The sequence below is a fragment of the Gorilla gorilla genome, chromosome 11 (genome assembly GCF_029281585.2).
Source record: "Gorilla gorilla gorilla isolate KB3781 chromosome 11, NHGRI_mGorGor1-v2.1_pri, whole genome shotgun sequence".
Classification (NCBI taxonomy): domain Eukaryota; kingdom Metazoa; phylum Chordata; class Mammalia; order Primates; family Hominidae; genus Gorilla; species Gorilla gorilla.
The window spans coordinates 118,873,850-119,162,207 of NC_073235.2; the positions used below are offsets into that span (position 1 = coordinate 118,873,850).

Consider the following 288,358-nt stretch of genomic DNA (forward strand, 5'->3'; position numbering starts at 1 on the left):
CACATACTGCTAACAGCATATATTAATAGCTTGGTAAAATAGGATGAAAACTAAAATTTATTTTGCAGCAGAATTCCCCTTAGGAACAGATCTAGTTTGTTGGATAAATACGTTGATGAACTACTTCAGGGATTGCAGTGGCACCGAGATAGGAGAGGAAAGCAGAAGGAAGATGGCACCCTGGGGAAACTGGGTGGTAGGGGAGGTGTTCTGGCTGGTTACTGGCTTTGGTGTTGATAAAGATTATCTTTAAATAAGGGGAGAGTTTTAGAGATGGAGGTGGGTAAAGACAACAGCGATGGACAGCTGCAGGGGAGGGCAGCTTTAGGGGCTTGGGGAAGCACAAATGTCCATAGGCATCCTAGTCTTAAGTTATCCTGTGGGGTTGTGTGAATTTTCATCTCCCCACTAAGTATTCAGTGCAACGTCCATTTCACTAATGTGCTTGGAGTTGGTATTTTTAGGGGATGCATGTAAGTGCTGTGAATGTGACCTGTTTCAAGGAGGGCAAGGGTGAAAACAGGCTGTCCAGAGAGAGTCTGGTCATCTCTGGATTATCTTCATGCCTTGCTGTTTAAACCTGAAATCAATCAAATGTAGGCGATAGCAAACTCTGCTCCTCCCTAGGTTGAACTTCCATGCCTCCGCTGTGGCCAAAATCAAGCCTTATATAATTCCCCATTCAGAAATAAGAACGAAAATGAACTCTGTTCTTGAAAATAACTGCAGATAACAGCTTGGCCAGGAAAGCACAAAAGGTAGCATGTGTGAGACATTTGTCATTGCTCAGAATTTTAAAATTGCATTCCAAGCTGTTGGATTTGAGTTTAAGTGAGGCCAAACTGGGGCAAGATCAAACACACCATCAAAGAATTACACACATATCCTTGTGGCCACATCGCTTTTGTTGTTTGTTTCAAGGATGCTGTGTGTGTTACTAGGGTTAAGAGACTTCTCCTTGGCTGAGGGATCTCCTCTGGAGATTTTGAAAACAGGAAACAGATTTCTCTCTCCCTTCTCTGGTAGTCTTCCTACTCGCGTTAGAAACAGTCTTGCTCAGAGGCAGAGGGTGAATCCCTGGCAGATCTTGACAATCTTATGTAATATGTGCATGACTTTTCTCTATCTCTGCCATAGTAAGAATACTAGGCTGAAAAATAGGTTCCCTTTCTTAGCAGTTTGTATTGACAGAAGTTGGCAGATGGTAGGGGTAAAAGGGAGTCTTAGAGCATTTCTGAAGCCAGATGGTATAATACCCCAGCCCCACCTGGGAATGTCTGATAGGAGCTGGGGAAAAAAAAAAAAGCAGAATCTCTCCTGAGTCCTTCCTGTCATTTCTGCAGCTTTAGCAACACCAAGAACTATCTTTGTCAACACTGAATTCCTGTGGCTTGTGTCCTAGAGGAGATGAATAGAATAGAATGTGCTCACCTCAAGATTAGAGTCTACCTTGTACCAGAAAAAGCTGAGGAATGAGACCCATGCAAAGTAATATAGAAACATAACAATCCACTCCTGATGTTCTTCTGTGGAAAAAGGGGAGAAATAATCCCAAAGCATTGTATCAAGTGGGCAGAAGTGAGATGGGCAGAGTCTCTTCCTGCCACTGCCTGAGGGAGAGATCTCCACTTGCAGAGCATCCGAAGTTGATGAACGGCATGGCACTTTGAAGAGCCTTCACTTACTGTGGAAACTCAGAGAAATTGCTTTACCCTCACAGACTTCAGTTTTACCATATGTATGGTAATTGGTATGTTTGAGATTTAAAATCAGTTCATTTAAGTAACACTCCCAATGGAGTAAGTCATGTTAACTTTTTAAAATCACAAATCTGTAAGTTTGGAAAAGGAGAGAGGAAACTATTACTTCTTAAGAGTTATAGGCTGTCAGGTTATCTTGCAAGCTGGAAAGCACATCCTCCTCTAGCAGAAGCCCAGAGACAGGCACTTCAAAGGAGGAGGGGTTGGCTTGGAGCTTTATGCTGAAAAGGTTGTCTAAATATGCATATTCAGTAGGTTACAGGAAGACCTGTGAATGTTCATAGAGGTGGTCCTGATGAATGCGTATTAAACAAGTATGTTACATATGACCCATGTTCATCTCACAGAGAAGACTTGACATTTAAATATTACAATCAGGCCCAGTACATCAAAAGGTTTTTCAGGACAGGAAGGCACTCAATACGCAATCTCTGTAAACCCACTAGAACCAGTCCATGGTCGGTGGGCTTCTTAACAGGAGAAAGTTACTGAAATCACTCTCTTGTCCAGTCAAAGCTATAGTTATGGCTGGTAGAGTTCAGTTAGTCAGCATCTGGTAGGGCTGCAAGTGTTTTATTAGTGTTGATGGTGAGGCCACTGCTTGTTTAGCTGCTAGAGAGAAAGAGAATCCTTGTTGCAGTTAGAACCTAGTTTATTCTTTAAGCGTAGGGGTGCATAACTTAACCCTTGCCTGGCATGGTAATTTGTTATGTTGCTGCCACAAAGAATCTGTTCTGTCAATCTTAGGATCTCTATTTTAACTTTAATGCGGGTCAATTGTCTGTAAACCAGAAAAGGGAGGGGAGTATAACAAGTCGTGTCTAACCTCCTGTCCTGTCATGGCTGGGAACTCCGTTTTTAAGAATTTTCTGGGGTCCCCTTGGCCAAGAGGGGGTCCATTCAATCTGTAGGGGAGGAGTCTTAGGATTTTATTTTTAGTTTACATTCTCCCTTTTAGCCAAGATGTGCCAGAGGCAACACTGATGACCAAACATTTATTTTGTCTCATGTCACTGCTGGGATGGTGTGGTTACCTGCCCCAGGCTCATTCTGTTCTTTGGTGGGATCCCTATGGCCAAGGGACTTGGAACCAAAAGACTTAAAACTAATTAAACATTGGAGGCCAGATGAAGATGGAGGTTCACAGGCGCTCATTAACCCTTAAAAACCTTTTGAGCAACATAACCAAAAAGCAGTGTTACAAAAGTGACTTGTCTATAAGTTCTGTGTGTTGAGCCATGAGCTGTTTGGTAATCTGTATGCCCATCTTTAATTTGGAGGGTCTGAACTAATTTTATCTGTTGAAACTGGCCCTTACAATCTCATGTGCCCACCCCTTCTGTGATAGTCCATGGGCCTACTGGGAGGGTGCTTGATACTGTATTGCTTTAGCAGTAGTGCCTTGGCAATGGAAAGCAGATTGGCCTAGGGGGATTGAATAGTTTTCAAATTCTAGAGATACTAGGTAGAGAGAAAGGTAATCTTCATTGTTTTACCCAATTTCTGTAAGCTGTAAACAGTTTAAAAGAAAAAAGGTTTTATTGACTCTGAAAAGCAAAACATGAAGAATTAGCAATGTTTATTTGATTTTGAGGACATTTGTCAAAGATGTTCAAAGGCTCAAAGCTTTTGATCAAAATGGAATTACAGGTCATTGTAATAGTTATTCATTAAACCAAGAGTAATAATCAAAAGACTTTAAATGCAATATAGAAAGTCACATGGATGTAAAAACCTTAACCCTTTTAAAGCTCAGTTTTCCTAAGTAATCAAAAATCTAATAAAGAAAACATGGGAATTATCCTGATAAAATGTAAAATCTTTGGTTCTTAGGCCAGTTACCAAAAAGGCAAAGAAAAACCTACAGTGTGGTTGCTTCTCCTATGAGAAGCCCATTTAGGTAACTTGGAAATCAAACTGGAAAAAGTTTACTTGAATTAATCAGACACAAGAAGAGTGTGTCTGGGGTCATGAATGAACTTTATGTTATAGAGGAAACAGGAAACTAGAAAACTGTACCTTGAGCAGGGGAATACATGACTCTTAATAACAGCATGGGAAGTTTTCTGGTTATATGGAACAATTCAGATATCAGGAAAAGCCAAGAGTACAGAATCAAGTTATACTGTAGGAAAACATTGCTTTTCTAGACCTTCAAGATAAAACATTTTAGCATCAGGCCACAATGGCAGTTAGAACCAGAGGGAAAAAGTTACAGGAGCTGGCAAAACAGTTAAAGGGAAAAGTTATCATCTCAGGCCTTCTCAAAGGGGGAGAAAAACAAAGTAGCAAGACACAGCAAAAGTTGAACTTCCAAGATACTAATCTGAGAAGTTTTCAACAAGAAACAGGTTTAGAATTAAAAATCAAAACCTCTTTTAATTGTATTAAGAGTAAATCATATTTTAAGACAACTTTCTTTTAAAATAAGGGACCAAAATTTAGAAAGACTTTTATAAATAATTTTAATTATAGGCAACTTAATCCCACACAAAATGCTTTTCACAAGTATTCTTTCACAAACCTTATCACAACTTAGACCATCTATAACATGCTTGTACTTTCTGATTTGTACTAAATTTCCCCTTTCCTTAATAACCAGTCATTTTACTTTAGGACAGAAATTTACCCTGCAAGATACTTTCATATATGAAATTATTCTCTTTTTAACCTTCCTTACCAAAAATACATCTTCATAGCTAACTTTTTTCACATCTCTCCTACTTACTGGTTTTCTACCTTCTTTCATAACTAACCTTTAAATAACATCCAAATTAAACAAAATTATTCTTTTTCTCCGTAAGAACACATTTATTTGGCACATTTTATATATAGAATTCTATATTAACTAAAATTCTTACTCTTAGTAACCTTAAATTTTAGTGAAAACCTAGGAGGCAAGAAATATTGAATTGTCTGTTCTCTATCAGCACTTTAAAGATGAGAATCACGTCACAATTTTTAGAAACGTGTTTCTGGCCAAGCATGGTGGCTCATGTCTGTAATCCCAGCACTTTGGGAGGCTGAGTTTACATTCTCCCCTTTTAGCCAAGATGTGCCAGAGACAACATTGGTGACCAAACATTTATTTTTTCCCATATCTTTGCCGGGGTGGTGTGGCTACCTGCTGCAGGCTCATTCTGTTCTTTGGTGGGATCCTTATGGCCAAGGGACTTGGAGCCAATTAAATATTCTAGGCCAGATGAGGATGGAGGTGAACAGGCACTCATTAACCCTTAAAAGCCTTTTGAGTAACAGAAGAGCCAAAAAGCAAGGTTACAACAGTGACTTACCTGTAAGTTCTATGTGATGAGTCATCAGCTGTTTAGTAACCTGTATGACCTGTTAACCATTTTTGTAGCCTGTGAATATCAGATGTTCATTTAAGTAAGAACCTTAAACATGTGGATATTTTTGCCAACAACTCAGAAGCTAACAAAACAGCTAACAACTTAGCTGTTTTCATTGAACCAACAATATTAAATTAGTCTTATTTGTCAAAAAATTCACACAAAGATCATTCTCTTTTTGACTGGGTTTATAGTCTTATAATCTTTTGTGCCAAGCCCTGATACCTTAAAACACCTAGCGGAGGCAAATATAAAATAATCAGTAAACCCAGACTAAAAAAAAAAATGTATGCTGACAATTCTGAAGACATTTCTAGTTTTATTTTACCAATAATTTTAAAACCATTTTTATTTACCAGATTACTAAGTTCACATGAATCTGAAAAGTATTTGGACTTACTTAGTTTATGAGTATAATTTACTTATAAGCCAGTTTGGTACCATGCTAGATACAACACAACATAATACATGTTCATATACAAACATTTAAACACATACACACAAAGATCTTACAGCTTTTACTCTGGAACCTTAGCCATGAGATGGTAATACAGACTCACCACTTAACAAAAGGCAGCTGGATCCAAATTATTTCTGACAAAATTGGGACCTGTTTACATGGCTAAACTTTATTTGTCCCAGTAGGTAATCCAATGAAGGCTATGGACCAAAGTCTTGGGAAAAGTAGTTTTCATGGCAGTTTTATTTTTAAAAACCTTTTACCCTTTTTTTTTCCTGAAGTTTCAAATGAGTTTTCAGTGTTTACATTTTAGCTACAATTGGCTGAACGGTAAAGAAAGCTCCAAGTAGCCTTGAATTAGTAGTATCATAAACAATGAGTTTTATCTTAGCAGTAGCTTAATAATAGCAAATTCAAAGCAGGCCGAAAACAAAAAAGAGATAGCTTTAGAAAACTCTACATTTTAATTGTATAGTTGCAGGTTGGGCATTTGAGCTCTGAATTTTCCTTGCTATAATTTGCCCGTTCAGTTCAAAAATGTGCACAAGAACAGGCCACAATATGCAGCTAGCTGAAGTGCTGGAAAACCTGGCATGCCTTTGAACTTCTATAGGAGTTCCTGCCCCTAGTGGGTAAGTTACCCATTGCACTGACTTTATGAAGATATCTCTTCCAGTGCCCTTAGTGTGAGCATCCCCACAAACCTTATGAACCAGTTGAATCCAACCTGAATGCCTCTCCATAAGCCCGGAGGCCACAAATGCATTTTCTCCAGGGCCCTTGGATGGAGGGAATCAGGAAGGCCTCCTCCAAACCCAGGGCTAGGAGAGATGTTCCCTCCTGGGTCCAGGGATGGAGGGAACAGAAAGGACTGAGAAGAACTAGGAATGCCCTCCCAAACCCAAGGCCAGCAGGAGGGTCTCCTCCAGAGTTCCACAGATGGAGGGGGCCTAAGAGAAGAAATCAAGTCTGCAACCTAAAAGTGGGAGATCTTGGATTTTGATAGCACTTACCCAGATCCTTTCCCAGCATGGTCAGGAACAACTGGACTTTTTCAAGGGGACCTTGGCTGTACCTGGTGTCCTGGGTGACACAGGAAAAGGAATTCAGGGGCTGCTTCAGAATCCCATCTTTGCCAGATACGTTAACTTTAAAAAAAAAATAAGATACAAATTTAGAAAAATGGAGACACTATTTCTTAAGGGTGACAGCCTGCCAGGTGGCCATCCTGCAGGCCAGGAAGCACAGCCTCCTCCAGCAGAAGCCCAGAGACAGGCACCTCCAAGGAGGAGGGGTTGGGGTAGGAGCTTTATGCTTTTATGCTGAATGGGTTGGCTGAACACATATTCAACAGGTTACAGGAGGAGCTATGAATATTAATGAAAGTGGTCCTGATGCATGCATATTAAACATGCATGTTACATATGACCCATGTTCACCTTGGGGTGGAGACTTAATATTTAAATATTGCAATCAGGCCCTATACATCAAAAGGTCTTTTCAGGACATGAAGGCACTCAAGTATGCAATCCCTGTAAACCCGCTAGAACCAGTCATGGTCGGTGGGCTCCTTACCAGGAGAAAATTACCAAAATCACTCTTGTCCAATCAAAGCTGTAGTTATGGCTGGTGGAGTTCAGTTAGTCAGCATCTGCTGGAGCTGCAAGTGTTTTAGTATTGTTTATTTAGAGGCCAGTGCTTATTTAGCTGCTAGAGAAAAGGAAAAACCTTGTGGCAGTTAGAACATAGTTTATTCTTTAAGTGTAGGGCTGCATGATTTAACCCTTGCTTGGCATGGCCTTAGGTCCTGTTTGTAATTTGGTATCTTGTTGCCACAAAGAGTGTGTTTGGTCAGTCTTATGACCTCTATTTTGACATTAATGCTGGTTGGTTGTGTCTAAACCATAAAAGGGAGGGGAGTATAACGAGGTGTGTCTGACCTCTTGTCCTGTCATGGCTGGGAACTCAGTTTCTAAGGTTTTTCTGGGGTCCTCTTTGCCAAGAGCATTTCTATTCAGTTGGTGGAGGGGACTTAGGATTTTATTTTTAGTTTGCAGCCAGGGTCAGTACGTTTCAGTCCCCCCGCCAAGCCCTCCTGATCCTCCTGTCTTTCCTCACATCCTGTCATTGTCAGAGATTTTACAGATATAGAGCTGAATCATTTCCTGCCATCTCTTTTAACACACAGGCCTCCCAGATCTTTCTAACCCAGGACCTACTTGGAAAGGCATGCTGGGTCTCTTCCACAGACTTTAAGCTCTCCCTACACCAGAATTTAGGTGAGTGCTTTGAGGACATGAAGCTATTCCTCCCACTACCAGTAGCCTTGGGCTGGCCCACGCTTGCCAACTGTGGAGCTGGAGCGGGAGGGAGGAGTACAGACATGGAATTTTAATTCTGTAATCCAGGGCTTCAGTTATGTACAACATCCATGCCATTTGATGATTCCACCACTCCTTTCCCATCTCTCCCAGAAGCCTGCTTTTTAATGCCCGCTTAATATTATCAGAGCGGAGCCTGGAATCAAACTGCCTCTTTCAAAACCTGCCACTATATCCTGGCTTTGTGACTTCAGCCAAGTTGCTTGACCATTCTCAGTCTCAGTTTCTGCACCTGTCAAATAGGGTTTATGTTAACCTAACTTTCAGGGCTGTCAGGATTAAATGAGCATGAACCACATAAAATGTTTGGTGTATAGTAAGTGTACAGTATTATCAGTCCCTGCAATTCTATTTTTCTTCCTTCTCTACACAGCCCCTGTCTGGCTTTAAAATGTCCTGCCCTGCTTTTTATGAGTGGATACCCCCAGCCCTGTGTGGATTAGCAAGTTAAGTAATGACACTCAGAGACAGTTCCATCTTTGTCCGTAACTTGCTCTGTGATCCAGTGTGCGTCACTCAAACAGACTATCTCTTTTCTCCTACAAAACAGACAGCTGCCTCTCAGATAATGTTGGGGGCATAGGAGGAATGAGAAGCCCGCTAAGAGAACAGAACTCAAAAACAGTTGGGTTCTAGATGGGAGGAGGTGTGCGTGCACATGTATGTTTGTGTTTCAGGTCTTGGAATCTCAGCAGGTCAGTCACATTGCAGTGTGTCGCTTCACCTGGCTCCCTCTTTTAAAGATTTTCCTTCCCTCTTTCCAACTCCCTGGGTCCTGGATCCTCCAACAGTGTCAGGGTTAGATGCCGTTTATGGGCCACTTGCATTAGTGTCCTGATAGAGGCTTAATCACCGCTCAGAAACTGCCTTCTGCCCACTGGCAAAGGGAGGCAGGGGAAATACATGATTCTAATTAATGGTCCAGGCAGAGAGGACACTCAGAATTTCAGGACTGAAGAGTATATATGTGTGTGATGGTAAATGGGCAAAAATCATCCCTTGGCTTCTCATGCATAATGCATGGGCACACAGACTCAAACCCTCTCTCACACACATACACATATACATTGTTATTCCACACACGAGGCATAATCCCAGTGTCCAGCGCACAGGCATACACGCATACATTCCCTTCCTAGGCCACTGTATTGCTTTCCTAGGGCATCTTCTTATAAGACACCAGTCGTATAAGGAGCCCACCCCACTCATCTGAGCTTATCAACCAATTACATTAGGAAAGACCGTATTTCCTAGTAAGGTCACATTCAGTAGTACCGAGGGTTGGGACTTCAACACAGCTTTTTGGGGGATCATAATTCAACCCATGACAGCCACTGATTATTATATCTCCAGAGAATAAATGTGTGGAGTTAAAAGGAAGATACATGTGGTACAAGGGGTGGTAAGGCAAGGGTAAAAGGGGAGGGAGGGGATTGAACTAGACACACACAGACACATGAGCAGGACTTTGGGGAGTGTGTTTTATATCTGTCAGATGCCTAGAACAGCACCTGAAATATGGGACTCAATCATTTTAGTCCCCTTCTTTCTATAAGTGTGTGTGCGCACATGTGTGCTAGATGTTCTTGCTGTGTTAGGAGGTGATAAACATTTGTCCATGTTATATAGGTGGAAAGGGTCAGACTACTAAATTGTGAAGACATCATCTGTCTGCATTTATTGAGAATGTGAATATGAAACAAGCTGCAAGTATTCTATAAATGTTCACTGTTATTAGATATTGTATGTCTTTGTGTCCTTTTATTCATGAATTCTTGCACATTATGAAGAAAGAGTCCATGTGGTCGGTGTCTTACCCGGTGTAGGGTAAATGCACCTGATAGCAATAACTTAAGCACACCTTTATAATGACCCTGTATGGCAGATGCACCTGAATGTGTGTTTCGAGCTAGAAAATCCAGGAGTGGCCAATCGGAGATTCGTTTCTTATCTATAATAGACATCTGAGCCCCTGGCCCATCCCATGAAACCCAGGCTGTAGAGAGGATTGAGGCCTTAAGGTTGGGTTAAATGACAGTTGCCAGGTGTCGCTCATTAGGGAAAGGGGTTAAGTGAAAATGCTGTATAAACTGCATGATGTTTGCAGGCAGTCGTGGTTTTCCTGCCCAGCCTGCCACCACTGGGCCATGCGGATATGTTGTCCAGCCCAACACCACAGGACCATTTCTGTATGTAAGGCAATTCTATCCAGCCCGCCACCTCTGGACTCCCTCCCCTGTATGTAAGCCCTCAATAAAACCCCACGTCTCTTTTGCTGGCTCTGGGTCTCTTTGGCGTCTTGAACCTTATGCCTTCCCTATTGAAGTTAATAGGGGCTCAGCACAACACTGGGTCCCAGGCATGCAGCCTTGTCTTTTTATGTTTGTCCTCATGGGCATCACGTGGGCCACAGGGATCTTACCCAAAATCATGCCTAGCAGGAAGAGATGCCTCTCTATTGATATTCCAGCTGCCCCACAAGCAGGTATGTGCCTACTCATTCTCTGACATGGGTCCTGGGTTTCTTGACTGTAAAATTCCGCTTAATAAATAATGTATTGAGCACCTGCTATATCCAAAGCTCTGCTGGGCACTCTGGAAGATTAGAGTTTGAAGAACACACATTCGTTGTCCTCCAGAAGTTCATGGTCCATTAGGGAGAGAAGGTCACAAACAGCCAGAATCTACAAGATGAGAAGGGCTATAAAAGAGCTGAGAAGAGTTTCAGAGCCACTGAGAAGATACTCATTTTAGTCTTGGTAACAGGGGATGCTTTCTGGAGTTGGTGGCATTTAAGATGAACCACAAATGGAGCAGGAATTTAATGAAGAGGAAAGGACCAGGACGTTCAAATAGAGGACACAGCAGAGTTCAAACCAGATGCAGGAAAGGGTAAGTGGTTTGGTTTGCTGTGAGGTCAGGTGCATGATGGAAAATGGTGAGCAGTTAGATGACAAAGATAGGTTAGGGCAGTTATGGTGGGAGAAACCCTGTTTTTGAAGAAAGATACAGTCAGATGGGCACTTCAGCAGCATTATTCTGACAGCAATGTGCAAATAGGATGGAGAGGCACTGAAGAGGCAGGATGCAAGGAGAACAATTCAGACGCAGTTGACATCGCTTGGGAGAGAATGAGGTACTAGCCAGGACAGCCCCAAGAGAGTGGAGAGCCCTGTCCTGAGATTCTTGGGAAAAGGTGCCCCAGTATCAACAGCATGTGCCCATAAGCTCCCTTAGCCCACTTGTCAGGCTGGGTCAGCTTGTCCCCCACCCCACCCCAGCTCTCTCCTCTCCTCTCAGAGCAAGCCACCTGCCCTACTCACTGCTCCACCATGATACACCTGTCCTGCCTCAGCCACGTCCCCCTCTGACCATTTCCCCCTTTTCAGGAAAGTGCTTGCAGTTTGCTACCTCCCATTCTTTGCAGCCTCCTTCCGCAAAGCTCTCACCTTGTGTCATCTTTGCCTGTGTGCCCTATGGAGAAGGAAAACAAAGTAAGCGCTGTCTTCCCAGGGCTGCAGGCGTGCTGGCCCCCACCTTCATGCACTCAAGGAGCACTGACTGAGCATCCTGCAACTCTGTCCTGTCCCCAGAAGCCATGCTTTGTGAGAAGTGGGGTAAGCATCACAGAAGCTGGCCACTGGCAGGCGCATGCAGGGCTTCAGACCTGCTCCTGGTGTAATCTTTGCTGCACATTCACCTCACCTGAGGACCTGTGGAAACTAGCACCCAGGTCACAGGCCCTGCTAATTAAATCAGAATGTAGGAGCCAGGCAACAATAAATAGCGTTGAAATATCCCCAGCTGATTCCAGTGTACAGCCAAGTTTAGGAACCATGTCCTGGTGTTTCCCTCCTACTCTTGCTAATATGTAGCTCTACATATCTGTGTGGAGTGAGACTGGCAGAAAGGCTGTCTGGATGCTCCTTCCTGTATAGCTTGGAGGCAAATGGATTCTATACAGCTCAGGGCTCGAGGGGACAAGTCAGAAGTTCTTCCTTTAGTCTCCCTTGAACTTGACCTCTTTAGCCATCTCTTGGTGTGAGTCAGTGTCCTACAGGGATGGCCCCAATGTCCTGCCTGGCCTCTCCTCTCTTAGCTATACTTGTGCCATACTCCTGCAGCTGGACTCCTCCTCTTTTGCCTCTGAGTCATTTCCTCTTTCCTTCATGGTACCAAAAAGCACAATCACCTATCAGAAGCACAAAAGCCTAACTAGAATATGCACATGAGTTAATTCAAGGTCGTACTTAATCCAAGACATCTCCATCTTTATTCCTATGATTATGAGTCTCATGTGACAAGCCCAGCCAGATGAGGAATGCTGCACCTCACTTTCTTCCTGGTGATAACATGGTGAAATCATGCTAACTTCAATAAGGGGTAATATTACAGATACAGAAAAAGAGGACTGGCTAACATGATAGTATAAAAGGTCATTTCTAGGAGGTCCCAAAGACTGCAAAGCTCCCTTCCTTCACTCATTGTTCTAAAAATGCACCTACCACACATTCCCATAGCTCAAGGCTTTGATCCTTGTTAAAATGGAGATGCTCCTTGGCCACGTTTGGGGGCTAATGCCTGTAATCCCAGCACTTTGGGAGGCCAAGGCAGGCAGATTGCTTGAGCCCAGAAGTTTGAGACCAGCCTTGGCAACACAGCAAAACCCATCTCTACAAAAAATAGAAAAATTAACCAGGCATGTGGGGTGTGCACCTGTAGTCCCAGCTACTCAGGAGGCTGAGGTGGGAGCATCATCACTTGAGCCCTGGAGGTCAAGGCTGCTATGAGCTGAGATTGCACCACTGCACTCCAGCCTGGTCAACAGGGGGAGATGCTGTCTTAGAAAAGGAGAAGATGCGATACTCCTAATAAGAGTAATAGTTTAACTGTAATCAGCTATTTATATCTTGGGGTGAATGATGGATCCGGATTAAGTTTTGTTTCAAGAGTAGTAGAAGAGCATGGGGACTGAGACAGGCAGAAGAGGTGATATAGAAACAGACACAGAATTTGTTTAGACCAAAGGTAAACCTGACAGCTTTTCTGGGTTGTGAGGGCACAAAAAAGTACCTAATCATTTCCTGTGATTTCATTCCAGTGAGACATCCACGTTGGAACTCACTGTGATGTGCCAGGAGCTGTGGGCTGCACAAAAAAGAAGTGTGGTGCCTCTCCTGTGTGTTTCCAGAGGTGGCAGGGTTTATTCCCAGAGTCTGAGTCCTTCTTTCCCCTCTGTGTTCTCACTACAGAGATAAGCAAACCATGATCATAGCCAGTTGGGGACCAAAACCACAACCTTATTTATGGCCAGGAAATCCCCTAGCTTTTCCCCAAATGCAGGGCTTCTGGTTCTATGGGCTGAAGATCTCTGCTTGGGCCTGAGGCCTTACCTAGCAGCTTTGCAGCTCATTAGCAGAACACAGAGAGTGATGGGAACATCGCTATATTAAGACTGTGATGGTTAATTATATATCCATAATTATTGACTGGGTTAAGTGATGTCCAGATAGCTATAAAACCTTCTCAGAGTAACTGTGAGGGTGTGTCTGGAAGAGATGAGCATTTGTATCAGTAGTAATGAAGATTTACCCTCACCCATGTGGGTGGCCATCATCCAATCTGTTGAGAGCCTGGATAGAACAAAAGGCAGAGGAAGGATGAATTTGTTCTCCCTCTTGTTGGAGCTGAGACATCCATCTTCTGCCCTCAGACACTGGCACTCCTGGTTCTCAGGCTTTCAGATAATTACACCACTGGCTTTCCTGGTTCTCCAATTTGCAGATAGCATATCATGGGTCTTCTCAGCCTCCATAATCATGTGAGCCAGTTCCTATTTTATATATATATATATATATATCCTATTTCTGGGGAAACCTGACGAATACAAGGATGTAAAATGATGAGTTTGCTGTGCTTGAGCACAAGAGTCAAGAAAACAGAGTGAAACCCTCATTTGAATCCCAATACTCCCCACTCATGGGAGGAGTAGAAAGCCCTAAGAGGATGATCCTCCTGCTCCACTTAGAGGATTTGAGGATCCGATTCCCACCAATCTGTCTCTGCTTCATTAGGGTGGGCTTGCCTGGGGAAGAGACTGCAAGAAATATAAAGGAGAGTAAGGAGGCCAGGTATGGTGGTGATTTGGGCTCTTCTTTGGTTCCATATTAATTTTAGAGATGGTTTTTCTATTTCTGTGAAAAATGGCATCCCTATAATCCCAGCACTTTGGGAAGCCAAGGTAGGCGGATTGCTTGAGCCCAGGAGTTGGAGACCAGCCTAGACAACATGGCGAGATCCTGTCTCTACAATAATAATAATAATACAAAAATGAGCTGCACAATGGTGACGCACAGTTGTAGTCCCAACTACCCAGGAGGCTGAGTTGGGAGGATTGATTGAGCCCAGGAGGTCGAGACTGCAGTGAGCTGTGACCGTTCCACTGCACTCCAGCCTGGGCAACAGAGTGAGGCTCTGTCTTAAAAACAAACAAGCAAACAAAAAAAGGAGAGTAAGGCAATGAGACTGAGACTGACTCACATAGACCTTGCTCTCTGGCATTGGTCATTCTAGAATCCAACAGAAATAATGGCCTGGATGATGCTCCAATTAATTGCTTTCTGACCCTGAGATGGCACCCCCATCACCAGTCAAAGTTTTAATTAATCATGCCAGCAGATGGGCTGTCATGGGCCCCAGCAGCCTGATAATGAACTCATTTATTATCAGGCTCTGTCAGTGGGAGGTTGTCCAGGCTTCTGGGAAAAGAAGAGACTCCTGATGCCAGAGCCCAGGATATGTGCAGTTTGGGAAAATCTCTGGAAATACCTTGACTTTATACCTTTCATTGGTCCTTAAGAAAGGAGGGAAGGTGTGGAAAAAGATTGTGGCTCAGGCTGGAAGAAGAGGTCTTGATATCACAGTTTCTTAGATGGTGCTAGAGATAGCCTGGCTCTCTGGTACCCCTGGCACCCACCTGACTCATGAAGTTAGGGTAACACATGGCATGTATTCTTTTTTTTTTTTTTTTTTTTTGAGATGGAGTCTCGCTCTGTCCCCCAGGCTGGAGTGTAATGGCGCAGTCTCGGCTCACTGCAACATCCGCCTCCTGGGTTCAAGCAATTCTCTGCTCTAGCCTCCTGAGTAGCTGGGATTACAGGTGCTTGCCACCACACCCGGCTAATTTTTTTGTATTTTTAGTAGAGATGGGGTTTCACCACCTTGGCCAGGCTGGTCTCAAACTCCTGACCTCGTGATCCACCCACCTAGGCCTCCCAAAGTGCTAGCATTACAAGCGTGAGCCACCGCGCCCAGCCCACGCCATGTGTTCTTAAAGCAGATGCATGGCAAGATGCTTGGACTCATCAGTTCACAGAGGTGATGCGTCATGCCCTATGCAAAGTTGTTGGTTTTTAAAATTGATATGATATTTTATGTATTTATGGGGTACACTTGTTTTGTTACATGCATAGAGTGTAGAATGATCAAGTCAGGATATTTAGGGTATCCATCACCTTGAGTATTTATCAAGTCATCTCTTCACTCTGTTGTTTCCTTTGCTATGCAGAAGCTTTTTTTTTCTTTCTTTCTTTCTAACCACTAGATGATATGGAATGCAGAAGATAGCTTTTTAATTTGTTGAGCCCAATTTGTGTATTTTTCTTGTCTGCTTTGAGGTCTTAGTCATAAATTCTTTGCCTAGACCAATGTCCTGCAGTGTTTTCCCTATGTTTTCTTCTAGTAGTTTTATAGTTTGGGGTCTTACATTTACGTCTTTAATTCATCTCGAGTTTTGTATGTGGGAAGAGATTGGGATCCATTTTCATTTTTCTGCACTGTTTCATGTTTCTGCACTGAGAAAATATCCAATTTTCTCAGCACTGTTTATTGAAGAGAGTATTCTTTCCCCAATGTATGTTCTTGATGCCTTTGTCAAAAAGCATTTAGCTGTAAATATGTGGATTTATTTCTGGATTCTCTACTCTGTTGCCTTAGTCTATGTGTCTGTTTCTATACCAATACCATGCTGGTTTGGTTACAATAGCCTTGTAATATATTTTGAAGTGAGATAGTGTGGTGCCTTCAGCTTTGTTCTTTTTGTTCAGGATTGCTTTGGTTATTTGGGCTCTTTTTTGGTTCCATATTAATTTTAGAGATGGTTTTTCTATTTATTTGAAAAATAGCATTAATATTTTGTTAAGGATTGCGTTGAATCTACATTGTTTTGGGTAGGATGGTCATTTAAATAATATTCTTCTGATCCATAAGCATGGGATATCTTTCCATTTGTTTGTGTCCTCTTCAATTTATTTCATCAGTGTTTTTATGATTTTTCCATGTAGAGATCTTTCACCTCCTTGGTTAAATTTATTCTTATATATTTTTTGGTAGCTACTTAAATGGAATTGCCTTCTTGATATCTTTCTCAGCTAGCTCATTATTGGCATATTGAAGTGATAATACTTTTTGTAAGTTTATTTTGCATCCTGCAACTTTACTGAATTTATTTATCAGATCTATAAGAGTTTGTGTGGGTTTTTTTTTTTTGTATGTGTGTGTGTGTGTGTGTGTGTGTGTGTGTGTGGAGCCTTTAGGTGTTTCTAGATATAAGATAATACGGTAAGTAAAAAGGGACAATTTTTTCCTTTTCTTTTTTATTTTTTAAATTTAGATTCCTTTTATTTCCTTCTCTTGCCTGGCTCCTCTGGCTAGGAACGGGAGTGGTGAAAGCAGGCATCCTTGTTCGAATTCTTAGAGGCTTTCAGCATTTCCTCATTCAGCGTAATGCTAACTGTTGGTTTGTCATATAGAGCCTTTATTATGTTGAGGTATGTTCCTTTTATACCTAGTTTGTTGAGACTTTTTATCAGGAAGGGATGTTGGACTTTATCAAATGCTTTTTCTGTGTCTATCGAGATGATATGGTTTTTTCCTTTCATTCTGTCAATATGATATATTATGTTTATTGCGTTGTGTATCTCTTGCATCCCTGAGATAAATCCTGCTTGGTCATGATGGTTTTTTTTTTTTTTTTTTTTTTTTTTTTTTTTTTTTGCTGTTGGATTTGGTTTGCTAATATTTTGTTGAGGACTTCTGCATCTATGTTTATCGAGACAATTAGCCTGTCATTTTCTTTTTTGTTGTTGTGTCCTCATCTGGTTTTGAAAGCAGGGTAATGTTGGCCTCATGGAATGAGTTAGGAAGAATTTCCTCCTCCTCCTCAGTTTTTGGAATAATTTGAGGAGAATTGGTGTTAGTTCTTCTTTGAAAGTTTGGTAGAATTTGGCAGAAAAGCCATCTAGTCCTGCACTTTTCTTTATTGGGAGACTTTATTACTGATTCAATTTCTTGACTTGTTATTGGTCTATTCAGGCCTTCTGTTTCTTCTTGAGTCAATCTTAGTGGTTCTATGTGTCCAGGAATGTATCTGTTTCCTCTAGGTTTTCCAGTTTGTTTCTAGCACATTATGAACAACTGTATATAATAGTTCCTGGTGATCTTTTATATTTCTATGATGTCAGTCATAATGTCTTATTTTTCATTTCTGATTTTATTTATTTGGGTTTTTCTCTTTTTTTCTGGGTTAGTAAGTGGTTTATCAATTTTATCTATCTTTAAAAAAAACTTTTCATTTCATTGATCTTTGTATTTTTTTAGTCTCTATTTCATTTAGTTCTGCTATTATCTTATATGTTTCTTTCCTTCAACAAATTTTGTTTGGTTTATTCTTGCTTTTCCAGTTCCTTGAGATGCATTGTTAGATTGTTTACTTGAAATCTTTCTACTTTATTGATGTAAACATTTATTGCTATAAACTTCCCTCTTAGCACTGCTTTTTCTGTATCCCATAGGTTTTGGTATATCATGTGCCCATTTTCATTTGTTTCAAGAAATGTTTTTAAGTTCCTCCTTAAATTTCTTTCTTAACCCAGTGGTCATTCAAAAGAAGGTATTTTAATTTCCATGTATTTGTATAGTTTCCAAAGTTTTATTCCATTGTGGTCTGAGAAGATACTTGATATGACTTCAATTTTTTTTAAAAAATTGAGACTTGTTTTGTGTCCTAACATGTGGTCTATCCTAGAGAATGTTCTATGTGCTGATGAGAAAAATATGTATTCTGCAGCTGTTGGATAAAATGGTCTGTAAATTTCTATTAGGTTCATTTGGTCTAATGTATAGTTTAAATTCAACATTTCTTTGTTAATTTTCTGCCTAGATGATCTGTCTAATGCTAAGAGATGAAGTCCCCAATTATTATTGTATTGGAATCTATGTCTCCCTTTAGATCTAATAATATTTGCTTTATATAACTGGATACTCCAGTGTTGAGTGCATATATATTTAGTATTGTTATATCCTCTTGCTGAATTGATTCCTTTATCATTATAGAATGACCTTCTTTTCTTTTTACTATTTTTGACTTAAAATCTGTTTACCTGATATAAAGGTAGCTACTCCTGCTTGCTTTTGGTTTTTGTTTGCATGGAATATCTTTTGCTATCCCTTTACTGTCAGTCTATATGTGTCTTTACAGGTGAGACAAGTTTCTTGTAAGTGGCATATATATGGGCCATGTCTTACGTGTTTTTTTATTTTTTTGTATATATTCAGCCAGTCTATATCTTTTAAGTGGAAAGTTTAATCCATTTACATTCAAGGTTTTTATTGATATGTGAGGCTTATTCCTCTCATTTCATTAATTGATTTCTGATTGCTTTGCATGTCTTTTATTCTTTCCATTATTATTATTATTATTATTATTATTATTATTATTATTATTTTGAGACAGGGTCACACTCTGTCACTTAGGCTGGAGTGCAGTGGCGTCATCTTGGCACACTGCAATCTCTGCCTCCCAGGTTGGAGCAATTCTCCTGCCTCAGCCTCCCTAGTAGCTGGGACTATAGGTGCCTGCCACCACACCCAGCTAATTTTTGTATTTTGAGTAGAGACAGGGTTTCACCATGTTGACTAGGCTGGTCTCAAGCTCCTGACCTTAGGTGATCCACCCACCTTGGCCTCCTAAAGTGGTAGGATTACAGGTGTAAGCCACTGTGTCTGGCCTGTTCTTTCTTTCTCTTATTGTTTAATGAGAGAAAGAAAGTGGTTTGGTGGTTTTCTGTAGTGGTAACATTTGAGTCTGGTCTTTTCCTTGTTTGTGTGTTTCCTCTACCAGTGGCTTTTATATTTTTGTGTATTTTCATAATGGTAGATATTGTTCTTTTACTTCTGGGTATAAGACTCCCTTAAGCATTTCTTTTAGGGCCAATTTAGTGGTGATGAATTCTCTCAGCTTTTGCTTGTCTGTGAAATACTTACTCTTTTGTTTCTGAAGGATAACTTTGCTGGGTTTTCTTGGATGACAGGTTTTTTTTTTTCTTTGTTTGTTTATTTTTCTTTCAGCACTTTGAATATAGTATTTCATTCTCTCCTGGCCTATAAGGTTTCTGCTGAGAAATCCCCTGTAGTCCAATGAGGGTTTCCTGTGTAAGTGACTAGGTTACTTGCTGTTTTTAGAATTCTGTCTTTGCCTTTGATGTTTTACATTTTAACTATAATGTGCTGTGGAGAAGACCTTTTTGAATTGTCTCTATTTGGGAATCTCTAGGCCTCCAGTATCTGGATGTCTAAATTTCCTGCTATACTCAGGACGTTTTTTTGTTTTGTTTTGTTGTGGTTGTTTTTTTTTTTTTTTTTTTGAGATGGAGTCTCGCACTGTCACCCAGGCTGGAGTGCAGTGGCGCAATCTCCGCTCACTGCAACCTCTGCCTCCTGGGTTCTAGCGATTCTCCTGCCTCAGCCTCCCAAGTAGCTGGGATTACAGGCACCTGCCACCACACCTGGCTAATTCTTTGTATTTTTAGTAGAGATGGGGTTTCATTATGTTGGCCAGGCTGGTCTTCAACTCCTGACCTCATGATCCTCCCACCTCAGCCTCCCAAAGTGCTGGGATTACAGGCATGAGCCACCGTGCCTGGCCTACTTGGGAAGTTTTTATCTATTATTTCATTAAATAGGTTTTCCAGCCCTTTCATTCTCTCTTTGCCCTCTGGGACATCAAAAATTCAAAAATTTGGTTGCTTTATCATGTTTCATATGTCATTGTAGGCTTTGTTTATTCTTTTTTTGTTCTTTTTATTTTTGTTTGCGTTTTCCAAAAGACCTGTCTTCAAGTTCTGAGATCCTTTCTTCTGCTTGATCTAGTCTGTTGTTGGAGCTTTCAAATGCATTTTGTATTTCACTCAGTAAGTTCTTCAGTTTAGAATTTCTGTTTAGTTCTTTATTATGATATCTATCTTTGATAAACTTCTCATTCATATCCTGAATTGTTTTTCTGATGTCTTTGTATTATTTTTCAGTATTCTTTTGTATTTTCCTGAACTTCTTTAATCAGTATTTTTAAAATTCTTTTTCTGGGCTTTCACAAATTTCTTTTTGATTGGGATCTGTTACTGAAGACTTATTGTGTTACTTTGGAGGTGTTTTTATTTCCTTGCTTTTTCATATTTCCTGTGTCCTTACATTGATATCTGCATGTAACAGTCACTCATCCCATTTTTTGAATTTGCTATTGTAGGGGAAGACTTTTTCTTGAAGATGTAACTATGGTATTGACTGGGAAGGGCACTTTGCCTTTGATTTTGGGTACATGCAGTAGTATAGTCTCTTATGTTTTCTTTAGCTATAAATAGCATTAGTGGTGCTGTGATTTCCTTGGTGGCTTAGGGTGTGGTTTTTAGTAGACACTGTGGTGAAATTTTGCTGGGGATTGGGATGCCTGGTAGGCTAGTCTTCAGGACCCAGTGGTGCCCGCAGTGGGATGCACATGTCTGTACTTGAGTCCCAGAGTGTCATACGCTGGCACCAGTGTGAGCAGGTTCAGGCAGGTCAATTCTTGGGCCTTGAGGTGGCTTGCTCAGGTCTCAGGAATGGCAGCAGTGGGCTAGGTGGGTTGGCAGTTCTTGATCCCCTGAGAAGCAGTTATGGTATGGATGATGGCAATAGCAGTGGTGGGACAGCCCTTTGAGAGCCAAGCAGTCCAAACTGATGTTGTCATTGGCTGTGACAGGCTGGGCTGGCCAGGCCCCAGGCCTGCATTACAGGTGGTGCATGGGGGTGGGTTTCAACTGTGGTGGTAGTGGCAGGTCGGGTGGGCCTAACCTCAGACCCTGGAAGGAATGCTCAGGTACTAACAGCAGTGGACTAGGCTGAGTGATTCCCAGCCTCCTAGGCTCGTGCTTAGGTACTGGGGGAGGGCAAAGCTGGGCTAGATGGTCTTGCTCTCAGGACCCCAGTGGTGCATGCAGGCACTGGCTGTGGTAGGCGGGGGCAGGGTGATCTCCAGGCCACCAGGGAAATGCTTAGGCTGTGGAGCAGTGGCTGTGCTATAGCCTTGCTACTGGAGAGTATGGGGTTGCTTTCAGTGGGAGTAGCCATAGGTAGGTGTCTGGGGGACATGCACTTTGCTCATGCCTTGGCCCCACAGCAACTCACAGTGGTGGTTGTGGGCAATGGAATTTGTCCTCAGCACCCCCCTCTATTGCGGGGATGGTCATTGCTAGTGGTTCCTGCGTCAGCCCTGGAGGCTGCCACTACCGGCAGGGAATGTCAGTGGGGCTCCAGAGAGGATGTGGAGATGCAGGGACTTTGGGCCCCAGGGCAGGATGCAGCCTGTTGAAGGGTAGGCTCTCAAAATGGTGCCAGGCTGTAGCTGCTTAGGACTTGGAGGGTTGTGGGATTCAATGTGAGCTCCCTCCATGGAGTAATGCCATTGCAGGGTCTCCAGGCAGCTCCCTATGTTAGTCACAGGGCCTGTGAGGGTTGAGGGGCTTTCCAGTGGCTAGGATTGTAGAAGCCCATGACGAGAATGTGGACCACTGAAGGTGTCTCGTCCACTCTTTCCCTGCATTAAGGAGCCTCCAGCCTCCCTACCAGTCCTGGCTGAGCAGGCTGCCTCGCTTCTCTCTCTTTCTTTGCTTTTGGTGCCTCCCATCACTTCCCTGCTGAATTCCAGTGTTCTCTCTTAGATGATCTATTCAAAGTGTGATTTTCTACACACTATTTTGGTTCCTCTGTGGAAGAGGCAAGTACCAGATGCATCTAGTCAGCCATCTTGAAGCCCCTCTCCAGAGCCAAGTTGCTGGATTTTATGTTCCTGGGTTGTCTCATTCATTCTTCCCAGAGCCAACACCAGGTTCTGTTTGATAAGTGTTTCATAAATGTTGCTCAGTGAATGAAAGAATGGATGAGCGAATGCATAAGTATGAATGCCCAGCATGGAAGCCATCACTGTGAATCAAAAAGCTTTTATTGAGCCCAATTTGGGACAGAGATTCTAAGCAGCATCTGATACAGGAACCTAGATCTTGTTATAGACAAAATCCTTGCTTTGGAGGATGCAATATGCCTCTGACAGCACTGAGTTCTTCCTTTGGAGGATTGCAGTATGTCTCTAACAGCACTGGGACAAACAGAACCAATCACAAGCATGGTCACTCAAGTATGAGGCAGGCAATGGCCAAAGGGCATCACAGCTAGAAGAGACTGTGGAGGATATCTGATCCTGTCCCCTCCTTGAGGATTCTGAGGATCAGCAGAGTGAAGGCCTTGCCTAAGGCTACTTAGCTGGTCAGCAGCACAGGTGGACCTGCGGCCAAGGCCTCCTGTTCATTCCATGTCTCCAGGCTGCCTAAAACCCTGTCTACATCCTGCTCACCCAGGTCCATGAAAGCAGCCTCCACTGTGTCCATTTGGCCTTGCTTCCCTGCTGTACCAATCCCATCCTTTGGGTTGGCATTTGCATTTTCTTCTACAGAGCAGAATCCCTCTTTTTTCCTTCTATAGATGTGGGAAGGATGGAGAGAATATCTTTGCCCAGACCCCCATCTCTTGCTGTGTAGCATGAGCCACAGGCTATAATTGGGCCTGGAGCCAGGCTGCCCACTTGAAGTGTGTTCACACAAGGGAGGAGGCTTCGGCCTCCTCATGTGTGAAAAGTTCTAGATGGCTGCTATACTCTGTGGGACACATCTCCCTCTTTGTTGAAGAGCAGGCAGAGTAAACAGGGGCTGTTTTGTTGGGCCTAATTTCCTGGTAGCACATCATCATGAATATTTACTGGTGTAGAAAAGTGGTGAGGATCCCTTAGTCCCTACTATGAAATCAGAAACTCTCTAAGACAAGAAGTAAGTATGTTTCATAGTTGACACTTTGTACCAATAGCACTAAGAGAGAAAATAGACAATTTTTCTGTCTACTATGGGCCAGTGAGATGACCTGCTGAAAACTTGGTTTGTCTTTTCATAAGAATAATAGCCATCACTTAAATAGCACTAACTGTGCCAGACACTGACATAAGCACTTTATACAGCTGTCTCTTGGTATGTGCAGGGGATTGGTTCTCGGACCTCTGTGTATTGCCACATACTCAAGTCCCACAGTAGGCCATGTGGAACCTGCAGAAATGGAACCTGTGGATTCAAAAAGTAGCCTCTATATATGCAGGTTTCACATCCAGTGAATACTGTGTTTGGTTGAAAAAAATCTGCATAGAAGTGGACCCACACAGTTCAAACTCACGTTGTTCAAGGGTCAACTCTATAGATTAGCATTCCCATTTGGGCAAATGAAGCACACAGGGAGACCAAGTAACTTTTCCAAGTTCACACAAGTAGTGGGTGATAGAAGCCAGATTTATATGCTTAGATAGTCTGGCTTCTAAATCTATTCACTTAGCCACTTCACTTCATAGTCTGCTTAGAAAGACAGCTTGTCAGTGAGGTGTGGTTGATATCTCCCCAAGCCTTAGCAAAGGTAAAATGGACCCCCAGCATTTTTAAGGTTTGCCTCCTTAAAAGCACATTCACACACTCAAACTGTGTTGTTGGAAAACAGAATGAATACTTAAGGTTTCAAAGGCTCTCCAGAACTGAAAAGAGGCACAGAGGCTGCAGGATCAGCAGGATGGGTGCCAAAACCTGCTGTGGCACCATGCCTTTGCAAAGGTGGATCTTCAGAGGAGAAGGACTGTGTGTATGGCTGAAGGAGTGGACCCTGAGCACTGGGCAGGCCTTTCAAGGTGCCAGGTAAGTAGAGTAAATCTGCTGGCCTCAAGGAAATACACAGCCTGACTGTGTGTGGTCTGACTTCAGGAGACGTGAACACAGAGAGATAGGTCTCTACAGTGAAAAGCAATGGCACACATGTGATGATAGACAGAAACTGTATTATTTATTTATTTATTTTGAGATGGAGTCTCGCTCTGTCGCCCAGGCTGGACTGCAGTGGCCCAATTTCGGCTCACTGCAACTTCCGCCTCCAGGGTTCGAGTGATTCTTGTGCCTCGGCCTCCCAAGTAGCTGGGACTACAGGCATGCGCCACCACGCCCTGCTAATTTTTGTATTTTTAGTAGAGACAGGGTTTTACCATGTTAGGCTGGTCTTGAACTCCTGACCTCAAATGATCCACCCACCTTGGCCTCCCGAAGTGCTGGGATTACAGGCGTGAGCCACTGTGCCCAGCTAGAAACTGTAATCTTCTTTAGTGCCCAGGATGCAGTGGGGTGTGGTGAGGACTGTGGCCAGCTTTAGCTTGTGCCCCCTCTAGAAGAGACAACTGCTACTCAGTGCCAGCTTTTGGTAGCCGTGTGGGAATAATGCATTTAATATCATCAGATAAAAATTTTTTTTGTAGGCCACACACGGTGGTTCATGCCTGTAATTCCAGCACTTTGGAAGGCCAAGGTGGTGGATCAGTTGAGCCCAGGAGTTTGAGACCAGCCTGAGCAACATGGCAAAACCCTGTCTCTACAAAAAATATTAATTAAAAAAAATTAGCCAGTGTGGTAGTGTGTGCCTTTAGTCTCACCTACGTGGGAGCCTGAGGTGGGAGGATCACTTAAGCCTGAGAGGTTGAGGCTGCAGTGACTCATGATCATACCACTGCACTCCAGCCTGGTTGACAGAATGAGACCGTGTCTCAAAAAAATTTTTCTTTAGGGAAGCCATATATCCAGATTTCATGTGAAATGTCCCTTTTTTTAAAATGTGGGCTCAATAGCTCAATATTTTAGATTAGATTTGGGGTGGCTTGAAGAACCCACTGTGGGAGGATGAACCCACTGTGGGAAGATGGTGTCCTATGGTTTTACTTCCAGTCAACTTCAGTGTAAACCAACAGCTCTAGCTGGGAGAGGCCCAGTGCCCCACATGGCCCTGCATGGCACACAGGAACAGTGGCAGGTGGTCATGGAGCCAGGTAGATGTGTGTGTGTGTGTGTGTGTGTGTGTGTGTGTGTGTGTGTGTGTGTGTGTGTGTTTTGAGACAGAGTCTCACCCCATCACCCATGTTGGAGTGCAGTAGTGTGATCTGCAACCTCCGCCTCCCAGGTTCAAGTGATTCTCCTGCCTCAGCGTCTCAAGTAGCTGGGATTATAGGCGTGCACCACCACTCTTGGCTAATTTTTTGCATCTTTAGTAGAGATGGGATTTCACCATGTTGGTCAGGCTGGTCTTGAACTTCTGATCTTGTGATCCGCCCGCCTCAGCCTCCCAAAGTGCTGGGACTACAGTCATGAGCCACTGCGCCTGGCCAGGCAGATGTTTTTTTTAAGACCCTGTAAGTCTCAAGGACAAGGAGGACCACAAAAATGTGACATTGAACTTCCTGCCAATTTGCTTATGGGTAGCTTTAACCTAAATAGGAAGAAATAAAGGGATGTGACCATTCCTGGCTTTCTAGGTGAGGTAGGTAAAGAATTCATTCCATTTACAAGTTTTGTTTTATCCCTCGCCACAGTCTTGCGAGCTAAAAGCAACCACATGCTGTTAACAGATTCAGATGGGCTGACTTGCCCAAAGGGGCACCATAAATGGGATGATAAATACATCCCCAAGTGCATGGAATCAGGCAAACCGGGTTCCTTGGCTCACCAACTCAGCCGCCATATGGTCTGGAGCAGCTTAGAGTTTCTAGGCCTCTGTTTCCTCATCTCATAAAATAAGTGTAAAAGCAACGCCTATTAGATGTGTTGTAGGTTAAAATTAGTTAATGTCTGAAAAGTGCTTGGAGTAATGCCTCTCTCCTAATGAACACTCTTATAAATGTTAGCCATAACAACTGTTATCCAAGTCCCTGCTTAAGCCTAGGTAGCTATTATTTGAGCGCTGTGCCTTCACTGCTCCTCACTCTCATCATTACCATTCGGCCTTTCAAACAGCCTCACTCATCAACACCATTCCTACTAGGAAATGTTCAGGAGTGGTGTTGTCCAATACAATCGCCACTAGCTGCTGCGCCTACCGAGTACTCAGTGTGGGGCTGGAATTGAGATGTGCTGTAAGTTGTATTACTGAAATACACACTGGATTTCAAAGTCTTGGTATAAACAAGGGAGCATATCATATCTAACTGGTACTTTATATATTGATTACACAATGAAATGATAATATTTTGGATATATTGGATTAAATAAAGTATCATTAAAATTAATTTCACCTGTTTTACTTTTTAAATGTGGCTACTAGAAAATTTAAAATTACAGCTGGGCACTATGGCTCACACCTGCAATTCAGGCATTTTGAGAAGCCATGGTGGGAGGATTGCTTGAGCCTGGGGGTTCAAGACCAACCTAGGCAATATAAGTACTCAGGAGACTGAGGCAGGAGGATATCTTGAGCCCAGGAGGTCAATGCTGCAATAAGCCATGATTGTACCACTGCACTCCAGCCTGGGTGACAGAGCAAGACTCAGCCTCAAAAAAAAAAAAAAAAAAGAAAGAAAGAAAAAAAAAAGAAAGTAAGTAAGTAAGTTTAAAAGTACTTATGTGGCTTGCATTAAATTTCAATTGGACAGCACTTATCTAGAATCTAGAGCATTGCCTGACACAGAGTAGGCCTTTCAGAAACATATGTTGAATAAGTGAATGAACAGCTAGAAGGATATTTAATGCTCCCAACACAAAGAAATAATAAATGTTTGAGAGGATGGATATGCTAATTAGCCTGTTCTGATCACTATGCATTACATGTATGGTATATTTGTCTGTTTTCACGCTGCTGAAAAAGACATACCTGAGACTGGGCAATTTACAAAAGAAAGAGGTTTATTGGACTTATGGTTCCACATGGCTGGGAAGGCCTCACAATCATGGCAGAAGGTGAAAGGCACGTCTCACATGGCAGCAGACAAGAGAAGAGAGTTTGTGCAAGGAAACTCCCCTTTTTAAAACCATCAGATCTCGTGAGACTTATTCACCATAGTGAGAACAGTGCAGGAAAGACCCAACCCCATAATTCAATCACCTCCCACTGGGTTCCTTTCACAACACTTGGGAATTCAAGATGAGATTTGGGTGGGGACACGGCCAAACCATATCATATGGCAACATTACTATGTACCTCACTAATATGTACAATTAGTATGTGTCAATTTAAAAATATTTTAACATAAATAAATAAGTACATTAATTAATAAAGACTTCCATGGAGTTCTCAGGCCTTTGTCTTCTCACTTGAGCTACATGCCCTCCCTCTGGCTCTCCAACCCCTGCAATGAATGACCATCACAGAATCTCAGTTGTCATTCACCACTAGACAACTTCTCGGTCCCACAGTCCACAGAATAGGGAATGGAGCCTCGAGAGATGGAGGGCCTTGAGAAGATCACACATCCATAAATGACAGAGCAGAGGGTAGAACCAGAATGCCTTTTCCAAAGCCTATGCACTTAAACACTACCTTGTTTTGCCAATGTGGTCCTAGATTTCTATAAACATGTCTTCATAAAGGCAGATGGAAACTCTCAGAGTAAGGCTGAACAAGTGGTCACAAGGGTCGCAGTCACAAAATGAGCTCCCAGGAGATCCTGCCATCCCTCCTTGTGAAACCTTGACCTCAAAATTAAGATTAAGCCTAACCCCAACCACCCATCTTATAGGAGGAGCCATTGAAGTTGCAGCTCTTGAAGGCAGAAACCAATAGTACTCTCATTTGGGTCATTCTGTCATGTATTTAAGTAAAAGGGCCTTGGGGTGCCCTTGTAATAGTGATAATAGTATTGAAAAAAAACAAAAGAGTTGGCAGTAGCTCCTTGGAAGTCTCTGAAATAGTTAATATTATTGATCCAGAGAGGCTGCCAGTTGGCACTTGCTGAGTTGCTTTCTTTCTCTCAGTTACACACACACACACACACACACACACACACACACACACACACACACACACACACACAATCACCGCTACCACACAAGTGCAGAGTCAGTGCCCAGGGAGCCATATGCTAGTCAGTAAAAGATTTTGGAACAATACACTTAGAGTCAATTAAATACAAATGTGAGGCAGTTACACAACATCATAAAAACATTCAAGGAGGAGGAGCAAGAAAGGCACATGGCAGAGCCAAATACGAAGGACCAAGGTCCATAAGAATGGTGATAATACGTTTTTAAAATGTTAGGCTATCGATATTGTTTAAAATGTTAAAGTATTGATCACTTTCTAAAACAGCCATTAGTCTCTTTGTCCTATCTGTTTGTAAAATCTCAGACTTTCTAGGTCACACTCATTGCACCCAAACCCAGATAATGCAGTAGGTGAGCAGAAGCTGGTCTTTCCATTGAGTAGACAGGGACAAGTGGTGGCCTGAAACTTACAGCATTGCTAAGATGGAACTAGAAGCCAAGCCTTGCAAGTCAGAGACACGTATCACTCAAGTGCGCAATGGTGACAGGCCATTCCCCCAGAGACTTGGAGGCCTGAAAAGAGGGAGGAGGCTTCATTCCCATTCTTTTTATTTTCATTTTAAAAAATTTGTTTGCTTTTTCAAATGGCTCATCTGTCAACTTGATTCATTCTCATTCTTGAGGGTCTGACAGTCTAGTGAGGAAGATAGAACAAAACACCTAATTTTCAAAAGAACTCAGACCAAAACAAAGTCAACAATTAGCCACAACCAGATGGGACTGTAGATATAAGTAACAGAGAATGCTGGAAACACTCATCCTAGCAGGAAGTAGAACTGAATTTTAAAGGTGAAAGGGGGCCCTGGGCGCAGTGGCTCATGTCTGTAATCCCAGCACTTTGGGAGGCCGAGGTGGGTGGATCACGATGTCAGGAGATCGAGACCATCCTAGCTAACACGGTGAAACCCCGTCTCTACTAAAAATACAAAAAATTAGCCAGGCATGGCGGCGGGCGCCTGTAGTCCCAGCTACCTGGGAGACTGAGGCAGGAGAATGGCGTGAACCCAGGAGGCGGAGCTTGCAGTGAGCCAAGATTGTGCCACTGCACTCCAGCCTGGGCGACAGAGCAAGACTCCAACTCAAAAAAAAAAAAAAAAAAAAAAGGTGGAAGGGGATATCATTTGACTAGAAAAGATGGAGCTTTTGATTTGGGGGTAAGCATCTGAGGACTGGAGGCATGGTGTGAGCAGATGAATAAGCTGATTGTCCTTGCTGGTGACCCAACAAGGATGCTGCAGTATCAGAGAGCACCTGGATGGTGAGCATCCCTGAAACTGCTGTTTAGACTTAGTCTTTATGCAAGATGGTAACAGAAAGGCCAGAAAAAGGAAGTAGTTTGGACCAGGAATCATCCTTTCAGTCATGGCTGTTACTGGTGGCTCTGCCATCTTGCTCAATCAACAGTGTTTTTCAATGAAACTGTATTTACTGTTTTTTCTCAGAGCTCCCTCCGCACAGTGTTTTCCCAGAGCCAGGGCGCTGAGCTGTGGGAACTAGGTTTGGCCAGCTCCCTGAAAACTTCCACCTGCTGAGAGCTCCAGTTGTCTCCCTGCCATCGTGATGAACGTGCTGCAGAGCGCAAAACTGGGGCAAGTGAAAAAATGAATTGAAATAAGGAAATGAAGCAACCTGTAAAAAACCAGCAAACAAGACTAAATCAGCAATGAAAATCAATGAGGCAAACACCATCTGGCCCTGAAAATGAATGGAGCACAAAAGGAGGCCTTGCCTCCTGGGGATTCCTGCTCCAACTGGGCAGAGTTACATTCATGCCTGCCTGAGATAAGCCTGGGTTGGCAGCAAGTGCTGATGTGTTTTTGCAGAGCAGGATGTTTGGGACAGGTGCTTTTTTCCCTTGACAATATATCAGGGTATATTTTTTACCTAATGAAACTCTAACAGGAATGAGTTATGAGTTTCATCAACACACAGAGCAGAATTCAGAGATTTGAATACAATGGAACTGTCCCTGAGAGAGGCACAGCTGGTTTGCATCTGACCGCTTGCATTTACTCATTCATTCCTTCACTTATCCATCCTTCCATTCATCCATCCCTCTCTTCCTCTCCATTTCCACCACCACTGATCTAGTCCATTCCACAGCACATCACTCCAAATGCTTGCTGGGTCCTCCTCTCTGGGCTGCCTTCCTCTGAGCCCTCCTCCACATGCCTCCAGAGCCTATTTTCCAAGCCCAAACCTGCTACACTTTCCTGATGTTAGCCCTTTAATGTCCCTCCACTGCTCACACGCAATGCCCACCATAGCCAAGCTTCTGCCAACCGGCCACAACCTGCTGCATTGTCCCCCCTATCATTCCATTCATGTGGAATTACTTCCAGGTCCATTAAGGAGCTACATGGACTCATGCTTTGGTGTGTTTTCTAATGCAGGTCCCTCATCCTGGAATGTTTCCTTTTTGTCTTCTCCCACATTTTCTCACCTATATGCCCGCTGATATATACTTATATAAAGACCAAGTGTAGTGGCTATGAAAGTGTGCCACTCAGACCACTTGCTGCAGAAAGCATAACTGTCAGTGCCTCCAGCTGTTGCCCTTCTGGTTTTGCTGCCATGTTCACACGAAGGCCATGGTGCCAGTGGGCTGCTCCCAGCCAATGACTGAGTACAACGGGGTACTAAGGCAGCCCCATCCAACAAGACATGAGATTCCTCCAGGAGACTTTGGCTCAAGAGTTTTCCATTGGTCTAGCCAAATCTTACCTGGAACTGCTCCTCTGCAAACTGAGACTTCGCCAACCCTATCCTCCTTTACCCCTCTCTTCCTTGATAGGAATCAGGCCTGCCTTATGGTCTGAGGGCTCTTCCTGCCTTCTGCTCCCTCCCTCAATGAATCTCTTGTATGTAACCCTCTGTCTTAGTCCATTTTGTGCTGCTATAACAAAATACCACAGGCTGGGTAATTTATAAAGAACAGAAATTTATTTTGTTACTGTTCTGGAGGATGGGAAGTCCAAGATCAAGGTACCAGCATCTGGTAAGGGCCTTCTTGTCACACCATAACATGGCAGAAAGCATCACATGGGTGAGAGATGGGAGGGTGAAGTCATCTTTTTAATAAGGAACACACTCCTGAGATAACAAGCCCAAGATAATGGCATTAATCCAGTCATGAGGGCAGTGCCCCAATGACCCAAACCCTTCCCTTTAGGTCCCACATCCCAACACCACTGTGGCATTGAGATCAAGTTTCCAACACATGAACTTTGGAGGACACATTCAAACCATAGCAGCCTCTCTTTGCATCTGCTTTTCTGTGAACCTGAACTAATGTACCAAGTTAACATCACTTATTTCTTAAAAACCTTCTTAACCTCCCTCAGGTAGAATTGAACTCTCTTTCACACTGTCCCCTCTACCTTGCATGTACTTTCATGATTATACCAATGGTTCTTTATGGTAATTATCTGCTTATATGGCTGTCCCTGTCACCCAGACTGCAGACTCCATGAGGCCAAGGAGTTTACTGTCTTATTTGTCTTACTAACATCACTGCCTAGTACAATGCCTGTTATATTCAGATGCACCATAAATGTTTATGAAATGGATGAATAATTGATCTATTTATTCCTTTATCAGTTCTCATCACCCTAGACTATGTGTCAGGTACTGAGAATAGGGAGATTAATGAACCAGAATCCCTGACTTTAATATACTCTTAGGCTGATCAGTGGGATTAGCATGCAGATAATGACATTAAAAGTGAGAATGGAATAGCTTCTTTCAAAATGGTATAAGCAAAATGAAATAAGAAACCAGAGGAAGGTATAATTGCTCTCACTGGGAATGGAGGATGGAGGAGGAATCAGCAAAGGCTTCCTAGAGACAGCATTTGGATTGGGCCATGTGGGATCTGTAAGATTTATACAAGGGGTGTAGGACACGAAGGGCCTTCCAGGCCAGAGAAACTATGTAAACAAGGGCACCAAAGTGTGTTGTGACGAGGGCCATTTTGTTAATTTCTGTCATGAAAATTTTCAAATACACACACAAAAAAGAAGGTAATGCATTTGTTTTACCTTCTTGTTTTGTTGTTTTAGCTAAATAAGACTTTATTTATTTATTTATTTATTTATTTTTGAGACAGAGTCTCGCTCTGTTGCCCAGGCTGCAGTGCACTGGCTCAATCTCGGCTCACTGTGACCTCCACCTCCCAGGTTCAAGTGATTCTCCTGCCTCAGCCTCCCGAGTAGCTGGGATTATAGGCACCTACCACCACACCTGGTTAATTTTTGTATTTTTAGTAGAGACAGGTTTCACTATGTTGGTCAGGCTGGTCTTGAACTCCTGACCTCAAGCAATCCACCTGCCTCAGCCTCCCAAAGTGCTGGGATTACAGGGGCTTTATTTATTTGATGTTTGTTTACTCTGTCTGATTCTCTAGGGTCTCCATCTGCCTTGGAACTCAGAAAGCAGCCTTCACCTTGTTTGTTTCAGTAGCTCCATATTGTCAATCTCCTTGACTGACTTTCCCAAGTCACATCTGGCAGGCTCTGTGACCAGGACTGATGTCTGTGAGGCTTCAGGCATTTGGCTGGACAAGCAGAAACTTTCAGCAAATATCCCCAGTCAGTCCCTGGACAGAGGACTGACTGGCCCCTGAGGACTGGAACCTGGAGTGGGCACGGGGCATCATACACTTTGTCTGCCATCATCTGCTGTTGGAAGGAAAACCCTGGCCTAGGAAGGATTTGGAAGGTGAGAGAAAGACTTAGGGGAGAGAAGGAAAAGAACCAACTGCCTGCAGTCTGGATGATCCTGCTTCTGTGCTTGCCAGCCTTGCTTGCAGCTTCTATTGGGCACAGAGGGAGCTGGGCTAGCAGGCAGCCACTCTCAAAGATGGCTGGCTGCATCTGTGTGCGGTGCCTCTCAGCCAAGCGGACTCCTCTCAACTGCGTGCTGGCAGCAAAAACTCCAGATCTCTGGTCGCTCCAAAGGCTATTCTAGAAAAACCTCTGGTCTGGAGGACCAAGGCCTAACTAAAGGTAGGGGAGGCCACTCCTGCTGTCCAACCCAAGGTCTCTTCCCTGCCCCTGCCCTTCATTAAATTACCAAATAAAGTCTGAAGTGCAGATTTCCTTGCTCTCAAACTTTCCTTATCACAGAACCATAGAAACACAGGCAGTGGGAAGCCTCAGGAGTCCTCTACCCCAAACCCTTTAGGGCCCACCCTGCTGCAAGTTCTCAGGAAAGATGACCCAGGACTTTATCCAAGTACAAGGTACCTATTTTCTAAAAAAGATTTTACTCATTGTTGTTGTTTGAGACAGAGTCTTGCTCTGTCGCCCAGGCTGGAGTGCAGTGGCACAATCTCAGCTCACTTCAGCCTCCGCCTTCCAGGTTCAAGCAATTCTTGTGCCTCAGCCTCCTGAGTAGCTGGGATTGCAGGTGTGCGTCACTACACCTGGCTACTGTTTGTGTTTTCAGTAGAGATGGGGTTTCTCCAAGTTGGCCAGGCTGGTCTTGAACTCCTGACCTCAGATGATCCACCCGCCTTGGCCTCCCAAAGTGCTGGGATTACAGGCATGAGCCACCACACCCGGCCTACTCATTGTTTTTAATAGTTACTTAATATTCTACTGTATATATGCACCATAATTTAAAACATTACACAAATATCACATGAATTCATTTTTATAATTAAAATGCAAACAATATAAGCAGAGAGAAAGTTCCCCCTTCATATTCCTCAACCACATCCTCTCCCCGCAAAAATTGCTCTAATCAGTTTGGTGGTATCACTCCATATTCTTTTGGATGTGGCATCTTAAAATATGAGATGTAGGCGTGGTTTTGTTGTGGTGGTTTTTCTCCAAGTATGTGATCATTATGCATCTTGTCCTGCAGATTTCAGTTTTCAATTAACAATATGATTTTGAGAACTTTCCCTGTCAGTCCTTCCATGCCTATGACATTCTCTGATGCTGATGGTATTGCATGGTTTCAATATCTCATACTCCATCACTCCCATGTGACAGACATTTACGTTCTTTCCAATTTGTCTCATTATTACACTCATATTGCTCTCATTTCCCAAGCTCTTTGCAAATGCAACATCTGCTACTCTCGCTCTAGGAGAGTTCCAAAGAAATGGAATCCCTGGGTTGAAGGACATGTATATTTAAAATTCAGTAGAATACTACCAAATAGCCCTCGAAAACAGCCTACTAATTTATCCTCCTACCCTCAGGGTGGGGCAGATGCCCCCAGCTGGCCTACCCAGCATCCAGTCCCATCTCCTTTTCCCTTGGTGCATTCCATAGTAGTAGCTGGTAAATAAATAAAAAAGGGTAAATAATCACTTTCCTAGCCCACCCCTCCAGCAGCTAAGTGTGGCTATAAGACACATTTTTGGCCACAATGCTACACATGGAAGCATCTAGGAGCAGAAACATAGTTCTTTACCTTTTCAGTTTTTTTGTTTATTTGTTTTTTGAGACAGAATTTTGCTCATGTTGCCCAGGCTGGAGTGCAATGGCGTGATTTTGGCTCACTGCAACCTCCACCTCCCGGGTTCAGGTGATTCTTCTGCCTCAGCCTCCTGAGTAGTTGGGATTACAGGAGCACGCCACCATGCCTGGCTAATTTTTTTTTTTTTTTTTTTTTTGTAATTTTAGTAGAGACAGGGTTTCACCATATTGGCCAGGCTGGTCTTGAACTCCTGACCTCCAGTGATACACCTGCCTCAGGCTCCCAAAGCGCTGGGATTACAAGCCTGAGCCACTGTGCCAGGCCAACTTTTCTTGACATAAAGGAGAGATGTGACTGGGCCCCCCTTCTCTTATGTCATCTCAAGATGAGCTATCACATTGAGACTATGAGGTTAGAGTCACAGGTGACAAATCAACATTTTAAGGGTGCCAGAGCAGATGACAGAAAGAACCTGAGTTGCTAGTGGCATCACCAAGCAACTGGACTGATGCCAGCAGCCATCTACACTGGACATCTTATTACAAAAGGAAAACACACCCTTAATTGTTTAAACTCCTGCTAGTTGGGTATGTTACTTGTAACTGAAGAAAAACTTAAATGGGACAGAGTACTGATTCCAGGTACCCATTTTGCTTTGATTCAACCTTGCTTTTTTAAAAAAATGTTGTGGGTACATAATAGGCATATATATTTATGGGGTACATGAGATATTTTGATACAGTCATACAATGCATAATAATCACATCAGGGTAAATGTGGTATCCATTGCCTCAAGAATTTATCCTATTTTATGTTACAAACCATCTAATTATATACCCTTTTGGTTATTTTTAAATGTACAATAAGTTATTGTTGACTCTAGTCACCTGTTCTGCTATCAAATACTAGACTTTATTCATTCTATCTAACTACATTTTTGTACTCATTAATCATCCCCACTTTCCCCGTCTCCCACTACCCTTTCCAGGCTTACCGTCCTTCTACTCTCTATCTCTATGAGTTCAATTTTTTAAATTTTTAGCTCCCACAAATAAATGAGAACATGCGAAGTTTGTCTTTCTTTGCCTGGCTTATTTCACTTCATGTCCTCCAGTTCCATCCATGTTGTTGCAATGACAGGATCTCATTCTTTTTTATGGCTGAATACTACTCCATTGTGTATGATGTACCACATTTTCTTTATCCGTTCATCTGTTGATGGACACTTAGGTTGCTTCCAAATCTTTGCTATTGTGAATATTACTGAAATAAACATGAGAGTGCAGATATCTCTTCAATATACTGATTTCCTTTCTTTAGGGTATATGCCTAGCGGTGATTGAAGAGGATACAAAAAAAATGGAAAGATATTCCATGTTCATGAATAGGAAAAGTCAATATTATTAAAATATCCATACTACTCAAAGCAACCTACAGATTCAGTGCAATCCATTCAGTGCAATCCCTATCAAAATACCAGTGATATTTTTCACAGAAATAGAAAAAAAATCATAAAATGTATATGAAACCGCAAAAGGCCCAGAATAGCCAAAGCTATTCTGACCAAAAAGAGCTAAACTGGAAAAATAACATTATCTAACTTCAAATTATACTACAGAGCTATAATAAAAAAACAACATGGTATAGGCATAAAAACTGACACATAGACTAATGAAACAGAACAGAGAACACAGAAATAAGTCTGTCCATCTACAGTGAACTCATTTTTGACAAAGGTGCCAAGAACATACATTGGGGAAAGGACAGTATCTTCAATAAATGGCACTGGGAAAAACTGGATACCCATATACAGAAGAATGAAACTACACCCCAATTTCTCACCATATACAAAAATCCAATCAAAATGGGTTAAAGACTTAAATCTAAGAACCCAGACTTTGAAACTACTATGTATTAGTCCGTTTTCACACTGCTATAAAGAAATAGCTGGGACTCGGTAATTTATAAAGGAAAGAAGTTTAATTGACTTACAGTTCTGCATGGCTGGGAAGGCCTCAGGAAACTTACAATCATGGCAGAAGTGGAAGCAGGCACATCTTACATGGTGGTAGGTGCGAGACAGTGTAAAGGAGGAACCATCAAACACTTACAAAACCCTCAGATCTCACTCACTCAGTATCACAAAAGCAGCATGGGGGAAACTGCTGCCATGATCCAATCACCTCCCATCAGGTCCCTGCCTTGACAAATGGGAATTGTAGGGATTCCGTTTCGAGATGAGATTTGGGTGGGGACACAGAGCCAAACCCTATCACACTACAAGAAAGCATTGGAGAAACGCTCCAGGACATTGGTCTGGGCAAAGATTTCTTGACTAATACCCCCACATGCACAGGCAACCAAAGCAAAAATGGACAAATGGGATTACATGAAGTTAAAAAGCTTCTGCACAGCAAAGGAAACAATAAACAAAGTAAAGAGACAGCCCACAGAATGGGAGAAAATATTTGCAAACTATCCATCTGACAGGGAACTAATAACCAGAATATATAAGGAGCTCAAGCAATTCCATAGGAAAATATCTAATAATTTCATCAGAAATGGGCAAAAGATCTGAATAGAGATTTTTCAATAGAAGACATACAAATGCCAAACATGTATATGAAAAGGTGCTCAGCATCATTGATTATCAGAGAAATGCAAATCAAAACTATAATGAGCTATCATCTCACTGGTTAAAATGACTTTTATCCAAAAGACAGGCAATAACAAAGGCAGGCAAGGATGCAGAGAAAAGGAAACCATTGTACACTGTTGGTGAGAATGCAAATTAGTACAAATCACTATGGAGAACAGTTTGGAGGTTCCTTGAAAAACTAAAAATAGAACTAACCCCATAAGATTCATCAATCTCACTGCCAGGTATATACCCAAAAGAAAGGTAACCTTGCTTTTTATATGCTATGGTAATGATACAACTTTCCTATTACTCTGTTGAACAATAAAAATCATAATAGCAATTATTTATTTACTGCCTACTTTATATGCATTATCTCTGATATTACAAAGGTCTTCAGAGGCCAATTATCTTTATTTTAAAGATGAGGAAACCACAGACCAAAAAAGCTAAGATACTTGCCCATGTTCACAAAGGATTCTGACCTGGTTCTGACTGCTTCCATAGGTCCCCATTTTTAAAGTCAGACACCCATGGTAGCTTATTTAATCCAGGAAAAACAATAATAGTAGCAGTAAGTTGGCACATGTTGGGGGGCCGTGTCATGGGCAATACCAGGGGTAATGGAGAACCCCTTTGACTGTGGCCAGTGGATCAAGGTCTTGCACTGTGCTTTGCCTCATATTTTCCATTCTGAATCCTGGTGTCCTGAAGCCCTCATAACTGGATCCTGCCCCTTCCTAAGCCCTTAGATCAGAGTTCTGATCAGAGATCTACCTACTTTTCACTTTAGGTCCCTTTTTGTCTCCCCAGTGTAATCTAAAGAAATGTTTTAAGAGAACACTCTCTGCATGTGTGTCTGTGCATATTGTCTTTCTATTTTATCATTTGATAACTGAACAGATTCACAAAGAGTATTAAGGGAGGCAAGGTGTGTAGTGGATTATGCCTGTAATCCCAGCACTTTGGGAGGCCAAAGCGGGTGGATCACCTGAGATCAGGAGTTCCAGACCAGCCTGGGCAACATGGACAAACCCCATCTCTACTAAAAATACAAAAATTAGCCAGGTGTGATGTCGCGTGCCTGTTGTCCCAGCTCCTTGGGAGGCTGAGGCACAAGAATCACTTGAACCCGGGAGGTGGAGGTTGCAGTTAGCTGAGATCACACCACTGCACTCCAGCCTGGGCAACAGAGCAAGACTTTCACAAAAAAAAAAAAAGAAAGAAAGAAAGAAAGAAAGAAAGAAGAAAGAAAGAAAGAAAGAAAGAAAGAAAGAAAGAAAGAAAGAAAGAAAGAAAGAAAGAAAGAATTAAAGGAGAATAACAGTTGTGAATGCTGCCAGGAAGCCACCTTGAGCCCTACTCAATAGGAAAGGGAGGCAACCTGTTACAGTCTTTGGTCTCCCAACCAATGCACCATGGATTTAACACAAAGTTTTGTCATGGGGATATAAGGAAAGCTTTGTATTCATAATTTTAAAAAATTTTGGTTACAAGTGATATGCATGCAGCTCAGACTAATATAAGCAAAATGAAATTGATTGCCTAATGTCCTGGGAAATCTAGTGGAGAAGCTGGCTCAGTCATGAGTGGGTCCAGGAGAGGCAGGACCGTCTCTCTCTTGCTCTTTGCTTTGTTTGTCTCTATGTCTTGACCACATTCAGAAGGTAGATGCTTTCTTGGTGGCAGAAGATGGGATCTTTTATTTTCTCTGACACACAGATGTACAGCTAGCAACCCTAGCGGAGGGAAACTGTGTCTCCCGCTAGCCCTGATGGATAAGTCCCAGGGAGGACAATGTCTTTTTTTTTTTTTTGAGGCGGAGTCTCGCTCTGTCGCCCAGGCTGAAGTTCGGTGGTGCAATCTCGGTTCACTGCAAGCTCCACCTCCCTGGTTCACACTATCAGCCTCCCCAGTAGCTGGGACTACAGGCGCCCGCCAGGCTAATTTTTTTTTTTTTTTTTTTTTTTTTTTTTTTTTGAGTAGAGACGAGCTTTCACCTTGTTAGCCAAGATGGTCTCCATCTCCTGACCTCATGATCTGCCTGCCTCAGCCTCCCAAAGTGCTGGGATTACAGGCGAGAGCCACCGCGCCCGGCCTCACATACCAATTTCTGAATCAACCCCTGTGGACACAGAAATAAGAGACTTTTGACTATCCAGCCTGGATCACAGTCTCATTTCTATGGCTACAGTGGTTTTAGTGGTTCAGCCCTACCAAAACCATATGGCATGAGTTTCCCATAGGAAAGAGGGTGGGTCACTGTGTGCTGAATAGACAAAAGCAACAGGTGTCCACTGAAATGATATGAGGAGCGATGGACAACGTGAGCTAATGTCTCAGCCTTGAGGCTTTTGAGGGTGGGACTGGGACTTACAATAAGGTCACCATAATTCAGCAGACAGGTGTATCCTCTCAGCATGCTCAGGGCAGTGGCAGCTCCATGATTTCTGCATTTCTTCTTGGAAGAGGGATAGCAGCCTGTGTTGGAGGGTGCAGAGGGTTCCCCTCTCAACAAGTCACCCTTTGGAAGGATCACTGCCTGGGACATAAGAGCTGGTATCCCAACTCTAACCTGTGGAAAAAGGGGCTGCTCCAGCCACGTGACATTACCAAGCTTAGAGGGCCTGATACAGACAGGCCCCTTCCTGCCCCTCTCCATCTATTGCCTGGGAGTCTTGATCCTCCAGGAGAAAACCAACAGGCTGCTCAGTCAACAGGCCTTGACTCCATGTCACCTTTTGGAGAATGCATCTGTTACTCTCTGTGCTTATGTCTTTCTGTGTGTGTACCCGCGTGTCAAATGCAGATACATGGCTGTGGTCCTCCTGGCTAAAAGAACACCATACAGTTGTCCACCTGCCTGCTGATGATTGAAATTCCACCACTTATGGGATTACCCCCCTTGCTTAAGAATTACCTCCTCTTAAAAATGCAAATTTCCCAGAAGAGAAAATACTGTTCGCTTGCTTATTTATGGTTAATAAGCATAAGCTTGCCAAGCTCTTTCATGAGAAATATTTTTTATGAAAAATGCTGAGCTTCTTAACAGAGTCTAATAAATAGGCAATGGGGTTTTTGAAGGTGGTTTTATCTAATTTACATTTGAGGTACCCACCTGGCAAGAACTTCCATATTGCAGTTTCTCACCACAGGTTCTTATATGAATAAACTTCTAGTTACCTCTGACTCCCTGATAAAACTAAATTATACACAACTGTAAGTGATATTATTTAAGATGGAATGGAAAATCAAGGAGGAGGAATCATGTCCAACATTTGGGTTTAACACAGCGTTGAAATAAAGAAATAGCTCTAAGACAGAAAACGGAAACCCGGAGTTCAGGAGTCTGGATTTCGGAGTAGGAGGCAACCAGGAAAAATTTTAGGGTCTGAATTATTAGAAAAACTGCTGAAGGTATCAATCTTCCCACAGAAGGAGGGATGGAGAGGTTGGAGCTGACCTTAGCGGACATTGAAGGACATGCGACATACAGACATCTCGGTTACATCTGGCTGATGGGGGCCTCATTCTCTTCCTTCTTTGCCTCTTGAATCAGATAAACCTTTTAAATGCATTTCCACTTTGCTGAGAGGCAGTATAATGCAGAGGTTAGCAGCCCAATGTATGGCCTCAGACAGCTGAGGTATAGATTCCCGTGCCACCATCTATAGCTGTATGACCTTGGGCATCGTGCTTAACCTTTCAGGCCTCGGTTTCCTCCCCTGAAAAATGGTAATAACAGTAGTTTCCAACTTATGGGGTTGGAAAAACCCAACCACCTTGGAGAACTAATTAATAAATAATAAAATAAAATAAATCCACCTCTGTATTATTAGATGCAGAGCCCAAGCATTCTACTTTTTCATTTAGCGGATTGTCCCCTCTCTGTGGGAGAGGGCCCCTCAGACCCATGGGCCCAACTGGCCAAGGTGCCAACTGCATCCGGCACGGTGCTTTCCTTGCTGGGCTGGGCTTCAGAAAATGGCAGAGCGCCAGACTTTGGCCAATGCCAAGGGCACTGAGGTTGCTGTGTTTAGGACTTTTCCTTCTCGAAAGGTATGACGGCATGGGCACCGGGTGAGCCTGCTTCTCTTTTCATCCATAACCCTAAACCCTCCTGAGCCATGGCTCCTCCTCCTCCCTAAACATCTACTGAGCCCATGGGCTGGACCTGAGCACGATGGGGAGATGTTTTGGTACATGTTATGGGTAACACACTTAAAGAAGAGGGACTCACCTCGACCAACTGTGGTTGGGAGCCAGGAGGATATTGAATGCTGCAGTCCTCAACTGGTTGGCTTGGGCAGGAAGAAAGCCAGTGGATTCTCGGTGCTGTGATGGGCTGTGTGAGGAGTAGATGTGGGAGGAGGGAGGACCCATGATGGGGGCCCATGGTGGGATGAGTAGGTACTGAGCTAGCCCACTGACCACCAGCCAAGGCAGCCCAGACCCTGGACAAGGCCAGTTCCTCACACTTGGAGTCATTCCGGAGTTTCACTCTACTGTCCACAGCACCCCAAGGATTGCCTAGTTCCCATATTCTATTCTACCAATAAGGGGGGTGAGAAAGTGTGGGGAGAAGGTTTTGGGACTACTGCATCAATGCTGTGGCAGGATAATTTGAGGAAAGGTAGCGAGGAACAATACAATATGCGTTTTTCCTCCCACCCCCGCTGCCCTCTCACCTCCACAATACAAGAAATTCTGCTTATGAACACACAATTATCCTTAGAAATTGGTTATGGTCCTATCAAACCATGCCCCTACCCTCTGCCATACATCCGGATCTCACAGGCAAAACAAAGAAATAACAGTTATCTCATACAGACTAAAACAATTCTATGATTTTGGAGTTTCTATGTTCTAAGATGGTGACACCTGATTTTCCTGAGAGGTAGGGACAAGACCTCATATTTGTGGGGTTCTCCTAAATGCTGTGGACTGTGACTAGAACCCCCAACCTGCCACTCTGCACCACTCATTTGGAACCAGTGCCAAAAGTCTAATATCCAAAGAGGATAATTTTTTATTTTTATTTTTTAATTGGGAGGAGAGGCCTCTTTGAACCTATATGAATCTTGGCTCTTTCCCCATAAAAATATGATTGAACTATTCCGATTGCCCTTTCAGAATTCCATTGTTCTCAAATATAACCAACCCGCTTTTATATAGGCTTCATTCAACCATGATATTATCTGGATAACAGCAAGAATTGTCATGTAAACTCAGCTTTTTTTTCTGTAGGGGACGTAAATCATTTATTTGTGTTTACCCCAATCTCCAAAGCTTTCCTGTAGATCTCTCACACTCTAACCTCCCTGGTTGACCTGATCCAGATTTTCCTTAAATTGGCTGGTTGTCTTGAGGAAATGTGACAGAGTGGTTATGCTGAAAACCAGATTGCTGGCCAGGCGCGGTGGCTCACACCTGTAATCTCAGCACTTTGGGAGGCCGAGGTGGGCATATCACCTGAGGTCAGGAGTTCGAGACTAGCCTGGCCAACATGGCGAAACCCAGTCTGTACTAAAAATACAAAAATTAGTCGGGCATGGTGGTGGGTGCCTGTAATCCCAGCTACTTGGAGACTGAGACTGGAGAATCACTTGAACCCAAGAGACAGAGGTTGCAGTGAGCCAAGATTGTGCCATTGCACTCCAGCCTGGGCAACAAGAGTGAAACTCTGTCTCAAAAATAAATAAATAAATAAATAAGCAAGCCAGATTGCTGGGGATGGGATCCTGGCTGGTGACTATAGGCAAGTTACTTAACCTCTTGGCCTCAGCGTCCACATCTGCAAAATGAAGATAAGAATGGTATCTGTTTCATCAGGTTGTTGGACTGTTAAGTGAATTAACACATATAAAGCATTCCATTTGGTGCCTTGCACATAGTAAGAACTTCAGATGTTAGCTAGTATATTGCCCCATACATGGGTCATACTTGCAGATGATGTGCAAGTGAACTCTGCGCTACTTTTCATTACTCTGCATTAAATAACTCCACAGGAAATATAGACATTTGCCTCATGGTATGAAAGATGATCTGCACATCTGAAAGAGGGCAGTGATCTCTGGTCATCAGTGTGTACTTTTACCTTGCTTCCCAGAGACGCATATAAAATATAAAACCCCAATTCATTCATTACTGTACCCATAAATTCAACTCCCTAAAGCACTGGGAAATTACCATCCTGTTGGGTGGAGAAGTCAGAACTTGACCTTTCTTTTCTACTCTGATTGACCTTGTGTGTTAGAGCATAAGTTGAAAGAAGAGGAGGCGTGTCTCCTAGATGCTGAAGGTACTCTTGCACTCTTCCAAGAGTGTCTTACTCTTTCAAAAGTATTCATTGAGAACCTACTGTGTGCCAGGTACTGCTGTGGGTCCTGAAAATACAGCAGTAAACAAGGCAGATGAGGTCTTTGTTCTCTTGGAGCTTGCATTATCAAGATCCAATAAACTCCAGCATCCTACAAGAGTTTATTATTAATTGCCTCTTCTTCTTCAGTACAACATATTCAAATGATGACCTTCAATGGCTGCAAGAGTCTAAAGAGCCCTGCGAACCACCAAAGAAAAACAACATCATAGCCACTATAGTTTTGATGATATGCGTATTTTGTTGTATTATAATACCTTTTTTTCTTTTCTTTTTTTTTGAGACCGAATCTTGTTCTGTCACCCAGGCTGGAGTGCAGTGGTGCAATCTCGGCTCACTGTAACCTCCGCCTCCTGGGTTCAAGTGATTCTTCTGCCTCAGCCTCCCAAGTAGCTGGGATTACAGGTGTGTGCCACCATGCCTGGCTAACTTTGTATTTTCAGTAGAGACGGCATTTCACCACATTGGCCAGGCTGGTCTCGAACTCCTGGCCTCAAGCAATCCACCCGCCTTGGCCTCCCAAAGTGCTGGGATTATGGGCGTGAGCCACTGTGCTCAGCCTTTTTTTCTTTTTAGAATTGGTGTCTTGCTATGTTGCCCAGGCTGGCCTCAAACTCCTGGGCTCAAGTGGTTTTCCTGCCTCAGCCTCCCAAGTAGCTAGGACTAAAGCATGTGCCACTGCAACCCACTTTGTAATACTTTTTTGAAAACAGATAGTCCATATAACACATCTATAGCCTCCATAAATGTTTATTTAAACTGAAAAGCCTGTTCCTAGACCATACTGAAAAATAAACATGCTTCCTCTACATGGTTTATTTGCACAGTGTGATTGGTTTTCATTTGTTTGTATGTTTTCCTTGTATGTGTCCTTCAGTCTCTCTCCAAGTGTGTCTTTCTTAACTCTCTGGATTTTGAGCTTCATCAGGGAGGAACCTTTCTAAGCCTATGCACAGCCCACTGATGTCATTGCCTGACCCACAGCCAGCCCCAGGATGGGAGGGCCAGATTAAGTTGAAGGGAAGAAAAGATCCTGTCTGCTGCCTCATAATATGTCCAAGCCCTCTCATGAGGTCTTAACGTGGGTGCTGTCCTCTGATAGTCAAAGGACACTGTCAGGGCAATGAGGTCCTAACACTCCTCTCCTGTGTGTGGCTTTCCCAGCCTCTGTGAAATGACCAGATGAAGTGGAGCTCTCCAAACTGCCACCAGCACCCATGGTCTCTGCTTCTAGGATTCCTGGGCAGAATCCTTGGGAGAGCCTGGGGCCTGAAGGACTCTTTCTGCTAGGATGCCAAGAAGAGGCCAGGAGTTTACTGCAGATTCACACACAGGCACACAGAAGGGAACATCCCTGCCTGCCCTGCCCCATCCGTGCCCTCAGAGGAGAAATGAAAATGTGCCTGATTTCTTGTGATGGGGGAGAATCTATCCCTTGGAGAATGCTCCAAGGGATGGAGCAGACACAGGGAGAAAGAAGGCTGTTTACACCACAGAGGGAGGATAGGGAAGAGGAAGAAAAACTCGCATATGGAAAGGGACACTAATGGTAGGGAAAGAAGTTTTATTTTCAAGCTTTTAAGAGAATATTACAAACAACAGAGAGTTTTAAAAAACCCTAAAAACTAGTTTAAAAAAGTACTTGACAGTGTCCTTTTAATACCCATGGATGACGCGACCATTGTGCAGTGACAACCAGAAACTTTGCAGGTGAACACCCAGTGGCCTTCCCTGGCAGGGTCCCCAGAGCGAGCAGGAGGGGTCCAGGGGTAGTGCTCCCTGCCAGGCACCCTTGGGCCCACCTGGCTGCACGGGAAGGAGCAGGGAGCACAAAGCACTGAGCATCAGCCTGACTGCCTCTTTGGGGAGGGTTCCAAACGGGGAGGGTTCCAAGCAGCAAGGAATACTTAGACTGGGCTCTACTCCACTCCTTGGGGCACACTGGTCAAGCTCCTCTCAACCACTGCAGTTGCTCTCTTGGAAGCCGCTAGGTCAGGGGTGCCCTACCGTGAGGGGACTGGGTCTGTGCATGTGCCAAGACAAGAAGGGGCTGGCATTGCACATGTCCTTGCCATGGTGGGGTTGGGTAGTTGGGAAAGTTGCTCCGGGATTGACAGCTTCCAAAGCTGAAGCCACAGCAGCAGAACTGTGCTTGAAATATCCACTGGAAATCTGTACTTTTCTCTAGGTCTGTGTGTGTGTGTGTGTGTGTGTGTGTGTCCTGTAAACATCTTTGAACCAAATCACTATAAAATAAATTAACAAGGGCACAGAAAGACACCCTTTTCCAAACCTAAGCCCTCTTTTAGCCCACCTGAAATCGGGAGTTCCATTTGGAAGTTCCTTCAGGAAGGAGACACACCTCTCCCTCTGGCTGCTCACACCAGCATATCCCTCCCTGTGCATCCCTCCCTGACCATCCACCCCACCATCCCCACAGCCATTTGTCAGCGAATCTTGCCCATCCAAATGAGCCCAGGAGCCCCAAAGGCAGTGTGTCCCTGCCAGCTCACCCGTGCCTCCCCCTTTCCTGGCTGCCTGCAGAACACAGCCCCAGGAGAAACAAAACCAAACAGGGCGAGAGCAGAGCAGACCACAGATGCTTTTCCTCTTGGCCCCCTTGGCCTCCGGCACTGCCACAGTCACACAGGCTTTGCCTGCCCTCAGCCTCTGCTTCTTCGGGTATCTTGCCTGCAGGTGCATTGAGGCAGGGTTTTTCTGTTGGGCCAGGTTCAGCCTGTATTGCACTTTGTTGTTGAGTTGGTGTTGGTTTTCATTGTTGTTGTGGAGAGTGGCATTGACTGATTGGAAATAGCAGAACTGCTCCTGCACCAGCCTCACTCCCGCTCTGACCCTACCCCAGGGCTCCCGCCAGGCCCCCCACCCTCTGCCTGCTCCCTCTATTGGCTCCGGGGGTGCCACTGCACCTCCCCACCCTGCTCCGGGCCCTCAGTGGTGGTCATGGCCTTCCTCCCGGGCCTCTGCTCTCACACTGTCGTGACTCTCATGACCAGCTCTCGGCTGCTGCCTGGGGGACTTCGCTGTTCATGAGGTCTCAAGTGACTCAGGATGTGCAGGATGGTATAAGCACAGTGGTGATGGGACAGAGGGCCTGAGGGGTGGCCGGCAGCCTGGGCAGGGCCCTGCTCAGGGGCAGGGGTGCCTGCGGTCTCCTCTTCCGAGGAGGGGATATTGGCCTGGGTGGACGAGGAGGTCCGGGGGTTGGTCCTGCCTCCTGCCTTTTGATCCTCCAGGTCTTTTGTCTTGTCATAGTTCAGCACTTTCCACTGCTGGTTGACAGCCTGCCACCGTTTAAAGATGCGGTACACCGAGGGTCCTTCATGGATGATGAGACCTGAGGCAGCAGGGAGAGGAGAAACAGAGGCCAAATGAGAGGAAGTGGGTCACGGCCAGGAGACCACAGTCTCTCTGAATCTATGCAAGGTATGGGCAATGGCTCCAGTGCTGAGCCATGGGAGGACCATCCCTAGATTCCCAGGCTCAGCGAGTTCCAGTAGGCAGAAGGTGGAGGGGCCACCAGGCCGAGTCCATGAAATAGTTGAGCACCTTCAGGCAGTGCCTTCGCCCACTTCTACTCCACCCCACCCCCTTCCTGCCTCGACAAAATCCAAATTCATCCACTAAGGCATAATATAAATATCTTTTCCTCCCTCTATTATGTATCCATGGCACCCAGTCCTTAGCAGATGTTGAATGAATTGTGTGCTTTTAAAGCACCACAAAAGAAAACCCATGGTTTCTCCACACCTGCTAAAGGTTGCTAGAAATCCCACTGGTTAACTCTTTGCATGGATACCCCAGTACTACTGAGATACAAACAGCCCTTTGATGCAGTTATATCTGCCAGAGGCAGTGATAGAGTTGGAAACAAGTTACACCAGGCAGCAAGGCAAATAAATAATCATTGTGTGCCTATTGTGTGCCAAGCACTGGGGATACTGCAGTCGGCAGGACACCCTCTGAGAGCTTACATCTTCATGGAGACACACAATAGACAAACAAACCAAAGTGACAATTTCAGGTGCTGACAATTGCCTTAAGGAAGATAACTGGGGTTAAATATCCACTGGCTGCAGGCATTGAGATCCTGTTTTAGCAAGGGTGGTGGGAAAGGCCTTTTGGAGGAGATCATATCTGAGTTGAGACTTAAGTGATGAACAGGAGAGATCCATGCAAAGATCTGGAGAGAGAGCACTTCGGTGGAAGGAACTCCAAGTGCAAAGGCCAGGAGGTGGGAATGGAATGAACAAGGTCAGAGAGAAGGTCAGTGTGACCAATACAGTGCAGCAGTGAGGAAGTGGAGGGAGGTAAGTTGAGCAGAGGCCAATGGATGGTAGGGTCTTATAGGCCATGGCTAGGGATTTGCATTCTATCCTGAGTATAATGGGAAGCCATTGACGGTTTCAGTAGGGGGAATGATGTGATCTGATTCACCCTTCATAAAGCCACCTGTGGCACCTGTGAAGAGGGCCAAGAGAATGAGTGGAAACCCAAGCAGGAAGCAGTGACGTCATGGGGGTTGGAAATGGTGATAGCATTGACTAGGGTCATGGTGGTGGAGCAGTGAGAAACTGCTGGAGTCAGGCTGTGTGCTGGAAGTAGAGCTGAAGACTTGCTGACTCGCAGGGTGGGAATGAAGAGAAAGATCTGGACAACTGCGAAGCTCTTGGCCTCAGCAGCTGCATGAATGGGAAGCCATTTCCTGAGAAGTGGAGGGCACCAGAGGCAGGCTATGGATTTGTGTGGTGGCTGTGGTGACCGGATTCATTTCCTATTGCTGCAGTGACAAAATACCACACATCTGGTAGCTTAAAACGGGATGCATGTTTGTCTTACAGTTCTGGAGATCAGAAGTCTAAAATCAGTCCCCCTGGGCTGACGTGAAAGTGTCAGCAGGGCACCTTCTGGTTCTTTCTGGAGGCTTTGAGGGGGAAGAATCTGTCTCCTTGCCTTTTTTCAGCTTCTAGAAATTGCAATTTCTGCCTCGTTCTTGCATCACTCCAGCCTCTTTCTTCTGTTCTCACCTCTCCTACTACTCTTCTGTCATCAGATCTCCCTCTCCTTCTTGTAAGAACACTTGTGGCTACATTTAGGGCCCACCTGAATAATCCAGGATACTGTCCCCATTTCAAGATCCTTAAATTAATCACATTGGCAAAGTCCTTTTCCATATAAGGTAACATTGACAGGCTCAGGGATTAGGACCTGGATGTCTTTGGGGCCCATGATTCAAGCCTATCAGAGTGATTACTAGCTACATTTTGGTCATGGTTAGTTTAAGGTGTCTGATAGAAATCTAACTAGAAGGGTCAGATGGGCAACTGGACATATGAGTCTGAAGCTTAGGGAGAGGTCTGGCCTGGAGATAGAAGCCATCATTGTAGAGGTAGAACTTGAAGACTTGGAAATGGCTGAGACCTCTTAGGGGAGAGAAGAAGGCCAAAGACAGAGCCCTGGACTTCAGGTGTTAAGAGGCTTGGTGGAGGCTTTGGTGGAGATAGGGCCAATGAATGAGGCTCAAAAGAAGCAACCAATGAGGTAGAAGCAAGACCAGCAAGTGTGGAGACCCAAAAGCCTAGAGAAGGATTCAGAAAGAGTGCAGTGACTCTTTACAATGTTATCAAGAGGTCAGCTTGAGTAAAATGGGAAATGACCACCAGTTCCATGGGCACAGAAGGAGGGAGAATGATAGAAATGACAGCAAGAAAATCAGGTAGTTCTCATCCAAGTACACATATATTTTTTTTCCCATGAAGTCATCAGCTAAGATAGAAGAGATAAGAGAGGAAGTGTTAAAGATTTGTGGAGAGAGGAGAAGGTGGGAAATAATTATCTCGGAAAGTAGGAGTGTGAATTTACAAGGGAGATGTGGTAGAATTAGCTCACTGTGTTAAGTATCCATTTGAGATTTGTAGCCATAAATCTGAAGTGAATCTAGTTACTGGTTGTGTGATTTTTCTCCACCCCTTCAAACTGCTTGCTCAGGTGCACATGTGGAAGAAGAAGAAACCTGGGTTTAATCAGGGTAAACGGTTTCCCTGGGCAAACAGACATGATAATTATACGTACTTGCAAGAGAGTGATTATCATGCTGGACCATGGAGCCCAGGCTGGGGATGAGAATATGAAAGGTATAAGGAATAATGAAAAGTGGAAAGTGAGAGAGTCAAGGCCAAGTCTTTATGAGGTTAGAGGATTATTGGAGTCAGTGAATGGGGGGTGATGGTCGGACAGTGGGATGTTTAAATCCAGATTTTGGAGGTGGTGTGGTTACTAGCAATTATGAATCTAGGATGTGACTATTTGATGGGGGCTGGAGTGTGCTGGAGGAAAAGATCTTTGGAGCAGGGAATTGGAAAGACTATCTGCATCAGCCATCCTCAATGCTATCACACCAAACATCCCCTTTTTATAACAAATATATTTTAACATCATCATTCCCATCCTGAAATGAAATTCATAGCTACTCTGTCTTTTAAATTAATATAATGCCCTAACAGAGAATATAAAATAAAAATAATAAAGGGAAATCTTTTATAACAAAACAATATACATTTCAGTGAAAATGCTACGGTACAACTACATTAGGAAACAGACAAAACAAATGAACAAACCCCAGATATTTCCAAATGCCTCCGGGGGACAGGCCCATCTCTGCCGAGCACTGATCTATGTAGTGCTGAGGACAGGAGTGGGGGTAGTGTATGAGCAGGTGTGTGAGGGTATCTGAGGACTGAGTAGGCGGCCAGCATCCAACAGCATCCAGAAGGGAAAATGGGTGGTAAAGAAAGATGCACTTTGGCTAGGCGCAGTGGCTCATGCCTGAAATCCCAGCACTTTGGGAGGCCGCGGCAGGTGGATCACCTGAGGTCAGGAATTCAAGACCAGCCAGGCCAACACGGTGAAACCCCATCTCTACTAAAAATTCAAAAATTAGTCAGCTATGGTGACACGCGCCTGTAATCCCAACTATTCAGGAGGCTGAGACAGGAAAATTGCTTGAACCCAGGAGGTGAAGGTTGCAGTGAGCCGAGATCATGCCACTGCACTCCAGCCTGGGTGACAAAATCAGGACTCTGCCTGAAAGAGAAAGAAAGAGAGAGAGAGAGAGAGAGAAAGAAAGAGAGAAAGAGAGAGAAAGAAAGAGAAAGAAAGAGAAAGAAAGAGAGAGAGAGAAAGAAGAAAGAAAGAAAGAAAGAGAAAGAAAGAAAGAAAGAAAGAAAGGAAAGAAAGAGAAAGAGAGAAGGAAAGACTTCGAAGGGGCTGAGGCTTCTGAAGCATGAAGGAACAGAAGTAGTTGCGAGTGGTAATGGAAATCAAGAAGGACATGGGCCCCACCTCCAGACCCCACAAGACACAGTGTATGGGGGAAAGAACAGCTGCCACCAGTGTGAGGGAAACGTGTTCTCAGGACACAGCCATGCTTCAGGTAGGAAAGATGGAGGGAACACACAGAGAGGAGATTGCTAATGATGGACCATGAAGTACAGGGGGCCACGGTGAAGGGCTGGGAAGACGGGCTCAGATGTAGGGATGTGCTGAGCAGGAAAGGGATGCTGGTGCAGAGAGTGAGGCTGCCAGGAGCTGGGCCCTGCGATGGTGGGTGAGATGATCACACGGTGGGCTTCATCCCACAGCTACTGAGGATCCAGGGGAGCAGCCGGCTTGGAGCAAACAGTAATGAGTCACCCCAGCCTCCTGGTGCAAAACTTCAGAGCCTCTTCAGTCTCCAACAGGTTGCAATTCTCGGAGACCAGAGCCACCCACAAGGCCACTTTCTCCTCCAGTGTTCAAACTGTGTCTGAAATCATGCCTCGTTCAACAAGTCTTCAAGGTTCATCGAAAAAGAGGTAGTCTCAGGGGTTTCTAGCCCTTTGTTTGGATCACAACCCTTTGAGGATCTAATGAAGGGAAGGACCATCTCTCTGGAGGGGAAAGAAAACAGACACTCAAATTGTCCTTGTACTAAATCTCCTGAAGATCACTGGTGGACCCTCTGCTCTGGCCTGACAGATGCTGAACAAAGAGACTTCTTTTCTGTCCCACTCTCTCACCCTCTCCCAGTTGTACCAACTCCCATCATCTCTGCCAATCTTTTGAATGTGTACCTATGCACCCTTGGCACTGAAGCCATTCATCTGTCCATTTATCCCACAAACCTTGTTTGAACATTGGTATTCTCTTTTCTCCAGACTGTAAGCCCCTCGAGGACAGAGCCAGGTCTGGTTAATCTCCGGCAGCTAACACAGCACAAGGAGTGTAATGGTACAGTGGAAGAGATGGGGTGTGGAGAGAGAGAAGTGGAATCTTCTGAAGCCCCAAATTCACTCTTTCCAGTAAGGGACATTACATTTGATTCTCAATTAGCTTCTTGATCAGACAATTTCGTCCTGATTGAAGAGTGTGACTTAAATTCCTGGTGTGAATGCTGCCTTCCAATTATCTAACTGTCTAGTGTTCAGGAAGTAGTTAAACCATTTTAATGGATAGTTGGCTGAAGGTGAAGAAGGTGGACCTGTTTTTCTAGATAATGCTTGTTTGGGAAAAAAGGGAAAAGCACAAACTACCTCATTCAAATCCACTCTTCACACCCCTTCCTCTGCTCCCTGCTCTACAAATTTCTTATTGATTTCTTGGGTGGCAGCGTACCGAAGAAACAGGGGAAGATGACTGGGGCTCATCTGATAGGAGCAGGTGACGTGGCCAAGGTTGAAGAGGTGGGAAAAAGGGAAGGCGGATGGGAAGTGGCAGTGGATAGAGAAATAAACTGGATTCGATTGGGAAGAAAGGCTGCTGGTGAACAGAGGCAGAAAAGTCATAGGAGGAGAAAATGGGAAATGAGGGGGCATAGTAACATCAGAAACCCAACAAGTTTTGATTAAGTCCTTTCTGGTTTTTAAATACTTAATTTAATGGTGTTCTAGTGGTCACCTACAATGTACCCAACCCTGGGCTGTATTTGTGGGAAATCCAGTTCTAGAAGAATTGTCTCCTTTGTCTTTCCAATGTCTCTCCACCTTCCGGGGCTCCTCTTCCTCATAAAGCTGCAAGCTCCACGGGTCATCAGAATTCCACCCCCACTCCATGTCCTGCTAATGGCCTGGGTTAAGTGATATAAAAGTTACTGACACTCTAGAACAGTGCTTTTCACACCTTTTTTTTTTTTTTTTTTTTTGACAGGGTCTGTCTCTGTTGCCCAGGCTGGAGTGCAGTGGTGCAATCATGGCTCACTACAGCCTCGACCTCCTGGTTCAAGCGATTCTCCTGCCTCAGCCTCCCAAGTAGCTGGGACTTCAGGCACACACCACCATGCCCGGCTAATTTCTGCATTTTTTATACACACAGGGTTTTGCCATGTTGCAGACTGATCTCAACTCCTGAACTCAAACGATCCTCTTGCCTCAGCCTCCCAAACCGCTGGGATTACAGGCATGAGCCACTGAGCCCAGCTGCATTTCACACTCTACTGTGCATCAGAATCACCCAAAGAGCTTGTTAAGACAGATTCCCAGGCTGCAATCTTGGAGACCTACTGGCTTAGTAGCTCTGGGCTGAGGCCTGAGAATATGCATTCCTAAGAAACCTCAGGTGAGGCTGATGCTGCCTGTGTGTGGACTGCTAGGCTAGGACATGGTTTTTATTCCTCACAGAAGGTTCTAAATTTTGATCACAAAACTTATTATAAGTAATTTTAAAAAGTAATCTACTTCCAGATGTCATAGACATGGAAATGGGAAGAAATGGAAGAAATAAATACTTCCTCTCCTAGACCCAAAGGCCTTTGTGCCTCACAACTAAGAGTTAACTTACCAGTGAGTATGTATTAATATTAAGCTTTCAGAGTGTTTGCCACTTACTCACCTTGCGGCTTTAGGTAAGGGACTTCCTCTCTCTCAGACTCAGTTTTCTCATCAGTAAACCCTTCCTCATAGGGTTGTTTTGAGATTAAATAAAGTAATGAGTCCTGCGTGCCAATACCTGGTACTGTGCCTGGGACACATGTAACACTCAATGCCACATGATATTGATTATCGTAGGGGAGATTACAGGACACAAGAAAAGCCCACTCATCTCTCTTCCTCCTTCTTCATTGTCAACCTTGTCCCCAACACAAGTACCTGCTCTTTCATCTCCTGACTCCCCAGCCCTCAGTCAAGTCATTGTTTATAGATGAATGACATGCCAGAGGTAAAAAGCACTCTAGAGACCAAATGATTCTCATACTGGTGCCTCCTCTCCAACCACAGAGAAGCACTCTCCTTCCCTGCAGAATTCCCCACTGTCAGACAGCTGTGGGGTGAGGCTTAGTAGTGTCTCACTCTGAAGCCCTACCATTGCCAACCACCCATCTTCCAGATTCCACTCCTCCAGTGCCCAGCCCTGTTAAGAACCTGGACCAAAGCACATATCAGGCAATGGTTGAAAGAAATGAATATAGCCAACTATTTTGGGTGAGTTCAGGGGGTACTGCTGGGAAAGGCCAGGTTGACAACATCACTGCCTGCCCAGTATTCTCCAGGGTGCAGCTTTATACTGGACACAGGTATGGCCAAGCTACATGTCACATGAGCTATTATAAAATTACAAAGCTTATTATAAAGTTACCATAAAGTTACAAAAGTAGTTTATTTAAGTAAACATGCCAACACCTTTCTATATCGAATCAGAGTTTTGTCTTTTAAAATCCCAAGGATTGCCCTTTGGAAATAGGGTATTTACTCCTATTGGGCTATCCCAGTTCAGAACATTTCTGAAAATTGCTCAATGGGGTTGGCCTTCTGTGACAGAGATGGCTAACGGTCCACTAAAATCCACACTCCCTTTCCTTGGTATAAAGTTGCCACTGAGAAGTTACATTTTCTAGCTTTTTGCACCAAGGTGAGACCAGGTGACTAGTACTGAATGTGACCACAAGCCAGGCCAGCATTTAAGAAATGGGTCTAGGGAACACTCATTCCATTTGATTTTATAGAATGAGGTTTGCCCAATAAAAATAAAAACAAAGAAAAAAGAAATGGGTATTGAGAGAAAACGTGTGCAAGGCTGGGGCAGAAGATGACTTATTCATGCTCTCTTTAATTTTCTATTAGCTGGAGGCAAAAGACTCAGCAGCCCAAGGGGCCTGTGGAGCCCAGAGATGGAAGGAGTTTGGGACTCCAAATTGCTGTGTGGAAGAGAATCTCCTACTGCTCAGGAACTTCTATTGGGTTAAACCACTGACACATAGGGGCTTATTTTTTTCTATCTGCTGAAGGTACCCTAACTAACATACCTACAGCTCTAGGTTAGGGACCACACAAGAAAAGAAGTTTGTGGCTTGATGGCATGTTTCATATTGTCCCCAAAATGTATTAGCTGGCTTGAGCTTCCACCTTATGTATCAAATTGGGGCTATTTCTAGTCACAAACCCACTGCCAACAGACAGGCCACTCCTGAATCTGTTCTGTGCCAAAGACAGTTCCCAAGAAATATTCCTAAAATATGTTGAGCTTTGTCAGAACAACTGGGATAAATGAAATGCCTCTCGAGGGGTCTCTTTGGAAAAGGACAGTGCATCTGCTTCTAAATCAGTCATCTTCATCTCTAAGCAACCAGCCACTTGGCTGTGGAGATTGGTGGCCGTCACAGGAGGCCCCGGGTGGGTGGGAAGGAGTTAACACGGAATCTAGAAAACCAGATAAGCTACATGCAAGTAACAGAACGTGGATGGGCATCATCTCGCCAGTTTCTACAGCTGCTGCTTCTCATGTCAGTTTTGTGGCCAGCCCACCATTGCTGGGGATGCCCCATGGCCACAGGTGTCAGCCTTTGCAAGCCCTGGCATCTCAGTGTGGAGGTGACATCAAAATCCTGGGATGTCAGACCTGGAAGGAACCTGGAGGTTGTCGGTTTCACCTCTCTCATTTATAGATGAGGAACTAGTTGTAGAGAGAGGGAGTAACTTGTCCAAGGCCAAAGAGGTGATTAGTAGCTGATATGGTTTGGCTGTGTGTTCCCACCCAAGTCTCATCTTGAATTGTAATCCTCATGTATCAAGAAAGGGACCTATAATCCCTACATGTCAAGGGAGGGAGGTGATTGGATCATGGAGGCGGTTTCCCCCATGCTGTTCTTGTGATAGTGAGTGAATTCTCACAAGATCTGTGTTTGGAAGTTCCCCCTTCATTCTTCTCTCTCCTGCTGCCTTGTGAAGAAGGTGCCTCCTTCCACTTCTGCCATGATTGTAAGTTTCCTGGGGCCTCCCAAGCCATGTGGAACTGAGTCAATTAAATCTCTTTCCTTTATGAATTACCCAGTATCAGGGAAGTTCTTTATAGCAGTGTGAAAATGGACTAATATAGTGGCTATTCTGGTCTTCAGACCTAGATCTGCTTCCTAGTTTCTTGTACTGCACTAGGCTGCCTCCAACAAATGTTCCAAGTTTCCTAATCAGGAAATTAAAAGGTTTTACAGGTAGAGTCATTTCTAGCGAGGAGGAGAGGAAGGAATTTTTGTGGCATATGTATGTTTTGTAGTTAACGTGGGTTAAAATTAGGTTTGAAAGAAAAATGTTTGTACAATCCTGCTGCCCCCATCCTCTGCCTATTTGCTATAAAATGAGATTTAAATTCCTTCATCTCAGAGGACAGGGGCCAGGCATCTTTAAATCACTGAAAAGAACCTCAGGGGACCACACACAGAGGAAGCTTAAAAAAAAACAAAACTTTCTATAATTTTGCTGATTACCATATTCTGCTGTTTTAAAGCTTTGGAAATAATCTCAGGAACATTCCTTTCCTTGCTTCCCCTGACCCCATATCAATCACAAGTTAAAAACAAACATGATGAAGAAGAGAGCCTCATCTTTGCAGAGTTGACTATTTGATGTCCAATCTCTTACATCTGTGGAGTTAAAAAAATGTTTTTTTGGTGCCAAAGCCCTTCATTAATTTGCTCTTGTTAAATCCTAATAACTTGACCCACTGGAGCAGAGAATACCCCATTTGTTTGCTGGGAGGCTCTGTCAGCTTCTCTGCAGCAGAGGACAGCGTCATTAGAGATGACAGAAGAGGAGGCAGGTGGAACGAGGACATTAGATATAATCAGATCTTCTCATTGAGGGGACATCGGTGAGGGAACCAAGAACCTTCAAGAAAAAGCACTACTCCAAATAAGAGCAGACTTTTAATGACGTGAGGACACAGGTTCAGGCAATCTCTATATCTAGGCTGTGGCTGCATTCTGATTATAACAGTTTCGGCAAACCTTTCTTGAGTGTTCCCTCTGAGGGGAATCCACCCTGATCAAGTGCTTCCTACCTGGTCCCTGTTGATTACAAGGACACACTCCTTTACATTTGCCACAGTGCTCAAACCTCTGAACCACCCTCTGCTGATGGTGTTATTATCCTATTTCATAGACAAGGAAAGGGAAGCAGAGAGAAGTGCCAGTTCCTCAAGGTCACAAGGTTAGTAAGAAGCTGAGCCCTGGGCCATTCTGTAGTACAGCTGCCACTTGGGAAACCCACCACTCTGGCCTTTGTGACTCAGTCCTTCCTATTGTTTTCTCGTTCTCTATCTTCAACTGTCCCTTACTTGGTTAGTGTCCCCTAGTTCTCTGTCCTCAGCCACATACTCTCTGAGCACTGCATTTTCTCATCAAAACCCACAGCTTCAAACACCTTTTATTGTTCACTTCCAAATCTGTCTTCAAGCCTCATTATCCAATTGCCTACAGAAACCTAGGCATCCACCAGAAATTTTTTTTTTTTTTTTGAGACAGGTTTCACTTTGTCACCCAGGCTGGAGTGCAGTGGCATAATCATAGCTCACTATAACCTCAAACTCCTGAGCTCAAGTGATCCTCCTGTCTCAGCCTCCTGAGTAACTGGGACTGCAGGTGTGCACCACCATGCCCGGCTAATTTTTTAAATTTTTGTAGAGACGAGGACTCACTATGTTGCCTAGGCTGGTCTTGAACTCCTTGTTTCAAGTGATCCTCCTGCCTTAGCCTCCCAAAATGCTGGGATTATAGGCATTAGCCACCATGTCTGGCCTACCAGAGATTTTTAACCCTCTTTTATCACCAGCCCCAACCCCATCAGTCACCAACCCTTGTCAGAACAGGACCAATGCCCTCAACATCTTCCTCTACGTCACAGGAGGGGACCACCTGTGTGCTATAAAAGGCCTCTCCCTCTTTCTACCCTGACAAAGAAACCTCTTCTTAGTACTGCCTTCTCCTCCTTGTATTCCATAATGTACTCCATGTGTCTTGTTTATCTTCTACTACAAACTCTTGGCTTAGAGAGGCTCTTGCTTCTCTGCCTGGATTTTAGGCTTAAGGTAGTCCTTTTGTTTTGATGCCTTTGCCAAGGACATACCCTTTTGTTGTCCTTTGTTCTATCCATTGCCCATCCCATTCTCAGGCTCCACAATGGTGCCCATTCCCCACTCAAGCCACACTCTGGGACTCTCACTCTCCTGAGAGGGACCCAAACAACCCTATCAAACCTACATCCTAAATACCTCTCAAGGTCATCCCTACACTTCTTCCCTACTGCCACTGTGTTGCATCTCTATTTCTTGCTTAGCCTATTACAAGCATTTTCCAACGAAGTCCTTCCCTTCCCTATTCTGTCCACCTCTGACCCATTCTCTCCATAGTTGCTAGAGTTCAATTTAAAATGCACATCTGTTCATATTTCCCCATGTGAACTAGAGTTCAATTTAAAATGCAAATCTGATCATATTTCCCCATTCGAAATTTTATCAATGCCTCCCCACCACCAGTGGGGTCAAATCCGAGTGGCTTAGCACATGACCCATGACTCTGTGGGATTTGGCCTGGCCAACTTCTCCAAGCCCCTTGCCCATCACCCACCTCCCAGCCTGACTATTTGCATTGAGCCATACAGACTCCCCAATATTTCCTAAGCATACCTGGCTCACTCATGTCTCTGCACCTCCATACAATGCTAGTTCCTTTGCCTGAAGTACTCTTTCCCCCTCTTCTGGATGAACTTTGATTTGTCTTTGGAAACTAGTTCCTTCCTTCAATAAGCCTTCCTGGACTCCCCCAAGAGAGTCAATTGCTCTCTGCTCTGCTCTACCTTCCTCTGTACCATGTACAGCCCATCCTGGATTGTGACTTATTTGTAGACTATGAGCTCCTTGAGGGCAAGGAATTGTGTCTTATTCATCTTTTTGTGAATGTTCCCTAGTTTTGGGAACAAAACAAGGCAGCCAACAAAAGCTACTGAAGGAATGGATATGAGCCGCTCTGACTCAAGTTCCTCTTTCCTGGGCTCACACTCATTCTTATGTTCAGACCTCAGTCCCAGCTCTTATTATATGGGGTTCAGTGATTACCTTGTCTGCCTCCCCAGCAAGAAGAAAGATTCTTGAAAGCAGGTGACTCTTTCATTTGAGTGTATATACCCAGGTTCCTCTGAATATTTCTTTCTTTTTTTTTTGAGACATGGTCTTACTGTGTCACCCAGACTGGAGTACAGTGGCACCATCATAACTCACTGCAGCCTTGGCCTCCTGTGCTCAAGCAATCCTCCTATCTAAGCCTCCCAAGTAGCTGGGACTACAGGTGCACACCACCACACCTGGCTAATTTTTTTTTTTTTTTTTTTTTTTTAGAGATCTCTGGTAGGCCAGACATGGTGGCTAATGCCTGTAATCCCAGCATTTTGGGAGGCTTGGAGATCTCTAAAAAAACACCCTATGTTGCCTAGGCTGTATCAAGCAATCCTCCCAGTTTGGCCTCCCAAAGTGCCAAGATTACAGGTGTGAGCTACTGTGTCTGGCCTGAATAAATATTTTTAAATTAATGAATAAATGGATTCCCCAAGTTCATGTTAACTAGATTTAGCTTCTCTCACCTGAAGAACCTTTCACCAGAGTGTCTTATAGGGAGATAAACCATAAAATTTCATCTCAATTTCTCAGGCTTCTCTCTCAATTGATGTGAAAATAACACAATCAAAAAGGAGATGCAACAATGGCTAACCTCCCAAACCCTGAATATAGGACAGGAGCAGCTGGGGCTCACTGAATTTCTGATTGTTACCAGCAGTTATCATGAGGGTCAAAATATTACTGGACTAATATCCCCCCACCCGGCCTCCCCAACCAAGCTCTGCATTTGCAATTTTACAGAGCAATCAGAGAAGAAATAGATAGTAGAAAGAGCCCTGGAATTAGAGCCAGAGGTTCTTGGTCCAATCCTCTGCTCCACCATTTTCTTAGCTGTGTGACTTGGAGCACAGTTGCTTTAAGCCTTTCCTCACCTGTTAAATACGCATCCTAATGCTTATCCTGCTTATCTTTTGGGGCTAATTGGTTTCTCTCTGTTCTTGCAGGGATGTCACAGTTTGTTCCATCCAAAGCAACATACGTTTGGCTTTCACAGTGGCATGCATTAGTCTAGAAAGTTAGGACCCTAAGCTAAGAGATGCTTTGTCTGTCGAGGCAGCTTGTGTCAGTAATTGTACAACCCTCTGGTATAACCAAGTCTAAAGATATCATCCTCAACTCTGGAGCTGTGCTGTATCAAATAGGGAGCTCAGACTTTCCTGGCAGTCATTTCAGGCAAAATCCTTTGGTAAGCACTGAGCCATTCTCCGAGAGTCACTGCTCTGGAGTCTTCTCATTGACCGCTAAGAGCCAGTGGGATGGATACAGCTGTGGATGGGGTTGAAGCAGCTCCATGGGCAGCAAGCAGGCAGTGTCCTGTACAGCATCCTCCTGGGTTCCTGGCAGGGCATATCTGCAGAGCTGCAGTTGGCTTTCGTGAAGTTTCTCCTTGGAGCCCCTCCCACTTTCATGAGCTGTCCCTCAGCACACCGCTCCAAAAGGAAAGGTAAATACATTGTTAACGATTTGTTAAAACCATCCATTTTATGTTTACTCGTATTCTTTACTATCTGTGGCCATTTAACAGTCTTAGGGAATAAACAAATTGTCCTTGGTATCTGAAATATAAAGAAAGTCTAGAGACTCATCGCAGCAGATGGTTTTGTTCCTCTTCTCTTACTCGGCTTTTTGAGCCAACACAGGGCTAGACTCATTTTCTTTTCTCCTGATGATAACATTTTTATCTCAGGTGCTGAATTGCTCCACCCATCCAAGGAGCTTGGGCCTATGGATATTGATGCTTTTTTGTCAACGTTTTCCTCAACCAGCATTTCTTGAGAAGATGCCCCTCTGCTGAAATCCCTTCCACCCACTCTCTGCCAGAGAGCCTTCTCTTCCTCTTCCCATTCACATTATCTTCTTCCACTCTCTCAGGACTTCTGGAAGGGAAGTCCTTTCCCCCTTTTTCATGGAAGCAAACTAACCTATCAGGTTTTGAAACTGTAGAATGCCTCAGATGTAAGATAGATGCCTCCCGTGGCTCCTGCCTTTGTTTCCGCCTTCGTGCAGCAAGAAGACCATGCTGCACCTCCTTCTGGCAGTCCCAGCCAGGTCTCTGTTCCCTGTTCTAGCTTCTCTGTCTCTCATTGGTTCAGTAAATCCGGTTTGGGTGGCCAGAGGTCCAGGTTCATGGGTGGAGGCAGGAGGTGGTGGGAGAGGGTTGATGGGGACATTTTCTCCTTCTCTCAAAGCAAACTGCACCCTGGGTTGGCATTCTGGAAATTTGATGAAGTTTTGGAGTGTCGGTTGTGTTACAGCATCAGTTGAGTTGGGGGCAACCCCTGGTTGATGGGTGCTTTATTGGGGATGCCTGCTGGGAGCCTGTGGCTTTGGGCTTCCCCGAGCACAGTGACCTGAACTGAGTATGACTTCTGCAGGAATCCTGGAAATGATGCTCAGGTGGACCCTATACCCATGGTTGTGGGCCTCATCTTCTTGCTCCTGAGGTACTGTTTGGGAGCCAAGAGAATAGCCGGGGGCTAGGATGTGGAGTGCGGTGAGGACTCCCTGCAGAGGTAAGCCCGACTTGCCATCCCAGAGGCTGTGGTTCCTGTCCTACATTGCCCTGAGTGAATCTAATGCCAAGTGTGCTCTCTGGAAGTCCCCATGAGTCAGAATGTCTAGTTGAGCCTAAAAATAAAGATATCCCTGGCAGGCATTGCAGGCTTTACCCGATTCTCCCTCCAGAGAGCCCTTAAAAAGCGGATATTTTTGCACCAAATTGTGCACTGTGATGCGTTTTCCCTCTACTGGACAGAATACTGCACAGAAGGAGAAGTTGAATTTCACCCTCAAACCACTGTCATCACTACTGGTTATCATCATTTTACCATCATTAAAATCCCCATCATTGCAACCCCAAGAACCTGTTTGTGGATTCCCACCATTGCCTTGCACCTCCCACTCTCTTGCAAGATCACATATTACTCCTTTTTATTTCTTCTCCTAGCATTTTCCCCTGTGGACAGCCTCTCCTACGAAAACCCTGAACTGAGAGTTCTACTCTGCTGTGGGAGTCAGCCTAAGACAAATGCTTCTGTTTCAGAATTTCACAATCTGAAAAATGGGAAGACGAATCCTTGCCCCCGCAGTCATGCTCTGAAATGGTATAGGTTCTTATTATAATCAGTACAATGATAGAGCTGTCTGAACTCCTTAAAGGTGAGACGGTCTAAATGTCAATAGATCTCACCACTTTTGGATGACACTGAAAGCAAGTAGGGTCCCTCTGCATTCCCTCTCCCATCCCATAGCTGTCTCCAAGCAGTCACTGGCTTGTCAGCACAGAATGGATAAATTATGGTGTGCGTTTGCATCTTGGGCTATTATGTTTTCCGAAGAAAGGAAAACAATGAAAACTCTCAATATTCAGCCCACTCTGCTTCTCCCAATAAATTGAAGGACTGAGTGCCACATGTGTATAAGAAAAAGAATTAGAGAGATAGAAGTGTGCCAGGGAAAAGGCAGGCAGCTAGAAAAAAGCCAAGAAACAGGAGGAGGAGGAGAGATGGCACAGAGCCCTACTCAGAGAGAAACACCATGAGAAGGAGAGACCAGAGCACCAGGCCAGGCTGAGCAGGAGCGCTGGGAGGCTCAGAGCCATGGGGAACAGACCTATGCATGACAGCCCCCTTGTGAGTGGACCCAGGTGCACTCAAAGTCACAGGTGGCATCTGTAGGTTTTCCATAGGTCACACCATGGGACTCCTGCTATCTGGTGCAAGACAGCTAATGGAATGAGCACTGGGTTGTGAGTCAGGAGACCTCGCTTTTAATCCCAGATAAGAACCTTGAGCAGATTATTTCCTCTCTCTGAGCCTCAGTTCTCTCAGCTGCAAAGCAAGCAAGCCAGACTGGTCGATGACATGGTCTCTTCTATATTCAATTCGGTCTTCAAATCTGTAGAGCCATTGGTGGTAGCGGGCATTTATGCTCCTCTCTTTTGCCCGTGCTCCCTCCAGGGAAGGAACTTATTCCCCTGCCCTGTTACCCTATTGATGTTGGGCTTACTGACTACTTGTGTTAGCCAATAGGCTGTGGGCAGAAGGGAGAGTGCACTAGTTCTGAGCAGGCGTTTTGAGATGCATTGCAAGTTTCCACCAAGCCCTCTTGTGCTCCTGCATTCATCTAGGAAAATAGCACACCCAGTAGTCCCTGCTCCATTAGCCTGGGTCCCAGCATGAGGAGACACTCAGAGCAGGCCTGAACCCAATGCACAACCAGAAGTTAAGCCCAGCCAACCTCAGCAGAACCAAAGCCATCTCCCAAACCCCTGAATGGGAAATCAATGTTTGTTGTAAGGCACTGCGATTTGTGGAATTGTTTGTTACTGTAGCCAATGCTGACTAGCTGACTAACACATCATGTGACAGGAAAGCATGTCTTATAGGACACCTCAGAGACTGATCTAACGCCTGCCTGAAGGAGAATGAAGGGCAGCTAGAGGGGCCCCTCCACTGTTTCCCCCTTCCATGCCAGAGCTGCTGTAAACCTCCATATGGAGACACACCTGGCTTTTGGCATCAATAATCCAGGGCTCAGCAGGAGTAGGAAGGGAGTTTGGTGGGAGGGGGAAAGAAATTAGAATGCATCAATGTCAAATTGCTCCCTGTTCACAGTCCTCCAAACCTGGGCTGTCTGCCTCTCTCACTGACTAGGTGCTGTAATTAAAAGACTCTTGAACTTGGAGTTGATATATTGGTTTAGCTAACGTGGAGAGACAGCAAGATGGCTTAGAGAAGTTTACAAGTTCCAGCATCCCTGGTCTCTGGCTGCTGCAACCAGTATGTAAGTCTCCAGGCTTTTCTGATCCCTAATATTAAAGAACTCCAAAGAAATTCACACAAACATCATCCCAGCCAAATTCTAGCTAATAGATATTTTTCTGCCAAACAGAGAAGTGTAGCATATTTAATACAATATACATACTAATAACACCTGGAGAGGATAACTGTGGAACTCTAATGCTCCCAGGACTGTGACTTAGGGGATAACCTGAGAGTTCTAGGGTGGGATGTCTGACCAGCGCTTCCCCACCTCCTTAGCTGCTTGGACCATATCTTCAGAGTCATCAGCCACAATCATCTGTTGGGGGAGGGAGGGGAAAGACCCAGCCCTCAACCACCCAAACTACATGGTGGAAGAAAGGAAGAATATAAACTTGGGGGTGGGGTCAGGGAAGGAGCAGGATCTAAAGCAGTGGGTTCCAATTTTGTTTTTGTAAAACACTGAAACCTTTTAAACGAAACCTTATCTGGAACAGAAACACATGTAAATAGATAAAAGAACAGAAGCCATGATGAAACCGGAGTGAGGATTTGAAGCCTCTCTGTGCGGCATTCCTTTTCCATTCCCTGGTGGGATGGGAGAGCCTGGAGCTGTGTGTGAGGCCCCAGTATTACACAAAGCTGGAAAACCACTGGATGAGAGAAACTGAGAGCATTGAAACAGGCTTAGAGAAAGCTGGAATAAGGCAGGGAGTGGGGGCAGATTCAACCATGGCTGTCTCTAGGCAGTTTGCTGTGAAGAGAATGGAATGAAATGGGCAGGCATCCCTTGTCATGCTTGGCAGTGTAGGGTGCACAGTGGAGAGGAGGTCATGCACATCCTGCTTGAGGTACATAGACTAACAATTTTTCCCAAATCCTCCTAGAGGCAGGCCTCATCTTTATCTTCAACTGTGCAAGACAGGTTTGTTTGGGAAAGATCTAGATCTTCCTTCTTTTCCCTGCCTCCTCCCCCTTCCCATCCACCCCTTGAATCCAAGCCTCTGGCCTCTCCTGAGCTCCCAGTTCTCAAGCCTGGGGCCATATCTGCTTCAGCCTCCCACAGTGGGGGATCCTGAGGGATCTGTCCATCCCACGAGCACATGGTTCCCCACTTCCCATGGAGACAAACCCCCAGACCCACCTATGCACACCACGTCCATGAAGCCATACATCCCGTAGCAGATCTGGAAGAGAAGGTCTTGGCGCTGCCATCTTGCCGAGGGGCTGAAAGTTGACCAGATGAGCCAAGAAATACTGGCGATGAGGAAGAGGGAGCCCAGGATGGCAGCTGCAACCTGAACCTTCTCAATGACCGTCAGAGAGATGGCCTGCCACTGCAGGGGAGAGAGTGGCCAGTTAGCAGTTGCTTGGATGCCCTTATTCCATTCCCACCCCTCTTCTGTCTGCTGCTCCAACAGCTCACCTCTGATTTAAGATTTAAGCCAGGGCTTTCCAACCTGTGGTACAACAAACATTTTGCAGGTTTCTGAATTTCACATTGAACTTTTGATGCAGAGGAAATCTCTGTCACACCAAATGATCACAGTTCATTGTAAGGAGAGGGCTCTAGGTGGGCATGGCTGGAAAGGAAGACCCTTAGACTTGATTATGATATACACAGAGAAATGGAGGGAACAATGAAAATGCAGAGCTAGTGAGGGTGGTGTTCTAGGCCCCCAGATGATTCTTTTATTTATTTATTTATTTATTTATTTATTTATTTATTTTGAGATGGAGTCTTTGCTCTGTTGCCGGCTGGAGGGCAGTGGCACAATCTCGGCTCATTGCAAGCTCCACCTCCCGGGTTCACACCATTCTCTTGCCTCAGCCTCCCAAGTAGCTGGGACTACAGGCACCCGCCACCATGCGTGGCTAATTTTTTTGTATTTTTTAGTAGAGACAGGGTTTCACTGTGTTAGCCAGGATGGTCTCGATCTCCTGACCTCGTGATCTGCCCACCTCGGCCTCCCAAAGTGCTGGGATTACAGGTGTGAGCCACCATGCCCAGCCTGCCCCCAGATCATTGTTTTCAGAGAAACACAGTCTATTTTCTCACTAACAGGTGCTGAGAGTGCACAGGCTTTTTTGTTTTTGATTTTTTTTTCTTGCTTTCTACAACATCACCTTGCATGCCTCTTAATTTATATGCTAGAGATTACCAGTTCAGTAGATGAGAGAATGAGATGTGGGGAGAGAGAAGAAAAGCAGCTTATAATTTACTGAATGTATATCAACACTATTATTTCATTTTTTAACAGAAAAAGCCCTGTGCTTATACCAGTATTGACAGATGGGTTAAAGGCTAGGGTGTGGGTGAGTTTCAACTCTGAAAGTCCATGATTCTATGGCTGATCCAGGCAGTACAGGTCTGAAGGAGCCAGGAGTTAGATTTTTAACTTGGGGTTTATTCATGCACTTACTCAAGGAATATATATTGAGTATTTTCTATGTGCTGGCCACTATGCTAGGTGTTGGCAATGAAGCCCTAGGCGAAAACAGACAAGGTGCCTGCCCCTGTGGAGCTTACAGTCTAGGGAACTTAGACAACAATATAATTATTTGAACCTGCAATTTATCAAGGGTAAATCAGGGAGGAACATGGCACAATGAGAGCCGGTGATAGGGGGATTCGACTTCCCAGAGGAAGCAATGCTTGAGCTGACTAAGCGGTTACTAGGCAAAGAAAGGAGGGAAGACTGCTCCCGGCAGAGGGAAGAGCATGTAGAAAGGCCTGTGCCAGAAGAAAGCATGGGAAGGATAAAAGCCTGGGAGAAGATACAAGTGGGTGGAGTGGAGACAGCAAAAGAGCTTGTGGGGTGAGACAACTGGAAAAGGAAGAATGAGAGATCACACAGAACCTTGTAGAATATGCAGAGACTTTGTGCTTTGTCCTAAGTGTAGATGTGATGATATGAATGGTTTTAAGCAGAGGACTGACAGGATCAAATTTGGGAAGGTAGGGGGAGGACATCTTTTGACTGGACAGATTTGCATAGCACTCTGCAAGGAACACCCCCAGAAAGCATTTCACTGAACTCTGAGGAAAGGCAGACTACTTTCCCTCTGCCAACAGGGAGACCCGGATGGAAGCATTTGATTCATTCTGGCTGCAGCTGGGATTGGCCTGGCCAGTGGCCTCCAGGGAATTTTAACTGTTGGGAAACATTTCACTTGCTGGTCCAGACATAGGACATCAGCCTCTATATTTAATTAAACAGATAGCCTCCATTACAGGTAATTGGGCCTTTACATTTTCCACTGTTTCCCCCTGCCTAGGGTTACACATAATGAAAGGATTTTCCAGAAGATGACTTCATCATACAGACTTCTTTCATGCACAACAAATGCTTTTTCCAGGGCCTGCCCTGCTGCCTGGAAAGAGGGCTTCTGGCTGAGTTTTTGTTTCTACCATTGAGGCATCCATCATCCTCACTTTCTCCTGCTCCTCTAGACTTCAAAAATGCCAAATATAGAGGCCCAGAAAGCTTCTCTTCATCCCTAAAGCCCCTTCTACCACCTCTGAAGCCAGCTGTGGAACCTAAATGGGGCTCCTGACTGCAGTGTGAAGCGTGACGAAGGAGCAGGGTGGGGTTCTATGGACAAGGCACTCTCCTGCTGTCTGTCCCATATGAGGTTCCACAGAGATGAGGGAGAAAGCAGAGAGTGAGCGAGCTTTGAAAACTCACAGGAGGGCTGGGAGGGGGAGAGGGACACCCAGGGTACCAGGCTGCCACCAGATCTCCACTCTGATCTCAGTATCATGAGGTTTCTCCATACCCTGAACTCCCATCCTGCAGCACCAATGAATGAAGAGACAAGGGGAAGAGCACAGAGACTGGATGCTGTGTGTCTTAGAACAGGAAGGGGCACCGACTGAGGGATCAGATGACCCGATCCTGACTGGGCTCCGCTCCTGCGCACTGAGTGTGACCTAGGAGAAGTCAATCAATCATGAGGACCCTCAACTTTCCTTTCTGTAAAATAGAAATAATTGGTCTTTCCTGCTTCCTAGAGTGTTATGTTAAATGAAATCACTCTTAAACCAGTGCTTTGAAGGGCATTCTTAATGATGTTTCAGCAAAAATACAGATCAGCCTGTCAAGGCGGGGATATTCCCAAACGTGCCTGTGCAGAAGTTAAGACCTGGACCCAGGAGTCAGACCCCCACATCCACTCCATCACTCGGTAGCTGTGTCACCCTGGGCAAGTTGGTGAACCCTTCTGTGTCTCCACTGTCTCATCTGTAGGTTAGGAAAAATAATAGTGCCCACTTCACTGGGTTGTTTCCAGGACTAAATTATACAATATATGTGAATATTTAGAACACTGACTGGCCCCTCATAAGCACTAACTAAATGTTCATTAATAATTGCAATTCACATGTAACAAAGAGACAGTAGGAAGCAGCCATGAAACCTTTAGACTCTCAGGGCCATGCTGTGCCTCCTTTCTCAGTGGTTCTTCTGGCTGGAAATATTGCTTCCGGAGGGTCGCTGAGATGATGCCCCATGTGACACAGGAAACAGTGTATTATTTCTCACAACTTTTTTTTTTTTTTTTTTTTTGAGACAGGATCTCGCTCTGCCACCCAGGCTGGAGTGGTGCACTGGCATAATCATAGCTCACTACAACCTAGACCTCTTGTGCTCAAATAATCCTCCCACCTCAGCCTCCCGAGTAGCTGGGACTACAGTCATGGGCTACTACTCCCAGCTAATTTCTTTTGTAGAGACAGGGTCTCATTATGTTGCCCAGGCTGGTGTTGAACTCCTGGCCTCAAGTGATCCTCCAGCCTCAGCCTCCCATCAGTGCTGGGATCACAAGTGTGAGCCACCATGCCTGGCCTATTTCTCATGACTCTGTCTGGGGCATGAACCAGGAGGTAAGAGAACCAGGAGACCTGGAAGGAGCTTCCCCTCTCTGATAGCAGAGGCAGGCCTGGGATTCCCATCCATTGCTCCGCCCACTTGTGGTGGGGCCTGCCAGCTCCATCCTACACTGCAAATGATCCAGCTGGGCTGGGGCATAGTAGCCCAGAAGTTGCCCACTGTACTGAGCAGGCAGCTGTCTCACATGTTGCTGGGCCTGAGGAGCACAGGACATACAATTGGGACAATTTGGACCACAACCACACAAAATTGCTTCTAATCCAAACTACTTCCTTCTTCCAGTGCTATCCAGAAGTGAGATGGCATTTACTGAGCACACACAATTGCATTTCCAGGAGCAACAGAATCAGAGGGAGCCCCCAGCAGTGAGTGTCAAGAAACTCACAGTGGAAGACAGGGTAGGGACTCAGGAATATATCCATATGGATCCTTATAGATCCATATTGCTAACACTGCCACTTGCTTACCTGACTTGGGAGATTAGAATAACCTTTTCATTTTTTACCCCCAGGAAAAAGTTATCCCTAAATGCATTTTCACTTTATGAGCCAAGGGTGGAGCCAAGGAAGGGTGCTTTGGGGTGGGCTCGTGAGTTTGGAATCTGATCCTTTCTTGAGGCTTGAGCCGGCTGAAAAGGAAGGGGAGGGTTAATGCATTCAGACCCCTGCTGGAACCCAGAGGACATGGAGTCAGCTGTCTCGTGACACTGCTATTTTAAGACACTTTGAGATTTTGAAATGAATTGAAGATGGAACCAGCAGAAGGGAAAGGCATCTCTTTATGACCCCTTGGTATACTACTAAGAGGGCTAAGGTGCCTGGGGCTTTTAGTGCCACCTTCCAGAAATGCCCTGCAACCCCAGCACACTTGTGTGTGTGCAACACACACACACACTCATTCCTGGGATTGCCCCATGTAAAACTCTATGGGGTGTAAAATAAAACACCCTGGACACCATAGCTGTGGGTGCTTCCAGCTGCTCCTCCATGCAAAGACCCCACCGCCACCATCCCTCCCAACCCCCATTACCCCTCCTGGGCTTTCAGGACTCCTCCCTCCACCACCACCCCAGAGAGGAGGAGTGAGACTGTGCCAGGAGCTGAAGTCCCCATCCTCACTCTCATGCTCACTAATTGATTATGTGGCAGCTTAATTGGCTGATCATGGATATGTGGAGGTATTTTCAGAAGCAAAATGCTCTTTGTATGTGTGTGCTCCTCAAAGGAGAACTGCTTGATTTGGGGCATTTGTGAGGGTGGCACAGGCCTGCCAGCTCCCCTGGGGACAATGGATGTGTCAGGGCAGGGATAGAGTGGTGGGGGCAGGCAGAGGATCCCTAAGTTCTGTCTGAATCTGTGTGGCAGGCCCTCATTCCACCCTGGCCCTGCCTGCCTTTCCACAGCAGCTTTTTAATATTCTCTCCCCTTCTTCTATTTCTTATTGCTCTTATTCCCATTTTTCTCTGCCTCCCTCTCCTGTTTCTTCTGTTTTTCCCTCTGTCCCTTGCCATTGGAAGTGTGATCTCTGAACCAGAAGCATCAACAGATGCTCCACACCTACCGAATACAACATCCCTGCTCCAGACCTACAGAATAGCCTGCATTTTGAGAAGACTGCAGATCAATTACATGCACATTGATGTATGAGAAGTGCCATTGAGTCTATTCTTCTTATTTCTTCTTTACCAGCCCATAGCTTGATCTCAGTCCTTCTCCTCACCCCTCCCACCTTCTGTCTTTTTGTTTCCTGTTCTCTTCTGCCCTCTGGCCTTTCTCTCTTTTTCTTCTTCTTCCCTGCCTCCTTCGTTTCTTCCTTTCCTTTCCTTCTTTCTTCCTCTCCTTTCTGCATTCATTTATTCATCCTTTCACTTACTTATTCTGCCTTTTCCCTCTGATTCTCCACACTTCTTTCCTTCTGTATCTATTTCCCTCTCTTTGCCCCATCTCTTCCTCTTCTTCTTGCTGAAGTTTAAGAGAAAACACAAATGTCCTTTCATCCCCTCCTGCCCCACGCCGCCCACCGTGCTTGCCCACCCAGCCCATCTCCTTCCTTTTCCTCAAACTGCCCTGAATCTAAGGTGAAGTAAGCCTCCTGCTGAAGCAGGTGGTGTGGAAGCCCCAGGCCCAGCAACCCCACCAGGCAGCCCTGGGTTGTACCTGCAGAGGATTTTTTGTGCTTATGGCGATGACGTGGTACTTGTAGTAGCACAGCTCGCAGCTCCAGCAGCCCCGCTCACTGATCCACTTGATGAGGCAAGGCTGGTGTGTGCACTTGACCGAGCCATCACAGCGGCATGGGCTCAGCAGCTCCCCCTGCAGGGAGAGAGCACAGGGTGATGAGGCTGAGACCTACAGTGGCTGGTGGGTGAGTGATGGGCGGGAGGGTGGCAGCTGCAGCCTGGTTTGGGCCACCCAAGTAGGCCACAGGCTTTGTTTGGGGGCACCAGACTCCATGGAGGAGGCCTGGGCTCCTGCACCCCCACCATGAGGGCCAAACCATGTTGGTCAGCACAACAAACGGCTCTGAGCCCCTGCTACTACTTGATACAGCACAGTACTATTAATTACTAGGGTTCTATGAAGATGAGCGGGCTGGTTTCTGCGGAAGCCTCTGCTGTTCACAGTGGGGTGTCAGGCTGCAGAAGTGTCTCCGTAAAGGCTCAGCCAAGGGTTGCAAACTCAAATGCCCTCAAGGACAGACAGGCAACAGAGATAACAAAAGCTAGCTAGTGGAGACTGAATTGGAAGGATCAGACCCAAGCTAAAGGGAAAGCCACCATCAGCTCTAGCCAGTGTAGATGTGGGGATCTAGGAGGTTGGACAAATGCCCTCACTGAAGGCCTGGGTCCCTCCAGCCACCCTTGGGCCTGGCTGGGGGTAGCTAGGAAGCCCAGTTTGGAGGAGTTGGAATCAGAGAGGCAGAGGACTCAACTGAGCAAGATGGTGTCAGGATTTGAAACTTCCTTTGAGTGGACGGCAGCATTGGGCTCACTCTCCAGAACTTCCCATGACCATATGTCAGATGGCCATGGCTGAAACCTGTGTTTTTTGTTTGTTTGTTGTTTTTGGAACAGGATCTCACTCTGCTGCCCAGGCTGGAGTGCAGTGGCACGATCGCGGCTAACCGCAACCTTGATCTTCTGAGCTCAAGTGATCCTCTGGCCTCGGCCTCCCAGGTAGCTGAAACTACAGGCATGCACCACCATGCCCGGCTAATTTTTTATTTTTCTGTAGAGATGGGGTCTCTTCACGTTGCCCAGGCTGGTCTTGAAATTACGGATTTCCATCTGCCTCTGTAATCATGCACTTGGCTGCAGACTGTAGAATCAGCTCTTCCTTCTAAGATTCCTGGAATCATATTTCTTTTCCATTTCAACTCCTATCATTCAAGGATCTCACTGTGGCCTGGCTGAGGTTTGGAATGTCCTTTAACACCCGGTCTACCTGTCAGCTGTTACTGTCTTCAAGATGATTCGAATGCCGCCTCCTACTGGGAGTGGTCCCTGACTTCTCCAGGTTGAGCACAGTGCTTTGAGCTCTGAGTGCCTTATGCTGAGTGACTTGGGCTCATCCCTGTTAGCACACTTGGCACATCATTATGAGGGTCTATGCATATCCCTGTCTACCCACGAGAGGAGCCCCAGAAGGCAGGGTGAGGTATTCATCTTTGCACCCCTTTCCCCCAGTGCCAAGCCCTAAATAAGTTTTCATGTTTGAATAAGTACATGAAAAAATAAATCAAGTGTCTTCTCAGGTTGCCTGCACTGCCTTGAGGAACCGGAATGAGAATGCCCACTCCGTGAGAAAGGGAACCACATCCATTTTGTTAAGTCTGGGAACAAACATCTTGCTCAGTGCCTGGCACTCTGTATTTGTGCAATGAATGAACTTGGCAGAAATGCTCAGGTGCTCATCCCCATGAAACCCTCCTTGGTTCCCCACTCTGCTCCTCCAATATCAACAGGCCCTCTTTGCTGTGGCTCCAGGCCCTTCCCATACCCTCTGTTATAGCACGCCCCCATTTGCCCCTCACAGGGACAATATCTTATCCATCTTTGCAGCCCTAACATCTAGTAAAGGGCCTGGTAAAGTTTGATACTCAATCCAACTTTGAGAGCTGAACGCATGCATATCTGTTTTATGAACGAGAAGTTTTGCTTCTCTAGGACATGGCCAGCCTTTGACTACAGGTAGGCAGCCACCTCCTGGAGAGGAGAAGAAGAGGCTGGAGATGCCCACGTTGCTGGGCATTTGGCACACCCATCACGGCCTAAGGGCCCTTGTACTGAGGAGCTGCTATATGACTCTGAAAAGGAAACAGGAGGGGGTGAGTGGAGAGACATGCTGGGGGAGAGGTGGAATTCCTCATTATTCGTGGCAGCATTTCCTAGGCTCATTAATTCTAACAGGATGAGCTGGGTTTGATTAATCGGATTGTTAAGCAGCCATGTCAAATTGCCCATCAGGTAAGAGACATTACTTCTGGTCCCTGGCAACGGTGCTGAATGACAGTGAAGTCTCCACGCCTTGCTTCCCAAGCAGCAGCCAACAGACAAGGCAGGAAGAGCTGGGGCACAGCTGCTAACAAGACCCGGGCTCTGGTTGTGGGACCATCGGGGCTCATGGGAGCCCCCCGAGCCTCAGCATGCTAATCTGGGTGGAGAAAGGAGGAGCGTGACCTGGCCTAATCCCAGTGCCTGGCTAAGGGGCAAGAGGCCAGGACTATGCTGCTTCCCCTCCAGCGAACCATTCATTTTCCTTTAGGGAGAAGAAAACCCCAAAAGACAGCATAGGTACTTGCTTCTGGCATTACAAATATTAGAAAGCAAGGATGGTCCAGGTGCGGTGGCTCACGCCTGTAATGCCACACTTTGGGAGGCCGAGGCAGGTGAATCACTTGAGGTCAGGGGTTCAAGACCAGCCTGGCCAACATGGCAAAACCCCATCTCTACAAAAAATACAAAAATTAGCTGGCCATGGTGGCATGCTCCTAAAACGCCAGCTACTCGGGAGGCTGAGGCAGGAGAATTGCTTGAACTCAGGAGGCAGAGGCAGAGGTTGCAGTGCCAGCCTGGGCGACAGAGTGCAACTCCATCTAAAAAAAGAAGAAGAAGAAGAAGAAGAAGAAAATAAAGCAAGGACAACAAACTGTTAGAAAAGTTTAACTTTGGTAAAGGAAAAAGGAAGTGATGATTGGGTATTTGCTGTGGGGGTTGGGTGGAATCCAGAGAAACGAGCTATTTTAACTCTGGCATTCAGGCAAATTTTGTAGGTTATGATTTAGTGTATTTCTATATACATTTCGGGGAAAGCCCATCATCTTTTTAGTGTTTAGGGCTTCTAAAAAGCTTTCACAGGGACTCTTTGCCAACTACTGGTCAGACCTGTATGTCTCCAAGGACAACAGAAGTGGAAATGAGCCAGATGGATTCAAGCTAAACTTAGGAAGACGCTCTTTGCAGTAAGCTCTGTTAAAAGCTACATGGACACTGAGATGAATTCTCGCCCCCTCTACCCTAGTAAAATTCTCTCAATATAAGAGACATCCCTGATTGAGGAGAAAGGTTAAATGACTCACTCAAGGTCACACGGGCGTCAGACGCTGAGCTTCACCACCCGCTGTGCTCATCCACCTTCCATCCTCTGTATCCTGCTGCCCCACCTGCACCTGTGCCTGTAAGTCTCCCCTTCTCCAGGTCCCACCCCAATTCCTGGCCCAGCTCAGACCCTCAGCCAAGTCTCCCATCATCAGCCACAGTTTGGTACTTCACCATTTTCAAATGCTCTGGGATTAGAGCTGCTCCTACATACCCCCTAGAACTGAGCACATCAGCGATGTACAATTAAGGCGTGCTTACTAATTGAACAGGCCCCAGGGTATGGGAAAGGAAAAGCCCCTCTGGTCCAGCTACTGAGGCTCCAGCATTTGGGCTGGGAGGATTACTGTGATCTTGTTTGCAGAGCTCAGCAAACTCCACAGATCAAAGGGACTCATTAAATGCAAAGGGCACCAGACACTTCCTCAATGACCTGCTCAGAGTGCTGGGGCCAGAGACTGCCCTGGGAATGACTAAAACAAGAAAAATGGGATCTTCTCTAATCATCTGGCCCCCAAGGGACACACTGTGGGGGAGTGGTGAAGAACATGGTTTCATTGTTCAATTCCCAATGAGAACACATGGACACAGGAAGGGGAACATCACACACCCGGGACTGTTGTGGGGTGGGGGGAGGGGGGAGGGATAGCATTAGGAGATATACCTAATGTTAAACGATGAGTTAATGGGTGCAGCACACCAACATGGCACACGTATACATATGTAACAAACCTGCAGGTTGTGCACATGTACCCTAAAACGTAAAGTATAATAATAATAAAATTTGAAAAAAAAGAACATGGTTTTGGGCAACAGCCGCTTTGTTTTTGAGTGTCTGTTCACCAGCTGTGCAAATTTAGCCAAGTCTCTTAACCTCTCTGAGGCTCCATTTCTTCATCTTTCCGTTGCAAGTAACTCTTACCTCCTCAAGGGTAATTGTAAGGACTTTTTTTCCTTTGAGACACGATTTCACTCTGTTACCCAGGCTGGGGTGCAGAGTGGCATGATCATGGCTCACTGCAGCCTTGAGCTCCCCAGGCTCAAGTGATCCTCCCACCTCAGCCTCTTGAGTAGCTGGGACTACAGGCACATGCCACCATGCCCAGCAACATGTATTGTACTTTTTGTAGAGGTGAGATTTCACCATGTAGCCCAGGCTGATCTCAAACTCCTAGGCTTAAATGATCCTCCTGCCTCAGCCTCCCAAAGTGTAGGGATTACAGGCATGAGCCATTGTGCCTGGCCTGTAAGGATTAAATGAGATCATACATGCAAGAGTTTGACACAGTGCATGGCACAAGTCTTCCTGTTAAACTATTACAATTCTAACTCACATTTCTGTAAGAACTTTAATTTCATAGTTTTTTCTTCTACAACTCTATTTCCTACTGTCACTCTAAGACAGGTGAAATAGATAAGGAAGGGAACGACTGCCTAAAGAAAAGAGTCAATTGAGTCACCAAGAGCAGTAAAGATTAAAGAATTTTCTAAGAGACTCTGCCCTTCTGGGATGGATAAGGGACCCTGACTTCTAGACCAAGATTGTTCTTATGTCACCTTGGGGACACTGGGAGCATCTGAGGAACCTTCTTTTCAGGGGATGCCAAACAGAAGAAGAGTGCAGGCCTCTTGCATGGGTTAAGTGGGGTCGTGCTAGAGGCAGGAGGCAGGAGGTGACCCTTTTAGCCTTGGTTGTGATGGAGGCGGTGGGAGGGAGAACAGATGTATTCCACTCACCGCAGTGGGAGACCATAATATGCCTCCCCAAAATACGAAGGCGTGTTGAGCTAAGACAATTAAGAAGCAGCAGATTTAGGAGAGCTCTCTGCTCTTTCTCTATTTGCATAAAAGCAGGACATAGATTTACAAAGACAAAAGTTATCCTGCCTCCCCCTCTCCATCAGGAGAACAAAGGTAAACACTGAAGACAGCTTTAGACCCTCGTCAGCCTCCAGATGACACCAGAGAAATTTATATATATCTATATATGAATATATATAAAAATTTATATATATATATAAACATATATATATTTATTTTTTATTTGTTTTTTTTTTTTGGAGACAGAGTCTCGCTCTGTCACCCAGGCTGGAGTGCAGTGGCACGATCTCAGCTCACCGCAAGGCTTACTGCAATAGAGGAATTTATATTAACAAGCTTTACTCACTGAAGTTCTTTTGCCCTTTGTTTTCTTCCCCACCCCCCCACCCGAGTTGCGGCCCATAGAGACTCAAAGTCCTTTTCCTTTGTCTTGCCACTTCTCTAAAAATATATTGTTTTTGTCGAAGATGCTATATTAGCCAGAGTTCTAAGCCAGTGAATTGCCTTTCATTGAAGTTTCTCCCACATGATACACACTGCATACCCTAATAAACTTGCTCATTTTTCTCTTGTTTATCTGTCTTTTATTACAAGGGTCGGTCCCAACTAGAAACTTGTGATGGTTGAGGAGAAATTGTTTCCCTCCCAACACTGCCAATAACACAGCAAGCTGCAGACGCCAGTCTCCAGTTGTTTCTCCATTTATAGATTTCTTTCTGTTTATTTTGAGCTTGTTTCATTTTTCACCTCTTTCAGTCTGAAGGTCTTGCTTCTGGAGTCCCTAGCTTACCTGGTTGCCATGGTAGTGACAGGTAAACCAAAGACTTCCTTTTCTGCCCACACAGGTGTCAGGCATCCCTGCCACTGAGTAGAAAGAAAGAAATACAGTCTCGTGTAGCAAAGGCAGTCCTGTACCATGCTGTAGTTTGGAAATCAGAGAGAACAGAACAAGAAGACAATAGGAACACCAGCCTTGGGGTGCAGTTTAGGGGCATATTCCTTTAATAAGACTAATATGGCGGTGAAAAGCTTGGGCTCTAATCTCAGGAAGACTTGGGTATATCCAAGCTGTTACAATCTGTGTGACCCCGGGCAAGTTGCTTAACGTCTCTGGGCCTTGCTCAATTATCATTTATTCATTAAATATTTATCTACTATGTTCCAGGTTTTGTTTTAGGTGATAAGGATACTGCAGTGAATGGAACTGACTAAAATTCTCTAGTCAAGACAGACAATAAATATGATTAAAAAGTAAACCATATGTACCTAAGAGACTGTTATGTGCTATGGAGAAAAATAAGCAGGGAAAAGGGAAATGGAGTAGAAAGGACGGGGTGAGTTGAAATCCTACATAGGGTGACTGTGTATGAAGGCTTCACTCAATGGAGGTATTTGAGTGAAGAGCTGAGGAAAGTAAGGGAGCAAGCCATACAGTTATTTGGGGGCTGAGCATTCCAGACAGAGGGAATATCAAGTGCAAAGGCCCTGAGGCAGAAACATGCCTGGTATGTTCTAGGGGAACCAAAAAGGCTGGTGTCTCTGGGGTAGAGTAGTTTAGAGGAAGAGGACCCGAAAATGAAGTTAGAGATATAACAGGGATCAAGAGTCAGGGGACAGATCAGGCCAGGCTTGTGAATCATTTTAAGGACTTGACATTTCTGAGTGAGATGGGCAATCATGAGTGTTTTGAGCAGAGGAGAGTGGCATGATCTGATCATGTTTGACAGGATCACTGGCTGCTCTATTGTAAACAGACTGGAGGGAAATAAGGGCTGGTGTTGTGTTCATCCAGGTGAGTCACGATGGTGTTTTGGACCACTATCGTAGCAGAGGAAGTCCTGAGAAATGGTCAGTTTCAGGATACATTTTGAGGATGTAGATGTTAAGATTTGCTGATAGATTGGATGTGGTAAGGAGAGAAGCAGAAAAGTCAAGAATGATGCTAATTTTTACCTGCACAATGAGAAGGATAGGGAGTTACCTTTAATTGAGATGAGAAAGACTGAAGGAGTTGCAGGTTTGGAGGAAAGATTGGGAGCTCAGTTTCAAAGTGTCAACTTTGAGATGCCTGTTAGATATCCAGGAGGCGATGTCACGTAAGTACTGAGAGACATGTTAGTCTGGAGTTTAGGGGAAGGTCCAGGCTTGAGATATAAATTTGAGAGTCATTTGGTGTACAGATGGTGTTAAAAGCTGAGTCTGAATGAGACAACCAAAGCAGTGAGTATAGGTAGGAAAAGGAAGGGGTGCCAGAGGTGATCGCTAGAGGATGTCAATGTTTAGAGGTCAGGAGATGTAGAAGAACCAGCAGAAGAGACTGAGAAGGGAAGCTCAATGAGATGGCAAGAGGACATTTTTCCAAAAGCCAAGAAGACGACACTGTTTCAAGAAAACAGGGAGTAATGGACCTTGTCAAGTGCTGCTGATGGGAACCAAGCATTAACCATGGACTTGGCAAGTTTTCTTTCTGGTTTCTTCTATTTTCCTAGTGCAATATGAAGAAAAGGCATAGGCTGAGAGTGAAGATTGGCGGGGGAGGTCCTGGATGTCTGAGGACTGGTATAAAATAGTCACCCAGGAGAGTTCTAGGGCGATTAGACTAGAGAAATAAAGTATGCTTATGGGCAGCATGAAGTGTCCTTTCTATTAAAATAAAATGGCTCATCTGTGAAACTGAGGGAGGAGGGTAGTAAGAGACTCTGTTTAGCTCCATGCCTGGCACACAGTCAGCTCTCAGTAAATGCTGGCTAATAGGTAAGAGTTTATAGCAGATCTCCTCACTTCTAAGCCTACCTTCTCACCCACTTCAAATGTTGATCAGTTTTCTGGCTTCCTTTCTTTCTCCTCTCTGTAACATTTTCTTATTAATAATTCTATTGTTATAAATATTTCACAGTTCTACATACAAACACTTTCACAGACATTATACCATCTACTACCTCAAAAGCTAAATGAAGCTAATAGCAATTTCCTTCACTTTATAGATGAAGATAGAGAGGTTGTTACTTGCTCAAGAAAATGGAAAAGGAGGGCTCTGGAACCCGTCTGTCCATCCAATTTACCCACATCCTCTCTGCCCATTGCAGTGACTCTTGCCTTCTGTCTCTTCTCCCACCCACAGCAGCCTGTCCATCAGACCCTTACCTTCTTTGTCCCTATGTAAGAGATGCCCTTGCTGGCTCCCCTGTTATCATATTAACACCAAGACAGAAACCATATTGTGTTTTCCTCTGATTCCCTTTCCTCTAAACCAGTTCCTGGTTGGTAGTATTTATTGGGGATTATTTGATGTGTGTTTATGTTAGGGGGTGGGACAACATGGGGTTTTATTTCCCCTTCACACTTTATTTACAACCCCACCCTTGGTGAGGGGGAAACATCTGTTAAGAGAAAGTTAAGGGACAGAGGTTTTTGGAAGCATAGCAACCCATTAAAATTTGCTCTGAGTCCACATTAGCAGGAAATGTCCAGTTGCCTTGTAGTTGTTCCACTGTGAAGACTCAGAGAATGTAAAGCCTTAAAATCAGAATTTCCCCTCCAGGGTGGAGGTGGAGCCCATGTGTATTAGTGTGGGGAGGAATGGGTATAGGAGTAGAAAAATTCACTGGATTTGTGGAGAAGAATAAGGAGAGATGACAGAGAAAGTAGGAATTCTCCAGTGTCCATATTAGATCATCTCTGATGATAGACTTGAGAAAGTACTGTTTTGTAACACTTCTCGGACTCTATATTTGAGGAACCAGCTAACAATAAGGCTTGTCAGTAACACACACACAACCAACTTTATTGGCACAACCAAACTCTGTGTGATATTGACCAACTATTTGCGTCTGTGATCCGGGTTGGTGGAAAGGGTTTGGCGGGGGAGGAGACAAAAGAGGATCACCAAGGGGGCCAGCGAATAGAAATAAGCTAGGAGAAACCAGAAGATTTCAGTGTCTTCTTCCTTCAGGACACCAGGCAGTAATTTCTTCACTCTACAGACCTGTGGGAGGTCAATGTATCCTGGTATCAGGATCAAGAAAAATGACCTATCATGAAGACCTTCTTTCCAACAAAGATTGTGGAGGAGAGATGAATGGAGAAGGGTTTGACTCCTGCTGCCCTAGAGAATGATTAAGTGAGTTTCCCCCTTATCTGTGGGAGACAGGCCGATTGGCAAGATGACCTTCAAAGATCCTCTATGGCCCTAGAATCCATTGCTGTTCACAGACCAGCCAATCTGAATTCTCCTCATGTGGTGTCTGATAGTGTGTGAACAGCTCTTTGTTTTCTGGCTGGAGTCCGTCCCAGCCAATCCTTCAGCTGCACCACCCGTCCATGGCATTTCACATGCTCCCTTCCCAGCCAGCTCATGCTGGGCTTCTCGCTTCCCTCCTGATGGCACCAAGGCCGAGTCTTGGCTTCAGGAGACTAACAGTGTGTTGACACTGGCAAGAGGAAATAAGGCATTGTTGCAAGATAATTTGATTAAAAAAAGAAAGAACTCTATTACTAGGGAAAAAAGATTTAAGGCCTTAATGAGCTGTAGTTATCTACACTAAATCCAATTAACCACATAATTATTTCTAGTTCTACTCTCCTACCAGCAGCTTACTTTCACACAAACACACATACACACGTTTAATCTGCTTCCGTCTTCATGGAATATTTTCCAGCCTTTCTGCTCATCATTTCAATGTAAAAAAAAAAAATGTAAAAAGAGACAAGGAAAACAAACAGATCCAAGCCAAACCTTCCAAACTATGTTTTTCATTTTCACAATAATTATTTTGTTCCTACAGTGCTTTTCTCCCTATAATTTTACTGGTATAAGACAAATGTACCTATTTCCTCTAACTGCCTCTAAATTTACTCAACCAGTACTAGAAAGAAGAACTTAGCCTCACCATAATTGAATTTAAATAACATCCAATTCTGTGAAGTCAAACATGATCTGCATAATAAACAAACCAAGCTATATGGGGTCTGGCGGAAAAAAAAGGTCACGTTTAATGTGTACATTTATAATCATATCTGTATTTCTAATGACCTAAATGTGTAATATACTGTCCGTTTGTCTTTCTGCATAACTCATCATTACCATCACCATTGTTACCAAACAGCTACAGTTAAAGACTGACCTGCTCTCAGTTCTCCCCCTGGCTAAATAGAAAAACATAATTTAGATAAATCTTGCATGACCAGAATTGCACTATTTGCATATGTTGGGCTGGGCCTGTTTTCAAGGTCCAGGCCACCACCCTGAAATTTCAGGGATGCCAGGTCACCATGTTCTCTTTCTTTCCCAGAAATCAAGCCAAGGCAAAGGCACAGGCCCCCTGGCAAGTTAAGTGGCAAATACTCTTGCCTCTTACGAGCAGCCTTCCGTACACAGACAGAGGGATCCCAGCCTCAGCTGTGCAAAACCCTCATGGTGTTCTTTGTAGGAGCTATGGTGAAATTCTTCAAAAATTAATTTTCAGTCACTGTAATTAATATTCAGTGTATTCAGGGGAAACAGCAGATGTTGCAAGTGCAAATGAGCTGTGATGACAAGTTACACTTCACTAATGTTCCAGATCATGGCCCCAGGCACTTAGAAACACTTCTGTGTATCACTGACTCTTACAAAGCAAGAAAAGCAAGATCTTTCCTAAGAATCAATTCCAGCTCTGCCACCCTCTCAGGCTGGCAGCCATGGGCTTAAGCAATCTAAGCCTTGATTTCTTGGTTCTCAGAGTTTAGCATGTGTAAGAATCACCTGGGAGGCTTGTTACGCATTCAGAAGCTCAGGCTTCACTCCAGAGATTCTGATTCCATGAAGACCCTCTCTTCTTCTCTTGAAGTAAGGTTGGCTGAGACTCATTTTGTGAAGCGCTGGACCAGACACTCTTCAGCAAACCTTGTCTCCTACATTAAGACTCTTATGTATACAAAGATAAAAATAAATACTAATAGCTGAAACTTACTGAGCACTTATCAGGTGCCCAACCCTGTATGCAAGCATTGACTGCTGGGTTCAAATCCCAGTTCTTCCACTTGCTTGGTGAGGGATGTTGTGCAAGGTACTTACCCACTCCAAACCCCATCCACACCATCTGCAGCTATACCGCTTTGCCAGTGCTTCTACTATTGTTGCAGCCTCTCTTGGTAACTCACGCCTTTGAACATGTACTGGAGGCTAGGTATTGTCCTGAGCACCTGATATGCATGGGGTGATACAGCATGGTTAGCGGGGCCTGCAGACCGAGGCTGGCTGGGTTGAATCCTTGCTGACCTGTAGTGAGTTTTCTCAGGGGTAAAGTAGGACCAAAGATACTTCCTGCCTCCCAGGTGCTCATGAGGATTCAATGGGATAACACAAGGTGAGGGTTTTTGTTTTTTGTTTTGTTTTGTTTTTTGAGACAGGGTCTTGCCCTGTCACCCAGGCTGGAGTGTAGTGGCGTGATCTCAACTTACTTCAGCCCTCAACTTTCTGGGCTTAAGCGATCCTCCCACCTCAGCCTCCTGAGTTGCTGGGATTACAGGCATGCACCACCGTGCCCTAATTCTGTTTATTTTTTGTAGAGATAGGGTCTCGCCATGTTGCCATGTTGGGATTACAGGCATGAGCCACTGCACCCAGCTGTGAGATGTTCTTAGAACCCTGTCTGAAACCTAGGGAGTGTTTATTGTGGTGTCATTGTTGGCTTTCATGTACCCACCTATCCATACTTCATCTCTTCACATCCTAACAAAAAGAGGTAGGGAGAGGACACTGCTCTCTTTGCTTGTGGACAAGGGGTGCCTTCTGTGTATGGCCTTCCCAGGCACCTCACTTTACTGCCTTGTAAATGAAGTTCATCAGTCTGAAACCTGAGAGTGTGTATTTGCCTGGGAGCCTAGATCATGTGTGTGGGTAATAACTATGCTGAAAGCCAGCTGTCTCCAGGTGTGGCTAACAGCCCTGTTGTGTCAAGGGGAGGAAAGAACAAAACAGATACCCCATGGCTGGGCGCGGTGGCTCACGCCTGTAATTCCAGCACTGTGGGAGGCCGAGGCAGGTGGATCACGTGGTCAGGAGTTCAAGACCAGCCTGGCCAACATGATGAAACCCTGTTTCTACTAAAAATAGAAAAATTAGCTGGGCATGGTGGCGAATGCCTGTAATCCCAGCTACTGGGGGGGTTGAGGCAGGAGGATCGATTGAACCTGGGAGGCAGAGGTTGCAGTGAGCCGAGATCGTGCCACTGCACTCCAGCCTGGGCAACAGAGCAAGACTCCATCTCAATAAATAAACAAACAAACAAAAATAAATACAAATAAAAGCACAAAAAAAATTACTCGAGCCTGGTGGCATGTACCCGTAGTCCCAGCTACTTAGGAGGCTGAGGCAGGAGAATCGCTTGCACCCGGGAGGCAGAGGTTGCAGTGGGCTGAGATCGTGCCACTGCACTCCAGTCTGGGCGACAGAGCGAGACTCCGTCTCAAACAAAACAAAACAAAACAAAACAAAACAAAACAAAAAAATCAGATACCCCAGCCCTTTCTGCACCTGCCGGCTTCCATGTTTCTTCCTAAGGACTCACCCCTCCCCAAGCCTTCTTCCTGCACATGTGTGTGTTTCTACCTCCTGTGACCGGAGGAAACAAACAGCATCTCCTCTCCTTACTTCCTGGCTTTCATGTAGGGCTGTGAGCTTGTGTGTTTCTAGGAGCAACTGGGGGTTTTGTTTTGCCTACAGAAAGTGAAAGCAGGGTCCAGAGGGTAAAATGATCTGCATTTTAAGAGCTTAGCAAGGAAAGGGGAACAGGAGAAAGAAAAAGAAACCTCTGCCCTATCATTTTCTCTGCCCACTTTATAAAGACATTGCAGTAAACATTTAAATTGTTTTTCAATTCTTTCTCTATGTGGGACTTGTATTTCTTCTTCATTATCAGCTTCATCATTATACTCAATTTAAACTGAAAAACCTGCCACCCAGAGAGGGCACTGGCCTTTCTGAGGGTGGCGTAATGGGGCAGCACTGAACTAGGAAAAAATTGAAGACCAAACCCTGCTCTGGGCTCAGAGCACCAAAGGGTGGGTCCTGCGCCCCTGGGAGATTGATGCCTCGTCGTTCTCACCAGGTGATAGCCGTGCCAGAGTCTGCTGGAAACCTGGCCCAGTTCTTTTCACACCTCTCAAGGAAACGTACTATTCCTGAAATCTTGGCTCCAGTTCCCTGTCAGGAATAAGCATGCTAAGTAGAATCTGAATTACTATGGCGTGTGAATAGACTTCGGTCTGTTGACTCCAAGCTTCTGCTAAGCTGCTCCAAGTGGCTGTAGCTTCTGTCATCTTGGCAATTTTATTTTCCATTTCAAAGAATTCTACATTCCTTACTTCTAGAGCTGGGAAGGGCCTGGTCATCAAAGGTCCTCCTCTCATCCCCCAGCATCTGGTCAGACTGCCTACCCCCAGTCCTGGCAGATGGAAGGGAGCTCTGGGGTCTTCCCTGCTCACCAGTGCCTTCCAGTTTTCCCATTCCGATCCATATGTGAAAACCAACATGAGACAGGGCCAAAGCTCATAGAACAGCCCACACCTCTGCACTCAGGGATCAGGGGGATATTTATGGACCAGCACTGTTTCCGTCCAAAGGAGAGAGGCCATAGCCCATGGTCTTCTTCTTGGTTTTGTTTTGTTTTTTGAGACGGCGTTTCCCTCTCGTTGCCCAGGCTGGAGTGCAGTGGCACAATCTCAGCTCACCGCAACGTCCGCCTCCCCTGGGTTCAAGCAATTCTTTTGCCTCAGCCTCCCAAGTAGCTGGGATTACAGGCATGTGCCACCACACCCACCTAATGTTTTTGTATTTTTAGTAGAGACAGGGTTTCTCCATGTTGGTCAGGCTGATCTCGAACTCCCCACCTCAGGTGATCCACTCGGCTCGGCATCCCAAAGTGAGCCACCACACCCCTCCCCCATCGTCTTCTTTTAGGAGCCATTCAGCGGCATTGGTTGAGCACTGACTCTTAGCCCTGGTGTTGAGAACTCAAGAGGGCACCTGCCCAAGAGACATTCACAAACGAGGACACACTCTCTCAAATCCAGATGGATTCTAAGCTTTTGCCATGCTTTTTAGGCCTGTATTTCACTTAATTAATAGCTGGTATATAACATATTACCTTTTTTATTTCAGATGACTAGATAGTTAAACAAGCAATCAAGACCTGCTGTTCTCAGTTATTTTCTGGGATTTGGTGACCCAAGCTCATGTTCCCCATCGTCTTATGCTTCACAATTATTTAATCTTCATTCATCTTCTGCTCAACCATCATCCATCCACCCTGAAAAGTTCTATTTTTAAATTCTATTCTCATGTCATTGATCATTTCAACAACCACTTTTTTTCCAGACTACTTTTACCAGTCTTTTAGGTTTTGTTTTGTTTTTTTTACAGGGTCTGACTCTGTTGTCCAGACTGGAGAGTACAGTGGCACAGTATGGCTCACTGCAGCCTTGACCTCTCAGGCTCAAGTGATTCTCCCACCTCAGCCTCCTGGGTAGCTGGGACTACAGGTGTGTGCCACCACGCTCAGCTAATTTTTGTACTTTTTGTAGAGATGGGGTTTCACCATGTTTCCCAGGCTGGTCTCAAACTCCTGGGCTCAAGAGATTCACCTGCTTTGGCCTCCCAGAGTGCTGGGATTACAGGCGTGAGCCACTATGCACAGCCTCTGTTAGGTTTTTAAGGTATGTTTTCCTGCTACATTCGAGATAGCCATGGATGTATGTGCCCAGAGGCTGGGAAGGAAAAATTATTCCCATCTTAAAATATCTTAAAAATATGTACAGATTTATTGTAAATCAAAATTTTCCTCATAACTACAGCCCCTTCCCACACATAAAATTCCCCCTAAATCAGGAACATAATGTACAGCCTGTTTTTAACTTGTATTTTTCCATTCACACTATGTCACAAAAAAATTCTCATGGTGATCCATGATTTCACAGGTCCTGTCCATGAGTTTCCTGAGAAGACAGTCCTGGAATGGAATTACTAATTCAAAGGGCATTTTTAAGGCTGTTACACATACTGCCAAATCGGCCTTCAGGAGGATGACACAAATTTCCACCTATGTCATCTGAGCGTGCCACTATCTGCTGCTATTGCCCCATGTTTGAGGTCTTGTCCTTTCTCCTCATTCTCACAGGCAACTGTCAACATCACTACCACTGTGATCCTGAAAAGAAAGGCTCAGAAGACACAGACAGTCTGGGATTTTTTTTTTTTTTCCCTACCTTTCTTTGCACTGTAGGGAAGGAGTGGGATGTGGCTGCAGGATTGGGGAATAGCTAAGTCAGAAATGAGCAGCAGTGCAACTGTGGCAATCTTGGAGGGGGGTCTCAGCCATGAAAGAGAACCAGGGGGTGCCTTGCCAGCTGCAGGCTGCAGAATCTTAGCTTGGGTGTTTTGCCTTCTCCGTGGAACTGACAGATGACAGGAATGACGTGGAGTATTCTTATCAAGCGTCTCAGCATAGTCAGTCTCTGAGAAGGCAAACTTTAGGGCAAAGACACCTGGGCTGAAAGGTCCCACATTTAAAACTTGTCAGTCAGATAACTGCCCACCACCACCCTCTGTAAGATCCCTAGATATGGGAACCCCACACTCTTCCCCAATAAGACTCTTGTGTGACTAAAAGACTTTGTGGTTAAAAACATATCTTAATCTAACCTGTATTTTCCCTGCTGCAATTTCAGCCTTTTCCTATCTTTTCATGGTGAATGAACACCACGCAGGCTCAGATCAGACAACTTCTGGCTCCGTCATTTACTAGCTGTATCAGTTAACACCAGCTGCTGACTTCACTTCTGCATATGCATTCCAAAATTAGTGTCTTAAAATAACAACTACTTATTACTTGTCACAAGCCTAAAAGTTGGCTGAATGGTTCTGCTGATCTGACTTGGTTGATCTTGGCTGGACACTGTCTGATTCAGCATAGGTTGACTGTCCTCTGCCTCATGTCTCTTATCATCCAGTAGAATTGCCCAGGCTTGCTTGCCTGAAGGCAGAAGAGTTCCCACCAGCAGGAGAGGGCAAGCACTTTTCAATGCACAAGCACCTTTCAAGCCTCTATTTGCATCAAGTTTGCTAATGTCCCACTGACCAAAGCAAATCATGTGGCTTACTTCGGAGTCAGTGTGGGTAGGCATTACCCAAAGAAAGTGGCTATAGGGAAGCATGAAGATCTAGAGCCATTAGTACAATCAATCTACCACATTAACTTTGTGACCTTGGGCAATTTCCTTAGCCTCTCTGAGCTTTAACTCTATAATCTATAAAAGTGCAGAATTTTTTTGGGATTCTTTGCTATAATGTATGTAAAATGTCTGCTACACGATAAACATGCCATATTTATTAATTTTCTTTTCTCCTCCTTTTCGTCATTTGAATTTTTTCTTAAATGCATATATATATGTGCATATATATATATGTCCATCTCAAGACATATATATATATATGTATATATATATATATATGACTTACTCTGTCATCCAGGTGAGAGTGCAGTGGCATGATCACAGCTCACTGCAGCCTCGACCTCCCAGGCTTGAGTGATCGTCCCACCTCAGCCTCCCAGGTAGCTGGAACTACAGATGTGTGCCACCACACCCAGCTAAATTTTTTTGTATATTTTATAGAGAAAGGTTTCATTATGTTGCTGAGGCTGGTCTTTAACTCCTGGGTTCAAGCAATCCACCCACCTTGACCTCCCAAAGTATTGGGATTACAGGCATGAGCCACCATGCCTGGCCCTTAAATGCATCATTCTTATACATTACTTCATACATACAAAGTTCGAAGATAATAATAATAAACATTATTCCCATGGCTTTTGTTGAATCCCCAACTCCTAGCCTGTGCCTAATCAAGTGTGCCCTCAATTCATTCCAATGGTCTGGAATTTGAAGACTAAAGGAATCAAAGAGTATCTCTTCCCTTTGTTCCTGGGACCATCAAGTTGTGAAATGACCTCTTGGCTTTCTGATCTGGGTCCACTACCACAAATGAAATAGAAAGGAGTTAACACATTTGCATTAACTGATGATTCTTAATAGAGGCAATAAAATGAGAAACCCCCATTTCCTAATTTAAATGTGGCTTTGGGGATAGAATAAGTATCCTGGCCGCTCCTTAGCTAATCAGGCTCCAGAAGGGACATTAATTGCAGCCAGCCCATCCTGCTGGGGAGACCCAAGGCTGCCAGCTCCCTTGCTGAGAATGGAATAGAATTTTAATTGGCTGTGAAAGCATCATGGTAGGAGGTACAGGGAAGAGTTGGTCTGCTCCCCCAAAGCAGGTAAGGGAAGCTCCAAGGGAAAGGACTCAAACAGGTGCATGGCAGCAAGAACCTCCCATGCTCAGGGGCCTTCCCAGCTGCAACACCACAGTTCCAATTCCAGGGCTGGACTCCAGCTTAGGTGAAGGACCTTCTCACACTTGGGCGATTAGTACTGGAGCACGGAGCCTGTGAATCTTCTCATCTCTGTGCTTCCCCCAACTTCCATGAGAGAAGCACCACATAGTTACCATCACTTGTATTGTCAATCTTCGACTTCAGAGAGGTCTCCAAATATAAGCTCAACTCCCCAGTGTACTGTGTGTGTGCCATTTGTCCATTTGTATGGTTTGAAGCAATGGCACAGCATTCCTGTACTGTTGTTTCGGAGCAATGTGAATTTATTTCACTCAAATAAATTAATCTAACTATGCTTAGGGAAAAGTTGTTCTCATGGTAATGAGTATGTCCTTTCTGCCATGGCAATTCTGGAACACAAATATAGAAAAGAATGACATGTGAAGGTCAATAGATAAGACTATGAAAAAGAAGACAATATAGCTTTTTAGCATAAATGTACAATGATGCATGTGGTTTTTGGAGAATGTTGGACAAATTACTTAACCTCTTGGTGCCTTAGTTTTCTAATTATTAAAATGAGGGCAATAGTATTGCTGATCTAATAAGGCTTTTGGAAAGAATAATGAGATGCAAAGAGCTTAGAATAGTGCAGAGTCTTAATAAACATGTCTTCGTGATTCCTTCTAGTGAAGTGACATAGAGAAGTGGGACCAGTCATTGACCCACCCAAGCTCTGTCAACCTAGTGGTATAATAAATCTGTTGGCAAAAAGCAAAGCAGAACAACAAAAAAACGCAAGCAAAATCATTGCTTTCAGGAAACTATTTTGTGAGACAGAAGCTTGATAAAAATTCAGAATTTGCAGTAAACTCTACTTCACTAATACTTTAAAACTCACAGCAATAAACCATCACTTAGAACAAGTAAGCAGTTTTGTTTTTATTGTGCATTTTGATATTTATTTTCAAAAAAAATTTTTTTTTTGAGACGGAGTCTCGCTCTGTCACCCAGGCTGGAATGCAGTGGTGTGATCTCAGCTCACTGCAAGCTCTGCCTCCTGGGTTCACTCCATTCTCCTGCCTCAGCCTCCCGAGCAGCTGGGACTACAGGCGCCTGCCACCACGCCCATCTAATTTTTTTTTTTTTGTATTTTTAGTAGAGACGGGGTTTCACCATGTTAGCCAGGATGGTATTTATCTCCTGACCTCATGATCCACCCGCCTTGGCCTCCCAAAGTGCTGGGATTACAGGCATGAGCCACTGCGCCCGGCTATTTTCAAATTTTTATTGAAAGTTCATCACAAACTCAGTAAGGAAGGTGAGCAATACATTGAAGAGGACCATTGAAAATGGAATTTTAGGCCGGGTGTGGTGGTTTATTCCTGTAATCTCAACACTTTGGGAGGTTGAGGTGGGCGGATCACTTGAGGTCAGGAGTTCAAGACCAGCCTGGCCAACACGGTGAAACCCCGTCTCCACTAAAAACACAAAAATTAACCAGGTGTGGTGGTGGGTGCCTGTAATCACAGTTACTTGAGAGGCCGTGGCAGGAGAATCGCTTGAACCTGGGAGGTGGAGGTTGCAGTGAGCCAAGATAGCACCACTGCACTCCAGCCTGGGTGACAGGGTGAGACTCTGTATCAAAGAAAAAAAAAAAGAAAATGGCATTTTGTAATTATAAAGATGTATTTATAAAGATATAAAGGATCCTAATTTGTAATCCCCCCAAAATCACACCTCAACTCCATTTCTTCTCTCACAGCTCCTTTCTCCATTCATACTTCCTGTCTCTTCATTGAGGAATAAAACATCCTGGTTTAAGCTCAGAACATAGGAATGAAAATAGGGAAGAAAATATGTGAACAATGCACAGTGTTCTCTCCGAAATGGCAAAAACTTCATCTCCTAGAAAAGCACTCAGAAGTCCTTGGCCTTTGGGAAAAAAGAGCTTGCGGAAGATGACATTGGTTCATTGTCCTTAAAAGGCAGAACAGGCCTCCCACTATTGAAAACAGCTCATTCCCTTCCACACCTGGTCCTCAGATCATGCTTGGGTGCCCAGGCTCCTGTGCTTAATCTTTCTTAACTGGATCATCAGTGCTTGGGAAATGGGCAGGATAACCATTTAAAGAGATAATTGACTGCACAAATCAGCTCATCCCTTCAAGGGATAAATTTTCTCACACTTTCTGGTTCTGTAATAGGTCAGGGGGTTGTTGGAGACAGAGCTGGCTTTTTCCGTGATGTCCAGGGTCCTGAAATGAAGTATGGCTGGGCCACTGGACTGGGAGTGCAGTTACAGAAGCCAATGCTAGTGCTGCAGAGAGCGCCGATGCCCAAAGTGGGTGCATCTCTGATGGTGTAAAGGATGGAGAACAAGCTCTGAGAAAGGTTAGGTAAGTTTCTGGCTTTCAGTCTGTCCCCTCCACCTGCCAAGTGAGCAAGTCTGTTCCTCTTGCCAAGTGAGCTGCTGTTTTTCTCATTGGTTAAATGGGATGTTGGATAAATCATCTCTACTAGTCTGACAGTTTTTTATATTTAAAGATTTTATAAATTATACAAAGGTTCTGTAGATGAAAAGCAACACCAGATTCCAGGAATTGCTTAAAGGTGAGGTAGGCCAAAGGCATAGAAGCAGGAGTTCTTTGTAAAGGAAGGGAGTAGCACACTTCATGGGCAGGTCAAGAGGTCACCTGGAAATGGCACCAACAGCTACTGGAAACCTCCTACCCACCCCAGGACCCTGAAACAGGGAACTTGGAAAGAGAAATTTAGGGTTGAGTGTCTGCAGCACAACAGAGGGTGAGACATGTCATGGGGGTACTCAGGTTACTGGAAAGATTTGCTGCCTAGAGTAGAAAAAGGTAGATTTCTATTGCTCACCCCAAATCATGTATAAAGAGCTTCTGATTCACTTCCTCATGCGTCTTAGCTTTTACTTGGCTTCTCACATATACATATAGATTCTAGAATGAGTTTCCTTGACATGGGGACATAAGTATTCTAGGTATTGAAAAGGAGCATCTTCAATTGTAGCTATAAATCATCTTTCTGGTCTCTATCTTGATTTCTTATTAGTTTTCTTGGCTTGAATTATGACTTTACAGGATATGAATACCCAGGGATAAAGGGCCACTAAATCAAGGTGCCAGACTTGCAAAACTGACACCTAGATCCCTCAGTAGAGGAAAGAGAAGCTGTTTGTAATGACTGAGGACAAATCGAATGGTTTCCCTCAGGCCAAAATTTCTCTTAATGTTGATCACCTCTTCTCTTCTTGTCCTAATTCTCCTTGCACTCTCATCCAAATAGGAGACTCATCATTCCTGAAATGTATATAAGGCCAACATAATGTATTTTTGTTTTTATTCCATTTTTGTTTTTGCTCTATAAGTCTCCATCAGTCAAGTCTGTCTGAGACCCTAGGGCAATGTAGAAAACATTCATAGGGAGGCTGAGGTGGGCGGATCACCTGAGGTCCGGAGTTTGAGACCAGCCTGGCTAACATGGAGAAACCCCATCTCTACTGAAAATGCGAAAATGATCCAGGCATGGTGGCATGTGCTTGTAGTCCCAGCTACTCAGAAGGCTGAGGCAGAAGAATCGCTTGAACCCAGGAGGTGGAGGTTGCAGTGAGCCGAGATCACGCCATTGTACTCCAGTCTGGGCAACACAGTGAGACTCCGTCTCAAAAAAAAAAGAAAACATTCATAGACTGCATGGAAGTCATTCAATTCAGCACGCAAGCATCCCATGCATCCTATTCCTAATCATTCACTAGCCTCTCAGTGACAGGAAGCTTACTACCTCACAAGGGTACCCACTGCATTAAAAAAAAATTGTTCCAATCAACAGATGCTTGCTGGAGAAATGAATAAATATTAGATTACAAGCTGCAGGAGGGCAGGACTATGTGTAAGGCATGGCAAAGAGGCATTATTAAAGATGTGAAGATAATCAGGATATCTGGTGATGTGTGTCTGTATTGGTGAGTCCGGTATGCATGTGGAGCCAGGAAAGGAGATAGGCGGGTATAAGTTCAAGGTTATAAGGTATAGTTCAAGGTTCAAGTGTACCAGGTCTGTCTGAATGTGCATGTGGTCATGGTCTATAGTTTGAATGCTCTTTTGCAGCGATTTCCTCCATCACCTGTCCCACCTCTGTCTTCTGGGATAAATCCTTATTCCTATTCACCTTAAGTATCACCTTTCTTGCTCTGGCTGTAACGCTAAGACAAAAATGCCAGAGGCAAGAAGAATGGAAGAGACGAAGAGAAGAAGAGAACATGAGACAAAAGAGCCAGCCTGGGGTGCTAAGGAGCTGCCAAAAGACTCAAAGTAGCAGAATGGGTGGGCAGGCCCTCACTGCCTGAGCCAAGCCAGCACCTGTTCACACCCACAGACTCAGACTCTATGGCCAAGAGCACTGAATCCATGTTTTTGGCCTTCCACTAATCAGACTGGTTTTATCACAGGCCCATATGGAGATGGAGCAACTTGCATCATCCTGGTCATATAAAAGAAATCAAGGGCTGATTGTCCTTGCCAACCGTCTCCCTGTACTCAGCCCGTCTGAGGAATGACATTACATAAATCCTCAAACATAAAGAGGCATAAGGACGGCACACATCTTGCCTTGGCATCCCACATATCTAATCTAAACATTCTCTGTTCTCGCCAGGACATCCCAACATATTACCTAACCACACCCCACCCCTCCTGCACCAAAACATTTTTTTATAATAGTTGTCAGTATCATTATTGTCATCATCATTACCATAATTATCATCATTGTAGAGATTGTCTGAGTTCACCATTTCAACTCCAAGGACATTTTGATTCTGTATTTATACATGCAAAGTTTTAATTGAAATTATACATGCAAAGTTTTAATTGAAATTTATCTGCATTGATAAACTCTCATTGACAATCTATTCTCCAAAGAGAATTCTCTTTAGCCAATTTAATTTTTGATCAATCTTTTAAAATATAGAGCAGTTAAATTGTTTCCATTTTTTCCCATTTCTAATTTAATGTTATTGAAACTTTCCTCAGGATAAATCATTTTATAAGTAAAATAGGCAGTAACCACTTGATAAGTTGATCAGTTTTGGATCCGTATCAAAATTTACTAATTATAGTTCTGTCAATGAAGACTTTATTGTGTGGCTTTATAATCTTTCCAAATCTATTTTTTTCTAGATCAAAGTTTGCAGATCTGAATTTTGTCAAGAAGTTGTAATCTTCTGCCAGATTTTAATAAACCATACATTTAACTGAGGGTGGTTTTGATCACTATCAGTTTTATCTTATATTGAATATTTCTAAATATCATCAGAGTGAAGGTGTCCTGACGTATTATAGCAAGGGTATGTTACTAACTGCCTAGTATATATGGGCATCAAGTAAACATTACCTCATTTAATCCTACAGCAGTGTTGAGGGGTGGATATTATTATCCCCATTTTATAGATAAGTGAACTGAGGCTAGAAATGAGGTCACTTGCCCAATCTCATACAGAGACTCTGTGATACACCTGGGAATTAAAAACCAGGACTTTGGGTGTTAAAATCTCCTTTTTTTTCCCTACTGTACTGTTTTTTCCAGTGTCTCTCAATTCATTCATAAGTATACTGTGTTCACTGGCTGTACACGCATCTCATAACACATTTTGCCTTGTTTTTGCCTACCTCCTGTCTTCTGACTCTCTCTCTCACACACACACACACACACACACACACACACATACACACACACATCCCCTTTGTGCTCCCAATAAAGCACAACAGACTGCCACTGTGCTCCAGGCCTCACCCTGGGAGCAGCACGACTTCCTCTCTCCTCCCTCCCTGGTAGGTGAGTCCCACAGCGGCCCCAGGAACCACCTGGAAGGAGCTCCCATGGCCAGCACGTTAGGTGGGCCCTCACAGGTGTGCCTCTGAGTTCCAACTGGGAAACCTGAAGGAGGCAGCCCCGCAGGGACTCACAGGGGCTCAACCGCTGGCTGAGGGAGTCAGTCCATCAGTGTTGTTTTATTTAGAAAGGAAGAGCATGGTTTCTCAGTGGAGCACATCCAGACAGTTTCCTTTTTTACAACAAATTACAAGGGGGGTGGGAAGGAAAGGAAATGGAGGAATAGAGGGAGGGAGAGGGGTTTCTATTTTTAAACCCTTGCTAGGCATTAGTTCTGTGGAAGTTTCTGTGAGGAAGGAAGAAGGAAGAAAAGATGGGAGTGAGCAAGGGGTAACTGGTGGGAGGGGTAAGGTCTAGGGAAGCGATTTTCAAATCTACTTTTTTTTTTTGGAACTGGAATCTTTTCTCCAAAGGTATCCTATGAATAAATGCCAATATGAAAAATAAATAAAAGGAGAGCTGTTTATCTCCATGGACATAGGCAGCTTCCTGAGCCCTGCCCGCTTGGCTTCTCCCGGAGCACATGGAGGCCCCCGTGACAGCTCGACTGAATACAGGTTGAAACCACTTGTTGAGCAGGGTAAGGGAAAAGGATCACATTTCCATGTATTCATTCATTCATTCATGAAATACTTATTGATGCCTAGGTGCTGAGGTGGGAAGAGTGCTTGAGGCCAGGATTTTGAGACTAGCCTGGGCAACATGGCAAGACCCATATCTCTACAAAAAAATTTAAAATTTAAAAAACTTAGCTAGGCATGGTGGCATGCATCTATAGTCCCAGCTGTCCAGAAGGCTGACATGGGAGGATTGCTTGAGCCCAGGAGTTCAAGGCTGCAGTGAGCTATGATTGAGCCACTGCACTCCAGCCTGAGTGACAAAGCGAGACCCTATCTCAAGAAAACAAAAACAAAGAAAACCCTCAAAGTTGGGGAAAATATGTGTTTAGACAAGACAAAAAGGCTGGGTGTGGTAGTTCATGCCTGTAATCCCAACACTTTGGGAGGCTGAGGCAGGCAGATCGCTTGAGCTCAGGAGTTTGAGAGCATCCTGGGTAACATGGTGAAAACCCTCTACCCTCAAAAATACAAAAATTAGCTGGGGTTGGTGGTATGTGACTGTAGTCCCAGCTAGCTGAGAAGCTGTTCAGAGGATGGCTTGAGCCAAGGAGGCAGAGTTTCCAGTGAGCCATGATGGTGCCACTGCTCTCCAGCCTGGGCAACAGAGCCAGACCCTCTCTCAAAAAAAAGAAAAGAAAAAAAATCAGGCACATGGAGCTCTATCCTGAACTCCAGGCCTTATTCCCTAGAATCCGTTTCCTGTATCACCCACACTGAATGCTGATGATAGGCCTGTGCAATCCATATAGGCAGATGGCACAGAAGAGCCCTACAGTGTGCCTGGTACTGCCTAAGGTGTCGCTTGTAAGCCAGGCCTGCACTCTGCTTCCGGAACTCTGAGTTGTGTTCCTTCCACTAACTTGCTTGTGCTTCCCAGCATTTGCCCCTGAGAGTCCTCAGAAAGACATCTTGCAAACTGATACAGGAACCCAGACTATGACGTATGCATGCTGCCCAGACAGTTATATATCATTCATAGCTCATTAACCTGAGCTAAAAATAGAAAGCCACTGCCATAGCCAGCTGTGAATCCTCCAGGGTCCGATCCTGGTTTGATTCTAATTATACAACCTGCTTAGCAACTCCTGGTCCCCTGTTCCCATTTTTTTCCTATTCTTTTCGAAGAAGGGTGTGGATATTCAAACCTATTCATGGTTTTCATGTTTGCTCCTTGTGAACTGCAGAAGCAAAGTACTTGGAGAGGGAAGAGAATGGTTATCATGGTCAAAATGAAGTCTTGGGACTAGCTATAGATTTCCATTTCCTTGCCTTTTGGTCAATCTTCACCCCAACCACCAATCCCCTATAAGCATAAAAACTGGAGAATTGATTCTAGTGGCAACATATCTTCACAAAGCATTTGGTTCTGAAGATCCCATGACACTTTAAAGATGGTTTCTGGAAAAACCTAATTAATCCTCACAGTGTGTCTTTCAGGGAAGAGGTTTTGATCTGCATCTACCCTGAAGCTGGAACAGAATAAGACAGGTGAAAATTATAGCAGGAGAAATTCAAGCTAGAAGAGAGGTAGAATTACCAGATGGTATGGACATGAAATAGATTACCATGGCAGCTGGTATAATTCTTTTTCCAAAATATTTTTAACACAGGCACGATTCCCTATAGTGGACATAGGACACTTTCCTTTGCTTATCCTGTTCAACTCATGTGGTCCACGTGAAGCTAAATTGCACCTGCCACATCCAGGTTCCTAGGGTGTACATATAACCCCAGCCTAACTAATCAGAAGACTCCTACCCTGGGACACAGTGATTGGTTTAGAAATGGGTTACATGACCCAAACCATCTGAGGAGGGCTTCCCAGGGATTTTACTTAAGCTTTATTGGAAAAAACTATTTTAGTCTGAGCTGAGTTTGTGAGCTATAAGTACAAGATAAACTTGGAAACCATCTTGCTTCCACATGGAGAGACCTGAGCTAGACCCAGCTACACAGACCAAGGGATGAAAATAGAAAGAGAGGCCTCAGCTGTAACCACATGCAGCCATTCACTTCAGCTTCTCTGTTTTCGTATAATTCCTTTTTTTATTATTATTTTGCATGATATAGTTCCACTTGGCTTTCTGCCCCTTTCAACCAAAAGAGCTCTAACTGATATATAGCTCCATTTCCCTGATTCCGAAGCCCAATCCCATCCTAGCTACAAACACACACCACCTATCTAGAATGGCTTTGGTGCCTTCTGGCTCGAAACTGAGGAGCTGGCAAGAAGAGGGTATGATGACAAACTAATATCTCTAGGATTATCCTTCCCATTTTATGATAGGCAAAGTATAGAACCACTGGGTCTAGATGAGACCCTGGAGGGCACCAACCCTGTGCAATCACTCAAATGGTGCCAGGCACCTCTCAACTTTGCTACCAAGTGGTCACCTAGCCTCGACTCCAGTGATGAGTCTCCATCCTTGCTGAGGCTGCTCTTTCACTTTGGGGCAGTACTAATCATTAGATAGTTCTTTCTTTTCTTTTCTTTTTTTTGAGGTAGGGTCTCACTCTGTCACCCAGGCTGGAGTGCAGTGGCATGATCATAGCTCACCGCAGCCTCAACCATCTGGGCTCAAGCAATCCTCCCCCCTCAGCCTCCCGAGTAGCTGGGACTACAGTTGCATGACACCAAGCCCAGCTAATTTTTCTAAATTATTTATATAGACATTCTCCTTATGTTGCCTGGACTGGCCTTGAGCTCCTGGGCTCAAGCGATCCTCCTGCCTCAGCCTCTGAAAGTATTAAGATTACAGGTGTGAGCCATCATACCCAGCCAGTTCTTTCTTAAACTGAATCAAAATCTAGTTGTCTGTTATTTCTAGCCACTGGCCCTCTCTTCTGGGGTGATGCACGGTAAGCTTGCTCTCTGCTGCATGATAACCTTCAAAGTACTGGGGGGTAGCCAGTCTGGCTTCCTGGTCCTGCCATGTATTCCAGCTCCTCTTCATGTCACATGGTTTTAAATCTCTTCTTACAGTCACCTTTTTATTAATCTACTTTTGGGGGCATGTGGCATTCAGGGCTTCATCCTGCACAAGAGAGGTGTTAGGCTGACAAAATAGGAGTATGGGAGGTCTGTTACTCCCCTTTCCTGGATTCCATACTTCAGTGAGGATAGACTAGGACCACATTAACATCACCAAGTGATGGGAAGGAGTGGGGGAAGGATTATTTTAAATTAAATAGTAATATATTGGATTATAAAGAAGTAAGATATATTAAGAAGGAAGCCAAATATTACCTACAATCCTACCATCTAGAGATAAGCACTGCTAGCACCTTATTATCTCTCCTCTAATCTTTTCTCTATACAAATATAAACATAATTTTCAAATAAACTTTAGAATCAAATTCTGAATACTTATTAGATTCAGGAGCATATCCCATGCCATTAAGTAATTCATGGAAATATTATTGGTGATGGCTCCATAATAGTCCATGTCTGAATTTTTAAATCATGTCTTTTTTTTTGGGTGGGGGGGATCTCACTTTGTCAGAGTCTCACTCTGTCATCCAGGCTGGAGTGTAGTGGCGCCACCTCGGCTCACTGCAACCTCCGCCTCCCAAGTTCAAGTGATTCTACTGCCTCATCCTCCTGAGTAGCTGGGATTACAGGCATGCGTCACCACACCTGGCTAATTTTTGTGTTTTTAGTAGAGGTTGGGTTTCACCATGTTGGGCAGGCTGGTCTCAAACTCATGGCCTCAAGTGACCCACCTGCCTTGGCCTCCCAAAGTGCTGGGATTACAGGTGTGAGCCACTGCACTCGGCCGTAAATCATGTCTTTATTGTTAAACACTTAGGTTTTCTCACGTTTTTGCTTTAATAGACAACCACAGTTTGAACATTTTTAGTAAAAATTTATAGAAATAAGATTAGAAATCAGTAGGGTAAGAACCTTTTTTATTATTATTTTAAATTACCAGACCATGGGCTTGCATAAGAGTAAGGACTTCTGTAAGGTTCTTGCATCTTCTTAGCAAAGTCTATCCCAGAAACGACTTAGCCATTTATTCTCCCATCCATAGTGTATGAAGCACTTGTCTTATCACTTTCTGCTCAGGATTAGGTATTATAATTTTTATATTGTAATCAATGTATTAGGAGCAAATGGTATCCAATTGCTGTTTTAAGTTGTATACATTGATTATAAGGTTGATTTGTTTTCAGGTTTGATGAAATAATTTTTTATTAAATTTTATTTTAACTTAGATTCAAGAATACATACGCATGTTTGTTACATGGGTATATTGTGTACTGGTGGGGATTGAGTTTCTAGCATATCTGTTTCCCAAATAGTGAACATTGTGTCCATCAGATAATTTTTCAACCCTTATCCACCTTCTGGAGTCCGCAGTGCTTATTATTTCCACCTTTATGTCCACGTATGTCCATTGTTTAGCTCCCATTTATAATTGGGAACATGTAGTTTTCTGTGTCTGGGTTCCTTTACTTAGGATAATGGCTTCCGGCTTCATCCATGTTGCCACAAAGAACATGATTTCATTCTTTTTATGTCTATGTAGTATTCCAAGGTGTATATATACCACATTTTCTTTATCCAGTCAGCTGCTGATGGTCACTTAGGTTGGTTCTACGACTCTGACATTGTGAATAGTGCTGTGATGAACAAACAAGTACAGGTGTCTTTTTTAACATAATGATTTCTTTTCCTCTGGGTAGATACACAGTATGGAGGTTGAACTAACTTCATTCTCACCAACAGTGTATAAGCATTCCCTTTTCTCCATATCCATGCCATCTGTTGTTTTCTGACTTTTTAATAATAGCCTTTCTGACTAGTATAATACGATATCTCATTGTGGTTTTAATTTGCATTCCTCTGATGGTTAATGATGTTGAGCATTTTTTCATGTGATTGTTAGCTGCTTGGATGTCTTCTTTCGAGAAAGGTCTATTCATGCCCTTTGCCCAGTTTTTAATGGAGTTGTTTCTTGTTGAGTTATTTGAGTTCCCTGTAGGTTCTGGATATTAGTCATTTGTCAGAGGCATAATTTGCAATTATTTTCTCCCATTCTATAGGTTGTCTGTTTACTCTGTTGATTATTTTCTTTTGCTGTGCAGAAGCTTTTTTGGTTTAACTAAGTCCCATTTGTCTGTTTTTGGTTTTGTTGCATTTGCTTTTGGGATCTTCATTGTAAATTCTCTGCCTAGACCAATGTCCAGGGAGTTTTTTCTTGGCTTTCTTCTAGGGTTTTTATAGTTTCAAGTCTTACATTTAGTCTTTAATCCACCTTCAGTTAATTTTTGTGTATGGTGAGAGAGATGGGTCCAGTTTCATTCTTCTGCACCTTGTTAGCCAGTTATCCCAGCACCATTAACGGAATAGGGTGTCCTTTCCCCATTGTTTATTTTTGTCAAGTTTGTGAAAGGTCAATTTGTTGTAGGTATGTGGCTTTTTTTCTGGGTTCTCTATTCTGTTCCATTGATCTATGTTGATAAAACAATTTTTAAATTGAATAAATTTGGTTCCTCTATGTGACTTCCATTGATTTTAGAGGCAAATGGCAACTAATTTCTCTTTTAAGTTGCATTCCTTTGATTATTAGTAAAGTTGAACATTTCTAGTTCATTAAAACAGGTTTTAAATAGAGTAAAATTGATTCTTTTACTATTTTATTCCTAGTGTGCTACTTTCATAAATTAGAAAAAAATACTGATATTAAATTCTAAAGACTAAACGTTATGGCTTCCCTAGGCCTGACTGTAAAGCTCCCATAACTACTTCACAGGTCAGTTTTGAAGGAGCAAATGGCATGTAACAGGAGGTGGCACTTGAAACTTTACTATCACATGTAAGCAAGTGTCCCTATCTTCCTCTTTCTGTCTCTGACAGCTCTCCATCTCTTTCATCCTTGTTCACAACTATTAGACATGATCCCTAGAAAAGGAAAGGGTGTAGAGAGATCTGCTTTCTCAGGATTGTGAAAGGAGCATAGATTTTTTCAGGGCTTTCAAAGGCTGATGTGAATATTGTATGAAACACATCAAAGATATCTGATTCTCCTGCCATTTAAATGATTTGAGTCAGCCAGTAAATACCATTAATTAAGGATCCACTCTAGGCTAAGCCCTGAAATAAGCATTATGGGAAGCACTTAGGGCTAAGGCAATAATGGAGAAAGGGAAGTCACTGCAGAGAGAAGAGACAGTGGGGCTGGAGAACAGCAATAACAAGAGCCATTGATTCTATTTCCCTCTTGCATCCTAGGTCTAACTTCTTGGTGCCAGGTGAAAGGGGATTATAAGACAGCTAGTCTGCATTGTAGTTGTGTGTTATAATCACAAGGTACTGTTTGGAAAGATTTAAATTAGATGTCTAGTTTACCCCTATACCAGAATAAATTCTAGATGGATTTAGCATGCAATGACTTTTAACAAATGTCTTTTGTACATCTACTGTGTACCAGTTGCTAGGTTAGGTTCTTAAAATGCAAAACAGATATGGTTTCTGCCCTCCATAGAGTTTACAATCTAGTTAGGGGTGCATATATTAAATAAGCAGACAAATGATGTAACTACTTTTTTTTGTTTTTTGAGACAGTCTCACTCCACTGCCCAGGCTGGAGTGCAGTGGTGCAATCTCAGCTCACTGCAGCCTCTGCCTCTAGGGTTCAAGCAATTCTCCCACTGCAGTCTCCTGAGTAGCTGGGATTACAGGCACACGCCACCACGCCCAGCTAATTTTTGTATTTTTGTAGAGATGGGTTTTCACCATGTTAGCCAGGCTGGTCCTGAACTCCTGGCCTTAAGTGATCCACCTGCCTCAGCCTCCCAAAGTGCTGGGGTTACAGGCAAGAGCCACCGTGCTCGGCCTGTAACTACAATTATTGATTAAAGTTAAAAAGGAAAATAATAGGATGCTAAAAGAAAGAAGACCAGGGTTAGGGAAACCTCCTTTAGGCTATGTAACCAGGAAAGACTTCTCTAAGCAGATGGTATTTAATTTGAGATTTGAGGAATAAGAAGGAGCCACTCGGTTGAAGAGTAAAGGAAGATCATTCCGGGCAGAGAGGGCAAGTGGTAAGAAGAGCATGAGAGGTGACAGAGCTAGAAAGAAAACACAGACAAATATTTTTACAACCATGGAACAGAGAAGCCCTTTCTAAATGTGACTCCAAAAAAAGCTGGAACCACAGTAGTCAGACGACATCAGAATTTTTAAATTCTTCATGGCAGAGACCACATAAAGCTAAGGACAAATGGTAAACTGGTAAAAATCATTATAACTTGAATGTCAATATATTATTGTCCTTACTAGATTGAAAGTACTTAAAACTAAATATCAGAAAATTTAATACTCCCAAAGAAGGGGAAAAAGGTCAAGCAAATTCACAAAACAAGAAACACAAATAATCAATAAATATTGGAAATCTTCTTTAGTAAATAGAGACATAAACCTTAAAACAATAATGACATGCTATTGTTTACTCCTGATAGTGGCAGAGATTTAAAAGAATGGTAATTCACAGAATCAAGGAGAGTATGGAGAAGCAAGTATTCTATTCTCTGCTAGTCGGTGGGAATGTGCATTGGTATAACCCTTTCTAGAAAACAGAGAGTAAAGGCTTTAAAAATACATATATTCTTCAACTCAGCAAGTCTGCTGCTAGGAATTTGTTGTAAGGAAGCACCCTCAGTTCTGCAGAAAAATTTAACTATCAGGATGTTCATTATACTATATTCTATTATGATTTAAAATCAGAGACAACCTCAGGAGACTATATTCATACAATGGAATACAGTGAAGTTATTAAGAAGAATTTTGTTAAATTTGTATTTTACTGACATGAAAATGCCTTCAAGATGTTGAGTAGAAAAGTGCAGCTTACAAAACAGCACTTTCAACAGGACTGTATTTTGTTTTAAAATACCATATATATGCATAGAAATGTCCGTCAAATGTTAACAATGGATTTCTCTAAGCGATGAGATTACATGTAACTTTTACTTTTTATATCTTTATATTTTATATGACCTTTGTAGAATGAGTGTGCGTTACTGTTTATACTAAGAAAAAATTAAGCTGTTTTCTTACTGAGATGGGTAAAAAGTGAGTCATCCCAGTTGCCTTAGGCCAGAAGGAACTGGAAGAGGATCCCATCTATTTCGCTTCCTGGGAGCAGGTCTGTTTGATCCGCATCACTGGAGCCCTCCAGAGCAGGGCTAATCCCTAAGGGAGGCGACATCCTCCATCAGGGTCTTTCTATCCCTGGTTTAGACACAGTCACCATCCACATAAGCCCTCTGTTCAATGTTTTCTCGTTTCCCAGGGAAACAAAGCCCTTTGCTGCTCTGATTCATCGCCTGGTTGGAGGCCGAGTCACCACAGCTCAGACGCAGGTGTCTAGGGGTGACACAGCGCGACACTGCGCCTCCGGAATAAGGGCAGTCCTTCTGCCTTCGAGGCTGTGAAATGTCAGGCATGATTAGAAAGGTCACTTGTCCTGATAGCTCTCTGTGCTTCCCGGAGAGCAGCCTTCCTGCTGAGAACATTCTTAATTGTGCTTCCTGCTGTGGGGTCCCTGCCTGCTCACGCCCCTTTCTAAAACGGAGGCCCTATCTTCCTCCTAGTCCCTCTTGAACATGTGGGAAAATTGCTGACGACTGCAAAATCTTGCAAAAACAGGGCAGCTCTCTGATTCAAGGAAAGAGATGAAAGGCAAATTTCTAGAACGGGGTATTGCATAGTGGAAGAAGGAAACTTCGTTCTTGAAGAAATGAAATAGGTCCACAGTCCTGGGAAATGGGGGGCGGGAGAGGGGTGCGGGGACAGGGTCAGAAGAACAGAGGCACAAAAAAATAGACACACCCCCAAATCCCAAAATTATACCAGTAGAGCCAGGAACTAAGAGTAGTGTCAAGGTACTAAGTAAAAACTGAACACTGAGACAGAAGTTCCTAAATTGCTATGTACTTCTTGCCCCACCCCCAGAACTTCTGATTCTGCAGGTCCAAGGTGTTGTCCAGAAATCTGCATTTTGAAAAAGGTACCCCAGGTCATTCAGAAGCAGGTGATCTGTGCACTTTACTTTGAGAATCCTGGCGTAAGGGATGAGGAGAGACTAGTCGCTGGGCACATCAGAGGACTCCAAGGGGGAATTCCTTACATTTTGCTCAACAGGAGTGGCTAGGGACGTCTGAGTAATCTAAGCATGACCAGCATGGGATGAGGTGGGAGAGGGGGACTGCCTGCAAGGGAGGGAAAGGATGAGCACTCTCCAACCTTCTCCAACCTTCTAACCTCTTCAGCCCAAGCTGGTCTGGAAGGGGCTTCTGAACCTGTCAAGTCCAAGCCTGATATGAGTGCCCCCACCCCCCAAAGCCATACTCTTTCATTGGCATCTTTATAGAGGACCTGCTCTCCAGTGGCACATTGCTGGACAATTATCTTATGGCAGAGCCACTGGTTGGTAGTGTTATTTTCTTATCTCATAGAAGTTTCTGGGGTAATGGGAATATTTTTATGTGTATTTAGCTTTTATCATATCTTGTCAGGGAAATGCAGCAGGAAGGTTGGGCTCTAAAACATTAAATCCAACTAAACCCCCTCTCCTCCCATGAGGAGCCAATTTGGGTGCCCACATGCAACATCAGCTTCCTAATCCTTTTTTGTTTTTTTAGAAACAGGGTCTCACTCTATCGCCCAGGCTGGAGTGCAGTGGTGTGATCTTGGCTCACTGCAACCTTCCACCTCCTCGGTTCAAGTGATCTCATGTCTCAGCCTCTCAAGTAGCTGAGATTACAGGTACAAGCCACAACGCCTGGCTAATTTTTGTATTTTTAGTAGAGACGGGGTTTCGCCATGTTGGCCACACTGGTCTCGAACTCCTGACCTCAAGTGATCCACCCACCTTGGCCTCCCAAAGTGCTGGGATTACAGACATGAGCCACCATGCCCGGCCCCTAATCCTTTTAAAGCAAGCTTTTTTTCCACCTCTCTATAAGCGGGTAAAGTAGAGAAAGCATATGACCGGGTCGTGTGGTGATGGCTTGAAGGATATGAATGGAAGAGTAAACAGTGGACACATTGACTGTCAGAGAATTCTGCAATTCCAGGACAGTTTGTGCTGATGGAGGACAATAGAAAGATCTCAGCCATTGTGCCAGCTGTTTGACACTGAGAAGGTAAAGGGAGTAGTTGTGAAGATTACTAGGAAAACAAGAGTTCTTCCAAGCAAATGCAACCAGCGCTTTCAAGGCTGATCTTAGATACAAGCTGTGGAAATGAAAGCGTGTTGCTCATTGCAGAATCTTTCCTTCTTACAGCAGGAAGCTCGATTCAAGTCACCAGCAGAAAACAGAGTTGCCTTCATGTCTTTACTCTCAAGGTTCTGCAGGTTAGTGCCTCGATCTAAGTTTTCCTTACCTTGGCACAGGTCATCCTTAAATGAATGTTACAGCAAGGGAAGCAGGCAGTTCCTCACCACCTCTGTTGAGCAAAATGTAAGGGAAAGGGAGCCGAAGCAGAAAGCATCCTTGAGCGGGCAAATGAGCGCCCCTCCCAGGCCAGCCAACTGCTGTAGGGGACGGGGATGTAGCAGTGAACAAATCAAACAAAGCCCTTGCTCTCAGGGGACTCATTCCAGCAGGACAAGATAGACTTTAATAAACAGGTAATTTCAAAATATATATGGGAGGGGGTCATAAGTGCTATGAAGATAATTAAATCTCAATAAAGGGATGGAGAGCAATGGAAAGTACCAGAGGGGTTCAGGGAAAGCCTTAGGTGATGAAATTTGAGCAGAGACTGGAAGGAAGTGAGGGAGTGAACTGTGTGAATATCAGAGGGAAGACCAGACAGGGAGGAGGGCAAGTTCACAGGCCCTGAGGTAGGAGCAGGCTGATGTGAGAAAAGGGGCTGCCGTGAATGAAGAGAATGGCAGGAAATGAAATCAGAGAGGTGCCAGGGGCTCCACTGCCCAGGGCCTTGCTGTCATGATGGGACTTTGGGTTAACACACAGAAAGCGCTTACAGCTAAAGAGATTTTCCTCATCCCCAAACTTTAATGATGTGACTAAGAAAAAATCATCAAAGCTACTTCTTTAGGGGATTTTAAAAGACACAGATTTCAGAAAAGGGACACACAAAAATGAAAGCAGTCTATGTCAGGGAGGTAGGATTATGGATTTTCTTTTCTTTTTTCAAAAAAGAAAAGAATTTGTGATTGCTGAAATAATTCTGGAATATGAAATATATTTACCTTAAAACAAATCTACCTGCCGGGTGCGGTGGCTCACATCTGTAATGCCAGCACTTTGCGGGGCTGAGGCAGGCGGATCACTCAAGGTCAGGAGTTCAAAACCAGCCTGGCCAACATGGTGAAACCCTGTTTCTACTAAAAATACAAAAATTAGCCCAGTGTGGTGGCGGGTGCCTGTAATTCCAGCTATTTGGGAGGATGAGGCAGGAGAATCGCTTAAACCCAAGAAGCAGAGATTGCAGTGAGCCGAAATCGTGCCACTGCATTCCAGCCTGGGCAACAGAGTGAGATTCCATCTAAAACAAAACAAAACAAAAGAAACACAAATCTACCACCACAGGGGCAATGGATAGGGGGTGCTTCTGTATCCCCAGTGTTTGGAATTGTACCCAGTGCACGGCAGACACTCATAAATGCTCGTGGAAGCAATGAAATGAACCTCTTGAGACAGGCTACATGTCCTGTCTAGAGCAAGAGAATAAGCAACTATCCAGGCCCTACCTGAAGCAAGTCAATATAATCCTAATTTCTTTACCTCATTCTTAGAGTTTTGCAATTTTCAAATTATTCATGCCCTATAGACAGTTTGATAATTAAAGAAATACAATGATTTTGAGCACAGAAGCTATAGAACTTTTATTGGCCTCTTGGGAAACATAATAAGCCTCTTCTTTGACTTCAGGCTCTGGATTTTCTGCTGAAACTGGTAATGGGAGAAACAGGATTGAATAAGGAAATCTACACTAGATGCTGGGATTTACGTCCCCAGCCCGTCACTCAAACTGCCTCCTTCCACAAGGACTGAGATGCCAAACTTCCCAGGCTCACTACTCTCAGGATGATAGAACGAATACCCCCAAATGCTTGGCCTGCCCTCACAAACAGCACTTGCCATTGTCATCTAGAAAGCCACATTCCTCACCAGAGCCTTCACTTGCTGCCTGGCTGGTCCTTGACATGCTCCTCCAATCTGGATGCTTCTATGAGTTTAGAAGCTGAATCATTAGTCAATGCCTTGGTTGAGTTTTTCTTCCTCTCCCCAGTGTGATGGGTGGTGTTAAAGGGAAAGTAAAAAATCTGCCACAGAACTAAGATTACTGTAAGACACAAAGATATATTTAGGGAACATAAGGGACTCATTATTAAGCAAACCCATAAACTATATCAGCTGTTAAGGTATTACTCCTTCCATATTTTCTGAGAAGCAAATAAGAAAGAAGGATGCCATGTATTAACTCTTTTTGACCCAGTTCCTATGGGTGCTTTATTCCCTGCCTCTCTTATGAGGATCCAGTTTAGTGAATAATAAACACTTCCAGTGATTGAGTCCTTACTAAAGGCCAGGTTCTCTAATAAGCATTTCACATTGCTTAACTCATTCAATCCTTTGGGGAAGATATTATTATCCCCATTTACAGATTGAAGCAACTGAGGCTTTGAGGCATGAAATCATTTACTTAAAATCACACAGCCAGCAAATGGGCAACCCAGGTTTAAAACCAAGGTCTACCCAATTCCAAGGCCCATGTTTTAAGCCACTACCCTATTATGCAGGCTCTCATAGCAGATAAGGATGTAGAGCTATAGCCTCTTTTTCTTTCTTTCTTTTTTTTTTTGAGATGGAGTCCCACTCTGTCACCCAGGCTGGAGTGCAATGGCGCGATCTCGGCTCACTGCAACCTCTGCCTCCCAGGTTCAAATGATTCTCCTGCCTCAGCCTCCTGAGTAGCTGGGATTATAGGCATGCACTACCATGCCTGGCTTTTTTTTTTTTTTTTTTTTTTTGTATTTTTAGTAGAGACGGGGTTTCACCATGTTGGTCAGGCTGGTCTCGAACTCCTGACCTTGTGATACACCTGCCTCGGCCTCCCAAAGTGCTGGGATTACAGGCGTGAGCCACCGCACCCAGATGCCTCTTTTTCTTTAAGTAAGATTTTGCAAAATTTCTCTGAAGTTGAGTAAGAGTGAAGAATAATGATGTTGGAATGCCAGAGCTATAATACACAGTTCAAAACTAGAACTTTGGAGTGAGACAAGAAGTTCTTTTAGCCCAGAAAATAGGCTTCCTACTGTCTGTAGGAAACTCTTAACTCTTCAGTCAAGACTCCAGGGCATCTCACAATCTGGACTAATTACCTCCCATCCATTCATTCAGTCAAACAAATATTAAATTAGATACCGACTATGTGCCAGGCAATAGGAATGCAATGGTAAATACAAATAGAATGGCCCCCACTCTCATGAAGCTCATCATTTTGAGGTGTATGGATATATATACAATTAACATATGTATATCAATAATATCTAAAATAACATGAAATTGCAATGGTGGTTAAGTTCAATGCAAGACAGAAATGTGGTGCTGTAAGAAGGGATTGGCCTGTCCTTGAAGGAATGATGCTTGAGCCAAGATATGAATGATGGCTAGGAAATGAGTTGGCAAAGAGGGGAGGGAAAATGCTAATGGAATAATCCACCCCTTCTGTCCTTTCTCCTTCTCAGCTTGCCATAGCGGAAACCTGAACCTTGTTAAATGGAGATGGGCAATACAGGCAATGGATCCTTCAGGTCTCCTTCTTCCAAGCAAATGTAGCCCTGGGAACACTTTCATTGAAAAGAAAGAAGAGACAAAGTGACTGGTGACTGGTGATACAAAATCAGAATAGGGATATTGGTATTTTATCCTCCAATATGTCAGTCTTCTGGACTTCTTGGTGATACTACTAATCAGGCGGGACTGCTATTGTCCCATATACTGCATTTGTATGACTCAGAAAAAGAGGCCCATTCCTCCAGGAAGAATCAGCCTTGGGCATCTTGCTTGAGGAGGAGAGCATGGGCTCAATTTCTATTGCAGTGACTAGCTTCTCCAACCCAAACCAGCTACTCTTCTCCAATGAACAACCTGAACATCCACACATGGTGGACCTGTGAATAGACCTTTGTTTTACAAGTCACTGTGACTGAAATGGCTGTGAAATGAGGACTAAACTGACCGCAAGCATTGTGCACAATGAGGTATACTTAAGGGTGTGTGTGTGTGTGTGTGTGTGTGTGTCCTGGTAAATAACTGAATTGCCAAAGATGTCTACAGAAGTCCAAGGTGGGTAACAAGAATGAGAACCAACAAAGGCAGCATCTCCTAAAATGTGTTTAGCAGGACCAACTTACCAGGAGGTAATGAAAAAGCAAGAGGTGGACCTCAAGTCATTAGGAGAGAAGAAAATTAAAACCAGACGATTGGCCCACTGGTGATAAGTTGCCTGGAATAATCAGAGAATTTGAAGGCTGGCTTGGTTATCCCTGGAATCTGGCCCAATTCTGGTTTATAGCAAATGTTGTTAACTAGGGGGTCCATCAGTGACCTCCAGGGGACCTGTGAATCTCCTGAAATTACGGTATTATTTTGCATGTATGTGTGCATACACACTTTTGCTGTGGAGGGTCTTAGCAGTCATCAGATTATCGGATTAAGAACTGGTCTCAGCCAGGCACAGTGGCTCACGCCTGTAATCTCAACACTTTGGGAGGCTGAGGCAGGCGGATCACCTGAGGTCAGGAGTTCGAAACCAGCCTGGCCGACATGGCGAAACCCCGTCTCTACTAAAAATACAAAAATTAGCCGGGTGCGGTGGTGGGTGCCTGTAGTCCCAGCTACTAGGGAGGCTGAGGTGGGAGAATCATTTGAACCCAGGAGGTGGAGGTTGCAGTGAGCCAAGATCCTGCCATTGCACTACTGTCACCTGGGTGACAGAGCGAGACTCCGTCTCAAAAAAAAGAACCGGTCTCAAGATACACAGATGACCCAGCTGGGTGGGTCAGAGTGCATTTTGTTGAAGATGGAAACATTATACCATAAGATGTCCTGTTAGAAAACAAAGCTATTTACTATTAAGGCCAAGAAAGTTGTAATTTTTCTTGGAAAGAAGCTACTAATGCCTCAGAAGAACCTTTTTCCTCTTGTATGGAGTTTGATCACCTTGCCCATAAGAATCCAATGGTAATTCTCTGAGAGGCTTGGGTTTTCTGAATGAGTGTACCTAATATTGAATAAGCAAAGTGTGTTCCTCATTAGATGTTCAAACTGATACCCTAGTAAGTTATATTTACATTCTCTCAACCCCCTTAAGCTTATAGTAATTAATTTTCTCCTTTTTTGCAATCATCCAAATGAGTGGGTAAGAATCTGGGCCCTGGAGTCCTTCAATCTGAAATGCAAGATATGGCTCTTCCAGATACCCGTTGGAGAGGTTTGTATGTAATTTTATCACCCTGAATTTCAGTTTCAGCACTTGGTAAAATGGAGATAATAATAGTATCTACCGCACTGTCAACATTAGACAGATCAACGAGACAGAAAGTCAACAAGGATACCCAGGAATTGAACTCAGCTCTGCACCAAGTGGACCTAATAGACATCTATAGAACTCTCCACCCCAAATCAACAGAATATACATTTTCTTCAGCACCACACACCTATTCCTAAATTGACCACATACTTGGAAGTAAAGCTCTCCTCCACAAATGTAAAAGAACACAACTTATAACAAACTATCTCTCAGACCACAGTGCAATCAAACTAGAACTCAGGATTAAGAATCTCACTCAAAACCGCTCAACTACATGGAAACTGAACAACCTGCTCCTGAATGACTACTGGGTACATAACGAAATGAAGGCAGAAATAAAGATGTTCTTTGAAACCAACAAGAACAAAGACACAACATACCAGAAACTCTGGGACGCATTCAAAGCAGTGTGTAGAGGGAAATTTATAGCACTAAATGCCCACAAGAGAAAGCAGGAAAGATCTAAAATTGACACCCTGACATCACAATTAAAAGAACTAGAAAAGCAAGAGCAAACACATTCAAAAGCTAGCAGAAGGCAAGAAATAACTAAAATCAGAGCAGAACTGAAGGAAATAGAGACACAAAAAACCCTTCAAAAAAGTAATGAATCCAGGAGCTGGTTTTTTGAAAGGATCAACAAAATTGACAGACTGCTAGCAAGACTAATAAAGAAAAAAAGAGAGAAGAATCTAATAGACGCAATAAAAATGATAAAGGGGATATCACCACCGATCCCACAGAAATACAAACTACCATCAGAGAATACTACAAACACCTCTATGCAAATAAACTAGAAAATCTAGAAGAAATGGATAAATTCCTCGACACATACACTCTCCCAAGACTAAACGAGGAAGAAGTTGAATCTCTGAATAGACCAATAACAGGATCTGAAATTGTGGCAATAATCAATAGCTTACCAACCAAAAAGAGTCCAGGACCAGATGGATTCACAGACGAATTCTACCAGAGGTACAAGGAGGAACTGGTACCATTCCTTCTGAAACTATTCCAATCAATAGAAAAAGAGGGAATCCTCCCTAACTCATTTTACGAGGCCAGCATCATCCTGATACCAAAGCCTGGCAGAGACACAACCAAAAAAGAGAATTTTAGACCAATATCCTTGATGAACATCGATGCAAAAATCCTCAATAAAATACTGGCAAACCAAATCCAGCAGCACATCAAAAAGCTCATCCACCATGATCAAGTGGGCTTCATCCCTGGGATGCAAGGCTGGTTCAATATACGCAAATCAATAAATGTAATCCAGCATATAAACAGAACCAAAGACAAAAACCACATGATTATCTCAATAGATGCAGAAAAGGCCTTTGACAAAATTCAACAACCTTCATGCTAAAAACTCTCAATAAATTAGGTATTGATGGGACGTATTTCAAAATAATAAGAGCTATCTATGACAAACCCACAGCCAATATCATACTGAATGGGCAAAAACTGGAAGCATTCCCTTTGAAAACTGGCACAAGACAGGGATGCCCTCTCTCACCACTCCTATTCAACATAGTGTTGGAAGTTCTGGCCAGGGCAATTAGGCAGGAGAAGGAAATAAAGGGTATTCAATTAGGAAAAGAGGAAGTCAAATTGTCCCTGTTTGCAGACGACATGATTGTATATCTAGAAAACCCCATTGTCTCAGCCCAAAATCTCCTTAAGCTGATAAGCAACTTCAGCAAAGTCTCAGGATACAAAATCAATGTACAAAAATCACAAGCATTCTTATACACCAACAACAGACAGAGAGCCAAATCATGAGTGAACTCCCATTCACAATTGCTTCAAAGAGAATAAAATACCTAGGAATCCAACTTACAAGGGATGTGAAGGACCTCTTCAAGGAGAACTACAAACCACTGCTCAATGAAATAAAAGAGGATACAAACAAATGGAAGAATATTCCATGCTCATGGGTAGGAAGAATCAATATCGTGAAAATGGCCATACTGCCCAAGGTAATTTACAGATTCAATGCCATCCCCATCAAGCTACCAATGACTTTCTTCACAGAATTGGAAAAAACTACTTTAAAAGTTCATATGGAACCAAAAAAGAGCCCACATCACCAAGTCAATCCTAAGCCAAAAGAACAAAGCCGGAGGCATCACACTACCTGACTTCAAACTATACTACAAGGCTACAGTAACCAAAACAGCATGGTACTGGTACCAAAACAGAGATATAGATCAATGGAACAGAACAGAGCCCTCAGAAATAACGCTGCATATCTACAATTATCTGATCTTTGACAAACCTGAGAAAAACAAGCAATGGGGAAAGGATTCCCTATTTAATAAATGGTGCTGGGAAAACTGGCTAGCCATATGTAGAAAGCTGAAACTTGATCCATTCCTTACACCTTATACAAAAATCAATTCAAGATGGATTAAAGACTTAAACGTTCGACCTAAAACCATAAAAACCCTAGAAGAAAACCTAGGCATTACCATTCAGGACATAGGCATGGGCAAGGACTTCATGTCTAAAACACCAAAAGCAATGGCAACAAAAGCCAGAATTGACAAATGGGATCTAATTAAACTAAAGAGCTTCTGCACAGCAAAAGAAACTACCATCAGAGTGAACAGGCAACCTACAAAATGGGAGAAAATTTTCACAACCTACTCATCTGACAAAGGGCTAATATCCAGAATCTACAATGAACTCAAACAAATTTACAAGAAAAAAACAAACAACCCCATCAAAAAGTGGGTGAAGGACATGAACAGACACTTCTCAAAAGAAGACATTTATGCAGCAAAAAAGCATATGAAAAATGCTCACCATCACTGGCCATCAGAGAAATGCAAATCAAAACCACAATGAGATACCATCTCACACCAGTTAGAATGGCGATCATTAAAAAGTCAGGAAACAACAAGTGCTGGAGAGGATGTGGAGAAATAGGAACACTTTGACACTGTTGGTGGGACTGTAAACTAGTTCAACCATTGTGGAAGTCAGTGTGGCGATTCCTCAGGGATCTAGAACTAGAAATACCATTTGACCCAGCCATCCCATTACTGGGTATATACCCAAAGGACTATAAATCATGCTGCTTTAAAGACACATGCACACGTATGTTTATTGCGGCATTATTCACAATAGCAAAGACTTGGAACCAACCCAAATGTCGAACAATGATAGACTGGATTAAGAAAATATGGCACATATACACCATGGAATACTATGCAGCTGTAAAAAATGATGAGTTCACATCCTTTGTAGGGACATGGATGAAATTGGAAATCATCATTCTCAGTAAACTATCGCAAGAACAAAAAACCAAACACCGCATATTCTCACTCATAGGTGGGAATTGAACAATGAGATCACATGGACACAGGAAGGGGAATATCACACTCTGGGGACTGTTGTGGGGTGGGGGGAGGGGGGAGGGATAGCACTGGGAGATATACCTAATGCTAGATGATGAGTTAGTGGGTGCAGCACACCAGCATGGCACATGTATACATACGTAACTAACCTGCACATTATGCACATGTACCCTAAAACTTAAAGTATAATCATAATAAATAAATAAATAAATAAATAACAAAAAATAATAGTATCTACCGTATAAGTTACTGTGAGGATAAAATAATCCAATTAATCCATGTTAGTCACAGTGTTTGGCATATACTAAGTGCCTGATACAGGTTAGAATGAGACTTTACTCCCTGCCTCCCTTTTTAAATTTTGTTTTTACTTTGTATTTTTTTTTAAATTGAGATATAATTTACACACAGTGAAATTCACAGATTTTAACTGGACAGTTCAATACGTTTTGACAAATCCATGCCTCTTTTTGATAAAAGCCCCATGCCCTTTCTATTCCCTATATTCTAAAGTTTTTTGTTTTCCAAATGCTGAATTATATTACAATATATAACCTATCCATGAAAAATCTACACCCCCCCACCACCAGCATACAGATTCTATTTTTTCCCCTCATCTTAAGGTCTGCTTCTATAGGTTCTAAAATAGCTCCTCCCCACCCCCAGCCAAATTTAAAACCTAGAAGGACCTTGGTACAGTCATTTTGCCACTTTCCTGCATCCTGGAAAGTCTATAGATAAAAACCAGTTGGTTTTATTTTTAGATCTCCAGGGAAAGCTTTTCTGCAACCTCTCTCAGTCACCTGTTTCAGTGCTTAGCAACACTTAACATTAGAAAGCTCTGTCTCTGTGTGTCCCTAGCTTTTAAATGGGTAATAACCACTAATGTTGATATAATGCTTTAGCAAGAGCCATGAAATGAGATAAGAAAGGAGGCAGAGTGGAGTAAACCTGGCCACATAAATGAGTGCACGTTTGTCCTTGTTGAGAATGGCAGGATTTGACCCAACTGAGATTGTGCCCAGGCAGAGGGTAAGCACTATTCAGCTCTACCTCATTGTTCTACAGGTGTGAAACCAGATCTACAGGTTTTCTACAGTCACCAGATCTTCAGATTTTCCTTCCAGGGAAAAAGGCAGAAATTTGTATTTTTATGTGAAATATTTTTTTTAATATTAGCTTGCAAAAAAAAAGAAAAAGAAAGAGAAAAGAAAGAAAGCTCTCTGTAGGTCAAGAAAACATGTCTGCTGCCTGCACATAGCCCATAGATCAGTTTATAATCCCTGTTGTAGTTCATACAGTGCTTTTACATCTACTACCTCATTTAATCTTGAGTATACCTGCAAGACAGGAAAGGCAAGGGGGTGTACAATCCTGATTTGTTTTGTTTTGTTTTGTTTTGTTTTGAGACGGAGTCTCGCTCTGACGCCAGGCTAGAGTGCAATGGCGCGATCTTGGCTCACTGCAACCTCCACCTCCTGGGTTCAAGTGATTCTCCTGCCTCAGCCTCCCAAGTAGCTGAGATTACAAGTGTGCACCACCATGCCCGACTAATTTTTGTTTTAGTAGAGACGGGGTTTCACCATGTTGGCCAGAATGGTCTCGATCTCCTAACCTCGTGATTCGCCCAACAATCCTGAGGCTTGTTAAGAGAAGAAACTGAGGCTTAGAAATATGAAATAAGTTGTTCAAACCACACATCTGGCAGAACCTAGGACTTATGGTTCTGTTTCACTGTGACTCCTGCTACATCCCAGCTTTGCCCTCCAGGGGCCGTTAGAGCCCTTGTTCACTTCTTAGTGAATGGAGACATCACCCAGAGTTTACTAGTTGTTTGTGGAAAATGCAGGAAAAAATGAAGGGCAACTCAAAGAGTAAATTTGGTATAAATGCAATAGAATATTGGTTGCAAAGAGCAATAACAATGACATCTTATGGGGGATTAAATATTTGTAGAATTAAAAGCTATGATAGGCCGGGTGCAGAGGCTCACACTTGTAATCCCAACACTTTGGGAGGCTGAGGCAGCTGGATCACCTGAGGTCAGGAGTTTGAGACCAGCCCGGCCAGCAAGGTGAAACCCTGTCTCTACTAAAAATACAAAAATTAGCCAGGCATGGTGGTGGGTGCCTGTAATTCCAGCTACTCCGGAGGCTGAGGCACAAGAATCACTTGAACCAGTGAGGTGGAGGTTGCGGTGAGCCGAGATTTTGCTTGAGCAACAAGAACGAAATTCTGTCTCAGAAAAACAACAAACAAGAAAACAAAACAAAGATAAACAAATAAATAAAAGCTATGATAAAAATAAAAACACCCAGCCGGGCGCGGTGGCTCAGGCCTGTAATCCCAGCACTTTGGGAGGCCAAGGCGGGCGGATCACGAGGTCAGGAGATCAAGACCATCCCAGCTAACATGGTGAAACCCCGTCTCTACTAAAAATACAAAGAAATTAGCCAGGCTTGGTGGCGGGCACCTGTAGTCCCAGCTACTCGGGAGGCGGAGGCAGGAGAATGTCGTGAACCCGGGAGGCAGAGCTTGCAGTGAGCCGAGATGGCGCCACTGGACTCCAGCCTGGGTGACAGAGCGAGACTCAGTCTCAAAAAACAAACAAACAAACAAAAAACACCCTGAGGTAGTTGACAGGTTTAAACTTTCTAAGGTCTTTGGATTATTTCAGATATGTGAAAAATATCAACTTATATTGGACCATAGTAAGCAAGAGTGGCCACTATAAGAAGAATAGAAGAACATATAACTGAGAAGCTAATACAGGGAAAAATAATGGATTAATATAAAAGAAGGCAAGAAAGGAGAGAAAATGACATAAAACAGGTAGGACAAATAAAAAAATCAGAAAACAAATAGAAAGATAGTAAATATAAACCTAACTATATCAGTAATTACATTAAATGTAAATGGACTACTTCAATGAAAATACGAATACGGTCATGCTAGATAAAAAATAAAAACCCAACTGTATGTCCCTTAAGTATAAGGACACAAAAGGTAGAAAGAAAAGGGCTGGGTTGAGTGTCTCACACCTGTAATCTCAGCACTTTGGGAGGCCAAGGTGGGAGGATCGCTTGGGGCCAGGAGTTTGAGACCAGTCTGGGTAGCACTGTGACACCCCAGTTTCTACAAAAATAAAACATTAGCTGGGGTGGTGATGCACACCTGTCGTCCTAGCTACTTGGGAGGCTGAGGCAAGAGGATTCCTTGCCTCAAATTCCTGCAGCCCAGGAGTTTGAGGCTGCAGTGAGCTCTGATCACTGTACTCTAGCCTGGCCAACAGAACGAGAATCTGCCTCATTAAAAAAAAAAATGCCTAGTATACACCAATCAAAAGAAAATTGTGTAGCTATACTGATACCAGGCAAAGTAGATTTATACCATGAAGCACTACCAGAGAGATTAATGCTGTAATGAATGAATATGGTCATCCATTTTATAATGATAGTGTGATAGTGTGGTCAATTTTTTCATTGATAATGATTTTATAATGACAGTACGGTCAATGTGTCAAGAAAATATAACAATTATTGGCTTATATATAACTTTCATATCGCTAAAAGTATGTAAAACAAAGATGAACAGAACTAAAGGAGAAACAGATAAAGCCACCGTCACAGAGGGAAACTTTACCACATCTCTCTTGATAACTGACAGAATGATCAGACAAAAAAATTAACGAGGATATGAAAGATCTGAAAAACAAAATTGACACAAACTTGACCTACAGATGCATACAAAACACTGTTCACAATGATGACAAAAAGTATTAATACATTCTTTCCAAGTCTACATGAAATGTTTCTAAAATTTGAACATATATTGTGCCAAAAACCAAGTTCTAAGAAAATCCCAAGAACTGAAATCAGTCAGAATTTTCTGAGTATGTTAACTTAAACTAGAAATCAATAACAAAAAAACCCTAAAATATCACCAAATATTAATAAAATTCTAAATAATCCATGGGTTAAGGAAGAAATCACAGTGGAAAAATTTCATCCTTAATAATAAAATATGGCAAATCAAAAATGTGTGATGCAATTTAAGCTTTACTTATAGCTTTATACATTTATATCAGGAAAGAACAAGGCTGAAATTCAAGAATCTAAGTATTCATTGAATAATGTTTTAAAAGAACGGCAAATTAAACTCAAAGTGAGTAGAAGGAAGGGAATCATAAAAATAAGATCAGAAATTAATGAAATAGAAAACAAAACAAAACAACAAAAAAAGAAAGTAATGAAATAGAAAACAAATGCACCTTAGAGAAAGTCAACAACGCCAAATTTTGGTCTTTGAAAAGACTAATAAAAATGAATTGATCTCTAACAAGACTCGTCAAGACAAAAAGAGGAAAAGCACAAATTACCTATATCAGAAATTAAATTCACTGCAAACCTTTCAGACACTGAGAAGTTAATAGACTATTACATATCCTTATGCCAAACATTTTAGAAAATTTAGGTAAATGGAAAAATTTCTAGAAGAGCACAATTTTAAGAAAACAATTAAAAAATAAAAATCTGAATAGCTGTATATCTACTAAATCAATTAAATATATAATTAAAAATCTTCACACAAAGAAAACTCTAGGCACAAATGGCTTCACTGATGAATTATCCCAAATATTTCAGAAATAAATAATATCAATACTGTGCAAACTCAAAAAGTAGAGAATATTACATTCTATGAAGCCAATATAATTTGGATATCAAAATCTGACATACACATGAAAAGGAGAGAAGATTTTGGCCAATCTCTTCCAAGAATATAGCACAAAACTTACAAACAAAATATCAGCAAATTGAATCCAGTGATACATAAAATAGACAAATATATCAGGACTAAGTGGATTTGTTCAAAAACACAAAAATTATCTAACAAATGAAAACCAATCAACGTAGTTCATGCCATAAATAAAATAACTGAGAAAAATCATATGGTCATCTAAATAAATGAGAAAAAAGTTTAATATTTTAACACCCATGAATGAAAAAGTTATTAGTGAACTAAGACTAAAAGAGAATTTCTAGATCTTTTAGAGTATCCACAAAACTCTTAAGGTAAAAATAATACTTGAGAAATAGTGAAAATTTTCCCATGAAATCAGAAATGAAAAGATGCTCAGCACACATCACGATTTCTATTTGCATTATACTAGGAGTCTTAAGCCACTTCAATAAAACAATAAAAACAAATATGTAACTTGTTATAAGAATTGGAAAGAAAAGAATAAAATTTGCATTATTTGTAGTCAGTACATTATATACATAGAAAAAAATAATCTACAAATTGTGATTAAAAACTGAATTTGGGGCCGGGCACAGTGGCTCACGCCTGTAATCCCAGCACTTTGGGAGGCCAAGGCGAAAGGATCGCTTGAGCCCAGGAATTCGAGATCAGCCTGGGCAACATGGCAAAACCCTGTCTCTATTAAAAACACAAAGAATTAGCCGGGCATGGTGGCACACACCTGTAATCCCAGCTACCCAGGATGCTGAGGCACAAGAATCGCTTGAACCCGGGAGGTGGAAGTTGCAGTGTGCGGAGATTGAGCCACTGCACTCCAGCCTGAGTGACAGAGCAAGACTCTGTCTAAAAAAAAAAAAAAGAAAGAAAGAAAAGAAAAAAGAAAAAAACTAAAAACCCGAAACCCCCAAATTTGGCAAGATTTATTGATTTTAAGGCCAATATAAAAATCACCGCTCTGTATACGTGCCAGTGCAAAAAAAAAAAAAGGTCAATTTATATTATCAGTGCAAACAGAAAGGAAAAAAATTTTAATTAATTTCATTTACAATAGCATCAAAACTTTAAAATACCTAAAACTAGGTGTTATAAAAGATGTGCAAGACCTTTATACTGAAAACTATAAAACTTTGCTGAGAGAAATTTAATAAAATATAAAGACGGTCGTCTCCCCAAATGCATCTATGGATTAACAAAGCTGTCTGAACTACCAGATATTAAGACTAATGATAAAGCCATAGTAATTAATTCAGTGTGGTATTGAATTAAATTGAAGGAGATTAGTGGAATAGAGAAGGGTACAGACATAGATCCACATACACAGATACACAATTACTTGATTTATGACAAGTGTGAAATGGTAGGGTGGTGAGGGAAAGTTAGTCTTCTTAATAAATAGTTGCTGTGTAAATTGCATATCCATACCAAAAAAAAGTGCACCTTGAACCCACCCAATCCCATACACAAAAACCAGTTCTAGATGGATTAAATGTGAAAGGAAAATCCATAACTCTTCTAGAAGAAAACAAAGAAGAATATTTTCATGATCTTTGGGACAGGCAAAATTTTCTTACATAACACACAAATACCATTAATTATATAAAGGGAAAAATTGGTAAAATTAAGAACATTAGCTCAGCCAAAGATTAAATTTAGAGAGTAAAGGGGCAAGCCCCAGAATAGAAGAAGATATTTGCAAAACGCATATATGCCAGAGAACTGAAATTCAAAAGATATAAAGAACTCTTAGAAACCAAAAAGAGACAGCTAACCCTGTAGAAAAATGAGTAAAAGGCTTGAACAGGTACTTCACAAAAGAAGATGGCCAAAGGGCGAATAAATTTATGAAAAAGTGTTCAGTTTCAGTGCTCGTAAAAAATGAATTTAAAACCAAAATGAGATGTCATATGACCCCACTGGATTGACTCACATTAAAATGATGGAAAATACCATTGTTGCAGAAGCTGTGAAGACTCTTCATTGCTAGTGGGAATGGAAATTGCACAACATATATGGAAATCTATGTGGTAGGTGCCACGAAAGTCACACATGCATGCCCCACGTCCCAGCAGCTGCAGTACAGGAATCATAAAATCAGCTCCTCACTTGCTCCAGGTTTACTCATGTCTCCCTGCACTAAAATAATCTCTTTTGAGCCCATTTTCTCTTAAAATCTTCCAAGTTTCTTCTCACCTTTTCTCCCTCAGGAGCATGATGAGGGCTTCTATCCTCCTATATTTAGCAGCCCCTGGAAAGAGACCTGTCCCTAGGACACATCTCAACACCCTTAGGAACTGACCACAGCCTGGAGCCGCTGTGGCATAGAATGTGGGGGAAACTTTTGTGACATGGTGCCATAGCAATCATTGGGCCTCCTATGTCACTCTCCTAAATCGAGGCCTGAAACAGCCTGGCTGAAGTAATATTTTTTTTTTTTTTAAGAATAATACCTAATGTTGGCTTGATAGGCAGAATAGAACATGACCCCCCAAAGATGCCCGTATCCTAAACCATGGAACTTGTGAATATGTTACACTGCATGACAAAGGGGAACTAAGGTTGCTAATCAGCTGAATGTAGGAAGATTGTCCTAGATCATCCAGGTGGATCTGATCTAATGACACAGGCCCTTAAAAGTGGAAGAAGGCAGGAGAGTGGATCAGAAAGATGTGATGTGAGGAGGACTGACTGCTGTTGCTGGATTTGAAGATGGAGGAAGAAGACCTTGAGCCAAGGAATGTGGTAGCCGCTAGCCAGCAAGAAAACAGAGACTTCTTCCTTCAATCACAGGGAATTGAGTTCTGCCAGCAACCCGAATGAGCAAAAAATGAATTTTTCCCTAGGGCCTCTAGAAAGTAAGGTGATATGCTAACATCTTTTTTTTTTTTTTTTTGGTCTTGCTCTGTTGCCCAGGGTGGAGTGCAGTGATATAATCACAGCTCACTGTAGCCTCCAACTCCTGAACTCAAGTGATCCTCCTGCCTTAGCCTCCCATGTAGCTAAGACTACAGTTGCAGGCCACCATGCCCAGCTAGTTTTTAAATTTTTTGTAGAGATGAGGTCTTGCTCCCTTGCCCAGGCTGGTCTCAAACTCCTGGCCTCAAGCAATCCTCCCACCTCAGCCTCCCAAAGCACTGGGATTTCAGGCATGAGCCACCAGTGCACCTGGCCTAAAGCTGCCTAGTTTATAGCTATTTATAATAGTACAGCAGCAATGGAAAGCTGAGATAGTTGTCAAGCAGGCAAGAAAATAGGACTTTCATAAGAAAGCAGGCTGTTTTTCAGAAAAGAATTCACTAAAACATGGATTCTCCAAATAGCCCGTTAGTGGAATAAGTCAATAAATGTACCAAATTTACTGATTTACGACAACACTGAAAGTAGCCTGTGGATTCTGGAGTACTGTGAGGGATGATGTAGGAAGGGAACCTTCAGAACTACTCCCACTGTTCAAATGGCTATGTGCTACTTCCAGTAATCATAGATGATTTATATGTTGTAAAAAAATAATGATATCAACTTGGTAGCAATTTTCAGAAAATCTATATAGCTCACAATCAAGACAAAACTGGTCAAAATATAAAAAAGAAGGTATCAGCGACAGACTAGAATCACCAAATCTGGATATAGATTTGCTATAAATATGAAATTAACTAAGAGAGTCAAATACTAATTGGTTCCAAATAGTAGCCCAGAAGATGCGCCAAGCAAGAAAAGGGCAGAAACCATCAGAAGGATTTAAAATAGAAACTGATATGCCACTGAGAAATTGACAAAAGAAAGCCCCAAATGACTAAAGATGGGAATGATAGAAAATGGCACGCAGGAGTCCAAAATAATCCTGTGAATTCTTTACAGGAGAAATGATAAAAATTTAACAATTTAATGGCTAGAAATGCATTGAGGTTAACACACAATCTGAGGAATTAGCAAATGAATGCTAAAAATGCATGTAATTGAATAAATGTAAGAGACATTCACCAGCACACTAAAGAGATCCGAGGAAACAATCCCATCTAATATGAAATTCTGACATTTTGATGTCTAGCAAGGAATACTTGGGATCTGAGGACTTAGTAGCAGTTTGCAGAAGAGTTGACAAAAAAGAGTAAACTGTTCCAGGCAGCCGAAAAAGAGTACAGAAATCTAGGAGAGATTATTTTAATGAGCAGTACAATGAGTGCCTTGAATATGACAGACATTAATGATCAATATACAATAGAAATATATAAAATACAAAAATATTAAGGAAGGCCAAGCACAGTGGCTCATGCCTGTAATCCCAGCACTTTGGGAAGCTGAGGCAGGCGGATCACTTGAGGTCAGGAGTTCAAGACCAGCCTGGCCAACATGTTGAAACCCCATCTCTACTAAAAATACAAAAATTAGCTGGCCATGGTGGCACACACCTGTAATTCCAGCTACTCAGGAGGCTGAGGCAGGAGAATCACTTGAACCAGTGAGGCAGAGGTTGCAGTGAGCTGAGATTGCACCACTGCACTCTAGCATGAGTGACAGAGTGAGACTCTGTCTAAAAAAAAAAAAAAAAGTTATCTAAGGAAAGGTAACAAGTCAATTGGTTATTAATCCAAAAAATGCTAGACAATTGCTAAGCTGAGAAACTATGGAGAAAGTAGCTGAACACTCATAAAAATTTTAAGTGTGGCAGAAAAATTTCTGCAAAAAGTCCCTCTCCCTCTCCCTCTCCCTCTCCCCACGGTCTCCCTCTCCCTCTCCCCACGGTCTCCCTCTCCCTCTCCCCACGGTCTCCCTCTCCCTCTCCCTCTCCCGACGGTCTCCCTCTCCCTCTCTTTCCACAGTCTCCCTCTGATGCCCAGCCGAAGCTGGACTGTACTGCTGCCATCTCAGCTCACTGCAACCTCCCTGCCTGATTCTCCTGCCTCTGCCTGCTGAGTGCCTGCCATTGCAGGCACGCGCCGCCACGCCTGACTGGTTTTCGTATTTTTTTGGTGGAGATGGGGTTTCGCTGTGTTGGCCGGGCTGGTCTCAAGCTCCTAACCACGAGTGATCCGCCAGCCTCGGCCTCCCGAGGTGCCGGGATTGCAGACGGAGTCTGGTTCACTCAGTGCTCAATGGTGCCCAGGCTGGAGTGCAGCGGCTTGATCTCCGCTCGCTACAACCTCCACCTCCCAGCCGCCTGCTTTGGCCTCCCAAAGTGCTGAGAGTGCAGCCTCTGCCCGGCTGCCACCCCGTCTGGGAAGTGAGGAGCGTCTCTGCCTGGCCGCCCATCGTCTGGGACGTGCGGAGCCCCTCTGCCTGGCTGCCCAGTCTGGAAAGTGAGGAGCGTCTCTGCCTGGCTGCCATCCCATCTAGGAAGTGAGGAGCGTCTCTGCCCAGCCGCCCATCGTCTGAGATGTGGGGAGCGCCTCTGCCCCGCCGCCCCGTCTGGGATGTGAGGAGCCCCTCCGCCCGGCAGCCACCCCATCTGGGAAGTGAGGAGCGTCTCCGTCCGGCAGCCGCCCCGTCCGGGAGGGAGGTGGGGGGGTCAGCCCCCCGCCCGGCCAGCCGCCCCGTCCAGGAGGTGAGGGGCGCCTCTGCCCAGCCGCCCCTACTGGGAAGTGAGGAGCCCCTCTGCCCGGCCACCACCCCGTCTGGGAGGTGTACCCAACAGCTCATTGAGAACGGGCCATGATAACAATGGCGGTTTTGTGGAATAGAAAGGGGGGAAAGGTGGGGAAAAGATTGAGAAATCGGATGGTTGCCGTGTCTGTGTAGAAAGAAGTAGACATGGGAGACTTTTCATTTTGTTCTGTACTAAGAAAAATTCTTCTGCCTTGGGATCCTGTTGATCTGTGACCTTACCCCCAACCCTGTGCTCTCTGAAACATGTGCTGTGTCCACTCAGGGTTAAATGGATTAAGGGCGGTGCAAGATGTGCTTTGTTAAACAGATGCTTGAAGGCAGCATGCTCGTTAAGAGTCATCACCACTCCCTAATCTCAAGTACCCAGGGACACAAACACTGCGGAAGGCGGCAGGGTCCTCTGCCTAGGAAAACCAGAGACTTTTGTTCACTTGTTTATCAGCTGACCTTCCCTCCACTATTGTCCTATGACCCTGCCAAATCCCCCTCTGCGAGAAACACCCAAGAATGATCAATTAAAAAATAAATAAATAAATAAATAAATAAAAAATTTTAAGTGTGGCAACAGAAAATGACATTAAAAAAGAATTCAAAACAAATCAGTAAAAACCGAAAGATTCCTGTTTAAAATGACAACATTCTGGTGTCTAATGAGGAAATACACTTTTTGAATATTAAAGATACCCACACACAAAGCCCCATCATTTCAACAAACTGAGTAATCCGTAATGCCTGCTTAAGAACAAAATGAAAACCCATCCACTCAGACTTGTTGGTGATCTCCAAAAACCACATGAAAACCTTCTTGCGCAGTAGAAATCTTTACAACTATGTTAATCAGTACATTTGTTAAATTATTTACTCTGTTAATTGGTAGTTTGAAGAATTGGCTTTGGCTTGTTCTGTCTGTTCTGTCTGTCTTTGGCTTGTTCCATCCGTCTGTCTGTCACTCTTATCTTCCTAACTGGCTATTTTGTGAATTGATTATTTGATGAATTGGTTTTTGGAAAAATGGCTTTAGATCGATTCAGTGTTGGTAAATTCACCCAAAACCACTTCCTCCATGGCAAATGGGAAAGGCAAATAGATTTAAAAAAAAAAAAAAAAAGCTTTCTGGAAAGCAATTTGGCAACCCTTGTTAGAAACTGTAAAAATGTGAATGGGATTCATTGACCAACAATTCCACTTCAAATAAATTATTTTTAAAACAGTCCAGGCACGGTGGCTCACACCTGTAATCCCAGCATTTTGGGAGGCTGAGGCAGGTAGATCACCTGAGGTCAAGAGTTTGAGACCAGCCTGGCCAACAAGGTGAAACCCCGTCTCTACTAAAAATACAAAAATTAGCCAGGTATGGTAGTGCATGCCTGTAGTCCCAGCTACTCAGGAGGCTGAGACAGGAGAATCGCTGGAACCTGGGAGACGGAGGTTGCAGTGAGCTGAGATCATGCCACTGCACTCCAGCCTGGGTGACAGAGCAAGACTCCCTCTTGAAAAAAAAAAAAAAGAAAGGTTAAAAAAGAATGAATGACAATGTGCAAAAAGATCAGGCTACATGGATTTTGTACCAGAATTATCTAATACAGTAAAATATTAAAGACAAGTAAAAATTTCAATAACAGGTGTTGGTTAAATGGATCAGCGGACTGTTTTGAAGCTTTAAAATTTGTGCTGTGAAAGCACATTTGATGTCTTGAAAAGTTCTTCAAGCATTACTGTTTTTAAAAAGCTGTGAAACAGACTGATACTACTTTAGTAAACACACAAAAAAATGCCATATGCATGCGACTGAGTGGATAAACTCCAAAATATTTAGTTATTTTGGGGTTGGCATTATGGATAATTTTTATTTTCTTCTTTTTGTTTACCTGAATTTTCTAAAATTTCCACACTGAAAATGTGTTATTCTTTATAAAAAGAAAAAAGTTTTTAATCACTCATTAGCTTAGAAGCCAGGACACCCTTCCAAGATATATGGCCTTAAATAAGCCACTGTGCCTCTCTCCAAGTCTTCGTGTTTCTCATTTTCCTTGACCTTCACATCTCTTTCGTGGTCTTTCCCTTCCCTTCTTTAAATTTGGTTAGCGACTTACTACTTCTAGAAATTCATACCCCACGAACTACAGCATTGCTTGGAGACTGTTTTTTAACACTTACATGTTGTATGCTGACATACAGGGTTTGCATCCTCTAACCGTTGAGTGGCAGGCACTCAAGGAGCAAAGGACACCAAAAGGAGGAAGACACTCCTAGAAGTTCAGACTCTAGTGGAAGAGACAGATATTTGATCAGAAATGGCACTGCAATGTGGAAAAACACACTCATAAAAGTATGAGCAAAGTGGTCTAAGATCACAGAGGTCAGCAGTGACTTCTTGAAGAGGTAAGACTGGAGCTGGATCCTGGAGGAGGGAACATGATGAGCCCACAGTTATTGGCTATGACCAGGCCCTGTGGTATAGACTTTATGTGCCTTATATCATATAATTCTCCCAGCAATCATACCAAGCATCCTTTCCCCTTCCCAACTTTTTCTTAAGCAGTTTAGAACACTGTAGTGTAAGAGGGTAAGTAACTTGCCCAGGTGCTGTGTGGTCACTCCTTGCCTTGTCCTCTTCTGCTGTCTCTCCCAGAGCACTGACCCCTGCAATCTACACTACCTAGACCCCATTGCCAACTGGTTCAGCCAAGTGGGAGTCTGGAGGATGGGAGTTAGCGAGAAACCACAGAAGTTTCTGCCGCCTTCCTCCCAGCTCCAGGTAGCAACTGCAGGTAGTAGCTTCAACAGTGGCTGTTTGCCTCCTTGGTTCCAGCCCCCATAAACCTTGACAGCCCTTCCTCAGTGGTCGCAGTTCCCATCAACCCTGGATTCCCAGGTTCTAGTAACCTACCTCCTCCTTTTGTCCCTCCAGCTTAGGCACTGCCTTCCTACATTCCATCTCTGCTCCACCTCAGCCTCTCCTGCGTGGACTTGCAGCTCCACTGCCACCTCTATAATTAGTTCCTGATGTTAAAATCCCCAAATGAACCATCTAGCATGGCCTGTGTTCCTGAACAGATCCTGACCCATATAGTCACACAGCTAATCAGTGGCTGAACTAGGATACTCATGGCTCTTGAACTCCAAAGTCTTCAAAGATGGTAGCCCACAGTCATTGAATAGTTACTAAGTGTCAAGGTCTTCAAACAGATCATCTCATTTAATCCTCACCACAACCCTACCAAGTGAGTGCTCTTATTATCTCCCATTTACAAGAGAAAAAGCCAAAGCCAAGAAACTTTCCCAAAAGGCACAGCAAGCAAGTTGGAGAAGGAAGAGTGAGACCCAGGCTGTTTGAATCCAGGACCTGTGTTCCTACCTCTTGGCTGTCCCAGGTTGGACAGAAAGGAGCGGGGAGATGGGAGAGATTCCTAAGAGAGGTGAGAGTTAGAAAAAAGGCAAGGGGAGCCTTGGACCAGTCTTTGACCTCAGGATTGCAGTTCCTGATCTGTAGTTTGAGAGGACAGACCTAGTCACCAATCCCCCCTTTCCTGGCGCCCAACAGCAGTCTTGTCATTCTAGGCATCTATGGGAGAAGACAGTAAAGGAAATATGTCAAGAAATCCAAGGTGTAGTGTTCAATGGCCATGCCCTTCTCTGCACCTTCCTCTGCTCCTCATCTCCACCCTCCTACTTCCCATGGTCCTCTCTCCTCCATTGGGAAAAAGCCCATAATCCCCTTGGGAAATCCACCCATCCTTCAGGCTCCCGCTGCCTTGGCATTTGCACATCACAGGGAGTGCAGGTTGCTCTGACTCTAATTAGCAGGTGCTGAGCAGTTTCCACATTTTTTAGTAAATATGTCAAAACACAAAATCCATTCATTCTTTCCTCTCCTCTACCCTTCCCCTCCTCTTGTAAAACATGCTTTTCTCTCTTGGCTGCTCAGTGGAGAAGTGTTTTTCTTCAGCAAGAGTGAAAGTGGCATTAACACAGGGAGTCTGGCAGTTTTACAATCCTTTTCAAAACCTCATCTGCCCTCCTGGTCATTCATCCATCTGTTCATTCGTTCATTCATGTGCCTTCTATGGGGCAGGCACTGACTTAGGGCTTTGGGTTTTATTGGGGCCTCTCAAGTATAAGGCTGGCATCAGCAAGGATCCCATAGAGACCCTCCAGGAGATCCCATTATCACCCAGGACCCAACCAGGGCAATAAGGTACCATGGAGCCTCGGGGGACTTAAGCACTTAATTTCCACCATCTCTCTGGGCCTCCTGCTGGGGTGACTGGAAAACAACTCCTTAAATCAAGTAGCAGCTGGCTCCCTCCCTGCTGGGCTCTCCTCCCCAGCACCCACCCCCTTTCCCTCAAGTCCCTGGGTTGGAGAAGCTGAATTTCCAGCCGTTATCCGCCTCTCCCTTTCCCAAACCTCCCCTGCAGCCTTTCTTCCCAAGCCCTCGCCCCAAACAAAAGAAACAGGAAGTTGAGAGGGTGGGGCTGCTGTTCAGACCCATCCAATCCCTGGAGCTTTTCCACAAAGCCTGCTGCCAGATTCCTTTTACAGCCTGGGCGCTTGGAACCAGGCTTAGCTCTCCTGGCCAGAATGAGGGACCTCGGAGTGGGCTGGGAGGGAGTGGGGGTGGAATTCCCCATCTGAGTGTTGTTTGTTGTTGAATTTAGGGTGACACAAGAATATAAACCCCATAATGATTTTGAAGGGCTGGCAGTTCGGTTTCACCAGGAATTCACACAGGCCTCCCTGGCTCTCCTCCTGCAGCCTCCTGAGGCTATCTTTAGAGAAGGGAGAGGAAGAGGCCTGGGGTGTTCCAGGCTTGAGTCAACAAACCCCATCCAAATCCAGTCAAGCCAGCAATTTCACCTAATTCCACCAACACCTACTCTTCCTTTGGCCTTTGTCAGTAGCCCCCCAGGGCTGCCACCTGCAACAGTCTTAGCCTACCCTTGGTCCAGCCTCCCAGGGTTGACTGAGCATCTCCCATGCCCCTAGGACCTCATGGACAAAAAGGGAAAGGAAGTGGTCCCTACCCTTGAGGAGGAGCTCCTGGCTGTAGGAGACAGAGCTGTCTATGAGCCAAGTATTTCAACAGAGAAAATACAGTGTTGGGGTAGGGACAAGGGAGGTATAGTATATAAAACAATATGTGGGGGCCACAGAATAGAGGCTGGCAGGGCCTTGGATGCTGCACTACCCCAGTCTACTCAGTGATATGAAAACTGAGGCCCAGAGAAGTGAGGCGCCTTGTCCAAGGTCACACAGCCGGTCAGGGGCAGCACAAGACTCACACTGAAGCCCCCTGGCTTGGAAAGTTAAATGTCCAGGTTGTGAACTACGCCCAGTTGTCAGTCAGTCCCTCTTCCTCCTCCTCCCCTCACTCTCCTTGGATCCTCCAGCGTTTACCCTCTCTGAGTGGCTGAGCCCCAGGAAAGCAGTCACTGGAACTATTCAGAGGAGGCAGTGAGCAGTGCCAGCAGAATCATTTCCATTAGTTTATACCATTTTGTAGCTCCTCCAATCTGCCTGCTCCCTGCTGGTCCTTCCATGTCCGGACTGAGATGGCTGTTCTGTTTGTTTCCATTGTCTGAGAAATAAAATGGTTTTGATTACACCCACGGTCTCTCATGAATGACTGTACTTTGGCTACCCACAAGGCAAAAGGCACCAGCTGCATCCCTCAACCATGGCTCCTGGAAGAGGCCTGCTTGCCTATTCCACAGGGGCTTGAGCCTGAGCCAAGGGAGCTGCCCAGACCCCACCCACATTCACTGCTGATGCAGACTGAGCCTGGGGAGAGGCAGAGCTGTGCAAAGGGTAGCATCTAGGAGGGCCGTCTTCTGTTAGCCTCAAAGGAAGGGAAGGGCAAGGCCAAGGAGAGGAAACTAATGGTTTTAAGGGCATAAGGCAAAACTCAGTCCACAAAGTCAAAGTCTTAGTAGGCTTAGTACCTACTGTGCACCAGATCCTGTTCTCAAAGCTGAGGACTGAAGCAGTGAATGGAGGACAGCAACACCGGTGCCTCCCGGTGGGAATGTTACTCTAAATCTTTAACAACTGGACCTGCATAGACACCAATCCATCAGCCACCAAGTAGCACAGTCCCAGGGGCTCCCCCACTGGGCTGGGGATTAACCCTTTAGGTGCTGAATCCTAATTAGGTCTTGGGGGTCCCAGGGAGGGACTGGAGCAGCCAGGATGGTGGAATCCCAGATAGCAGCTGCTCACCGACCAGCACAGAAGGACTGCAATATTACGGCAATATTAAATATCAGCCATATGCCCAGAGGGTCAGATAAGAAGGTTGGAGATGACTGTGGCAAACTCATCATTAGGGGCAACCAGCAGTGGCCCATAATTGCCTCATGGGAGGAAGCAGTCCATTGATTCTGGATCTTCCCATTTTTCAAGAGGAGTCCGATCTGAAGTGTGTATGTGTGTGTAGAACTTTTTATTTTAAAACATTTGTTTACATAAGCAGACTAGGCCAAGAAAATGTATCTTTGCCCATATGCCCTCTGACAGCCCCCAGTTTGAGCCCTCTGGCCTTAGGGTACCAGGAACTGGACTGAACTTTAACTGCAGTTAATTCCTCACAATGACCCACCAGGTTCTTGTTATTCTCTCCACTTGAAAGAGGAGAAAACTGAAAATCAGTTTTCTATGGGGTGATGGGAGCCAACAGGAAAATTCATCTGGAACAAGAGAAGGCAGCTGGTTGAACCCAAATCTGCCTGTCTCCAAGGAGGAGAGAAGACCCTCTTGGGTGCAAAAATGTTTCTGTGCTCCAGTCGGCATGTGTCCTGTTGATGGTTGGGCTGGGGCTGAGGACAGGCCTGCAGAGGGACTGGCAAGGTTGCTAGGGGTGGCTGAGATGGGCCTAGGATGCCTGCAGGAATGGTGGGAAGGGGTGTGAACCTGCATAGAGAAGTGGGAATGGGATAGGTATGTTAGAGAGATTCTGGAGTTCATTCTTGTGGGAGGAATGAGTGGACTTGGGTCTTAGTGAGGACTCAGAGACCCCCTAGGAGGGGCTGAGGTTTTGTTTTCTATGATCCTGCAGAAAGGCCCACATGCCACCTTCTCTGCACTGGCCCAGGGAACTGATTGCCAAGTGTGGCCGCACGGTACACCCTCCCTTCCAAGATGCCTGCTGCTCCTGGGTTCCAGTCCAGTTCCTTCCCAGGTCCTGGGTGGGGCCACCAGCTGGTAGGTGGGCTCTTGTGAGCACCTTCAGCAAGACTGTGCTGTAGTGACCAGCATGAGAGCAAGGTGGGGCTGTGGGGAGGGTGGGGCAGGCAGAAAGGACTGCCTGAGGAAGAAGCATGGGGACAGGAGCACACATGTCTGTAGGAAGAATGGTGAACTGTCCCCCTGTCCCAAAGGACTGGGACTGGTGGAAAGTGAAGGCTTAAATGGCAGGCTGTGACCAAGTTGAGGGATTCTTAAAGGACAAGGACCAGAGTTGAGATATTTCATTCAGCAGGCAATAGAGAGCCATGGAAGATTTGCTAGTGGGGTATCTGTCTTAGTTTGGGCTGCTATAACAAAATATCATAGACTGAGTGGCTTAAATAACAGATATTTATTTCTCCCAGTTCTGGAGGCTGGGAAATCTGAGATCAGGGTGCCAGCATGATTGGGTTCTGGTGAGACCTGTCTTTCTAGCTTGCAGACAGCTTCCCTCTTGCTGTATTCTTACATGGCTGAGAGAGCTTTAGTCTCTTGCTTTTCTCATAAGGACACTAATCCCATCATGGAGAATCTACTCACATGACCTCATCTAAACTCAATTACCTCCTAAAGTCCCCACCCTTCCTAATACCATCACATCGGAGGTTAGGATTTCAGCATATGATCCGGGTGCTGGGGGTGGTGCACAAACATTTAGTCCATAATAGCGTCAGACACATTGTGAGGCTGGAAGCTAATATCTGAGCTCCTAACTTGTGCTAGCCCCTTTGTGTATCCTTTATCCAGCTTTATATATGTATATATATATTTATCTCCATATTCCTCTGATTCTGAGAACAGCCCTGTGAGAAAAATATTAAATAGTTTCACTTTGCACATAGGTATATTGAAGCTCAGAAATGTGCAACAACATTCCTGAGGTCATATAGCAGCTGGTAAATGACAGATCAGGATTGTAACTGAAGTCGGGGGACTTTGTGAAACTAGAGGTCAGAAGAGTAGCTAGAAGTACTATCTGGATATGAATAGTAATATCTGTAACTGCAATTGAGGCAGGAGAATCACGAGAGGGAATGAACGCTGGAGATCTCAGAGTGGGACCTAGTGATAATTGATCCAGTATGGATGGGGCCAGAGGAAGAAGCCACAGAGGATGGGGCAGGGGAGAGGGGACTGATGGGAACCCTGGAGAAACCATTAGCAATGTAGAGAATTTGGGAGAGAGCTCAGTTTTCAGAAGATAGTCTTACTATGATTTTGGAAATGTTGTGTTAGTTATAGAGGAAGGGAAGTGTCATTTTTACTTCCCAGCTTGGCAGTACAGAAAGACAAACTAAAACAGAAACTTCCCAACTTTTTAACTCATCCACAGCAAAACAAAAACAGAAACAAACAAACAAAAAAACATGTAACAATACTTGCTCTTCCTCTACATAATGTACTTTGACTTTTCCTATCCTATTCTACTGAATTTCATGGTGGGGGCACGGGTGGAGAAGGAGAATGCCGGCTGCCTCTCATAGAATTGATTTCACGACTCACAAATGGGGAAGGGCCCAAAGTTTGGCTAAGACTTCACCAGAAGCAGGGTGGAGTGGAGCAGCCAGTCCTCATGGTCACCACACACGGACTTTATGAAAGACAGAACCAAGAGAGGAATTGATATTGGCAAGAATGGGAAATTGAGAATACTTAATGTGCAGGGGAATCAAGGAGGGCAGGGCTTCTAAAAGGCCCCTTATTTTTACAATGAGGGCATCAGGGACCTTCCAAGGAACTGTTTCAGTCAGTGCGGGAGGTGGAAACAAGACTGGAAAATAGGAGTAGGCATAAGGAGATGAAAGAGGGAGGGGTGTTAAAGGCTTGCCTGCATGCGGAGGGGAGGGAGCCAGCAAAGAGGAAGTGATTGAAGGTGTCCCACAGTGAGCTGTGTGGGTGCGAGCGGAGGTGGTAATGGATGGAGCCAAGTCCACGTGGAGATGAAAAATCCTGGAATGAGCTGGGACAAAGAGCACTCTGGGAAGGAGGCCGGGTGCTTCTTTCTCTCAGATAGGGAAGGGGAGAGTCTAGGTAAAAATAGATATTTACAGGAGTGAAGAGGCAGTGATGGCAAGCAGAAGGGGAAAGACGTTGGAATGTGAACGGCTGACCCCAATTTTCTCAGCAATGTAGAAGGCAAGGTCATCTGCTGAGAATGAGGATGGCAACTTCATGTGAATGAGAAAAGTTGGGAACAGCTGCTAGGAAACATCAACAAGTAAAGAAACAAAAGAAAGGCTGAATAGTGGGAGGTCCAGTGTAGATCCCTTGGTCTGTGAAACCTGTGGTTTGCTGGTTTGGAGGGCCTCTGCTTTCTCCCCATGAATACTGTAAAAGCACGGCCCCTTCTTCTCCCCAAGGTTACACATCGAGCAAGGGTTCAGGGGATGTTGTTGATTCCCTGCTAAAAGGCCAAAGGACACAAACTATTATACCCTGATTTTTTTTTTTTAAGAATCTTGCCTCGAGGCTTTCCAAAATAAGCTACTTCTTTTAGATTTCTGATTTTACTTCCAATAAATCTCTTGACAGCACAGCCTAGCCCATCTGGACCAATCAATCAGCCTTTATCATCAAGCTATATTTTTCTCCACTTCCCCCTTCCTGGGATTTGCAACCCTGTCTGCACATTGGAATAACCTAGGGAAAGTTAAAAATACCAATGCCTGGTCCCACCCCTAGGGATTGACTTAATTGGTCTGGTTTTGTGGCTGGGCATTGGGAAAACCCTCCCAGATAATTCTAATATGCCAGCTAAGAATGAGAACCACTGACCCCTTTGCTGCTCAAAGTGTGATCTGTGAATTAGAAGTACCTGCATGAGCCTGGATTCCCGTCTGAAATGCAGAATTTCGGGCTCTACCCCAGATCTGAGAAATCAGAATCTGCAATTCAACAAGGACTCCAGCCTTGTTCTCCACTGAAGCCTGAGAAGCTCTATGCTAGAGAACTAACCTCTTAAATCCACCCACCCCATGTTAAATCAAATAGGAGGGTCTCCGAGATCACACCTCCTTATCTCTGAGCAGCCTGGCAAAGAGCTGACGTCTGCTTTTCCCTAGAGTGTGAAAACAGGCACCTATCAACCAATCATGAACAAGTGCTTCCTGACATCTCAGCAAGCAGACACTCAGTATTTGAGTGTTGTCTCTCGGGCTTAACAGTCTACAGTGTAGTTAGCTGGAGCATTCTTGTAAGATGACCAACTGTCCTGGTTTGTTAGGGACTGTCCCAATTTTAGCATTGTAAGTCTCACATCTTGGGAAATCTGTCAGTTCTGGGCAAACTAGAATAGTTGGTCATTCTATGTCAAGCAACATTTTGAACCGATTTTAAGCCCTCCACCCCCACACACCCACACACGCACAGACACCCCATCAAAGGCAAGCTCTGCTTCTTTGGTACCCACCACCCCCTCATGAACACACATAGCTAGGAACTTGGGTGTTTTTGTGCATATAGTTAATGCTTTAAAATGTTGGTTCATTCATTCAACAAAAATTCATTGAGTGTCCTCAGTGTGCCAGCCTCTGCAAAATACCGAAGTAGACACAACACCTGCCCTTGTGGGGTTTACAGTTTAGAGGGGAATACAGAGTGATGATATGCAGTGGAGTGAGCGCTGTGATCACTGTCTGAGTGTAGGGATCTGCTGAAGCTTATAGGAGGAACACCACACATGTGTGCCAGAAAGGTCTGAAGGATGGGGGAAATTAACCAGGTGGGGGCAAAGGGCATAAGTAAGGAGATGAAAGCTTCTAAGCAGAGGGAATAGTGGTCCATAGGTTGGGGCAAAAGAGAGCATGGCTCCTTTGAACCTGAAAGAAGTTCAATATTCCTAAGGAAGATACAATGAGAGGTGGAAGGTAAGGGTAGGCCATGAGTTTAGAGAGGTAGGCAGAGGGCAGTTGATAGGGTTTGAGTCTGTGTCCCCATTCAAATCTCATGTCAAATTGTAATCCCCAGTGTTAGAGGTGGGGCCTGGAGGGAGGTGATTAGATCACGGGGGGGATTTCCCCTTTGGTGCTGCTCTTGTGGTAGTGAGTGAGTTATTGCGGGGTCTGGCTGTTTAAAAGTGTACAGCAACCCCCCCTTTTCTCTCTTCCTCCTGTTCTGGCTATGTAAGGATGTGCCTGTTTCCCCTTCACCTTCTGCCATGATTGTAAGTTTCCTGAGGCCTCCTCAGCCATGTTTCCTGCACAGCCTGTGGAACCATGAGCCAACTAAACCTATTTTCTTTGTGAATTACCCAGTCTCAGGTATTTCTTGATAGCAGTGTAAGAACGGTCTAATACAGCAGCCTATGAATGACCCTGTAAAACAAGTCAAAGAACTGTGGCATCATTCTAAGAGAAGGGGATCCACAGAAGAATTTAAAGCCAATTTTGAGAAGCAGACTCGGGTGAAAAATGATCAATCACTCTGCAATTCTGTAGAAAATAGAATGGAGAAAATAAAAATGAAAGCAGGAAGTCAAAACAAAGGCTTAGTAATCCAGGAGCAAGAGAGGAGGGTAGCTTGAACTGAGATGGTGGCAGTATAAACATCTCTTGAATCCATCCGTTTCTCTTTCTCCAGAGAGTAGAAGCCATAGAAGAACACGGTGTTTGAAAAATGCCGACCAGCCTGGCAAAGATGATGAAACCCCATCTCTACTAAAAATACAAAAATTAGCCAGGTGTGGTGGTGGGCGCCTGTAATCCCAGCTACTCAGGAGGCTGAGGCAGGGAATTGCTTAAACCCGGAAGGCGGAAGTTGCAGTGAGCTGAGATGGCACCACTGCACTCCAGCCTGGGCAACAGAGTGAGACTCCGTCTCAAAAAAAAAAGGAAAAAAAAAAAAAGAAAAATGCCCTTGATGGAGATAGGGTGACGGTAAAGACAGAGAAGAATTGGGGATTAGGCACAGGGTTCTTTTTTTTTTTTTAACTTTTTATTTTGAACTACTTCTAGACTTACCTAAAAGTTGCAAAAATACAGTTTTCATACATCCCTCATTGAGTCTTTTCTAATGTTAATGTCAGAGGCATTTTAACCAGAGCAACTCCATCTTGAATAGAGGCTGGGTAAAATGAGGCTGAGACTCACTGGGCTGCATTCTCAGGAGGTTAAGGCATTCTTTTTTTTTTTTTTTTAGACAGAGTTTCACTTTTGTTGCCCAGGCTGGAGTGCAATGGCGTGATCTCAGCTCACTGAAACCTCCGCCTCCCCAGTTCAAGTGATTCTCCTGCCTCAGCCTCCCAAGTAGCTGGGATTACAAGCATGCATCACCACAGCAGGCTAATTTTGTATTTTTAGTAGAAATGGGGTTTCTCCATGTTGGTCAGCCTGGTCTCGAACTCCTGACATCAGGTGATCCGCCCTTTGATCGGCCTCTTAAAGTGCTGGCATTACAGGCGTGAGCCACCGTGCCTGGCCGGTTAAGGCATTCTTAGTAACATAATGAGATAGGAAGTCAGCACAAGACACAGGTCATAAAGACCTTGCTGATAAAATAGGTTGCAGTAAAGAAGCTGGCCAAAACCCACCAAAACCAAGAAGGTGACAAGAGTGACCTCTGGTTGTCCTCACTGCTACCCTCCTACCAGTGCCATGACAGTTTACAGATGCCATGTGATGTCAGGAAGTCCCCCTATGTGGTCTAAAAAGGGGAGGCATGAATAATCCACCCCCTGTTTAGTATATCATCAAGAAATAACCATAAAAATGGGCAACCAGCAGCCCTGGGGGCTGCTCTATGGAGTAGCCATTCTTTATTCTTTTACTTTCCTAATAAACTTGCTTTCACTTTACTCTATGGACTTGCCCTGAATTATTTCTTGCTAGAAATCCAAGAACCCTCTTTTGGGGTCTGGATCAGGACCCTTTTCCTGTAACATTAACATTAGACATATTCACTGCACGATGATCAGAATCAGGAAATTATGGTACACACTAAAGACTCCATTCAAACTTGATCAATTTTCCACTAACATCCTATTTTTTGGGTTTGGTTCCAGAATTCCACATTGCACTTCATTGTTGTTTATCCTTGGCCTGCTGCCATATATCACAGTCCTTCAGTCTTTCTTGTCTTTCAGGATTTTGATACCGAGAAGACATCAGTGATTTTGCCAACTATCGGTCGGTTTGGGCTGGTCTGGTGTCTTTGGGTTTCTGTATCTGAGAGCAAGAAGGTAATCTCCTTGAGAGCAATTAGTCATTGTTCAGTGACTAATTCCCAGTGTGGGGAGCAGTAACAAATTCAGTGTACACGTGCAATGTGCTGAAGAAAGGGCTGAGAGAATGATGTACTAACCACAAGATGGTTAAAAACATAAGTTTCAGGGATCTCTCCTCTCCCGTCTTAGCAGAAAGGGGAGAATACTGGTTAGGAAAACAAAAACAAGTTTTTCTTCAGTGGATCCATCAAAGTATCTAAATGCCTAATTGGCTTCAATTGTGGTAATTACATTACCTTTCTGAGCCTCTGCGATTGCTAGGCACAAGGTTCTGTATAAAGGTGAACTAGACACATGGAACAAGCTCCCTTGAGCTCATCATTCACCTGGGAGGAGGAAATGGAGGTTTCACAGGTACATAGTGATAACGGGGCAGGCGGCCTGCACTGCGTGCTGCAGAAGCACAGCTGGGGATGATGTGAAGTGCAGGAAGGAGACTTTATGGAGAAGGTGACATGTGACAGGCTAGGGCTTGGAGGAGGCTGGGCTTGGACTGGTGATGGAAGAGAGGCCTCAGGGGGGAAGAATGCCTTTGAATGGAAATGAAAGGCACAGAGCTATGGAGTCTATATGGAGATGCAGGCAGTGGGGATTAGCCAGAGTATCTGGTGGGAGGTTAAAGTGACGAGGCTGGAGGCTCGACCAAAAGGTTAGGGTCGGACCTCAGGAGTGCCTGGTTGTCACTGGGCATTTAACATTTTTCTCAACAGTGAGAAGCAGCAGAGTAAACTGCTCAAAATCTTTATTATGTAGGGTCACTGGGTCAGGTGGTGGCCTGATGCTTTCCTCCCAATCTCACTGCAAGGGACAGCCGGGTGGAGGCAAAAAACTAACATGCTCAGGGGCCTCTGGGCCTTGCCCTCCTGTCTTCTGACACTCATCAAGTGGATTTCTTTCACCTGCCACAGCACCTTGCTTTGCCACACCATAATGTGATACAACATGACCTCACTATGCCACAACACAACCATGCTATGCCACACGATGCCACGCCATGCCACACCACCATGACCATGCTATGCCATGGCATTACACTGTGCCACAACACAACCATGCTACGCCACTGTCTCATCATGCCACACCCCCTCGCTATGCTACTCCCCCTCACTCTGCCATACCCCCTCACTGTGCTACACCCCCTCACTGTGCCACACCCCTCACCGTGCCACACCCTCTCACCATGCCACACTCCTTCATTATGCCACACTCCCTCACTATGCCACACCCCTCACCATGCCACAACCCCTCACCATGCCACACCCCCTCACTGTGCCAGAACTGCACACTATGCCACACTACCTTGCTTACCCACACCATCATGTGAGCCACACAACCTCATCATGCCACACCATCACCACTGTGCCACACAACCTCATCATGCCACACCATCACCACTGTGCCACACCACCACACTGTGCCACACCACCACAGTACAGCATATCGTGCCATACTACCTCACTGTGCCACACCACCACACTGTGACACCAGACCACCTCACTGGGCTACACCACCACAGTACAGCATACTGTACCATACTACCTCACTGTGCCACACCACCACACTGTGACACCAGACCACCTTGTTTGACAGGTGCCTGCGGGCCCCTTCTCCCCCACCTCTCTGGTCTGCTGTTGCACATGCTCCTACCACCAGCTAGAGGTTCTGTTGTCTAGGAAGCCACTGGCCTCTGACTCATGCAATCTAAGCATGCCCCTCCCTGTTTTCTGCCCCTGATGTTATTGGAACATCTCATCATCATGGTTTTTTATGACAATCATTTGCTCACACACTTACCTCTCTTGTTAAACCGAAAAGTTATTGAGACGGAACCATATTTATTTGTTGAGTTCCTAGGGCTAGCACCATGCTTGGCACATCACAGGTACTTGAAAAATAGCTGCTAAATTTAATTATGCTTAATTAAACAGTAGAAAGAGCATTGAACTTGGAGCCAGGAGCCCAGAACCCAAACCCCAGTCTTACAACAAACAAACAAGTTACCCAACCCTCCAAGTCTGCCTCTAATCCATAGGAGGGGAAAGGGATAATAATCTCAATTTCATAGTTTTCTCCTGAAGGACCCTATTATATTTCTGGAGCATAATAGCTGTACTTCTGCCCATCGCACTTACCTCAACTGTAATTGTTTATTCAGAGTGAATAGTTTCTAGAGTGGAAACATGCAAAGAACAGACATTACTGCCACTGGGAGTCCCACTGCATGCCAGGCATCACCACGCGCAAGGAAAAGAACATCTTGGATATTTGAAGCAGAAATGTAGTGGAGAAAGGACATGAAAGTTGATCAAGAAATTGTCAACCCTTTTCGAGAGGCTGAAGGCTTATCAGCAGAGGGAATGCAAGAGCTACAAGCAGAACTATGCCAAGAAGCTTGGCTGGTCCAAGTGCAGTGGTATTTACAAATAACTGATCACAACCAGTTACAAATTTCTTTGTTCCTTTTCCACCCCCACTGCTTCACTTGACTAGCCTTTAAAAAATAAATAAATAAAATAAATTTTAAAATAATAAAAAGAAGAAGCTGGTGCAGTTCAGCCAAGGGGCCAAGGCCACCAGGACCACTATCATGAGCTGAGGACCCACAGTTCTGCTGGACTTCACTTCTAGGGTAAGCTCCATGAGAGTGGAGGCCTTGTCTGTTTTGTTTATGACGATATGGCTGTGGCTATGGCTAGCACAGCATCTGTGCCTGACAGTAACACAAACACCTCACTTAACCTCTCTAGACCTTGACTGACTCATCTCAAAGATGAAGGAAGGTCCCTTTCTCAAAGTGCATTATTCTATAAATAACAGAACCTGTTAACCCTTTCCAACATGAGGGTAGGTAGTAATAATGCTGATGGCACCTGGGGATTAATTTTAAAAGGACAAAAAAAGGCAAATGTAGTACCTTGGTTGTGCGTCTACCAGATCCCTACAGGTATGAGCAAATGCAGAATAATGGGAAGGACTAGATAATTCCAAGTGCTGAGAAAACTATGGGGTATGTGCTGCATTTCTGACATTTTTTTTGGCTCTCTGTCCAGAAAATGGCCTCTAGGTAAAAGATCTGGAATAAAAGTATGCATGAGTCTTGAAAGAGATCCAATTTGCCAACCACATTGGAGGGACCTTGGCATGTCCAGGGGTTTGGGGCTTCTGTACTCCCCTTTGTCCACCTGTTTTAGTCCCCAGCAACCTGATGTGATTGTTACCATAGTGATCACCCCAAATGGAGGTACTCCTGTATCCCCCTTCCTCAAGTGGGCTAAGTAAGGCAGCCTCCTGGTGGAAGCCAGGCTGGGTTAGGCCAGGGCCTGCACAGATGGAGCTCCCAAGTCAAGGGAAACTCAGCTGCCCCAGCAGATGCTCCAGGGAGGCCGACACAACTCTACTGCCCAGGGTGAGTGTGCAGAGAAAGGAGGATGAGTGAGTGCTTGTGTATGGAAGCAAAGTGGGCCTTTCCCTTCCTCCCAGGGGTGACATTTCTTTCCTCCCTCTGAGCTTTTGCTTTTTTTGTTGTTGTTTTTTTGATAGAGACAGGGTCCCACTATGTTGCCCAGGCTGGTCCTGAACTCCTGGGCTCAAGCCAGCCTCCCACCTTGGCCTCCCCAAGTGCTAGGATTACAGACATAAACCTCCATGCCCAGCCCCTCTGTGCTTTTGGAAAAGCTCCTCCTTCGACCTGGAGCGTGTTCCACTCTCTTATCTTGGCTAAATTCAGGTCTACCATAGATATCTCATCTTGTGAGAAGCCATCCCTGACCCTCCTCAAGCCTGCCCTCCCACAGCACCTTGAGCAGTTCTCAGTCCTTACCATATTATATCTTAATTCCTGCCCTGCAGTCACAAGACTGGCAAAGCACCAAGAAGACAGGAGCTGTGTTCCAATTCACCATGGTACCCAGAATCCTCATGCGGTTCTGGCACAAAGCAGCTGCTCAATAAATATTTGCAGAATGGATGAACTAGAGATTTTATTCCCCTTGTGTGGGAGAAAGATAAAACCAGTTGATATCACAGTTTAAATAAAAGCCACCCACCAGCTTCTACAAGATATCCTGTGGTCTGTGAAGCTAGAACTTCATTTCCTGTGCCTTTTCTAACCACGGAGCCTAACTTCAAACGACAACACTTCAACATAAAAAAAAAAATTGAGGCGATGTTCAAATGCACTGCCAAGTAGCCTCACATTTTATAAAGACTTTCAACAATAAAACTGAAATAAAACTTACAGGGGTTAGCCCCAAATTCACTAGAAAATCAAATTAACCATAAACTCCCACCCATTCCCTTTGATCTCTTCCATTCTCTAAACATTCTGGTAAATTAGTCCTTTACTGCAGTATATTAATATGTAGGAAGTGAATAGATGAATAGCTCTGAGGCTGGAAAGGGGGTGAAAAAAGGAAGAATTTATTTCTCCTGAAAGGTGCAGATGTATTCACTGATATTTTCTAGTCTGAGAATAGGAAATATCAGCTTAGGGATTTGCCTTCCACCTTGAACATGTCCCCTCACCTCTCTGGGTCCTTGTTTCTTCTTCTTCTTCTTCTTCTTCTTCTTCTTCTTTTTTTCTGAGATGGAGTCTTACTCTGTTGCCCAGGCTGGAGTGCAGTGGCGCAATCTCAGCTCACTGCAACCCCCACCTCCCAGGTTCAAATGATTCTCTTGCCTCAGCCTCCTGAGTAGCTGGGATTACAGGTGCCTGCCACCATGCCCAGCTAATTATTGTATTTTTAGTAGAGACAGGGTTTTGCCATGTTGGCCAGACAGGTCTCAAACTCCTGACCTCAAGTGATGTGCTCACCTCGGCCTCCCAAAGTGCTGGGATTACAGGCATGAGCGACCGTGCCTGGCCTCCAGTTTCTCACTTCTAAAGATCAGGAAAACAATGCCTACTCTTCCCTCCCACCATAGAAACATGAGCTAGTGGCTATGCATGTGTTGGAAGATAAGGAAGCTTCTGAACCCACAAGGTTTCTTCCAGACCCTCTGGTGGCTTCCAGAGAAAAACTCCATTCAATCAACCAAGATGGCGGTTGTGGAGTTACTGTTCCCAGGCAGGTGCCTCCAAACACATCCAGACTTCTAGGCTCCTATTACAGAAAGGTCATTAGGACCAACCACAGAAAGGCTGGGCTTAAGAGGACTAGTTGCTAAAGAGGAGTAAGCACATCTCTCCCATCTCTGCACCCTACCCCGCATTCTGGGTCTTAAAGCACAGAGGGCAATTTGAAATGCAGTGAGAGAGAGACAGGATTAGGCTGAGTAGGAAGGAATACATTTCTGATGAGGAGAATCAGGGTTAATCTCTTATTGCCATATTTTGGCATAGATTTCCACGTGGAGAATTCTCTTAACTGCCTTGACTCCACCTACTCATTCTTACTCAACCACTAAAAGGCAAGTCCACGTGGGGTCCTTCTCCAGCTTTCCCAGGCATCACTAGTCACCCCTCCTGTGTGGTTTTTTAGCACAACATATGCAATCCTGGTCCACGGCACTCATTATATTTTGTGGTTGTTCTCAGCACACCAGTCTCTTGCACTAGACTCCAAGCTCTCCATCTTATCTCTGCACTCCTGGGGCCCGACACCCAGTGGTGTTCACTCAACCTCTACTGAGTGGTCACTGATCTTTTTGCTGTCACTAGACCAGGGGGACCAGAAAGGAAATGGACAACAGGACATTTTCATCTCTAAATCATGACCTTGGGGGATGGAGTATCCCTTAAGAGGTCATCAAGTTGATTCCCCTCATTGAGCAAGACTGGTGAATACCTGGTGGGACTCACTCAGGTCCTCTCTCTCTTTGACTCTGGTCCTCAGCATAATTGTGCCCAAAGCTGTCTTGTCTACTCTCAGTTAATTCCTGCCTGTTCATGAAACTTATTTAATAATTGTTTTCTTTTCTTTCTTTTTTTTTTTTTTTTTTGAGACAGAGTCTAACTTTGTCACCCAGGCTAGAGTGCAGTGGTGCAATCTTGGCTCACTGCAACCTCCACCTCCCAGGTTCAAGTGACTCTCCTGCCTCAGACTCCCGAGTAGTTGGGATTACAGGCATGTGCCACCACATCTGGCTCATTTTTGTATTTTTAGTAGAGACGGGGTTTCACTATGTTGGTCAGGCTGGTCTTGAACTCCTGACCTCAAGTGATCCACTCGCCTCGGCCTCCCAAAGTGCTGGGATTACAGACATGAGCCACTGCGCCCGGCCCTAATACTTGTATTTTTATAATCTTTTTATTAACCAAACAATGTGGAAACTTTCAAGCACATATAAAAGCAGAGAGAAAATTAGAATAAACCCCCCATGTACCCAGCACCCACCTTCAGCAATGACATGCAAAATCAGTCTTGTTTTACTGATAGTCACTGGATTATTTTGAAGAAAATTCCAGCCTCATGTCAAAGACACACTTTTTTACTTGAATTGCATTTGTAGAAAGAATAAAAATCAATTTAAATTGGGAGGAACCTCTCTCTAGGGTCACTTCCCAATAAGTGGATTTTTTTTTTGTTGTTTGGTCTTTGGTTGGGGGTGGAAAGTCCTTGAAATCACATCACGTACTCTTTCTGATACTCAAACTGATTTTTTATTTTTTTGCAGGCAAATGCATAATGGATGTCAAAATCCAGAAATAAGGCAGCAAGTATTGCACAGAATGTCTGCATTGACTTTGCAAAGACCAGACCCTCTGGGTTCTCCCTGGAACAAAGATGCACAAAAGGCTGGAGCAGCCAAATGGGCCAACCCCTGGAGTGCCTTTTTTCTTTTGTGTTAAAAAGTTGCATTTCATGCAGACCCAGCTTATTCCCCCAACCCCTCAATCTTCTCCCTCCCTCCTACCCACAAGCACACATACAACAGAAGCACACATACAACAGAACCTCTACACCCTCACCAGCTGCCTACACTCATTCACCTGCCGCTGGCTGGTTTTGGCACTTGTTTTCCAAACCAGTCGAAGAACTGACAGCCCCAGGACTAGAAAGCTCTTATTGCTCCATAGAGGCTTAAATCTGTGGCTCCTAAAGGGATCACCATGGGATAAATCAAAATATACAACCCACATTCCTTCAGTGTGCGAAGGCACTTTTTTGGCGGTGTCAGGTTAAGAAGTGTTCAAGAACACTGCATAATGGCCAATGCTGTTTGTGCTGATGATCCTTAACTCTGTTTAGATGCTGAAGGGCCCATATTGGGGAAACTTTCCTGGCCCCTCAACACTGCACTGCTCAGGTGTCCCTCTTGTCAATCTCAAAGCATGCAGTATACTTATACCTGAGGAACTGCGTGAAGCATGTTTATCATCCGCTTTGGACAGATGGGGAAGGAAAGACCAGAAAGGGAACTAATACTTCTCAGCAACCCATTTCATGCACGGTGCTACGTATTGTCTTCTTAAATTCCACACAATTCTATGCGATATTTATTTTCATTAGCCCCCTGTGACAGATAGAGGACACTGAAGTTCGGAGGATTTCATTGATTTGCCTAAAGCCACACAGCTAGTAAATGCTAGAGCCTGGATTCTAATACAGGTTTTTCTAACCGGCAAATCTATGCTCTTTTTGCTATACTGGTAATTCACAATTATTCCAAGTCGAAAAGCCTCTTCCCTTTTAAGTTATTTTTATTTTTTAACTTTTCATTTTGAAATAACATTAAACTTATTTTAAAAATTATAAAAACAGGCTGGGCGTAGTGGCTCATGTTTGTAATCCCAGCACTTTGAGAGGCCGAGGTGGGTGGATCACTTGAGGTCAGGAGTTTGAGACCAGCCTGGCCAACATGGTGAAACCCCGTCTCTACTAAAAATATAAAAATTAGCTGGGCGTGGTGGCGGGCCCCTGTAATCCCAGCTACTAGGGAGGCTGACGCAGGAGAATTACTTAAACCTGGGAGGCGGAGGTTGCAGTGAGCTGAGATCGTGCCGCTGCACTCCAGCCTGGGCAACAAAGCGAGACTCTGTCTCAAAAAAAAAAAAAATTATAAAGATAGCACAAAGATTTCTCATATGACTTTCACCCAAGTTCCCCAAAGGTTAAATCTCATGTAACCATAGTACAATGACCCAAACTAGGAACTCAATATTGATACAAGACTATTAACTAATCTACAGATCTTATTTGAATTTCACCGAGGGTCCCACTAATGTCCTTTATGTGGTCCAGAATCCAATCCAGATTATAAATTGTATTTAATTGTTATATCACCTTAGACTCTTCCAATCTGAGATAGTTCCTCATCATTCTGTATGTACACTTTTATACACACACACACACACACACACACACACACACTTTTTTGACATGGTCTTGCTCTGTCACCCAGGCTGGAGTGCAGTAGTGCATCATGGCTCCCTGCAGCCTCTGTGTCTGGGTTCAAGCAATCCTCCCACCTCAGTCCCCTGAGTAGCTGGGACCACAGGCTTGTACCACCATGCTTGCCTAATTTTTAAATTTTTTGTAGAAACAAAGTTTCACTATATTGCCTAGTCTGGTCACAAACTCCTGGGCTCAAGCAATCTTCCCGCCTTAGTCAGCCCAAGGGCTGGAATTAAAGGCATGAGCCACCATGTCCAGCCTTCATTCTATATCTTTCGTGATGTTGAGACTTTGGAAAGTACTGGCCAGTTATTTTATAAAATCTCTCTAATTAGACTATTTTTAATATTCAAAAAGTATCACAAACCCTCAAATGACTGTAGTTATACTTCAAGTATCTCTTTGAGAATATATTTATTGACAAGCTACAGTAAATTGAAGGATGCTTTTGAGTTTGTTCCATATACCTTTGAAAAATAGTAAGTATATCTGTGAGATCATTTTATTTAGCTACAGGCAATGGTTGGGTATATTTAGTTTCATCTACTCCTGACAGGTGATATTATGGCAGCTCCTCCTGAGGTCAGCAGCCCACAATCATACACAGTCCAAGGCAGATATTTTCAAAGTTTGAAGAAAACAATAGAGAGCTTGTGAGGTCAGACAAAAACACCAAGCACTAATGTTTAATGTATGTTTGTGATTTTATTGTATGTTTGTATTCTGCACTATGCTAAGATTTTTGCATTCATTGTATCAGTTAACCTCACAACAACCTCTGGGACAGGTACTATTATTATCATTGCCATTCTACAGTGGAGGAAATTAAGATTCTGAGTCTATAAGTGACTTGCCCAAGGACACACATCTACTGCACAGTAAACAATGGGATCTGAAAGCAGTTCTGCCTGACTCTACAAGCCCGTGTTCTTATCAACCTTGCTAATTTTCTCCAAAAGCATCTCTGACTCCTTGCTTTCATTGTCCTTATGCCAGGAACAGTCTTCATTTTCTATTTCCCAAATTCTTTTCCCTTTTCAGCCTTTAATGTCCAGTTTTTAGAACATTCTTCTAGGGAGGCATCTGCTATAGATAGAAGGAGGAATTGGATTTATATCAGCCCCAGGTGTGACTGGGGCATGATAAGGCATAAACAAGGACAGCAGAACTAGAAGCAGCGTGGATATTCCAGAGCACAACCCCCTCTTTTTATAAAAGAGCAAATAAGAACAATAACTAGGAATACTTATTGCATGCTTAATGTGGGTCAAGTGGTGTTCTAAAAGCTTGCCATGTGTTTTCTCATTCATTCACTGCCTCTACCTTTATTGAGGTAGAGACTTCTAGAACTCACCCATCTCTGGAAAAAAAGCCTTCATCTTTTTGACGGTACCCAGAAGGATTATACTCTCCAACCCTATTGCCGTTAGGCAGAGACATGTTCCTAGATGCAGCCAGGCAGTTGTAGGCAAAAGTGATACGTCATTCCTGAGCTGAAACACTTCATTGTTGGGACTTAGTGAGCTGTGAGGGATGGAGCTGTGTACCATCTGTTGCCCTGCTCTGGGACCTAGGGGAAGGAAACCAAATGGGGAGAAATGGGAAGCAAGCCCCAGATTTGGCTTCACTCAAGAATACCCTCAGAACATAATTCAGGAGTGGGAATTTATGGTTGTATTAGTCAGGGAAATTAACATTAGCTGGGTAACAGACAAACCCCCAAGCTTCAGTGTCTTAACACAATCAAAGTTAGCATTTCCTTCATGTCAGAGCCCATGTTGGTCAGACTTTCCCATCTTGCAGCTATCCCATATAGGACTCATTGTTCTCAGATCCCTGAGGCAGGGGAGAAGAGAGATGTAAGAGGCATCCCTTCCTACCTCTGCCATGGGTGACACATGCCTCGTCTTTCCTAGTCACATGGTCCTGTTGTAGCCAAGTACCCCCATTTTTCTACAAAGAAGAGAATGAATTATTATTTTTATCATTTTTTCCTCTTCTTTTCTCTTTTCTGTTTCCCCCTATTCCCCACTTCCTACTTAGTCCCGTAGAAAGGCAATTATAGCTTTTTACCTCTTCTTCATCAGGCTCTCCCTACAGGGCAAGTTCACCTAACTATGTGTTTAGAAGCTTGAGTGGAACTCACCCACCAGGAGGTTGCCTCAAGAGACAACAGTCAATCTACAATCCCAAGTATGCCCACTACAAAACTCTCTCCCACCTGGAAAGCTTCAGTCACATTTGCAGTCTAGTTCTGCTCATGAAGGTGCCAGCAGTCACCAGCTTGACTACCCAGTAGATAAGGCACTGAAATGAGTTATGCAGACCTCCACCTGCTTGCTTCCTCCACTGTGTGCCTTTCACGCTGAGACCCCTTCTAAAAGCACCTGCTTTCTGCTCTAAAAACGAAGTAGTACCCTTAAAGCAAGAAACCTGTACTTCTTCCCCTAAGCTATCTTTGGAATAAAAAGTCACTTTCTTCATAGCAGATCTTGCTCTTATTAATTGAACTCTGCCAGCGCTGAATGACTGAACTTGTACTTTTGATTATATCATACCCTCCCAATTAACTCTCCTCTCCTCCTCCAGGGCCCACACTTCTGTTCCTTGTTCCAGAACCTCAGGTCTGGTGGACACATTTCTTCTCCCCACTTGATTTCCTACTAATACACGGTATTCCTGAAGTAATCACCTACTTTGGAATTCTCAAAGTCAGAGATTGAAAATGCAGATCCCAGGGCACTACTACCCTGGGATCACAGCCTGGGACTCCACGTATCATCCCCTTCCTGAGGCACTTCTTGATGTCCACAGATGTTTCAAAACTATTTTAAATTGTAGCCAGGTCAGAATAACTTCAGTCACTTATACTTTTTGATGTATTCATGTACCATTTATACTATTATTTTCTTCAAACTTAACATTTGCCTTTAAATGTCTCACATTTCTATTTCAATAAATTTATTTCTAAGGGAGACTTTTTGTCACTGCCATAAATGAAAAAACTGGTACCATTTGCCATAAAAAGAATAGACAAACTCTGGGACATCCATGTGATGGAATATTATTCAGCGCTAAGAAGAAATGTGCTATCAACCACAAAAAGACACCAAGACATGGAGGAAGTTTAAATGCATATTACTAAGTGAAAAAGCCAATCTGAAAAGGCTACACACTGTATAATTCCAACTATATGACATCCTGGAAAAGGCCAAATATTTTGCCAGGAGATCGGGAGTGGAAGCAGGGAGATGAATAGGTGGTGGGGCACAGTGGGTTTTTAGGGCAGTAAAACCATTCTGTATGATACCATAATGGTGGATACATGTCACTATATATTGGTCAAAACCCTTAGAATGTACGATACCAACAGTGAACCCTCATGTAATCTGTGGACTTTGGGTGATAATGATGTGTCAATGTAGTGTCAGTTGTAACAAATGTTCCACCCTGGTGGGATTTTTTTTGCTTTTGTTTTGTTTTGTAGAGATGGAGTCTTGCTATGTTGCCCAGGCTGGTCTCAAATTCCAGGGCTCATCTCAAATTCCAGGGCTCAAACGATCCTCCCACTTCAGCCTCCCAAAGCGCTGGAATTACAGGCATGAGCCACTGTACCTGGCCAAAGTATGGGATGTTGATGGTGGGGTTGCAGGGAGTACATGGGAACTCTCTGTACTTTCTGTTCAATTTTGCTGTGAACCTAAAGCTGCTCTAAAAAAATGAAGCCCATTAAAAAAAAGAATAGACACATACAAATATAAACAAAACAAGGTGAGAAATTCTAGCTAAAATAGTGCGTGTCCAAAGACTCTGAGTCTAATGCCTTCTTTCTTTGTTTATAAAGCAGACTGACACCACTAGAAAGGTGTTAAAGACATATTATCACCATGGTGAGATTTTCTCCCAGATATAATCATGAAGCATAAGAGCAAACTGAAAAGGGAACAACATTCTTACCTGCGGATCAACGTTATTTAAAATCATGTCTGTCTGGGGCTGTCCATCCCATCCCAGGCTTTCAGAAACACTAGTCCAAGGAGGACCCTCAATGCAAATCCCTTGCTGTTACATATTGGGCAACTGTTTCCTCTGCAACTTCTTCTGCATGCTTGTCTGCATGCATGGTCTGCCCCTGACCTCTAGGGACTCAAAGTCCAGGAAAGTGTCTTTCTATATAGTTCCTGCCAAGCAGAGAGTGCTGCTTAATAAAGATCTGTCAGGGACCTGGTGATGATGGAGATGGATAAAGACAACTATGTTGGGAGTGAGGGATCCAAGGAAGAGAGGACAGAGTTCAGCTGAATCAGACAACACAGAGGCAGAAAATGTGCTAAACAGAGGCTGGTCCAAAACATGCATCCCTGATTGTCAGTCACAAAAACAGCTTGGGGTTTACTGTGATGGAAGCAGAGCCTTAGACATCTGATTTTTTAAAGACTCCAGTGAGAGAGGGTAGTAGGAAAAGCAACGGTGTGATCTGAGGGCTCCATTCCAGGTCTCTGAGACACACTGGTGGGATGGGGTAAATATCACTCTCATTCAATTAGCAGTTGTGTGCCTAGATCTTTAATGCATCATGTCAATTCCTTACAAATGTTCAAACTCGGTATTTTATCTCTGTTTTATAAACAATAAAATCTAGGTCCAGGGAGGTTAAATAAGTTGCCCAAGACCACTCAGCTGGGAAGGGCCCCAAATGGGAATGAAATCCATGTATTTTGGACTTCAAAGCCCATGTTCTTCCCATCATTCTGCAATAGTATAAGGAAATGCATGCTGGCCAAATGGTCTCAAGCCAAGATAATGATCACTATGACTAACAGGACAAGAATCATTGCTATTTCTCATTATAGAAACAGAAAATGAGGTTGGATGAGATTGCAAGGGGTCATCCATACCCCCATTGCTTGGCCTTTTCGTTTATACACACACACAAATATGTCTTCTACCACACATATACTAGGGACCAAAGATAGCACTATTAATCTGGAATGAACATGTGCGAGTAGGGGGGGAAACGATTAGCAAATAATGAGTCCCTACTGTATGCAGAGCCCTATACTAGCCACTGCGGTGGCTTCAAGAGGGTTCTTTCAGACATTGATGTTGATTCTATTCAATCACATCCAAAACAATCTTTCCATGAAGGAGAAAAATAATTTGATCTGTCCTTCTCAACCCCTCTATGGACAGGTCCTGCAAAAATCCTCATGAGTACAATTCGCTGGGTTCAGGACTGGGGGCCTTGTGTCCCCCTTGTGGGGCATGAGGTCATTCTTGGATTACAGAGTTGGATAGAACCTATATTTGGAAACTCCCCCCTTTCTTTCCCTGACAATTTGCATCTACCTGGATTTCAAATTGTAACTTACTCAATTGTGCTATTTCATCATGAGACAGTCAGCCCTGGGTACACCTCACCTTTGCTTTTACCATACACAGAAGGAGGTATCAAATGTGTACTATATGCACATGTAAACTCTGGCTTATATATGATGCATCTCAGGAGGGGGATGGTATGCAGCTTGGGCCATACAGTATTTTCTTGCCAGCTCCTTTACATCCAGGCTCACTTCCAACTTGGCTTCCTTCCCAGCAAACAGGCAGCAGCTCGCTCATTCCCACACTCCTTTAAGTGTCTCCTCTCCCTCCAACCTCCTCTCCCTCCCCCATCTCACAGGCCACAGCTGGGCTTTTCCAGCATACCAGCTGGAAAAGGGGGCAGAAAGAGAGGAGAAAGAGAGAGTCCCAGTATCTCTCCTTTTTCTCTCCCAGCCTCTTCTGAAATCCATATTTCATAACTTCCTGCCCTGCTAGCCTTAAGTAACTTTCTCAATGGGGGCCTCAGCTAGAAGCCACATCCAATAAATTGGTCAACTCACCCCAAGCTGATACTGGTAAGTGAAGGATTACTACGAACTGAACACTGTGTAGAGAATCTCACAAACAACTGATTAGAGAACTGCTTCACAACTGTCAAAACACAGGCATCTCCCCTCCTCTCATTCCCAGTTCTGCCCGTGAAAGTGAGACAGATGCATTCAATGTTGTATCCGTGCTTATGCATGAGCAAGTTTGTGCATGTAAGATAGCTATACCTGTGAAAGAGCCTGTAACCCTGTGGTGGGGTTTTAACATCCTTACCTTATCTCCCAATAGAGAATTAGAGCTTTGGTAAGAGCCGTGAGTGAAGAAAAGGTTCTTGGAGCTTCCAATTTAAGTAGGATCAGGACTGACAGAAGTAGGAACTGAAAGCTCAAAACTCTTGGAGGTAACTGGGCTCCCCCTTTCCCAGGATGGTTTTGTATCCTTGGGTCCATAATGGTGTCTGTTGCCTATTGGCCATGAAGGGCTTGCTCTCCCATCATGGTGTGTGCATGGTGAAAATTTACAATTGCAGCAACAATGTGGCTGGCAACACCTTAGGATTTCTATGCACACAGGACAGAGACTGTTCTCTCCAATCTTTGCTGAAGATATATTTGTATATGCCATGTAACATGTTTACTGGACCTGGATGTCCTGAGATGAGATGACCCCTTGAATTGGAGAGGCTGAGGGGATCATCCCTTTTTGCTCAGATTAAAAATCTCCCGGACCCCAAAATGACCTTATTTATGAATTCCAACTCCCAAGCTCAGAAAGGATCTTGAGGATTATCTAGTCTCCGGTCCCCATAAGATCCTCCTTCTAAGGCAGCCTATAAGATCTTGGGACAGCTTTGATAGAAAGTTTGTATAATAGTGAAACTCAAGTTTACCTCCCTGGAAATTCTATCACTATCGAAGGTACTGCCCTGTGGACCCTTTCTTCTGCAGAGCACACCTTTGGCATTTGACACCGCTTTTTTCCTAAATGTTCTCTTTTCCCCAGTTCTCCTACCTATGAAGCTGCCCACTAGATGAGCTGCAGAGGTTGTCCTTTCAAGAAATACTCATAGAGCATGAAGCGGGTGCCAGGTACTGGGCTGAGAGCCAATGATCTAACAATGAATGAACACACACAGTTCACTTCTTCCAGGGATCTTATAGTCCCTTTGCAGTGCTCCCCTTAGACCCAGGCAAGAGAACCCCTAGCTCTAGAGGACCCCACTCTGCTCCCCCTTCAGCTGCACCTCTCCCCACAGTGTGAGGAGTCTGCAGGGTCAAGGAACCTCACCTATCTTCTGGAATATGCTCCAGTTACCCAGAACCCTGGAATTCCTGTCCAGACAGCCATGAACTTGCTCCCAGGACCTGCAGGACTCTCTTCTTTGGATCCATAAACTGTTCACTCCTTGGCCTAAGGGCAGGGATTGGGGCAAGGCACCACTGTTTTGGGGATGAGCTTGGACAAGCCAGCAGGACTGTCCATACACGTGGGTCCAAGGCTCATTAGTACAGGCTAGAGTCAGCATTGGAAAGAGAATCAGAATGTCCTGTAGACCAAAGGATGGTTATCCCCATTTGGCTAGTACAGAATCCAGAGACATCTAAAAGTTCTAAATTCAAACCTGTCTTCTAGGTTGTTTTGAAGGAGCATTTTTCAGGAAAGGAGGATAAAATATATTTTGTTTAACAGTTTGTTAGCTGGATTTACTACTTTTAAATATTTTGGTGCATGGTATGTGAGCTTCCATTTATACTCCTGCCCTAGGGCCTGTAAATGTTAGGGATGGGTCTCTTCTTTGTGGAAGACAGATACTAAATAACCACACAAAGAAATGTAAAATCAAACCATAGCACTAAGACGAGTAAGTACACCATTTAAGTCTCTTCTAAAATGCTCTACTTGAGCTCCATTCCCAGGTTCTCATTGCATCTTAGGATCTCCAGATTCCCCAAGCCCTGAAAAGCCATATCTTATTCCCAACTAACCAAAACACTGACTAGACCATTCTATACAATTATTGCCCCTTCTGAATGCAGAACTCCAGGGAAGCCAACCCCAGAAAGAATAAAAAGGCAGATTAAGCCTGCTAAACTTTTCCAGATACACGCCCTACTTTCCATTAGGGCCAGAACAGGTGGCCTCCCACCCTAGCTTCTGACTGCCATGGTGGATTTCATCTTTGTACCCACTGCTAGGCACTCCACAGCTGCCTAGCTGGGAGGCGGATTCACCTCTTTTCAAGGTATCCATGTGTGGAGTGCCTGGAGGTTGCTCCACAAAGATAAAATCCACCGTGGCAGTCAGGTGTGGGGGTGGGGGACACATCTCTTCTGCTTCCATCTGTCTAACCTCAGTCTTGCAGCCTAAATCTATTTCTTCTCACTTGGTCTTCAGCAGCAATAGAGAAAGCCTTCTCTAACTAACTGTAGATAAAGTGGCAAATTCCCCGACTTGTCTTTTTGAGTAGGCACCCCGCCCACTAGCTGCTTTTAAACATGCATCTCCTTCTTGTACCTGATATTACTGTAATTCACTCAGCCTCACTGTCTGTGTGTTCTTGATCTCTATCAGCCCCTGTGATGTCTGGGTTAGATTGTGACACTCCCAGAGGGCAGGACCACATCTACCCTATGTCTCTGGACCTTGTCCAGCAAAACAGCAGGCAAAAGGTAGGTGCTTAATAAAGACTTTGATGATGGAAACAGACAAGCTCCACTCTGTGCCTAGAGCATTATAAATCTGCAAGAAACAGTCCATATCCATGCCACAATCATAGTGGCTTCCTGACAGCCTGTGGGCTGGGGCACACCTTTCCTTTTAAACAAGGCAGGAACAGCACTCTCTTGCATCTGAGATAGTAATAACAATAACAAAATGCTACGATGGCACTGCTCGTATAGTATTGACTGATTTGATGCTCAGAATAATCTTATGACATGGGGACTATTATTATAATTCCATCTTTACAAATGAGGAATCCAAGACACAGACAGGCTATATAACTTGTTCAGGCCTCCAACTGGGGCCATCTGGCTTCAGAGAGTTCAGATTACTCACAATGGTACATTGTCCCGCAAAGTGGGCTAGTGCAGCTTCAACCAAAAAGGGAGAGTGAGGAGGTTGTGAGCTGGACTCTGGTTCTACAGTCTCATGGGTCCTGACCCCTGCTCAACATGAATGAATGGTGGAGAGGAGAGAGGCTACTCAGTAGCTTTCTAGCATGGAGCCAAGTAGGTTCTCAAAGCAAGTGTTCACACCTATCTCTCTCTCTCTCTTCCTGTCTTCTCTTCTGTTTTTCCAACATGCTAAGCTCGTTCACATTCACGCTTTTGAACTTGCTATTTCCTTCACCTGAAATTCTCTTCCCCTAGACCTATGCATTGCTGGGCCCTTCTCTTCATTTAGGTGTCAGCTCAGATGACACATTCTTAGGAAGACTTTTCCTGATTACCCTATCTAATGTGGTGGTACCTTTCCCACTGCCTCCCTTTCATTCCTTTCTAACTCATTTTCCTTTTTAAATTTCATCACGGAGCTTAAATCACCTTATTTACTTACTAGTTTACTTGTCTATTTATGTGTCTCTACTAGAATGTCAGCTCCAGGAGAGCAGAAATCTCATCTATTTTGTTCACTCCTGGAACAGCAACGGGCACACTGTAGGTGCCCCGAAAAATTTGTTAAATAAACGCATGCACCAATGAATGGATGCAAAGTCCTTTGTAGATAGGTACAAAGGTGAAACTAGCTGGATTCTCTTGTTGTTCCTCACCACAAATATTGCAAGCTGTTGGCAGGAAAAGATCAAATATTCATTTTCTGGCAGTCGTTTAGCCCCTATAGCAGTAGTAAATAATTGGGGTGATGGGGAGCAGGGAGGTGGGGGTCTGCTTAATTCCTTTCTTTGGGCAGAGATAACACCAAGACATTCAGCTACTAAGACTGCAGCCCACATTTCCTCCAGGGCCATGTGTAGACAATTGCTGGACAGCTCTCTCCCTGAACAGAAACTAAAACACAGAAATTTTAGCGTGTCTCTCTCTCTTTCTCTCTCCCCCTCCCTCCTCCTCCTCCTTCTCTCTCTGTCCCTCTCTTTCTCCCTCCCCTTCACTGCTGTTGCCCCTCTATCTCTCTCTTCCTTTTCTAGAGTTTCCCTTATCTCCCCTCCTTTGTCTCCTTCAAAGAAATGCTGTGAAAAAAAAATGAGAAGAAACTGGGAAACTGTGTTCTCCACATCTAATGCAGTACTCACATTGCTGTTATTACTACTATAACACAATCCCATTAAAGTCTCTTGGCTCCTGCACAGATAAAGTAAACCCCCAAAACAAAATAATCATATGCAGGAAGTGCTTAATTTGATCCAGTCTTAATGCAGACAGGGCCCCCTAATCCTCCCACATAATACAGCCCATTCCTTTACTGGTGTTAGCTTTTTTATTCAATGCTTTATTTATGACACACCATCAAAATAATGAACAAGAAAGGAAAGCTTCTAACCTCTGACCAGATCTTGTATCACATGAGGGTATTTCACAACATTGCCAATGATTTTTTCTTTTTCTTTTTTCAATAAAATACAGCTTTCTGTTATCAAAATACATGCTCATTATATATAAATTCCTTCCAAGATATTTTTACACTTGTTTTCTCCTGGATTCTCCCAACACACCTCTGAGGAAAGGAGGGGGCGGGGTGGGCATGAAAAGGTGTCTCCAAATCACGTAAGTTGGAAAAGCAGCCCAGAGGCATAAAGCTATTTGAAAAAGTTCACACAGTGGGGGAAATATTATCCCAGGGCACCTCCAAGTCCTGCTGTTTTCTAGAGACAAGAATGCTCTTGCCAGAAGCCACACTCTCAGAAGCCCCTGTGACATGCAGACCTGAGCCCATATGGGAGACAAAAGAAATGCCTTAGGAATTTAGGAAGCCAAATAATTCTTTCTTTTGGAAAGTATGAAGTACTTGATGGTGGCAAGATCCTGATATCAAAGTGAGGCACCCTCTCGTTGTCAGCCGAGCCACTCTACCCCATAGCTCTGCCGGAGCCTGGTGCTGGAAGTAGAGAGAAAGACTGAAGGGAAGGCACTCTGGAGGATTTTTCCTAACAGGAGTTTTCAACTCTGGACAACACTTTATTGGATACTTAGGTAATCTTAAGATGGAAGAACCCAGCCCCCAGCCTCTCAGAGACATTTATTCACACTGAGATCTATATCACTTCCCCTCATAATTCCAAGCTGTAGCTCCAGGGATCACTGGTCCCCAAAGTTCTTTGTCGATTGAGAGCAAAGCAAGAAAATGAATGAAAATGCCAGCTAATCCTGCATCTTACAGAGCACACCCTCAGCAAGAACCAGAGCCAGTCAAAGCCTGGCATGGCATCCTACTGCACTGCCACTTCCTCAAGGAGTATCCAGAAATCTTCCCTGCACTTCAGGAAACTATTGAAGAAGTGGCTGATAGGAACACATAACCTTGCCCACCTTGCAATTGAATACTCCTTCTCCAGCATCACTAACTGCGTGAGCCTTTCTATCTGGGATTCTTTGGAGAGTGTTGCCACATTCTATGGTTCCTGAAGAATGTACACGTGCTATCCAGCATTGCTGATACTAGATTGTAGGTGAACTTGGGAGGGGTGTCTGTGAAAATCTGAATGAATAGGGTAGGGAAAACCTGCCAGACTTGGAAATGCCCTGGTCCATATGAGAGTTGGCATCCCTATCCTGGATGGGGAGCATTTAAGGGATTTTCTAAGTCAATACACCTTTTAGGTCTGAAAAGGGAAATAGCAAGATACCTTATTGCCTACGTCAGTCTCTTAAACTCACTCTCATTCCCATTTGCCTGCCTGTTTTCAACATAGAAAAATTTGAGTCTGCCAAGAAGTGTCTCAGCAAATCATATAGTCTTGGACCTAGAATCCCTCTCCATTTCCTCCTCAGTTGCTAGAACATAATGCTGAGGATGTCAATGTGATATGAAAGGAAGTTGTCCAAAGTAAAAGAACAAGCTTACTGGATTTCAACCTATGAGAAAAGGAAAAGAGAACAAGATCTCGGCATACTCTCAGAGCAGGAAGAAGTTGGGATATGGGGCTGAAGATGGGCTAGACGAAATGTTACTAACAACAAGTCAGATAAAAGGATATCTTGGCAACCAGTGTGAACGTACCACCAAGTTTCTTCACTCCGTTGTTTCTAGATCTTCTATTCTGAGGATGTTTGTGAAATTTGGAGTTGGAATTGGAGACACTAGCATTGGAAGGAAAATGCAAAATCTAGAACACAAACGAACCACCAAACAGGCTCCACTAGGAACCAGACACTCATTGGGCAAACTTAACCACAAGAAACATCAATGAGGGCTCTTAAACATAGAGTCCTCATACTAAAGACAAGATAACCGTTCCCCAGGGCAAGCAGGCGAGTAGCAATCTGCAAGACCTGAAAATACCACAGGAAGCAGGAGAAGAGAAAAGGGGACTCACCTGTTCTGGCCCCTGGAAGCAGATGCGGCAGAGTGGGGTCCTCATACCACTGTCCAAGCTGCTGCCCAGTGAGTAGCGATCCTCGGTCTTCTCCTTACAGAAGTCATCTGAGGAGGCACTGCTGAGCAGCGAGGCAGGTGGCTCTGTGGCTGGGCCACCCCAGTCATCTTCCACAGAAGAAGGTGGCAAGGGGGGTGGAGGTGGCACAGGAGGGGGCTCCCTGCCCACCACTTCTCGGGGGCCCCTCCAGCCTGCCCACCCCCCGGCGCCCAGAGCCGGAAGGGTGTTGTTGTTGGCCGCCAAACCGGGGGGCTGGGGGTCGCCGTGCATGGGCAGGGGCGCTTGAGGAGGGCGCCGCAGTAAGAAAACCTTCAGGTCATTGAAGAGCATGCGGCAGCGGCACTTGAGGAGACCCTGGTGGCGCAACATCTGGGGGGCTGGGGCACACAATCCATAGCAGTACCAGCCGGAGCAGCAGCACCACCACCACCAGAGCAGCCCACACAGGGGCATCAGCATGTGCCCCGTGGAAGTAGAGAGCCCAAGAGGGGTGGCTGGAGTCTTAAAAGAGGGGGACAGGACAGGTTTGGGGGTCCACAGTGGATCTGTGTTGTGGGGGGAGTCTGCTTTCTCACTGGCTTTTCGTACAACCCCTCCAAGTAGCAAATAAATTGCTCCCAGGACTGAGAAGTGTGAGTCACTGGTTCTGAACTCCACCTGGAAAGCCCAATAACAAAAAAGTTTTTCTTGCCCTCACACACCCACCCCAACCTCCAACTTTGTTCAGTGTGTCTCCTTTCTGCCTTTGACCTGAGGACACTGGTAGGAGCAGAGGGATTGAAGAAGCGTGGTGGAGGGGCCACTAGAGCCTTAAAATCAATGTCGAATTGTTTAAAAGTTCCCCAGGAAAGGATTATTGGGTTCTTCTCAAATTCCTACGCAGTGAGAAATCTTTCTTTTATATAAAAGGGTGGGGACAATTGTAAATCAAATCTGGAGTGGATTGAGCTGGGCTTAGAGAAAACTAGCTCAATGAAGAATTGAGGACTGCATGTGTGAGAGAGAAAAGATCGTTTTTCTCAGGTGGTAGGGGTTGGGGGGTCAAGGTAGGGGAGGAGAGAAGATTGGGAGAAGTTTTAATTCTCCTGGGCAGAAAACTGGGGCAATTAACCCCCAGAAGCACCAGAGTTGCTTTTAAGAGAGCAGTTGGGTGGGGGAGGGGTGTTGCAGGTGAAACTGGGCTAGGGGCTTGTGCTTTGCCTCCGCAGCCAAAGGGCTACACCGAAGAGGGGAAAGCCAATTAGGAGAAGGGAGGTAAAATAGAGGTTTGGGAAGGAAAAAGGATGGGAGAAAAAGAAAAGATCGTTTAACCCTTGCAGAGGCGCCTCCTTCCTGAGCATGAAGATCCTGGCTAGAGGAAGGGTGTGTGTACCGGGGTGAGAGGGCGGTGGAGCAGAGAATAGGGGTAGAGGAGAGGGGCGTGTGGGAGAGAACAGGAGAAAGGAGTGGTTACATTATCTCAGCCCCCAGCCCACCCCTGCTGCAGTCGGCAAATCCGTGGCCCCCTCCCCTCGGTTCCATCAAAGGTCCCTTCGGGCGAGGGGCAAGAGCCGAGAGAAGGGCAGGTCCGGGCGGGCGAGTGGCCTCGCCTTCTCCTCCTCTTCCTCCTCTGGGTCGCGGTCGCCCTCTTCCTCCGGCTCCGGGTCGGCCCGCGCCCGCAGCTGCTGCTGCGGCGGCGGAGGCGACTGCTGCTCGGCGTCCGGGTGTCTCCGGGGCGGGGGCTGCTCCGGCTCGTCCTCTGGCTGCTGCCCGCCGTCCGGCGCGGTCGCGACTCCGGCCTTCATGATCCTCCTCCTCCTCCCCCTTCCCTGGGGGCCAGCCCTGAGCCCCCGCGCCCGGGCAGCGCTGCCATGCAACCAGAGGCGAGGCCGGCGTGGGGGTGGGGGCGGCTGGGGAGTGAGGAGGGGGGGTAATAAAAAATGAAATAATACTAGTGGAATAATTCGGTTCTCAGTCAGGCAAGAGTGCTTCTGGAGGGTGGGGGCGGAGGAGGGCGGCTGCCGGGTCTGCTCGGCAGCTCTGCCCCCGCTACCCCCACCAAGGGCGGCCTCGGCCCGCTCTCTGCCCCCCCACCCCGCCCCTTCCTCCTCTCCACCGCCTCTGGCTGGCTAGGCTCGCTGTTGCTACCTCTCCTCGCAGATGCAACGAGGTAAGGCTTGTTTGCGGTGCCAGCTGAAGGTGGTGAGGGGGGAGCGAAGCAGTGTGGCCGAGGTGGGAGGCAGCCGGCACTTGGCTCCAGCTTGGTCCTCGCGACTCCCCAAAACCGTATATAAATATATCTCTTATAAAAGCCGAGAGGAAGCAAATCAGATTCCAGGCTGCTGCCAGGTGTTGTCTCGTCTTCCGCCGTTGCTCAGCACCCGCCGCTGCCCCCACTGGCTCGGTTCCCAAAGGGGTGGTGCTGGAAGGGAGGTGGCGGGGCGGCGAGCTGACCGTCCGAGAACTGGAAACAAGGTTCTTGCAGCGAGGGAGGCTCTCGGCTATCTCCGCCGCCGGCGCCGCGGCCGCCGCTGCTGCCGCTGCTGCATTCAGCACCCCGGGCGAGTGGACAGCTCCCACCCAGACCCCGCGCGTCACGCTCGTGGGGGCCTGACGCAGACGCCGCGGAGGGATGGAGGAGGGAAAGAGGATGAGAGGAAAAGAAGCTGGAGGGAGAGGGAGCAAGAGGAGGAGAGAACTGTGCGAGGGAAGGGGATGGGGAGGGACCAAGGGAAAGGGAGGTAACCAGGAGAGGGAGGGATTTAGGAAGGGAAGGAGGAGGGAGCGAAGTGAAGAGTAAAAGAAAGAAGGAGAAAGGCCACGGGGAGGGAGGGGAGCGATTCAGGCACTAACTCTTGCATTTCACCTCAGCAGGAACGTGTCGGTGTGGAAGGTCTGGTTGTAGACTCTCTGCCCGCTGTCCACTATCACAGCTCCCCTCATTGCACATACAAGACACAGACACCTGTCAACCAGAGACCGTTTCTCTGTTCACATAAACATTTAAAGTAGATCTCAGTCTGCAAGCTTTCGAGGAGATAAAGTTTTGTGACTTCCACAATGAAGCTGGGACTTGATGGAGATTAAATTCCTCATGACTAAGGAAATGCTTGAGACATGAGACATGAGAAGGAAATGCTTCATTGAGGCTTGAGACATAAGAAGGAAATGCTTCAAATTTTCAAACAGGGAGGAGGTTGCTAGTAACATTTTTTTGTCAGCTTCTTCGCCTAGAATTTAAGCTCCAGTTGACAGAGATAATTTTTTTAATCCATTTGATCCCGTGTGCCTAAGTCAGTGATGGCATGTAGTAAATGTTCAATGCATATTTGTTGAATGGCTTGTGGCCACCATCACCACAGTCATCATTACTATGAGTCACAGTCCTCTTTCAATTGTGAATCATAAGAATCCAGAGCAATATTTCAGCTTCGTCTTCACCAACATCCCCAGCCTCCTCCCTATTCAAGCCTTTCACTGAGCCGCTGACAAGAGGTAATTTGAAATGGATTTTAATTTCCTCTCCTATTTCTGCTACTGACTCATGTCACCCTACCCTATTTTTCTCAAGGAGTTTCTTGAGTAGCAAAGTGCCCCTAAATGTGAAGAGCAAGAAAAAGAAGGAAACTTAAAGTGGTCTATATAAAACCTCAGTGTTTGCAGCTGTAGACTTTGGTCATTGAAAACTTAGGATTGCTTTTTTTGCCTTTCCTTATAAACCTCTCTCCCTCCCTCTCTCTCTCTCTCTCTCTCTCTCTCTCTCTCTCTCTCACACACACACACACACACACACACACACACACACACACCCCTCTAGGGCCATAGAGAAGATATGCCAGTGATTCATCCAAACAGCCATGGTAATGCCTTTACAAATATTGGAGCCATAGACAGAGTAGCATGCAAAATTTCTGCAGCAAAATATCATTGGAATGAAGTTCAGTCCAATGAGTCATAAGAAAACTACCCCTTTGCTGCCATCTCTATGAAATGATTCATTCCTACAAGCTCTAAGGAGAAAGGACCTACATCTCAGTCTTGGTTAACCCAGCATGGCTACTTGTCTGAATCATGCCCCAGGACTCACCATGGATGCTGAGACCCAGCCCAAGGTGCTCGTTTAAAGATGATACTAATATTTTTAATAACTACAAAATAATATTTATTAATATCAGCACAAATACTGTGCACCAACAGAAAACCTCTTTATTTCAAAAATTCTATTTGTTCTTCAAGAAAATATTTTGTGTTCCACATCACTCTGTATCTGTTTCTGGTATTGCAGAAATCATAGTCTATATAATAATGATCTCACCATACATTCATCTCCCTTTGTCTGACTCAGAGCTTCTTTAAGGCTGGGATCAGTATCTATATTTGTATCACCAGCACATAATGCAGCACCTGAAGTTTAGTAGGTGTTCAAGAAAATGGACTCTGAATAAATAAATGGCTTTTTTATTTCAGTGAAGCTACCATATTTCTCCTCTTCAGCCTGGACACATACATGTGAGTGCTCCCACATACGACTGAATATCTGCTTTACCTAAAACTGAGTTTTAGGGTTTTGTGCTCATTAAATTCTAGCTCCAAGTGTGTTGTGCAAGTAAATTAGGGCAGGAGATAGAAATGCCATATGAGACCTATATCCAGAGTCATAGAAATGGATGATGTCCGGCCAGGCATGGTGGCTCATGCCTGTAATCCCAGCACTTTGGGAGGCTGAGGCGGGTGGATCATCTGAGGTTGGGAGTTCAAGACCACCCTGACTAACATGGAGAAACCCCATCTCTACTAAAAATACAAAATTAGCCAGGTGTGGTGGCACATGACTGTAATCCCAGCTACTCAGGAGGCTGAGGTAGAAGAATCGCTTGAACCTGGGAGGCGGAGGTTGCCGTGAGCCAACATTGCACCATTGCACTCCAGCCTGGGCAACAAGAGCGAAACTCTGTCAAAAAAAAAAAAAAAAAGAAAGAAAGAAAGAAAGAGAGAAGAAAGAAAGAAAGAAACAAAGAAAGAAAGAAAGGGATGATGTCCATAACAAGACTGCCTTTCCCAAACCTTCCACAAAAGTGAAAAGATTTCTAGAAACAGAAAACTGCTAAGGACAGGAAGCAACAACAGGACTGTCTTTAGAAAGATTGAGAAGTGGCCGGGCGTGGTGGCTCACACCTGTAATCCCAGCACTTTGGGAGGCCTAGGCAGGTGGATTGCCAGAGGTCAGGAGTTCGAGACTGGCCTGGCCAACATGGTGAAACCCTGTCTCTACTGAAAATATTAAAAATTAGCCAGGCATGGTGGTGTGCACCTGTAATCCCAGCTACTCAGGAGGCTGAGGCAGGGGAATTGCTTGAACCAGGGAGGTGCAGGTTGCAATAAGCTGAGATTGCACCACTGTACTCCAGCCTGGGTGACAGAGTGAGACTCCAACTCAAAAAAAAAAAAAAAAAAAAAAAAAAAGATTGAGAAGCCTAAGAGGCCTGTTTTGAATATAATGTAAATCTTGTAAAACACTTCACTGAGTTAGATTCTTCTTACATAATTGCCTAATCATGAGCCCAAAAGTAAAAACCCCATTATTGTCTAATGAGCTCCACAGTAAAAACAACCATAAAGACCATATTAAATCAATGGGTTCCTATTTAGACATTCAAAAAATATTTACTGAACACCCATCATCGGTAAGGCATTTAATTGTGTTGAAAGATGTGGGGAGCACAAACTGGTTGGAATTGCATCCTCAAGGGTCTAGTACTATAAATATGTATGTAATCATAATATAAAGCATAAAATAGTAAGTGTTACAAAAGCATACAAAGTTTGGGGAGTGTTCAAAATAGGGAGATAATGCTTACAGCTTGGCAGCAATTAGGAGAGGTGGGAAGAGGGGGGAGGTGGAGATAGTTGCCACAGCTCTGGGAAAGCTTTGAAAGCCTTTTTCAAGAAGTGACATTTGAACTGAGTTAAAATATGTGGAATTTAGAGGAGGGAGGCATATTCCTGGCAGTGGGAGCACTGAATACTGTAGCTTTTCCATTAGGCTGTGGTGGAAGGTACTCAAAGGTAAGTAGCTAGAGGAAATGTCAGAAAGGTAGGCTGGAGCCAGATTCCAGAAGACCCTGGATGCCGCTCTGGGAGAAGATTTATTCATTGACCAGGTACTTGTTTTAATGGTTTTAAATATTTGGAGCTGAAAGTGAAGGGCAAAAATAAACTTTATCTCTGAGCAGGTTAATTAACTGGATGGGATTTCATTGCTAACAGGTGGGAAGCAATCAATATTTTTCATTTCACGCCAGAAAGTTCTCAGCTCCTTAATAGATTTATTCTTTTAAATGAGGTTGTTTTCAGATATATTTCATTACATACAGGGATGCTGAGGTCATAAGAATTAGAAGAGGAGTAGAGGAATGAAAGGCACCAAAAAATAGTCTTCAGGGAGAGATATTAGAAGACCCAGAGATTCAGAAGAGATGCATTATGGAGACCATTGTACTTGTTTCTCCAACAGAGAGCTCTAAAGGGACTCCATGTTAGTTGTTATTATTTCTTCTTTACCTAGACAGACAGTAACCCAGGCTAGAGGAGATTTTACAGACCCTTTAAAAAAAGAGGTTTAGAAAAATTGGATAGCTCTATGACTAAGATCTCATTGCAAAGTAAGTGTCAGATAGAGGCCAGAACTCGCATACCTTCTCTTCTAATCCTCAATACAATTTGCTTTCTACTATATCACATTTGACTTTCTTCAAACATATAGCTCCTCAAGAATAGGTGTAGAATTATGGTTAATAGGCAAATTAACAGCTACCATGTACTTTTCATATGTACTTAGAAGCACCTGGACACTTATTAAAAATATAAATTCTTAGGTGCCACTGCAAGTCTACTGAGTAAGAATTTCTTGGGAAACAACCTGGAAATCCACTTTTTGACAAGTGCCTTACCCAAACGATTTTTTTAAACCTCAAAATGCCTTAGATGATAGGTGTTATTTTTCACATTTTTGAGGTAAGAAAACTGAGTCTTGGGGAAACTAAGTCTAAGGTCATGCAGTTGGTAAATACTAAAGCTGAGATTCTAACAGAGGCCTCTCTGAACCTGAAGTCTATGCTCTTCTTACTATGAAATACTGCCTTTTTAATTAGATCTCCAGGTGCCACATGGAATCCCCACATAGTTATCTGTCTGCCATACATGTCCCATGTCAAAAGACAGTTCAAATTCAAGGTAAAGTGTGGTAGGGAGCTTCTTAAATGGCCCCAGTGATCCCTGTCTCCTGGCATCCATGCCTTATTTGATTCTAATAATTAGAACACAGTGAAAGTGATGGGATGTCACTTCAGAGATCAGGATACAAAAGACTGTGATTTGGCTGGGTGCGGTGGCTTACACTTGTAATCCCAGCACTTTGGGAGGCCAAAGAAGACAGATCACTTGAAGTCAGGAGTTCAAGACCAGCCTTGCCAACATGGTGAAAATACAAAATACAACTAAAAATACAAAAATTAGCGAGGTATTGTGGTGTGCACCTGTAGCCCCAGCTACTTAGGAGGCTGAGGCTTGAGAATCACTTGAATCCAGGAGGTGGAGGTTACAGTGAGCTGAGATTGTGCCACAGCACTGTAGCCTGGGTGACAGAGTGAGACCCTGTCTCAAAAATATAGAAGAAGAAGAAGAAGAAGAAGAAGAAGAAGAAGAAGAAGAAGAAGAAGAAGAAGAAGAAGAAGAAGAAGAGGAAGAAGGAGAAGAGGAAGAAGAGGAGGAGAAGAAGGAGAAGGAAGAGGAGGAGAAGGAAGAAGAAGAAGAAGAGGAGGAGGAGGGGGAGGGGGAGGGGGAGAGCTGTGACTTGCACCCTGCTTGCCCTTGCTCTCTCTGGCTCTTCTCACTTGTTCACTGTGATGGAGACCAGGTGCCATAGTGTGAGCTGTCCTATGGAGGCTCTCCCATGTGGTGAGGAACTGAGAACAGACTCCAGCCAACAGCCAGCAAGGAACCAAGGCCCTTGGTTCAACAGCCCATGAGGAATTAAATCTTGCCAACAGCCCTGTGAGTGAGCTTGGAAGTGGATCCTTCCCCAGTTGAGCCTTGAGATGACTGCAGTATTGGCTGACACCTTGATTGCAGCCTTATGAAAGTCCTGAGCCAGGGGTCCCAGAAAAGCTGTGCCTGAATTCCTAACTGTCAGAAACTATTAGATAGATGTGGTTGTCTTAAGCGCTCTATATGTGATCACAGCTGCCACCTCCAAAACACGTACACAGAGATAACTGCCTGTCAACAAGAGTCCGCTTCCCTGCATAAAAACATTTTGGACAGATATCAATCTGCAAGCCTTGGAAGAGATAAAGTTTTCAGAATCCCTCATTGAGCTTCGGAACACAGTGTAGATATCAAGTGACCATGGCATGTGGTGGGATGGGAACTAGAGACTTATTTACTTGGTGTAGACCAAGTCTCTAATGACTAAGAACTCAAGAATGAAATGTTCCAAACATGGAAGGGGAATCCCAGCACCATCTTCTGTTTCCTTTTCTGAAATTTAGACTCCATGGGGCAAGTATTCTAGAGGGGATCCATTTTGATCCCATGTGCCTAGATCAGTGACGGGACATAGCAGGCGCTCAGTAAAAATGTGTTGAATGGGTTGTGTCCATCATCACTGTAGTCAGCATAATTCTAAGCCTAGTTCTCTTTGACTTATAGATCATAAGAATCCAGAGCAATATTGCAGCCTCATCTTCACCAATATCCCCAGCCTCTTATCTAAGCCTTTCACTAAACCACTGACAAGGGGGTAATTTGAAATGGATTTTAATTTCCTCTCCTATTTCTACTCCTGACCTATGTTACTCTGCTCCATATTTCTCAAGGAGTTTCTGGTGAGCTGAGAGGAGCACACTGAGTTTTGGGGTAATTTGTTACACAGCAATTGATAACCCATACGTAAGTGCACTTAGAACACCAACCATTATGCCCATACTTCCTGTATCTCAAGGTATGCTACCCTAACCTCAGACAGAGTTTGATCATTCATAAGGCATTAAAAGTATAAATGTGAGAGCTCATGGGGGTGGGGAGGGGGAAGTATTTTGATATGCTTAATTGGTGAGCATGAATTCATGCCCTAAGATTATCTTAAGGATCACCTGTGGTGCTCATTAAAGGGGCAGATTCCTTGGTAGACTCTCGCCTCCAGAGATTCCAATTTAGTACAGTGTAGGATTTAGGTTATGCACTTTGGATTAGTTCCTTGGGCAATTCTGAGACAGGTGATCCTTGAGCTCCCTTGTGAAGAACACTGACTTAAAAGGTAAAGCCCAGAGCCAGGACCCCACCCTTCAGTTATCAGCTACTGTGAGAGCAGAGCTAGCCACTGCCTGCCATGAGTTAATATTACTCTGCAGACATGAGTGAGTAAAGAGCAATTTCTGGATCAATGTCAAAAAGAAGCAACATAGTGAAACAGAAAAGATGCTGAACAGAGATTTGATCATTTGGCACTGGAGCCCTAGACCCTCCCAGTGATAGGTGTACAGTAGGGAGCAAGACAGATCATGTCCATGCCCTCAAAGTTAGCCTAGTGTGAAAGACAGAAAAGTAAGCAAATAAAATAAGTTAATTTCCTGTGTTGATAAGTGCTATAAGTAGACTAAACACAGTAATGTGATAGAGAATGACTCACTAGAATGTGTGTTGATGAGAGGAAAATAGATGGTAAGGGCTGCGATGGCTTCCCTGAATTTAGACCTCAAAGAGAAGGAACTAATGATGTGAAGATCTGAGGCTGTTTTCAATCAGAGAAGTCAGCAAGCACAGAGCCTGAGGTGAGACTGATGTGGCACATTAGGGGAGCAGAAAAAAAGGCCAGTTGGAGGCAAGGGAACGAGAGGCGGGGTAATGGAAGATGAAATGAGAGAGGAGGGCAGGAATCACGTTATGTAGGCTCCTGTAACAATGGGAAAAGAGATTGCATTTAATTCTAACTGAGCTGGAAAGCCACTGAAAGATTTTAAGTAATGGATTTTTATTTTGTAAAACATCCCTTTGGTTGCTGAGTAGGGAGTGGACTGGAAGTAGGCAAGAGTGGAAACAGCTTGGCCACTAATCAGCCGTATGACTCCAGAGATTGAGTACACTTGGGGCCTCAGTTTCCCAATCAGTAAAATGTTTGCTTGGCACCAAGGGAGCAGTATGGTTCCTTCTAGCTTCACTATTCCATGAATACACTGTGGTAGCCTGAATTTGAGCCAAGCTCTTATATGTGAGTGGAAAATAAGTCTCTGGTTTCCATCTCACTGCATGGCATGGTCACTTGATATCAGCTCAGCACTTCCTCTTCCTCTCCAAGGCTCCTGACTACTGCCTGAAACCACACAGATGGCCTCCTTGCCTGTCGCATCCCAGCCCAGAGCCATCTGCCGGGGTTTCCAGTTTGGGGATGTTCCTGGGGGGAAATAACTGGCCAGCCTGCTCTGTAGCATCACCGGCCCTGCTACCCACCTCCAGCACCGCCCTGCTGCCTACCGCCAGCCTGTGCAGGCTTCATTGAGCTCTTTTTCTGGGAAGGCAAATGGCATTATTAAATATTCAATACGCCTGCAAAGAGGCAGTGGACATGATAGACGGAACCTGCTTTTCAATTGTGCTGAGAGGGCAGCTGCCTACTCAGAGTGAGGCTGGGACAAAGGAGGTGTGGTCTCAGCCCATGCTTCCCAGGGCTTCTCTGATGTGTCCACCCTACATGTGGTCCCAGTCATGAGGGCTTTTACCCTTCATGGGGACAAGTCCCTCCACGGACCATTCCTCATTGGTGACATATCATCTTGTTCAAGTGACATGTGACAATATATGGAATTATAGGTGTCTGAGATGTATGTGCATACATACATAGTTCTAAACAGAAATGTAATCTGTATTTACCTCAAATTCCCCCAGCTCATATGTGTACAGTGATACCCACATTCTGCAGACGTTAGCCATGTACACGTAACCCATTTTAACACAGGGCCCACTTAAAACAATGTGGCTTTAAAAAAGCCTGTTTTAAATGGCTGCCCAATGGGCACATGTAGCTTGATAGTCAGACAAATAGAAATATTGATTTTTAGATACAGACATAGCAACAATAAAACCTTTAATTTATACACGTCCTTCTCCTGGGGAATGCGCAGAATGTGTCACTTCTCCCCTATGTGGAGAGTCTAAAAGTTTATCTCTGCGTGAGATGTGAAGCAGAGTTAATATAAACACAGAGAAAGTCCTATAACATTCTAGTTAATGCTACCTATGCACCACATGCACCCTAAGCATCTGAATTCACACACCATCCAAAATATAAATTATAACAAGAATTTGTATGTAATACCATACACATGCATGCTATGTGACTATGTCCTAAGTAACATTACCTGGAGATTAAAAAAAACTTTGTAAGTGCATTTTCATTTCTGCCTTTTCAGATTAGGTATAGTTATTGAAACAGAACACTATTACATGATTAGATAATTGGGTAAAAATCCATTAAGTGATTCACTTAAGATTCGTGCAATTTGCTATATATAGGTAAATACCTCAATATTAAAAAGTGAGAAAAAACAAAGTTGCCTCTTGAAATCCAGGATGCTGTCTCATAACCTGGGGCCAGGGTAATAAAGAGTACAGGCATACCTTGTTTTATTACATGTCACTGTATTGCACTTCACAGATCTTGCATTTCTTACAAATCGAAGGTCTGTGGCAACCCTACGTGGAGCAAGTCTATCGGTGACATTTTCACAATAACCTGTGCTCATTTCGTGTCTCTATGTCCCATTCTGGTAATTCTCACAATACTTCAAACTTTTTCATTATTATTATATCTGTTATGGGGATCTGTAATGAGTGGCCTTAGATGTTACTATAGTAATTGTTTTGAGGTGTCATGAGCCATGCCCATATAAAACAATAAAGCTAATTGATAAATATTGTGCAGGTCTTGATTGCTCCACTGACCGGCCATTCCCACATCCCTCTCCTGCTTCTCAGGCCTTCCTATTCCCTGAGACCAAACCATATTGTAATTAGGTCAATTAATAACACTACAATGACCTCTAAGGATGCAAGTGAAAAGCAGAGTTGCATGTCTCTTATGTTAAATTGGAAACTAGAAATGATTATGCTTAGTGAGGAAGCCATTTTGCAAGTAGAGATAGGCCAAAAGCTAGACCTCTTGAGCCAAACAGCAAAGTTATGAATACAGAGAAAAAGTTCTTGAAGGAATTTAAAAGTACTACAGTGAACACACGAATGATAAGAAAGCAAAACTGCCTCATTGCTGATATGGAGAAAGTTTTAGTGGTCTGAATGGAAGGTCAAACCAGACACAACAGTCTTTTAAGCCAAAGACTAATCCAGAGCAAGGACCTAACTCTCTTCAATTCTATGAAGGCTGAGAGAGGTGAGGAAGCTGCACAAGAAAAGCTGGAAGCTAGCAAAGGTTGGTTCATGATCCTGTCTTCATAACATGAAAATACAAGGCGAAGCAGCAAGTGCTGGTGGAGAAGGGGCAGCAAGTTAGCCAGAAGATCTAGCTAAGACAATAAATGAAGGTGGCCACACTAAATAACACATTTTCAATGTAGACAAAACAGACTTATATTGGAAGAAGATGCCATCTAGGACTTTCACAGCTAGAGAAGTAATTGCCTGGCTTTGATGCTTTAAAGGACAGGCTGACTGTCTTGTCAGAAGCTAATGCAGCTGATGACTTTAAGTTGAGACTAATACTCATTGACCATTCCAAAAATCCTGGGGCCCTTAAGAATTAAGCTAAATCTACTCTGCCTGTGCACTATAAATGTAACAACAAAGCCTGGATAACAAGACATTTGTTTATAGCAAGGTTTACTGAATATTTGATGTATATATATATACACACACACACATATATACATATATATGTGTATATATGTATACATATATGTGTATATATGTATACATATGTGTGTATACATGAATACATATGTGTATATATACATATGTGTGTATATATGTATACATGTGTATATATGTATACATATGTGTGTATATATGTATACATGTGTATATATGTATACATATATGTGTATGTACACATGTATGTATATGTATACATATGTGTATATGTACACATATATGTATATGTATACATATGTGTATATGTACACATATATGTATATGTATACATATGTGTATATGTACACATATATGTGTATATATGTATACATTATTTGTCATTGCCTTAGCTAGATACACACACATACATACATATATACATATGTATACATATATGTGTACATGTATATATATACATACACATATATACATATAAATATATGTACATATATACGTATATGTATATATACACATACACACACACACATATATATATATTTTTTTTTTGAGAAAGAGTCTTACTCTGTTGCCGAGGCTGGAGTGCAGTAGTGTGATCTCAGCTCACTGCAACCTCCGCCTCCTGGGGTCAAGTGATTCTCCTGCCTCAGCCTCCTGAGTAGCTGGGACTACAGGCGCCTACCATCACACCTGCCTAATTTTTTTTTTAAGTAGAGACGGGGTTTCACCATGTTGCCAGCCTAGTCTTGAACTCCTGACCTCAGGTGATCTGCCCACCTTGGCCTCCCAAAGTGCTGGGATTACAGGCATGAGTCACCATACCTGGCTGGTTTACTGAATATTTTAAGCTCACTGTTGAGAACTACTGCAAAGAAAAAAAGATTCCTTTCAAAATATTACTGCTCATTAACAATGCACCTGGCCACCCAAGAGCTCTGATAGAGATGCACCAGAAGATTAATGCTGTTTTCCTGCCCTGTTAACCCAACGTCCACTCCATAGCCCGTGGATCAAGCAGTCATTTTAACTTTCCTGTCTTGTTGTTTAAGAAATACATTTTGTAAGGCTATAGCAGCCATACATAGTGATTCTTCTGATGGATCTGGGTAAAGTACATTGAAAACCTTCTGGAAAAGATTCATCATTCTAGATGTCATTAAGCACATTTGTGTTTCATGGGAGGAGGTCAAAATATCAACTTTAAACATGAGTTTGGAAGAAGTTGATTTCAACCCTCATGGATGACTTTAAGGGGTTCAAGACTTCAGGGGAGGAGGTCACTGCAGATGTGGTGGAAATAGCAAGATAATCATAATTAGAAATTACAGCCTAAAGATGCTGCTGAGTTGCTGTAATTTTATGATAAAACTTAAATGAATGAGGAGTTGCTTCTTATGGATGAGCAAAGAAAGTAATTTCTTGAGATGGAATCTACTCCTGGTGAAGATGCTGTGAACATTGTTGAAATGACAACAAAGGATTTAGAACATTCCATACACTTAGTTGATCAAGCAACTGCAGGGCTTAAGAGGAGTGACTCCATTTTGAAAGAAGTTCTACTGTGGGTGATATGCTATCAAACAGCATCACATGCTACAGAGAAATCTTTCTTAAAAGAGCCAGTTGGGCCAGGAACGGTGGCTTGTACCTGTAATCCCAGCACTTTGGGAGGCCAAGGCAGGCAAATCCCTTGAGGTCAGGAGTTTGAGACCAGCCTGGCCAACATGGTAAAACGCCGTCTCTACTAAAAATATAAAAATTAGCCAGGCATGGTGGTGGGCATCTGCAATCCCAGCTACTCTGGAGGCTGAGGCAGGAGAATCAACCTGGGAGGCAGAGGCTGCAGTGAGCTGATATCATGCCACCACACTTCAGCCTGGCAACAGAGCAAAACTCTGTCTCAAAAAACAAACAAACACAAAAGAGTCAATCAATGCAGCCAACCTCTTTGTTGTCTTATTTTAATAAATAACCACATGCTAGGTGCGTGACTCATGCCTGTAATCCCAGCACTTTGGGAGGCTGAGGATTGCTTGAGCCTAGGAGTTCAAGACCAGCCTGGGCAACATAGCAAGATCCTGTCTCTACAAACAATTTTTAAAAACTAGCCAGGTGTGGTGGCACGTGCCTGGTGTCCCAGCTACTTGAAAGGCTGCAGTGAGCTGTGATTGCACCGCTGCACTACAACATAGGTGTGACAGAGTAAGACCCTGTCTCAAGGAAAAAAAAAAACAAAAACAAAACCCACTGCCACTCCAACCTTCAACAACCACCAGCCTGACCCGCCAGCCACTGTCAACATAGAGACAAGACCCTCCACCAGCAATAAGATTATGACTAGCTGAAGGCTCAGATGATCACTTGCATTTCTGGCAATAAAGTATTTTTTAATTAAGATGTGTACATTGTTTTTTAGACACAATGTTATTGCACACTTAATAGACTACAAGATAATGTAAACATAACTTCTATTGCATTGGGAAACCAAAAGTGTGTGTAACTTGCTTTGTTGCAACATTCATTTTACTATGGTGGCCTAAAACTGAATCCGCAACATCTCAGAGGGATGCTGGAACTTACTACATGGGGCACTTCTCAGAACTCTGTTAGTTCAGATAAGGTGGAGCATTGAGTCTGGATTCTGATAATTCATGGTCATGTCACCTTGGCCACTTTACTCCTTGTGCTTGCTTCCTCATCCACAAACAAAACAGATCAAACCTCACAGAGCTGCAGAAAAATCAAATGAAAAAAATTAACATAAAGCACTTTGCATGGTGTCTGGCACATAGTAACTCTCAGCAACAGTGGGCTCTTTCCAAGATGATCATGACCACCCCTTACTCCTCACACTGACAGAGCCAGAAGACACTCAATGCATGGCACTATTTATGGGACACAACCTCTGCCCTGAAGAATCTGTGAAAGCAAAAAAGGATTACACATAATCAGAGACCTAATGATTCTTAATGTCCTGGTTGTCCAACTCCATCCACAACAGTTGATCTCCCAATTCCTTGATGAGTCATCATGTTTTCTAACTTCCTCAGCAAACAGCACAACCTTGTTCCATCACCAGCTTCCCCATCTTAACACATTGCCACACCTCTGCTTGCCTTTCCTAACCTAGAGACTCTACCTCCCCGTCCTGTCCTTCCCAGCAATTCCCCTTCTTATACACCCCTGCAGTTATATACACCAGAAAAATTAGCCCAATCAGTGTTATCTTGTAATTCATTTATGTGGGGTACAAGAGCATGAGTGAGCAGAGTGTGTATGCATGTGCACGCGCCTGTGTGTGTGTGTGTGTAATAGATGCCAGGTGCGTCCCTCAGTGCAAGTCTCCTGACCTCTCAGAGCCTTGGTTTCCTCATCTAGAAAATGAGGCTATTCACTTCCACACTGAAGGGTTGTTGTGAGGATGGAATGAAAACACACATATCAAGTAAGTGCCTAGCACAATGCCTGGCGTTAACACTACTGAAGATAAACATGTTCATGCTAAATAAGAAGGAGCTTGCTGCAAATTCCTTACTTAGGAGAAGATTTGCAGTTCTATTGGGCAGGATAACTCCTTATTAGCTAAAATTAAATCCCCATACCTCCTTGAGAATTACCTCTCTGAGCATTTTCACTCTGAGTTGGTCCCAGCTAGAGCTGGCAGGATTTGTGCAATGTACATATACTTGTGAAATTCAAGCACACTATCTCTTGCTGACAGACCATAATGACTGTAATAAACAGGGAAACCTCTGTTCTAATAAACAAGTAATTACAGTTGACAATAAATGTGTAAACATGATGCTAATTAGCAAATTGTCTCATAGCTGCTTCCAGTTTGGGGACACGTGTACACATGCCCTGGAATATGGATAAGATGGGTCACCATTCTATGTTCTCAGCCATAGGTATATAAAGATGTGGGCAATAAGTACCACCTTCTTTGTCAAATCTTTTTTTTTCCCTTTCTATAGAAAGTATTATCTTTTTCACTCCAGAAAAAAAGGTCATTTTAGCATCTTGGTTTCCTATGTAATCCCTTTAAACTCAGGTTTTCTAGTAACCTTGGGGGACTGTGATTTATTACACAAAGTGCCTTTAGGTCCATGAACACTGGCCTCATTACCTAGGTTCTTTCCAAACTTAGATACAAAGACACGGCCTGTCGATCCTTGGGATTTGAGAGCAGTAGGTGATGGAGGGCTGAAAGGAGGAGGTGGTTAAGATTAATAAACAGTGTTAAACCAGCAAATTGTCTTTATTGAACCAAAAAAAGAGATAAACCACACAGGGAGACAATGACCCGAATGGAGTTTCCGTCCTGCTTTCCGGCAAAGGGGCTGTTGCTTGAAGCTTCTCTTCTAAAGCAGACAGAATTTCCACTTCGACTTCCCTAGAGATGGGCTGCAAGTTATTTTCAGTAAGAAGCAGCCACAATTAATTTCCTGGCCAAGAGCAAAAATCCTGGAGGCCTTATGTATAAACATTTTTCTAAAGATTCCTCTCTTTTATTTTCTTTAATTTTTTTATTGACATGGGGAGTAAAGGAAAGACAAGCATGATTTTTTGCTAATCCCTTTTCTAACATTTTTATTCCTTCAATAATAGTCCTCATGAGTATCACTTTCTTTTCTTTTGTCCCCTTTCACTCATCCTTCCAAAACCATAACTTCCAAGAAATTTCCATGGATTAAGAGGCAGGGAGGAGAAGTATTATCCAGTGGTTAAAGACACTGACTTTTGATTTGATCCTGGCTCCTTCACTGTTTCAGTCAGGATAGGTTAGGTTATGCTGCAGTAACAAGCAGCACCAAATTTTCAGTTTCTGAACACAATAAAAGCTTATTTTACCTTTATACCAAGTCAGTGCAGGTCCAAGTGACTCTGTAGGGCAACCGCCTTCATGCAGTGGGTCAGCAATCCACATCTCTTCAATCTTTTGGCACCTCCATTTCAACAAATGCCTCCATGACTGCTGGAGCAGAGGAATAAAGCATTAAAGCCCACATGAGAGCTCTTACATGTGTCAGCCTAGAAGTACCTTATCACTCAAAGTCACAACACATTGGCAAAACTAGTCACAAGACCCTACCCAATTGCCAAGAAAGATGGAAAACAAAGATTTCCATGTATCTAGGAAGAAGAAGAGAATTGAAAATATTGGTGACCACTGGTATTAGCTACCACAGCCACTTACCAGCTGTTTGATCTTGGGCAAGACTTACTTCTCTCAGCCCCAGTTCCCTGAACTGTAAAATGTGAAAAACAAGAGTATCTAACATATAAGTTGTTGTGAAGATTAAATGAAGTAAAGCATCTTAAGTGCTTACCATAGAGTCTGGCGCATAATGTGTTCAAGAAATGGGAGGCACCTTCATCAAATGTATCATGGTTAGTATACTTTTTACTTGCTTAGAAAATAGGGAGAAGAGGTTGGCAGAGATTGGAAGGAGAGAGAGAGAGAATAACCTGCAAATCCATCATTTTAACTACTAGGCTTCTCAAGAAGGCTAGGTCCTAAAAACAGGTAAGAGTAGATGTTCTTTAGGCTCACAGAGCACTGGGTGTGATCAAAGCATGTGGTACCCGGGCACAACAGTCTCGCACGAGAGGCTCTTGTGCCTCCCACCTGCCTGTTAGTCAGGATCCTTATAGGAACCAGACAACACACTCAGAGACTTTCTAATGAAGGTACTATTTACAGATGTATAGGTAGAATTAAGAAAACCAATACTGACTCATCTAGGAAGGTACCATCAGTAATGTAATGTCACCTTTAGACCTAAAGGAGCAAAGGGAGGAAGTGGTGTTATGGGGAACCACCCAACAGAAGCACTAGTCAAAGCTGGATGTAGCGACTGCCAGAACTGTGACAAGTAGGGGAGGAAACAAGAGGAACAAATATCCCAATCTCTCATTCCTCCTCCCTTTCATCCCCTGATAATGCCACCCATTGACCAAACCCAACTGAAAGCCACAAGACAGGGAAGCCTGGGTTTCTGGGTCATAGAGATGGCCCCCAGCCCAGAGAAGTCATCTGGGGTTGGGGACAAACAGTATACCTGTGCTCCAGCTCTCCCTCTCTCTGCACTCTTCTTAGCTGCTGCCTCCTCCTCTCCTTCTTCCTTCTCTGCTCCTCCCACTTTCACTTTGCTAGGTTGACTGAGCATCTCCTCAGGTGAAAAGTACTTCCTGGATGGTGATAATTAAAGTCACTACTTCTATCTACCATGCGGAGTGAGAAATCCATGGAGTCAGCCCAGAGAGTTCCTGGACAGTCCCATTAGCCTGCTGTTGCTGCTGATGCTGCTGCTATCCAAGTCAAAGCACATGCACAATTTTTGCCCACAATTTCTCAGTAAGAGGACTGGGGTAGTGGACATCTGGGGTTTTGTTTGTTTGTTTGTGTTTGTTTGTTTATTGGTGCTCATCATATATTTATCTTATCTTGATGACATTCTTGCTTCTCTCTAGGGTATCATCCTTTCCTCCCCAAGTCTCAGCTCATGTGTTTCAGGTAGAGTTGACTTGAGCCTGGCTCAGAGGTGGAACATGTGACCTAGGCTTAATCCAATAATTGCGTCCCATTTTCCTATACACAGAAATTGTTTCAGGGGTGGATATGTGATGCAGTCGGAGCCAATAAAATGTAGTGAAATTTTGCTAGAAATTCTGGAACAAAGACTTTTCCTAGAGCAGACACTGCAGAAGACATTATGGCTGGTTGACTTTCCACCAGCCATTCCACCCTAGGTGATCGTCTAAGCCAGGATTCTCAACATTACACTATTGACACTTTGGACAAGAGAGTTTTTTGTTGTAGAAGAATTGTCTTGTGCAATCTGGAATGTTTAGCAGCATTTCTGTCATCTACCTACTAGATTGCGGGAGCACCCCACCCCACCCCACTCAGTGACAACCCAAAATGACTCCAGACTTTGTCAAATGGCCCCAATGGGGCAACATCTCCCCTGATTGAGAACCACTAGTCTAAGCTAACCATGAACATTTTATCCTACTTATCAGTGGCTGGGTGAGGAATGGGCATGTGATGCAATTCTGTCCCATAAGATGTAAAAAGCCTTCTAGGAGATTCTGGGAAACATTTCCTTTTTCTGACAAAAGAGCAGAAGGAAGAGGTAGTTTCACTTCTTTTTCTGCACATTGCAGTGTCTGAATATGACACTTAAAAATTTAACAGCCATTGTGTAACCACGAGGGAAGCCATCCTGAGAGAATTGACGCTGAAAATGAAGGGGTGGGAAAAACCTGGCATCTCAGCTACATTGTTGAGGCACTTAATCAACCATTCTGGATCTCACCACATCTTTATATTTCTTGTGCACAGAGAAAAATTTCTTGGCCGGGCGCAGTGGCTCACGCCTGTAATCTCAGCACTTTGGGAGGCTGAGGCGGGTGGATCACGAGGTCAGGAGATCGAGACCATCCTGGCTAACACAGTGAAACCCCGTCTCCACTAAAAATACAAAAAAATTAGCCGGGCGTGGTGGCAGGCACCTGTAGTCCCAGCTACTCTGGAGGCTGAGGCAGGAGAATTGTGTGAACCCAGGAGGCGGAGCTTGCAGTGAGCCAAGATCGCGCCACTGGACTCCAGCCTGGGCAACAAAGCGAGACTCTGTCTCAAAAAAAAAAAAAAAAAAAATTGCTTTATCATCTAAGCTACTTTGGGGTCAGATTTTCTCCTGTTTGCAGCTCAAATTACCCTAACTGACATAGACTTCAATAAGGACATATGTGGCCCTGGGAGTTACTGGAAGTTCTCTCTCTTTTTTTTTTTTCTTTTTGAGAAGGAGTCTTGCTCTGCAGCCCAGGCTGGAGTGCAGTGGCACCATCTTGGCTCACTGCAACCTCCGCCTCCTGTGTCTCGGTTCAAGCAATTCTCCTGCCTCAGCCTCCCGAGTAGCTGGGATTACAGGCTCGTGCCACCAGGCCCAGCTAATTTTTGTATTTTTAGTAGAGACGGGTTTCACCACGTTGGCCAGGTTGGTCTTGAACTCCTGACCTGGTGATCTGCCCACCTCAGCCTCCCAAAGTGCTGGGATTACAGGCATGAGCCACCGTGCCCGGCCTGGAAGTTTTCTTCTAATTATGAAGAAAGGCCCTATCTAAGACTCGAGGATGCAGAGCTGAGGACAGGGAAGAAGTGGATCTTAGTGACAAATGGTTTAGATTTATGAGACAATACGTTTTCTTTGCTTGGCTTTAGTCCATTAGGGTTGGGGTTTCTGTTGCTTGCAACAGAGTGATTTAACTGATACAGATGGAATAGGAATAGAGTTTCCAGTACCCAAAAGTCACCCCAGTGCAGACAACAGATATAAGTATTTTCAAATTAATCTGAACCCAACAAATAAATCTAATCTATACCAGCAAATAAAGTAGAATGAAGCACTACCCAGCCTCCTCCCACCCCGTACCTTTCCCAAATATAACAAAATACTTCTCCTTAAAATATTAATAAAATTAAGGAAAGTATAGGCCTCAAGTTTGGACACTTGTCACAATTTCAAATGCCACTGAATCATTGCAGGTATTGCCTGGATGCTTCATACAGATATTTGGTCATAAGAATCATATTAAATCCATAAAAAGGAAGCGTTAAAAGGAAATAGATACAACCTATCCAGCCTTCTCATTTTACAGAGGAGGAAATGGAGGCCTAGAGAAGGAAATAATCACTAAGGTCACTCAGTTACTGAGAGGCAGAGTCAGGACCAGAAGCCACATCTCCTCACTATTCTACCCCAGCTCATTTTCCCTCACCAACTCTATCTGATATTAGGTCCCATTTTCTGAAATGATCCATGTAGAGATTGAGGATTTGGCCTGAAGTGCTAGAAGTCACTATCCCTGCAACCCAATCTCAGTCGGTGGCACCTATGAGAAAACATGCTTTCAAATCTCTCTCGGCCGGATATGGTGACTCACACCCATAATCCCAGCACTTTGGAAGGCAGAGGAGAGCAGATCACTTGAGGCCAGGAGTTTAAGACCAGCCTGGCCAACATGGCAAAACCCCGTTCTACTAAAAATACAAAAATTAGGCTGGGCATGGTGGTACACGCCTGTAGTCCCAGCTACACAGGAGGCTGGGGCACAAGAATCGCTTGAGCCCAGGAGGCAGAGGCTGCAGTGAGCCAGGAGTGGAAATCGCGCCGCTGCACTCCAGCCTGGGCAACAGAGCGAGACGCTGTCTCAAAATAAATAAATTAATTAATTAAAATAAAATAAAATCTTCTTCTTGGAGCAATTGTATCAGCAGCCCTGGGAGGCCTTGGGATAGGTGGGACTGCCACCCTCCTCTGGGACAGATGGCCAGTCTAGCAAGGCTGGTCTGGCAACCTGCTGTCCTTCAAGCTGAGTGGAGCCAGCTGGGTGCTGGGGTCAGCGGGGAGGAGAAGGATGGAACATCCGGAGAATGGCAGGGTGGGAGAATGGGCCCTCCCAGTGGCAGGAGGCATAGACTCTTTTGTGCCACCAAAAATACCATCCAAATTTAAAGCTGACAACACAGGTGGAGTGGGCGGGCCGCTGTGATTTGACGGGTTCTCAGAGGCTCTGCCTGCCTAAAAATATCTCCTCTACCCACCTGCCTGGGACACCGTCCCTTCTTATCAAGCCTGAAATTCCTACCATTAGAGTTGCTAAGGGTTTAGATGACAAAGAACGGGGCATGTTTCCCAGCAGGTCACCATTAAAGCAGGCTTCCTGGGAGTGGAAGGGAGGCCCTTGAGTCTGCTCCTTTTAGCACAAAGAGCTAATACGGCCAGAAGCTCAGAGGAGGCAGGAGTGGCCTACTTTACAATTTTGCCTCCTACTGAGATGCCAGTCACTTAATTCATTCATGCCCATATGACCAGGGCCCTGAAGAAATTAGGAAGCAGGCTGTAAAGAAAATAAGACAATGGGCCCACAAGTAAAGCATCATATTCTGCTTCTCCTTTGCAGTTCCATTTAGGTTTTGCATTTTCTCCTCACGGGAATCTGGGTCCAAGTTGGAGACCTTTTTTATGTGCTTGGGGCAGCCAGGCATTAGGGTGCACCCAAAGCCCCACAGGACCCCCCAGAGATTGTTGTTCTCCCTAAGTTCTTCCCCACTTCTTCTCATCACCACTTCCCCATGGCTAATCCCAGGAAAAAATTAAAAATCCAAGTGTGGGCTGGGCGCAATGGCTAACTCCTTTAATCTCAGCACTTTGGGAGGCCAAGGTGGGCGGGCTGCTTGAGCCCAGGAGTTCCAGACAAGCCTGGACAACAGGACGAAACCCTGTCCCTACAAAAAGTACAAAAATTAGCTGGCTGTGGTGGAGCACGCTTGTAGTCCCAGCTACTAAGGAGGCTAGGGTGGGAGGATCGCTTGAGCCTGGGAGGTCAAGGCTGCTGTGAGCTGAGATCGCACCGCTGCACTCCAGCCTAGGCAAAAGAGTGAGACCCCTTCTCAAAGGGAAAAAAAAAATCTAAATGTGTCAGGTCATGGCGTGCTATTGAGAAGTAGAGGAATGAAAGGGTGGGAGGCAGGGTGGGCAGTAGGGGAGATTCACACCCCTGTTGATTGGTTTTGCCCATTCCATTCTGACATGTGTGAGCCTCAGCTCTGCTGTCAGAGGCTGAGGCAAGGGAGGGGGACTGACAGGACAGGTCAGAGGGGACCATGGCTGACAGAAAGGGCCTGGTGGTGGCAGAGTGATTAATGATCCTGGGCTTGGAGAACTGACGATGGCCAGAGGAGGGGAAGATAGTGTTGATCCATGCTGGAGGTTGTACTGGGAATTTATAAGCTCTGGTGTGAAGAGGAAGCTGTCTGAATACTTAAGAAGATGCTTGGTGTAGGCCTTGTTGGTTGGAATTAGGGTGGGTACCTTGACTTAGGTCACATCATTCATTGCTTCATCAATAAGGTGCACAGGAATAAGACTAGCAAACCCAAGTGAAGAAATTCATTAATGTCAGGCCATTCTGTGGTTGTCTTATCTAGGCCAGACACACCCTGGTGGAGGAACGGGGAGGGCTTGCCCTTGAAGCTAATGGATGCTCTCATTGTCCATCATCCTGGCAAGAATTTGATTTGATGCTGGCTATAAGGATATAAAGAGGAGAGACAGAGAGTGGAAAGAAAAAAAAGTGTTCGTTTTCCCCAGAGCACGGTATGTCTTTATCTGGTGTCCCAAGAGAGGAGTGGGATATTCCCAGTGAGTGCATTTTGGGGCAGAAGGAAGGCTGCCCTTTGCCAAATGTAGGCAGCCCAGGAGCCAAACAAGGAAACAGATCCTAGGGAAGAACCTGATATCGGGCAAGAGTTTTGGTAATTTTCAGTTTTTATATTTCCTTCCATTAATCTCCAACTTACAGAAAAGTCTCTTTAAGATTTACTGCCTGGTCTCAGTGATGCTGTAGAGGCTGAGGGAAGAGTCTGGTACCCATTTGGGACCAAAGAGCAGAGCAGTGGGCAGTGTCCCCTCCCTTGAGACCAGAGAAGTCGAATCAGTGGTAGTAGCAGGGCAATCATATCCAGTCGAAACACGGTGAAGGTCAGTGAAGGAGGCAGTGGCTCAGGGATAAGACAAGAGTAATCATCTCCTGCATTTCTTTCTGGACACATGCAAGGCAGCACTCTGGGAAACTCTCAGAAACAGTTTGGGGGTCTCTGAGGACTGGGGCTTCAGCTCAGCCACTGGCATTTGAGGGGTTTTATCTTAGACATCAAACATGTCCTGCAAGACCCAGCATTGTGTTGGGCTCTAAGGATACAGGGATGAATTCAATATGACCTTCCCACTTACGTGACTTTACCCTGTCCCTCCAGGTGCCTGGAACCACAGGACCCTCTATAAGAAAAGGCACCCTGAGTCCTGGCTAAACAGGACCACTCGTTTTCCTGTACATTGCCCATATTGCCAGGCCAATGGCTCAGGTTTAGGGACCACAGGTTTTTAAGATCTCAAAGAGAGGTTTGAGATTATCTGGCCCAAGTCTCCATTTTGGCAGATGTTGAGACGTTTATATAATACAATCTGTTGGGGAAAAGGGCATCTAGACCTGTCCTTTTTGCAAGTTGATATCAGAGCATCACCCTCACTCAGAAGCAGAGAAAAGGAGGTGAGTCCTGCAGCCATCGTAAGTTGGGGAGCGTTTGTGTTTCAGTGTGACCATCACGGGGTCTATGCTGAAGCCCTAACCCCCAATTCCAGAGAATGTGACTTCATTTGGAAATAAGGTCTTTGTGGATGATTAAGTTAAGAAGAGGCCATTAGGGTGCACCATAATCCAATATGACTAGTGTCCTTATAAAAAGGGGAAATTTCGAAACAAAGAGATAGACACAGGGGGAATGTCATGTGAAGATGAAGGCAGAGATCACATGATGCAGTGGAAGGCAGGAAGTGCTAATGATTTGCAGCAAACCACCAGAAGCTTGACAAGAGGCATGGAGCAGAGGCTTCCTCACAGCCGTCAGAAGGAACCAACCCGCCAACCCCTTGATCTCAGATTTCTGGCCTCCAGAACCACGAGTCAGCAGATTTCCATGGCTTGAGCCGCCCGGTTTGTAGTACTTCATTATGGCAGCTCCAGCAAACAAATACAGATTTATGACCTCGTCTACCTGACGAGGATGCCTGGCCCAAGCTGGCATACTAAGAGTTTTCCTGGAACTTGGGAATGGGGACAAAGAGGGACTAAGCCAGCAAGACCGAAAAGCGTGGCAGTCCCAGGACAGCCATGAAAACCATATGTGAATTAATGAGTGAGCAGATTGGAGCAGGTAAGGAGAGGAAGCAGAGATGCCACGGGAGGGAGGTCCTAAGGCCCCACAAGCCAGAGAGAGCAGCACAGTGGTTGGAGTTTTGGTTCTCTTAACCCCCAGAGGTGCCTTGTGCCTTGTCCATTTCCCTAGAGTCCTCTGCAGCCTTTAATTTGTCTGGGTTAGCCAGAGTGGATTTCCATTCCTTGCAAATCTAAGGGCATGAATGAGAGCAGCCAAGAATAATATCTAGAAAAATGTTAGTGTTGGATATTTCCAGATGGTGGTTCTTATTTCATTCCCAAGGGTTATCAAAGTTTCTAATTTTCCTACAGAGAACCCCTATAATGTGTTTAATATCTTGAGCTAACTGGATTAATTCATTTATTCATTCACTTAGCAAATAATTATTGGCGCTTCCTTCATGCAAAGCATTGTTTTGGACCCTAAGGACGTCATGTACAAAATGCACTTAAATCCTTGCCCTCCTGGAGCTGATGATAAAGAAGATGGACAAGTAAAACATATGGGATGTGAAATGGTGATAAGAGTGATGGAGAAAATAAAACAGGAGAGGAGGTTGGAATTGCCAGGTAAGGAGAAAGATTTTCGTTTTAAATATGTTGACCAGGGAAGGCATCACTGAGAAAGTGAGATTTAAACCAAGTGTTGAAGGAGGCGAGGGGAACGAGTCACTTAAGTATCTGGGAGAAGGGTGGTTTGGGCAGAGAGGTCCACAGATACAAAGTGTGTGAGGCAGATGTGTGCCAGGCAAGTTCCAAGAAAAGCAGGTGACCAGGGTATCTGAAGCAGAATGAGAGAGAGGGAAAGGACCAGAAGATAAGGTCAAAGATGTAGTTGGGGGAGGAAAAACCAAAAGAAGTTGAAAAGAAACAAAAGAAAAAAATAAAGATGTAGCTGGGAAAGGCCAGGTGTGGTGGCTCATGCCTGTAATCCCAGTACTTTGGGAGCCCAAGGTGGGTGCATCACCTGAGGTCAGGAGTTCAAGACCAACCCAGGCAACATGGAGAAACCCCATCTCTACTAAAAATACAAAAATTAGCCAGGCATGATGGTGTGCATCTATAGTCCCATTTACTTGGGAGGCTGAGGCAGGAGAATCGCTTGAACCCAGGAGGCAGAGGTTGCAGTGAACGGAGATTACGTCACTGTACTCCAGCCTGGGCGGCAAAGTGAGACTTGGTCTCAAAAAAAAAAAAAAAAAAATGCAGCTGGGAAAAGAAAGTGGGAAGGCCACCTACAGTTTGTGAGGAGTTTGATTTGATTTTTGGGCTAAGTATCTATTGGAATATAACAAAACTTAAAACACAGTGGCTTAAAACAACAGCAAACATTGATTCCCTCACAGTTTCAGTGGCTTAGGGACACTCATGAGATTGTAATCAAGATGGTCGCCACGTACTATATTCATCTAAAGCCTCTTAACCAGGGCTGGATGACCCTCTTCCAAGGTGGCTCACATATTCACAAGGCTGGCAAGTGGGTGCTGGCTGCTGGCAGGACGCTGTGTTCCTCACCACGTGGCTGTCTCCATGGGGTCTTCATGACATGGGGAATAGCTTCCTCCCTAGTGAGTGATCCAAGAGACAAAGCAGAAGCCTCCATTTTTTATGACTCCGCACATAATATTTCATAGTATTTTATTGCTTGCACAGGTCAGCCTTATTCCGTGTGGGAGGGGACTAAACAAGAATGTGAATACCAAGCAGCAAACAATACTGGGGGCCCTTTTGGAAACTGGCTATCACAGCTATTCTATTTAAATGAGAATTTCCAATATATCCAAAGACAGACGATTTGCCAAGTTCAACTGCATCCCCCTTTGTAGTGTTTATCTAAAAAAACAAACAAATTCAGGAACATAACAACTCTCTAATTTTGACTTCCAAAGGACCTAGTCTTAAGTAATCCATCTTTTATCTGTAAATCATCTCCTGAAATATTATTTGCCTCCAGAATGAAATAATCTTGCTAAAATTATTTGGTAATAAACAGCAAGCACCAACTTTAGCTATCTTGGACACAAATGAAGGGAATCTGGGGGAAAAATTCTGTGGTGTCTCACAGAAACCTTGGAAGGACCAGATTACTAAGCCTCAACAAGGACAGGGAACAGGGTGGTTTTGGAGACTTCAGTTCCTGCAGGACAAGGCTCTTCTCTAGGAGTTGCCACCACTGTGACTCAACTCCCACACCCCAGGCCCTCTCTTTCCAGAATGGCCAGATTCCTGTGCAATCTGATGGGCTTCAATTGGGTCAGGGGTGCTCCAGCCCCATATAGACTCATCACCTACAGACAGGGGAGTAAGGGACACAAACTCCACTACTAAGGTCCCCTTGAGTATTGTATTAAAGAAGTTCCACAAGATGAGTGAGTCTTTGGGAGCTGAGTAGCCACCCCAAGACATACTTTCTATAAAATGCAAAGATATATTGTACTCAGATGGTCACTACTGAAATTTTATTGTGAGCCTGATTTTTTGATATGAGTATATGCATGTTTGAATGTGTTTTTATGTAAAACCATTTCATTATTGCTATGATTTGAATGTGTCCCCCAAAGTCGGTGTTTTGGAAACTTACTCACCAAGGCAAAAGTGTTGGGAGGCACGGCCTAATAAGAGGTGATTAGATCAGGAGGCTCTGCCCTCAAGAATGGATTAAAATCATTATTGCAGAAGTGGTTAGTTGTCTCCAGGGTGGGATAGTTATAAAAGCAATCCAGCCCCCTCTTGCTGTCTTGCTCTGGAGAGGTTTCTCACCATGTGATGCCCTCTGCCAGGTTACGACACAGCAAGAAGGCCCTCGCCAGATGCATCTCCTCCATGTTGGACTTCCCAGCCTCCAGATCCCTGAGCCAGATAAATTTCTATGGTTTACAAATTACCTAGTCTGTGGTAGTCTGTTACAGCAATACAAATGGACTAAGACAATTATCATATCTAACAAAACAAAAATTCTTTCGTATCATCAGGTATCCATTCAAATTCAAAATTTCTTGATTGTGTCGAAGTAAGGTTTTTTTAAACATTAATTTAGTATGATTCACATTTCAATTTTTAGTCTAGCACAGGATCACCCACTAGGGAGCATTTTGAAAAAGTGTGGAGTGTTTTTGGTTGCCCCAATGATGGGTAAGGGGCTCACTTCTGGCAAGTAGAGGCTGGGACCCCAGGCAGCTCAATCTTTTACTATCTGTGAGACAATCTCACCATCTCATATATACTTACCCTATGCTCCACACAATTTTCAAATGTTCTACTAGATATTTACAGAGTTGTTTATAACTTGTTTATAACTATCTGAGCTTTAAAAAGTAACAATTTTATATGTAAACAGAGAGACTTTTTAAAAATGATTTTTAATATGCACTAAGTATATGCTAAGAATGAAACTACTCTGTAAATTAAGGGAAGATTAGAGTTTGTGTTGTTAATTTCTTTACCAGATTTGCTCACTCTTTTGGCAAATCACATCATTGGCTGCCACACCACTCACGGTAATTGAGTCTCCAATATGCCTGTATTAGTTTTCATTCATAGCTGTCATAACTGGTGTTTTGCTTTCAGGAAATAGTGCCTGACTATCTTATCATGTATCCCACATAGTCCTCTCTGAGTTGTTGGCTATTGAAATACACCCCTATGTGTGATTCCTTAGCTTCTTCCTACTCTAAGTGTTGCTCAGTCCTTCTCATCATGCCTGAACCAGATACTGTGGTCTCCAGCTGTCTTTCTCTTAGAATAATGTCCCAGCATTTAGGTTTGGTTGGGGACGGGAGCAAGGGGTGGGCATGAATTTCCTGAGCTTCCCGGACAATTGCAGGGAGACAGCAAGGGAATACCTCTGTGGGTCACAACAGAGGGAGAGCCAGCTGAGCTTGCAGGATGGAAACATTTAGTAGGCTCCCTCCAGCCATCACTGTCTCCACTACTGCTGACGCCACCATCCATAACAAAGCTTCCAATTTGCAGGCTTCACATTCAGCTTCTGTTTCCTGAGTGCCTCCACTATCAAGCCATTGGGCCAGGCATCCAGAAGCCCTAAGGCAGACCTCATCATCCCTGTTCTACAGGAAAGGAAAACCAAGACTTGGCTACTACAGTATACAAAGGGTGTGAAAAAGTCCTCCTAGAACCCTTACCCTGCTTCCAGGAGGAGCTGGACAGTCCTTTCCGAGTCCAGGCAGAAAGGAGTCTCCTCTTTTTCCATTCTCTTTGTTACTTTATATGCCTGTGCAGGCTTGGTTGAGGAAGAAGGGGGGCCAGAAGGAAGTCTGGCCAGATGGCAGGGTAATAAATGACTCTGATTTAATAATTTGTTGCTCTCCTCTTAATTAAAAGGCTTTTCCCTAAATGATTTGCTGATCACACAAACAGCACACACTAGTTGGGCGAGGACTGGGGGCCCAGGGAAATCTAGACTGAGAGGAGAAGGCATTGAAATAAAGAGGTGGCAGATGGCAGAAGAAGCCCACCCTCCATGTGCCAGGGTGGGCCCAGCTTCAGGAGCTCCCTCCTCCTCAGGTCTGAAACAATTCAATCCAATGATAGAACTTTGGGGGACTGGTTCTTCTTTCAGGCCTCAGCTTTTCTGGAAGCTGACTTTGCCAGGAGGCTTTTTAATTTCTGGGATGAAGATATAAGCTTTATTTTATCTAACATGTGGCTTTGCATTCAGTTTCCTCAAAGCCCCACATGGCCTTGGGGGGTGATCAGGTAGCCTTTGGACCATTTTGCATATAAACTGTCACTTATACACTTGATCTACTGGGGTGGTGGTCATAGAGGGGGACAGGGCATCCATTGTTCCAAGCAGCGTCCTGTCAATATCTGCAGTTGCAATCAAATGACACTAAATAGTGTCAACGGATAAGCTCTCTATTTCTTCTTTACAACTGCAATTTATAAGTTCCTGGGATTAAAATCTGCTTTCCAGCAATTATCACACAGAGGTATATTTTCAAAGCCTCACATGTAATTAGAACATGTTATTGATAAAGTGCTAGCTAAAGATTTAGACTTTGAGTCTGTTCATGAGGGATCAGTTTTGTTAATATTGATAATGTTTTCCCCCTTTAATGCAGTCAGGAGTTAGATTGAGATGCCAAATTCAATCAAAATGCACATCTTATCCCCCACCAAGGGACTTCTGGCTCTCTTTTACTTGTTCAGACTTGTAGAAAGGACCCCAGAGATCATGTCATATAGGAAAACATCCTGCCAATCTATAACTCTATGTTAAAGAATAAACTCTTTTACACATTATTTTGGTTAACTAGATTTTTCTCAGCATTTGTGCTTCCATCAGATTGGATCATCCTTGCCATAACCACCATCTTCCTATTATTGCTGGATTCCAAATTTCTACTTAGCCAGTTCAGACACCACTTCATCCGCTTAACCTTCCTGATTCTGTATTCCCTGTGTCTCCATCATCAGAGCTCCTCACTAAACCCCCAAGGCCATTTATCTGTGATTGATTGATTGATTTCTTTTTAGAGACAGAGTCTCACTATGTTTCCCAGGCTAGAGCACAGTGTCTATTCACAGGCATAATCATAGCCCACTAAGGCCTTGAATTCCTGGGCTCAAGCAACCCTCTTGACTCAGCCTCCTAAGCAGCTGGGACTACAGGCACACACCACTGCACTGATCTTATCCACAATTCTTTTTGTATTATATTTTCCACACAGGTATTCTCTCTTCTCCTAGTCTTTAAGTTCCTTGAGACAAACTTTCTTTTTAGTGTTTGTATTTCATCTGTCGGCAACAGTATCTTGCACACAAATCATAAAGACCAAGTTGAAGAGGCTTCTTACTTTGTTTCATCAGTCTGCTAATATGTTATCAATACCACACTAGTTTTATTATTGTAGCTTTGTAGTATATTTTAAACATTAATAGAATAATAACTTACATTTATTGATTACTTAATGTATTCCAGGCAATGAGCTAAGTGCTTTACATGATCTCAGGTAATCCTAACAGGAAGTCTATGGGATAGGTACAATTATTTCCATATTACAGATGGAAAAAACAAAATTTAAAGAGATGAATTTACTCCAAGACAAATGCAAAAAGTGCAGAACAGTGTATATAGCACACTGCCATCTGTATGAAAGGGAAGGGAAGATAAATAAATGTTTTTACTTAAATGTGCATAGAATATATCCAGAAAAATATGCAAGAAATTGATTATGTAATTGAAATATAATAATTATATCCATGATTATTATAAGTCAATTAAAAATAAATAATTTTTTAAAAAAAGAAATAGATGACATTGGCTGCCTGCTGGGAAGGGAATGGGATGCGGGAGTTAAGAACGGAAGAAGAGCAGAATCAAGTTTTGGGTGCGCTGAAGCTCATACAATTTGGGGGGAGCACTTTTACCAAAAAAATACAAAATTAGATAAACAGCCTTAGAAGGGATATATGCCAATGAGGATCCCTGATGCCATAGGTTACTTTTTAAATCTGCCCTCAGCAGAAAGGAGACATTCCACTATATATACTTTTGTATATATTAAATATATGGAGCTTTAATCATGTAAATGCATTGTCTATTCAAAAAGATACAGTTTTTAAAAAATTTATATTTTTTGTTTTGCCAGGCACAGTGGCTCATGCCTATAATCCCAGCACTTTAGGAGGCTGAGGCCGGCAGATAACTTGAAGTCAGCAGTTCAAGACCAGCTTGGCCAACATGGTGAAAGCTTGTCTCTACTGAAAACACAAAAAATAGCTGGGCATGGTGGCACATGCCTTAAGCCCAGCTACTCAGGAAGCTGAGGCAGGAGAATCGCTTGAACCCGGGGGGCAGAGGTTGCAGTGGGCCAAGATCATGCCATTGCACTCCAGCCTGGGCGACACAGTGAGACTCTGTCTCAAAAATAATAATAATAATGTTTTTAAAAGCCAGTTCTCCAACTGACTGCATAAAGCAGGACTTCTACATTTTTCAAAAAGTAAATAACTAAGTTTTCATTTTTTCCAGAAGCGGAGGTGTCTGTGCCTATAGCAAGCTGGAGGGGGTGCTGAGGAGGAATTCCAGAGTTGCCTGTTTTATGGAGGCAGGGTAGAGGGACGTGGGGATTTACCTTTGTAATTCAGAGTAGAGATTTGTGTCAAATGTAAAAGGCATATACTGTCGTAACATGGAAAAATGAAAAAAATTAAAAATAAAAGGCATATACTGCACATGTATACATGTAGGGATAAGAAAAAGAGACCCTGCTTTTTCAGAAAAGTACAAGAGAAAATTAAAGTAAAAACTCAAATAATATTGCACTGATTGTTAAAAGGGAGCTAATTTCCTGGAAACCAGTGCTGAGGACCAAGGATGTGAGCAGACGGGATGCTAATGCTCTTTCCCAAATGGCTCTGATGGCCCGTGGTTTTCTATTATTGCATCTAGGAGTAGCAGGTCCCTTACTGTAAAGTATCTAGAAATCATTCAGGCTCTTAACCACTCAATTAGGGTAATTTATCCTTGCGATGAATGGGACCGTTCCTTCTCCCTGATTTAGTCTGGGCTGTGCCTCCATTGAATGCAGATATAAATAGGTCTGTTTGGGGCAGAAAGCCAGCCTTGTATCCTCCCCACCCTGAGGTCTGAACCCGCAGCTTGTAGCCTGGCTCTGTGCAAGGGGCTGATTGTAAGTCCTCCAAGTCAACAGGAACACAAAATAGCTAGCAGCCCCTCCATTTATCTTTCCCCCATGGACAGAACAAATTTGCAGAGAATTTGGACAGAATTTGCAGAGAATTTGGAGCAAACACTAAAAAGAATAATCTGACAATAAGAAATGTGAAATGCTGGAGAAAGGGAAGGAAGGAATTGCCTTTTGCCCAGATCCACAGGAATCCCACACTTTGGATGGTTATTTTGGTGCCATCTTAGTTACAGTAGAGACAGGATGCAGGCCTCAAAGCCTTCCTTTCCCCTACTCAGGAAATTCCTTAAGAACTGATTGGCCTTTTGTTTGTGTGTGTGCTATTTTATTTCAGTCAGGGGTAGACCCCTCTTTCTTTTTCTATTGAAGACCACTCAGCTAGAAAAGAGGAAGGCAATTGGTGGCCATATAAGAAAACATCAAATCAGCGTGAGAAAAGGCTAGAGGAGGGAAATATGAAATGTTTCACTTGTACCCTTTGAGAACTGAAAACCAGGAGCAATTTAACACATACGGCAAACTGGGCGAAACAAGCTTTAGCTCCATGCTATGGGCAGCTGGATGTGGGGTTAGAGGAGCAGAGAAAAAAAAAAAAAAAGAGAGAGAGAGAGAAAGATAAAAAGTAAATAGATATAATTTACTTTACACCTCCACTTCTGGAAAAAATGAAAACTTAGTTATTTACTTTTTGAAAAATGTAGAAGTCCTGCTTTATGCAGTCAGTTGGAGAACTGGCTTTTAAAAATATTATTATTATTATTTTTGAGACAGAGTCTCACTGTGTCGCCCAGGCTGGAGTGCAATGGCATACACATGTAGAATTAAGTATGCATACATGTAGAATTAAGGAGTAGGCCAGGTGTGGTGGCTCATGCCTATAATCCTAGCACTTTCAGAGGCCGAGGCGGGTGGATCACCTGAGGTCAGGAGTTCGAGACCAGCCTGGCCAACATGGTGAAACCCTGTCTCTACTAAAAATACAAAAATTAGCCGGGCGTGGTGGCGAGTGCCTGTAATCCCAGCTACTTGGGAGGCTGAGGCAGGAGAATCGTTTGAACCCGGGAGGCAGAGGTTGCAGTGAGCCGAGATTGTACCACTGGACTCCAGCCTGGGTGACAGAGCGAGACTCCCTCTCAAAAAAATAAATAAATAAAAAAAATTAAGGAGTACAGAGGGGCAGGTGAGACAGAGGGACAGAGGGACACAGGCAGCCTATCTATTCGCCCCCTTGTGGTCCTCAGGGATATTGCAGACAGCCAATTCTAATCCAACCTTAACATTTCACATCTGTAGACAAAAATGCACTTTGAACACTTAGGCAATTTCCAGTGTGGTGGATACAATTATATATATTAAGAGTAGACTATTGATCAAAGGCTTATGGTGCTCCACTTGCTGGAGCTACAGAGTGGCCTGCTGGATGAGTAGAAGAAACTAGGATGCCTGAGATCAAGTTTGGGCTCCAGCGTTCTCTATATCCTTGCACAAGCTACTTGGCTTCCCTTTGCCTTCATTCTCCCTTTATAATCATGAAAGAACATAATTTTTCCAATCTATGTCTCTGTAAAGAAGCTGCCTCATATGCAGGAAGAAATGGTCCATAAGAAAGCTCAGCCCAATGTGATGGCTCACACCTGAAATCCCAGCAATTTGAGAGGCCACGGCAGGAGGATCACTTGAGCTCAGGAGTTCAAGACCAGCCTGGGCAACATAGTGAGACCCCATCTCTACAAAAAATAATTTTAAAAGTTAGTCGGGCTTGCTGGCGTATGCCTGTAATTTCAGATACTCAACAGGCTGACGTGAGAGGATCCCTTGAGCTGAGAAGTTCAAGGTTGCAGTGAGCTATGATCATGTCACTGCATTCCAGCCTGGGGTGATAGAGCAAGACCGTGTCTCAAAAAAATAAAAAAGAAAAAGAAAGTTTAGTGTATGACCTTGAATTTCTTTTTCTTTTCTTTTCTTTCTTTTTTTTGGGGGGGTTGGAGGGAATCTCACTCTGTCACCCAGGCTGGAGTGCAGTGGCACGATCTCGGCTCACTGCAACCTCCACTTCCCGAGTTCAAGCGATCCTCCTGCCTCGGCCTCCTGAGTAGCTGGGATTACAGGCATGCGCCACCACACCCAGCTAATTTTTTTTGTATTTTTAGTAGAGATAGGGTTTCACCATGTTGGCCAGGCTGGTCTCAAACTCCTGACCTCAAGTGATCTGCCCGCCTCACCTCCTAAAGTGCTGGGATTACAGGCATGAGCCACCACGCCTAGCCTAACTTGAATTTCTAAGCCAACTTCATGTCTACTGTGGCCAACAGGGGGTGAGCAGTAGAGCCCTGCACGTGCATGTGCATCACTTTATGTGCCACATCACTTTATGTGTATGTGCTAGACTCAGACATTCAGGCTTTCTGAGATAGAGAGATGGTGCTGGACCTACCTCCAAATAGCTTTCTGACCTGTCCATCCAGTTCCATCACCATCATCTCTTCCCTAGACTCCTGCAACGGCTTCCTAAGAGGTCCTCCTATCCCCACTCTGCCCTTCTGTGGGGCTTTCTGCACACAACAGCAAGTAGCTTCCTGAGACACACAAGTTACTCCACTCTGGTTTGCATCTCATTAGGGGCCTCCTGCTGCTCTCAGAACAAATTCCCAATGTCTTTGCGTGGTACTGAAGAACCTGGACGTTATCTGTCCTATTTCTCTCCCCAGCCCCATCTTGTGTCCTTTTCATCCTCTCGCACCTCCTCCAGCCAAGCCGGCCTTGCTTCCACTTCTCAAACATGCCCAGCTCAGCTCTTCCTTGCCTGGGCTCGATGTTGCTTGCCCCTGCGGCTCATTCAGAACCCGCTTCCCTCTGAGCTCCGCATGGCTGCTTCCTCTCCTCCTTCAGGTCTCCCCTGGGGACACCTTTCCTGACCACTCTGAAATAGTTCCCTCTTAAGCGTCCTCTTGGGCTCTCTGTTTAGGTCCCTCACAGCACTTATCATTTAGCTGATTTGTTTCTTTTTGTTTCTTTTGTGTGGGGGGGATCTGCCTCCTTAACTAAACTGTAAGCTTTATTTAAAAAGGGTGACATCAGTAATGCAGCCCTGGTGCTTCTGCACACCATGCAGCCCATAGTAGGTCCTTGAATTTTTGTTAAGTGAATATAAGAATCAATGGATGAAGGCCGGGCGTGGTGGCTCACACATGTAATCCCTTTGGGGGATCACTTTGGGAGGCTGAGCGGGTGGATCGCTTAAGGCCAGGAATTCGAGACGAGCCTGGGCAATATGGCAAAAGCCTGTCTCTACTAAAAATACAAAAAGTAGCCGGGCATACTGGTGCACAACTGTAGTCCCAGCTACTTGGGAGGCTGAGGTGGGAGGATCATATGAGCCAGGGAGGTAGAGTTTGCAGTGAGACAAGGTCGCACCACTGCACTCCAAACTGAGTGACAGACTCAGACCCTGTCTAAAAAAAAAAAAAGAAAAGAAAAAGAATGAATGGTTGAAAAAAGAATGAATGGATGAATATGAACAAAGTGGAATTTGCAATATTGAAGAAACAGAAAAAAGTAAAATTTCCTAAGTCTAAAAACACTGGAGCAGGGTGTCTAGGTGGGTGCTTTTAGCAAAGGACAGACAAAGCCATCCCAGCAGAAAATGTGCCAGGTTTGAGAGAGAGGCTTGTGAACTAATCACAGCCACCAAGACCAGTTAGAGAAATTAAGACACTAGGAGAACCCTCATACCAAGCCATGGAATGCGTGGTGTAAAGAAATTACACGAAGATTCTGTCTTCATAAGACATTTAGAGTCGAGGGAGAAGGAGGGCTAGAGGAAGGCAGACAAGAGGAGGAAGAAAAACGGAACTGTCAGACTCCAAGCAATTAAGTCCATCAGAACGGAACAACCGCTAAGGAAGGTGAATTTCTTGGCTTATAAACCTTTACATTACTCCTCTATGCTTTGGATATGCAAATGTCTTTGCCAACTGGCAGCATCTGAGAGGGAATAGCTTCCTTTTCCACCCAAAGCATTGCATCTGCTCCTGAATCTCATCACAGCACTCTAGGTGTAATTAACCTGAGCGACGACATGCCCTAGGGGTGGCTGTCAAAAAAGCTCTCCCCAGAGGGCTGTCAAGCGCTCTCTAGGGAATCCTTGCTGAGGGAAGAGGGAAGCCCTGTACTTACATCACTATCAGGTAAGCTCCAGAGAGAGGGACTTGAAACTACTTTAGGTGCCCAGACATACACTGTCAGGCAAGGGCAAGCATGCGATCACTATCTGTACATTTAATTAGTATCTAGAAAGAGCCCTACTAGGGGACTGAGGTGCCTCATTCCAGCCTGGCCTGTGCCAGGTCTATGACATCAGGCATAGCTAACTTCTCTATGCTTCCATTTCTTTAGTTCTAAAGAGAGATTAATGCTCTCTAAGGTCCTTTCTAAATCTCACTTTATGGGTTAAGAAAAGAAAATGAGACAGATTCTCTTGAAATGTATTCATAGCGCTGCTATTACACTTTGAGGACCCTAGAGTACACAAGGTGGATAATTAAGAGTTATAGATTGGAAAGAATATGTCTTAGATGCAACTGTTGTCCTCAAGGGACCAAAAATCCAAGATAACCTAGAGATGATGTTGTGGAATCCTAAGGGACTTTGGTTGAACCTGAGAATGACAAATTCACATAATTTGGATCCTTTTGTAAATGTTGCCTTTTTGCACCTGTATTTTACAGTAAATTTTCAGCTTATTGAGAGTTCAGCACATTTCAGGGGAGGATGAAAAGAAGGAAGGAAAATGGAGGGAGGGATGATAAAACTCCTTTGACTTGAGAGTTAGAAGTCAGGGTTCTTGGCCAGGCACAGTGGCTCACTCCTGTAATCCTAGTAGTTTGGGAGGCTGAGGCAGGTAGATAACTTGAGCCCAGGAGTTCAAGACCAGCCTGTCCAACATGGTGACACCCCATCTCTACTAAAAATACAAAATTTAGCTGGGCATGGTCGTTTGCATCTGTAATCCCAGCTACTCAGGAGGCTGAGGCAGGAGAATTGCTTGAATCCAGGAGGCAGAGGTTGCAGTGAACCAAGATCGCGCCACTGCGTTCCAGCCTGGGTGACAGAGTGAGACTCCGTCTCAAAAAAAAAAAAAAGAAGTCGGGGTTCTTTGGATGCAAGCAACAAAGATTGACTTTGGTTAATTAGAGTCTCCCCACTCCAAAAATAAAAATAAAGAGTTCACTGGAAGGCTAAGGGCAGTTCACAGAATAGCAAAATCAAAATCAAGGCTCAGGAATAACAGGGTCAGGGTGACTCTTGAAGCTGGGTGACAGGAACTAAGGAACAGGCTCCATTCAAAGCCACTGCTGGGCTATATCAGTTCAGTTGTCTTTTTCTCATTATATCATATATTTGTAGATTAAGTTCCCAGAAGGAGGGGGTCTGGTGTTTTCCCTCGTATCTTGCATCCACTGACTTCCCCGAGGATGAGGCCCCCTGATTAACACTCTTCCAAGTCTGCATGAATTGGGGAGGGATGATTACTCCAGAGAGATGGGAAATCAATGTTCTTCCACCTGAGGAAGTAGCTTTGGCAAAATCGAGGTATTCTTCTGGGGAAGCAGCAAGACTGCCACTTGGCCGGGGCACCCCGCTGGGGGCTGGCAATGCTCTGCTTGCAGTGGGTCCTGGAGCCAGGCTCCTTTCCTGGGAGAACAGGGTGTGTTTTTACAACACACAAAGGTGCTGCTATGGACTGAACTGTGTCCCCCCGAGATTCACATATTGAAGGCCTAACCCCTACTGTGACCATATTTGGAGACAAGACCTGCAAGGAGGCAATGACGGTTCAGTGAGGTCCTAAGGGCAAGACTCTGATATGACAGGATCAGCGTCCTAAGAAGGGACACAAGAGGGGGCTGTGCTCTCTCCCTCTCCACTGCGTGAGGACATAGAGAGGAAGAGAGTCCTCACCAGAAATCAATGGCTGGCACCTCGATCTTGGACTTTGCAGCCTCCAGAATTGTGAGAAGATAAATTTCTGTTGTTTAAGCCACCCGGTCTATGGTGGTGTTTTTTGTTTTTGTTTTTGTTTTTGTTTTTTTGTAGCCTGAGCAGACTAACACAGGTGCCATAGGGACTGGCAGCCGATCTGGCCTCTATTCCCTCACCTATGAAACCAGATGGTCTCTAAAGCTCCTTCTAGCTTTAAAACGCAATGTGTCAATATATCCATGAATCATCTATCAATGCATAATTGCTTGCTGCTCAACTAAGTCCTGAGCTACTAATAATAGGAGGCTGTCGAGTAAAATACAGTATGCCCAGTTACATTTGAATTTTAATGTTTAAATCCATTTTTAGTGTAAGTGTGTCCCACACAATATTTGGGACAAATATTTGAGACATTTGTTAAATCTGGCTGTTCTAGTTATTTGTCTTCTGTTCTCCAAATACTGTAACCTTTTGGAGGCAGAAAAACTGGACCTTACTCATCTTTGGATTCCCTTATGGTGGTGTCTGCCAGCTTTTTGGATTTCACTGACTAAACATTATTGGATTAAGTTTTGGAAGAAAAAACAAATTTTTATTTTGCCCAATAAAGGTATTTATAATAATCATCACTTTACTAAAGAAAAACCGGTTAAACTTTAAAACCTATTAAATAGACTCTCAGGATTTTATAATTAATTGTAAAAATTTAGTTTTACAACATATTCATTACATTATCCTTTTATTTGCTTGTTTCTGAGGCAACCAGGTGATGCTCTGAACCATTTTAGCACTGCTCAGGTGACCAGTGTTTGGGAGCTTCAGCTGTGCTGTGTTTGGTTGAAGGTCTTATATGACTTCTGGACATTTTTGCTTATCTGCTAGGAAGCTTAAAGTCAAATTGGAGCTTGACTGCTACAGCTGTCTTCTCCTCTCCTTTCACTCCTTGTTTCCTGTGTTTTCTTCCAGGCCTTTAAACTTTTTTTTACTAAATGAATTTTAATTATAATCTACCTTAAGAACTGGTGAAATACAGTTTTTTAAAAAGCCTTGCATACAGTAAGACCTCAGTAAACGATGCTACTGACAAAGCAAAGATGCAACTATTGAGTGGGATCTAATTAGTTTACTTTCTGAAGATGATTATTCCCCCCAAATGCATTTTTTGTTGTTGTTGAGATGGAGTTTCACTCTTGTTGCCCAGGCTGAAGTGCAATGGCATGATCTCAGCTCACCGCAACCTCCGCCTCCAGGGTTCAAGCGATTCTCCTGCCTCAGCCTCCTGAGTAGCTGGAATTACAGGCATGCACCACCACGCCCAGCTACTTTTTGTATTAGATGGGGTTTTGTAGAGATGGGGTTTCACCATATTGGCTAGGCTAGTCTCGAACTCCTGACCTCAGGTGATCTGCCCGCCTTGGCCTCCCAAAGTGCTGGGATTATAGACATGAGCCACCACACCCGGCCTCAAAGGCATATTTTAATTTCCTATTCTTAGAATTTTAGAATGTGAGAGCTAGAAAGGTAATCACATCTTCTAACTCAATTCCAGACTTACTGAATTGGAATTTCTGGGGTAAGATCTGTGAATCTATAAGAATTCTAGGATCTAACATGAGGATCCACTGGTCCACAGGCCCTCTTAGCATATGTCAAAGCAGGATATCATTTTACAGGTGAGACGACTGAGGCCCAGGAAAGCGAAGTGATGGTCATATGAATCGGTGACAGGCATGAGTCAAGTGCACGGCACCCGGCTTTCTTAGCAAATTAACTGACTCTGTTGGGAGACAGGAAGGGCAGGGACAGGTGTTCATTAACTAGTTTCTGTTCACACTATACAGTAGGAAATGAGCGCAAGGTATAGAGAAACGGACAATATAAGAGATTTACCTCAAATAATAACAACATCCCTCTCTTACCTGTTCTGGGATTTCACAGTTCACTAAGCACTTCCCCTCATAATACCTTGCTTTGATTCTAATAACAAGGAGATTTACCAAGGTGGTATTGTTTTCTACATTTACTTTACAGATGAGAAAATGGAGGCACAATCACTGGGTATGTCAGGTCAATAAAAGGGGTAGAGCTGAGATTTGAATACTTTCTACTACTAAACCTCACACAGATCCCCTAAGACGGGCAATGTCTTTGTCATTTAAGACAAATGGGCCGGGCACAGTGGCTCACACCTGTAATCCCAGCACTTTGGGAGGCTGAGGCAGGTGGATCACTTGAGGTCAGGAGTTCGAGACCAGCCTGGCCAACATGGTGAAACTCTGTCTCTACTAAAAATACAAAAATTAGCCAGGCATGGCGGCATGCACCCATAATCCCAGCTATTTGGGATGCTGAGGCAGGAGAATCATTTGAACCCAAGAGTCGGAGGCTGAAGTGAGCCAAGATTACACCACTACACTCAGTCTAGGCAACAGAGTGAGACTCTGTCTCAAAAAAAAAAAAAAAAAAAAAAAGGAAGGAAGAAGGGAGATTATTTATTGTTTCAAAAGTCACACAAATTCTACATTATTATTTTAGAAAATTCAAATCATTCTGAAAAATAGAAATTAAAAAGCTGAAAAGTGTATTTCATGCCACTCTGCTCCTGAACAGTTTGGTGACTTTTTAAGTTTCCTTCCCAGACCTTTATGAGTTTACATACATGTACAGGTAAGGATTAAAAAAAAAAATCAAACTACACACATTGCTGTGCTTCCTTTTTCTTAGCATGTCTGGTCCATTTTTCCAAATCCTTTAGTAGACTTGTTTGTCTTTAAATGAGCCATGTTTGAAAATAGAACAATAGCAACATTCATATGCACACTGATAGAGAAATGTTATATTTATCACCAATGGTGCTCAGGATGGCTCAGGATGTTGGTGCTCAGGATGGGGTAAAGTGACTCTTAAAGTCTCATGACTAATCTTCTCTCAAGAGGAGGGGCTATGGAATCAGAATCACAAGCTAGCTTAATAAAGCCTTGAGAAATATTATCAAATAGCTGTCTTAGTTTCCCCCTCTGTAAAAGGGAGACAAGAATGTGTTCCATAGGTTGTAGTGCGGTTAAATGAGGTAACTCATATTTATGCTAAACACAATGACTGATGACTACAATGAAGACGATGATGGCAGCCGGGCGCAGCGGGTGGGGCTTAAATTGCAAGTATAGCAATACCAGGAATGGATGCCTCGGGGAGATACTTTTTATTAAGAGCTGCCAAGTTAGTATGGCTGTCTGGGATGCCCTCTGGAGACAGGAGACTCCGGGTTTGGAAACCTCAATGTCCTAGGCTTTCAGGACCCAGTGTTTCGCTAAACCTCTGGAGAACTACAACTTCCAGGGTGCACCACTTTCGCCCCGCCAATGACGTTGCAGCTCCCGTTTCTCGCCAGGCTCCCGGCCCGAACTACAAAACCCAGAAGACCCTGCAGCCCCGCTCGCGTTCTCGTCTCATCATTCTTACTTTTGGAAGCGAAACTGCGGCCGCGTTGCCTGCTGGGAAATGTAGTTCAGCGGTGGCCGAGCCCTTCAGGCCTGGCCGCTACAATAAGGCTGGCGAACTCGCAGCGCTTGAATACCCCTGGCCTAACCGTCCACTCGGAAGACCGGTCCCGCTCGGGAGGCTCTGCAGTCGCGCCTGGGGTCAGGGCCGGGGGCGAATGCGGCTCGCGTTCTAGGCCTCCCTGGGTGAGAAAGTGGTAGACTGGCAGGAAGGCGGCGGAGGCGGACGAGACCAATGCCAGCCTGGAGGAGGAAGTGGGCCAATGGGAAGGGTGAATCCAAGTGGAGATCGTAGGGGTGGGAGTGGGGCGTGGCGCCCGCTTACCTTGAGGCCGGGTGAGGCTCGCCCCGAAATGCGGGGCGTGGGGGGCGGGGGGCAGAGGTCCCTGCCTAGAGGGGAAGAGGGGCGTCCATGTGGCGGAATGGATTTATGGTTTGGGGCTGATCAGTGGGTCTTATGGCCGAGTCTCTCTGGTTAGTGGAGACAGCTTACCAGGCCTGGGATCTGGGGAGTTTGGAGGTGCAGGAGATCCCTGGTTGGAAACTTAGGCAGGAGTGTGTTACCCAGAGAGACTGAGGGCTTCATCTGTACACCTCCAAAACCTTTTCCTAACCTCTTCACCCCTTCCTAACTGCTAATGGTTGGAGAAGGTGGAAGTTCTCTGGGGATAGATACTTCGTGGTGGGGGAGGGGGGAGGGGGGTTGGGTTCTGGCCAAAGGGAGCCCCAGCAGGGAAGGAAACCTTTGAACCCTATAGCTGCCCAGAGGCCTAAGCAATGCTACTGGAGTACCCCTACATCATCATTCTAACCGTTACACAGCATTACATTAGATGCAGGCTATTTAGTCTGAACGAAGCCAGACAAATTGGTGTGTCCTGCCCCCTGCTTCTAAAATATTGTAAACATGTCTCAGCTCATAGGAAAATAAATGTTCCGGGTAAATTCATGGAAAAAAATAATCAGGGTGCAATATGGAATGTTTACAACGATCCTACTTTATAATAAATTCTTATATCTCCTAAATATGTGCCATTTTGTTATGGATGAAAAAAAATCCGAACTGTATACTCTAAATTATTAATTTCAACTGTGGTTATTGATGGCTGGTAAGATTACAGAGTAATTTTATTCTTTTTTGTTTACATCTTTATGTAGCATCTTAATTTGCACAGTGAACACATAATTTTTTTTTTTCTGCTCCTTATTTTCCCAGGAGAGTCAGTCAGTTTCTCCGTGTGTTGTGTTTTGGAAGTCAGGTCCTAAGGCCAGCTGCTCTGGCTTGCATTGAGCCACAGGCAGACTGATTTGCCAGGAATGATAAAAAGGGGTGAATGTGAGGGGAGAATTCAGTGTGCAGTCTATAGGAGGCTAATGCTTTTTTCCTTCTTCTAGGTTGGAAAAAGACTATTTTAGCAAGTGTCATGCCATGGTATGTGGTTGGTTGGTCTATTTCAGTCTAATCTATTATGCTTTCTGGTTAAAAATGTCACCTTTCTCATTATCTGATGGATTTACGTTGCAATGCATAACTTTCTTAGGTTCTGATAACTCACCTTGGCTGGGCCATGTGAGTTATCAGAAGAGTTACTCACCATTTTGGCACTGCTTCGAACCATTGAGTTACCATGTGAGTTACCATGTGAGAAGGAGAGAAATATTGCCTCTGAAATGCCTTTTTAGCTTTGGATTTGCTTTTTGCTTTTTTTTTTTTTCTTTGAGAGTTTTGTTCTTGTTGCCCAGGCTGGAGTGTGGTGGCACGATCTTGGCTTACTGCAACCTCCGCCTCCCAGGTTCAAGCAATTCTCCTGCCTCAGCCTCCCAAGTAGCTGGGATTACCGGCGTGCACCACCACACCTGGCTAATTTTGTATTTTTAGTAGAGATGGGGTTTCACCATGTTGGCCAGGCTGGTCTCAAACTCCTGACCTCAAGTGATCCACCTGCCTCAGCTTCCCAAAGTGCTGGGATTACACCCGACCTGCTTTTTGCTTTTTGATCAGGATCTTTATTTCAGCATATGCTGCCTACTATTTCAGTGTGTGTGCAATTATAAAAGAAACTTTAATACATCCTTTAGTTGTGCTCATTATGCATTTTCTGGGACAAAAGCTTGTTAAAATCATGGTTAGAGTATGGCAATTAATACATGTAATGTTCATTTCATTCTTCTTACTTTCTTCCACAGCTTTTGCCAACTTTCCAATTAAAGGTTGACATTCCTACATAAGCATTTCTCTGTGAAAATGTCCTTGCCTCTTACAGAGGAGCAGAGGAAAAAGATTGAAGAGAATCGACAAAAGGCTCTGGCCCGCAGAGCTGAGAAGTTATTGGCAGAACAGCATCAGAGGACTAGCTCGGGCACCTCCATTGCTGGCAACCCATTCCAGGCCAAGCAAGGCCCATCCCAAAATTTCCCAAGGGAGTCTTGTAAGCCAGTGAGCCATGGTGTCATTTTCAAGCAACAGAATCTCAGTAGCTCATCTAATGCTGACCAAAGACCTCATGATTCCCACAGTTTTCAGGCAAAGGGAATATGGAAAAAGCCAGAAGAAATGCCCACAGCCTGCCCAGGCCACAGTCCACGTAGTCAAATGGCTCTCACTGGAATCTCTCCTCCCTTGGCACAAAGTCCTCCAGAGGTCCCTAAACAACAGCTCTTGAGTTATGAGTTAGGTCAAGGTCATGCTCAGGCTTCACCTGAGATCAGGTTCACACCCTTTGCTAACCCAACTCATAAGCCTCTGGCCGAAGCAAAGAGTTCCCAAGAGACACCAGCTCATTCCTCTGGACAGCCTCCCAGGGATGCTAAGTTAGAGGCCAAGACAGCAAAAGCCTCCCCTTCGGGGCAGAACATTTCTTACATCCATTCTAGCTCAGAGAGTGTAACGCCCAGGACAGAAGGAAGACTCCAACAGAAGTCAGGGTCCTCAGTCCAAAAAGGAGTGAACTCTCAGAAGGGAAAGTGCGTAAGGAACGGCGATCGTTTCCAGGTGTTGATTGGGTACAATGCGGAACTCATTGCAGTGTTTAAGACCCTGCCCAGCAAGAATTATGGTAATGTCTTTGTTCTTCAGCTGTTTTTGTTTTTTTTTTCTTATTTTTGGAGTCTCTTTTAATCTAACAGTTTCTCATAAATATTAAGAGAGTGCATTGGCACATGCTGTCCATCCAGTTGTTAAAAATTTTTCAATTTTAGCTTGTTTCCCTTCATAATAGTCATTCCCTCAAACAGCTGCCAAACTTGATGGTTGTCACATGGCCATCTGGAGAACAGTTGAATGTTACTGAGAAGACGCTTCCTCTGCCAGGTGCTTTATATGCATTGTAGCACTTAAGCTGAACAGCAGTTTTTTTGAAATAAGTAGATGTTATTTTAGTTTTTAAGGCGATGGAACTGGCTCAGCAAGATTAAGTGACAGGCCCAGTTTCATTGGTCTGGAAAGGCAGCATCAGGATGTGACTAACTCAATTACAGGCCAGAGCCATTACTCCTCATACTGCTTTCCCCGACCACACTACGACCTGGAGAACTTGGATTCTAGTCCTAACTCTGCCCTCAGTCCTCTTAGGTGAAGTTCATAACTTCCCAGGGCCTGAGTTGGATTCCACTACATGGAATAAAAGAATTATCTATATTTACTATTTGTCCTCTACAGAGATTTTTATAGATCAGTGGGGGCTTGCTGGTCAGCTGTTTTGAACTTGGCGTCCTTCATTCATTCATTTAGAAGACAAGCTTGTGTTGAGTGCCTAAGTACAAATTGTCAACAGTCACCAGCCCTCTGTTTTGTTTCAGATCCTGACACCAAGACGTGGAACTTCAGCATGAATGACTATAGTGCCCTGAGTAAGTAGACACATGGTTGTCTCTCATGGAGGGTGACACTGGCACTGAAAATCTTTAGAGTATCACATGTAGTCTAGCTTATGGTGTGCATGGCTTTATAGGTGGTGAAAGCCCTTTCAGGGCACCCCCCCACACTCCTTCCCACTCTGTCTAGCCTAATGAGGCAGCTCTGTGGGTGAAGGCCGTTGGTAGTATTAACAAAAGCTAGCACTAAATGATGCTTGCTATGCATTAGGCTATTCTAAGCCCCTTATGCTAACTTTTATTCCTTATAATGACTTTTTTACAGATGGGGAAACTGAGGCCCAGGGAGGATGAGTCAGTAACACAGGGTCACATAGCCAATAAGTTGTACAACTGGGATTCAAACCCTGACAGTCTGACTTCAGACTACACATTCCCACCAGACTATGCTGGCCCCGGCGGTGACAGGCAGCTCAGGCAGCCTGCCAGCCCCTGCTCCCAGGAAGGTAACAGTTCAGCAAACAGCACAGATCCTCAGAGTACTCTCTGTGCAGCTAACTACTCAAAAATGCAAGGAGGGGGCATTGGCCAGGCAAGTTCCAGCTAATGCAGTATCTGGTCATAGTCAGCACCTGGTTACGTCCCTCTGTCTTCTGAGAAAACTGTCATACACTAAAGTTTTTGTCACTTGATCCTGGTACATGGAGCTTGCACACCTGTGTCAAAGCGTCAGCCCCGTGTGTTTTCATCTTCCATTTATTTTACTCTTCTCCCCCAGCTGCCATTTCTACACCCTCTCTTCCTCCCCCCAGCTTAAGAAGGGAAAAGATAAGGATGTATGCTTAGGTCACTTTGCAGATTTGGGGTATGAGGTAGGATTATCTGGAGGCACCAGTACAGTCTCTGGGAAAGGTGGTTTGGGCCAGTGATGGGACAGCTCCCTGCAGAATTTCCTGGTTTTCTCCTTGGCCTCCAATTCTTGAAATGTGTACATTAGGCGATATCTTTCTTTGGTAGCTGCTAGTGTTGTTAGTTTGCGAGGGCTGCCGTGACGAAGTACCACTGACTGGGTGGCTTAAACAATACAAATTTATTTTTTACAGTCCTGGAGGCTGGAAGCCTGAGATAGGTAGGGTTGGTTTCTTCAGAGGCCTCTCTCCATGCCCTGCAGGTGGCTGTCTTCTCTCTGTGTCCTTGTGTGGATTTTCCTTTGTGTGTGCAAATCCCTAGGGTCTCTCCCTTTTCTTAGAAGAACACCACTCATTGGATTATCGCCCACCTTGGTGACCTCATTTAACTTATTAACCTCTTTAAAGGCCTTATCTCCATATACAATCACATTCTGAGGTCCTGTGCTGTGTGTTTAACATGAATTTTGGAGGGACACAATTCAACCCATAACGCTGCTGCTGCTAGCCCCGTCTAGTGAGGGCTCATTTTTTAATCGATTTATTTGGTGTTGGAACGGAGAGACCCAAGGCTCTGGATAAAGATTGCAGATTTTGACACCTGGTATTCTCATTGCTGGTGATTTTAAACCAGTGGTTTCCCCTGTTGTGGTTGTTTTGTCTTTTTACTCTTGTTCTGACCACGGTGCATGGTGACTTAGATGACTCCTGCTTTTGCAGATTCATTTAGGTTTTTTGTGTGATATCGTTACTTTTTTTTTTGAGGCAGAGTCTCACTCTGTCGCCCAGGCTGGAGTGCAGTGGCGCAATCTTGGCTCCCTGCAACCTCTGGCTTCCGGGTTCAAGTGATTCTCCTGCCTCAGCCTCCTGAGTAGCTGGGATTTCAGGCGTGTACCATGCCTGGCTAATTTTTATATTTTTAGTAGAGATGGGGCCTCCTCCATGTTGGCCAGGCTGGTCTTGAACCCCTGACCTCAGGTGATCTACCTGCCTCAGCCTCTAAAACTGTTGGGATTATAGATGTGAGACACTGTGCCCGACTATCATTGCTTTGTGTAATGCTCCACATGTTTTGAAAACCATGTTTATTGGATACAAAATTCTCCATATATACTTCTCAATGAAGCTCATAGAAGAGAAAAAAAATTCTCCATATAGCTTTCAGATGAATTTTTCTAATTGTTTGGCTCCTCTGCGTCTTTACCAATGTGTTACACACTTGAGCTTTTGCCTGCTGAGATAAACCTTGAAATTCCTTGCCATAATTATGGATTTGTGAATTTCTCCTTGTATTTCTAAGTTTCAGATAGGTTCATGATTGTGTGTCATGATTGGCTTTTTATTGGTATAACATATAAAATTGTCTCTGTGTCAGTCTTTCTGTCATTTTGCTTTAGGTATGTCTCTGGATTTGGCTTCATTAACCCTACCACATACTCACTGTAGAACATATTTTGACGTGTGAAGAAGAAAAACCATCCCCCGTAATCTCCCCACTCAACTAACCATTATTAACATTTTGGTTTCATTCCCTCCAGCCTTTTTACTATGCGTTAAAATATAAAGTTTTATATATGCATATAATTTGTATTTTGCCCTTTTAATTTAATACTCCAGCATAAAGCATATTTACTTTACTGAATGTTAACAGTTAATTCTAAGTGATGAAAATGTGTCCATTATCATAATGGGCCATTTTGACCTTCAAGAAATGGTTTCGTGTTGTTGAACTACTTTTGTCTTTTCCAGAATTTTTAATACAAAATAAATTTTGATAGCTGTATAACATTCTGTCTTATGAATGTGTCATACATTGCTTAAATTGTTGTTGTTTATTTTTTCCTGCTTGATTTTAATTGGCTGCCAGTTTTTCCAGTTTTAAAGCTGTAGAGGAACACCTTCGTACCTAAGTTTTTGTCTGTATTTTCAATTGGTAGTTGGGATAGATTCCCAGAAGTTGACTCATTATTCTTAGAGCTCTTGCTATAATTGCCAAATTGTTTTCCAGCAGGTTTTATTCCCAACTAGCAATATGGATGTCTAATTGTTTCTCATCCTGCAAGTTTGAGAAGTAAAAAAGTATCTTATTTTTCTGATTATTTGTGAAGGTGAACATTTCTTCAAATGTTTCTTAGTCTTTTTCCTCCTGTTTTGAATTGGCTACATCTCTACCCTCTTCTTTTGTGGTCTTAGTACTTTTTTAAAGCATGGGTTCTTTTTATATTTCTTTACTCAGGGTTTTTTTTCCTTTCACTCCAGTGTGTGTCTGCTGACAGCTTAGTGTTACACAGCTGAATTTGTTCATTATAAAATGCATCTGTAGTAGATGAAATAATGTTCAGAACTGTGTGTTTGTGACCTGGTGATCCTGGTCCTCACTCCTTTGTTCTCTGAGCAGTAGACAGAGTAGCGACCTAGGAGTGGGCTTAACTGGGTGATTTGTGGTGTGCTGACTTCAGTGGCTTCTCCAACACCATGCCAGAAATTATCTAATAAGTTTATTCATCCTGGCGAGCTTCCTCTTCCCCTTGTTAATTTCTGAATTTTAAATGTTTTGATGTGAAAAATGTAGGGAGGCCAGGTATGGTGCCTCATGCCTGTAATACCAGCACTTCGGGAGGCTAAGGTGGGTAGATGGTTTGAGCCTTAGGGATTTGATACCAGCCTGGGCAACATAGCGAAACCCTGTCTCTACAAAAAATACGAAGACTAACCGCATGTGGTGGTGCACACCTGTAGTCCCAGCTATTGGGGAGTCTGAGGTGGAGGATAGCTTGAGCCAGGGAGGTTGAGGCTGCAGTGAGCCATGATCACGACACTGCACTCCAGCCTAGGTGACAGAGCAAGACCCTGTCTCAAAAAAAAAAAAAAAAAAAAGGAAAAACTTAAGGAGATGGAAAGTTACATTCAGCAAATATTGAAATTCCCAAAGCCCCAACTAAAAAACACTTTCAAGTCTTCCTAATCTAACAGTGCCTTTTCTTGCCTTCCTGCCAAACCTAGTGCCTCTTGTCCATGTCTCTTCCCCACTTTCTCCCTCTTCCCTTGCCGGTATTTCAAAGCCACATCATAGTCCCCTGCTTTATCACTTCTGTTCGATTCTTCTTCTTTGGCAGTGAAAGCAGCCCAGAGCCTCCCCACGGTCAACCTGCAGCCTCTGGAATGGGCCTATGGCAGCAGCGAGTCACCCTCCACCAGCAGTGAGGGACAGGCCGGCCTTCCATCAGCTCCATCCCTTTCGTTTGTCAAAGGGCGATGCATGCTCATCTCCAGGGCCTACTTCGAGGCAGACATCAGTTATTCACAGGACCTTATTGCGCTTTTTAAACAGATGGATTCCAGAAGATATGGCAAGTAATTGGTCTTTGTCTGATTCCCAGAATGTGTAGTGGTCTGTGATCTCAACATAGGGTGTTTTTCTCTACCTTGAATATTCAAAAATTACTTTCTTGGGAAAGACTTCCTGTTCTGCTCCTCTTCCTATAGAAAGATGACACGTTAATTGTTCCAGATAGTAAACATACAGTGGCGGCTGTTTTGTCATAAGGCCTCCCAAAGAGAAGACCTCATAATTTCCCCCTGGTCAATATCTTCTTGGTAGAAGCAGGTAAATTCCTGCTTCAGCCATTTAAAACCCATCTGTTTTTATTTTGGCCTTTGCAGAGCAGAAAAACAGGTGGTTGCCATAAAAATAAATGCTTTTCCATATGCAAACTTAGTGGTTTTCAAACTTGAGCATGCAGGAAACTGCCTGCAGGGGTTGTTAAAACGCAGCTAGCTGGGCCCCACTACTGGAGCTTCTGATTCTGGAACTTGAGCATGGAGCCAAAATTTTGCATTTCTCACAAGTTCCCTGAGCTGGTGCTGCTGCTGGTGATGGTGCCACAGTTTGAAAATGCTGGTAGTTCTGCTCTCGGCCTGCCCATCAGCATCATGGGGCCACTTCAAAAGCACCGATGCCTGGTTCTTACCCAGAGATGTTTATTTTGTCGGAGGTGGGGCTTGGACATTGTTGGGGTGTTTTTTGTTTGTTTTGGTTTTTTTAGTCTTCAGATAAGCCTAATTGTAAGCCAGTCTTGAAATCTACTGGCCACAACAGAATAGTTTTGCTGTATTTTATTTTATTTATTTTTGAGATGGAGTTTCACTCTGTTGCCCAGGCTGGAGTGCAGTGGCGCAATCTTGGCTCACCGCAACCTCTGCCTCCCGGGTTCAAGTGATTTTCCTGCCTCAGCCTCCCGAGTAGCAGGGACTACAGGCACCTGCCACCACACTGGGCTAATTTTTGTATTTTTAATAGAAGTAGGGTTTCATCATGTTGGCCAGGCTGGTCTCGAACTTCTTCGCCCACCTTGGCCTCCCAAAATGCTGGGATTAATTACAGGCGTGAGCCACCGTGCCTGGCCGTTTTGCTTTATTTTTTCATGAGGTTCTTCAAAAGCTCCCCCTTCAGAATAGGGGAGAAGCAGCTATAGATTCTGGACTCCTGGGTGTCATTCTCAGCTTGGGCCACATTGTTTTTTAAAAACTATGTAGTTTTTATGGATCAGTGTTTCCCCCTTCTTGAATTGGTTTAATCTTGTTCTTAATCAAGTAGAACTCAAATACTTAAAACCTCATGCCTTTGAGACCGCACATTCAAGCATCATCCTGGAAGAAGCCTCTAGAATTGCTTGCTTAACAAGAGCTTTCATCAGGGTTTGGGTTCCGGAGGAGGCTGATGCTGTTTGCTACGTCATCATCCTTAGATGGATGCAGTTTGGACTGATGAGGGCAGACGGGTGAGCAGGGCACAGGGGAGTTGTGCGAGGCCCAGGCAGGTCGTGAGATGAGCTGCTCCACGACAGTCTAGATCCTTTGCCTTTCCTGCCCCCTCAGGTGTTTGGCTTCAGCTTGGGGTGGCCCTTAAAAGGCAACTACAGGCCGGGTGTGGTGGCCTGTAATCCCAGCAGTTTGGGAGGCCAAGGTGGGTGGATCACCTGAGGTCACAGGAGTTCGAGACCAGCCTGGCCAACATGGTGAAACCCTGTCTTCTAAAAATACAAAAACCAGCCAGGCGTGGTGGTGCCATCCTGTAATCCCAACTACTCAGGAGGCTGAGGCAGGAGAATCGCTTGAGCCTGGGATGCAGAGGTTGCAGTGAGCCTAGATCGCACCACTGCACTCCAGCCTGGGTGACAATCTCAAAAATAAAAAAGGCAAATACAGTGATATGTGTCTATCACCAGCCTGTGAGATCACACTCCTGACATGGTCTGCATTCTGGGAGTGGGTACCATGAAGGTATGGATACTGATCCTGCTCACACCCAGGTGTCCAAAAACCGTGATAGGTTCCTTTGCCTTAGCTGTTGTTCACAGCTTTTCCTGTTTGCTGCTGTGCCACTGTGAGAATCAAGTTGTCAGGAAGGGCCTTCCTCTTCTAGTTCTGCATTTACGATTAGTCTGTCTGCTTTGTTCCTTCCATCAGGTTGTACCTGGACGACCTCGCTTTTTCCTGAAACTGACTCTGTGTCCATGATGCCTTTTTCTGACCACCTTGCTTTTGAAGGAATCATACAGTGAAGAATGAATTTTTGCTGCCCAGATAGCGTTTACTGAGACCAAGCTTTCTTGATTTTTCAAAAGATAGATTAGTAGAGAAATTCCTCTATTTAAAGAATCAGCCACCATTGGGTAGAAAGATGCTCACCTTTCTTAGTTGATATTGTGTGTAATTTATACTACACTATGCTGATCAGCAGATGATGTAATAATCCCACTAACAATAATTCATAATAACTGGCTTTTGGGGTGCTCATTGTTTTCCAGTCATACTTTTATAAGCATTTTCCTTTAATTTCATGTAATCCTCACAGTAACCCGTGAGGTAGGGGTTGTAGTATCTTTATTTTTCAGATGTGGAAACTGAGGGAGAGGTGTTACAGTGACTTGCCCAAGGTGACATAGCTAGCAAGAGGCAGAGCCAAAATTGAAACTTTGGCAGTTTGACCACTGACCACATGCAACTTGTTTCCCATGTGTAAAATGGAGTTAACAACAGCCCACCTTACAGACTTGGGAGGGGCAGATCAGAGGGTGCCACCGAGTGTTGGCACAGTGCCGGGCTGAATGCGAATGCTGCTTAGATGTGAGCTACAGTTACCACCCCTGTCACTCAGGGCATTTCTGACCTGCTAGACCCTCCCCAGCCGTGTATCCTGTGGCACCTTTTATCACAACCCTTACAACCCAGTGTTGTCAGCATCTCTGCCTCTTTTTCCTCCCAGTATACTGGGAAAGCCTCCAGGGAAAGTACTCTCCTAATTTCTGCATCCGCAGTGCTAGGTACAGGACCAGCTGCCACATTGTCTAAGCTTAATGGAAGTTTATGAAACCAAGGAATAAATGAGTAAGTGTGATCATGTAGCAGAAGGGCAGAGTGTCCTATTTGCTTATTTATTTCTTGTCATTGCAGATGTCAAGACCAGGAAGTGGAGCTTTCTCTTGGAAGAGCACAGTAAACTAAGTGAGAAGCCTTCCTTACTTGTTTTATATCATGCTATTGTTAAGCTTTAATAATTCACCTTAAATTTGATGTATTTTTGAAGAATCTTCTCCTCCCTTTGCTGTGGTGGGATGCTTGAGTACAGGGTAAGTAAAGGTGAGGATGCAGCCTTGTCCATATCCACTGATATGGTGGCTTTATGACAGCCCAGACAAATGCCAGGCCTCTTCTGTCATAAGGGTGAGGTGGCAGTAGTGAAATTTCCCAGGCCTGTGAAATCTTCCTGCTGTCATAGAAGTGCTAGAAGCATGGGTACATAGACGTTAGGAATCAGAAGTGAGCTAGGATTGCTTAGCTTAGGTGGAAGTGACCATAGATTACTTCTAAGAATAGGCTCTCAGTGTACTTCTAGAACTGGATGGGATGATCAAGAAAGATAGCAGAGTATCACTGGGAATGGACTTCATAATAGAGTTCTATTTGAGGCAGAAGTCAAGGCCAGGGACTTAGGCATTTTAACAAGCACTTTACAGACTGACCAAGGAAAAGGAATATGTGTACAGATAGCATAAGTGCAAGAAGAGGAAGCCAGTTTGGGTTTATCATTTTTCTTCTCTGTGTTTTGCTTAGATGGGGCAATAAATTCTAATATGCCTGGAAAAAGGAAATATGGTCATATCTCAGACTGTACCAGAATACCAGTCCCTTATCTATCTGGCTGTAACAATTCTGCATTGGGTTTGCAGCTAGCATGGCTTATGTTCCTCTGCTTTTCTCCTAATCCTGATGGCCTGTTGGGCCTCCCAAACCAAGGAAGGAGTCATTTGTGGGTACCAATCAGGCCAGGACAGACACGAGCCAACCCTGGGAGCTCTGAGTCATTGGCCATCTTCCCTGGCAGGCTAGGGCTTCAATGTGAGGGAAAAACTGGGTTCCTTCCTTTTGTCTCCTTCTTATGTGACTTATTATGTGACATTGGGTAAATAATTAAACATTCTGGGTCCCATTGTCCCTTTAGTAAAAAAAGCGGTGGTCTTTAATCTCTATCTGCTCTCCTGACATAGGAATTAAATATAAAGGAAGAGCCTTTGGTTCCTTGAGCAAAACTTGCTGTGAACTACATGATTAGGTTTGAATATGAGATGGTAACTTAATAAATGCTGGCTGAAGCAGAAAGAATGGCTCACGGTGATCTTGAGACTCTCTGGCTGCTACTATTTGGAACTTGTGATTTAGAGGGAATTATTTGGCAAAATCTGAATTTTTTTTCTTTTTGAGACAGGGTCTCACTGTCACCCAGGCTGGAGTGCAGTGGCATGATCTCAGCTCACTGCAACCTCTGCCTCCCAGGCTCAAGCGATTGTCCTGTCTCAGCCTCCCAAGTAGCTGTACACAGAATCCTTTTGGTGCCACTTTGCCAGCTGGGCTTGCCACTGGGCTTGCTCTGCCCACTCGACCTGGCAGGCTGCACTCGGCTCACGCTACCAGTCCAGATTCCACACCCACTGAGGGCGAGCTAGGCATGGAGCAGCAGAGGGTTTGTGAGCAAGTGAGTGTAGAGTCTGGCCACAGCACATAGCCAGGTGCGCCAGCTGCTGCAGCAGAGCGGGCAGCTCCAGACTGTGGCACAGGCACCAGCTCTGTATGAGGCTGCAGCTGGACTAGGCATACCACAAGCAGCTTCTGCCTTGGGCACCAGCATCTGGATGATGGGAATGTGCTGGTGCCTGAAAACTTGAAGACACCAGCAACCATGGAGCCCCAAGGGGGTGTTACAGCATGTTACAGCTCTGGCTGAGGGAGTCCCAAGGTCTGGGCTCCCAGAAAGGTTGCCACTCTTCACTCCTGTGGTTCGGCAGACAGGAGCATGTCACTGCCTGCAGCTTGGCAAGCAGACCAGGAATGTGTTATAGCCCTTTTCTCACCTGCCATTCAGCGGGTCCCAGATTCTTGTCCTGCGTCCAAGAAGAATGAGGTTACATGAACAACTGGAGAGTGAGCAAGGCAGAGAAGGGTTTTATTGAGCAACAGAACAGCTCTTAGTGGAGAGGGGACCCAAAGTGGGTAGTCCCAACGTGTGGCTGAGTCCAGGGTTTTTATGGGCTCAGAATGGGGGTGTGTGTGCTGATTGGTCCATAGGCAGGCCTGGAAAAAGCACCATTCGATTGGCTAAAAGGCACTGAGGAAGTTCTTATTCTGGGTTGTGGACTCCACCTGGAACTGACAGCCTGGTTTTCAGGTTTCAGTCTGTCTTTGGCTTAAAGGTTGGGTTTCACTGTGGACCCATCCCTGTCTCCCTAGGAAGTTGTGTGCCTCCTGCTGTTAACAGCTGGAATTATAGGCGCATATCCCCATGGCCGGCTAATTTTTGTATTTTTAGTAGAGATGGGGTTTTGCCATGTTGTCCAGGCTGGTCTTGAACTCCTGGCCTCAAGTGATCCTCCCACCTTGGCCTCCCAAAGTGCTGGGATTACAGGCGTGAGCCACCGTGCCCAGCCACAAAAGCTGAATTTTTTAAGAAAAATAGAAGTGAGTTCTTTCCTTCTCGCTTTTGTCTTTCAACCAGGAAACACATACATGTTAGCTATAAAGTCTTTGACTTTTATGGAACGACAAAAAGCAGGACATTTACAGCATTAGTAGATAAATGTAGTGTTGAAAAACCATGACTTGTGACTCACATAGCATTGTAGAGTGGTTCCTGATCTTTTGCAGACAACAGACTCCTTGAAATATCTGATGAAAAGAATGGATTCTTCACCCGGAAAAAAATGCACATAATGGCCACAAATAAGATTTTGCACTTGATAAAGATGATTCCATGGATCCTGAGTGAAGATTCTAGATTTAGAGTTTTTACCTGCTATCTCATCATGACAGTGTCTCACGGAAGATAAGACTGAGAAAAGGTTGGGCCCAGAGAAGGGAAACAGTGGCTTTCCTTACTGGGAGCATTGCAAGGTTACAGTAAAGTCAGTGACACAAATAAGAGTAAAATTGCCATCTGCCTTTGTAAAATGACCCATTATGGAATTTAGAAGCCAGCTAAACTAAGAAGCTGGGAGGGGACGCAGTGAGAATAGAGCCCAGTTCCAATTTAGTTCTGATTTTTCCGCCAGTACTGTGAACCTGGGGAATGCGCACCTCCTGCCTCACCCCATGCTGTCCTTCCTCATGAGTGAAATTAGATCGATGACCCTGAGTTAGTGAACGTGTGCATAGGAAACTGATGAAGAAATTACAATAAGACCTGAGTACGTGAATGCTCATTGGTGAAGCAGTGGGAGTTATTTTCTCTAGTAAGGAGAATCTAAGCTTTCCTCCTCTCTCTTTTCTAAGTGACTCAGGCCTTTTGCCCCCAGTGAAATTGGCATAAGTCCTTTTGTTTTCCCCTTGCTGCCAGTCCAGAAGGGTTCTCAACAATCTTGTCTTGTCAGCTGCTATTTGAAAACATTAGCATCTCTGCTATGTGGCTAGTAGCATTCTGGCAAAGAGCTATTTTACAGAAATGACTTCTAGATGACTCACGAAACCAGACAACACGTCTGTCATCTCCTAGTACCAGGGAAAGGACAGTAGAGGCAGTCGTTGTCAGGGAATGGTGTCTTTCTCAGGAACACTGAGATGGCTGAACTAGCAGCATAGGATTTTGGAGACAGTAGTTGGTAGGAGACAGAGTAGATGTTGGTTTTATTCCTCTTAAATGGCCGAAGGAACATAATGCTTACAAAGCCCTGCCTTTTTTACCAGCCAGTTCATCAGCCCTTTCTTAGCTTTCATCAGGTATTTGAGTTCTGAAGATCACTAGAATTAAAATGAAAATGGTTTCTGAAAGCACAAGGAGTGCTCAGCCTCCTGAAGTGTGTAGAAATCAACATGCTCAGATTTAATTTGGAGGTATAAAATGTATTTCTGCATCAATATGGACAGTCTGTTTTGTATTAAAGCCGTCAACCTTCCCTAATTTCTTCTCATGGTGATTATTTTTGTGGAAACTGTTTCCAGAAATAACTGGTACTTATATTTAGTGGAGGAGAGAAATGGACTTAAATATATTGAAAATACAAAGCAATTGGAGGTAGTAGTACATGGCTCAGCCCTGCATGTTCACATCAGTATTTACAGTGGTAACCAATTGATGGTTGTGGCAAAAGGCTTTTGGAATCACTTGTGAGGGTATTAAGAAAACATGATCACACATGTTTTATGTACGTGTATGAAATAGAGAACCAGCCTTAGGATTTCAAATAATATTGGATAGAAGTAAAATAATACGCAGTTTCTCTTTGTAGTTTCCTTTACTGGATACCGGAGGACGATTAGCCTCTTGGTGGGTTACTCTGACTCCCAGAGTGCCCTTGAAAAGGTAAAGGATAAAGAGCAATTGATGATCTGTAAATAATGGCTACTCTTCTAATTAGATTTTTCAAAGGAAAATTATAAAAGGGAAGAACATCCTGAAAGTGACAGCCTGCAGGACAGCAGGCTATGGTTAGTGATTTAACGGTAGTTCCACTGCTAGGGGTCTCTAGGTCTGTCATTTTTTCTCTGCATTTTTAATTTGTAATTCAGCCTCCTTCTCCCAAGAATTATGTGTTTTATTTATCTCTCCGGTTTATTCTTTTTCTGTTTCTCTATTGAATAAAGGGTTTTTTTTCCCCTCTTTTTTGAAGTTTAAAATCAGGTGAGACTACATTCTTTCAAAAAGCAAGGTCAGTGCAATTCATTTGCTTTCATTTCCATGTAGATCCCAAGTAATTTATTTTTCCCATTTGGGTTAATGGTCCTGACTAGAAGAGATTTCTCCACCCATTATATAGGGACCTAGGACCAGCATCACTGGAAGGAAATATATATATCCCAAAGCTCTTCTTTCTCCAAATCTTTTGGGCATGAACACTCCAGCTCATATGCTTCTATTCTTCTTTTCAGTTGCAAAGGTGCGCTGCCTCCCACAAGTTCGGCTGGACCCTCTGCCCACGACTCTCACCCTGGCGTTTGCTTCTCAGCTCAAGAAGACATCTCTCAGTCTCACGCCAGATGTCCCAGAGGCAGACCTTTCTGAAGTGGACCCCAAGCTCGTGTCTAATCTGATGCCCTTTCAGAGAGCTGGAGTCAAGTAGGTTCTTGATCTTCCTCTCTCTTCCTCTCTTGCTCAAATTTCATTACTTACCACAGACCGCATTCAGATGCTTCCTGTTTTATGAACTTTTATTTACCATGGATAGATGAAAATTTAGAAGAGTCTAGGCATTAAACAGCCAGGTGTGCTGTTACCAAAGCTTTATTGTAACCATTGATTTCAAATTCCATGGTTTAATCAAGACTCTGAATTGCAGCTATGCAGAAACCCAATTCAAATTAGCTTAAGGGAAGAGATTTCTCAGTGCCTGTAAGAGAAAATCCAGCATCTCTAAAGATCTCATCAGGCTGCTCTCCTCTCTCAGATCTGCTTTCTGTTTGTTTGCTCTGTTCCCAAGCAGGTGTTAACTCAAGTTTGGCAGCTTGGGCCGCCAGGGGCTTCCAGCTTGCATTCTCAGCTTAGCAACACACAGAAGCACCTTTTTTCTAATGGGGCTGACACTGCAATGGCTTAAGTCTGGTACCAATGTTGGAGCCAGTCATTGTGGCCTTGGAGGCTTGAGGTCTTGTTGATTAGACTTGGTGATAGGCCTGTCCCTAGAACCAGAGGGTAAGGACTGCCCACCTAAATTACTGGGATTGAAAGTGGGAGGTGGCAGTTCTCCAAAAGAAAGTCAAGGTGCTCTTGTTAGAGGAAGAAAAAAGATAAACCTACATCCTGATCTTTCCTTTTTTTCCAGAGTTTCTTGGGAGAAGCAAAATGCCATATTTGAACTAGCCTTCTCTTAAAAATATGGGAGTTCAAGGAGAAGAAAGAGGAAGTCTTGATAGTCTGTCTAGAAATAAGAAGCTGTTATTAGACAATGTAGTTGGACATAGAGCCCTGTGCAAGGGAAGGAACCTAAATTAACAATGGCACTGACAAACCACAACAGCCTGCCTGCTCAAAGCCTGATTGTGGTATTTTGGTGAAAGCTTGGCTACCGTCTCTGGCAGGATTTGGGTCTCGGTGTGTCGTTTGGGCACAATGCACTTTATTACGTTACCTGGCCCCAGCCTTTCCCCCTAATTCTTTTCTTCATTTCCTTCCATCTCTCTTAAATAGTACACTCTGCAAAACCTCCTCTGGCATTGCCATTCCAATCCTCCAGCTGGTGAGATGTCCTTTGGGCCTTGTTTTAACCAGGCTCAGGGTGGTTTTTTCCTTTCATCTTTCTTTCTCTGGGCCTCTTTATTAAAGCTGCAGTAGAGGTTGCCCAGCCCCACCCCCTGGGCAGCCCCTGCCTTCAGCATCCAAGTTCTTCGTGGCACTGTTAGCCATCCTTGGGCCCACGTGGTGGGTGCTGGTTTTACCAGTTACCCCATTACCCCTGAGAGAGGCTCTGTGTGTGAGGCGCCCCAGGGCAGATCTGTTTCTCTCTCTGTGGCTCTAAAGTACTTGTAATCTTTCTTCAGAATTTTCTAAATAAGCTCAGATTTTAACTTTCATAGTCTGAAGAGGTGGGGGTTTGGCACTGGGGGAGGAGGGCTGTCAATTCTATGTCTTTTTTGTTTTCTTTAATGCAAGAACTACAATTGAACACACCCTTTAATTTATAAAGCAAAATCTCTTAGAAATATCAGCATCTTCTAATATCCAAGTCACCCTCTTCAGCAGGTGAATGAATTGAGGCTTAGAAAGACAGTCAGTTGCCTAAAGTTATTCAGCGGCCAAAAGTGGAGTTGGGACTTAAATCTGTGTTTTCTGATTGATTAATTTCTGAGTATGGCATTTTTTTCTATTATATTCAACTACCCTGTGGAGGATGACATTTACTTATGTTATTGTTCCTCTGTTATCCAGGCTTTTTCTGTCTTTGTTGTCATTTTTTGGCCACTTTGTTCCTTAGTTGGGCTCCCTCTAGGCAGGGGAAAAAGGAGAGAATGTGAAATTCAGGGGGTCCATTCTGCTCTAAGGATGCGGATAGACCAAACTTCTGGAAATTATAGATGGTAAAGCTGAGAAGGCTGAAACAAAAGACGCTCAAAGGGCGTGGGGCTCTCCATGGATTCCGTTGCTTAGGTACTGCTTGTCCTCGCTGGCCACCAATTTTGTAAATCAGAAAGTGAGGTAAAAAATACATCTTTTCACACCTGCCCTCCCCCCATCTGTCTGTGTTGTGGGTTGATCCCAGAAATGGTCCAGAAGATTTCATAGAGGTGGGTGTACAGGGAGGAGGCTGCGCCTGTTCTGGAGAGGTGAGGCAGCCCACTGCTCAGCTCCGTTCCTCCCCAGTGGAGGGTGAGGCTGCCAAAGCTGGGCTTTGGGAAGGGCTGCCCCCTCTCCTAGGCAGGCCCCCGCCCAGGCTGCAGGGAGAACAGCAGGGTGCCACGCCATGATGCCTGTTGTCCCCACACTCTACTGGCTTCGGGCTGCCTGGGGATTTGCTGCCCAGTTTTCCATCTTTGGAAACGGTGTTTCCAGGCAATTCAGAAAGGGCAAGTGCAGCCTAGACTTCTTGTCCGCCCTGCTAGCTGCTGATTAGAAGAGGTGACATTCTCTGTTTTCACTGTGTGAGAAGGAAAGAGAAAGAACTATCCCAGCGGCTTATTATCAGGATTCTGAGCAAATGATCTATTTTTCAGAGATTAGATGAAAGAAGACTAGTATTTGGCACAGAGGACCAGACATCTGGCACTTGGGATCCTTTTAGCTTTTCACTGTTTCATCATGCAACACGAGCAAGTCATTTTTACTGTTTGTGTTTTGATTCTTTTTCTTTTTGTGGAATAGTAGTTATGATAGAAGCACTTCCTTAGCACTTAAGATGTTGCCAACCACTGTTTTCAGTATTAGCTTTATTAACCCTCCCACAGCTCCATGAGATAGGTACTGTTATTACTCCCTTCTTACTGCTGAGGGGGCTGAGGCATAGGGAGGTTAAATCATGTGCGTGAAGGTGTACAGCTGCTGAGTGATGGAATTGGGACTCCAACCCCAGCCAATCTGGCTCTGAAATAGTGGAATACACCTTTATTCATGAACTATTAGCAAGGGATGCTGCACTTAAGGGCTTTAGGGTCCTGGAGGCTGCCATAGTGAAAAACTCAGTGCTGAGGTTGGTGCTCCCTGTTGGACAAGCACCCTTCCTCCCATCCTTTTCTCCGCCTCTCTCCTCATTAGCAGCATCTTCTGTCTTTGCCAGCCCCTTTCTCTGCCTTTATGCATACTGAGTGCTCTCCAATCTTCAGAAAGCCTTCTTTTCACCCTACCAGCTCTTCTTTCCTTCCTTCCTTTCTTTTTTTCTTTTTTTTCAGATGGAGTTTCGCTTTTGTTGCCCAGGCTGGAGTGCAATGGTGTGATCTTGGCTCACTGCAACCTCTGCCTCCTGGGTTCAAGCGATTCTCCTGCCTCAGCCTCCCAAGTAGCTGGGACTGCGGGCATGTGCCTGTAGAGATGGGGTTTCACCATGTTGGTCAGGCTGGTGTCAAACTCCTGACCTCAGGTGATCCGCCCCACTCAGCCTCTCAAAGTGCTGGGATTACAGGCATGAGCCACCGCGCCCGACCCTTTCCTTCCTTTCAAGGCAGACTCTGGAGTGAGTAAGCATGCCCTCCTCAGTGCTAGTCCTGGACTCCCACCACCCTCCTCCATGTATGTCCCCTGTGCCCTGCCTACAGTGGGCTGAGGCAACTCCTCTCACTGGAAACTTCCTTCTTTGGCCTCCATGACCTAATCATCTTCCAGATCTTCTCCCTACCTTTTGACCACATTCCACATTTTTCCTTTTTGGGCTTTCTCTCTCTCTCTCTTTTTTATTCTGCTCCCTATTTGGCCCATGCACCTTTCCTTCTGGGGAGCAAGTCTGGTGGTGGGCTGGGCCCGGGTTGGCCAGTGCAGTGGCCTTCACCCAGCAGTGCTGACCCACTGGACGTGAGGGCAGATGAACTCATGCCCCGGGAAATGTGCCGTCCTCACCTTGTCTGCCTTCAGTTTTGCCGTAGCCAAAGGAGGCCGCCTGCTGCTCGCTGACGACATGGGCCTGGGGAAGACCATCCAAGCCATCTGCATCGCAGCCTTTTACCGGAAGGAGTGGCCGCTCCTGGTGGTGGTGCCATCCTCCGTGCGCTTCACCTGGGAGCAGGTTAATGCTCTTCAAATTGCAGTTTTCACAGAGAAGGTTTTCTTCAGTGTTAGAGTCATAAAATAATGGTTTGCAGACAGGACCTAGGGATCTTTAAGGATCCTGTCTCAAGTAAAGGCAAAGGCAGGAAGAGAGATGAGATGCCACCTGAGGGCAGGCTGGGGGTTTTCTGGATTAGAATCACGTTACACCTTGAGGGAAGAAAGCCAAGGAGAAACCGGCTTAGAGACTTGTGTTCATCTGTCAGCAGGCACTTCTGGGACCTCTGTGCCCTGCTAATAATACTTTTCATCTGTACCACACTTAATTTTTTTTTATTTTTCTTTTTTATTGTTTTTTAAAATTTTTATTTATTTTGAAACTGGATTATGAGACTGGCTAGTTTTTGTACTTTTTGTAAAGATGAGGTTTTGCCATGTTGCCCAGGCTGGTCCCAAACTCCTGGGTTCAAGTGATCCACCTGTCTTGGCCTCCCAAAGTGCTGGGATTACAGGAGCCACTGTGCCTGGCCCACACTTAATTTTTAAAATATTTTTACCTCCTGTATTTTCTTCAATCCCATGACAGTCCTGTGCGGTAGGTACAATAGATAGTAACCCCATTTATAGATGAGAAAGTGGAATCTCAGAGGTTAAGCTCCATGCTTCCTCTTAATGAGGAGCCCTGGCGGATCTTGATGTGGCATCTCCTGACTTCCCAACTCAGGGGTTTTGCACTCTATAGAGGGGGGAGTGAGTGGGATGTTCACTGTCTGCCAGGTAGCTTTATGGATGCAGAGCCTGACAAGAAAACTGTATCACTCACCCTTGAGCTTTTTTTGCTGTAAATCCAGGAATCAGAGTGCTTTTGTGAAATGAATAAAAAGCCCATGAACAAACTCAGTGAAGAAGGAAGACCTGGTCCATCGTCCACAGCTTTTTCTAGCTTTATGCCACTGACGTCAGCCTGGGGCTTCTTCCTGAGGCCTCCATGAGCCATTCATGCAGAGGAGGCAGCTCCTCCTGCTGCCGGTCAGTCCAAGGCCCAGACGTGCTGTTCCGACCGAAGAGATGGCAAAAAAAAAAAAACACTAAAAAATGTGCACCTCGTTTTTTTTCTGTCCTGGTGATCTGAGTTCTTTTTTTTTAATTTTAATTTTTAATTTTATTTTTTAATGAGACAGGGTCTCATTATGTTGCCCAGGCTGGTCTTGAACTCCTGAGGTCAAGTGATCCTTCTGCCTTGGCCTCCCAAGTCTTGTGAATTCTGCCAGTGCCTGTAGAAAGTAATCTTCAGTACATATTTTGTGTGCGTTAGGTTCCCACAGCACCGTCAGAAATTCTAGGAAGAGTCAGCCAGACGGTGACTAGCCTGAGGTTAGAGAAAAGGCCAGCCCTCCCTGTATTGAACAGTGTCACCCCATGTGAGGCAGGTGAGCACCCAGATGCCTGGGTGGGTTTGGCTAGAGATGCTCAGATTGCCAGAGAGAGAAGGTAGATTTGTAGAAATATTGACATAAATAGTCTCGTCATCATCAATAAATGTTTATGATTTGCCTTCAGTGTACCAGGCTCTGCTACGTCGTTCATAAAATTCCTCTTAAAAAGAGTCGCATTCTTTCCCTGCAGAAACTTACCATCTAGTTAGAGATCACAGAGGTGAAACCCAGACACTGTGAAGTGACTGTTGACAAAGGCAGGGAGATAGCGAGGCATGGTGGTTCAGGCCTGTAGTCTCAGCAACTTGGGAAGCTGTGGCAGGAGGATTGCTTGAGGCCAGTAGTTCAAGACCAGTCTGAACAACATACTGAGACCCATCTCTTTGAAAAAAAAAAAGAAAGAAAGAAATTAGCCGAGTATGGTGGTGTGCACCTGTAGTCCCAGCAACTTGGGAGGCTGAGGCGGGAGGATCACTTGAGCCTAGGAGTTTGAGGCTGCAGTAAGCTGTGATGGTGCCACTGTACTCCAGCCTGGGCAACAAAGTGAGACCAACACAACTCTCTTTTTTTTTGTTTTTTTTTTTTCTGAGGCCCGAGGTTTCTCTCTTGTTGCCCAGGCCGGAGTGCAATGGCGCGATCTCGGCTCACCACAACCTCCACTTCCCGGGTTCAAGCGATTCTCCTGCCTCAGCCTTCCAAGTAGCTGGGATTACAGGCATGCACCACCATGCCCAGCTAATTTTGTATTTTTAGTAGAGATGGGATTTCTCCGTGTTGGTCAGGCTGGTCTCAAACTCCCGATCTCAGGTGATCCGCCCTCCTCAGCCTCCCAAAGTGCTGGGATTACAGGTGTGAGCGACCGCACCCGGCTCCCCCAACTCTTAAAAAAAAAAAGGGAGTGTCCTGTTAGTGGCAAGTGAAGGGGCACAGGTAGGTGAGAGGAAGGTAGAGGTGATGGCTGTTCATGGGCGGGAGACTGCTGCTGTCACAACCAACAGCTGCTGTGCTGGGTGGTCATTGTAGCTTTGTTCCCTCCTGTCGTCCACAGGCCTTCCTTCGGTGGCTGCCATCTCTGAGCCCAGATTGCATCAACGTCGTGGTGACTGGGAAGGACCGCCTGACAGCTGGCCTGATCAACATTGTCAGCTTTGACCTTCTTAGCAAGTTGGAAAAACAGCTAAAAACCCCTTTTAAAGTTGTCATCATTGTAAGAAACTTGGCAAAGTCTTTAAGTACTTTATCTCTCTGGAAACTTTCTTTGTAAAAGCTCTGAGAACTTTCATGTCTGTAATCTCCTTGAGCCCCATTTAGTTTCTAGAAGAATAGAAATCACTCTTTATTTTGTGGGGAACTGGAAATTCATTCCCCTCAAATAGCCATTCTCAACTCTGGCTACGTACTAGAATCTCCTAGGGAGCTTTTTTTGAAATTGTGATTTAATTAGTCTTTGCTGGGGATTTCTAGCTCATCTCTTTCCCAGCATGACTCATAGATGGAGGCCAGCATGTGGACCCCAGGCCACCTGGGGCTCTGGGTACTACAACCTGGACGGCAAGGAGGTGTGCCTACATCTGGTGCCATCTTACTCAAACAATTGAGTTTTCTTCCAGCCAATGTGAAGATACACCCCCACCCCACAAAAGCACTTTTTACTCTAATTGTTTTTTGGAGGTTTTTCTGTGTTGTTTTTTTTGAGACAGAGTTTCACTCTTGTCACCCAGGCTGGAGTGCAGTGGCGTGATCTCGGCTCACTGCAACCTCCGCCTCCCGGGTTCAAGCAATTCTCCTGCCTCAGCTCCCCAAGTAGCTGGGATTACAGGCAATTGCCACCACGCCCAGCTAAGTTTTGTATTTTTAGTAGAGACGGGGTTTCACCATGTTGGCCAAGCTAGTCTCGAACTCCTGACCTCAGGTGATCCACCCACCTTGGCCTCCCAAAGTGCTGGGATTACAGGCGTGAGCCACCTTGCCCAGCCTCTAATTGTTTTTTAAAGAAGGTCTGACTGGACCTGCTTCCTGATTTGACAACATATCTTTGAATTGCAGGCTTTCCTACTTTTAACTCCTCACATACTTCCTAAGGAAAGTCTAGACAGACTTGGTACCCAGCCATCTCTGTCAGTACTGAGTATATTTACATAACTCACACAAATATCATGGGAGCTTAGAGAAAGGAAGGAGAAGATACCGTTACTGACCTCAGGGGATCTATTATTCTGTTTTGGACATGAGAACCACACTGTGTTCTTAGCATAAACAAACTTGAGTGTTGATAGTTTTGCAAAGTGATATAGGTAATGAGTCTTTGGGGGAGTCATTTTTGGTTCGGCACAAATTCAAGTGTGGCTTTGAAAAGATGTCAGCATACATGTGAAATGAAAACATTACAAGAAGTTTCCCAGGATGATGGGGATGGCTCTAGAGTGTGTGGGAAGAATAATGCTTTCAATTCTTGAGTGTTGCCTTGTGTTAGGTACTGACATATAATCATCTATTTTCCCAGTGGCCCCTGAGCAGGCTTTATCTTTTATCCTTGTGAATTATCCATTTCACAGCTGATGAAACTGGCAGTGAGAGTGGGTACATAAATTTGCCCATAGGCACAAAGCTAGCAAGTTGGAGGTTATTGATTAAAGCTGGGTTGTGTCTGCCTTCAGAATTCATGTTCTTCTCTTTCTGGCCCATCACTTAACCTGCCGTATGATTTTTGGCAAGCCACTTACCACCATTGTTGGTTTGTTCTTCAGTTAAGTAAGAGCTCTGTCCTCTTGCTTTCAGAGAAATGTTGTAGGAAAGAATAGAGTGATGGCTCTGAAGTGTCACACTTTTCAGAAGAGGCTTCAGTTTCAAACCATTCTTTGAGATTTGTTCCAGTATTGGCACATTTTTACCCATTGGTTGAAAGGGCCCATTCTCTTCCATATCCTCTGTACTTTCTGTGTTTTTTCTCCATAAATACCTTTTACTTGACTGTAATGAGGTCTCATGATCAGAAAGGCATATGACCGTAACACTCCAGCTTTCTGGACAGGATACTTTCTTGACATTTTGAGGGTTATTTCACACTCCCCTCTGCTGTGCTTTTGTGGCCCTTTTTGCTCATGACAGCTGAAATGGAATAGGGGATTTCTTATAGATCATCTTTAAGGACAGCGTTGGGATCTCACTGGTATCCCAGCTATAGGAAGGCTGATACCATTGAGTGCTTTCTGAGTAACAGGGCTGTGCTAAGGACTTCACATGTGTTAGCTCATTTAAGACTCACAGCAACCTAATACATAAGGAACTATGATACCCATTTTACAGACAGCAAAACTGGCATTACAGAGAGGCGGTTGCTCAGAGTCACACAGCAAGGAATTTGACTCTGTACCAAACTAGAAAATTTCCACTTAAATACTCATGTATTAGTTACTCATTTGGCTTTAGAAAATATGATCAACTCTATATTTGCTTATGCAACAAAAACAAAAAAAGAATAAAGAAGAACAAACTATATATATACATATGTATGTGTTTGCTTATGCACAGATACAGAGTGGTTAATCAGACTTCATGTTCTAAACATAGCAGTTCCTTGAGAATAGGAATCATATCGTCTTCTTTCCATTTCTCAGTTTCCCCAGCACTTTGTTTACACTCGCCTCAGTGACAGTACTGATAATACAGCCTGATCGGTTGTCAGTGTGTCTGGCATCCTTCCTGCACCCTGAGCCCCTGAGGGCAGGGGCTGGACACCCCGGAGCTTTGCACCAGTGCAGGGCCCATTATGGGGCACTTGGTCTAGTGCTCCACAGGTGGGAGGTGCCTCTTACAAAGCAGCAAACCACCTTCTAGTGGTTTCTTTGAGCAGCCTCTGAGGTGGGCGGAGCAGGGATTCATGAATCCCACTTCATATATGGAAAATTGTCCCCAGAGAGCTGAAGCAACTTGCTCAGAATGCAGTAGAGAAGCTGCCACCAGAACCCTGGGTCCTGACCTAGGCCCACTGAGCCATCTCCTTGAATGAGAAAGTGCTAAGGGAGCATCCACCTTGCACTTGCCATGCCAGGGTCAAGCCTAAAGTGGCCCGTATTTCTGTCCACTCAGGATTGGACCTTGTTCACTTATGTGGCTACTTCTTTTCAGGATGAATCTCACTTCCTCAAAAACAGTAGGACTGCCCGCTGTCGAGCAGCTATGCCGGTCCTAAAGGTGAGTACTTCTGAGAACTGAGCCCACTGAGCATTGGCATCCCATAATATTTTGCTCAGGCTTGCATGTCGTCCTAGTCCAGCAGGGGTTGCAGGTATAGACCTGTGGGCCATGGTCATGACTTGGCATTGACTTAGGGCGTCTCTCTCTTTCCTTAGGGTTGTGGTACCAATTTCATCTTTCTTCCTAACATCCTGCTAAGGAACTAGTAGGCAGTACTAGTAGTCAGTAGTGCTGCCTTTGTCTCTCGAAGGTCAAGACTGTTGAGGCTGGGTGGGCATTGGACTCCAGAATCCTCCTCTGGCTTCCTACTTAGACAAGAGAGAGCCTCTAGCAGCTTGTCCACTAATTAGCTTAGAAAAAACTGCCTGTCTTCTAAGTCACTTGTAGTGGCAAAGCTGTCTAGATGCTGGAAATCAGGGAAGATGAGTTGTATTAATGAAAGTAATGGCAAAAAAATGCAATTACTTTTGCATCAACCTAATACAAACAGAACTGAGCAAGGGCTGGCGGGGTCAGCAAGATACACTGGCAAAGCCAAGATGGGCTTTAAAAGCTGATACTGTTTTCTGTGGCTACCCTGAGCCTCTTTGGTTGACAGAAGGGGCAGCCATCCCCATTCCTCCCTGTGGTGGCCTAAACTCATTTCTGAGTGCTTTGGCGGGTGTGAGTTCTGGCTTCACAGCAAGCAGGCGTGGGTATGTGATGCAGATTCTAGTCTTTAAGCATGTTCTGATGTGCAATATAGGCTCTGTATTTCATCTGTCTCTCTCTTCTGTGTTTGGTTTCTTAGTCCCCCATCCCAACAGAGGGTAGGCCTCCAGATTTCCTTCCATTATGGGGGGGGATGATTTTTTTCCTATTATTGTAAGAGGGAAGGAGAAGTACAATTAGAAAAGTAGCCTTTTCTCTCGTAACAAGTTAGAAGTTTCTCACAGATGACTTTGGAGGTATCCACTTTGGTTTGTGTAGACTGAGCAAACCAAAGTGTGTGTTTTTCTTGTGCTCAAAGCAACCTTTGTGTTGTACCAGCATTTTAAAACTATGGCTTTTATTGATTAAAAGAAGCTTTAACTTTTACCTAAACTAGGGAAAACAAATATGCTGAATGTTAATGAAGCTTAGCATTTGAACATTAATCTTAACATTTCCTCACAAAACACACATAAGTGTCCACTCATTTCAAGTTTTCATGTGTTTAGGAATAACGGAATATGATACATCTTCCAAGGCAGGGTCATGTCATGTGCCAAACCAAAGAATAAAAGTCTTTTACTGCAAAAGCTTGGTTTTGCTGGGGTGGTGGCTCACGCCTGTAATCCCAGCACTTTGGGAGGCCGAGGCATGTGGGTCACTTGAGGCCAGGAGTTTGAGACCAGTCTGAGCAACATGATGAAATCCCGTCTGTACTAAAAATACAAAAATGAGCCAGGCATGGTGGTGCACACCAAGCTGAGGCAGGAGAATCGCTTGAACCTGGGAGGCGGAGATTGCAGTGAGCCGAGATTGTGCCACTGCACTCCAGCCTGGGTGACAGAGTGAGACTCTGTCTCAAAAAAAGAAAAAAAAAAAAAGCTTGATTCTCTGCCAGTATTACCTATAAATATTTATATGTCGATAGCCATTGATGGACACATTTAAATAAAATGTTTTTCCTAGGTTGATGACCCTTCTTTTGGGAGGCTTTAATATGCTTTCCATAGGAAAACAATAGGGTTTGGTATTTTGGTTTCAGTATTTCAGCCATAACTAAATTAAATCTTTACTCCTGATTGTTTAGACAAAAGAAAATGCACAATAGATAGATTCTATCATTAAAGATATAATGTGAAAGCTTCTAGCAACCACTTGTTAATGTAGTCATTGCCTGGCTGGGCAAGCTGAGCCAGATAGTGGTTTCTGAAATGTGTGCTTCCTCAGCCAGACCTTTGGAAGCAGCATATACCTCTTTAATATCTTGAGTGTGTTTCAAAGTGACATGTTTAAAAGAAATCTCTAAACTGCTAACTAATATGTACTACTCTGCATTTGCTGTAGAACTTGGATGAATTAATATTTTAAAATAAGCCTCATGAACATGGCCTGTGTTTATGAAGGTGTCTTGAGGCCACGCTCTTCCGCAACGTTGACTTCATATAATGCTGGACTGTGGCAGGATTGGGCTGAAGGAGTGGGATGGAGCATTCTGTGCTATTCTGTTAACCGAACCTTTCATCTCTGTCTTATTGTATTTTCGTCTAGAATGGAGTCTCTCAACCTTGGTACTGTTGACATTTTGGGCTGGATGACTCTGTTGTTGGGGGCCTGTTGTGTGCATTTTAGGATGTTTAGCAGCATCCGTGGCCTCTACCCACTAGATGCCAGCAGTTCCTCCCCAGTCATGACAACCAAAATTGTCTCCAGATGCCACCGAATGTCCTCTGAGGGAGGACAAATCACTCTCTACTCACCTTGCCCTTCCCCAACCCCATGGAGAACCACCAATCTAAATAAGGAAATGAATCTAAATGTTTTTGGAATAATAAGATAGTTGGGAAAAAGTAAAGTATGTCTTTGAAAAGCCATATAAGGACCTAATTTAATACCACTTGATTGTTCCTCTAATATGAACATCTCTTAGAACTATATTCTGATAATTAATATTACAAGCATGTTTTCAGCAAATAGGCATAATGAAGTATTTAGATTAAATCATACAGTTCGTTGGATAGCAGGGCCAGATCGTGTCCAGAAAAATGTGGATTTTGTAAATAGCAATAGCAGTCAGCAGAGAGAAGATGTGTTAGATTGTAAGAAATTGGTGTCACTGTCCCCTGGGAAATTTGACATTTTTCTTCCCCCACAGCACTATTTGCTGGGGCTACTAATCCTAAATGAGGTAGATCTATTTTTATATATAAATATATGAAAGTAGACCAGATAGAAGCTAAAAAGAACAAAGTTAAAATTACCTTTAATCCCTCCCACAGAAAAAGCCACTGTTAACAGCTTATTTTTCCAGCATGTCAATTATTGAGCAAGATCATCATTTTTCAATAACTATGGAGTATTTACATAGTGGAGACACATCCCATAATTTAATCCTCAGTATCAGACATGTGGTTGTTTTCCATTTTTGCTATTATAAATAATTCTGCAAGTGAACATCATCTATATGTACCTTGCATATTTATCCTATTAGGACAAATTCCTACAATCAGAATTGCCAGGTCGGTTTTCATTTGACCTTTTTGGGGGAGGCCTCTGAAGTCCAGTCTGGCCAGGCATAACAATCTTCACTCCCATTCAGTCTTCAATCAGAGGCTTTTTTTCCCCACATGACTCCGCCCTCAGGATTACTGGCACTCTTTTAAACAGTGAGGTGTGTGTTTGGGGTTTTTTGGTTTAGTTTAGTTGTATTTTGTCTACACTGGCTTTTATTGTTAAACTAGTGTAATAACAAAATTAAAAATTTTTTAAAGGGAAAGGCCCCTAGCGTCCTACCATTCTTTCCTAAGAAGCAGCTGTTTCTCTTTTTCTGTAAGTAGAGAGGACTTTTTCTATCTCTGTTGATTGGCTGGATGAGATAGTAGCTGAAATGTATAAGGTTTTTTTCTTTTTCCTTTGTTATTAAAGTAGTTTAAATAGATGATAAATTCAAATGGGGCCGGGCGCAGTGGCTCATGCCTGTAATCCTAACACTTTGGGAGGCCTGAAGCAGGAGGATCACCTGAGGTCAGGAGTTTGAGACCAGCCTGGCCAAAATGGCAAAACCCCATCTCTACTAAAAATACAAAAATTAGCCAGGCATGGTGGCACACACCTGTAATCCCAGCTACTTGGGAGGCTGAGGTGGGAGAATCACTTGAACCTGAGAGGCGGAGGTTGCCCTGAGCCGAGATCGCACCACTGCACTCCAGCCTGGGCAACAGAGCTAGACTCTGTCTCAAAAAAAAAAAAAAAAAAATATATATATATATATATATATATTCAATCAATACAAAAGGATGGACAGTGAAAAATAAGTCTTTCAACCCCTCTAGGTTCCCTAGTCCCCAGTCTCTTTCCTCAAAGGCAGCTATAGTTACCAGTTTTCAGGTTTACTTCCATAAAATAGCCTGCACCTATGGAAGTACGAGTGTGTGTGTTTCCTTTCTGCCTCCTTAGAGTGTTTTACAACCATTGTTTTACACTTGCCTTTATCCCCTTAATAATGTATCTTGAAAATCATTCCATATTGTTCCAAATGACTTCTACCGCATTCTTGCAAATAGCATTCTATTGGATAAATTTATCATAATATGTATTATCTGTTCTGTTTTGATGGATTTGTAACCAAATTGCAGCTATTACATGCAACACTGCAATGACCATTTTTTCATATGTTAGAGAAGTGGGGAGTAGAAAATGCAATCCCTGTGTGTCTGAGATGGCTTTTTGCCTATCAGGCCAGAGGGGAGAGCAGTGTCAGCTGGCAGATTCTGTTTTCTTCCCTAGTGTGATGAGGCTATAGAAGTCCCCTGGGGTCCAGCCATTCTCATTTATTTCCTCACTTTCGTTACATAATCAGACTTAAAAAGGAAATTATTAGAGTTTGAAACCTATAGTAAAATGGATTGTCTTTTCCAGAGTAAAAAAATCTACCTTAGGCCGGGCGCAGTGGCTCATGTCTGTAATCCCACCACTTTGGGAAGCTGAGGTGGGCAGATCACTTGAGGTCAAGAGTTGGAGACTGGCTGGCCAACATGGTGAAACCCACCTCTTCAAAATTAACTGGGAATGGTGGCGTGCGCCTATAATCCCAGCTATATGGGAGACTGAGGGAGGAGGGTCACTTGAACCTGGGAGGTGGAGGTTGCAGTGAGCCGAGATCATGTCACTGCACTCCAACCTGGGTGACAGAGTGACACTCTGTCTCAAAAAAAAAAAAAAAAAAAAAAAAAAGCTTGGAATGGCATAGCTTTAATCAGCTATAATTATACCATTTGATGTATTCTCATTATAATATTTTGGTATTTTTGGACCAATATACATGCAGTCACTGTCTTCATTCTGTCTGTTCTTACCCAAGAACTGCCTTATATGTGGCATGATAATTTCATTTATGTTACAGCAGCAATACTCACTTAGCTTGAAGGCATTATGGTTATCATAGCAAATCAGTTTAGTTAAGGTTAGTACTATTCAGATTTGTGACTGGAACTTTGTTTTTTTTGGAACATAGGCTAGAACCTAGAGGGAACCATTTATATGAAATAAGCTGACCTAACCAGAGATTCAGAGGCCATGTATAAAGTATCACTGAGTGGTAGGTGGCCTTCTGCCAATACTTAGGGCAGCCTCTGGTCAGCAGTGGCCATAATTACGCTGCTTTCTTGGTTTGGCCTGGTTTGTTTTGGGGGACACCACTCAGGAGCAGAGTAAAGAATACACCCGTGGTCTCCCTCCCCGACTCCAAGCACTGGCTTTCTTCTGAATGTCGAGCTTTTCTTTTTGCCCTTAGGCTTTCGATTTAACTACAGGTGTCTCTTTTGTAGCTCCTTGTATAGTGACTGTGATCCCACATTTATTCTTGATCTGTGTACTTTTGGTCACTTGTCCTCAAGCTATGCTTGCCACTATCCTTATTTCTGAAGATTGTATCATGACCTCTGAACTAATTGAAACACAGCTTCAATGTCCCTGCCACATCAGGGTTACTGAGTATGGAGACTTTCCAGCGGTGTGGACTTGACCTTCTCTTTGATATTACCTGCCTTCTTCATGTCTTATTTCTAAATTGAATATATGGTATTGTGTAAATTTATTTAGAGTACCATTAGGAATAATTCTGGGTATAAGACTGGACTGAGCTTTGGAGAACATGATTTTTTTTCCTAGTCTGGGGTTTTGGCAAAATATGTTACAGCCCATCAGAATAATTCAGTAAAGCAAGTTACTGGCTCAGTTGGAAAAAAAAAGAGATAACATAAAGTGATGAAGAATTTCTGGACTGCTTCTTATATAAACTTAAGACTTCAGCTCTTTTTTCTACAGTAGAACATTCTCTTGGCTCTTAATTTTATTTTTTATTTAATTTTATTTTTTTGAGACAGAGTTTCACTCTTGTCACCCAGGCTGGAGTGCAATGGCATGATCTCAGCTCACTGCAACCTCTGCCTCCCCTGTTCAAGCGATTCTCCTGTGTCAGCCTCCTGAGTAGTGGGATTACAGGTGTGCAGCACTGCACCCGGCTAATTTTGTATTTTTAGTAGAGGCAGGGTTTCACCATGTTGGCCCGGCTGGTCTCGAACTCCTGACCTCAGGTGATCCGCCTGCCTCAGCCTCCCAAAGTGCTGAGATTACAGGCATGAGCCATCATGCCCGGTCAACTCTTAATTTTAAAACTATGTATAGATTATCCACTTTCAATTACGACATTGAATTCTGTGTGGCGAATTATGTATACACGAACTCAACCTATTCTGCAGGGTTTTCCCACCCCCAACCCACGAAGAAACTAAGCCTATCTTTGAGGGTCATCTGATCCCAACAGTGTCTGCACATGTGAATCATGTTATCATTCTAACACCACACAGAAAGTATTTTTTTACATTGTTCTATCATCGATTTCTTGGGTGTTGCTTTTCTCCCTTAGGTGGGGGAGTTCACTGTAAACTGTTCAATTTGGTGTTGATTTATGTAGTTTTATAGATTTATGTTTTCCTAGATTTGGAAGTTTTCAGAAGTGGAGGGTGACATATGACACCTTTGCAGCTGGGCATGTGTTAAAAGCCCTTGTGGGTGATAGTGATGACATACACACATGTTGGGGCTGAGCTGGGAGCAGGCCAAATCACCCCATTACAGACGAGATGCCATTCTGGTTTCTTTTCAAAGCTGGTCTTTTTCTTTTTTTTGTAATGCTGCCTCTGCCTTTTTGATGCCCACAAACACCCATTGGCAATGCTCCCATCACTCTCTAGTCTGGGGAGTGTATGGGAGAAGCGATTCAATACTAACTACATCCTATAAGTATCTGACAGAAGACCCTGGAGTTAATTTCCATCATCTGATTCATGAACTGTTTTTGCCCTGGCTCCATCCCCAGGCCAGCACAGTGACATGAAGAATAGGTTTGGGGTGATGGGGAGATTTTCTCTTTTTGATAAAACTTTTCATTTTCCCTTTTTCATTGAAATGATCTTAAAGCCAAGGCAAGAGATGCTACCAACGTCAGCTCATTGTTATTTTAATGAGTCTACATTAAACTGTGCAGGAAATTAGAAGGCCTAGGTAATTGAACTGTGGAAAATTATAGCTGGAGACATTCATAGCTCTCCCGTCATAATGGAATTAGATATTGGCGATTGCTGTGAGGGCACAAATGTGTTTTGATAATTGTGTATATTGTATATTTATAAAGAATGATTTTTCTTTTCACTGTTGCACCTTTATTTATTTATTTTTATGAGGCAGTGTATCCATCTGTAAACCTAATTTATTCTCCTAGGTGATTTATTACATGCAATTGCCTTGTATTACTGTCATTAACTCAAGGTTACAGTGGTTAACAAGCTGTTTCTAGACAACTGAGCTCCATGGTAGGGTCCGTTCCCAGAGCTGAAGTGAATTTTACCTCCAGTAATTTGTAGTGGTTCTGTGTTCTAATACAGTAGGAAGTGTCTCCTTTTTTTTTTTTTTTTCTCACCCTCTTTCCCATCTTAATAATAGGAGGTGGGATCTTTGGGTCTGATGCCCATGGGTCAGGTTGGTGTCTGGGTAGTGAGGAACTTGGAATCTGTCATTGCTGTTGACCAACTATTTTTTCCCATCTTACCCATGCTAAGCAGGCTGCTGCAGATCTGGGCTGAGTTTAGGGAAAATGGAACCAGGTATCAACTATTAAGGTTCTTATTGTTAATAACTGTAAAATGAGCCTGAGTCAGGATCTGTAGGCTTGAAGCATTGTGAAGCTGAGTTAGTAAAGGCCTTATTTTCCTTTAAAGAAAGTCACATGGAGACATATACATTGGCAGCCCCTGACACTTCCTCTTGGGAATGGGAGAGGGCTGATTGTAATTGTCATTATCTGAGTTCAACTTGCATGTCACAGATCCACTCTGGAGGAAGTTCAGACCTGCCACTGTCTTCTCCCACTTCCTGTCCAATGCTGGATTCTTTGAGTTTACTCTGTGTTCTCCAGGATACTAATTAGCTTCCTTGTGAATTTTTTGCAGCATACGGTGAACATTTATTGGTTACTTGGTGTCAGGCATATGCTACAGAAAATAAAGGTGAATACAGCCCAGTCCTTGATCTCAAGAGGCTTGCAGTCTAACAAGGGAGACAGAAAAGTTATAATTCAGTGTAATATGTTAAGTACTAGGATAAAGCTCAGCAGAGGGCAGGCAGGGAGGATTTAAAGAAAAGGAGATGCCATCTAACTGCTTGCATTGGCAATGCCATTAGGTTCTCGCGACACGCACGCAGTCTTTTTCTGGGGGCATCCAGCTCCTCCCTCACTGGGGCATTTTGAACATTTCCTGTGTGCTCCTCCCTGTGTTCAGAGCACCTTTGGCTGTTTGTCTTTTAGGTTGCCAAGAGGGTGATCCTGTTGTCGGGCACACCAGCCATGTCCCGGCCCGCAGAGCTCTACACGCAGATCATCGCAGTCAAGCCAACTTTCTTCCCCCAGTTTCATGCCTTTGGACTTCGCTACTGTGATGCCAAACGGGTGTGTATTATCTCTTCCCTCCCAGCCCACCCATTTCTCACCCTGATTTTGACACTTATCTTTCTCTTCCTTCTCTCTGGCCATGATATGGTCAGAAGAGCACTGGCCAGGGGAATGGATTTTAGTCTTTCTGTTTCTTACTATGGCCTTGGAATGACCTCAGGGGTAAGATGAAAATGGTCATCTTACCCTTTAAATCTAGTTTTAATGGTTATGGTTATCCGAAGTCATCGTTTTCCAGTAAAGGGACTAGTGGCTGATGTGTAGGTATGTGGAGCTCTGAGAGCTGGCTGCCCTCTTGCCCAGGGTCACAGCTCTGCATGAGGCACAGTGCTGGAGCTATAAAAGGAAAGTCCATGTCAAGTGCTGGCTCTAGAGAAGATGCTGGCACTGAGGTGAGCTAGGAGTGAGGCTGAGGCCCCAGGCAGAGGGAAGAAGTAGGTGAGGGGGTAAGGGCTTCCTCCTGGCATGGGAGGAATATGAAGTAAAGGTGGGAAATTCCTCCCTGTGCAAAAAAAAAAGAAAAAAAAAAGATAAAGGTAGATTGAGGAGCCTGATCTCAAACTGCCTTGGGTGAGCTCTGTGAGTGCAGTGCCAATGGCGCAGGCACCTCAGGACCTACAGTTGGCACTCCAGAAATGCTCTCCCAAAATGGCAGGGAAGCCCTGTAAACACCAATGCATTGCCATGGAACCCTTGTTTTTAAAACCACATAAATTCAGACGTTAGGGATTCTTGTTTTTGATCAAGTCACAAAGGTACTGCCACTTTGGAGAAATAGCTGCAACTTACCCTACAAGCCATCTATGAGGGTACAAGCCATCTATGAGGGAAAAGCCTTGCTGTGCAAGTACATGATATAAATAAGAGTGTCTGCCTTATTTTTTAAATTTTTTTTTTTTTTTTTTTTTTTTTTTTTTTATTTATTTTTTTTTTATTATACTTTAAGTTTTAGGGTACATGTGCACATTGTGCAGGTTAGTTACATATGTATACATGTGCCATGCTGGTGGTATATCTCCCAATGCTATCCCTCCCCCCTCCCCCCACCCCACAACAGTCCCCAGAGTGTGATATTCCCCTTCCTGTGTCCATGTGATCTCATTGTTCAATTCCCACCTATGAGTGAGAATATGCGGTGTTTGGTTTTTTGTTCTTGCGATAGTTTACTGAGAATGATGGTTTCCAATTTCATCCATGTCCCTACAAAGGACATGAACTCATCATTTTTTATGGCTGCATAGTATTCCATGGTGTATATGTGCCACATTTTCTTAATCCAGTCTATCATTGTTGGACATTTGGGTTGGTTCCAAGTCTTTGCTATTGTGAATAATGCCGCAATAAACATACGTGTGCATGTGTCTTTATAGCAGCATGATTTATAGTCCTTTGGGTATATACCCAGTAATGGGATGGCTGGGTCAAATGGTATTTCTAGTTCTAGATCCCTGAGGAATCGCCACACTGACTTCCACAATGGTTGAACTAGTTTACAGTCCCACCAACAGTGTAAAAGTGTTCCTATTTCTCCACATCCTCTCCAGCACCTGTTGTTTCCTGACTTTTTAATGATTGCCATTCTAACTGGTGTGAGATGATATCTCATAGTGGTTTTGATTTGCATTTCTCTGATGGCCAGTGATGATGAGCATTTTTTCATGTGTTTTTTGGCTGCATAAATGTCTTCTTTTGAGAAGTGTCTGTTCATGTCCTTCGCCCACTTTTTGATGGGGTTGTTTGTTTTTTTCTTGTAAATTTGTTTGAGTTCATTGTAGATTCTGGATATTAGCCCTTTGTCAGATGAGTAGGTTGCGAAAATTTTCTCCCATGTTGTAGGTTGCCTGTTCACTCTGATGGTAGTTTCTTTTGCTGTGCAGAAGCTCTTTAGTTTAATTAGATCCCATTTGTCAATTTTGGCTTTTGTTGCCATTGCTTTTGGTGTTTTGGACATGAAGTCCTTGCCCACGCCTATGTCCTGAATGGTAATGCCTAGGTTTTCTTCTAGGGTTTTTATGGTTTTAGGTCTAACGTTTAAATCTTTAATCCATCTTGAATTGATTTTTGTATAAGGTGTAAGGAAGGGATCCAGTTTCAGCTTTCTACATATGGCTAGCCAGTTTTCCCAGCACCATTTATTAAATAGGGAATCCTTTCCCCATTGTTTGTTTTTCTCAGGTTTGTCAAAGATCAGATAGTTGTAGGTATGCGGCGTTATTTCTGAGGGCTCTGTTCTGTTCCATTGATCTATATCTCTGTTTTGGTACCAGTACCATGCTGTTTTTGTTACTGTAGCCTTGTAGTATAGTTTGAAGTCAGGTAGTGTGATGCCTCCAGCTTTGTTCTTTTGGCTTAGGATTGACTTGGCAATGCGGGCTCTTTTTTGGTTCCATATGAACTTTAAAGTAGTTTTTTCCAATTCTGTGAAGAAAGTCATTGGTAGCTTGATGGGGATGGCATTGAATCTGTAAATTACCTTGGGCAGTATGGCCATTTTCACGATATTGATTCTTCCTACCCATGAGCATGGAATGTTCTTCCATTTGTTTGTATCCTCTTTTATTTCCTTGAGCAGTGGTTTGTAGTTCTCCTTGAAGAGGTCCTTCACATCCCTTGTAAGTTGGATTCCTAGGTATTTTATTCTCTTTGAAGCAATTGTGAATGGGAGTTCACTCATGATTTGGCTCTCTGTTTGTCTGTTGTTGGTGTATAAGAATGCTTGTGATTTTTGTACATTGATTTTGTATCCTGAGACTTTGCTGAAGTTGCTTATCAGCTTAAGGAGATTTTGGGCTGAGACAATGGGGTTTTCTAGATAAACAATCATGTCGTCTGCAAACAGGGACAATTTGACTTCCTCTTTTCCTAATTGAATACCCTTTATTTCCTTCTCCTGCCTGATTGCCCTGGCCAGAACTTCCAACACTATGTTGAATAGGAGCGGTGAGAGAGGGCATCCCTGTCTTGTGCCAGTTTTCAAAGGGAATGCTTCCAGTTTTTGCCCATTCAGTATGATATTGGCTGTGGGTTTGTCATAGATAGCTCTTATTATTTTGAAATACGTCCCATCAATACCTAATTTATTGAGAGTTTTTAGCATGAAGGGTTGTTGAATTTTGTCAAAGGCTTTTTCTGCATCTATTGAGATAATCATGTGGTTTTTGTCTTTGGCTCTGTTTATATGCTGGATTACATTTATTGATTTGCGTATATTGAACCAGCCTTGCATCCCGGGGATGAAGCCCACTTGATCATGGTGGATAAGCTTTTTGATGTGCTGCTGGATTCGGTTTGCCAGTATTTTATTGAGGATTTTTGCATCAATGTTCATCAAGGATATTGGTCTAAAATTCTCTTTTTTGGTTGTGTCTCTGCCCGGCTTTGGTATCAGAATGATGCTGGCCTCATAAAATGAGTTAGGGAGGATTCCCTCTTTTTCTATTGATTGGAATAGTTTCAGAAGGAATGGTACCAGTTCCTCCTTGTACCTCTGGTAGAATTCGGCTGTGAATCCATCTGGTCCTGGACTCTTTTTGGTTGGTAAACTATTGATTATTGCCACAATTTCAGCTCCTGTTATTGGTCTATTCAGAGATTCAACTTCTTCCTGGTTTAGTCTTGGGAGAGTGTATGTGTCAAGGAATGTATCCATTTCTTCTAGATTTTCTAGTTTATTTGCGTAGAGGTGTTTGTAGTATTCTCTGATGGTAGTTTGTATTTCTGTGGGATCGGTGGTGATATCCCCATTATCATTTTTTATTGTGTCTATTTGATTCTTCTCTCTTTTTTTCTTTATTAGTCTTGCTAGCGGTCTATCAATTTTGTTGATCCTTTCAAAAAACCAGCTCCTGGATTCATTGATTTTTTGAAGGGTTTTTTGTGTCTCTATTTCCTTCAGTTCTGCTCTGATTTTAGTTATTTCTTGCCTTCTGCTAGCTTTTGAATGTGTTTGCTCTTGCTTTTCTAGTTCTTTTAATTGTGATGTTAGGGTGTCAATTTTGGATCTTTCCTGCTTTCTCTTGTGGGCATTTAGTGCTATAAATTTCCCTCTACACACTGCTTTGAATGCATCCCAGAGATTCTGGTATGTTGTGTCTTTGTTCTCGTTGGTTTCAAAGAACATCTTTATTTCTGCCTTCATTTCGTTATGTACCCAGTAGTCATTCAGGAGCAGGTTGTTCAGTTTCCATGTAGTTGAGCGGCTTTGAGTGAGATTTTTAATCCTGAGTTCTAGTTTGATTGCACTGTGGTCTGAGAGATAGTTTGTTATAATTTCTGTTCTTTTACATTTGCTGAGGAGAGCTTTACTTCCAACTATGTGGTCAATTTTGGAATAGGTGTGGTGTGGTGCTGAAAAAAATGTATATTCTGTTGATTTGGGGTGGAGAGTTCTGTAGATGTCTATTAGGTCCACTTGGTGCAGAGCTGAGTTCAATTCCTGGGTATCCTTGTTGACTTTCTGTCTCGTTGATCTGTCTAATGTTGACAGTGGGGTGTTAAAGTCTCCCATTATTAATGTGTGGGAGTCTAAGTCTCTTTGTAGGTTACTCAGGACTTGCTTTATGAATCTGGGTGCTCCTGTATTGGGTGCATATATATTTAGGATAGTTAGCTCCTCTTGTTGAATTGATCCCTTTACCATTATGTAATGGCCTTCTTTGTCTCTTTTGATCTTTGTTGGTTTAAAGTCTGTTTTGTCAGAGACTAGGATTGCAACCCCTGCCTTTTTTTGTTTTCCATTTGCTTGGTAGATCTTCCTCCATCCTTTTATTTTGAGCCTATGTGTGTCTCTGCACGTGAGATGGGTTTCCTGAATACAGCATACTGATGGGTCTTGACTCTTTATCCAACTTGCCAGTCTGTGTCTTTTAATTGGAGAATTTAGTCCATTTACATTTAAAGTTAATATTGTTATGTGTGAATTTGATCCTGTCATTATGATGTTAGCTGGTGATTTTGCTCATTAGTTGATGCAGTTTCTTCCTAGTCTCCATGGTCTTTACATTTCGGCATGATTTTGCAGCGGCTGGTACCGGTTGTTCCTTTCCATGTTTAGCGCTTCCTTCAGGAGCTCTTTTAGGGCAGGCCTGGTGGTGACAAAATCTCTCAGCATTTGCTTGTCTGTAAAGTATTTTATTCCTCCTTCACTTATGAAGCTTAGTTTGGCTGGATATGAAATTCTGGGTTGAAAATTCTTGTCTTTAAGAATGTTGAATATTGGCCCCCACTCTCTTCTGGCTTGTAGGGTTTCTGCCGAGAAATCCGCTGTTAGTCTGATGGGCTTCCCTTTGAGGGTAACCCGACCTTTCTCTCTGGCTGCCCTTAACATTTTTTCCTTCATTTCAACTTTGGTGAATCTGACAATTATGTGTCTTGGAGTTGCTCTTCTCGAGGAGTATCTTTGTGGCGTTCTCTGTATTTCCTGAATCTGAATGTTGGCCTGCCTTGCTAGATTGGGGAAGTTCTCCTGGATAATATCCTGCAGAGTGTTTTCCAACTTGGTTCCATTCTCCGCATCACTTTCAGGTACACCAATCAGACGTAGATTTGGTCTTTTCACATAGTCCCATATTTCTTGGAGGCTTTGCTCATTTCTTTTTATTCTTTTTTCTCTAGACTTCCCTTCTCGCTTCGTTTCATTCATTTCATCTTCCATTGCTGATACCCTTTCTTCCAGTTGATCGCATCGGCTCCTGAGGCTTCTGCATTCTTCACGTAGTTCTCGAGCCTTGGTTTTCAGCTCCATCAGCTCCTTTAAGCACTTCTCTGTATTGGTTATTCTAGTTATACATTCTTCTAAATTTTTTTCAAAGTTTTCAACTTCTTTGCCTTTGGTTTGAATGTCCTCCCGTAGCTCAGAGTAATTTGATCGTCTGAAGCCTTCTTCTCTCAGCTCGTCAAACTCATTCTCCATCCAGCTTTGTTCCGTTGCTGGTGAGGGACTGCGTTCCTTTGGAGGAGGAGAGGTGCTCTGCGTTTTAGAGTTTCCAGTTTTTCTGTTCTGTTTTTTCCCCATCTTTGTGGTTTTATCTACTTTTGGTCTTTGATGATGGTGATGTACAGATGGGTTTTCAGTGTGGATGTCCTTTCTGTTTGTTAGTTTTCCTTCTAACAGACAGGACCCTCAGCTGCAGGTCTGTTGGAATACCCTGCCGTGTGAGGTGTCAGTGTGCCCCTGCTGGGGGGTGCCTCCCAGTTAGGCTGCTCGGGGGTCAGGGGTCAGGGACCCACTTGAGGAGGCAGTCTGCCCGTTCTCAGATCTCCAGCTGCGTGCTGGGAGAACCACTGCTCTCTTCAAAGCTGTCAGACAGGGACATTTAAGTCTGCAGAGGTTACTGCTGTCTTTTTGTTTGTCTGTGCCCTGCCCCCAGAGGTGGAGCCTATAGAGGCAGGCAGGCCTCCTTGAGCTGTGGTGGGCTCCACCCAGTTCGAGCTTCCCGGCTGCTTTGTTTACCTAATCAAGCCTGGGCAATGGCGGGCGCCCCTCCCCCAGCCTCGCTGCCGCCTTGCAGTTTGATCTCAGACTGCTGTGCTAGCAATCAGCGAGACTCCGTGGGCGTAGGACCCTCCGAGTCAGGTGTGGGATATAGTCTCGTGGTGCGCCGTTTTTTAAGCCGGTCTGAAAAGCGCAATAATCGGGTGGGAGTGACCCGATTTTCCAGGTGCGTCCGTCACCCCTTTCTTTGACTCAGAAAGGGAACTCCCTGACCCCTTGCGCTTCCCAGGTGAGGCAATGCCTCGCCCTGCTTTGGCTCGCGCACGGTGCGCTGCACCCACTGGCCTGCGCCCACTGTCTGGCACTCCCTAGTGAGATGAACCCAGTACCTCAGATGGAAATGCAGAAATCACCCGTCTTCTGCGTCGCTCACGCTGGGAGCTGTAGACCGGAGCTGTTCCTATTCGGCCATCTTGGCTCTCCCCTATTTTTTAAATTTTTAAAAGAAGAAAAAAAAAAGTTTTCAAGTACTTTAAAAATATCTACTTACATTCAAACAAAGTACTTATAATGGAAATTGTAGTGCTTAGCATAGTTAATTGCAAACCATTTTTAGCTGGTTATTGAGGCAGGACATTTCCCAATTATTAAATGTATTTAAAAGCCGTATACTTCTTTAATTATATATTTAGTTCATTTTCCCTGTAGATCAATCCAGATTAGATTGATGCTATATAGTTTTCATGGTCCCTCAAAACTCTTCATGTATGATTTGGATTTCTGTCCTATTCGCAAACAGTCCACTTTCTAAAAAGGATCTTCTCTTTCTTGACTATATGGGCCCATGGCATAATAATGTTCAGCTAGTGATGAAAGGGGCTAAAGATAAAATTCATTGCCTTTCCTCCCCAAACTGTCCCTTCCTATGTTCCCCATCTTAGGCCAGCATCTCAGTAGTTTCTCCTGCCAGAAACTAAGGCATTATCTTTGAATTCTCCTTTTCCTGCCTTCTTGATACACCTCCCCAATACAACAAAGAATGCCTTCCTCATCTTCACATCTTTCTTTCCACCTAACCAAGTGCCTGATATGTGGTAATTTTTCAATTAAAGCTTGTTGGATTGTGACTATCCCAAGGTCAGGTTTAAAATTTTTGCCGCATGCAGCGGTACACACATGTAGTCCCAGCTACTCTGCAGGCTGAGGCACGAGAATCGCTTCAACCCAGGAGGCAGAGGTTGTAGTGAGCCAAGATCATGCCACTGCACTCCAGCCTGGGCAACAGAGTAAGACGCTGTCTCAAAAAAAAAAAAAAAAGGTAACAAATTACTTGGTATTTTGGTATTACTAAGTTTTAACCTACAAGATTAAGAGCTAACAATATTAGAACCTAGGAGCATGCTATCTGTCTTAGTCTGTTTTCTGTTGCTGTAACTAAATACCACAGACTAAGTAACTTACAAAGAATAGAGGTTTATTTAGCTCATGGTTCTGGAGACTGGGAAGTTCAAGAGCATGGCACTGGCATCTAGTGAGGGCCTTCTTGCTGCTTCATAACATGGCAGAAGGCATCATATGGAGAAGAGGGCAAGAGCATATGAGTCAGCTCAGGTCTCTGGTCCTTTTCTTATAAAGCTACCAGTCCCAACATGGGGGACCCACCATGATGACCTTATCTACCTCCCAAAGGCCCCACCTTCAATCAACATAATGAATTTGGGGATTACTTTTCTAACATGTGAAATTTGGGGGACACATTTAAGCCATAGCAATATCCAAATTAATTATGATATCCACTTGTTCTCAGCATGGTTTTTATTTAATACAAACCATAAGCCAGGGCTGCCTTTTTTTTTTCTTTTTCTTTTTTTTTTTTTGCCAGCTTCATGCATTAAGAAACCACTGAAAAGAGAACCTCATGCTGAGCTCATTTGCAAACCACTAATTATCTGAAGGCATATGCTGAGAACTTCCAGTTGATTTCAGAGTATTTTTTAAAAAGAAGAAACAGCTTTACAACATTTTATTCCTCCACCTTTGACCATCTCTTCCTTCTCTCAATTTAGCAAAGGTTTATGAGACACCTATTCTGTCTCCACTATTATGCTAGGCTCTCTAGCCCTCTATAATGGGAAAACCTAGCCCCTACCCTCAGGTAGCTAGCTCATCAGCCAGGAGGGGAGATGAGCTCCTTAAAAGACAAAGTAGCAGGCACACTGGCTCCCTGATTTTCTACTAGACTGTAGAAATCAGTTCCATTTCCAGTAAGATTGTTGGTGAGGGATAGGGTTTTTAATGGTAATGGCTTCTTTTTTTTTTTTTTTTTTTTGAGACAGAGTCTTGCTCTGTTGCCCCGGTTGGAGTGCAGTGACACCATCTCGGCTCACTGCAACCTCTGCCTCCCAGGTTCAAGCAATTGTCCTGCCTCAGCCTCCCTAGTAGCTGGGATTACAGGTGCATGCTACCACGCCGGCTAATTTTTGTATGTTTAGTAGAGATAGGGTTTTGCCATGCTGGCCAGGCTGGTCTCTAACTCCTGACCTCAAGTGATCCTCCTGCCTCCGCCTCCCAAAGTGCTGGGATTACAGGCGTGAGCCACTGCGTCTGGCTGGTAACGGCTTCTCTAGCTGTGTGATGGGGAATGAACATTTGAGATCACTGCCTCCCATGAGCTACTCAACGAGGGAGCCATGTTTATGAAGGACTGCCTAGGCACTTAGCCAGACTGCCAGAAGCCTATGTGGTGGGCTCCTCCTGCCAGCCCCAGCTGCCATCTACAACACTGCAGTTACTTTTATTATATTGTACTTGTTTGTGCTGGTGTAATCCATACTGCGGAACAACAGTTTTTAAAATCCCTGTAAGTCTCATCAAATAAAGATGTTACTGATATTATTTTATTACATTGTGCAACGGACTCTGTAGGGTAAGCCATAGAGAAGATTTAGTATTTAGTGTACAGGAATAGTCTGACAAGCCAAGTTTTTTGTTTGTTTTTTAATAAAATGGACACCCAATTGCTTGACTTCTGGCATTTGCTGCTGGAAAAGAAAGCTCACTGCCAAATTATAGAATGCCATGATAGGTGTTTTTTATTCATCTCATTCCTGACTTTTTTCTCTCTTTTCCTTTCCATTTCTCATTTGTTTTATTGGGGGTTTATTTGTCCCTGTAAGTCACTTGAAGTTTTCTGAGCTAAGCCAGGGGTGGTTGTGAGAAGAGGGACCTCCCGGGATCCCAAGTCCCTGTTGGACTGGGCCTGAAAGGAGCCTCACAGGGCTGTCGCTGTCTTGTTCTCTGCAGATGCCTTGGGGGTGGGACTACTCAGGTTCCTCCAACCTGGGAGAGCTGAAGCTCCTGCTGGAGGAAGCAGTCATGCTGCGGCGCCTCAAGTCCGACGTCCTTTCCCAGCTGCCTGCCAAGCAGCGCAAGATAGTGGTGATTGCCCCAGGACGGATCAATGCCAGGACCAGAGCTGCCCTGGATGCTGCAGCCAAGGAAATGACCACCAAGGACAAAACTGTGAGTCCAGGGCTGGAGACAGATTTGGAAGCAGACGTGTCTAGGTGTTCCTTTCCATGAGAGGCCCTTGAAAATGACCTGGCATTCTCTCAGCTTTCCTTTCTGTAACCTTTTCCCTCTTCCCTAGGCAAGACCAGCAAGTCCATTTCATTCCTCAGCCTACCTAGTCAGTTTTGAAAAATCTCATATTAAGTTGTGGTTTTATACTTGTATAGATCGCTGTTGATGGATGGCCATAAAGATAAGCACAGGCAACAGCAGGGTGGTGATCAGTATTCCGAATCCCTCAAAGAATGTGGAAATTATGTCTACTATATTTTGAGAATGCATCAGTCTAGTAACAGTTGTTAGAAAATTAGTCCTAACATGTTTGATACATATGTTAATCCTTTAACCATACTGTGTCATTTGTGTTAGTCAAAATAACAAGTCGACATTCATATAACAAAATAGAGTTTTCAAACCCTCCTAACCTTTTAAATCCCTATTACAGGCATTTATGGTTGGCAGGAAGTTGGCATCCCCCTTTTTACAGAGAGGGAAACTGAGGCTCACAGAGATTGCAGTTTGCCCAGGGTCTCTTAGCTGCTCCACCACAGAGCTGAGGCTAGAACCAAGGCCTCTTGCCCCTATATTTTAGGACTCTTTTCACTATGATGGTTTTATCTTTTCAAACACTTTTATTTTATTTCTGTCTTTAGTGTCATACTGTGCTAAGTGCTATAATCTACACCAGCTCTGTTTCTGTCCTCTTAGATAAAACCTTGTAATTCCCATTACTAAGAAAATAACAGTCATTGATATTTTTCAACATCATGAAGCATTATCTGGGCTTGATATTACCCTGTATAAAGATATTTAGATATAGATCTCAGCCATCTGGGAGGTTACAAAATAAATAAGAATGACAAGAGACAGAATGCATGTTTTTCATGTTATTTTACCATGTGATGAGCAAGATTCACTGATAACTTTTAAGAAATGACAGGATAGAGGATGCACTGGCAAATTTCCAAGCTGTATTGAATTTATGCTGTATTACATATAATAATCTGGATGGTCTGGAGTAAGTGAGCAGGCATCATCTCTTTATTGTGGAGTTTTCAAAGTTAAACAACATTGATGTAGACATATAGACCAGTGTTCCCAGATTATATTTCAGTGGAATCATGAGTAAAACCAGGAAGCTTTGTCACTAAAATCAATCTTGGTGGTCTTTTGTTTATTTTTAGAGATAAAAATGCAATGAGTAGAATATTTTTTCTCAATTTGAAGTTTTTTCTTATAACTTTTTCTTAATAACTTTCATCTACTGGTGAACTCTACCAGACAAGAAAACCAGTGAACTGGCATAGCAAATATAATATTAATGGAAAAATTCAGACATGCAATATTTTTAGATGCAAAGAGCTGAATATTTATAAAATGTTATTTTTTTTGCCAGCAAAGTTGTTCCTTGTGTGTGTGAGATGGAAGTAAGTCTGTTAGTGTTTCATGAGATTCCCCAGAGAACACCCTCACCAATACCTGGTTCACCTCCTGAACCAGTTTCAGAACAGCCAAGGTAGACACCTGAAAAAGCAATTAGTGGGCATTTGAATTAATGAGGAAAAACACATTAACTTGTTGAAACACAACTGTGAATTGTGTAGTATGGCCAAAAAGAAAAAAAGAAAAGCAGTAGAAATTTTGTGCTTAGTGCAACAAGATCTGAAAGCATTTTGTAAACTTCTGCCAACTTGTATAGTTCTTCAAGTAAAGGGAGTGGCTCTTTTCAAAGATGATTTCAGATGTCACCTGAGAGTTTGATTTCTGAGCTTGTTGGTGATGCTATGAAATTAACTAGGAGGTACTATGGAATTTAGGAATGTTGGGTGTTTTATAACTTTAGGTAGCTATACAAATCCAGTATTTTTGAGGATATTTTTATATTTTCTTGCTTAGAAATGGAGCCACAACTCCCTTTTGGTTGTGGAAAAGTACATAAGGATAGTGCCAGTTGCCCAGAATCCTGCTTACTGGGTGATTATCCTCTTTGCTTTGTAAACACCACAGTGTTAACTCCATTTTGCAGATGATGAAAATGAAGCCTAAATTGCAGTGTCATTCTTCAAGAATCCAGCTGAGAAAGAGCCCGGAGCTCTTCTCAGTCCAGCACCTGAGAGTTGCTGTCTGCTTCCTTGGAGTCTTAGGAAAGTTAAATGTTTATCCCTGAAAGATAGAAATTGAGTTGGTACAGATTACCATCAGTGTGATGGCTGAAGCCAGACACTAAATTCTTTCAGATAATAATTCCTTAAGAACTTGATGCCTTTTTGTGTCTTAATAGAAATCAATTTTTATAATGGAAAATCCAAGTAGAAAACAGATTTGTGTGTTTGTGCTTTGAGCCATCAGAACCTTTGGATTTCTAAAGCCATTGATTTAGTGCATTTCTAAACCATGGATCTGATCAGGATTATTGCTCTAACTTAATTCAGGAAGGGAGTCAGCATCAGCTGGAGGCTGGACTAGATGACCATAGGCATGTCTTCCAGACCCTGGCCAGCTGTGAAATCCTGAGTTGGAAGGGTTAAAATGGGGACTTATTTTTTTTATGGTTTTAGTTGAATAAGGAGGCCCTGTGGATCTATAGAAAGTCCCCTCTCTCCACTGCCACCAGTTTTTTAAGTTACTTTTTAGTCCCAAGTTTCCTTGCAATTTTGCAAATCATGGTGACTCCAGCCAAGCACTGCTGACCTGCCTGTCAAGAATTGATTCTTTGTTCCTTCACACCTTTCCATCTGGAAGAATACATTTCTTAAAAAGCTTTATATCACAGGAGCCGAGGTGAAGGAGCCAATTTATAGAATATAATGTATAATCAAAGACTTTTCTCATTTTTTCAGCTGAAATAATGGATATCGCTTCACAGGCAAAGGAAAGCTGACTGTAATCATCTTTTGTCTAAAGCCATTTTTTCATCCTCAAGACCAGTAACAGAGAAATGGAACAAGTCCATACAGATTTCCTGGTAACAATATCAGTTCACCCTTGCCATTTGACAGTCCACTCAAATTTCCAATGTAGAAAAATTTAAAAACTCCATTGGATCTAATTTAATTAAGGTCTAGTCAGGAACAAAGAACGCAGGTTATTTAAAATTTCCTGGCCAGTAGCTGGCAAAAGAAGTAAGATCATTAATAGAGAGTATTAGGTCTGCACAGTTTGGGGGAGTTTTTTTAAAGCTAAAACTATTGATTTCTCCTACATTAAAATAGATATCTATTGTATAAAATCTGAAAAATAAAAATACTTACAATCGGTAACATTTATTGAATACTTGCTCTGTGCTGGGCATGGTGCTTTACGTGTATTGGGTCATTAAATTCTCACCATCAGCCCAGATATTTGAGCCTCAGAGCCTGCACTTTTAAGTGCTACAAATTCTGGTTCTACTGTTTAGTAGCAGTGTGACAAGTATACTCACTTGACTTTTTTTGCCTCAGTTTCCTAATCTGCGCAGTGGTAATAATAGTGCCTCCCTCATAGCAATGCTGATTATTGAGTGAGTTAATGCATATTTAGTTCTTAGAACACTGCTTGGCCCGTAATAAGTGGTATATGAGAGTTGGTTGTTATTTTTATTACTATACTATAAAAAAGAATCATCTTGGGGCAGTTCCAAGATGGCCGAATAGGAACAGCTCCAGTCTACAGCTCCCAGCATGAGCGACACAGAAGATGGGTGATTTCTGCATTTCCAACTGAGGTACCGGGTTCATCTCACTGGGGCTTGTTGGACAGTGTTTGCAGGACAGTGGGTGCAGCACACCGAGCGTGAGCAGAAGCAGGGCGAGGCATCGCCTCACCCGGGAAGCGCAAGGGATCAGGGAATTCCTTTTGCTAGCCAAGCAAAGCTGTGACAGATGGCACCTGGAAAATCGGGTCACTCCCACCCTAATACTGCGCTTTTCCAATGGTCTTAGCAAACGGCACACCAGGAGATTGTATCCCGTGCCTGGCTTGCATGGTCCCACGCCCACGGAGGCTCGCTCATTGCTAGCACAGCAGTCTGAGATGGAACTGCAAGGCAGCAGCGAGGCTGGGGGAGGGGTGCCTGCCATTGCTGAGGCTTGAGTAGGTAAACAAAGCAGCTGGGAAGCTCTAACTGGGTGGAGCCCACCGCAGCTCAAGGAGGCCTGCCTGCCTCTGTAGACTCCACCTCTGGAGGCAGGGCATAGCCAAACAAAAGGCAGCAGAAACCTCTGCAGACTTAAATGTCCCTGTCTGACAGCTTTGAAGAGAGTAGTGGTTCTTCCAGCATGGAGTTTGAGATCTGAGAACGGATAGAGTGCCTCCTCAAGTGGGTCCCTGACCCCCAAGTTGCCTAACTGGGACGCACCCCTGAGTAGGGGCAGACTGACACCTCACACGGCCAGGTACCCCTCTGAAATGAAACTTCCAGAAGAACGATCAGGCAGCAACATTGCTGTTCAGCAATATTCGTTGTTCTGCAGCCTCCGCTGCTGATACCGAGCCAAACAGGGTCTGGAGTGGTCCTCCAGCAAACTCCAACAGACCTGCAGCTGAGAGTCCTGACTGTTAGAAGGAAAACTAACAAACAGAAAGGACATCCACACCAAAACCCTATCTGTAGATCACCATCATCAAAGAGCAAAGGTAGATAAAGCCACAAAGATGGGAAAAAAACAGAGCAGAAAAACTGAAAGTTCTAAAAATCAGAGTGCCTCTCCTCCTTCAAAGGAATGCAGCTCCTCACCAGCCATGGAACAAAGCTGGATGGAGAATGACTTTGACGAGTTGAGAGAAGAAGGCTTCAGATGATCAAATTTCTCTGAGCTAAAGGAGGAAGTTCGAACCCATCGCAAAGAAGTTAAAAACCTTGAAAAAAGATTAGACGAATGGCTAACTAGAATAACCAATGCAGAGAAGTCCTTAAAGGACCTGATGGAGCTTAAAACCATGGCACGAGAACTACGTGACGAATGCATAAGCTTCAGTAGCCAATTTGATCAACTGGAAGAAAGGGTATCAGCGATGGAAGATCAAATGAATGAAATGAAGCAAGAAGTGAAGTTTAGAGAAAAAAGAATAAAAAGAACAAAGCCTCCAAGAAATATGGGACTATGTGAAAAGACCAAATCTACATCTGATTGGTGTACCTGAAAGTGACAGGGAGAATGGAACCAAGTTGGAAAACACTCTGCAGGATATTATCCAGGAGAACTTCCCCAACCTAGCAACGCAGGCCAACATTCAAATTCAGTAGATACAGAGAACACCACAAAGATACTCCTTGAGAAGAGCAACTCCAAGACACATAATTGTCAGATTCACCAAAGTTGAAATGAAGGAAAAAATGTTAAGGGCAGCCAGAGAGAAAGGTCGGGTTACCCTCAAAGGGAAGCCCATCAGACTAACAGTTGATCTCTCGGCAGAAACTCTACAAGCCAGAAGAGAGTGCGGGCCAATATTCAACATTCTTAAAGAAAAGAATTTTAAACCCAGAATTTCATATCCAGCCAAACTAAGCTTCATAAGTGAAGGAGAAATAAAATCCTTTACAGACAAGCAAATGCTGAGAGATTTTGTCACCACCAGGCCTGCCCTAAAAGAGCTCCTGAAGGAAGCACTAAACATGGAAAGGAACAACCAGTATCAGCCACTGCAAAAACATGCCAAATTGTAAAGACCATCAATGCTAGGAAGAAACTGCATCAACCTAACGAGCAAAATAACCAGCTAACATCACAATAATGGAATCAAATCCACACGTAACAATATTAACCTTAAATGTAGATGGGCTAAATGCTCCAATTGAAAGACACAGACTGGCAAATTGGATAGAGAGTCAAGACCCATCAGTGTGCTGTATTCAGGAAACCCATCTCATGTGCAGAGACACATAGGCTCAAAATAAAGGGATGGAGGAAGATCTACCAAGCAAATAGAAAACAAAAAAAGGCAGGGGTTGCAATCCTAGTCTCTAATAAAACAGACTTTAAACCAACAAAGATCAAAAGAGAAAAAGAAGGCCATTACATAATGGTAAAGGGATCAATTCAACAAGAAGAGCTAACTATCCTAAATATATATGCACCCAATACAGGAGCACCCGGATTCATAAAGCAAGTCCTTAGAGACCTACAAAGAGACTTAGACTCCCACACAATAATAATGGGAGACTTTAACACCCCACTGTCAACATTAGACAGATCAACGAGACAGAAAGTTAACAAGGATATCCAGGAATTGAACTCGGCTCTGCACCAAGCGGACCTAATAGACATCTACAGAACTCTCCATCCCAAATCAACAGAATATACATTCTTCTCAGCACCACACCATACTTATTCCAAAATTGACCACATAGTTGGAAGTAAAGCACTCCTCAGCAAATGTAAAAGAACAGAAATTATAACAAACTGTCTCTCAGACCACAGTGCAATCAAACTAGAACTCAGGATTAAGAAACTCACTCAAAACTGCTCAACTACATGGAAACTGAACAACCTGCTCCTGAATGACTACTGGGTACATAACGAAATGAAGGCAGAAATAGAGGTGTTCCTTGAAACCAATGAGAACAAAGACAGAACATACCAGAATCTCTGGGACACATTTAAAGCAGTGTGTAGAGGGAAATTATAGCACTAAATGCCCACAAGAGAAAGCAGGAAAGATCTAAAATTGACACCCTAACATCACAGTTAAAAGAACTAGAGAAGCAAGAGCAAACACATTCAAAAGACAGCAGAAGGCAAGAAATAACTAAGATCAAAGAAGAACTGAAGGAGATAGAGACACAAAAAACCCTTCAAAAAATTAATGAATCCAGGAGCTGGTTTTTTGAAAAGATCAACAAAATTGATAGACCACTAGCAAGATTAATAAAGAAGAAAAGAGAGAAGAATCAAATAGACACAACAAAAAATGATAAAGGGGTATCACCACTGATCCCACAGAAATACAAACTACCATCAGAGAATATTATAAACACCTCTACACAAATAAACTAGAAAATCTAGAAGAAATGGATAAACTCCTCGACACATACACCCTCCCAAGACTAAACCAGGAAGAAGTTGAATCTCTGAATAGACCAATAACAGGCTCTGAAATTGAGGCAATAATTAATAGCTTACCAACCAAAAAAAAATTCAGGACCAGATGGATTCACAGACGAATTCTACCAGAGGTACAAGGAGGAACTGGTACCATTCCTTCTGAAACTATTCCAATCAATAGAAAAAGAGGGAATCCTCCCTAACTCATTTTGTGAGGCCAGCATCATACTAATACCAAAGCCTGGCAGAGACACAACAAAAAAAGAGAATTTTAGACCAATATCCCTGATGAACATTGATGCAAAAATCCTCAATAAAATACTGGCAAACTGAATCCAGCAGCACATCAAAAAGCTTATCCACCATAATCAAGTGGGCTTCATCCCTGGGATGCAAGGCTGGTTCAACATACGCAAATCAATAAACATAATCCAGCATATAAACAGAACCAAAGACAAAAACCACATGATTATCTCAATAGATGCAGAAAAGGCCTTTAACAAAATTTAACAGCCCTTCATGCTAAAAACTCTCAATAAATTAGGTATTGATAGGACATATCTCAAAATAATAAGAGCTATTTATGACAAACCCACAGCCAATATCATACTGAATTGGCAAAAACTGGAAGCATTCCCTTTGAAAACTGGCACAAGACAGGGATGCCCTCTCTCACCACTCCTATTCAGCATAGTGTTGGAAGTTCTGGCCAGGGCAATCAGGCAGGAGAAAGAAATAAAGGGTATTCAATTAGGAAAAGAGGAAGTCAAATTGTCCCTGTTTGCAGATGACGTGATTGTATATCTAGAAAGCAGCATCGTCTCAGCCCCAAATCTCCTTAAGCTGATAAGCAAATTCAGCAAAGTCTCAGGATACAAAATCAATGTGCAAAAATCACAAGCATTCTTATACACCAATAACAGACAAACAGAGAGCCAAATCTTGAGTGAACTCCCATTCACAATTGCTTCAAAGAGAATAAAATACCTAGGAATCCAACTTACAAGGGATGTGAAGGACCTCTTCAAGGAGAACTACAAACCACTGGCTCAACGAAATAAAAGAGGATACAAACAAATGGAAGAACATTCCATACTCCTGAATAGGAAGAATCGATATCATGAAAATGGCCATACTGCCCAGGGTGATTTATAGATTCAATGCCATCCCCATCAAGCTACCAATGACTTTCTTCACAGAATTGGAAAAAATTACTTTAAAGTTCATATGGAACCAAAAAAGAGCCCACATTGCCAAGTCAATCCTAAGCCAAAAGAACAAAGCTGGAGGCATCACACTACCTGAGTTCAAACTATACTACAAGGCTACAGTAACCAAAACAGCATGGTACTGGTACCAAAACAGAGATCTAGACCAATGGAACAGAACAGAGCCCTCAGAAACAATACCACACATCTACAACTATCTGATCCTTGACAAACCTGAGAAAAACAAGCAATGGGGAAAGGATTCCCTGTTTAACAAATGGTGCTGGGAAAACTGGCTAGCCATATGTAGAAAGCTGAAACTGGATCCCTTCCTTACACCTTATACAAAAATTAATTCAAGATGGATTAAAGACTTAAATGTTAGACCTAAAACCATAAAAACCCTAGAAGAAAACCTAGGCAGTACCATTCAGGACATAGGCATGGGCAAGGACTTCATGTCTAAAACACCAAAAGCAATGGCAACAAAAGACAAAATTGACAAATGGGATCTAATTAAACTAAAGAGCTTCTGCACAGCAAAAGAAACTACCATCAGAGTGAACAGGCAACCTACAGAATGGGAGAAAAGTTTTGCAATCTACTCATCTGACAAAGGGCTAATATCCAGAATCTACAAAGAACTCAAACAAATTTACAAGAAAAAAACGAACAACCCCATCAACAAGCGGGCAAAGGATATGAACAGACACTTCTCAAAAGAAGACATTTACTCAGCCAACAGACACATGAAAAAATGCTCATCATCACTGGCCATCAGAGAAATGCAAATCAAAACCACAATGAGATACCATCTCACACCAGTTAGAATGGCGATCATTAAAAAGTCAGGAAACAACAGGTGCTAGAGAGGATGTGGAGAAATAGGAACACTTTTACACTGTTGATGGGACTGTAAACTAGTTCAACCATTGTGGAAGTCAGTGTGGCGATTCCTCAGGGATGTAGAACTAGAAATACCGTTTGACCCAGCCATCCCATTACTGGGTATATACCCAAAGGATTATAAATCATGCTGCTATAAAGACACATGCATATGTATGTTTATTGCAGCAGTATTCACAATAGCAAAAACTTGGAACCAACCCAAATGTCCAACAATGATAGACTGGATTAAGAAAATGTGGCACATATACATCATGGAATACTATGCAGCCATGAGAAATGATGAGTTCACGTCCTTTGTAGGGACATGGATGAAGCTGGAAACCATCATTCTCAGCAAACTATTGCAAGGACAAAAAACCAAACACCACATGTTCTCACTCATAGGTGGGAATTGAACAATGAGAACACTTGGACACAGGAAGGGGAACATCACACACCAGGGCCTGTTGTGGGGTGGGGGGAGGGGGGAGGGATAGCATTAGGTGATATACCTAATGTAAATGATGAGTTAATGGGTGCAGCACACCAACATGGCACATGTATACATATGTAACAAACCTGCACGTTGTGCACATGTACCCTAGAACTTAAAGTGTAATAAAAAAAATATTTAAAAAAAATCATCCTTACATTTGATATTTGAATGGACAAATGAACTGTATGTAATATTTTTGGGTCAACTGGGGGAATTTTGAACATAGTCTCAGCAGTAGATGAGATAAAATGTACTGAAAGAGAAAGTTACTAAAAAAACAAAACCAGATTGAGGAATGGTATGTACAATAAAATTTTATATTGATGTAAAACTAGAAAGAGGTGTGTGTGTGTGTGTGTGTGTGTGTGTGCATGTGTGCGTGTATGTGTATAAAGACCTGGAAAGGTAAACATTAAGGTAATGAGCATTGGTGGACACTGATGGTAATTAAATTGATTTAATTAAATGCAAAAATTTCCTGTAGTGCACATGTGCTGCTTCTGTAACTATACTTTTTAAAAGTACAAACAAGATAATAAAAAGTTAACCAATTTAAAAAAAAAAGAATCATCTTTTATACAACCATAATTTTGGCATATATAATTTGAGTATTTTCCTATAATTATGTGTGTATATGTTGCTTTAAGATATATTTTATGTATCTGCATATAAATATATATAAAATATTATATATGAAATAAGCAATATGTATATTTTAAAAGCAGAACTGGGATCATACAAACACGTCAAGTGGGAAGGAAAACAGGTTACTGTCTTGTGAAGACTTTTCCATGTTGTTAAATATTCTCTTAAAACATAATATTTAGCCAGGTGTGCTGGCTCACTCCTGTAATCCCAACATTTTGGGAGGCCAAGGCAGGAGGATCACTTGAGCCCAGGAGATTGATACCAGCCTGGACAACATGGCAAAACCCTGTCTCTACAAAAAATACAAAAAAATTAGCTGGGCATGGTAGTGTGTACCTGTAGTCCCAGCTACTTGGGTAGGAGGCTGAGGTGGGAAGATCGCCTGAGTCTGGGAGTTTGGGGCTGAGGTGAGCTGTGATTGTGCCACTGCATTCCAGTCTGACAGACAGAGACCTTGTCTCAAAAAAAAAAAAAAAAAAAAACACCATAATATTTGAAGACTGCATAGTGTTTTCTCACACGGCTATAATTTTGCTAATCGTTTTTGTTGGGCCTTTAAGTTACTTTCAATTGCTCACTATTCTGAGTAATACTGTACTGAAAAAGTAGCTTACATAGAAATTTGTGCACATGTGATTTTATAATGAGAATCAGTTTTAAGGAGTAAGTTGCTGGATGATAGGGTTTTGGCATATTTCAAAGGGGGTTGGTATGTTTTGCTGCATCATCCCCAAAAGGGCTAGCCCAGTGTACCATCCCACCAGTCATGTATAATAAAAGTGTTTGTTTCTTCACACTCTCATCAACTCTAGGTGCTAAATGTTAGGGCAAAATTCCTGAAAGTGCTTCTCAGCAGTTTTCCATCTGTTTGTTTTGCCCTCTTTCTTTCTTATTAGGGAGTATGGCATGAGTGAGTGTAGGTGGGAGGGGTAGGCTGTCTCTGAAGGACACGAGTAAAACTGAAGATGGGGGCCAACTGGGGTGCAGTCTGATGGAGGCACACATGCTGCGAGTGAGGTCATCATATGTAAGCCTGCCCTGCCCCTTTGGCTACTAGAAACTGCATTGGGTTGGAGGGCCTAGCCTGCTCCTGTGGACCGTTAGAGGTCCATGAATGGATTTCATGAAGTCTGAGCTCACTAGCCACAGGTGAAAAGTTGTGTATGTTTCCAGAGCCTGATACAAAATAGGAGGGTAGGTGGCTGCCACTGCCAAGACACATGTAGGATATGAAAGGGATTTACAGTCTAATCAGTGACCCCAGAGCTTCCTGTGGTTCCTCAGCATCTTTCTTTTTTCCCGTAAAGTCCTGGAGGAAAGACACCATTCAAAGCTAAGAAGCTGGCCAGATGCAGTGGCTCATGCCTGTAATCCCAGCACTGTAGGAGGCCGAGATGGGAGGATTACTTGAGCCTAAGAGTTTGAGACCGACCTGGACAACATAGTGAGATCCTGTCTCTACAAAAAATAAAAAAAAAGCTGGTGTGGTGGTGCATACCTTTAGTCCCAGTTACTTGGGAGGCTGAGGTGGGAGGATTGCTTAAGCCCAAGACGCTGAGGCTGCAGTGAGCCATGATCGAGTCCAGCCTGGGTGACAGAGCATGACCCTGTCTCAAAAACAATAAAAACAACCCCAAAGCCAAGAAGCTGTTTTAACCAGACAGCTTTTTCCTCCATCCATGGTTATTAGTTTTAGGTACAGTCTGGCTGTGGTTGCTTTCCTGAGTTATCAAGATCTCAAGAATGACAGGTTCAAGGCTATAGATGTTATTGCTGTTGAATCACGTCTTTGTTCCATGGGGATGCTGTCCTGTCAGTCACAGATCTTACAGAGGCCAGGCACAAGAAGTGGGGTGCACCTGTACTATGCTTGCTGGTGAAAGGAGATGGCCACCTGTCTTGGTCCATTTGTGCTGTAACAAAATACTTTAGACTGAGTCATCTATAAACAGAAACGTATTGCTCACAGTTTTAGGGGCTGGGAAGTTCAAGATCAAGTGGCCAGCAGATTCAGTGTCTAGTGAGGGCCCAGTTTCTGTTTTAAAGAGGGCGGAAGGAACAAACAGGCTCTCTATCCTTATGACCTAAGCATCTCCCAGATGCCCCACTTCCCACCACCACTGCACAGGAAATTAAGTTTCAGATTATGAATTTTGGGGGGACACTCTTACCAATGATGGTAAGAGTATGATCTCTGGGAGGCCAGAGCGATAGTAAATGTTATCTCACATTATTATGAAACGATTTGAGCATCTCCTGTGTTAGCATTCTTTATTAGGAGTCACTTTAATGTAAACCATAAAGAAAACACCGTTTCTTCTTCTGGGAAGTTAATTACCTTATGTGGGAGGTAGAACAAGAACACCTGAATAATGGTTTTAAAATGATACTAAAATGGGCCAGGTGCGGTGACTCATGCCTGTAATCCCAGCACTTTGGAAGGCTGAGGTGGGTGGAACACCGGAGGTCAGAAGTTCGAGACCAGCCTTGCCAACGTGGTGAAACCCTGTCTCTACTAAAAATACAAAATTAGCTGGGCGTGGTGGCACATGCCTGTAGTCCCAGCTACTCGGAGGCTGAGATGGGAGAATCTCTTGAACCTGGGAGGCAGAGGCTGCAGTGAGCCGAGATTGTGCCACTGCACTCCAGCCTGGGCGAGACAGAGCGAGACTTTGTCTCAAAAAAATAAAAAATAAGATAAAATAAAATGATAGTAAAGTAGACTAGTCAGAGTCCATTGGAATTGATTCAGTAAATCTTGGACAGAGGTAAGCTCTGTAAGTCAGGTATAGTCACAACTTGGCAGAAGAAAAGAGGGAAGCAAAAAGCAAGTTGGGGAAATGTCACATGTAAGTTGTCACCAGGCTGTAGTAAATAGGTATGCTTAGCCAAGGCCACATTTCAGTGGTTCACATGGGTCTGGTGTGTATGGTGAAGCCCTACCTGAAATGCATCTCCAAAGAGCTTTTGTGTTCCTTGCCTCTTGGATTCTTGCAACGGTTCTTGGACAATGGCAGAGTAGCTCTAATGCTGTCTCTGAGGACAAAACCCGACCCAGGCAGTTCTTCTGACTTGGGCAAAGTGAAAGGGGAATCATTGTCAGCACCAGGGTCTCCTGACTCTGGTGACGGGTGGTTGAGATTTGTAAAGCGCATAGGAACAATAATTAGATCCACTCATCCCAGAGTTCTCAGACTGGGGCACTTAACATTCTTAACTTATCTTTCAACAGAAACAGCAGCAGAAAGATGCCCTCATTCTCTTCTTCAACAGAACAGCTGAAGCTAAAATCCCATCTGTCATGTAAGTGGTCACTAAGTGTCGACCTCTCTATCTCTCATCTTTAAAAAAAAAAAAACAACTTATTACTTTATTCTGCCTGAATGATTTTACTGCTTCTAAGAAATGACCAGAGATTATTAAATGTGCCTTTTGTTGAGGAAGGAAAAAATAAAACAGATGATCAGAGAGTAGAATTATAGCTGCCTTGAAAATAAAGTTTAGGGGCCAGGCTCACGCCTGTAATCGCAGCACTTTGGGAGGCCAAGGTGGGAGGATTGCTTGAGTCCAGGAGTTTGAGACCAGCCTGGACAACATAGTGAGACCCCATTTATACAAAAAATGAACAGAATTAGCTGGGCATGGTGGCATGCACCTGTGGTCCCAACTACTCAGGAGGCTGAGGAGGGAGGATTGCTTGGGAGGGAGGACGGTCGAGGCTGCAATGAGCTAAGGTGGTGCCACTGCACTCCAGCCTAAGCAAGAGACTAAAACCCTGTCTCAAGGGAAAAATGAAAAAAGTAAAAGTTTAGGGCACCCTGCCGTTAATTACACACAAGGCATAAGTTGGCCGGCAACTGGAGCAACTACTAGGATGTACCTGGGTCTCTAAGAGATCCTGTCTTGAGCCAAGTAGGCTGGAGCTGCTGCTCCTTAAAAGGAGGGTGGGGTTGTCCCCAACACCAAAATGGAGAGTTTTTCTAGGAGAACTGTGATCATTTGCCCTTAGGGAAAAAAAAATTAGAAGGAAAAGCTGCCTTATGGGGATACTTGGGTCTTCCCCGAGGTCAGGAATTGTCATCCATTACTTACCTAAATAAAAAGACAAATGTCAAAATTTGTTCAAAAGATATGGTCATATGGCCATTGTCACGCCTAGTTCTATTTCCACCTTGTAAATTAAAGCTAAAGTAATAATTTCTATTCTTACAATTACTCATGACAAAATCTCAATTGTATGCCTTTCTTAAAGAAAAACCCACTCCTATTTAAATATCACTGGGGTAGAAACCTGGCAATTCTAATGATGTGCAGTTTGCCTGATTTTTTTGTTTGTTTGTTTAACATTCATGTGATGCTCTGGCAGGATAATGGTCCAACTGATGAAATTACAATGAGAATGGATTCCGTAGGGCTGAGTGGTGCCAGACTGGCTGTGGAGAGTGAGATCTGGGGATAAATTAAGAAATATATCTGCCCCACCCTCGTACTTGGCCCATCTACCTCGCCACACCCTCCACTGTGGCAAGAGAGTTCCCCACACCACTTGATCTGCAATGCCCCCTGGAAAGACTGCCCAGTGCTGGCCTCTCCCCTTCACTTCCTGGGCACTGCCCTTTTCATTTATGACCCCGTTACAGAGCTAATGAACTCCAGATGTGGTTTTTATGGCCTGGAAACTTTTCTCCTAGAAACACATCTGAGTTGCCCCCGCTGACCCATTTCTCATGTGCTGTGGAATAACAGACGGCAAGGGTGTGCGTTTCTCCCTTGCTCCCTCAGCTCGGGACCTGCAAAATTCAGAGTCCACCAGGTGCCTCTCTCTTCAGATGCAGCGCCCAGAGCCACCCATTTCGCTTAGAAATTTTAAGTCTTTCTACCACCTCATAAATAAACTTTGGTCATACCTTATACATACTTTCTCAAAATTCTATTATACAATAAATTGTATAGTGCTTTGTAGTTTCCAAACATTTTTTACACCTGTGAACTCATTTCACATTTACAGCATCTTTGTGAGATCATGTAAGTCACACTGGCTCCATTTTTAAAAATGCAAACACTGAGTAAATCTATGACTCTCTGGGCCTCAGAGTCACACAGCTAGTAAGTGGAAATTAGATTGTATGTCTTCAAAACCCCAATTTCCTCAGCTAGTTGTTTTTCTTTTCTTTTTTTGCTGTTGTTTGTTTTTTCATTTTAATGGGCATCTTTTAATATAAAAGCCAAGGTTATTGTGGTAGACAGATATTTCCAGCCTAGGAACTTGTAGAAGGTTATAGAACAACAAAGCTGTGTATGAGATATAGAGGGGAAAGAGGCATTAGGAAAATTGGGGCCTGTGGTTTTTATGAGCTCACCAAGTGGATTTTGTGGCCTTGTGACTTTTTGATGCTGTAGCCGTAAACTTTTTTGCTTATATCATGACAAATTTTATGTCTCTCAAAATAATTAAAGTAAATTCTATTAGTATCAACAATTCACAAATTGAACTCAAATCTGGTGCCCTGGTCAGTCATAGTGTTGTTTGAAATGACTCTTGGATGTTTACAGGGCAGTCCATGTACCTTTCCCTCACCTGAGACATATCCTTCTTTAAGGAAGGCAGAGTCTGTTCCCTGTCCAGACGCACCCATGGCTGGCAATGGCCTCAGCAAAGGAGCTCACTTGCCTGTACTGGGCTTACCTCTTCTTTGGGATTGTGATCCCTCTTCAGGGAGCTACCAGGGGAGGGGGCACCTAGCCAGGGTCTGTTAACCTGGTGACTTCCCACCCCACTGCTCCCTGAGGGTAGCCACCTTAAGGCCAAGCGAAAGATAAGAGGTGGGAAGCTTGCCGGGTGCGGTGGCTCACGCCTGTAATCTCAGCACTTTGGGAGGCCAAGGTGGGCAAATCACTTGAGGTCAGGAGTTTGAGACCAGCCTGGCCAACATGGTGAAACCCCATCCCTACTAAAAATACAAAAATTAGCTGGGCGTGGTGGTACACACCTGTAATCCCAGCTACTCAGGAGGCTGAGGCAAGAGAATTGCTTGAACCCAGGAGGTGGAGGTTGCAGTGAGCTGAGATTTCAGCACTGCACTCCAGCCTGGGCGACAGAGCGAAACTCAGTCTCAAAAAAAAAAAAAAAAAAAATGGTGGGAAGCTAAGAAAAAACACAGTGGCTGGAAGAGAGATGTAAATTAAAGGGAGGCCAAACAAATGAGAACCTTCTCTCCATAGTCCTCTGCCTTGGAAGAGAATTAACTGACTTAACTACTGGCCCTGTCATTTGAGGTCTAAAGTGGGAGGAGCTGGAGATCCTTCCTGGAATGTCTCTTTAGTATTATGTATGTCTCAATATTTAGCTTCTAGAAATTTGTGTACTGTCATTAATTCCTTAGTCCCCTCCCTAAGGGCTTTCAGATCTACAGAGGACACTCTAATTTGTATTTAAAACACATTATAATGATAGTCGGAGGTAAAGTGAAAACTGTTGATCATCTTCTATGATCCCAGATAATAAGAATGTTTCAGTAACATACCAGAGACACATAAAACATAAGGAGTATATGTTTAATCTGTTTTGTTGTCATTGTCAAATGCAGCGAATATATCTTGGACCTACTGGAAAGTGGAAGAGAGAAGTTTTTAGTATTTGCACACCATAAGGTGGTCCTGGACGCAATTACGCAAGAGCTTGAGAGAAAGGTGAGATCCCTTTGAAATTCACCATGGGCTACTTTTGCCATGTCCCAAGTTGTTCTAAGCAGGCTTAGGTCAGATCCAAGCAAAGTGAGACCGATGGCTTCCGGAAGCATTGCTGAAGACTTTCTGAAGAAGAGTTCTTCTTGCTTGTAGAACCACAGTGGGGTCAAAATGTTTCCCCAGCCATGTCATTTTAACTCCCTCCATGCTCCAAATAGATATCCCAGGAGTCTTGCTTTAGGAACATCTCCCAGGGGCTGTTCCATTATTCTGCATAAATAATTACAAAGTTGGCAAGAGAGGAGATAGCAAAATTGTCCTTTTGTATGGAGACAAGTATTTATGTGAATGTTTTCCTCTTTTCCTTCCTTTCATTCCTCCTCAGCACTGTCAAAGCACTTTTATTAATTGCACATGGCAGTGTGCAGACATTAGTAGAGAGTTTTATGGCTCTCCTGAAATTGAATGAAAGGGATCTAGAAGGATTTCCAAGGATGTTTATGAAAACTGAACACATTTCACCCCCTTTTCATTTTTGGTTAAATTTAAGGCTGTAAATTGCTCTTTGTCTTCCCTCATCGTTTATATTTATATAACATTTGAATGTACTTTAAGAGTACAGAGAAATATACAGCAAATACCCATGTATCTCCCACCCAGATTTAATAAATGAATTTATTTCAAGGTTTTTTTAGTTTTTTTATTTTGAGGCAGAGTCTTGCTGTGTTGCCCACGCTGGAGTGCAGTGGCAGGATCTCAGCTCACTGTAGCCGCCGCTTCTCAGGTTCAAGTGATTCTCATGCCTCAGCCTCCCGAGTAGCTGGGACTACACCACCTCACCTGGCTAATTTTTGTATTTTTAGTAGAGACGGGGTTTCACCATGTTGCCCAGGCTGGTCTTGAACTCCTGGCCTCAAGTGATCCACCTACCTCGGCCTCCCAGAGCGCTTGGATTACAGGCATGAGCCACCACACCTGGCCTGAAGGTTTATTTTTTTAATAATAAAATACTTATGTCCCCTCAGTATTCTAACTTTATTCCCCTTCCATCTCTCCAGCAATAACGTCACTATTATGAAGGCAATGGGTATCCTTGCCCTCCATGTTGTCATACTATATTCTAGGAGTATGTATCCATAAGCAATTTATCATCTCCTTTTTGCTTATTTTTAAAAATTTAAAATAAATGACAGCACGGTGTAATTATCCTGCAACTTACTTTTTTCTCAGCATTGTTTTAAAGATGTCTTTTTTTTTTTTGAGACAGTCTTGCTCTGTCACCCAGGCTGGAGTGCAGTAGCATGATCTTGGCTCACTGCAAGCTCCACCTCCCGGGTTCAAGCTATTCTCCTGTCTCAGCCTCCCGAAAAGCTGGGACTACAGGTGCCCGCCACCATGCCTGGCTAATTTTTTTGTATTTTTAGTAGAGACAGGGTTTCACCGTGTGTTAGCCAGGATGGTCTCAATCTCCTGACCTCATGGTCCGCCCGCCTCGGCCTCCCAATGGAGATTTCTTTATACTGCATTACACGTATAGTTCATTCACTGTAACTGTGGAATTGTATCTCATTGGATAGCTATACTGCAGTTTATCCATTCTCCTGCTGATGGTTGCTATTGTGTGAATATTATAGTAGGTGTATGTTTGTATCTATGCATTTCTTTATGGCTTGTGTATGTGCTTTGTGTAGGGGAGGCATATTCAGGCATGCTCTTGCATGGTTATTAAATAGGTTCATCTTCATACTAAGTGTTGTCAAATTGCTCTCCAAGGTGGTCATTCACATTTATAATCTCACTAACAACATATAAGGGTCCCTGCTGTTCTGTGTGCCCATTAACACTGGTATTATCCGACTTTTTAATTTTACCAATCCAGAGAAATGAAATATCATCTCATTCTTGCTCTAATTTGCATTTCCCTGACTACCAGTAAAATGTGTATCATTTTATTTATTTATTTATGGCCGTTTTAGCTGTCTGCTGTGAATATTCTGTTTGTATCCTTTGCCTGTTTTTCTGTTGGATTGTTTTTTTCTTACTGATTTAGGAAAATTCTTTATAAATTCTGGATATTAATGTTTTACCAGTTGTCTTTTTATCTTTTAAATTTATTTTGTTCGGGAGGGGGGTCTCACTCCATTGCCCGGGCTGGAGTGCAGTGGCTTCATCTTAGCTCACTATAGCCTCCGCCTCCTGGGTTCAAGAGATTCTCATGCCTCAGCCTCCTGAATAGCTGGGATTACTGGGGCGCACCACCACGCCCAGCTAATTTTTTTGCGTTTTTTTAGTAGAGACGGGGTTTCACCATGTTGGCCAGGTTAGTCTCAAACTCCTGGCCTCAAGTGATCCACCCGCTTCGGCCTCTCAAAATGCTGGGATTACAGACGTGAGCCACCAGGCCCAGCTGGTTTAATTGAATTCTAATAAAAACCCCAACTAGATCTTTTTTTTTTTTTTTTTTTTTTGAGGCAGAGTCTCACTGTATCTCCCACACTGGAGTTCTGTGGCACGAATGCTGCTCACTGAAGCCTCAACCTCCTAGGCTCAAGTGATCCTCCTGCCTGAGCCTCCCCAGTAGCTGGGACCTCAGGAATGTACCACCACGCCTTGCAAATTTTTAAATTTTTCTGTAGAGACAGGGTCTTGCCATGTTGCCCAGGCTTGTCTAGAACTGGGCTCAAGCAATTCTTTTGCCTCAGCCTACCAAAGTGCTGGGATTACAGGCATTAGCCACCGCACCCAGCCTCCAGTTGGATTTTTTAAAGGGAACTTTATACTGTTACTCCCAAGAACATCTCAAAAAAAAAAAAAAAAAGCAGGAGCGATATCTAAACAACTATGAAAAAGAAGAGCAATGTTGGAAGACTTGTCCCTTCAGATATTAAATATTAAAATCTGTTATAAAACACCAATAATTAAAATTCAGCCATGCTGGCCCCAGAGAGATGGCCAGATGGTGGAATAGAATACATGGCCCTTTACCATAAATGGAAAGCAAATACATGATCAAGGAATTGTCACAAATCCGTTTTCAATTTCTTCAACAAAGTTTGGGTAATTGCCTAAATAATTGGGGGTGGGAGGGTAGATGAAACTTTACCTCACTGTTTACTATATTAAATTCCAGGTGAATCAAAGATCCTTAAAACCATAAAGTATTAGAAGAAAATACCAACGAACAATAGCTGATCACTGGGTGGAGAATGACTTTCTAAGCATAAAAACAAAGAAATTACAAAGGAAAAATTGATTTGAATTACCTAAACACATGTATTTTTTCTGTGACACATACACAGTGATTAAATTTTTTTTTTTTTTTTTTTTTGAGGTGGAGTTTTTGCTCTGTCGCTCAGGCTGGAGTGCAATGGTGCAATCTCAGCTGACTGCAACCTTTGCCTCCTGGCTTCAAGCAATTCTCCTGCCTCAGCCTCCCAAGTAGCTGGGACTACAGGTGCCTGCTACCACACCCAGCTAATCTTTGTATTTTTAGTAGAGACAAGCTTTCACTGTGTTGGCCAGGCTGGTCTCAAACTCTTGGCCTCTGGTGATCCACCCACCTTGGCCTCCCAAAGTGCTAAGATTACAGGCGTGAGCCACCATGCCCAGCCCACAGTGGCTATGATTCTCTTGTACATTTGTACATTTTTGGAGGGCAGTTTGACAGTAAATTAAGGCGTGCACTCAATTTTTCAAATTTTACTTCTAGGAATTTATCCTAAGGAAATCATCAGACTAGTCAGATTTATAAATGAGAATATTAGGCATGCTGTTTATAATATTCAATAATTAAAAATCTAAGTTTTTATCAACACATATACTATTAAATTAATTATAGTCCATTCAGCCATAAAATATAATGTTGATCAGTGGTTCCTAACTTTGGAGATCATTGAACCCTATAAGAACCTGAAGAAACTCCAAAATTGAAGGTCTTGGTATCTGGTTAGTATATATTGCTATCGGAAGATGTCCATACTATGGACAAAAAGCTGTTGTATGTATAATAATTTTTAAAAATTATCATGTTGTCCGGGCGCAGTGGCTCACGCCTGTAATCCCAGCACTTTGGGAGACTGAGGCGGGCAGATCACCTAAGGTTAGGAATTCTAGACCAGCCTGGACAACATGGCGGAACCCCATCTCTACTAAAAATACAAAAATTAGCTGAGCATAGTGGTGCATGCCTGTAATCCCAGCTAGTCGGGAGGCTGAGACACGAGAATTGCTTGAACCTGGGAGGCAGTGGCTGCAGTGAGCCGAGATCCTGCCACTGTACTGCAGCCTGGGTGAGAGACAAGACTCTATCTCAAAAATAAGATAAATAAAATAAAATAAATAAAATAGTCATCCATAGAAAAAAGCCTGATTAATATATACCAGTACATTAATGATGATTATCTCTAAGTAGTCATCATTATCTTTTTAGTTTTTCTGTATTTTTGCAATGAGTGTGTATTATATTTATAATAAGAAAAATTACATTTTTAAAAATAAAGGAGCATTTAGAAAACAGAAAAGTAATAGAAGGAAATAAGCTAGGGAAACTATTAGCCACCTCTGTGACATACAAATAATTGTTTTTACATGTAAAGGTATTTCCTAACTCCCAGTAGGAAAAAAAAAAGGGGGCAACCTGTATAAATAGATAGTTCATCAAAGAAATGACACCAGTAGCCAATTAAAAGATAACGAAAACACCCAATTTCACTAGTAATCAAGTTAGTGAAAAATAAAAAAATTTTTTTTTTACCCCATCAAGTCAGTAGAGGTTTTAAAAATGTGCGGTGCTCACTGTTGATGAAAGTGTACCAAGATGGACATGCTAATACATTAGTTATTGGAAAGCAATTTGGCAATAATATCAGGAGCCTTAAATTAAGTTTTTTCTTTTTGCTATCGTACTTTGGTTTGTAGTCCAATCTAAGAAAATCACCAAAAATTGGCATCCTCTTAAAAACTTTCCATTTTAATAGCATTATTGAGGTATAATTGACATGCAGTAAACTGCACATAATGTGTACAATTAATGAGAATCAAGATAGGAAACATATCTGCCACCTGCTGCCCCCGCCCCCAGAGTTTTCTCATGTCCCTTTGTAATCACGCCCTCCTGCCCCTTCCCTCACCCTCCCATCCTCAAGCAACCTCTGGTCTACTGTCTGTCACTAAGGATTAGTTTGCAGATTTTTAGAATTTCATATAAATATGGAATATAATGGAATATAAATGTGGAGAAAAGGACATTCAGGATGTACTTTTTTTTTTTTGAGATTTATCTATGTTGTTGTGTGTCTCGTTCCTTTTTAGTGTTCACTCCTTGGTTTTCCTTTTTTTTTTTTTCTTTTTTGGTTATCTAGACCTGCAGATGTTCACTCCCTTTTAGTGCTAAATAACATCCCATTGTACATCGTCTGTTCACTTGTTGATGGACATTTACCAACATATCCTTTTAGGAAAAATTTGAGACCCCTAAATCTGCAGAAATAGAATGGTTAAATTATGCTGTTGCTGCATAATGACAAAGGGCCATTAAAAATGATATTTTAGAACACTTAATAATACAGTTTTACTTATAATGTGTTTTATTGGGGGAAAACAGGATATAAAACTTTTTATTTAAAAGATATATATACCATACACATCAAAAAAAGACACAGGAAAAAGTAGATTGGTTAGATTACTAAATGTTTTTATTTTCCTTATCATGTTTATCACTAGCAAGAATAAATAAATGCCATTTAAAAGAAAATAACTAAACTAAACATGCAGTTACCATACAACACAACAATTGACTTTTGAGCATTTTTCTTTGGGAAATGAAAACTTAGGTTAACAGAAAAACTTGTACACACATGTTCATAGCAGCTTTATTTGTAGTAGCCCCAAATTGGAATCAACTCAGATGTCCTTCAACAGATGGATGGTGAAACTATGGTATATCCATACCGTGGGCTATTTCTCAACAATAAAAAGAAGAAAATTATTGATACAGGTAACAACTTGGATGAATCTCCAGAGAGTGCTGAATGCAAAGGCCCATTCCAAAAGGTTATATGCTGTGCAATTTATATAACATTTGTATAGCATTCTTTTTTTTTTTTTTTTTTGAGACAGAGTCTCACTCTGTCACCCAGGCAGGAGTGCAGTGGTGCCATCTTGGCTCACTGCAACCTCTGCCTCCCGGATTCAAGTGATTCTCCTGCCTTGGCCTCCTGAGTAGCTGGGATTACAGGCGCACACCACCACATCTGGCTAATTTTTGTATTTTTAGTAGAGGCGGGGTTCCGCCATGTTGGCCAGGCTGGTCTCAAACTCCTGACCTCAGGTGATCTACCTGCCTTGGCCTCCCAGAGTGTTGGGATTACAGGCGTGAGCCACTGTGCCTGGCCTATATTGCATTCTTGAAAAAAAAAAAAAATTGGCCAGGTGCAGTGGCTCACGCCTGTAATCCCAGCACTTTGGGAGGCCGAGGCAGGCAGATCACCTGAAATCAGGAGTTTGAGATCAGCCTGGCCAACATAGTGGAACCCCGCCTCTACTAAAAATACAGAAATTAGCCAGATGTGGTGGTGTGTGCCTGTAATCCCACCTAGTTGGGAGGCTGAGGCAGGAGAATTGCTTGAACCCAGGGGGCGGAGGTTGCCGTGAGCCAAGATCATGCATGCCACTGCACTCCAGCCTGAGTGACAAGAGTGAAACTTCATCTTAAAAAAGAAAAAGAAAAAAAGTGTTTTTAGAAATTCAGGTCAGATTAGTGGCTATCAGGAGCTAAGGACCGTGGAAAGAGGAGGGAGGTAAAAGGATCCTTGCAATGTTGGACTTGTTGAGTATCTTAACATTGGAGGTGAATATATGAAAACCTGCACAGGTGATAAAATTGTGTAGAACACACACATACAAGTAAAACAAGAAATCTGAAGATCAGTGGATTGTATAGAAGTCAGCATCCTGGCTGCGGTATTATACTATAGTTTTTATAGAATGTTACCACTGCAGGAAACTGGGCAAAGGCCTAAGAGGGATCTCCATTATTTCTTACGATGGCACCTGAGTATAAGCAGTCATCTCAATACCAATGTCAATTTGAAAAGAAAAGCTCTGAAGGCAGGGGCCTCTGCTGAGCTGGAACCTGGTTCTGTGCTGGAGCTGTGGCTGGGTGTGGTTTGCTGAGAAGCCCCCGGGGCTGTTGCCCACCTTGCTTCTGCCCCTTGTTCCTGCAGCACGTGCAGCACATCCGCATCGATGGCTCCACCTCATCGGCTGAGCGGGAGGACCTGTGCCAGCAGTTCCAACTGTCGGAGAGGCATGCCGTGGCCGTGCTGTCCATCACCGCTGCCAATATGGGCCTCACCTTCTCCTCGGCTGACCTGGTGGTGTTTGCTGAGCTGTTTTGGAACCCAGGGGTAAGAGACGCAGAAGACTCAGATACTCCCCAGGCATGCTCATGGCTGTGGGCAGGAAGCAGCGAGTGTCAGTCGGGGAAAGTGTGGTTTCCTTTTTATCCATTCATTATACTTCCCACAAGTCAGTTTTCACTTCCTTTAAGCACTTCTATGTTGATTGACTAGTCTCTTTTTTTCTTTTTTTGAGACAGAGTCTCTTATCACCCAGGCTGGAGTGCAGTGGCATGATCTTGGCTCACTGTAACCTCCGCCTCCTGGGTTCAAGCGATTCCCCTGCCTCAGCCTCCTGAGTAGCTGGGATTACAGGCGTGAGCCACCGCGCCAGGCGATTGGCTGTTTTCTAGATTTTCACAGCAACCTGTAGGATTATTGACTCCATTTTATCAACGGGAAGGTTGAAGTCTTCAGAGCTAGAAGGAATCTTGACTTCACGTCTCATAGGAGGAAGTTAGGGCACCGAGAGCTCAAGGGGTGAGGCAGGACTGCACTGCTGTAACTGAAGAAGGCACTTGGTGGCACCAGGTTGCAGCCCAGGCCTCACGTTCCAGCCTGTGCCCCCTTTAGTAGCCATCATTGTGAGCTGCTTTAACAATGGACCTCACACAGAGTGACAGCAGTGAGGGTTTCCTGGACACCACCATTGGCCTCACCTGACCAACTGAGGACAGAGATAAGACATTTGTTTGAACTCTTAAATTTTTCTGGTAATCTCCAGAAAAGTTATATCCCCTTTAATATTTATATCATATTTAATAATATTGTGGTTTTTATTGGCTACACATAAGAGACTACATTAATAATGGGTAGACCTTGAGGGTGAAGCCATTTTATACAAGAAATAATGCTCATGATGTTAGGTGGTTTTTTTTTTTCTTTTCCTTTTTTGAGACAGGGTCTTGCTCTGTCACCCAGGCTGGACTGCAGGGACTTACTGGCTCACTGCAGCCTTGATTTCCCGAGCTCAGGTGATCCTCCCACCTCAGCCTCCTGAGTAGCAGGGGACTACAGGTGCACACCTCCATGCCTAATTTTTGTATTTTTTGTAGAGATGGGGTTTCACCATGTTGCTCAAGCTGTTCTGGAACTCCTGGGCTCAAGCAATCTGCCTGCCTCGGCCTCCCAAAGTGCTGGGATTACAGGCGTGAGCCACCACATCCAGCCCTTAAGTATTTATTATAAGGCTTACCACTATATTAAACCACCACCCTATGCCCAAATCATGGATAGCCTCTCCCTTGTGTGTGATGTTTTTATTTATTTAGAAGATAACTTTTTATTTCACACAGTGAAGAAATGGAAGCATGCAGGCCTCCATCACCAGCTCCTCCCCATGCAGCCTGATGGCAGAGCCTGTGCCTCTTCATTTGCAGCACCTAGCTCAGTGCCCAGCACTGAACAGCCACTTGCAGATCTTCTGCTTCAGATTCCAGTTCCCCAACCAGGGCTGTTTTGGGTTCTCTCTTTTGTTAAAATGGCAGGTCATTTGTAGGTCTGAGATGGTAAAGTGCGGGTTATTTCTAGGTCTGAGACAGTGAAGTGCTTTGAGGAGGGAGGGTTGTGGTGGGGCTGGAAATGGGGTGGAGAGGAACCATACCTGCTATGGTGGATGGAACTGCTTCAGGCCTTTACCTGCCTTTCTCGATTCCTGGACACACAGGTGCTGATCCAGGCTGAGGACCGCGTGCACCGCATTGGACAGACCAGCTCTGTGGGCATTCACTACCTCGTGGCAAAGGGCACAGCTGATGACTACCTTTGGTATGGCTTGGTTGGGTGGCCTGGCAGTTGGAGTCGAGCAAGGGTGGAAACTGATGATGTTTACTTTGCTCCCAAAGTGCTTCTGCTTTTGCTAAGTAAGGTCTTTAAGGATCTATAGAAAATTGACTAGTAATGCCCTCCTGCTTTCATCATGACCATATTTGGCCTCCCTCACTAGCATTCAGTGGTGGCTTGTAGGGTGCATGCGGAATCTTATAGCAACAAGGGGTTGTGGCTCCTTTTGCTGCTGGTCTGAGGCAGGGAGAGGTGCTGATTATGACAAAATATGGATGGAATTTAGTTTGTAAAACACCCTGTTCCCAGCTGTGAAGGCATTTGTTAGGACAGGGTGACAGTCTTTTACCTTTTATGATGTGCATTTATCTGGTGGGCACATCTTACATTGCTGCTGCTGGACCACAGGGAGAAAGTGGCTTACCCTGGACCGTGTAGTGTACTTCGTTAGCAGAGCTGGAGTAAGATTTTCAACCCTGGGGTTTTCTGTCTGTTACCTAAGTGAAAAATCTCAAAAAGCTTCTTCCCCTTATCTCCCCCTTCCTGATACAAAATTTCTTGATTATCTCATTCGTTTCCACTGCTTGTCTCTGTTTCCAGCCTTATGACTAAGGAGTCTTCCCTTTGCAATGTGTGTGGGTCACTCCTACTTCCCTCTTTTTAGTGGATTTGTTAATTGGGCAGCTCATAATACCACCAGATTCAAAATTGTGTTGAAATGAGGCAGCATTTATTTCCTACACATCTTCCATTAGAAAGAATATTGAACCTGATGATATTCTTAGCCCTAAATTGGAGTTTTTACAAACGAGAGGGGGCAAATTTTTCAAGATGGGTGTTTGCACCTTGAGAGATGCAGAGATGTGAAACCGTAAACAAGCCGTTGTCCCATAAGAACAAGGAGGGTGGCCTCATTTTCATTAGTCTGGTGGTTCTATGCAGGTTGTATTCACTGCAGCTCATTTCTCCCCAACAGGCCCCTGATTCAAGAGAAGATTAAAGTTCTGGCGGAAGCCGGGCTTTCTGAGACCAATTTTTCAGAAATGACAGAATCCACTGATTACCTCTACAAGGTAATGCCAGCACGTGGCTCTTCACCCCTGGAGCAGAGGGAGGCATTAAGCTGTCTGCCAAGTCTTTGGGTCCTGAGTAGGAGGATGTGAATCACTCCTAGGGACCTCCCCCAGCCCCAGAGCTGAAAACAATGGCCTGCAGTCATTCTCAGTTGAACCATGCATGCATCGCTTTATGGGGAAATGATGGCATTAGCTCCTACAGCTGCTGACATTCCCGCACAGGCTCTGAATGCTGCCTCTTCCAGCAGGCCATTAGAAACTGACAAAACTCCCCATGGCAAATGTTGAATTGTTTGAAAAAGTACACAGCAACACCACACAGAGGGCTGCCACAGGAATGCATCCCCAGCACAGAATGGGGAGTGTTTAAAATAGGGTACTGGCTTCATAGAATATATTTTCCCTTCTGTCATTTTATTTATTCTCAGTGTCTCCCCACTTGATAGAGGAGTAAACTGAGACATGGCAGTATAGTAGGTTTGCACAAAGTCACAGGGCATGTGAAGCCAGCCGAAGGAAGAAGGCTTCCTGACTTGGCCCAGCATTCCTCCTTTGAGCTCAGCTCCTTGTAAAGGAGTATAAGAGGCATCCCTCCATGACCAGGCAGGCCTTGTCAAAGGTGCTGAGGGGGAAGGCTGTTGCCTCTGAACAGGACAGCCCTGGGCCCATCATGCCTGCCTGGTCTCAGTGCTGCAGCCCAGTGGCTGCCACAGACTGTTCCTCCCCCATTTCAGTGAAACACAGTGGAGGGAGCAAGAGACCCAGAGCCTTCCGAAAGCTTGTTTTCCTTCCCCAGCTTGGATTGTTGGCCAGAAGGTGAAAACTAGGAGTATGCCCTCCTCGAGCACAGCTCATGGTTGAATTGTTTCTGCCAGGAGAGTTTGAACCAGGTCTGAGCCTCATGTAGAAAGGGGCCTTACGGTAGCTTATCAGGAAAGTGAAGCACCTCCTACTTCCTGTGAAATCACCATCAGAATATTGAGTTAGGCCACACGTGGTGGTGCACACCTGTAGTCCCAGCTACTCCAGAGGAAAAGGTGAGGATCACTTGAGCCTAGGAGGTCAAGGCTGTAGTTAGCCATGATGGTCACTGTACTCCAGACTGGGCAACAGAGCAAGAGCCTGCCTCAGAAAAAAAAAAAAAGAGAAAGAAAGAAAAAAGTTTAAATAAATAAGAAGTTGAGTTAAATCTTATTGTTGACACCAAGACTTAAGACTCTGTGGATCTGCTCCTTCACTTACATTTCTTTAGCAAATAAATTCTTTCTTTGCAAGGATTTATTTGCTAAATATTGGGATAAATAAGACTCAGATCATATTTTTAAATGCAGACTGCAAATTATCCTTTCAGACATATATAGTTAATAAGCCAATTTTAAAACAACCTTATTTTTAAGCTTTTTAAAGAACTCTCCAGTTCAGCTGAATGGTAAATGGTAACAGAGCCTAGGTTATTATAAGCCTTTTGAAAAGAAATAGTCTGAGCAAGCATAGTGGCTCAAGCCTCTAATCCCAGGCTGAGGCGGACAGATGACTTGAACCCAGGAGTTTGAGACCAGCCTGGGCAACATGGTGAAAACCCCATCTCTACAAAAAATACAAAAATTAGCCAGGCATGATGGCACATGCCTGTATTCCCAGCTACTCAGGAGACTGAGGCAGGAGGATTCCCTGAACCTGGGAGGCAGAGGTTGCAGTGAGCCAAGATCACACCACTGCATTTCAGCCTAGGCAACAGAGATAGACCTTGTCTCAAAAAAGAAAAAAAAGAAAGCCTATTTTTAAAGGATTCTCACTTGAACTCATTTATTCCTCCTTGCCTTTCTCTTACTCTAAATTGGTTAAGCATTTCTACCTAAAATATAAGTACAAGGTAATATAAATGAGTTTTATCAATATTTTGATCAATAACTATATCAATTTATTTTTTAATTAAGATGGGGCTGAAAATTTTATCAACTACTAGAAAAAGAAAATGTTGCTTCCAATATAGGAGACAAAAGCAGAAGAGGTTATATCTCACTGAGATAGCCTTCCTTCTGAGAGGGGAAACGAAATATTAATCTGATCTTGGAACTCGCTTCCAATTAATTATGCATGCCCCGAGTTAGCATACAGTGTTGCCATCATCATAATCAAATGCACATTAGCAGCTTTTTCTACTTGGAATAGGCTGCCTTGCAGGGTGGCATTTCCTTGACATTGCAGTTATTCAGAAAGAAGCTGATGAGGGCATCCTGGAGGAGGACATGTGGGTTATTTGGGGGTCAGCCTTGATGATCTTTCATATCGTTTCCCTCTCTGCAAGGCTGGGATCCTGAAAGGCTAGGAGATTTCGGGTGCAGGTTAATTGAATAATCTGGAGTTCTTACATGACAGGCTGTCATGATCAATTTTCAAGGAACTCTACTTCACCAATGTGGAGGGATTTGGTTAAGGAATAGTGAGGAACAGTGGCCAGGTAGGTTGAGACCTAATTCTATAAAGGCCTGAAAAGCCAGGGGAGCAACTGTAGATTTGATGAGGTAGGGACAGCGGAGCCCAAAGACATGACCAAAACAATCTTTAAAGGAGAGCCTGGGGGTAAAAATCAGCTGGCAAAGATCTGTAGGCTGTTTGAAATGGGAAGAAGCCTGAGGCAGGAAGCGCAGTTGAGCTGTTGCAAATCCATGCAGTACCAAGTGATGTGGCCCAAGTAAAGATGGTGCCTGAAGGAGAGAGGAGGGAACTAATGGGGGGAACAAACTTGCATGAGCCGAGGACTCTGTTTGCCTGGATGATTTCCACCTGGGAGACTACGAGAATGCAGGTAGACTATAAAAACTAGACTTATGGGAAGAGAAGCTGCTTTGAAAATATAGGAGATGAGAGACCATTTGATTTTTTATATTTATTTATTTATTTAGAGACAGGGTCTCACTCTGTCACCCAGGCTGGAGTACAGTGGCGCTATGCTGGCTCACTGCAACCTCTGCCTCCCAGGCTAAAGTGATCCCCCCATCTCAGCCTCCCGAGTAGCTAGAACTACAGGCGCACGCTGCCAACACCTGGCCAATTTTCTGTATTTTTGATAGAGATGGGGTTTTGCCATGTTGCCCAGGCTGGTCTCTAATTCCTGAGCTTAGATGATGCCCCCCGCCTCGGCCTCCCAAAGTGCTGGGATTACAGGCGTGAGCCCTCACAGCAGCCTTATTTTTATTTATTTATTTTTTTTTTGAGACAGAGTCTCACTCTGTCACCCAGGCTGGCGTGCAGTGGCGTGATGATGGCTCACTGCAACCTCTGCCTTGTGGGTTCAAGCGATTCTTGTGCCTCAGCCTCCCAAATAGCTGGGACTACAGGCACGCACCACCATGTCTGGCTAATTTTTTGTATTTTTAGTAGAGATGGGGTTTCACCACTTTGGCCAGGCTGGTCTCGAACTCCTGACCTCAGGCGATCCATCCGCCTCGGCCTCCTAAAGTGCTGGGATTACAGGTGAGAGCCACTGAGCCCAGCCAAAAGATCATTTGATTTTAAACCAGTTTAGTTTTATGAAATTGTGGGATGTCAGTGGAGATATGGAAAATATACCTCTGGATTGAAAAATGGTCAAAGTTGGAAATTTAGATGTAGGAAAAATCGGCAGAGGGGTGATAGTGATCGTGTGTTGTGGTTGTATCTTGTATCCACTGGGCATGGTTTTAACACTACACCATTGTCATCAATGTATAGATGCAGTTGGTGGGTATTTTGATTATTTGTAATTTAAGGTAATCAGAATAGGTACACATATCTACTTATGAATATGTTAAATGTGTGTATGTTTTTTCAACCACTTTGAAAATTAGGTATAAGCCATGGCTGAACACAGAGATTTGGAAGTCTAGGGGGCTGGGCACATGGTGGCTCACACCTGTAATCCCAACATTTTGGGTAGCTGAGGTGGGCAGATCATTTGAGCTCAGGAGTTCGAGACCAGCCTGGGCAACATTTAGTGAGATCCCATCTCTTAAAAAATTATAAAAATAAAAATAAATTTAAAAATAGAGATTTAGAAGTTGAATTACACCTTAACTGACCCTTAGTAGAGAAAGGCTTTGGAGGAAGTGAGATCTTGGGTGCTATTTCAGTATTGAAATAATGATTTGGAAAGTTCAAAGGGAGAAAACATTTCCAATGTAAATTATAGAGTGAGAGCAGCTTCTTTGTTGCACTCACAACCATTTCTTTTTCCTAACTCTATGAGCACAGAGAGGGTAAGATGTCAGACACTAAAACAGTGAGGCTGCTTTAGTGATGGTTTGCTGAGATGATGCACACTTGCCATCGTGTAGCTCCCTGACACCATAAAATGTGTGGTATCTCATCTTTATATTCTCTCATCAGCCCTAGTGGAGGAGAGTCAGTGTTGGAGCCTGGGCTCTTCCTTTTATCTTCTGTTTTCTTTCTCTGATGAAGGACCCAAAGCAGCAGAAGATCTACGACCTATTCCAGAAGTCCTTTGAGAAAGAAGGAAGTGATATGGAGCTCCTGGAAGCAGCAGAGTCCTTTGACCCAGGAAGTGCTTCAGGAACATCTGGAAGTAGTTCCCAGAACATGGGAGACACCCTGGATGAAAGCTCATTGACAGCCAGTCCACAGAAGAAAAGGAGATTTGAATTTTTTGATAACTGGGACAGCTTTACCTCTCCCCTGTAAAAGGGGCAAAAAGAAAAAAATAAAAAGCATTTTAAAATCATGGAATTGAAATAAAATAATGTATTTTGTTTTAAAACTTTTTGCGCTTCTCTTGCCATTGCAGCAGTGCCTATGCCTGTGTCCAGGCTCAGCAGGAGACCAGGCCGAGCATCAGCTTTCCATTCCTGTGTCATTACGTGTGGGCTTGCTTGGGGTCTTAACCTCCGCTCTTCTGGCTTAGGGATGGACACAGCGAGTTGTAGTAGTGGGTAATTAATGTTCTCTAAATAATGAGGTCCTTCCTACACAGTCCCCATAATCTAGAATTTTAAAATTTAGTGACTCAACAAATATTTATAGGGCACCTAATTTGTGCAGGCACTGTCCTAGGTGCTAGTAGTCATTCATCCAACAAAAGACAAAGCATGAGCCTTTGCCGAACTTACACAGCAGGAGAGGCAATGGTTGTAGGTTCTCTTTTCCAATAAAACTCTTCATGGACACTGAAATTTGAATTTTATTAATGTTCATGTATTACAAATTATTTTTTTTCTGCCATTTAAAAATGTGAAAACCATTCCTTGTTTACCAGCTGTACAGAAACAGACAGTGGGCTGGAAGTTGTCCACTGCCCATAGTTTGCCAACCCCTGGTTTAGAGCAGCGTGGTCCATTAGCAATGTAATGCAAGCTGCATATGTGATTGTAACTTTTCTAATAAAACATTTAGACTTAAGATTAATAATATAGGGAGGCTGAGGTGGGAGGATCACCCGAGGTCAGGAGTTCAGGACCAGCCTGACCAACATGGAAAAACCCCGTTTCTACTAAAATTACAAAATTAGTCTGGTATGGTGGTGCATGCCTGTAATCCCAGCTACGTGGGAGGCTGAGGCAGGAGAATCACTTGAACCCGGGAGGCAGAGGTTGTGGTGAGCCAAGATTGCGACATTGCACTCCAGCCAAGAGCGAAACTCTGTCTCAAAAAAAAAAAAAAAAGAAAAGATTAATAATGCATTTAACCCAATATATTAAATATATTATTTCAATTTACAAACAATATTTAAAAATTATTAATGGGAAATTTTACATTCTTGGACTGGGCGCAGTGGCTCATGCCTGTAATCCCAGCACTTTGAGAGGCCAAGGTGAGTGGATCACTTGAGGTAAGGAGTTCGAGAGCAGCCTGACCAACATGGAGAAACCCCATTTCTACTAAAAATACAAAAATTAGCCAGGTGTGGTGGCACATGCCTGTAATCCCAGTTACTCAGGAGGCTGAGGCATAAGAATCACTTGAACCTAGGAGGCGGAGGTTCCAGTGAGCCAAGATTGTGCCACTGCAATCCAGCCTGGGCAACAGAGCAAGATTGTCTCAAAAAAACAAAAAAGAAATTTTACATTCTCTTTTCTGAACTAAGTCTGAAACAATGTATTTGATACAGGCAGCATCTCAATTTGGACTAGCCACAGGTTTCACCTGCTCAGTAGCCATACGAGACTGGTGGCTCCTGTGTTGGGCAGCTCTGGTTTAGAGAGTGATGAGGGAGTAGGATGTCATGTAGGGAAGAGCAATAGTTGATCATGTTGAGGAGAGGGACAGAATGATGCAGGGCTGATAGGCCACAGTAAGGAATCTGGGTTTAATTCTGAGTATGAATGGAAGCCACCAAATGGCTTTGAGCAGACATATGAGGCAATCTGATTGTATATAAATGAAAATATTTTTTAAACTTATAATATATGTATCTTTTAAATAGAGACACAGCATCTCATTATGTTGCCCAGACTGGTCTCAAATTCCTGGCCTCAAGTGATCCTACCGCCTTGGCCTCCCAAAGTGCTGGGACTACAGGTGTGAGCCACTGCACCTGGCCCTTTTTTATTTTTTTAAAATATAATCAGGCCCAACATAGCAACACCCTGTCTCTATTTAATAAAATAAAATAAAAAATATTTCATGCCAATGCATGTGCAGAAAATAGAGCAAGAAAAGTGGGCAGGGGTAACACTTAGGTAGGAAGCTATGGAGCTACTGCGACTATCCGTGGGGTTGGTGCTGGGGTGTGGCTGAGTATGGGTCGAACCATGGAGGAGATGAGAAGTGGTTGGGTTCTGGACGTATTCTGAAGGGAGCGATGGAAGGATATGTGTAGATAGATTGACCAAGGGGCATTTGTGGAAGAGAGGCTGGGACTTTGGTTTTGGCCTGAGCAAAGTGGTAAGAGAAGAAAGAGTGGGAAGGGGAGGTTGGGGAGCCAGGTAAAATCAAGGGTTTGGTTATGGACTTGTTGAGTTTGAAATGGCTGGGAGATAATCTAGCAAACTTGGAGACACCCCACCCAGATCCCCTTCAAGGAGGGACTTGCTCAGCTGTGGGGAGTGAAGTTGGTAGATGGCTTCCACCTGGCCACAACTGGTCTGCAGAAAGCCACTTTGTCTGAGGTCACACCCTTCTTAAGGCAGCTTGCATCCATGACTGAGCAAGGCAGGGCACAAAGGCTGGGCCACTTTGGCCTGATGCGGGGCAGCTCTGATGAAATACTTAACATTGTGTTACAAGTGCCTGCATATTCAGTACAGTAACACGCTATACAGGTTTGTAGCCTAGGAGCAATAGGCTAGGCCATATAGCCCAGGAACTATGTCCTGGGCAGTATTCGCTGCAGAGCTCCCTGCTCCCTTCCCCCTGCTCCCTGCTGGATTGTCTAAGGTTCCCACAGGCCTATATCACAGTTCACCTCTTCCCCCTGCCAAACAGGCCTCCAGCCCCTTCCTTTCACAGGTGTTAATCCCTAATAGATTATCTTGTGCCCCAAACTCTGTCTTGGTGTCTGTTTCTGGGAAACCCACACAATCTAGCAAGATCCAAGTGGAGATGTTCTGCAGGCAGTTGGATGTGTGAGTCTTCATACTGTGGAAAGGTCAGAGAAAGAGCTGTGGATTCTGCCCTAGCATGAGCTAAATGAGGTCACTGAATGGGTAAGAGTGGCTTCTGAAGAAAAGCAGTTCTGACTGACCCCCACAAACTGCAACATAGAGAGGACGATTGGGCAGGGAAGTAAATGAGGAAGAAAATCAGAATGGGTGCCCAGGAATGGGAGTTTTTGGGGTTTTTTGTTTGTGTGCTTTTTGAGACAGAGTCTCACTCTGTTGCACAGGCTGGAGTGCAGTGGCACGATCTCGGCTCACTGCATCCTCCGCCTCCAGGCGATTCTTCTGCCTCAGCCTCCAGAGTAGCTGGGATTACAGGTGTCTGCCACCACCCTCAGCTAATTTTGTATTTTTAGTAGAAATGGGGTTTCACCATGTTGGCCAGGCTAGTCTCGAACTCCTGACCTCAAGTGATTCACCTGCCTCAGCCTCCCAATCTACTGGGATTACAGGCGTGAGCCCCCGTGCCCAGCCAGGAATGGGAGTTTTTTAAAGTATTTTACCAAGGAAGGAGCTGCTGCTCTAACTGGTCTTACAGAAAGACAGTGAGCCAGATGTACGTTAGAGTTTAGAGTTAGCGCAATTTTCACAGCAGCAATGAAAGATGCCTAATTTGTCTGACGTCATGGTGTGTGGATTTTTTAGACTTAAATTGTTTTCACTATTCAGTACTTACTAGGTGCCAGGCACTGGACTAAGTGCTTTACATAAATTGTCACACTTAATGCAATCTTGGAGGAAGGTAGTGATATTTTGATTGTGCAGGTGGAGAAACTGAGCCAAGAAATGTTACAAATTGCTCAAGTCCAGCTAAGAAGTGGCAGAGCAGAACCGGCAACCAGGCCACCCCACCCCTAGAGCCCACCCATAGGTGTGCTGTTCCCCAGCAGGAGACCCAGTGGTGCCCTGGTGGTCTGTTAGCTGAGTTTGGTACATGACTCCCTTCCTGAAGGGCTTGGCCCTGGCTGGAAGTCTGTCTCTGCGGTCCACCAGCTGGCTCTCTGCAACAGAGAACAGGAAGACACTGGAATGTACCACTTTCTTATCCTTTTTAGTTCCCTTTCCTGAGTTTCTCAACAACTCCAGTTGACAGAGTAGATCTTTTGAGGCCACCTAACCCCCCTCACTGTTGTTCAGGGTAGGGTCGGGGGAGGCTTCCTGACACTTCAGCACAGCTGGGACTGGGGTATCCATGTCCTGCGTAAGGAAGGCTCTGGCCTCAGGAAATGAGTGAAGATGATCACCTTGTTTCATGGCATGTGGCTGCTGTGCTTCCAATTGGTCACTGTGTCAAGCTGCCGGCTGCTCCTTGGGCCAGATCTCTCCCAGAAGGCCCGGTCTAAGCATTAAGTGGCATCAGTTGCTTCTCCCAGCTTGCTGAGGAGGACTGTGAGGTTAGCTGTTGAGTCTGCTTTCCACTGGCTTATCCTGCCATGAGGAGCTCTGCTGTGGCCCCAGATCTCCATAAATAACTAGGCCTTTGGTCTCCTCGTTACCTGCTGAAATGAAAATCCAGGCCCAAAGGCCGGGAGAGAATGTCTTGTCTTGGCTTTCCTTTGGGCCACCTGAATTTTCTTAAATCTTCTCAGTCCTAGCTGTCTGTTTTAATTTTGTTAGATATACCACTTTGACATTTGACTATTATAACGGTGACTTGTATCTTGTCAGAAGCTTCCAGAGGACAAATGTTAGCTCTATCTAAATTTTATTATGATTTTGTCCAAATCAGGTACTCAGTTTTCTAAGAGCAAAAAACAGAGCAGCGGCTGCAGTTTTGTCTAGTAAACTATACTACACCCCCTTGTGAGTGGTTGCTCTGAAAAGCCAATTATAGTCATTCACCACATAACAACTTTTGGTCAACAATGGACTGCATGTACCATGGTGGTCCCTTAAGATTATAATGGAGCTGGAAAATTCCTATTGCCTAGTGTCTGTCATAGCCATTGTAATGCTGTAGCACAATGCATTACCTCTCCTATGTTTAGATACGTTTAGATACAGAAACACTTACCATTGTGTTACAAGTGCCTACATATTCAGTACAGTAACATGCTATACAGGTTTGTAGCCTAGGAGCAGTGGGCTAGACCATATAGCCCAGGTGTTTACTGGATGCTACTATCTAGGTTAGTGTACTTACACTCTGTGAGGTTCGTGCAATGAAAAAATTGCCTAACGACAAATTTCTCAGAATGTATCCTGGTTATTAAGTGATGCTTAACTGTACATCACCTCATGGCTATTGCCCTTGGAGGTTTATAACTGGCAATGGACCCAGAGATCAATGCAGGTATGGAGAAGCACGAAGTCATTCACGTCCTGTGTGGCGTGATGGGAGGTGATCCAATGGGGACAGACCCTTTATGAAAAGAAATGCTAAAATTGTACATAAATTTTGCCCACATGTTGTTTGCATGGATTTTTGCAGTCTTAGGGGTCTTGCCAATTGAAACAACACAGTCACTTCATTAGGGAAAAATCTTTGGAATGAGTCAAGGCCCAGGAAGCAGAAAGGATTTTGGATCACAGGCAGATCTTGAGAGAACTTCGGGAAGGAATATTTCTTCCTCACCTGCCCCAGTGCCCAACCAAAGCCTCTGCTCTGTGTATCTGAATCACATGGCTTGAGAAACATGAAGGAGCCCTCACCCGGGCCCTGTGGACATCTCCCAAGATGCTTCCACCTGTCTGCTATTCACTCAGCCCCCACCAGAGTTTTGGTGCAGCTTTTCTGTGGGCTCTATGGAGTTGGATCTCTTAGGATCTCATTCTCTATTTCCATTAACAGTTTCTCCTCTAGGAAGGTGGTTAGGATACAATGGGTATATGGGGTGTAATACAATGGTTATGCTTTGAAAATAAAAGTGAATGTACAGGTGATTTTAGAGACATTCATACCCAGTGTTGCTATGGAGAATCACTGATCATCATTAAATTACTAAATTCCTGTTGTATTCACCCCGGGACCTGCAGCACAGAATGGCCCTCATGATACTGCAAGAAGTCAGGTTAGTGGCTGCCAATGAGAGGCCTTGCTCTTGTTCCTTGCAATTTGGTGCTCTTATTTATTTATTTATTTGAGGCAGAATCTCACTCTGTCACCCAGGCTGGAGTGCAGTGGGGCAATCTTGGCTCAGTGCAACCTCCACCCCCTGGGTTCAAGGAATTCTCCTGCCTCAGCCTCCTGAGTAGCTGGGATTACAGGCACCCGCCACCACGTCTGGCTAATTTTTGTATTTTTGGTAGAGATGGGGTTTCACCATGTTGGCCAGGGTGGTTTTGAAGTCCTAACCCTAGGTGATCCACCCACCTCGGCCTCCCAAAATGCTGGGATTACAGGCGTGAGCCACCACACCCCGCCTGGTGCTCATATTTAAAACCATTATTCGTCTGTAGTCTTAGTAAATATGGCCTCCATCTGAGGCCTCTAGTTGAACCTCAGTTGTAGCTGTTCTGGAGAAAAACGAACTCTCTCTTTGAGATGTCCCTGAGGTCCTCCAAAGCAAATTTTATTTATACCATGTAGCCTATTTTAAGTTAGACCATCCCATATGTACTCTGAAATTTGTTAAGAGTCACCTAACCAGTTCTGTATAATTCAGCAAAAGACACTTGGACTTATTTATATAGAGAGTGAATACCACTGGGTTTAAAGTGGTATTAGTATTTCCACACTAACTCCTTTTCCTCCTTCATTTCACAGCACAATCCAGACCCCCAGAACTGTGTTTTCTGGAAGCGTCAACTGAAATGAAGAAAATCTAGGCCCATCTCCTCCCACTCTTGTCCCTGCCATCAACTGTACCCTTACAGGATTGTACTAGACGTCCCCTCTGGCCCATGGAGCTGGTCTCTGCCTTCCCTCACCAGGGTCACTAAGTGGTATCTTGTTTCCTGAGTGATCCTGGTTGATTTCTGCCTCTAGGGCTGGCATCAAGGAAACCTCTAAGAGGCAGCAAAGAATTCTGTTAGTCTTGATCCACTTGTGCTTGAATTAATCATGTCTTTTTCCTTCTCGGCTTCAGAGGAGCCTTTTTCTAGATCAGTGGGAGAGCTGAGAAATTGAGCAGGAGGTGTCATCCCCACACCACTGGCTCTGAGGTGTTGTCTTGTCTCTTCGTTCTCATCTGTTAGAACCTCAATGCTTTTTGAAGTTCTATCCTCTTTTTTGCAAAGGGGAGAGAATGAAGTCCAACCTTGTATTTACTCCATCCTCCCACTTCTCACCAAGTTCAGAATTATCAACATAAAAAGTGGCTTGGAAGTTTAAAGAGGGTTAGTTGGAGAAGTCTCTTCTACCTGTGCTTTGTTTTGGTTTTGTGTTTTCCTGTGCAGTCTCAGTGAAGGAAATGAATTCCTGACCATAGCAGAAAGCATTAAGAAGCCTGTGAGTCACAGTCTTTTGGGCATTATGACAATCAACAGTTATCTGATTTTGCAAGATCCTCTGCACACATTTCTCTCCCACCCCCTATTCAACAGATTTTGAGGCTCTTTTTCTCTTTTTTAACTCCTTTTTTTGGGGGCAAAATACAATATACAGAACAGTTCATAAAACAATTTAGTTTAACAAAATATTTTAAAATAAACATCCATGTAACCATGACCCCAAGGTTATGAAAATAGTATGTTGTGAGGCCGGGTGTGGTGGCTCATGCCTGTAATCCCAGCACTTTGGGAGGCCGAGGCAAGTGGATCACCTGAGGTCGGGAGTTCGAGACCAACCTGACCAACACGGTGAAACCCCATCTCTACTAAAAAAAAAAAAAAATACAAAAATTAGCTGGGTGTGGTGGTGCATGCCTATAGTCCCAGCTACTTGGGAGGCTGATGCAGAAGAATCACTTGAACCCGGGAGGCAGAGGTTGCAGTGAGCCGAGATCGTGCCACTGCACTCTAGCCTGGGCGACAGGGCGAGCCTGCCTGGGCAACAGAGCAAGACTCCGTCTCAAAAAAAAAAAAAAAAGAAAGAAAGAAAGAAAAAGAAAATAGTATGTTGCAGAAGCTTTTGTGTTTTGCCGTTAATGTTTAGATCTACAATCCACCTGCAGTTTATTTTTGTATATGGGGCGAGGTAAGGCCAAGGTTAATTTTTTCCATATGAATATGCAGTTAGCTCGGCACCACTTATGGAAAAGACGGTCCTTCCACCTACTGCTCTGCAGTGCCTTCTTTCCAATATTATGAACTTGATGTAAAAATACATCTAAGGCTGGGCGCAGTGGCTCACGCCTGTAATCCCAGCACTTTGGGAGGCCAAGGCGGCAGATGAACTGAGGTCAGGAGTTTGAGACCAGCCTGGCCAACATGGTGAAAACCCATCTCTACTAAACATGCAAAAAAATTAGCTGGGCATGGTGACGGGCGCCTGTAATCCCAGCTACTCAGGAGGCTGAGGCAGGAGAATTGCTTGAACCCGGGAGGTGGAGGTTGCAGTGAGCCGAGATTGTGACACTGTACTCCATCCTGGGCAACAGACAGAGACTCTGTCTAAAAAAAAAAATTCATCTAGAAAAGTATAAGCTCAAAAGTAAGAGTCCTGCATTCTCCTCCCTCCCTCCCTCAGCCCTACCTCCTAGAAGTAATAACTAAATAATTTGAGATAAAGCCATTTGTAATTTATCTCTATGCATACAAATATATGTAAAATACACATAGAATCTGTTTTTACAAAAACTGTTATCAAATTCTTCATACTGAAAATGACTCACTTCACATGATGTACTTGGCCATTGTTTCATATTTATCTACCCATTAAATTATTTATTTATTTATTTATTTATTTATTGAGACAGAGTCTCTCTCTGTCGCTCAGGCTTGAGTGCAATGGTGCGATCTCAGTTCATTGCAACCTCTGCCTCCTGCTACTCGTTAAATTAAGCTTAACCCGACTTCCTCTCCCTCTCCCTCTCCCTCTCCCTCTCCCTCTCCCTCTCCCGTCTCCCGTCTCCCATCTCCCCTCTCCCCTCTCCCCTCTCCCCTCTTTCCACGGTCTCCCTCTGATGCCGAGCCCTCTCCCTCTCTTTCCATGGTCTCCCTCTGATGCCGAGCCGAAGCTGGACGGTACTGCTGCCATCTCAGCTCACTGCAACCTCCCTGCCTGATTCTCCTGCCTCAGCCTGCGGAGTGCCTGCGATTGCAGGCGCGCGCCGCCACGCCTGACTGGTTTTCGTATTTTTTTGGTGGAGACGGGGTTTCGCTGTGTTGGCCGGGCTGGTCTCCAGCTCCTAACCGCGAGTGATCGGCCAGCCTCGGCCTCCCGAGGTGCCGGGATTGCAGACAGAGTCTCGTTCACTCAGTGCTCAATGGTGCCCAGGCTGGAGTGCAGTGGCGTGATCTCGGCTCGCTACAACCACCTCCCAGCCGCCTGCCTTGGCCTCCCAAAGTGCCGAGATTGCAGCCTCTGCCCGGCCGCCACCCCGTCTGGGAAGTGAGGAACGTCTCTGCCTGGCCGCCCATCGTCTGGGATGTGAGGAGCCCCTCTGCCTGGCTGCCCAGTCTGGAAAGTGAGGAGCGTCTCTGCCCGGCCGCCATCCCACCTGGGAAGTGAGGAGCGCCTCTTCCTGGCCGCCATCACATCCTGGAAGTGAGGAGCGTCTCTGCCCCGCCGCCCATCGTCTGAGATGTGGGGAGCACCTCTGCCCTGCTGCCCCGTCCGGGATGTGAGGAGCGTCTCTGCCCGGCCGCCCTGTCTGAGAAGTGAGGAGACCCTCTGCCTGGCAACCGCCCCGTCTGAGAAGTGAGGAGCCCCTCCGCCCAGCAGCCACCCCGTCTGGGAAGTGAGGAGCGTCTCCTCCCGGCAACCACCTCGTCCGGGAGGGAGGTGGGGGGGTCAGCCCCCCGCCCGGCCAGCCGCCCCGTCCGGGAGGGAGGTGGGGGGGTCAGCCCCCCGCCCGGCCAGCCGCCCCGTCCGGGAGGGAGGTGGGGGGGTCAGCCCCCCGCCCGGCCAGCCGCCCCGTCCGGGAGGGAGGTGGGGGGGTCAGCCCCCCGCCCGGCCAGCCGCCCCGTCCGGGAGGGAGGTGGGGGGGTTAGCCCCCCGCCTGGCCAGCCGCCCCGTCCCGGAGGTGAGGGGCGCCTCTGCCCGGCCGCCCCTACTGGGAAGTGAGGAGCCCCTCTGCACGGCCAGCCGCTCCGTCCGGGAGGGAGGTGAGGGGGTCAGCCACCCGCCCGGCCAGCCGCCCCGTCCGGGAGGGAGGTGGGGGGGTCAGCCCCCCGCCTGGCCAGCCGCCCCGTCCGGGAGGTGAGGGGCGCATCTGCCCGGCCGCCCCTACTGGGAAGTGAGGAGCCCCTCTGCCTGGCCACCACCCCGTATGGGAGGTGTACCCAACAGCTCATTGAGAACGGGCCATGATGACAATGGCGGTTTTGTGGAATAGAAAGGGGGGAAAGGTGGGGAAAAGATTGAGAAATCGGATGGTTGCCGTGTCTGTGTAGAAAGAGGTAGCCATGGGAGACTTTTCATTTTGTTCTGTACTA

At 44.0% G+C, this 288,358-nt stretch overlaps 2 protein-coding genes and 2 long non-coding RNA genes across 16 annotated transcripts; 2 read left to right on the forward strand and 2 right to left on the reverse strand.

The window, feature by feature from the left end:
* Positions 1 to 45,193: 45,193 nt before the first annotated feature.
* MARCHF4 (membrane associated ring-CH-type finger 4) lies at positions 45,194 to 161,279 on the reverse strand. Its single transcript, XM_004033179.5, has 4 exons — positions 158,503 to 161,279; positions 70,884 to 71,039; positions 64,980 to 65,172; positions 45,194 to 46,998 (listed from the first exon to the last, which is right to left on the reverse strand). The coding sequence occupies exons 1-4, from the start codon at positions 159,019 to 159,021 to the stop codon at positions 46,631 to 46,633; spliced, it is 1,236 nt and encodes a 411-aa protein (XP_004033227.1). The 5' UTR covers positions 159,022 to 161,279; the 3' UTR covers positions 45,194 to 46,630.
* A 22,557-nt stretch (positions 161,280 to 183,836) lies between these two features.
* Positions 183,837 to 188,735, forward strand: LOC129531951 (uncharacterized). The gene is made up of 3 exons (XR_008677464.2): positions 183,837 to 184,198; positions 184,578 to 184,770; positions 188,173 to 188,735. It is a non-coding gene; the product is annotated as an uncharacterized lncRNA (long non-coding RNA).
* Positions 188,736 to 201,238: 12,503 nt separating this feature from the next.
* On the forward strand, positions 201,239 to 278,043 carry SMARCAL1 (SNF2 related chromatin remodeling annealing helicase 1). Of its 13 annotated transcripts, none has more exons than XM_004033180.2 (18): positions 201,239 to 201,544; positions 202,754 to 202,790; positions 203,546 to 204,414; positions 205,157 to 205,207; positions 209,196 to 209,429; positions 212,536 to 212,586; positions 217,498 to 217,684; positions 221,621 to 221,771; positions 224,237 to 224,395; positions 227,317 to 227,382; positions 235,937 to 236,077; positions 245,817 to 246,035; positions 259,578 to 259,648; positions 262,933 to 263,035; positions 270,256 to 270,438; positions 272,096 to 272,196; positions 273,188 to 273,284; positions 277,728 to 278,043. In XM_004033180.2, the coding sequence occupies exons 3-18, from the start codon at positions 203,604 to 203,606 to the stop codon at positions 277,965 to 277,967; spliced, it is 2,865 nt and encodes a 954-aa protein (XP_004033228.2). In that variant the 5' UTR covers positions 201,239 to 201,544; positions 202,754 to 202,790; positions 203,546 to 203,603; the 3' UTR covers positions 277,968 to 278,043. The 13 variants fall into 13 exon arrangements, with proteins under 13 accessions (XP_004033228.2, XP_004033229.2, XP_018877548.2 ...); XM_004033181.3 differs by having other exon boundaries at positions 201,251 to 201,694; XM_019022003.3 differs by having other exon boundaries at positions 201,331 to 201,499.
* Positions 278,044 to 278,445: 402 nt separating this feature from the next.
* On the reverse strand, positions 278,446 to 287,744 carry LOC129531953 (uncharacterized). The gene is made up of 3 exons (XR_008677466.2): positions 287,422 to 287,744; positions 282,124 to 282,375; positions 278,446 to 278,921 (listed from the first exon to the last, which is right to left on the reverse strand). It is a non-coding gene; the product is annotated as an uncharacterized lncRNA (long non-coding RNA).
* Positions 287,745 to 288,358: the final 614 nt, after the last annotated feature.

Bases quoted from the DNA above. Each gene is read 5' to 3' on its own strand.
- MARCHF4 (XM_004033179.5), bottom strand. From the start codon at position 159,021: ATGCTGATGCCCCTGTGTGGGCTGCTCTGGTGGTGGTGGTGCTGCTGC. The intron at 71,040-158,502 runs GTGAGTCCCCTT...CTCTCCCTGCAG, and splicing joins GCTTCCAGGGGCCAGAACAG to GGGGAGCTGCTGAGCCCATG. The intron at 46,999-64,979 runs GTGGGTCTGGGG...CTGCTGCCTCAG, and splicing joins CATGGACGTGGTGTGCATAG to GTCTCATCATCCATGAAGGA.
- SMARCAL1 (XM_004033180.2), top strand. From the start codon at position 203,604: ATGTCCTTGCCTCTTACAGAGGAGCAGAGGAAAAAGATTGAAGAGAAT. The intron at 246,036-259,577 runs GTGAGTCCAGGG...ATCTTTCAACAG, and splicing joins TGACCACCAAGGACAAAACT to AAACAGCAGCAGAAAGATGC. The intron at 273,285-277,727 runs GTAATGCCAGCA...TCTCTGATGAAG, and splicing joins CCACTGATTACCTCTACAAG to GACCCAAAGCAGCAGAAGAT.